Genomic DNA, 288358 nt, shown 5'->3' on the forward strand with positions numbered 1-288358 from the left:
ATAGACCATTCATTTCTTTAAACAAAAACTTTACTTGTAAAAAAATATACATGAGTACAAAAACACAGTGCATGGCAGTCTTTGCATTCATAGTGTTGGTCGGACTGTACACGTGTACAGCGTTATTGACCTTATTAACTGTCGCAACCAATTAACCCGGAGTAAAGGTCATCCTGCATCACGAGGAACAGCCAAAGAAGAGGCAGTGACCGTAGGTTGATTCTTCCGGACGTCAACTATCCTGAATGAATGGCAAAAACAAAGGCGAGGCAACTCAGTTAAGCATTTGCAATGGATTAAAATAATTGCATTCTCCGAATGCAGCAGCAGCAGCAGCAGCAAGACTTCTGGCAATGCTCTGCACGCGATCGCCAAACGTGTACAGGCAAGACAGGTTGCCACTCAACAAGACCGCACCAAACTGGTTAGTTACCCCTTATGGGAGAAGTAGACATGAGAACCTGTCTGCAGTTTCAGAAGGGAAAGTGCAAAATTAGATGCTTAAAAATACAAGTCTGTGTCTATGTTTGTGTCTGTGTCTGTGTGTGTCTGTATATATATATATATATATATATATATATATGTGTGTGTGTGTGTGTGTGTGTGTGTGAATATGTATATGTGCACACATGCACACACACACACATATATATATATGTATATATACATACATACATCCATACATACATGCATATATATTCATATATGCATACAGATATATATATATATATACATACGTAGCAATTCTGCAAATTCAAATAAGGGTCGCTGACCTGAAACGGCAACTTTCTTCTCTTTAGAGTTTAGAATTTAGAAATACAGCGTGGAAACAGGCCCTTCAGCCCACCGAGTTTGTGCTGACCATCAATCTCCAGTACACTAGTTCCGTGTCATCGCACTTTACCATCCTGCACAGTAGGGGCAATTTACAGAAGCCACTTAACCTACGAACATGCACGCCTTTGGAATGTCGGAGGAAACAGGAGCACCCGGAGGAAATCCATGTGGTCGCAGGGAGAACATAGGAACCCCACACAGACAGCACCTGTGGTCAGGATCGAACTTAGGTCTCGTCACTGTCAGGCAGCAGCTCAACTGCTGCACCACTGCACCGCCCACAAATACTGCCTGACTTGCTGAATTTTTCCAACATCTTGTTTTTATTTCAGATTTCCAGCATCTGCAGTTATATTGATTTTCATTTAATGTAGAATTTAAGTTACATTCCTTTTCTTTGTGCATGAACACTTGTCACATTAAGAACCAATGAAAGAAGATGCTCAAGGTTAATACCCGTCACTGAAAGGAAGCATGCAAGTACAGCAGGCAGTGAAGAAAGCCAATGGAATGTTGGCCTTCATAACAAGAGGAGTTGAGTATAGGAGCAAAGAGGTCCTTCTGCAGTTGTACAGGGCCCTAGTGAGACCGCACCTGGAATACTGTGTGCAGTTTTGGTCTCCAAATTTGAGGAAGGATATACTTGCTATTGAGGGCGTGCAGCGTAGGTTTACTAGGTTAATTCCCGGAATGGCGGGACTGTCATATGTTGAAAGACTGGAGCGACTAGACTTGTATACACTGGAATTTAGAAGGATGAGAGGAGATCTTATCGAAACGTATAAGATTATTAAGGGGTTGGACACGTTAGAGGCAGGAAACATGTTCCCAATGTTGGGGGAGTCCAGAACAAGGGGCCACAGTTTAAGAATAAGGGGTAGGCCATTTAGAACTGAGGTGAGAAAAAACTTTTTCAGTCAGAGAGTTGTGAATCTGTGGAATTCACTGCCTCAGAAGGCAGTGGAGGCCAATTCTCTGAATGCATTCAAGAGAGAGCTAGATAGAGCTCTTAAGGATAGCGGAGTCAGGGGGTATGGGGAGAAGGCAGGAACGGGGTACTGATTGAGAATGATCAGCCATGATCACATTGAATGGCGGTGCTGGCTCGAAGGGCCGAATGGCCTCCTCCTGCACCTATTGTCTATTGTCTATTGTCTATTGTCTATTATCCTTGGTCCCCTCCCTTCCGGGAGATTGGCAGAACAGTTAAACGAGTACTTTGGTTCTGTTTTCACTAAGGAAGACACAAACAATCTCCCGGAAATACGAGGGGACCGAGGATCTAGTGGGAGGGAGGAACTGAAGGGAATCCACATTAGTCAGGAAATGGTGTTAGGTAAACTGTTGGGACTGAAGGCAGATGAATCCCCAGGGCCTGATGGTCTGCATCCCAGAATATTGAAGGTGACCCTAGAAATCGTGAATGCATTGGTGATCATTTTCCAATGTTCTCTGAGGACTGGAAGGTAGCCAATGTAACCCCACTTTTTAAGAAAGGAGGGAGTGAGAAAACAGGGAATTATAGGCCAGTTAACCTTACATCGGTAGTGGAGAAGTCGATTGAGTCGATTGTTAAAGATGTTATAGCAGCACATTTGGAAGCAATGAAAGGATCGGTCAAAGTCAGCATGGATTTATGAAGGGGAAATCATGCTTGACTAATCTTCTGGAATTTTTTGAGGATGTAACAAGTAGAAAGGATAAAGGAGAGCCAGTGGATGTGGTGTATCTGGACGTTCAAAAAGCCTTTGACAAGGTCCCACACAAGAGATTAGTGTGCAAAATTAGAGCGCATGGTATTGGGGAAGGGTATTGACATGGATAGAAAACTGGTTGGCAGACAGGAAGCAAAGAGTAGGAATTAACGAGTCCTTTTCAGAATGGCAGGTAGTGACTAGTGGGGTGCTGCAAGGCTCGGTGCTGGGACCCCAGTAATGTACAATATATATTAATGATTTAGACGAGGGAATTAAATGTGACATCTCCAAGTTTGCGGATGACACAATGTTGGGTGGCAGTGTGAGCTGCAATGAGGATGCGATGAGACTGTAGGGTGACTTGGATAGGTTGGGTGAGTGGGCAGATGCATGGCAGATGCAGTATAATGTGGATAAATGTGAGGTTATCCACTTTGGTGGCAAGAACAGGAAGGCAAATTATTATCTGAATGGTGTCAGATTAGGAGAAGGGGAGGTGCAATGAGACCTGGGTTCCTTGTACATCAGTCACTGAAAGTAAGCATGCAGGTACAGCAACAGTGAAGAAATAATGTTGGCCTTCATTGTGAGAGGATTTGCGTTTAGGAGCAAGGAGGTCCTATTGCAGTTGTACCTGGTGAGACCGCACCTGGAGTAGAGTGTGCAATTTTGGTCTCCTAATATGAGGAAAGACATTATTGCTATTGAGGGAGTGTAGCATCAGTTCACCAGGTTAATTCCCGGGATGGCGGGACTGACATATGATGAAAGGATGGGTCGACTGGGCTTATAGTCACTGGAATTTAGAAGGATGAGAGGGGATCTTATAGAAACATTTAAAATTCGTAAAGGATTGGACGGGCTGGATGCAGGAAAAATGTTCCCGGTGTTGGGGGAGTCCAGAACCAGGGGTCACAGTTTAAGAATAGGGGTAGGCCATTTTGGACTGAGATGAGGGAAAAACTTTTTCACCCAGAATTGTGAATCTGTGGAATTCTCTGCCACAGATGACAGTGGAGGCCAATTCACTGGATGTTTTCAAGAGAGGGTTAGATTTAGCTCTTAGGCCTAAAAGAATTAAGGGATATGGGGTAAAAGCAGGAACAGGGTACTGATTTTAGATGATCAGCATATTGAATGGTGGTGCTGGTTCGAAGGGCCAAATGGCCTACTCCTGCACCTATTTTTCTATGTTTCTATGTTTCTATTTGCAGTTCCTTTTTATTATATTTCAAAATAAAGTTTTAATTGTGAAACTAACTCACACATCTCATTTTATTTACCCAACATTGTCCCAGATATATTCCATCTTTCATCAATGTTTACACGACCAAATTTCTAACAGAGGCCAAAGGATGGAAATCGTTGTAATAAAAAAGAAATGTGGATGCTGGTTTATACCAAAGATAGACACAAAATGCTTTAACTCAGCGGATCAGGCAGCATCACTGGAGAAAATTGATAGGTGACGTTTTAGGTTGGGATCTCACTTCAGTCTCTGAATCTGAACCTGTCTGAGTGTGAAGAATGGTCCTGACCTGAAACATCACCTATCCATTTTCTCCAGAGTCGCTGTTTGACCCGCTGAATTATACCAGCTTTTTGTGTGTATCTTTGGTTGAAATGAAGGCTCCAAAGCCTAGGTGTGATGAAACAATTGCAGTACCTTCACTAAATTTGGCCTGGATTGGTGAATTAAAGCTTTGATCTTTTGCTCCGATTAATTTATCTATTGCTTTGAACAACAAGGATTTAATTGAACCTCCTGAACTTGGGTCGACATTGGACTACAAGTGTAAGAAGCATAAACAGGCTCACTTATGTGCTGTTTCTCAGTTGCGTGTATGGCAGATGTAGTCTAACTAATGATCATTCTTAAATGTTTTGCTTGCCGTCAACAGAGATAGTTTCACAATCTGTGGTGGATCAACTCCTAGTGTGACCGGCCTCACTGCTATTTCATTTCGAAGCTGTAAACATTGCATACCTGTGGCCTGCTTCCAAATTTCACAGAAGTATTTATTCTTCTGGAACCAGTCTTGGCTTGTCTCTGATATCTTCATCAAAACAAAAAGAACAAAAACAAGCTGATTGTTCAAGAGGGCTGCCATTCTTTTAAACCCTGATTTAACTCTTAAGATTACTTTGTTAGTTTCACAATTAAAATTAAAAACGTGTAGCCTCACGAACCCATAATTGAAGTAATAGTGTCTGCACTCATTCCAAATGAATACAGCAAAGACAAATGAAACTGCAAATGTTAGAAACCTGGAAACCTGAAAGAAAAAGTTGCTGGAAATCATCAGCAGGATAAGCAGCCTCTATGGGGAAAGAAACACGACCAAAGTTTCAGTTCAATGAATTCTCATTATAACAGAGCAAATATATTTTAAGTTGCAGAGAAGGGGAATGTGTGGGGAGAACCAGTAAAGACCGAATGGCATAATTAGTTAAGTGAGCATACTGATCCAGTGTAAAGATTATCCCCTCTAGATCCGCGCTGTATATTTAAACTATACTGAACTAATTTCACTTCACCCTATCACAATATTTTGCATATTCCCTTTCTTTTTCCCTTCTTAATTTTCTGATATATTATTAAACTAAACAGTCTTGTCCTAAGTTGCTCCAAGTTTCATTCACCAAAGCAAATCCGTAGCTCCGGCACATTACTTGCATTTCATTTTTCCTTGACCTTGCCCAGTCTCTCAGACAGCTCCTCCAATTGCTCTGGGACCTCTGCTCTCCTTCATTTCTGCTCTGCCATGCACCATCAATTTTAATCATTCCAACATGTGTTTCACTGCTTTGTGTGTTAAATTTCTGCCAAAGATTAGGTCGCTGATCCGTCAGTCACCTTTTGCAGATCAGTGTCAAATATTATTTGACAACTCTCTTGTGCAGCTCATGGGATGTTTTACTACATAAAAGGCATTTTATGTAGTAAAAGACCACCTCAAAGGAGGTGATCTTGGAGGGGAGGATGCTCCTCAAACTACAGAGCATCCTGGACAATACAGCTCACTCTCTCCATGACGCACTGGTCAACCTGAGGGGTACCTTCAGCAACAGATTGGTTCAACCAAGATGCAGGACAGAACGCCACAGGAGATCCTCTTCCCTGTGACTATCAAACCGTACAACTCCTCCCCCTTCTGCCATGGGGTAGACTGAGACCGAAACTGACTCCCCCCCCTCCCCCCCTCCCCCACCTCCCCCACCTGCCCCCCTCCTCCCCCCCCCTCCCCTCCCTCCCCCACCTCCCCCACCCCCCACCCCCAATCTTTGCACATCCCCAATCCTTTCCATTCGTCACTTTAATTTCATGTTTCATGTATTTTGCGTTTTTGTGTTTTTATGACTGTTGGCAGATCAATTTCCCTCCTGGGATAAATAAAGTTCTATTGTATTGTATCGTATCATATCGTATCGTATGAATGCAAGCACTTGTTTTTGAAAACGGCACCTCTTTAAGCTGGTGAAAAAGTGTTGGATCTTTCTGGGATTAAAACTTTCCCAGCTGCTTTTGTCCAATGGTGCTCAAATTGGGACTTGTGCAAGGGATTAAAAGTACCATTAGCAAATTTGCAGATGATACTAAGCTGGGGGGTAGTGTGAATTGTGAGGAAGATGCAATAAGGCTGCAGGGTGACTTGGACAGGTTGTGTGAGTGGGCGGATACATGGCAGATGCAGTTTAATGTAGATAAGTGTGAGGTTATTCACTTTGGAAGTAAGAATAGAAAGGCAGATTATTATCTGAATGGTGTCAAGTTAGGAGGAGGGGGAGTTCAACGAGATCTGGGTGTCCTAGTGCATCAGTCAATGAAAGGAAGCATGCAGGTACAGCAGACAGTGAAGAAAGCCAATGGAATGTTGGCCTTCGTAACAAGAGGAGTTGAGTATAGGAGCAAAGAGGTCCTTCTACAGTTGTACCGGGCCCTGGTGAGACCGCACCTGGAGTACTGTGTGCAGTTTTGGTCTCCAAATTTGAGGAAGGATATTCTTGCTATGGAGGGCGTGCAGCGTAGGTTCACTAGGTTAATTCCCGGAATGGCGGGATTGTCGTATGTTGAAAGGCTGGAGCGATTGGGCTTGTATACACTGGAATTTAGAAGGATGAGGGGGGATCTTATTGAAACATATAAGATAATTAGGGGATTGGACACATTAGAGGCAGGAAACATGTTCCCAATGTTGGGGGAGTCCAGAACAAGGGGCCACAGTTTAAGAATAAGGGGTAGGCCATTTAGAACGGAGATGAGGAAGAACTTTTTCAGTCAGAGAGTGGTGAAGGTGTGGAATTCTCTGCCTCAGAAGGCAGTGGAGGCCAGTTCGTTGGATGCTTTCAAGAGAGAGCTGGATAGAGCTCTTAAGGATAGCGGAGTGAGGGGGTATGGGGAGAAGGCAGGAACGGGGTACTGATTGAGAGTGATCAGCCATGATCGCATTGAATGGCGATGCTGGCTCGAAGGGCTGAATGGCCTACTCCTGCACCTATTGTCTATTGTCTATTGTCTATTGTGACTCTGATAGAAGTTCAGATCAAAGCTATTACTTTAAAATTCCAGACTCAAAAACAGTTTAAAGTTCACCCTTTCCTGAACTGAAATCGAAGATTACATTTCTGAAAACTACATTTCATAATGAATTACCACACTGGCAAATGAAAATCCCAAAAGGCTTTTCCAAAGCATTTCCAGATGTAATGTGATGCACCAATGCACCTTGGTTATGAGTAGCATTGTGCCAAATAACATGTTGTTAATGTCTTTACATGTTTTTTTCCTGCACCCACTTCCTTGCTGAAACACAGTTCTATTGCTGTCAGGACACCTCTCCTGTGCTACTCAAATTACTTTGCGAATGTTTTGACAGTGATATGGAAGTAATGGGGCACAGCTGAAACTATCCTGGTTCCCAGCCAGCATCTTCTGTGAAAATCTGAATTACCTTCTATTCATAACCCCTGAGGTTCAATCTAATTGGAGCATCCTAGTTGATACTTGACTTTAACCTGCATAGTCTAGCCATTTACTGGATAATATTGCTATGCCACACTGAGATATTTCTATTTAATTTAAATTTTAGCTTTTCTTCATTTAATCTTTGCTCAACTCGCATCACATGTAAGCTGGCATGTAAATATCTTCTGCATCGTACTATTTTATTAAATACACCTAGGTAGTTACATACTTTCAGTACATAGTCTCCGCAATGTATCTGATACATAAAATACTACAAAATTAAAAATGAATCAACAATAGTGAGAAACTAAATGATCTGGAATAATTAGGTACATGCCAATTATACATCAGTTGCGAGAGAGTAATGTTACTACTGACCTTTAATGGTGTCATCTTCACAAATAGAACAATGGATTTCTTCAGTGTGCTGTTTGATTCAGCAGAATTATTTTCTTCCAACATTTTGAAGACACCCATTCCTTCTCTCCAGAGATGCTGCCTGTCCCACTGAGTTACTCCAGCTTTTTGAGTCTATCTTTTGTATATGTGCCCACGTGGCTATTGATGAAATTTTCACCAATGTGTATGATAGAATAGGTCTCAGATGAAAAGCCTCAAAGATAAAGATCCTTAACCAACTTGCCTCAACTCTGCACCCACCCCCCCCCCCCGAAAGTCCCCAATCTGAAACGTCACCTGCTCATTTTCTCCCCAGATGCTGCCTGACCCACTGAGTTCCTTCAGCAGTTTGCGTTTTGCTCAAGATTCCAGCATCGGCAGTCGTGTATGGTTTAGTTTAGTTTATTGTCATGTGTACCGAGGTTTTGTGGCATTGATACATCATTCTTTAGCTCAAAGTCTGCAATAGATGTTCTTTAATAGAAAAAAATCTAAAAGCACAGGTTTGTGCCCCTGGTAATCAATAGTTTCAACAGAAAAAAGGAGATCGATATAAATATGCAGGAGGATCGATATATAAATCGGTAATGCCAAAATAGTAGAATTCAACACCTTGTTATAAAAATAGTATTGAACAGACTAGGCACATTTGGTTTTCATACACCAGCATAACATAGGGATCGCATTGTAGATTTTCACTGTCAGTGTCATCACATTGTGAAAAATTGGCTACGCCATAAGTTGTGAATGAGAGGTCTGATGCTCAATTTCCAAACAAAGTCACGAGCAAGGATCGCCTCCTGTGATCAAAGTTTTAGTAAAGTGGCTTTAAATTGAAACTGGATCACTATCGCCCAAGAGGATGGGCAGCTGCAGCCACAAAAGTAAGACGTCTCCAAGAGATGAGGTGTTGCTAATTCAGGAAAGTGAGAACTATCCGGGAAGAAGAGATGCCCCCAAGAAAGGTTTGGAGGCAGCAGGAGTCTCAATAAGCTCAATCACCGTGCGCTAACACCTTGTTAAAGTTGGTCGTGTAGCCGGAAGACCTGTGAAAAAATTCTAACTGATGCGATTAAACAAATGATACCAGCTGGCCTTAATATGTAAGGTTTGGGGCACTGGAGGAAGGCGTTCTTCAATGACAAAAGCCATTTCCTGGTTCAGGGCCAACATGGCCAATATCATATATGATATGATATTAGGATAGTGTTAATGTACGGGGATCACTGGGCGGCACGGACTTGGAGGGCCGAAAAGGCCTGTTTCCGGCTGCATATATATGATATGATATGGCCAATATGTTCAGAGATCAGTCGGAAAGCAGGAGAGAAAATGTGATATCGGCCAGTTTGTCACTGATCCTGAAAAGATGATGTTCTGGGGTTATTCCAACTACTATGCTGTTGGTCCACTATACTTTTCCAGATGGATCTAGATTATTCCAGCAAGACCTTGCACTGTGCCATATAACAAATATGGTGACCCAATTTTTCCAGCAGAAGGGGATACATGTCTTGGACTGGCCTGGTAACTCATCTGACCCGAATCAGATTGAGAATTTGTGGTCAATTATCAAGGTGAGATGTTCCTCAAGCAAAAGTGCATCACCAATTCAGTAAACCTCAAGCTTTTCACCTTCAGTATTACTGAAGTTCACAGCAACAGACCACACTAAAATGCAACAGGAACCGCAGATGCTGGTTTACATAAAGAACACAAAGTGCTGGAATATCCCAGGCAAATTTAGGACCAGACTGACGAATTCCGACCCAAAAAGTCATCTATTCATGTTCACCAGAGATGCTGCCAGACCACTAAGTTACTCTTTTAATACTGTTTGCATTTGAAATACAGATATGAACTAATCTGTTATCCAAATATTGCTGTTCTTGGCACTTTAGTTTCCAAATTTCTTGGCAGATTGTCTGCATATTAAGCTATGCACAGATAAAGAGAGAACTTTCTGCTTGAACTAAAAATTTAATTGCCATCCATGTAATTAAGGTCTTACAAAATTGGTTGCAATATGCAGAATTCTCTACATTATTTGCAGAAACAAGGAGTCAACAAACCAAATAAATGGAAATCTACTTCAAATCGTTTCAGTGGAATGTCAGTGATACACCTCATTGTTAATTGTTCCACTAAAGCCCACTGTTCAGACAATACCACCTATGATCAGGCTTTTGGGTGAGGTACCCGAGGTTCCATCCAAGGAGATGTGTCAGCATGAGTGGATAACTGTTTGCAAAGGATCACTGGAAAATGAAAGTTGGTAAAGTTGAAAATCAATAAATATACTCCAGAGCCCAATCCTCTGTTGTTCAGCATGGCATGTTCATCACTTCTGATAGATAGATTTCATCTGAAGGGTCACAACCCGAACCGTCACCTATCCATGTTCTCCAGAGATGCTGCATGACCTGCTGAGTAACTCCTCTTTTTTAAGCTTACATGTTTGTTTCAAAAGTAGAAATTTCAAATGATAAATTAGTTCGTTTTGGTATCTCATTTGCTTCTCCCACCCTGTTTTATTTTTCTAAGATCTTCTATATTGACTTTCTAGTTATCTCTAAAGCTTTTATTCATCCACCACTCCATTAGACCCATGACAAAGACTGCCTTCTCCTCCTTGCAATTCTGGCACCGTAGTGACATTGAGACTCAGCAGCCCAGCAACTGCAGCAGATTCCACACTTTCAAACAACTAATTGCATTATTCAATTACAAACACAAGTTTGAACTCTGAACTTTTAGTGACTTTGCCATTCAAGGTACAGCATTTTTGTTTCTCTCCCCAGACTCCGTCCGCCCTGTCCTTACACCACCAGATTTATTGCCATTCCAGATTTCCAGCATCCACTGTATGTTGAGGCCCTCTGAGGGGGGCGCTGTAAACTGTTTATGTATGTGCTGTTATGTTTGTGTGCCATTGTATGTCCATTTCTTAGTACCTGAACTGATGTACAGCACTTTGGTCAACGTGGGTTGTTTTTAAATGTGCTATACAAATAAAATTGACTTGACTTGACTGCATAGTGATTGAAACATTCAATGATTTGATTGAAGTTCTTACTATGTTTTGCATATTCAGCACTGTACCAGGAGGATTTCTTGATTTGTGGGAAGAGTTGTATGAAGTTGTCCAGAGTTCAAAATGTTGAAAGGTGATTACCATAACTAATAAAAATTTGTGGGGTAGACCAAAACTTTATCTTTTGAGGATATATTAAAACAAGTTCCCGGCTACTTTAGTGTGAGATTATTAAGATCTTTTTTCATGAAAAAGAGTGTGAAATTTTGAACCTTTCAGAGTGTACACTTTGATCGGTTGACTTTACCCCTTCCCCTTGTTCTTAATCATTTTGCTTTTACTTTTGCTCAATCTGAATTAGTATTCTAGGTTTACCTATGCTGCTTAACATTTTATTTTAAGAACTCGTTGAACCAATAGTTGGCAGAGATTGGGTGTTTAATTTTTTTTTTTAACCTAGACTTGCATTTATGTTATTCTTACACCCTATAGATTCTGGTTAATTTTGCCACTTCAACTTATGGTATGTTTTTTTTTAAAATGAATAAAGATATCTAAAAAGTCTTAACATTTTGCAAAACCCCATTACAAACGCTAGAAACATTACTTAAAGTGCTTCAAATTAATTTTACTATATTACTTGTTAAATACATATGGGCAGGGGTTGAACATCATTCCTCATCTATTACTGCCAAGTTAGCCCTTCTTTATCCAATTAAGCAATTTGTTTCAAATTGCAAATGAAGTTTTAACTATGTTAAATGTACTGCCTAATTAAATCTCTCTGCTATCTTCATTTCCTTCCATTAGAATTGCAGTGTCTATTTTAGTATCAAAGGCAAATATGATTTTGAGAGATTTTTTAAAAAACTTGCAGCTATATTGCACACCAAAACAGTTCACAACTAATTATTTCTGAAACAGATCTTTAGTTTAATATATAGGCAAATGCTGCAGCAATTTGACACAAAGATTGGTGGCGTGATATATATGCATGACATGATCTGTTTTGTTGATAATGGTTGAAGGATAAACAATGGCTAGAACACTAGAACTCAAGCTTCATTAATTCAAATGTCAATTTTTAAAATGGGAATCTTGATCTAATAACTCATCCAAAAGACCTTGGTGCTGAATATGTTTTATTTATTCATTTGTTTTTGCGTTTAAAGTGCCACTAGCAAGGCAAGCAATTATTGGGCATCTCTAATTTCCCCTTGAATATACTGTGGTGAGCAACCATGTGAGGAGCATACTGGGATTTGGAGTCAAGCTCTTGGGCTAGATTCAATCACATATAAACTTGACCAAGGAAGGATGAAGCTTTCTGCCCTGAATGACAGTAATGAACTTTTTTTTAAAAAGGCAATCTGGTGTTACTTTGCTGTCATCAACAAGCTTAAGTGCTGTTGTTATACATCTTCAAGGTATACCCCTCCACCCCCCCCCCCCCCCCCCCCCGCCTAAGTGCTGTTGTTATACATCTTCAAGGTATAACATTATACCTCAACATTACACTCTTCATGTGTGCCATTCACACAATAAACATTAGAATTTATACTAGCGAAAATCCATTTTGAATTATTTGGCAGTGTTATTTCAGTCACCATCATTCAAAAAGGAACAACTGCATTGAAAGCTTTCAAACATTTTTTCCCATATGTAATCCTACGGAATGAAACGGTATCTGCAAATTGAATATAATCGCAAAATACATTTTAAATAATTTTATTTAGAAATGATTTTTGATAGTGCATTTTTCAACCATATTTGAACAATCTTAAAGGTTAACAGGAGTTTAAACAATTACGATCTTAGTTTGTCAGGTTGAGCATGATTCTATTTTCAGTCCATGTATAACATTGATGTACACAAATATACAATAGTAAATTCAGAGCCAAAAATAATCAGTTAGTGTTCATGTATTACAAAATTGGTTTAGAAAATAAACACAAATAAGCTTTATGCTTGACACTTAAAGTTCAGCAGATAGATTAAGAAAAGCTCTTAATAAATGCTTCACAATTTGAAAGGCAGATGATTCACTTTTTACACCAATGTAATAATCTTTGGAACATTATTTAAAGCACATATACAGTCACATAAGAATTAATATACAAATAAACATGTAGCACTTTACTATATTAAAAATAATTTTGAAATAGGATAGAGGAAATTTTGCAGCTAAAAGTATGCAGAGGAAGAGAGTTTTAGAGAGCAGATTTCCAGGCAGCAGGTAAATAGTAAAAAAATTGGCACATTTAATTCAATTGTGTTCAATTATCTTTCTTGCAGATGCATTTCCTAGATCATAATTCCCTGCTCAGCAGGTGGAAATGGGGAGTGTTGGGAGAAGGGAGGCAGGGTTGGGAGCTTTTTGAAAAAATGGCTGAGAATATAAAGGAATCATTACTTCAATTATACATGGTATGGTCTGAATATTCTTCTTGTTCCCATGTTAAGATGATTACCTGATCTTGGAAAAAAAATCTAACATATCAAAATGGAGAGGCAAGGTCAGTAGTGGATGCAGTTAAATCACGGATAGCATTATCATAAAGATATGCTGAGGTGATTCAGCCAATGCCTCTACAAATGAAAGAAATTGACAAGGAAAATAGTTCCTTCTTGCTAAATAATGCAGTATAGAAAGGTAATCATGTCATGAAAGTTAGGCAAATCCACTTTACCTCCAAAAAATTTGAAAGACAGAATCATGCCTCAAATTATCATTACTGAGTATTTATGCAACAGTGGAAAGACATAAAAGTTAGAATTAATGTTGATATGGTTAACAGAAACAACAGAGCGAGCTTGACAGTGTGAATGCCATATGCTTGTTCCTATGCTTCAGATCCTATTCCTAACATTACAGTGCAGGGCAAGAACCTTTCATGATCACCCATCTTCAGGACCAACTAACCATTTAATACAACACACCTAAAAAAATAGTTAACTTTAATAATACAATCATATTTACCACTTGGGATTTCAAAGCTACTTTTGTGTTACTGGCACTTAGAGGAATAGCAGAAAGGGGAATTAAATCATATTTCAATTGTCATTTTTAATGTTTCTTTGTAATACGTAGGACAAAAATCTGAAGTTCAACAGTGGTTTTCCTCATAGATAAAAGTCCAGTCCTCCCTGGCGGTCCTGCTAACCAGACCACTATCCCAATGTATCAACACTGACGTTTGAATAGGACCCAGAGTGTTTGCAATTGGGTTTGCTAATCTTGGAATGCATTCACATGTTTACAGTGCCACCATTTTCTCCCTCTTTCTACGTAAGCATGGTCTCCTTGGATAGCAATATTTAAAAAGGGACAGTGTCAACTGAAAATTGATCACTCAAGGAGATCACATACTTCTATAATCCCCTCTATTCTACTGTTCTCTGCAAAGAACCATGCTGTATCTAAAATTCACATTATGTGGCTGACTGTCATATCAAATGGACATTGAACTCCATTTATTCTTTTTCATTTCACTGAACTGGTGACTTTGAGCATCAATGTTGAATCTTGTGTACAGCCAAGTTCTTTGGATCACTACTAGGTATACACCAATCGTCAGCCTCGTGGTTATGCTGGTAGTGTCGCCAGGCAGATTTGTTATAAACCGGTAGCCTTTCTACCGAGTCTTTTGATAGAGCCTGAAAAACAAATAGACAAACACCGAGAGTGAGCATGCAAATATAATAAACATTCGGATGAGACACCAGGCTTGAAATGAAAAAAAAAATGGATTGTTGCATTTTGTAACAAAAGTCTCATATCAAATTTTGAGAACACAACAGAAAAAAACCCCAATGTGCTGGCTTTGGTGACTTTCTTTGAGAAAGGAAATGTAATCAGTCTATTCCTCTTGGTCTCTAAAGCAGTAAATGCTTGATGACTGGATAAATGGGACGAGTTGAGGGAGTGAAACTGGTTGGTATCAGGAATGCAATGAGTGATATTTGAAGCAGTAGATGCACAACTGGCATGGTTAAAACGTATACTCTATCCAGAAGGGCTTCTGCCCGAATTAGTTCAGAGGTGGACAGGCACTAGAAATGTTTAAACATAGGGCCAAGCATGAGGAAAAGGTGGATTCAGTGAAATAACATTTAGGATTAAAGGCCAAAGGACCTAGATTTTGTGCAGAAGTGTAGTAATCACAAGAAGATTATGAAGTAACTCCATTTCCCTTTTTTTTCAAAACTCAAACATCAGATAGCACAATGCAAAAAACACCTCCATTCTAAACTACGAACAATCTTTATTTAACGGAATTGAGCATAACATTTACCCTTTTCCCCCCATCAGTCCTCTGTTTTCCCACTGTTGCTCAGTAGACATGACATCGATGAACGAATACCAATACTACTTCAAACCTCTAACAAGCATCCACAAATAAACCTCTTTAACCTATGGCAGGAACATCAGCCAAACACATTGCCTGCCACTATCAATCTGCCACAGGGCCAAGCTGTTATAGTATTCTGAATGGTATTCCGAATTGTTCTGAATGGTACCCTAGTCCCATAACAAGTGGTTGGAAATTAAACAAACTCCTCTGGCAAGTCACTCAGTTCAAATGCAATCTAACACAGGCAATAATCACTGGGATTAGCAAATTCATACAACCAGTAAAGGAAGAAAAAAAGGGCTCTGTAGCTATAAAGCAGCCATGTTGGTCCAAAAGAAGAAGTCATTGTTGGTCTGGCACAATCTAATTGTCTCCAGATGCAATGTGATTGCTGCCAAATAGGTATCTCGAATATATCAGCAAGATTTCCTCTCTCATTGCAGATGAGCTGAACATCTTTTGTTCTGATGCATTTTCAACCCAATGCGGATTTCATCAATGGCTCACTGCAGTATGAGGAAGTCTGTAATTCTAAATCCTACTGCATGCACTATCTGCTATGTCCATATTCAAGGCAATATTCAAATTTGCAGTTTCAACCTGGAAGGGATGATGGAAAGAAATTAAGGACAAACAGCAAGTCAAATTTCCCCTGCAAGTCGATTGTCGCCCCAAGCCCATGTCCTTAGAAAATAGAATTCCACGGCAGATCAGAATCTTTTGCTTAAAATAAAAATTTTGGTTTTATGTTGATGGTTCCCCAAAGCCAGGCCTCTGGCTAACAGCCAACCCCCTTCCTGCAAATTGGCAGACTTTGCAAGACCCTCTTCAATTTCCTCCTACTCATTTCATGTTAGAATGAACAAAGCTCCTGCATCATTTACCCACAGAAGAGGCTATTAAAGACTGGTCAAGTCCACCAAATACTGAGTTCTGCTATCACAAATCCTTAAGACTTAGTCATCCACGCTAAATATCACTAATTAATAACCCAAAGACAAAATACTTCCAATGTAGCAAATCTGAAATAAAGTGCAGAAAATACTGGAAATCCTCCGGTTAGGCACATTTGTCAGAGGGAAACAAGTGTAAACATTTCAATGACCTTTGAACAAAAATCCAGCCTGTTCCAAAAGTCATCGAACCAAAACAGAAGTTGCTTTTCTCCACGGATGCACCCAGTCTGCTGAGTTTGGAGTTTTTAAAATAGAACGTGGCTTTTAATTTACTGCTCAAAGATCAGTGTACAGACATTGGTCACCTATTAACTAAAAATCATATCTTATTCTTTGGTATCAGATAACTACACTGACAGTTACTATCAAATCTGGAGAAGAGTCCTGACCCAAAACATCACCTATCCCTTTTCTCCAGAGATGCTGCCAGACCCGCTGAGTTAATCCAGCACTTTATGTCTATCTTTGATTTCCCAGTTACTTTCCTTGAACATCTTAAATGCAATTTAACAGAAATAAGATGCATTTTGGATCATAAAAGCTCACATTTTCTAAATTCTTTGAGATACTTTCCTAATATACAACCAACACAGATGTCTCCATAGAATGCATATTCTGGACATATACTTAACTGGACTAGGCCCTGTATTCAATTCTATTCAATTACATTTGAATAAACTATGATACCATCAAAGATAAATTTATAAAGTGGAATCTTTCTCAACCTGCAGGAGGAATGAGTTGGAATCATTTGACCTGACAAGATTATCTCTTTGCAGAGAAGGTTACCAAAGTAAAAACATATCAGAAGCTAATTCCTGTACCATTTAGGAATGTGTTTATTGGGGTGCAAGGAGACAATGCTAGGCATTTGGAACACAAGATCCAGCAAGCAAGTTGAGTGTATTGCAGATGTCTATCAGAATGTCTCAACCAACACCTTCCTAATTCAGTCCCGAGCCTGACTGCTACAGAAATAATTAGTGCAGACTTTTCCCAGTTTTGCCATCCTGCTTTTACCAATTAATTCAATAAAATTCCCTTGGGCTGCAAAAAGGACACATAACTGCCTGTTGTCTTCTAGGCCCTTAAAAGACTTACTTAAAGGTCACATTGGTGGAATATAATATAGAGAGACATGATTATCCACTTTGGTAGAAAAAAATAGAAAAGGTGTGTATTTCTGTTAGGTGCCAATGGATCGAAAGATATTCAGAGGAACACGGCTGTCCTTGCAGAAGAAACAATAAAAGTTAGTATGCAAGTTCAGCAAGCAATTCGGAGCAAATGTATTTTTTTAAAAGAGATACAGCGTGGAAACAGACCCTTCAGCCTACCAGGTCCGCACCGATCAACTATCACACATTCACATTGGTGCTATCCAACGTACTATCCTAGAAGCCTGCACGGTTTTGGAATGTGGGAGAAAATCGGAGCACTCGGGGAATACCCACATGGTCACAGGGAGATCATACATACTCGGTAAAGGCCGAACCCATAGTCAGGATCGATCACGGGTTTCTGGCGTGTTAAGGCAGCGCTGTGCCATTGTGCCACCCAAGCTTTGTTGGTTTGTATTACAAGCCAATTTGACTGCAAGAATTAAGATACCCTGCACCATTTACATAGGACCCTAGTGAGAACACAACTAGAATATTATGCCCATGTTTGTTGTCTCTACCAAAGGAAACATCATGTTTGCCTAAATTGATGTGCTTGAAATGATCACTTAATTGATTCATGAGATGGTATGTCTGTTGATGGGAAGTGATTAAGCAAACAAGGCATACATTCAGAATTAAAGAATAAAAGATTATCTCATTACAAAATTCTTACAGGGCTCAGAGTAAACAGAGTTAATGTTTCTCCCAGCTGGAGCAAATACAATCAAGGATTAATGTCTCAAAATAAAGGATCAACCATTCAAGACATAAATCACTTGAAATCTCATCACCCAGAGGCTGATAAATCTTTGGAATTGACAATCAAACAGTGCTAGGGAAGCTCAGTTGCTGAGCAGTTAAATAGACATGGACAAATTTTTAAAAGATATTCACAGAATCAAGGGATGTAGGATTAGTGCAGAAAGGTGGCCTGCACATATTCCATACTCCTCCACGTGACTATCCAAAAGTCTCTTAAATGCCACTATCATCTGCCTCCGCCACTATCCCTGGAAGCATGTTTCAAGCACCCACCACCACTTTCTGTGTAAAAAACATGCCCCTCACATCCCCTTTAAACAGTTTGTAATGTGGCAAGTAGAGTTGCATGCAATACTTCAAAATTTGACCTAACAAAGTCCGATAAAGCTGCTTCATGACTTCCGAAATCTTATAGTAAATGCCCCAACCAATGAAAGCAAACATATTATATGCCTTCTTTACCATTATCTACTTCAGCTGCCTCTTTCAGGGAGTTCTGGACTTGGATCAAAAATCCCTCTGCAATGATGTATGTTTACCAAAGTTATTCGCAAACATTTAAATGCAAAGTTTCAGTCATTGACCTGGGGCTTCACTGCTTTCCTTGACACTTACAGAAAGCCATTGTGACAGTGCATGCAATGACAGGGCAGCTAGTCTCCTGGAAGACTGCATGGACAACAATGGAAGAAAATAAGGCGTCCAGGGTGTAGGCAATCATCAAATCTCACAAGAACAAGATCTACCCCAATAACAGGCAGCATGCAAGCTTCTGATTAAGTTAGGAAATAGTGTGCAAAGTATTTTCTGAATAATATTGATATACAGTGAAATATACAAGAACATGTCCTACAAATATATAACTGCTGAGATCCACACATTCACAGGGTTAGTAATGTAAATTCTAATTAAATAAAACATACAATCCTAATCAAAGTTTCTCTTGATGGGCACCCTTAGGAATGTCGTAAAAGATGGACAAATGGCATTCATCATAATCCAAGTTATTAAAATCCAAATCAGTATGGATAATTGTCAGTTATAAATCAAACATATCCCATTGGAAAAGAAAAAGCTTAGATTAAGGATTTATTAACTTTTGCATGGGTTCCAGTAGCTTATATTCAAACCACATTAACAATAGACAATAGGTGCAGGAGGAGGCCATTCGGCCTATTCAATGTGATCATGGCTGATTATTCTCAATCAGTACCCCGTTCCTGCCTTCTCCCCATACCCCCTGACTCTGCTATCCTTAAGAGTTCTATCTAGCTCTCTCTTGAATGTATTCAGAGAATTAACCACCTTGCTTAAGTCAACACCCAATAACCACAACCCAGGAATCAGTTGCACACATCTGTCAAGATAGATAGAGCTTTCCCAGAGAACTATGGGACAGTTTGAGCAAAAGTTTAAGGATCACAAACGTAACATAGGCTAAATTAAGTAGTTTCATTGATTAAATTAAATTGAGTGCTATCCACAACTACTACACAAAAATGTCAAAATTCTGATATTTCTAGAATCAACCTATCGTTTCATACCATCTTACAGAATACAGAGCTTTATTTGTCATTCGGTACCAAGGTACCGAACGAAATTACATAGCAGTCACACAAAAAAAAAGAACACAAGACACATGACCCCAACACAAACGTCCATCACAGTGACTCCAAACACCCCTTCACTGTGAATGAGGCAACAAAACTTCCACTCTCTTCCCCACGCCCACGGACAGACAGCTCGTCCCCGACCGACGTGCACAGTCCCCGCAAGGGGATGGGAGTCCCCGCGGCCGAGCCGCACCGGGCGCTGAAACGTCCCGCGGCTGAGCCGGGCGATTGAAGGCCCCGCGGCCGAGCCGCACCGGGTGCTGAAATGTCCCGTGGCCGAGCCGGGCGATGGAAGGCCCTGCGGCCGTACCGTGCGCTGCTAAGTCCCGCGGCCGAGCCGCGCCGGGCGATGGGAGTCCCCGCGGCCGAGCCGCACCGGGCGCTGAAACGTCCCGCGGCTGAGCCGGGCGATTGAAGGCCCCGCGGCCGAGCCGCACCGGGTGCTGAAACGTCCCGTGGCCGAGCCGGGCGATGGAAGGCCCTGCGGCCGTACCGTGCGCTGCTAAGTCCCGCGACCGAGCCGCGCCGGGCGATGGAAGGCCCCGCGGCCGAGCCGCACCGGGCACTGTTAAGTCCAGCGGCCGAGCCGCACCGGGCGATGGAAGGCCCCGCGGCCGAGCCGCACCGGGCGATGGAAGGCCCCGCGGGCGATGGAAAGCCCCGCGGCCGAGCCGCACCGGGCACTGTTAAGTCCAGCGGTCGAGCCGCACCGGGCGATGGAAGACCCCGCGGCCGAGCCGCACCCCGTGCCGTGAGGAAGAGACCTAAAAAAGAAAGGTTTCCCCCACCCCACCCCCCCCACATACACAGCCAAAAAACAAAAACAAAAACCATCCCAACACCGACACACAACAAAAAAAAAGGAAAAAAAGACGAACAGACTTCTAGTGCAGCTTTCTCGGACGTGCTCTATCCCACTTCTAACCTGCATCCCAGTTTGCACCTTGCTTTCTTGATCTCCAGACACATACTTCCTCGATTTTAAAAAAATGCATATCGACTCTATTACTATTTTCTATAATTTCTTCTCTATGCTCATTTAGCCTACTACTACTCCCCAACACCTAAAAAACACTGCTGAAACAAACCTTTTCAGACAGAAGGGTCCTGACCCGAAACACGATCTGTCCAGTTCATTCCACAGATATTGCCTAACACACCAAGTTCCTCCTGCAGCTTGTTTTTTCTCCTCCTCAAGAGTCCAGTACCCAGTCTCTCGAGCCTCCACCAAAAAAAATTCTCATCTTCTTTCGATCATATATTTCTGCCGCTTCTTGTAGTTCTAAAAGCTGGTTTTATTCTTTCAGTTTCATCTTCATGTCAAACATAGAGCTACTGATTGAACTACAATTCTGAAATTGACCCATATCCCATGGCAGATATTACTTTACTAATTTTTCACTCCTGTCAAAAACATAGCACTAACAAATTAGCACTTTGCATACTTTGTCACTAGGGCTACAGCACTAGTAATACAGTTAATCTTGCAGCACACATATTTAAGACTACAGGTGCACCCGGTTTACGATGCTTCGACTTCCGATAATTCGACTTAACGATGGTGCAAATGGCAGCGACCCGCAGCTCGCTTCCAGCCACTGGATCAGGTGTATTTAATGCATTTCGACTTACGATATTTTCAGTTTGCGATGGGTTTCTCAGAATGTAACCCCATCATAAGTTGAGGAGCACCTGTATAATTACATGGTACTTGAGGTTTTTAAATTTGTTAGTTAAATAGTGGTCCATTTTATATTTTTCAATTAAATCCTGCTTTGGTTAAGATGTAGCAGATGCATCTAAGGCTGCAGTTTCAAGCCACACACGAGAGACGTGCACATTATCCAGTCTAAAAGCACAGTATTGTATGAAAGTGTACTCGATTGCCAGAGCTGCTATCTTGCAGAAACCAAATTAATCTCTTGGGTAGATGCAAAACATTCCGAGGTATCATATATGCCAGGAAAATAATTCTGCTGGCTAATATTCAACTCTTTACCAACATTATGAAAGTAGATAATTCAATCATTTTTCTGATTGCTTTAGGAGGGATAATGCCTTATGTACACCAAGCAACGTTTACAGCATCCAGAGCCTTTGAAATGTTACATCAATAAAAGTATTTTCCTATTTTAACCAAAATAATTCAATCATCCATTTAAAAATATGTTGTCACATTGTGTTCTGATAGGGGAAGAATAACAGAATGCTTTATTCAAAATTTCCCAAGCAGATTATACGCTTACCTTTAGGTAAATAACTGCATCTGTCCCATAACCCTCCATTGAATAGAGCTGAAGGTCTCCTTGAAAGTACTTGGCATAAAGTCTTGAAATCGGCAGCCCATAGCCAAAACCGGCCTAAAAATAGGAAAATATTGGATAAGAAGATCATATTTATTCATTCGGGGGCGTGGCTGTGTTCTGCAGCTGCGGCTCACCGGCAGTCTCTCTGTCTTTTTTTTGTTTTTTTGTCTATTGTCATCGTTTAATGTACGTTTTGTTCTATTTTTAACTCTGTGTATGTGGGGGGATGGTGGGGGGGTGGGGGAAACCTTTTTTCTAATCTCCTCCTCAACGGAGATGCGACCTTTACCGTGTCGTATCTCCGTTCGCGTTATGGCCTAACATCGTGGAGTCGGCGGCTTCCAGCTGGGATCGACCTTGAAGACTCCGGTCGCAGGGCCTGGACTTACCATCTCGGAGGCTTTGGCCGTGGGCCCTGCAGACCGCAACATCGGGAGCTCGCAGGTCCCTGGCTGGCGACCGGTTTTTGGGAGCTCCAGCCGTAGCAACTTCGACCGCCCCGAAGCGCGAGGTACGATCGACCCGCTCGCAGGCCCTTCATCGCCCTGCGTGGCTCGACCGCAGCACTTTCCATCGCCCGGTGGGGGCTCAGGACCTTCATCGGCCTGCTCGGCTCGGCTCGGCCCTGGGACTTTCCATCGCCCGGTGGGGGCTCAGGACCTTCATCGGCCTGCTCGGCTTGGCCCTGGGACTTTCCATCGCCCCGGTGGGGGCTTCATAAAGTTGGGAGCCTCGATCACCTCGAGGCACCACGGGAGAAGAATGAGGAGGAGATAAGACTTTTCTTTGCCTTCCATCACAGTGAGGGTGTGCCTAGAGCAATCACTGTGATGGCTGTTTGTGTAAAAATTGTATCTGTGTGTCCTGTGCTTTTTGTTGTCTACTGCCGGACCCTGACGTGAGAGGACTCTGGCGCTGTTTATTCGCCGCTTCTCCGTTAGGATAGTTTGTCTGTTTGTTTTTATGTTATGATTGTTTTTGTAAAGCGCTTTGAGCTTCTGGTAAGGCGCTATATAAAATAAATGCTTATTATTATTATTATTATAAACGTCAGGATTCACTCATTGGTGAAAGTACCAGTGCATATTTTTTTACATTTCACATAAAGTGTACAAGGTAATATGTAAATAAATACTTACCAATGGTGCACCTCCAGAACTTCCCAAGTGAGGTGTGGGAGCTGTGCTGTACATGTAACTGAACAACCGGTCTATCTTACTCAAGGGGACACCACCACCTTTGTCACTCATCTATAATAACAAAAATGAAAAACAAGAGTCATTTTCTATTAAATGGTAAAAGTCTAATACATGATCAAAATTCCACATCTAATAAAAACAATAAGGTTCCAGAATTGAGAGAATGTAGTTTCAGAGAAACAGTTTTAAAAAACTTAACAAAGTGTGTCAGTAGAATTTGAATTTTTTTTTTACCTTTATCGTGACATCTTCTCCACCCAGTGAAACTCTTACTTTAATGGGTGGAAGACTTGGACTTGATTCGTGATTTTCCACAGTAGCTCTCATGGCATTCTTGAATGTAAAAATACTGCATTTTACTAATCAACTGCAGGACAGGCACCACAGCAGTGCTACATAGAAACTGCTTAAAAACCTATAGATAACAACTGTGCGATGAATGATGTTTAAAATTTATTTCATAAAACTACTAATTGTACAATGCAATTTGTATTATCAATGTTACATATGTAGGAAACAATATTTCAAGAGAATTAATGGATTGTTCACTGTGGTACATGCAGGATTAATACTAGTGTATCAAGGTTGATGACCAATCCAACTCCCACTGCACCAATAAAAATGTAATAACTTAAATTCAATTATGCTGATTTGCAAGTGGAAGTCACATCTTTGGAGTGCAGTATTCTATTAGTAACTTATCAATCACATGATACAAAGTCAATGAAAGTTTGTTAACCCCTGAAGCAAGCCAGTATAAGAGTCCATCTTGGTTCCTGTTCTTTTCACAGCTCTTCCTGTTTCCTCATTTTCATCACATACATAGCTGTTGCCAACCTACTGCAGTTTAATTTTCATTGAAAGGGATTTAATTAAATTTGAGAGCTTCCACGTAATTTTACCACAAACTACTTTGTACACACTAGAATACAGTAGTCTGCTATAAGATTGAAGGCTAGGGTGATCAAGTTTGCCAGATGTCGTGTGTTAAGAGTCTCAGTGAAATTTAGTAATTTAGCATCAAAGTATCATTATTCCTAATGTGTATATTAAAAAGGATGATAAATCATAGATAAAATAGACAATGAACAGTGTCAACTCATAAATTTAATAAATTGACAAGGAATCAAACGGAACTCGCAAGAAATTCACAATGTTCACTACTTCTACTAAAATTGGGTGTGTTTTCCTACATAAGAGCTAAATTACAAATCAATTACGTTTAATAGTCCAAGACATGGCAATAGTACAATTTCAATTGTTCATATAACAGCTTGTTGCTTACCTTGAAAAGTTCAAACAGCATGTGGTAGAGATGTGATGGCACATAAACGATATGGACTGCTCCTGAACCACTTACAGCTGCAATAACAATTATAATTTACCAGTTTCCTTTCCAAGAAAGTCACAATCTCACAAAATAACAATCAATTGGCATGCACCAACCACAGACAATAATAAAGAAAAATGGCAAGGGTAAAAAGGGCAATTCCACATCTGCGCAATGGTGAGAAAAGTATTGATCTAAACACAAGACCTCAGGATAAGCAAAGCACAAATCTTCAACATGCATTTTTTTTAAGGAACAATCTCATAGGTCCTGATTCGCCAAATGGTCAATAAATTTAACACCCTGGGAACTGATATAAAACAACCCATGATACCTTACCATTGTGTTGGTCCACTTCTAGTGTGGGAGAGTCCAGATAATATTGGTCACAAAGCAGTTTGGCAGTTTCATATGCATCTAAGAACAACAAACCAATACTTAGTCATGGCAATTATTTATGCAAAAATGCAGTTGGCAATATTCAGCTTTATGCAGAGATTATTCACTAATTAAATTGGGCAGTTGCTCACTGAATACAGCCTAAAACTAACAATCGTCCCAGTGGAAACTTTTTAAAAAACAGCTGGAAGAATTATTTGTGACGATGCTCTGCACATTCTTAAAGGGTTTCGATCATATTGGCCACAGACATCCCTTACCATAAACTAAAAAGCAAAATATGGTATTGCTACACCGCAAATTATTAAATGTGTGTTAAAATTATTATAAAATAATATTAAATTATTAAATGTGTTTTATGATACTTGGTAACAGAACACAAAATGGAAATCTACGACAGATAAAATGTTACAATCCTCATTTTAGCTACAAGCTCGGAGAAAATAGGAAATGCAGCTTTAAACAGAAAGGCTTGCCAGCTGGCTGTTGAAACATGTTGAAACAAAGGCCACTGAATAAAATCAACAAAATCCATATCCACATAGCTTTTACCGACTGCTTATATGAAACAAAATCTGCTTTGGTGAAAGTTCAGATGATAACTACCACCTTCCTACCTGGTAATAAAAAGAGAAAGGCAAGTAATTTTTAATCGTTAAAAACCAATACTGTGATCACTTTTGTTTTATCAAAAGGAGAATTAGTTTTATTTTTTAGGGGAAAAAATGATGCTAACCACAATACAAGATTCCGATAAATATTAATTAAATTGGCCTGCATTGTGCATGCCAACAGAAAAAAAATGTTTTTCTTGTTGCAAACATTTACCAATTTAATTGACAGCAACATCCAGTTTTCTCTAGTTTGCAAATCTGTAGATCTGACAGTTGCTGCTCGTGATTCGCTGCTAGGCTGTGGTACATTGACAGGCTTTTCAAGCACTTTAATTTAAGATTTTAAATTTGTGGTGTTTATACCTCTCCAGAAAATACTATGACAGATTATCTGAGATGCAAATAACTTTAGATTTGAATGGACAGGAAACCCCACAAGAAAAAAAAAAGATTACAGTTTAAGCAAAAGTGTAAAAAAAAATTCAATGTTATTAAATTATTTTGAATTTTAGAAAAGGCATGGGTCTGGCTTTAAATACTTACATTGTTCTAAACGCAGAAGCATGACTTCGCTCATAGCCATATTTTGCTTTTTATTTTATTGTATGGGATGTCTGTGGCCAATATGATCAAAACCGTTTGACATTGTGCAGAACATCATCACAAATAATTCTTCCAGCTGTTTTTAAAATGTTTCCACTGGGATGATTGTTAGTTTTAGGCTGTATTCTTCAGTGAGCAATTGACCAATTTAATTAGTGAATAATAAACATACTTCTACTTCGATTAATGATATCAGATATTAGTCATAACAAAACTACAATCTAAGATTAAACATAATCATGTTAACAAACCTACTGCGATCCAGATACTAAAAATCACTACTTGTGAATTACAGTGCCCTCCATAATGTTTGGGACAAAGACTTAACATTTATTTATTTGCCTCTGTACTCCACAATTTGAGATTTGTAATAGAAAAAAATAACAAGTGGTTAAAGTGCACATTTCAGATTTTAATAAAAGCTTTTTATATATTTTGGTTTCACCATGTAGAAATTACAGCTGTGTTTATACATAGTCCCCCCCCATTTCATGGCACCATAATGTTTGGGACACGTGGCTTCACAGGTGTTTGTAATTGCCCAGGTGTGTTTAAATGCATCCTTAATGCAGGTATAAGAGAGCTCTCAGTGCCTAGTCTTTCCTCCATACTTTCCATCGCCTTTGGAAACTTTTATTGCTGTTTATCAACATGAGAACCTAAGTTGTCCCAATGAAAGTCAAAGAAGCCATTATAAGACTGAGAAACAAGAATAAAACTGTTAGAGACATCAGCCAAACCTTAGGCTTACCAAAATTAACAGTTTGGTACATCATTAAGAAGAAGAGCATTGGTGAGCTTACTAATTGCAAAGGGACTGGCAGGCCAAGGAAGACCTCCACAGCTGATGACAGAAGAATTCTCTCCATAATAAAGAAAAATCCCCAAACACCTGTCTGGCAGATCAGAAAAACTTCGGGAGTCGGTGTGGATTTGTCATTGACCACTGTCCGCAGAAGACTTCATGAACAGAAATATAGAGGCTACACTGCAAGATGCAAACCACTGGTTAGCCGCAAAAATAGGATGGCCAGGTTACAGTTTGCCAAGAAGTACCTAAAAGTGCAACCACAGTTCTGGAAAAAGGTCTTGTGGACAGATGAGACAAAGATTAACTTATATCAGAGTGATGGCAAGAGCAAAACATGGAGGAGAGAAAGAACTGCCCAAGATCTAAAGCATACCACCTCATCTGTGAAACACAGTAGTGGGGGTGCAATGGCCTGGGCATGTATGGCTGCTGAAGGGACTGGCTCACTTATCTTCATTGATGATACAACTGCTGATGGTCGTAGCATAATGAATTCTGAAGTGTATAGACACATCCTATCTGTTCAAGTTCAAACAAATGCCTCAAAACTCATTGGCCGGCGGTTCATTCCACAGCAAGACAATGATCCCAAACATACTGCCAAAGCAACAAAGGAGTTTTTCAAACCTAAAAATTGGTAATTTCTTGAGTGGCCAAGTCAATTGCCCAATCTGAACTCAATTGAGCATTCCTTTTATATGCTGAAGAGAAATCTGAAGGGGACTAGCCCCCAAAACAAGCATACGCTAAAGATGCCTGCAATACAGGCCTGGCAGAGCATCACCAGAGAAAACACCCAGCAACTGGTGATGTCCATGAATCGCACACTTCAAGCTGTCATTGCATGCAAAGGACATGCAACAAAATACTAACCATGACTACTTTCATTTACATGACATTGCTGTGTCCCAAACATTATGGTGCCCTGAAATGGGGGGGGGGGGGGGGGGGGGGGGGGAGTATGTATAAACACTGCTGTAATTTCAACATGGTGAAACCAAATTGTATAAAAATTGCCTTTATTAAAATCTGACAATATGCACTTTAACCACTTGTGATTTTTTTCTATTACAAATCTTAAATTGTGGAGTACAGAGACAAATAAATAAATGATGGGTCTTTGTCCCAAACATTATGGAGGGAACTGTATGTGGAGACAGAAGAGACTACAGATATTGGAAACTGGAGCAGACTGCTGGTGGAGGAACTCAGCAGTTCAGGAAGTATCTGTAAAGGAAAAAAGGCAGTCGACGTTTCAAGTTGAGAACTTGCATCATAATTGAATGTTAAGGGGAGATATCCAGTATAAGAAATAAGGGGGAGTGGTGGGGTTGGATCCGGTGACAACTTCTTCCAGATGAGGAGGGTTGGATGCGCAGATTAGCTAGGTGGGGGAGGGAAGTGTTGAGATAGTGACAGATGGTAGGAGACAAATGGAGAAAGCAAAAGACTGCAGATTATGGAGTCTAATGTAAAGATGATGAATTGAACTTGCTAAGGGAGGGATCTTGTGCAAATAGGATCCATGAGGGTAGGGATAGAAGACTCAGTGGGGTGATAAGCAGATGGAACCATGGGGGTGGCTGAAAGTTACCCATTTTCCAACGCTGGATATCAGTCGCTTTGCCTCCACTGAGGCAGCCTGACCTGCCAAGTTCCTCCAGCAGCTTGTTTTTTATGAATTGTTTTACATGCAGAACACATTGTCATCTGTAGACAGTGACAGCCAGAATGATGTTCAATGTTCATGCATTTATACCTACTTCGATGATAATTTAGCGCAAACATCTAAATTTATCTTAAGGACGCGAGAAAGAAAATAGTACGAGTAATCTAAATGGCTTCACATGCCTGCCCAGTCATTCAATAAGATTATGGCAGATCCTATCTTGACACCAGATTTTCTTTCATGTTTGTTCCTCAAATCCTAACTTAGCCATTGACCCAAAGTTGATCTAGCATTGCTTTGACCATATCCCATGATTCATTACCCACAGCTCTGCAATATGGAATTCCAAAGATACATAACGATTGGAGAGAAATTTCTGCTTGTCTTAAATAAGCCATCCCTCATTCTGAAACTGTATCTTGGAGATCTAGCTTCTTTATTTAACAAACATCTTAGATCCTACTACTGTCAAGCTCCCCAATTCTTCCATGTTTCAATAAGATTATCTATCATACTTATGAACTCCAAAGCCTCTAGCTTCAGCCTACTTGAGGATGACAAATACAAATAGAAATATTATCCAAAATTCCAATGCTGACATTTGCAAATTCCAAAATACTGAATTTAAATGTGACACTAATATGTAACTAAATAATGCCACCCATATCATTACACGATCAGTGATACCAACAGTCGGGGAACATCAATCAAACATCAGCAGGGAAACCATCACAGACTATTTACATTGGTCACCACCAACCACCCTGATCAGTTGTAACTGATCCATTGCAAATTTCAAAATAGAAAATTACCAAGGGAAAGATTCCCACAATCATTTTCCTTTAAAATACAATCAAAGTCACAACAGAATATTTCTGTTCATGAAGTCTTCTGCGGACAGTGGTCAACGACAAATCTACAGTTGATTCCTGAAGAGTGTTTCTGATCTGACTGAATGGTGTTTGGGGATTTTTCTTTATTATAGAGAGAATTATTCTGTCATCAGCTGTGAAGGTCTTCTTTGGCCCACCAGTCCCTTTGCGAGAGGTTCGATAGTGGTAGGGCCCGACCCTTGGGAGCCGCCACAACGTGATTTTTTCTATTACAAATCTCAAATTGTGGAGTAGAGAGGCAAATAAATAAATGATGGGTCTTTGTCCCAAACATTATGGAGGGCACCGTACAAACTAGACAAGGAATATGTGGGCACCTTTTAACCAATTGAAACTCAAATTGGATTCTAGCGATTTTTTGAACAAAAACAAATCAAAAAATAGGTTGTATTGTCAAACGGTTGCAAACACTGATCTATTGTAGAGCACATGGTTTGCTGTAAGTTGCAGTAACCTGGCACTAAAACCAGGCCATTGACATACACCTTGCTACATTTGCTTCACAATGAGAAACTTTTTTGATTCAAAGTTGGAGACTAGCCTCTGATGTTTTGAGCTATTTTTCTCTTTATCAGCTATTTTAGGTAAATGTCATTTTGGTGTGTATGGGAGCTTTCTCTATAAGTCATCTGTTGAATTTCCTATCACTGTGAAACGCTCTACAGGTACTTCATTACCTGCAAAGTGCCTAGCAATATTTTGATTGCTATATTTTTTAAATAAAAATATATATTTTAATTTATATTATAAAACATTCCACTGAATTTGAAAAGCAGATCAATAGGGATCCTGTTTATAGATTTCAACTCACCAGGGTCATTTGTAACTCTTAAGAAAATTCACTAACTGGGGAAAAAGGAAACCACTTACCTCTAACAACACCAACAACTTCAGAGTCAGGATCAATACTGCCTATATGCTTTGGGTGGGCCGGATTTGTTGTGCCATCAAAAATTAGTGCTGAAGGGAGGTAAAAAATGTGTTTATCTATCTGACACAAATAGGATCATGAAAATAAAACATACAAGACAAAATTCACAGATGTCCAACACGCTTCACTGTTCAATACTACTGCAGGTCAATGTTTCATTTAAACAATTCTATTAAGCATGGCCCCTTTGAAATTGGTGACTTACTATGTTGATTGATGAGCATTCGAATAGAAATACGGCTCATGTAGAATCGATCCAGAAAGTACTGCACATTCTGACTGGTGACACTATCTTCACAAAATGATTCTTTGTACTCAATCACACCTTGAGCCATGGTAGGAACAACATCATTGTGCCTATTCCTGATTGTGATTAATGCACCTGTAAAACTAAAAATACACATAAAATATGAAACCTTGCTTTTTATGGTACAACAATCTTCTCAAACACTAATTATCTGCGTCAGATTAGATCCTTATTAAATGCAACCATATTTTTGGAAGTCAGGTTTTGCAGAATAACATAAAGTTGGCTGTTATGTACCTTGATAGTTGTCCAAAATTTTTAGTGGTATTTCATCCCCCCAAATCTCCCAGGCAATTAACATGTTGAACAATTTTGTAGGAAAATAACTGCAGATGCTGGTACAAATCGAAGGTATTTATTCACAAAATGCTCAGCAGGTCAGGCAGCATCTCAGGAGAGAAGGAATGGGTGACGTTTCGGGTCGAGACCCTTCTTCAGACTGATGTCAGGGGGGGCGGGACAAAGGAAGGATATAGGTGGAGACAGGAAGATAGAGTGAGAACTGGGAAGGGGGAGGGGAAGAGAGGGACAGAGGAACTATCTGAAGTTGGAGAAGTCAATTGAACAATTTTAATACTGGAAAACATTAAGAATGAAAAAGTGGGAATACACTGCAGTAAATCATTCAAGTGGTGATATTGCTCTAAACCTCAAGCTGGATTTCTGTAATTAACTATTCACTTCCATCCTTCACAATCACATTAGCAAGTCATTATTTAAAGTGCTTTGGGTCTTTAATGTACTGTTTCAATGCTATCCAATAGAACTAGTACAAATCTTACTCGTTATTCACATTTTACATATTTTAGAATGCTCCCTACAGCCCCAACTATTAACAGCAAAAAATAACAATTAAGGCTTTTGATTTCACAACCTAAGTGCATGCACGTTCACAAGGTTCATGAAACAAGCCTCCAATAAACTGCAAATAGCTGAATATTTTGACAAGAAAAAACAATAAGCAATTAACAACTATAAACAAAGGATTATATATATATTTTAAAACACACACCCTGATAAAACACGGTGATCATTGGGGTTCCGATTATAAAACTCAAGAATATCCAAGAGACTTTGGACGTACCTAAATGAAAAGAAAACATTATTAAGTTCTGATTAGAATAACTATTTCACATAATACTTTTTTAATGAATTCCTACAGAAAACAACCAATTGAGTTGAAAAACATGCACTTATTGGTTACAATAACAATGGATTACCAATTCTGATTTAATAAAGAAATGTTTATGACTGATCTTCTGAAAATTAATTTCCTGAAGGAAGCCCACTATTATTTTCCCTTCACCTCAATAGCATACATAGGAGTTCAAAATGATTTTATGATCTTTTGCGTGTTAAATACAGATGGAGAGATTAACATAAGTTGACTTCATATTAGAGTGTCAAATTGAACAAACCAGCCAGTTTCTGAAGCGCAAATGCAGATTTGTTTTTGAACAAACTATTGTGTTTACAGGAGGTCGGCTGTGCATTTACAATGGTGAAATTTTACTCGGCACTAACAGGAAATTTGTTGAAAATATTACAGAACTATTAACTGTCAATGGGAGCAAGTCCAACTCAATGAGATTTTGAAAAAAATAACTGTCATGAGCTCCCATTGGATATGCTTTGATGAAAAGAACGAAACACTCACTGAAGAACAGTGCATCAGCCATACCTAAATAAATGTTTTAAAGGATATATGGTAATAAATCAGCATTCTGACCGATTTTACTCAGCCCAGAGGGGTAAACATGAAGAGGTTCAAATGCCAAACAATTAAAAAACAAGAATGGACTGCTGTTTGGCATTTGTATACATACATCCTCTCCAAACTCATCACCTGTATCTTAACCGTATTTCCCTTTGCAACTCGATCCTTGACTTCCTCTTACGCGGACCTCAATCAGTGTGGATCAGCAACAATATCTCCTCTTTGCTGACCATAAACAAAGGTTCACCTCAAGGCTACATGCTTAGACCCCTGCTCTACTCTTTACACCCTTGACTGTATGGCTAAGCCACTGCGCCAATGCCATTTCCAAATTCGCTAATAAATCGCTAATAAGTGTTGGCAAAATCGCAGATGGCAATTAGACACCATTTTGGAGAAACAGAACACTCAGCTGAATGGTGCTGCAATAACTACCTCTACTCAAAGTTAAAAAAAACTTTTCAATGATTTTAGAAATGGAAGTCAGGAGATAAAGCACCAGTGTGCATTAGTGGGTTGGCAATGGAGTGCATTAGTAACTTCAAATTTCTGGACGTTAGCATCTCGGATGACCTGTTCTGGGCCCAGCATTAGATGTAATCATAAAGCTAGCATGCCAGCGCCTCTACTTTCCGAGAAGTTTAAAGAGATTCAGCATGTCGCAAAATACTCTAGCAAACTTCTACAGATACACCGTAGAAAGTATCCTGACTGGTTGCATCATGGCCTGGTATGGTAACTCCAACACAGCAATGCAAGAGGCTGCAGACAATGGTGAACTCAGCAGGTCCATTGCAGGCAGTCCTACATGAAGTGCTGCCTCAAGGAAGCATTTATAATCAAGGATAACATCAATGCAGGCCACATCCTCTTCTCGGTACTACCTTCGGGTAGGAAATACAGAAGCCTGCAGTGGCGTATCTAGGGTATAGCACGTGTCCTGGGCACCACAGAGCAGTTTCTATTAAAGCCAGACAAGCCATCCTCGCTGAGGATGGCTGTTTTCTAACATGTAGCAGCATGAGTGTAATGGAAAATAGTTTGCAAAGTATTGAGGGGGGAAACGATATATCCTAATAAATATCGCGAGTAGTTGTATTTAAACAATTGAATACCACTTGCACCAAATCAGTCTACGATTCCGCGTCCCCGTTCCAATTCCGCATCTAATGCAGCCGAGCACAAGCTTCACATTTAATCAATTTTGTTTTGCGTCCCCAACCAAGTGAATATTAGATTGCAGTATTGCCTTGCAACAAAGGAGCAATAAATGCCATACCCCTTTTATGTACCTTTGGTGCTCATGATAACCATGCATTTGGTTTATAGACAATATAATTTCAGTGCTTGCCATAGGCGCCATGTTCCGTAGATACACCACTGGAAGCCTGGGCACCCACACTACCTGGTTTAGGAATGGAACACTACAGACCAGCTCTTGTGCTACCATGAACTGTTTTTCCCGAATTGTTTTGTAAAAATGTATTCTTTTTGCAGTCATTTCCTTTACAGTCTTATATAATTTTGTTATTGTGTGATGCTGCTGCAAGCAAGATTGTCTTTATACCTGTACCTTTACTTCACTTTGGACTCGAAGAGTTGAAGATGGTGCCTGAAATGCAGCCACTCTTGTGTACTGACTCAGTGGTCCACTATCTTACTCTTGTACTTCAATGATTGTGCTTTATGTATAATAGGATTGGCACTGAATTGTATGCAAAACAATAATTTCACTGTTTTATGCAAAACAATAATTTCACTGTACTTCAGTACATGTGACAATTAAGCACCATTGATGTGATAAGCTCAAATTGACACAAATTAATTTTCTCCAAAACAAACCATTTGATTTTTTTAAATTCAGGCAAAGTAACTGCAAAGGCACAAAGAATGTGATAGACAGGAATTTTGACCAAGGTATTATTTTTTGTTTTATATTGCTAGCCAATGTACAATCACTGGAAAATAAAATGGAGGACTTAAGGTCAAGGCTGCTTTACCAAAGGGAGCTGAGGGAATGCTCGGTGTTGTTTCAGAGACATGGCTCACCCCCAGCTCCCCAGACTCAGCCGTCAACCTGAAGGTTTCTCCATCCATCGTAAAGACCAAACACAGGCATCTGGGAAAGGGAGAGGTCTGCTTCATGGTCAACTCTTTGTGGTGCTCAGACGTGGCAGTTCTGTCCTGCTCTCCGCACTTGGAACATCTGGCTGTGAAGTGCCGCCCTTTCTACCTCCCGAGGGAATTCACCTCCATCACCCTGACCGGTCTACATCCCACCCCAGGCAGATGTCCATCTAGCATTGGAGGAGCGGCACACCGAGGTCAACAAGCATCAGACAAGGCTTTTACCACCATAGCCAGGGACTTCAACAAAGCCAACTGTTGTGTATTCATGCCAATACACAGTGTTGCAACTCATAGTTTTATTTGTGCTTAAGTGGAGGTAACAATAAGTGCTATCGTCTTCAGTCTGGTCGCGGTCTGCCTGGAAGGCAGCGACCGGCAGCGTACATAGTCAAGGTGGGAGTGAAGATCCGAACTGGATCGTGTGTGGAATGTGCAGCTTGCATAGTGAATGTGATGCTATATATATATAGTGAAGGTGAACTAGCATGCACAATCTACACCAACCTGAAAAAAATCACTCCCAAACTACCACTAACATGTCGCCTGCAGCACCAGAGGATTAAACACCCTTGACCACTGCTATACGACCATCAAGGATGCCTATCACTCCTTCCCTCGTCCTCACTTTGGGAAATCTGACCATTCAGCAGTGCTGCTTCTTCCTGCACACAGGCAGCAACTGAAGAGCGCACCCCCAGAGGTGAAGTCTGCACAGAGCTGGTCTGGGGAGGCAGAGGAACAAATACAGGACTGCTTGGAATCAGCAAACCGGGCAATGTTCAAGGACTCGGCAATGGACCTGAATGAATATGCCAGTCGTGACAGACTTCATAAGGTAATGTGTGGAGGACTGTGTTCCTACAAAAACCTTCCAAATGTTTCCTAACCAGAAGCCTTGGATGAACTAGGAGATCCACATTCTTCTGAAGACCAGATAGACATAGACATAGAAAATAGGTGCAGGAGTGGGCCATTCCGCCCTTCAAGCCAGCACTACCATTCAATATGATCATGGCTGATCATCCAAAATCATCCAAAAACCCGTTCCAGCCTTTACCCCATATCCCTTAATTCCTTTAGCCCTAAGAGCTAAATCTAACTCTCCCTTGAATACATCCAGTGAATTTGCCTCCACTGCTTTCTGTGGCAGAGAATTCCATAGATTCGCAACTCTCTGGATGAAAATGTTTTTTCTCACATCAGTCCTAAATGGCCTACCCCTTATTCTTAAACTGTAAACCCTGGTTCTGGACTCCTACAACATGGGGAACACTTTTCCTATATCTGGTCTGTCCAATCCATTAAGAATTTTATATGTTTCTATAAGATCCCCTCTCATCCTAAATTCCAGTGAATAGAAGCCCAGTTGACCCATTCTTTCATATGTCAGTAGGATGGTACTTTGAACTACCAGCAAGTTGATGATACTCAATCCTCAGTGTGGACCTTCTCTCAGAACCTCCATTCTGAGATAATCCCATTAGTCAGCACATCAGGACAGCTTTAAATTGTGTGCAGATGGTAAAGGGGCTCCTCAACCTACGATGGGGTTACATTCCGAGAAGCCCATCGGAAACTGAAAATATCGTAATTCGAAATGCATTGAATACACTTGATCACGTGGCCGGAAGAGAGCTGCGGCTCGCTACGGGTCGCTGCCGTTTGCACCATCGCAAAGTCAAAATATCGCAAGTCGAAGCATCGTAAGTCGGAGAGCATCTGTAGTGATCCTGGGCATTCAGGTCTGGTGACGCAGAGGCCAATAAGAATTGCAGATACGATCTTGGCAAGGCCATCAAAAAGGTCAAAAGGGACTTCCGCTCAAAGCTGGGGGATGGGGCGGATGTTCAGCAACTGTGGCAGGGTTTGAATGCCATCACCTCCTACAAGGCAAAACCAGGAGGCAGCTCAAGCGACAGCAAAGCATCACTCCCTGATGAGCTCAATGCGTTCTATGCACACTGTGATAGGGAGAACACTGATGTGCCTTCCCGAGCCCCAATACAGTCAGAGAGGCCGACGTCAGAAGATCATTCAGGGGGGTGAACCCTCGGAAAGCACCTAGACCTGATGGTTTACCCAGTCGAGTTCTCAAAACCTGTGCAGACCAACTGGCTGGAGTTTTTGCGGACATTTTCAACCTCTCACTACTGAGGTCTGAGGTTCCCACCTGCTTTAAGAAGAGCAAGGTGACGTGCCTCAACGACTACCGGCCAGTGGCACTAACGTCTGTGGCGATGAAGTGCTTGAGAGGTTGGTTATGGTGGATATCAACTACCTCAACAAGAACCTCGACCCACTAGTTTGCCTACCGTCACAACAGGTCGACGGAGGATGCGATCTCACTGGCTCTCCACTCCGCACTGGACCACTTGGACAATAAAAACATACACGTCAGGCTGTTGTTTATAGACTACAGCTCGGCGTTCAATACCATCATCCCTTCCAAGCTGGTTACCATGCGCTGTCCACAGGTACTCTGGGGGATTTCCAGGACCGTTGGGCACCACGGGGGATTGGATGCATCCTGGATAGGGATTGTAATATAGTTGTATAATAGTTTAATTTGGTATAATTGTTTGAATTGTATTCTGGTGGTGGGTTCTGTTTTGTTTTATTGCATTGTAAATATTGTTTTTAAATAATTGAATACATTTTTTGATTAAAAAAAAGCTGGTTACCAAGCTCACGGAACTGCGCATCCCTCTGCAATTGGATCCTCGACTTCCTCATCCACAGACCACAGTCTGTCCGAATTGGCAGAAACACTTCTTCCTCATTAACAATCAGTACGGGAGCACCTCAAGGCTGCGTGCTCAGCCCCCTGCTCTACTCACTCTGTACTCATGACTGTGTAACCGGACACAATGCGAACTCAGTCTTCAAGTTCGCCGACGACACCACTGTTGTTGGACGAATTACAGATGGTGATGAGTCAGAATATAGAAGTGAGATCGAACAATTGACTAAATGGTGCCAGCACAACAACCTGACTCTCAATATCAGTAAAACCAATGAACTGATTGTGCACTTTGGAAGATGAAGGATGAAGACCCACGATCTGTTTATATCAATTATATGGTGGAGGGAGTCAAAAACTTCAAATTCCTGGGCGTGCATATTTCCGAAGATCTTTCCTGGACCCAGCACACTGATGCAATTAAATTATAAATAAAGCACATCAACACCTCTACTTCCTGAGAAGATTAAGGAGATTTGGTATGTCAAAGAGGATTCTCTTAAACTTCTACAGGTGTACAGTAGAGAGCATATTGACTGGTTGCATCACACCTGGTTCGGCAACGAACGTTCAGGAGCGGAAAAGACTGCAAAAAGTTGTGAACACTGCCCAGTCCATCACGGCTCTGACCTCCCCACCATCGAAGGGATTTATCGGAGTCCCTGCCTCAAAAAGACAGCCAGCCTCATCAGAGACCCACACCATCCTGGCCACACACTCATTTCACCACTGCCATCGGGAAGAATGTACAGGAGCCTGAAAACTGTAACATCCAGGTTCAGGAACAGCTGCTTCCCTACAGCCAACAGGCTATTAAACACTGCAACCGCAAATAAGCTTTGAACTACAATAGACTATTATTATTATTTACAGTGTATTATGTTTACCTATTCTATTGTGCTGCAGCAAGTAAGAATTTCATTGTTCTATCTGGGACATATGACAATAAAACACTCTTGAAATAAAATTTACATTTGATGATCTTCAGCATAATTATAATGATATCCAAATGCAACATTTGAGAACATGAACATTGAGTTTCCTCTAAGAAAAAAATCTGGGTTGTACTAAGTTCTGTTACCCAAATAAAGAATCTTCTTACTTTCCAAGTTCCGATGTCACGAGGATTAAAAATACAATCCTCTTTAAATGGTGAAAATCTACAACAAATCTCCCCTTCTTTTATGTGCCATTTATTCTCCATGAATAATTTTCAATGTTTATTCAGCGTATATCAAGATCTAATTGGGTTTGCAAATGAAGACCAACTGCTAGGCTGCAGCAGGAAGCAGAACATTATTGTTTGATCGGTTGGACATAAAGCTCAGCCAGGATCAATGTCCACATAAGTGCACTTGTGTGGCGTTCGCAAACAGCATGCACTTTTTGATCTTGCTGACCTAATTATAGCACTTCAGCACTTTTCCAGCAAATATTCTATTAGGTCAGCATATATTACGACTGAAACTGGAAACTTCCAGATCACAGTTGCATAGCTGATAAGACATGCTAACCAATGTTTAATGCAGTGCAAGTACCCATTTTATGTTTCTTAAGAGGCAAATCCCCAAATTAAATAGAAACCTTCTCAAGATGATATTCCCAATACAGGGTTTGAGAATACTTGGGTCTTTATGCAAGCTATTCTGCAACAATTTAAAACACCATATCTGAATACAACCCAGTGGAACACGATACTCAATAATTTTAAAGATTGCCAGTATAGTAATAGGTTTGGACACCCTTAACAATGGTAACAAGTCATATTCTGTTTTACAGATTGATACAAATAGGAATGATTCAATATCTCACCCAAAATATGGAAGTGGTACACAGGCATAATCATGGATGATCAAGCGGAATGCACTATTCTTCCTCATGCAGTAGTTTAGTTTATAGTGTGGAAATAGGCCCTTCGGCCCACAAAGTTCTCGCCGACCAGTGATCCACGCACACTAATGCTATCCTAGACACCAGGGACAATTTTACAATCATACCAAGCCAATTAACCTACAAACCTGTACTCTTTGGTGTGGGAGAAAACCAGAGATCCCAGAGAAAATCCACGCAGGTCACCGGGGGAACGTAGACTCCGTACAGACATGCACCTATAGTCAAGATTGAACCCGGTTCTCTAGCGCTGTAATGCAGCAACTCCACCAGTGCACCACCATGCCACACAGTAGACATCAAGGGAATGCTTGATGCAAATACTAAAGGTATTAATGCAAAATGCACACAAAAAACTGGTGTTCAAAGAGTTGCAGTTATCTGTAGGAATTTAACGTATGTGATCTACATAACCCAACCTTTAAAGAACAAATGTGAATCGCATTTTAAAGATGCTCTGGCTCAATGGAAGTATTGCCAGATTTCAGCCTCAAAATAATTTCACAAAGATAAAGTAATTTGATTCACCACGATCTGACTGGAAACAACTCGCATTACTTTATGAATACCCTATAGAACAATTTCTCGCTGTTTCTTTCATTTGAAATGCTACTAAATGGCACTTCTGAACCAAAGTAAAACAGGATTTTCAACAAAATGTAAAGAATTCTAACTAAATCCAGATCTTTAATTTACCGATAAAAAGTTGCCTCTGTTTCATGCATTGTACTATTTATAAAAAATATCGCTTAGAACTGATTTTTACAATGAATGAATCCAAGAGAGATACGAGCACACTGGATGTGGGAGGGTGGGGGTGGAGTACAAAAGTGGGACAAAGTTCACAGTGGAGTTTCCACAGCTCCAGCTGTGTAATTTAAGCATCACCAGCAAATGTCTTTACCCAGAGGACTAGTACAATCCTTGTGATATTTCTGTGCGCAGAAAGTCAGCGCTTTTTAATAATTTGGTTGGAAAACATACCAGTAACACAGCAATTTTATTCAACCATTTAAATTGTGTTATTTTTAAGAAGCCACACGCAAGAGACATAATCTTATTCTGAAAGGGGTAAGTCTTTGTTGTGCACAAACAGCTTGTGTGTGGCTACTCACCAGCTTTGAACTAACTGAACGGAAGGTGTGCCAAGTAGCCGGTCTGGGAGAAGGTTGATTTCCTTCATAATATTAGACAGTCTCACAGGCAGTTCTTGCCTCAGAAACATAAAGGATGTCTTCTCACAGGCATTTGTTGAGCCTAAATAAATAAGAATGCAACACTGTACTTAAATGCTAGGTACCAATATCCTCCACCCAATTTCCTTCTCTACATAAAGTAGCGTGAATTAAAACGTAACACAATTCCACGATGCTCGGTGATCTTTACCAACATGCAGAGCATGTGATTCCAGGCAGAAGGAACATTCCAGTGCAATCATCATTCTGCTCACCCGATGCCCTCAGACGAGACAATGATATATAATACTATGGAAGTGCTTAGCATTTGCTATTTTCACTTCAAGAACATTTTTATTCCAGGTCCCATCCATGGAACTCATTTCATGGCATCACATTCAGAAATATCAGCAAGTGTTGAATTTTGGAATTATACAGGTGAAATTCTAGTTGTGATTTCCATGAGCATTGTGCTCCAGATGGGTACTCCTTTATGTTCAGTCTATACTCAGTTTATCTTGCTCAAACTATCAACATATAGTATCTAAAATTAGAACTACGTGGAACTTTCCCAAGATCTTCTCGGTTTCCATGGCCAGTAGAAAGAGAACTGAAAAGACTAAGCACTATATTGGAGAATCAAGCATCAATTGAAGTGTGGATTATTTTCCTGAATGAATTTTCTAAATGCAAGTACAGGCTTCATTCTACACAACAGGATTTTGTGCTTCTTGGCAACTGACATACAGTACGAGATAGAATTGGAAACATTCACAAAGTCACATGCCTTTAGAAACTGTGGCTACTATAGTCACATTATAAGAATGAACAAATTATATTTTGCTTCTGGGCAAACCTGATAACCAAAGAGATGGTTAATTCTACAATTAAACTTTCAATCTGAACAAAGTCTCATGAAATCACTTGGAGTAGTTTCTGCAGGCGTTTTTTTAGTTTAGTTTAGTTTACAGATACAGCGCGGAAACATACCTTTCAGCCCACCGAGTCCACACCAACCAGCAATCCCTGCACATTAATATTAGCCTACACACACTGGGACAACTTATGTTTATACCAAGTATACAAACCAGTACGTCTTTGGAGTATGGGAGGAAACCGAAGATCTCAGAAAACCCACGTAGGTCACGGGGAGAATGTAAAAATGTACAAAGTGATGCATGCAGTGAAGGTCTAACGCTGTGGTTCAATCCAGACCTTTTGGAAGAACACATAATTGAAGTTTGAGCAGTTCAAATTCCAGACAGAGGTCCAGAAGCTCCTCATCACAATTGTGAACTGATCAATTAAAAAAACCGTAGATCATGTTCTTGGTCTTCAATGACAAACCAATGGCATAGATTCACATGCAACAAAAGCCTACACGTAAAACACCAATACTTGTAATTAATATTTAATGCTACCCTAGAAAGAAACGATGTCTACAAGAACGAAAGGGAAGTAAATTGAGGCGAAAAGAAAACCAGGATTATTAACTCATTATTACTGACTATGTTGCGTTCCAGGGCAACAGCAATACAGGCTTGAAGCTGAAGAATTCATCACTGGAATCAAGATTATGAAAGCTACGTAAATAATAATAATAATAATATGCCTTTATTGTCATTGTACACAAGGTACAACAAAATTAGAATTGCTACAGCTGATAACAGTGCGACAGTGCAGAGACAATTGCACAGACATACGAACCAACACAACACATGCCAGTATCAAATAAAACCAATTTAAAAACCTAATAAATAATGAATGGGTTAAACACTTAAAATTCTTCACTGTTCTTATTGCCCAGGGAAAGAAACTGTTCTTGAGTCGATTTGTCCTGGCCCTTAGGCTCCTATAGCGCCTCCCAGAGGGCAGGAGAACAAACAATTCGTGTCCTGGATGAGTGCTGTCCTTGATTATGACTCTGGCCCTGTTCAGACAGCGCGAGCTGGTGATGTTCTTCAGAGTAGGTAGTGGACAGCCGATGATTTTCTCTGCTGTCCTGATGACCTTTTGGAGGGCCTTCTGGTCTGCAGCCGAGCAGCCAGCATACCACACAGTGGTGCAGTATGCCAGTACGCTCTCGATGGTGGAGCGGTAGAAGGTCACCAGCAGATTCTCCTTCAAAGTACATTAATCTCATAATTTACTAAAGTTGTATCTACTGGATCTATTGTCTCATATTTAAAATATAATTTTCCCCATCCCATCATCCATATCCACCATTTTCACAAGAAACCATTCAGTTTTGAGCTAGAGTAAGGCCATCCTACTTTTCGGAGACCAATTGTTTTCATAAAGAAAAATAATTTATCTGTAGGATATGGCTATCATTGGCTGGTACATGTATTATCCACACAAAAAAATTGAATATGTGCAATTAAGTCAACCACATTGATGGTTAGGACCAGGTAAGAATAGCAGATTTTCTTTCCTAGAAAGGTCATAACTGAACTAGAAGTCTGAAGAAGGATCTCGATCTGAAACGTCACCCATTCCTTCTCTCCCGAGATGCTGCCTGATCTGCTGAGTTACTCCAGCATTTTGTGAATAAATAACTGAACTAGATGTGCATTAAAAACAATCCAATGGTTTGCTGAACATTATAGTAATACTAGCTTTTAATTTCCAGATTTATTTAGTCAACCAAATGTAACCTCCCCAATTATTCTACTGGGATTCAAATGTGTACCTCTGGTCCAGCCATTTGCTACCAAAACGAGAACTACACCATGCAATCCTACAGCTGCAATTTATATTCTGCCTGACATGAGGGCCCGCCCATCTGGTCAATTAGTTTTTACCTTTTGAATCAAATTAAGTGCTAACCATACCACACATACATAACTGTAAGACGATGGTGCTCGTGCACAAACAAAAAATAAGAAGATCCTGCATAATGACATCTATGTGATCATACAAATTCAGCCTCATTGATAATTTAGATCACGTTAAAGAAACAACCATTTAACGTTTCAAAAGGAAAATTGATAAATGATCAGAGAGGGAAAAATTAAAGGCTTATAAAGTCCTTTTCCTCATTTGCTTACAACCGCTCGGTTGTGAGCAAATGAGGAAAATATCCTGAAAATGGTATTTACATATTGGCTGGTATACAAAAGTTAGCATAAAACAAACAGAAAACAGGAGCCCAATTTCATATAGAACTGAATTTACTACCTTTTTGCACCAAGATATACTACTCTTTCATATGTGTTCAGGAAATTCCAGGCAAAGAGATTGTAAGGAACTCTACTTTCCAACTGAACCTCAGACACTACAGGCTGATGTAATGACTGCAATTCTTGCACGATATCTTGGTTGTTAAAACCAGGTAGCTCTGTGCAGGAAACCACACGACCGATACAAAATTAATCGTGCACCACCACTCCACTGTCACCCGAAATGTACCAATTTGGATCGAGTGCGAAATGGGATGTCACTTTTAGAGGCGGACAATATACCATCTTCTTGTGGGCAAGCAACTATGAATGGATACAACGATTTAAGTCACGGCCGTGGGTCTAAAATTGCGCGAAATAACAGCGATTCTTGCATGTCAGATTGTCAAGCGACGAGTTAATCAAGACGAGGTTGGAAGAGAACGATAAATAAAAATATATTTAGATTTAGATACAGCGCAGAAACAGGCCCTTCGGCCCACAGGGTCCGCGCCGCCCAGCGATCCCCGCACACTAACACTAATCGTACACCCACTAGGGACAATTTTTACATTTACCCAGCCAATTAGCCATGTACGTCTTTGGAGTGTGGGAGGAAACCGAAGATCTCGGAGAAAATCCACGCAGGTCACGGGCAGAACGTACAAACTGCGTACAGACGGTGCCTGTAGTCAGGATCGAACCTGAGTCTCAGGCGCTGCATTCGCTGTAAGGCAGCAACTCTACCGCTGCGCCACCGTGCAGCCTTTTAAAAAAATATATATTTTTAAAGGCTGGAAAAACTCAAAAGGCTTGGCAGGTGTGGAAAGCGAAACTGATGTTTTTTTTAACGCTCCAGAAAAACACCAGAAAAATAAACATGTCGAAAAAAGACACAATAATCGAAACCGAGCACCGCGGAAGAAAGAGAACTCTTCCGAAAACATGTACTGTTTGGCTTTGACCCGGTGATAAAGTTCAGAACAAAATCAAGAAAAGCGGCTTTGGAGAAATAAAGACTGTAGCGATATGGGGGGGGGGGGGGAGAAGGGCTTGCAGGGAAAGGGGGGGGTAAGAGAAGGGATAACAGTAAAGGGGGGAGGGGAAGAGAAAGGCTTGGAGCAATGGGGGGGGGGAGAGAAGGGATAACAGCAAAGGGGGGAAGAAAAGGGATTGTAGTAATGGGGGGGGAGAGAATGGCTTGGAGCAATGGGGGGGGAGGAAGAGAAGGGCTGGTAGTAATGGGGGGATGGGGGGTTAAGAGAAGGGCTTGCAGCAAAAGGGGGGGTAAGATAAGGGGTAACAGCAATGGGGGGAAAGGGAAGGGCTTGGAGCAATGGGGGGGAGAGAAAGGCTTGTAGTAAAGGAGGGGTTAAGAGAAGGGCTTGCAGCAAAGGGGGGGGTAGGAGAAGGGATAACAGCAAAGGGGGGGAGGGAAAGGCTTGTAGTAAAGGGGGGAAGAGAAGGGCTAACAGTAATGGGGGGGGGAGTGAGAAGGACGCAATGGGGGGGAGAGAAGGGCTAACAGCAAAGGGGGGAAGAGAAGGGACTGTAGTAATGGGGGGGGGGGGAGAGAAGGGCTTGCAGCAAAGCCAGCAATGGGTGGGGGTGGGGCTTGCAGCGATGGGGGGAGAAGGGAAGAGAAAGGCTTGCGGTGAGGGGAGAAGGATGTCCTAGTAGGTCAACCCCGTGCCCAACCTCACCCGCACAGGTCGCGAGTTGCTTGGCTCTGCATTCACTTCAATGCAACAGTGCAAAGCCGGGGCACTGACAGGTTTCCCCGAGCAGAGGAGCCTCCCTAGCCGCGGGTTCCCCCCCTCACTTGCCCCCCGCCCCCCTCCTCCTCCTTCTCCATCTCCACCATGCCCGACCCACTCACCGAAATCCAAAAACTGCTTAATGGAGAGCGGCGAGGGGGAGAACTTGGAAAAGTGGTCGATGTGCTTGGGCACGTTGGACAGGGCCGCGTTCTTCATAAGGAAGCGGACGAACTTCATGCTGCGCGAGCTCCGGTTTGAAAGTGAAGCGAGCGAGCGCGGGGGAGCGCTGCTGGCGCCCGCCCGTAATCTGCTTGGCAACCGGGGCGGCGCCTGGGCCAATCGCCGGCCACGTCTCCCTGCTTCCCTCCGCCCTCCGTCATGACGTCACCGCGCCCGGCCGTCAACGTCTCCCTGCTTTCCTCCCTCCCCCCCCGTCATGACGTCACCGAGCCCGGCCGTCAACGTCTCCCTGCTTCCCTCCCCCCGTCATGACGTCACCGCGCCCGGCCGTCAACGTCCCCCTGCTTCTCTCCCCCGTCATGACGTCACCGCGCCTCGCCGTCAACGTCCCCCTGCTTCCCTCCCCCCCCGCCATGACGTCACCGCGCCTCGCCGTCAACGTCCCCCTGCTTCCCTCCCCCCCCGCCATGACGTCACCGCGCCCTGCTAACACAAATTGTTAGGAGCAAAGATAATAGAGGAGCAAGATAGACCAGACCACTCGTCCCCTAAAAACCATAGTAGGTCATGGGTAAATTTCAACGCCATTTTAGTAAGCAGATTCTGTGTGCTCGACTGGGCAGTGCTCCTCGCGATAAACGACATCAAAAGGTTGTAGTAGATGGTGAGCAAAGATACTAGAGGAGCAAGATAGACCACCCGACCCTAAAATGTAGAACTCGCATCTGGCCTAGCATGGAACAGACACATAAACCAGAATGCCACAAAAGCAAACAGAACTTTGGGCCTTCTCCGGAGAACTTTATCTGGTTGTGATAAACCAACAAAGGAGGTAGCGTACAAAACACTTGTCCGCCCACTGTTGGAATATTGCCAGACAATAAGGGACCCTCACCAGAAAAATAACATTGACACTCTTGACAAGGTTCAGAGGTGTGCAGCACGGTTTGTTTATGACGATTACTCAAGACAGTCAAGCAACTCCGATTTGTTAAATCGCCTTGGCTGGGAGTCGCTGGAGTCAAGACGCACCAAAGCCCGCTTATGTGCTGTCTACAAAGAGACTCATGGCATCATCCCCAGTAACATATCTCACTTTATTCAATCCAATACCCAGAAATTTACAAGACAGTCCTCAGGTCACTTCATTTATACTAGAACTAGAGCAAATGAAAATAGCAAACTACAGTCACTATATCCATGGACTATCCCAGAGTGGAACATCCTTCCCGACACCAACAGATGTGCACTAACCTTGTCACTCTTCAAGTCACAGCTCGACAACTTGGCCATGGATCATCTCACCAAACGTGCCCACATAAAAATCTAAATAACCTTTTTGCAACCAGTACCCACGCAAGTGAAACCTGCATGAGATAGCCCAGCTGTTGGCGGTTGTGCAGTAGAAAACAGAAAACAGAAACAGAAACTCCTTGCGATTCCTTCATATATAAAATGTTTGCAAACAACTATTTTTGTTCAACTTCTTGGATAAGTTAACAGTTGACATTTATAACTATTTCTTGATCTTTAAACTTTGGATGTTACTGATTGCACTAAAGCCACTAAAATGACCAATGCTGCCTGACGTGGTACAGAAGCATGAATCCAATTCAAATAGACACAGTGGTGGAGTAAATCACCAGGTCAGGCAGCATCTCTGGAGAAAAAGGATGGGTGATGTTTCAGGTTGGGACCCTTCTTCAGACAAGAGGGGGAAGTTGAAGATAGAAATCAAACGTGTTCTCCTTGTTTACGAAGTTCATTTTTTGAATTATTTATAGTTGAGGGGGTTGGTGCAATATACTGCTAACCCATAAATGTGTCATGAGATATTCACATTTGAAAAATCCATAAATCACAACAAAACAAAGACCAACTTATTTTCACAGGTTGTAGGGTAGTGGGTAAGGATCGTGTTAATGCATGTAATGTGGCGGTCCTGGGTGGTGAGCCACGCGTGGTGCGAACCCTCGGCTCGAGGGGTGGGGTCACGGAACTTGGAATGGGGAGGAGTGGCGGTTGGTAGTGGAGTTCCAGGAGGAGTTGAACTGGTTGGGGGTTTGGGGATCTGTGAGGAACTTGGTGCTTGAGGAATAAAGAAAACTTCGCTTGACACGTGTCCCGCTTAATTAGCTTTGCTTGACACATGTGTCCCGCTTCAGTAACTAATTTTTCACAAAAGTGAGGCTTAGCTCTATATTGCTAACCTTCACTAACCGATCCCCTCAATTATATGTTAAATTCAAAACGAAACTATGGTAGCAATGGGCATTATTCATGTCTAAAGCTAGCACTTTGGTATCAGTGTAGGTGTGTATGCATTACATTTTATTACACTAATATAGAATAACAAGAATGACAAAATATCTTGACATGTGTTCATAGTTATTTTATTCACCATGTTAGGATTTCTGGAAATAAGTTTGATGGAAATAAGGAAATAAGGGTGCCTCCCGACAAGCTCCAGTTCTCCAAAGCGGAGTTTCGCAACATGGAGGCTATGGGAATTGTCCGGCGCTCGCATAGCCCATGGCTGCACATGGCACCAAAGACCTCCTGGGGCTGCAGGCCTTGTGGCAACTACCGCCTTCTGAATGACACCACCATCGCGGATCGCTACCCCATTCCCCATGTCCAGGACTTCTCTGCCCATCTGGCTGGGGCTAAGTTCTTTTCGAAGGTCGACTTAGTCCGGGGTTACCACCAGATTCCCGTGTGCCTGGAGGACGAGCCCAAAATGGCTATAATCAAGTCGGTCGTTGGGGCCGGGCGTGCATTCCGTGCCAAACATCAAAGGTGCAGCGGCACGTCCGGGCGTCAGTGCAGGAGTTCGCAGAGCCTCGCTGGCACTTTGACCATGTTCACGTGGATATCGTGCGGCCGCTGTCTCCATCCTGGGATGCCTCACATCTTCTGACCACGGTGGACCGTTTTACCTGATGGCCGGAAGCCATTCCGCTTGTGGACAGGTCTGCCCTGCCGTGTGCTCGTGCGCTCGTGGCCCACTGGATTGCCCGTTTGGTCTGGCTGCCTCGTTCGTCTTCCCGTTCGGTTCCGTGCCTCTGGTTCTGGAGGGGGGGGGGGGAGGGGCCTGTTTATTTTCCCAGTTATCTCTAAAATGTCAACAAATCTAGCTGCAATACACTAGGTCCCTTCATTGTAATAATTATATTGATTATAAAGTTTGGCACAGTTTGGCACTCCTATGCCACCTGACTAGTTGGAGCTTCCTAACCTGAAAATAATACATTTATCTGGACTCTTGTGTTTTCTATTATTTACCCAATCCTTTATCCATGCTAAGATATTAACCTGATGCCCTGAACTCTAAAAGTAATCTTTTTAATTTGGACTGTATCAAAGATGGGAACGTATGCGCATAAGATGAATAATCAAAATGAACAAAATGTTATTATTTGTGTTTTGAAATACTTTTTTTGAGGGACTTATCATCCATGCAGATAAATCTGTTGTATATAAGGCCACTTTGCTTGGCAGTATTTGTGTGCTTATGCCATTAAAATCTCATAAACATTATGCAGCGTTTCATGACATTGTCAGGGTGTTTATCATCCAATCCTCACCTCCGATGAAATTATTTCCCTAGAGACTGTTGGCAAATAGTAATTGATCAGGGATGGCTGGATCATTTAAATGCCGATGTCACTGCCAGTTTCATGGAGCAAAACCTGGCCATAAATTATCAACATAAATTTTATTGCGTCATAAAGTTGAGAAATAGCCCAGCTACCTAACTAAATCTATTATTTCCTATTCACTCCCATCACTTTAGTGCAGTACTCCTAAAAATTAAAAACTTACTTTAAAAAACAATTGATAGAATTTGCCTCAGTCTGTCACAGTGAATTTCACAGTCTAAAAACTTATTTTGATTATTTTTAACCTTTTCGTGTACTTTTAAGAATATGCCCTTGTTATGGTATCACCGAGCTGAATCAGTGAGAAGAGGAGACCTGACCCGAAACGGCAGCTACCCGTGTTCTCCAGAGAGGTGCTGCCTGACCCGCTGAGCACCTTTTTGTCTTTTTTGAAAACCGGTATCTGCAGTTTCTTGTTTCTTCATCGCTGAGTAGAGATGGGTTCATCACAGCATTTAATAAACTTGCCTAGAATCTGTAAGGAAAACCTATAAACATTTGTGATCAGTAGAAAATACGATACTTTTTTCAAAGTTCTTTACATCCTTCATTACAAATCATTGGTTGGAGTCAAGAAAAGAGCGTTCACATCGCGGCCCTGTTTCCACCAATCTTTCCACCAAGAAGCGCGAGACGTAGGCAGATGTCAGGAAGTGTGTTCAGCTCTGGTTGAACAATTTCTAATCTTGTGGTGTGGACTCGATAAGAAGTATCACTGGTTGTATTGATTGAAACTAGACTACTGCTTCCCCTAATAACTCTCAAAACTGATCGGGGTACATGCTCACCATGGGGCTATTACTGGGGTTACTGGCTGTTCGGTTTTCAGTATTTCTTCTCGAGTTGCGTGCCCGTTCCTCTCTCTTGCATCCGTTCTTCTTGCCCGTCTTTTCTTCCTCCTGCATCCGTTTGACTTCCTTCTTGCGTGAGTTGCACGTTTCTTCTTTCTTCCTTAAAACCCAAAGGTCGTGGCCAGTTATACTATTCTGACCTGTCCTATCTCCCGCCAGATCTTGGGATCTCTTTGTTCAAAAAGATATGTATGAGTTCTCTCTCTGATCTGCGCTTATGTCCGGGGGTACCGGGGATGGGTTAATTGGTATTTCGTTGCGAGGTGATGGGTTTAACTGGTTTCCCATCACCTACCAGGTAGTTTTCTATGGGCTATTGTGCCCCCTTAACGAGATTAACTGTGTAGGTCGGCTTGGGGCATTGTGAGTATGCTGATGTCAGCGCCCCAGTGTCTGGACTTCGACCTGGTTTCGCAGGTTACTGCATGGCCAATACCCATCCATTGTTCTGGCCGTGGCTTTGCAGAAACCTAGAGACTGGGCTGTAAGGTTTTTACTTTTGTGGCTGGTCACGAGGTCCTGCAGCCATCTTAGGACCCACAGATTGTGACATCCCTTGGTAAACTGACCGCAGCCTTTCTCCGCTATCAGCCCCAGTCTCCCGTTTAAAATGTCCAAACTGCAGCTCTTTGGTTTGGTGTTGCTTTCAGAATGAGGGAAAACTTCTCAAATCTTACAGTCCCTCCTGTTGATTTGCATAACCCCAGCTTATCGAATCAATTAAATAATGTGGTTGAGCAATGTTTTCCCGATTCTCCACATCCAGACCCCTGAGGTTTTAACTAAACTAGTGTTCCATTGCGAACGTACAGTCCCCATCTTTTAGGCTGACCTTTACTGCCCGTGTCCCGGGCAAAACTATATTACAAGTATGTACATTTTCATGTCAGACATATACACCTACACCTTGTCCCAGGCCGATGCCTCCGCCATCCTCCTACTGGTGTCAGCTTTAATGTAGGACATGAAAACAACACAACAGCAAAACGATACATTTTTTTACATTCCTTCACGATCACTCTTGATACAAATTCGAAGAGGACAATACAAAAACACAGTTTATACAAATTCGAAGAGGACAATATAAAAACACAGTTTACTCGGTGCGGAGGGGCCCGTCCTTCAAGCAGCTTGCGGCTGGGTCCTGCTCGCCCACCCGCACGTCAGCGATACCTCGAACCCCACATACACATATAAATCCCCTCATCCGGTTCCCACCATTTGTCCCAACACACACTCAACTGTTCATTAGTCCCAGAAAAGTCCTGTGAGTGTCGTTGATAAGTCTCTCCCACTCAACAGTGGAGTTGGCCATTGTCCGGCTCGTTTTCCTCAGCCATCACCGCCTGCTCGCGGGGTACTTCCCCATGCATACCAGGCAGATCCTTTTGCCAACGGTGGCGCTGATCTTTTGGACGATGATCTTGACTCTCGGGCACAATAACGAAGTGTCCCGATAAGCAAAGCCTGAGGCGCTGGAATACTCTGAAGAGTTCGATCCCAGCCACCCCGGCCACCGGCCTTCATGGAAGTGAACTGCGGTCTCCTCCGCTTCTCTCCTTCCAGTCCCATCGGTCGCGATGGGAGCCATGTCCCCGGAGCAGCCGTAAATGATGATGTCCTTGGTGCGGCCCCGATAGGCCCACCCACATCCGATCGCCGTGGCAACGATCCACCATACGAGTGCCTCCTTCCACTCCAGAAAACAGATAAAGAAATATGGTATAGCCAGCCTCTTGGGGAGCGCTTGGCTTTGTTAACGCCTCTGCGGGCGGGTCTCTTGACCCCCAGCCTGCACCCCACACCCACACATCCTGGACGCATCAACTTTATTTACACCTATCCCCACAAACTTATCTAAAATACTTATCCTTATCTAATTACCTAATCCTTATCTATATTACCTAAACCTTATCTATCTAAAATATAATACAGCGCCGCCTTCCCAGGGCGGCTCAGCTAATCCCTGTCAGGGCTGCAGCGGGTCGTCTCCTGCGGCTGCACCACGCTGTCTCCCACCTTTGATCCTCCGCAGCCTGTCGCTGCCTGTCGGGGGCTAGGCCTCCTCTGAAACGTTAGCTCCCTCCTCCTCACTTGGCTCCCGTACCTCGGGGCGTGATTGACCTCTGGCCAAAGCTTTCTTCGTTGGGGTTTCCTGCTGGACCTACGGAGAGTCACCTTAGGCACTGCCCCCTGGACAGCCTGGCTGAGGACCGGTTCCTGCCGTGCCACAGCTCGGGTACCCCCCGCAACTGCCGACCCTGGCCCCTCCTCATCCAGCTCTGCCCCCTTGGTGCTGGGTATACCCGCGGCATCCGGCCTCACCCTGCCTGTACCTACAGGTGGTGAGCCTCCGCCCGCTACCCCCGCCTTCCTGGTGCTTGAGTCGGGGACGTTACTGTCGTCCCCCTCCGACTCCTCTTCCTCCGTAATGGGATCCAGCCCCTGGTCGAGCTGATCAGGCTCTTCCTCATCTGAATCCCACCCAAAACGCGAGACCCTCCATTCCTGGAGAATGTCCTCCCCCCTCACGCAGGCAACCTTGCCTGTCTGCGTGACCTGCCTCAACCTTGGCTTTGAGTCCCCACTCACAGGGCTGGCCCCTGTGGTTGACCCCTGTGCTCCAGGCTTATAACTACCTACCCTACCACAATCGTGTTTGTAGGTCACAAACGCGTTCAGGTTGTTCCCCACACACTCTTGCAGTTCGGCCGGGACCTCCGCCACCATGCGCTCGAGGTCGTAACCCTCGGGCGACTTCATGGTGCACAGAGTCCCTTTCCCCTCTTTTCCCCTAATCCCCTTCCCACCCCCTGCTGTCCATTTCATCAGGATACACTCCCATGTGGTGCGGAGTGCTCCCAAATTAGCGGACAGAGGGATGGAACGCGCGCCAGCCTGTTCCTTCCTTGTGAACCCCGCCAGTGCGAAAGGGACCCCTGTGGACAGGGGAGAGTCAAAGGGTTCCTCTGTGTGGACCACGGTGCATGAAGCCCCCGTGTCCGACAGATAATTGCCCCTTTGCCTCTCCACTACCATCTCCACAAGCAGCCTCTTCCACGCATCGTAACGGAGAGGACACAGATAGGCAGGCTGCGTGGGCTGATGTCATTGGGGAATGTCCAGTGCCCCCCCCGCACCCGGGGAGCCGGTAGCGACTGCCACCTTCCCCTGTGCGGCCATGAGGGACCGCATCACCTCGATTATCGTTTCGATAATCTCGGGCTTAACTGGGACCTCGGCTCGCTGGGTGGTGCCAACCCTATCTTCCTTGATGTGGACCCTGCAATCCTTCCGCCAGTGCCCCACCTTACCGCACCTGAAACACTTGGACTGTGCGGTAGGGTTACCCTCCTGTCGCCACCACTTTTGGGCCGGTGCAGTAGCCTCCGCTACGTACACCTTCCCTTTTACGAGTCGGGTAGACGTGCTCCGGGTGTTCCTATACCCTACCGTGAGACGGTCCAAAACCGCCTCCTCTGTACTATTTGTGGGATCAAACCAGGCTTTCGCCTGCTCCCTGACGGCCGCCAGGCTGTTTGATACCAAACATCGGAGCCACTGGGCTCTCCCATTCCCGACCAGGACATCCCGCGCGGGGACGTGCGGGCAGCTACTCTGATACACTGTCCACAGTCGTGCCGCAAAAACCCTTGGGGGTTCTCCCTCCATCTGGAGGGTCTTCCCTAATCGGGCAAATGGACCCTCATCGCCCATCCCCAAGACTTCCAGGACCTCGTCCCGTAGGAGATCGTAGGTCCTGGTCCCTCTTTTGCTTTCATCTGAGAGGCATTGGAGGATCGAGCTGTCCAGGGAGAACAGCAACAATTTTGCCCGTTCTCCCTCGTCGCAACCGTTGATTGCGGCGGTTTGCTCGATCTCCCTGAAATGCAATGAAGGGTCCCCTGATTCGGACAATTTTGCAACATGCCCGATCATAGCTCTTAACTGCTGGGAGCTGTGGGGCACCACGATCTCGCTCTGAATGGGTCCGGCGTCCCCATTCAGCGCGGTGGGTCCCCGTCTGGTTTCCAGGACCGGGCACATGGGCGCCGGTGCCGAGTCCTCGACCGGGAGCTCCTCTCTCTCTCTCTCCCCTACACTACCCCTTTTCCAGGATGCCTCGTAGCTAGGGGGATCGCGGAGTCTGGGGGCTGAAGCCACCATGGTCTTTCTAGGGACCGGAACCTGGACCTTCGCACCCGCTAGTGACTGGCCCACGGGGGGGTTCATCAAACAGACCAGCCCGCTTGCTTTATTTAAAGCACCCCGCAGACCCTCTATCTCCTGCAGGCAGGCCCCGTGGTCGGCCTCTTCCGACCTGTCCTCCAAAACCATTTTATAGGCTGCCCTAACTCCCTTGAGGTTCTCTTCCTGGGTCTCCAGCTGGTGGCTCAGGGAAGCGCACTGCTCCCTGAGCTTGCCCTCACTGCGCATAGCCTCAGTAGCCTGACACTCCATCAGCTCTACCCTGGCTTCGTGGCGGTTGGTCACGACCCGGCGCTCCTTGTTTAAAGAGTCCAGAGCCTCGATCAATTGGTTCCCACCCGCAGCCTTCTCCTCTACCTCCTCCTGAAGGTCCCTGATCTGGGCTGCCTGTGCCACAACCACGCGGTCCAAAAGCTGGACCTGCTTCTTATAGCAGGTCAGCCAGACCGCCTTCTCTACCGATTTCTTGTGGGCTTTACTGGCCGTCCACCGGATCGCTGCATCCAGTGGGCGCTTGTTCTCTAACAAACCACACATCCATTGTTTGGTGATATTCACCTTGCTAAAAACATAGTCCACAATGCGCTCGTCCATTACATCCCCAGTTTTAAAATCTTTTTCTGGTCCACTATCATCCTGCTGCCAGTGTCCCTTCGTGGTCGCCATTATCTGTAAGGGGTTTCTGCGCCGAGCTTTCGCCCGACCTAAGGTCCCCGTGCCTTGCTCTGATCCCTTGACCAGGCCGCGCACACTGGTTCCCCGTGAATGGTTCGACCCACTCACCCCTTACGGTTCTAGACACTGGACTTAGATGCAGGAGCGTTTATAGTGCAGAAAAATTCCACCAGACCAGATTTGAAAACCAGGGTTTAAATGAAAAGGCTTTTATTTAGCGCTTGGGACTATTGTACATGAATACTTATACAGTTCTATTGGCGTATCTATAATACACATACCGAATACATGAATACCTTTTACTCCGAATTCTAAAACGCACAGTTCTACAAGACATATACACGACTGTAAGATGGGGTACGTACGACACATCGCAAAATTGACCAACACATATTCCTTTAACACACCCACGTTTATTCAAACCACCCTCCCCTCTACACTAAACTATGTCCAGGATATGTAAGATCGGTTTGTTCACAAAATGCTGGAGTAACTCAGCAGGTCAGGCAGCATCTCGGGAGAGAAGGAATGGGTGACCTTTCGGGTCGAGACCCTTCTTCAGACTGAAGAAGGGTCTCGACCCGAAACGTCACCCATTCCTTCTCTCCCGAGATGCTGCCTGACCTGCTGAGTTACTCCAGCATTTTGTGAATAAATCGATTTGTACCAGCATCTGCAGTTATTTTCTTATATGTAAGATCGGGGTACATGCTCACCATGGGGCTATTACTGGGGTTACTTGCTGTTCGGTTTTCAGTATTTCTTCTCGAGTTGCGTGCCCGTTCCTCTCTCTTGCATCCGTTCTTCTTGCCTGTCTTTTCTTCCTCCTGCATCCGTTTGACTTCCTTCTTGCGTGAGTTGCAGGTTTCTTCTTTCTTCCTTAAAACCCAAAGGTCGTGGCCAGTTATACTATTCTGACCCGTCCTATCTCCCGCCAGATCTTGGGATCTCTTTGTTCAAAAAGATATGTATGAGTTCTCTCTCTGATCTGCGCTTATGTCCGGGGGTACCGGGGATGGCCAGACGGTGTTAATTGGTATTTCGTTGCGAGGTGATGGGTTTAACTGGTTTCCCATCATCTACCAGGTAGTTTTCTATGGGCTATTGTGCCCCCTTAACGAGATTAACTGTGTAGGTCGGCTTGGGGCATTGTGAGTATGCTGATGTCAGCGCCCCAGTGTCTGGACTTCGACCTGGTTTCGCAGGTTTCTGCATGGCCAATACCCATCCATTGTTCTGGCCGTGGCTTTGCAGAAACCTAGAGACTGGGCTGTAAGGTTTTTACTTTTGTGGCTGGTCACGAGGTCCTGCAGCCATCTTAGGACCCACAGATTGTGACATCCCTTGGTAAACTGACCGCAGCCTTTCTCCGCTATCAGCCCCAGTCTCCCGTTTAAAATGTCCAAACTGCAGCTCTTTGGTTTGGTGTTGCTTTCAGAATGAGGGAAAACTTCTCAAATCTTACAAAACTGATATCTAGTAGTTTTGCTGGGAAATTTGTTTTTCAACAGCTATTTTTCAGAATTTAAATAGCTTCCTAACCCACCATCTAATTTGGTTTACATGAACAACATGCTGTATGTAAGTATACTGCCTAACTAAAATAATCAGTATACAATACTTACCTGAAACTTTTGCATGTACCTAATAGCTGATTGACTTCCTAATGGCAGCTTTATTTGTCCCAAGAAAATGATGTGCAGGCAAATCAGTCCAAAAGATAAATTTAAACAATAAACTTAATTGAACATGGAGCTGCAGGGTAAAGTGATACGGTTATCATTATCTTAAGATTAAGTATTGCACTAATAGTAAAATTCTTGAAAACTTTGTACAGAATCTAAAGTACGTGCAACAATAGCTGAACTGAAACATCACACCCAATTCGAAGTTCAAGATTACAATGTGGGCATGGTGAGTTGAAGTTCAAAGTCTTTCCTCAATATATTCAAAATATTTTTTGCTGATGTGGTCACAAATTAAATTGGTTGGAAACAATGTATCAACATGCCAGGTTAAGTTCTGGGATGTGACTCCAGCAACCTGCCATTTTGGGTATTTTCATAATTATTGTAACTTTATTGTCACAAATGAGTTTATCTAAATAATATAGAAATGAATCCCTTGCAATCATAAGCTCCGTCACATCTGTGTACTTTAGGCAGGGCTCACTGAAACATTTGAAAACCATGTTAAATTCATGTAACCTTATTCATGCAGACAACCGTAAACATTTCCGGGTAATTCCACTGGGTGGAGCCGCGATGGCAGCCTTGCCAACAGTCTGTCTGTCGTTCCGTCTTTTTTTGTTATTTTTAGTGTGAGTTTAAAAGTATGTGTTAATGTTCTCTGGTTTGTTTTATGTGGGGGGTGGGCGGGGGGTGTCGGGGGAAACTTTTTTTTCAATCTCTTACCATGCCGGAGATGCGATTGTTTTCCGGATCGTACCTCCAGTCGCTCTGCGGCCTAACATCATGGAGCTGGCGGTCTTGCTGAGGACTGACTTTGAGCCCCACCGTGGGGCTGTGGACTTACCATCAGAGCCTGGGATCCCTTGGCTGGGATCGACGCTCCAACGCGTGAGGAGCTCGCAGTCACGGGTCGAGACCGATGTCGGGAGCTCCAAAGGACGTGGAAGGTTCAACTAGCCCCGACCCGGGTCAGATCGCTCGGCGCAGGGGAGCTGAGATCCCCCCCTCCAATGCAGGAGCTTGATCGCCCTGACGTGAGGGCCCAAACGCCACCGGCTACAGGAGTCAAGATCAACCCATCAACGGAAGGCTCGAGGCCCCCCGACCGCAGGAGAACAAAGAAGGGAAGAGATTGAACTTTTTTTCGCCTTCCATCAGTGAGGAATGTGGTGGATGTTCATGTTAAAATGTTTTTTGTGTGTTCTGTTGCTTTTTATTGGTATGACTGTATGGCAAATGAAATTCCTCATATGTTGCAAAACATTCTTGGCTAATAAAGTATGATTATGATATTATGGCATCATAATGATTTTAAAAATTGTTATTGTTAGCCGATAAAATTCCACCAAGGTAAAGTTACAGTAAAAATAAAGTCACCGTGAGAGAATCCCTTTTTTACATTTTACTTTTAAAATATTTCGATGATGTTCCAAAATTTGCATTTAATGAACTTTAAAATTTTTGATTATATAAACAAATACAAATTTTATATACAAATTAGTTCCCTAATCAGTGGAGCCAATTCTACTGTTGCAAAGTGTTCATTAATAGTTTTATTCAAAACTAAAGGTTACCCAACTCAAAGAGGAATAAAAAGGGGTTTTGATATAATTGTTAATCATTTTTCTATTTCAATAAATGCTGCCTGACCTGTTGAGTGTTTCCAGCATTTTCTGATTTTGTCTCAGATTTCCAGCATCTTTAGTTTAGTTTATACAGTGCGGAAACAGGTCCTTCGGCCCACCGGGTCTGTGCCAACCAGCGATCCCTGCATATAAACACTATCCTTCACCCACTAGGGACAATTTTTACATTTACCAAGCCAATTAACCTGCAAACCTGTACGTCTTTGGAGTGTGGGAGGAAACCAAAGATCTCGGAGAAAACCGACGCAGATCGCGGGGAGAATGTACAAACTCCGTAGGGACAGCACCCGTAGTCGGGAATGAACCCGGGTTAACGGCGCTGCATTTGCTATAAGGCAGCAACTCTACCTTGTTTCTTTAAAAAAAAACATATCTTCTATACTTTGTTCCTATTTAATGAGCTGCCATTTTGAGTGAATACTAAAAACACCGTAACAAAGTAATTTTGTAGTTTAATTTTCTTCTAGGTGTAATCCTTCCAAGTGTTAGCCAAAATCCAATGAAATTCACAAGATTGGGAGATAATCTTGCCTCCCCAGCAGAGGGATCTAGAAATGGGAGCATAGTTGCAGAATGAGGAACGGCCTACATAATATGGGGTGAGAGCGATTGTGAATGTTTCCCAGAAAGCTGAATCATTGAATAGATGTATTTTTGAACAGTCAGGGAGTCACGGATTATTGGATTGGCCTTAAAATACCTCAGATTGCTTCAAGACCAATTTCCCATCCAGCGCTGATTGTTTCTAATGGCCAGAGTCTGCTACCCTCTGTCCGTCTAGATAAATTCCAATTGCTTTTTGATTCTGGGAATCCTGAGTAAAGAATGGGATTTCTTCTTCTGAAGGGTCTCAACCCGAAACGTCACCCATTCCTTCTATCCAGAGATGCTACCTGTCACGCTGATTTACCCCAGCATTTTGTGTCTATCTTCAGTTTAAACCAGCTTCCGCAGTTCTTTCCTACACAATGGTCACAATCTTTTCCCCCGGTTAGGGAGTCTAAAAACTAGAGTGAATAGAGTTCAGGTGAAAGGAGAAAGATTTGATAGGGACCAGAGGATGACTTTTCACTCAGAGGATGGTGGGTTATATGAAACGAGCTGCCATAGGAAACTGTAGAGATGGGTATAATTACAATCTTTTAAAAAAAACATTAGATGGTTAATTCATTTATACACATTACAGTAAATGGTAAATGGATAGTACCATTCAGAGGGATATAGGCCAAACACAGGCAAATTCAACTGGTAAACATTTCAGTGGGCACGGACAAGTTGGGCCAATGGACTCTACCACATCATTCTTTCCAATTCTTCATGATGTTTTATCTACAGTTACTCTGTTAATCCTCTCCACAAATATAAACATCCAAGGCTCAGCTGGTTTCTGACATAACACCACCGAAAGGTTACTTGAGCATTGATAACTGGGTCAAGTTCATGTCGATATGTGGTCCAATGTATATTCACAAGTCACTGTGTACTTGTTAAGTTTCCCATAGTGTTAATTCATCCTGGTAGTCCATCCATTGAATGTGGTAGCCATGTTGATAAATCATGTCCTTTGCCTCCTCAAAGCTTTTCACTACTCCAGTTTAACAAGAGTCAATTAAAACAAAATAGAAATCCCATTTTATATTAAAAAAGGTTTAAAGGTATCACAAAAAGCTGGAGTAACTCAACAGGTCAGGCAGCATCTCAGGAGAGAAGGAATGGGTGACGTTTCAGGTTGAGACTCCTTCTTCAGACTGAGGTTTAAACATCACTTGTAGCTTCAAGAACACAGCAAAGCACATCTTTATTTTATTGCTTATTTGCAGCTACATATAATTGAATATATCCCAGAGCCTATTTGGTTAAATGTACAACTGTATTGTTTTTATTAACTTATTTTTTGAAGTACTAAGGCCTTTGGTATAACTTTCCCTCAAATTAATAAGCAAGTTGGAGCAAGATACACATGGATTATTTTTATTTAGTTTCTGCTTTTTTTTAAAGTATTTATTAATTGAAATACACGGTTGTATCAGTACTTCGTGACAGGTTGCTGATACGTGATCAAAGGTTAATAAATTCTACCAGTTTTGTTGAGCACTTTAGATAAGGCTTGGGGTTGCAACCATATTTCGGTCAATGATTAATGATGTAATGATCATCCCATGAGAAAGTATGCTGAATGGACACATTTTTCTATAAAATGGGAATAAAATTTAATGTGCTGTATCAAATTGGATTTTTCGGCTCCGACCTGAATCTCACCTGAATTTGCCATCTTGTTATCTTGGCAGTTCATCCACTGAATGTGGTAGTCTTTCATAAATTTTGATAAAAATATTTTTATTTCGATATTCCAGTAGCACAAATTATTAAAAAGACATTACCCATTTCAGTAATTTCAGAAACGGTAATAAACATTTTATACAGTATTAATACAATTTGATACAACAAAAACTACAGTAGCAAAACAGTATCCCCACATCCATACAATAGAATACGAAATATTTACAAATCTTACAGTACAAGAATTTCTTAGCTCTATGAAGTATTTATATATTTGTTAAATGTTCAGCAGTAAAGAATATTAAAACACAGTAGTAATCAACCAAATCTGCTTCGATCACCCTTTCAGACTACGCATTCTAGATCACATCAACTTGTTGCATAAAGCTTACGTGACATGTCTAGTCCTTTTACTAATTTCCTTAAATTTGCATTTCCTGATTTTGTCTGCCAGTGGAAGTAATTTTTTTTCATTTTTGTCTATCAAACTCCTCCATGATGTGTGAAGATCTCTATAAAATCTCTTTAACCTTCTCTGGTCAGTGGGGAAATAACACTGGCACGGTGGCACAGCGGTAGAGTTGCTGCCTTACAGTGAATGCAGCGCCGGAGACTCAGGTTCGATCCTGACTACGGGCACTGTCTGTACGGAGTTTGTACGTTCTCCCCGTGACCTGCGTGGGTTTTCACCGAGATCTTCGGTTTCCTCCCACACTCCAAAGACGTACAGGTATTGACTGGGTAAATGTAAAAATTGTCCCTAGTGTGTGTCGGATAGTGTTAATGTGCGGGGATCGCTGGGCGGCGCGGACTCGGTGGGCCGAAGGGCCTGTTTCCGCGCTGTATCTCTAAATATAAAATCTAAAAAAAATCTCTCCCAATTTCCGCACAGAACTGAAATGTCTCATATTTGGTACCATTCTGGTAATTTTTTTTAATGTCCTTTACAAAGTTTTGACATTTTTACTTAAAGACAGTATCCAGAATTGAACACAGCACTAAGCAAATGATATTCGATAATGTTTTATTCTGACTGAACCAAGCTATAGGTATTAACCAAGACAGATTCTAGTATGGTTGCAGATTGTCCAATATCACTTTGATCTAAGCAGGTAAGCTAAAATAGAAACAAAATCTTTCTTTTAGAGTCAAATCATTTGTATTTACTCTAAATTTCAATTACTCCAGGAACCAAATCACAAAATCTGTTTATTTTTTACACACAGTTAATGGTGCATATTATTGGAATAGCTCTATGCCCTTTAAAAAAAAAGAGATACTTACCTCTATTTATTAAAAAATATATAGTATGATTAACATTTACGTTAAGCATTTAGCTGTTCGTGTCAGCAACAGGGCACTTCATCTCTCATTTAAATTTAAATCTAAGGTTTTCAAGTTATATATTATTTTCTAAAAAAATATTACTGACTGCTCACTTCCTGCCTACACTTTCTCTATCACCAACTTGTACAGCTGTGTAAATACATATACACACTTACAACCATATCATTATTCGATTATTATCTGCCACATGTGATGTTATGTTATTCAGTTTACTATGGACAGTTCACCAGTATGGAGGGAGTGAAACAAATACGCATTTAGAATAGAAAATGTCCTTTCTTTTCAATTATTACTCGAGTTGATAACTGCTATTCTGATTGTCCCAAGTGAGCAAGAAAAAAAGGCATAGGTTTGATCTCTGGCATGAACTTTCATCTTGTCATATTAGATTTACCATTAAAAACAGAGTATTTTAATCATCAATTATGTGTAAATTTAGAAACTAAACTAGAGAGGATGAATACTTAGCTGACACCTTCTCTCCTCAAATTAATTTTTTTTCAAAGCAGCAATCAAGATGGTAAATAATGGATCAACAGATTCCAATTAGTACCTCAATCTGAAGTGATAAAAGATATCAAATTTACCCACCAATATCATGTTGGCATGAAAACACATTGGTATGTGTACCCTTAATATTATCACATGAATTGTAATTATTTTTAAAGTACCATATTTCAAAGATAGTAGAGAAACCAAAAGATTGACATGGCAATTACAGAAAACATATTGATAAACAATATTATGTATCAATGTCTTTGGGTGATACACTTTCTGCAATTGTTATTCAGTAGACACTGCACAAATGAAAAGGTCACATCAAATCTGCACATCTCTCATATCCTGAAAGCAATTCTAAACAACATGGAACAAATGAAATATATACAACACCGATAGCACAAACATAACCTAACCAAAATGCGATTGGTGTTGCTCCCATTTGTCTTGTAATCTGAATTCTTGTTCTTGGGAGAAGGAGGGAGCGATAAACGATTTTGTGACTGGCAGCAACCCTTCCACCCAGCTCTTCAACTAATTTTAAACCCACAAGCTATATTTCAAATGGACCCATCTTCCCTTTTAGCACAATAAATTAAACATTAACCCTTTTGTTCTCGAGTTTAAATTATTATAGAACAATATATTCAACACACAATGTTTCTCATGAAGTGGTGGCTACAACCCTGTTCCTTGCGTAACTTAATATCTTTACTCAAACCCTCAATCAATCTCCACCTCCCTCCCCAACTACAAGCCCACCCACCAGCTCCTTCCCCATGTATTTCAGTGCATTGGACTCTTAGTCTAATCTACTGGGAAAACAATGCTCAAACCTATCAAAAGCTCAAAGATGTGCTTCAAAAGGCATCGAGGATTCCAAGTTGTTCCCACTGTGCTTTACAAACTTTATCTCATGTTTTTTTCTTGAATTTGACTGAAACATAAGTTATCATAAATAGAACTAAGGTAATGTGAACAGAATATTTGCACACAGGTTGAGTTCCCTGTAATATTTGCTTGGAAAGTGTTTGGACAAGAGGGGGGGGGGGGGGCTTATAGGTTCAGAAGAAAGCACCCATTAGTATTTGTCCTTTTCTTTCCAGTTTGTTACCCATTGCTTCTTCTGGGTCTTCTTTGTAAAGCCTTCTGTGATAAAATAACGTTCTTCTTTGCGGATCTTCACAGCATGATACTTGGGCATACTCCTGTAGTATCTTGTCCTCTTGAAGAAGCCACACTGCTCAGGAAAGAAAAGATGAGGAAAGTTATTATGCACTTTTTAAAAGTGAACTTTTTTATTGATGTGGTGATTAAATACAAACATAATTTTCAGTATGTTTATTATCTCTGGATAACCAACATCATTGTCAGGAGGTTAAAAAGTAATGAACCCAGGCACCTTGACCTTTGGTGAAAATAGTGTCACAGAGCCCTCTAGTCCAGATTTAAGTCTCGGATTATGTGCTGATTTAACTGAGCTGAACTGGAAAGTCAGTAGGGATAATGTGTATTTTATGTATCCCATTGATTTGGTAAAATGTGCCAATCTGTTAATGGATGAGAGTAAAGAAGTATCGGTGTTATGGATATCAAAAAAAATAATTGGTAAAGGATGGATGAAAAGGGGGTTCTGTAGGCTATTGAAGAGAGAAATATTTAAAGTTGATTTGCAGGCATAAGAAATAAAACATTCTACATCGGGGTAGGGTTGAAGATCTAACCACGAATGTTGAGTGAAGGGGTATCCATTGTGATGTGGATTCTGAGCATAATAAGACATTAACTGTGTACTAAAGGTAGGGAAGAGATGTGATGGAAGAATTACTCAGAAAGAGGATAATTCTGAAACGATTATAGTGGAAAATAGAAATGCAAAGAAAAATGTACGAGTAGTCCTGGTTTTAATTGTTAAGCAGATCTAATAGTACTTAATGATATAGAACAGAAAATCTGATTCCTGGTTGTTCATTCACCCAGCAGCATTTCGGAAAAAGTAAAAGAAAATGAGACATTAGTAAACAGGCAACATACAATGATGAAATCTTTCCAAGAAAGCTGACTATAGTCAAAACAGGAAATCAGGAAATATGTAGATTAGCAAGAAATTACCTATCATCAAGATTGAAAAAAAAATGCAATTAGTGTATTGGGGAAGAGAATGAGAAAAAAACAGCCGTCTGTAAGAGAAAGGATCTTAGAATTAGTCTGTTACATGTGAAGGAAGAGCCAAGGAATACAAAAGTTAGACAGAATAAAGTTGTCCTTTCTCCTAAGGTTTTTTTGAGTAGAAAAAAAAGTGAGATTCAGCACAGCATTTTGATAGCTATCAAATTTACTGGGATCGCAAAAAATAATGCAAATATAGTTGAACAATTTAGGGAATTTCTGTTTTAATAGTGAGCATCGCTATCAAAATCCATTTTTCTAAGTCAATTACACAAAATTTTCAAGATCAATAATGACATTTTCTTTCTAAGAAAGTTGATTGGGCATTAAATGGTAAAAAATACCATTGGTAGTTCAAGACGACAATGTTTATTGCCCAATCATTTCTAAACTGAATAATTTCAATCACATTTCAAGAAGGACTCTACAATTGACTTAAGGCACCAACCAGAACTCCCTTGTTCTGTTACTATCTGATGACGATTGAATAGACGTGGAAATGCAAGTTCTGGGCAAGTTCAGGATCAAGCAAAATGATTCCTTACTGTCAAATAGCCCGTTGACATGTGGCATAGATTTTTTCCCCGATATCATCTGTACCTTGTAGGAAAGCAGCGAAAAAAATATGCATTTGGATGGCATTGCCTTTGTGGATGTGTTTGCTTCAGGTTACAAAGCTGTGGGGCAGGGTTGAAGGACTAACTCTTTTTCTTCCCACTAAAGTTTTTGACTCTGACAGCAATAATAAATTATAAGGCATTTATTATTGCAATATGTCCTAAGAATATTTATAGACTATCGAACAAAATTAGATGGCGAGCTACATAAAACTGGGAAATGGGATTCAGTTAAGGTCAGTTTTTGGCAGTTTTGGCCTGGTGAATGAATGGTCTCTTCTGCACCGTAGATTTTGATGATTCCAATAAATTATTTGGATAGATGACCAAAACCATGGCTACTAAGATATGTTTTCAGGTTACCTTAACAGGGGAAAATGAGGCTCAGAGGTTTGGGAAGGAATCTCCAGACTGTGAAGACATTGCCCTTCAAAGGGGAGAAATTTAAACGCAGGAGTGCCATTCGGGAAATCATGCCAGGTCAGTTCCTTCCTCAAAATCACTTGGTTATTCGAGGAGTCTCAGGATGAGGAAAACTATTGGAAAAGTTCTACAGTGATTCATTTTGCAAAATAAAAAATAGCAAAGAAATAATGAATGTCATATCACCTTATTCTGTATGAATTTGAGATCTAGAAAGAAAAGAAAGCAACAACACACTTGGGAGTAAATAAAATCTCCATAAAAGGGTAACAGGCAGTTACCCTATATACAACTACAAAATAATAAATCCCAAACACCTCCCTACCCAACCTTATTCTGTCACTGTACCCTCCATTACCAAAAAGTGCAGGAGGTGAGGTTGACCAGCACTAGTCATTGTCAGTAAGGCGCTTAGTTTCTGAGGGCTGAGTCTTGATTTCAGCCTTTTGCTCTTTGGCTTCGTACATAGCTCTTGTGTTCGCTCTCTTGAAGAAACCACACTATAAAGAAGGAAGTTATTTAATTAAAATAACCAACAAAACAAAAAAAAAATTTACCACAGAAAATAAAATTGCACTTAGTAATATGTCTGTTCTTAAGTTAATTATGAATGAATAAAGTCCATCCAACCACATGATCCTTACATTCTATAACTGCAGAATTCAAATTCTGCCATCATGGAACACAAGCATCTTTTAGCTGGATGTATAAAACATGATTTTTCTTAAATGAGTCCATGGTGATTATTCTTGCAAATTTGCTTGAAGTAACAGACATACTGTAGAAAGCATTTATTGGGATGCGTCATACCATGGTTTGGGAACAGCTCCATCCAAGACTGCAAGAGATTGCAGAGTTGTGGACGTAGCCCAGACCACCAAGCAAACCAACCTTCCTGCCATTGACTCCATCTACGCTTCACACTGCCTCAGCAAGGCCACCAGCATATACAAGGACCAGGTTTACCCCGGTCACTCCCTCTTCTCCCCTCTCCCATCAGGCAAGAGGTACAGAAGTTTGAAAATGCATACCTCCAGATTTAGGGACAGTTTCTGCCCGGCTGTTATCAGGCAACCAAACCGTCATCTCACCAGCTGGAATGCGGTCCTGACCTTCCACCTACCTTATTTGAGACCTATGACCTACCTTTATTTGGATTTTATCTTGCACTAAATATTGTACCCTTTATTTGTACACTTTGGTTGTAATCAAGCACAGTTTTGTTTTTGACAGGACAGCATGCAACAAATGCTTTTCACTGTACATGTGACAATAATAAATTAAACTAAACTAGCTTTTATTAATTCTAGATAAAAATACTTTTCCTTTTTTCCTCTCCAATACTTCTAGCAATGAATTTAAATTGATGCCTTTTGGTTTGTGATCCCTCTGCCAAGGGAAATACTCCATTCAATCCCCTTGTATTTTTATACATCTCATCTCCCATCTGCCTCTTCTGTTCCAAAGTAAAAGCCTCAGCCTATCCAATCTTTCCATATCACTCTGTTTCCATAGCTTGGTACCATCCTTGTAAATCTCTCTTGTACTCTCTCTTGTCAAATCACATCTATCATGGCATGTGGTGACCAGAATTAAACATTGTACTCAACTGCAGGTCTCATAACTTTTTTTATTCTATGCCTTGGCAAATAAAGGAAAGCATCTCAGGTGCCTTTTAATGCACCTTCTGACTTTAGTTTAGAGATACAGCATGGAAACAGGCTCGTTCGGCCCACCGGGTCTGCGCCGACCAGCTATTCCCGCACATTAACATTATCCTATACCACAGAGGGCCAATTTTTACATTTACCAAGCCAATTAACCTACACACTTGTACATCTTTGGAGTGTGGGAGGAAACCGGAGATCTCGGAGAAAACCCACGTGAGTCACGAGGAGAAGGTACAAACTCCGTACAGACAACACCCGTAGTCGGGATCTAACCCGGGTCTCCTGCGCTGCATTCGCTGTAAGGCAGCAACTCTACCGCTGCGCCACCGTGCAGTTCCCTTTAAGGATCTCTGGATCCTTACCATTCCTTTGCCTTCTGTCCTCCTAGTTGTGGATCACGTCACACATCACATGGTTGAATTCCATTGGCATTTTACCACTCAACTGGCCAGACCCACATTTATTTTACAGTAACCTGTAGCTTTTCTCTTCACTGAAAACCACACACTCAATTTGTTAACAATAATTATTTGGCCAGCTCATGCAAATCAATATTGCCTTATTAATTATGTACTGGAAAATCTGGATGCCCAGTCTTCAAAACTTGTCCCTATTAGTTTACCCTTTGTTATCCTTTTGTGAACTGATGCTTTAATAACTCCCTTAAGTGCAAACTTGATTAAAAATCAAATCCCTCCCCATGTACTCTAAGGCAGTTAATGAAATAGTTATGACTATTCAAATAGAGGCAAATATATTGTCGTGCAACAGATTTCCATTTCCTTACATAATGTCAAATAATTCAAAACATCACTTTGCATGTTCACTTTATGGGTTTAAACCAGCAAAACATATTGGCAGAAACGACATTAGACTCTGCAACCAGAAACTGTTAGAAGATAAAACAGGCAATATCGCAACATTTCAAAACCAGCTGAAACAGATAGAGGAACACATATATTCAGATTGTTGCTTATGCAAACGATTATTCCATTGTGTCAGTAAAATCTTTCTTGTGATTGTAAATTACTACATAAACAGCAACGGCAATAGCAAAGAGAACTTATAGAGTATTGTAGGGAGCGGCATAAAAGAAAATCCCTGAAATAAAAGACACAAAGTGCTGGAGTAACCCACCGGTCAGGCAGCATCTCAGGAGAACAAGGATAGGTGACAGGTCAGGACCTTTTTTCAGACTCACTTTCTTCAGTCGGAAGATGTCCTGACCCAAAACGTCACCTCCCCAGAGATGCTGCCTGACCAGTTGAGTTACTCCAGCACACTGAGTCTTTTTTGTAAACCAGCGTCTCCAGTTCCTCGTGTCTGCAAAGAAAATCGCCATCTGTGCAAACTTGGCTATCATTTCCACACGATGAAATTTAGACACAATTCTGCTCATAGCAATCGCAACAAACATGTAGCATTCAAATTTGATCACTAATTATTTCCACATAATTTCATTAAGAATCGAAGTGGCTTTACAACCGCTTGATACTTTGCAGTTCAGAGTACACATGTCCTGATCGAGCAGTTGATTAACAGCAGGACCAGATGCTTTGCATGTAAGCACTGCATTTGAAAGGTAACATTCTATTGTTAATGTATGGATGATCAAGTGTCAAGTTTGTAAAGTTTCTCAATATGTCATGGGATGATCACTTTTTCAAACAATATATCTATTGGTTTGAATATGACACCATCATCTAAAAACTCTCACCTGATTTTTTCACATATTACTGTTTCGGGATCATTTTTCAGTGGACAATTAAAGAACTTGCCAATGCCGCCGAATGGAGCAGTCACTGGCTGTGGCTGAAAAGAAGAGGTGCTGTCTGGGCTGCCACTTGACGATCTAGAGGCTAACCATAAGACAAACACCCAGGTCTGATCACCTTGCGGTGGGCCAGCCTCGACTGAGGGTGTCTTGTGATAAAAGGCCGAAACACCCAGTGACGTTGAGGTACACAACTGAAGATGTGTCTGAATGGTAGCAACATCACCTAGTGGTCATCCCCACGAACAACACCATGCAAGTCAATTGTAGTGCAAAACTTCAGGGATTGTAACAGCCAGTCCTACTAATCAATCCAATGCATCGTCAACACCATTATGCTTGTGTTAGCAGATTAAATTGATTGGTTTGATTATATACGTAGCACAACATCGCAAAGTTAGGATAATGAATCATTTAACAATCAGAAAATTAATGTAACTTTTCACACACAAGCTTATTTTCCTTTTTCAAAATAAGGTAAGAAGAACAAGAATCGTTTTGAGTACAAGACATCCATAACATTATTGTAACTTGTTCACCTCAGTCTAATGCAAAATAGATTTGGGAATATTACCAGAGACTAATACTGACACTGACCACATCCATAAGAGGTATGTAGGTTAATTGGCTGGGTAAATGTAAAAATTGGCCCTAGTGGGTGTAGGATAGTGTTAATGTATGGGGATCGCTGGGCGGCACGGACTTGGTGGGCCGAAAAGGCCTGTTTCCGGCTGTATATATATGATATGATATGATATGATAATTGACAAGACAAACCCATTTTGTTTTCTTTTCAATTTTTGTCAATAGTGCAAACAAGGGTATATTTCACAGCCTCACATTTTATAAACTTTCCTTGATATATCTTCCATCTTTCCATTTCTTTGTTCATTTTATACAATAAAAAGGATCAATATTTTCACTATTTTCCTACACAATATTTTTACAGTGTTTAACGATGCAACGCAGATAATCTGTGGCAACGAGGGAGTAATTACATATTAATAAAGATGTACCACAGAAATTATTCACTGGGTTGATATTGTGTCTCAAAGAATTATCCGTGTAAGAGGAAGCAGATAAATTTCGAGATTGTGGCAATGTCAGTTATCTTCCCATTGTGCGGTCAGTTTTTTTCAGCTCATGGCCGCTGTAGCTAATTTTAGCCTCAAAGTTACAGAATGCTTACGGGCATAATGAAAATAAAGTATGGCATACCTTCCATAGTAGTAGTATTATTAAACTTAACAGTAGAGTTCCTGCCAGCACAGCCGCCACGATGAACCATTTCATATTAGAAGATTGTTTTTCATCAGGTTCGGGTTGAATATTGAGGATTACCTGGATTAAACAAAACACCAATCAAAAATAATTAATGACAATATTTTAGTCAAGAAGTGATAGCCATCCTTCCAGTTTTGTATGGTGAATGGTGAAAAAGATACCAGTTTTCTATACTTTGTTACAATTTTCTATCTTCTACTTTTAAATTTTGTGGTGCAACAAATCATATTTTTGCAACATTTATGAAAGATCATATTATGGAACACAAACTCTGCACCATTCAATAGAAATAGAAATAGGTGGTGCAGCGGTAGAGTTGCTGCCTTGCAGCGCCAGAGACCCGAGTTTGTTCCTGACTACGGATGGTGTCAGTAGGGAGTTTGTTTGTACGTTCTCCCCATGGCTGCGTGGGTTTTCCCCAAGTGCTCCGGTTTCCTCCCACACTGCAAAGACGTACAGCTTTGTAGGTTAATTAGCTTTGGTGAAAATTGTAAATTGTCCCTAGTGTGTAGGATGGACCTAGTGTATGGGGATCGCAGGTCAGTGCTGACTCGGTGGGTGGAAGGGCCTGTTTCTGCACTGTATCTCCAAACTAAACTAAATGGGATGTTTAGTTACGCCTGCCTCTTTGTCGGGTACGTCGAACAATCCCTGTTCCAGACATACACTGGCCCCATCCCCGAACTCTACCTCCGCTACATTGACGACTGCATTGGTGCTACCTCTTGCACCCATGCAGAACTCACTGACTTCATACACTTCACCTCCAATTTCCATCCTGCCCTTAAATATACCTGGACTATCTCTGACATCTCCCTCCCGTTTCTGGACCTCACCATCTCCATCACAGGAGAAAAACTAGTGACGGACATTTACTACAAGCCCACCGACTCGCACAGTTATCTGGACTACACTTCTTCCCACCCGGTCCCCTGCAAAAAGTCTATCCCCTACTCCCAATTCCTCCGTCTACGCCGCATCTGCGCCCGGGATGAGGTGTTTCAGACTAGGGCTTCCGAGATGTCCTCGTTTTTCAGAAAACGGGGCTTCCCCTCCTCCATTATAGATGAGGCTCTCACTAGGGTCTCTTCTACAGCCCGCAGCTCCGCTCCTGCTCCCCCTCCCCCACTCGCAACAAGGACAGGATCCCCCTCGTTCTCACCTTCCACCCCACCAGCCAGCGGATCCAACATATCATCCACCAACATTTCCGTCACCTACAACAGGACCCCACCACTGGCCATATCTTCCCATCCCCTCCCCTCTCTGCGTTCCGCAGAGACCGTTCCCTCCGCAACTCCCTGGTCCACTCGTCCCTTCCTACCCAAACCACCCTAACCCCGGGCACTTTCCCTTGCAACCGCACGAGATGCAACACCTGTCCCTTTACCTCCCCCCTCAACTCCATCAAAGGACCCAAACAGTCTTTCCAGGTGAGACAGAGGTTCACCTGCACCTCCTCCAACCTCATCTATTGCATCCGCTGCTCTAGATGTCAACTTATTTATATCGGCGAAACCAAGCGCAGGCTCGGCGATCGCTTCGCTGAACACCTGCGCTCGGTCCGCATTAACGCAACTGATCTCCCGGTGGCCCAGCACTCCCATTCCCAGTCTGACCTCTCTGTCATGGGCCTCCTCCAGTGCCATAGTGAGGCCCGCCGGAAATTGGAGGAGCAGCACCTCATATTTCGCCTGGGCAGTTTGCGGCCCGGTGGTATGAACGTCGACTTCTCCAACTTCAGATAGCTCCTCTGTCCCTCCCTTCCCCTCCTCCTTCCCAGATCTCCCTCTGTCTTCCTGTCTCCACCTATGTCCTTCCTTTGTCCCACCCCCGACATCAGTCTGAAGAAGGGTCTCGACCCGAAACGTCACCCATTCCTTCTCTCCCGAGATGCTGCCTGACCTGCTGAGTTACTCCAGCATTTTGTGAATAAATGGGATGTCGAAGGTGATCTGCTTTTTTATTGATTCGTGATTGTGCATTCAAAAATGTTTTGTCGACTGCTTCATGCTAATGGATGGATTAGCTGAGAATTGTACATATTTTTGTAACTAAGCATTCACCATTTTGATATGCTTCTGGATAACCATTCGTCCTTGGATATTTTACAATCCAAACAATATGAGATGGCTTAAAGTATCACCCTCTATAAACTTGAAATTCAGAAGTCTCTTTTATCCAATAATCATGTGGATTCGAAAGTTCGTCCGTGGCAATTTGTTCTGAACTCACACAGTGGTAGCATCTTCAGCTTTCACTCCCCTTCCCAAAATGCATTCCACTTGAGCAAATCTCAAAGTGGAGTCGAACTCAATGAAAAGCTCAATCCTATGACTTTTATGTAAAAAACAGGGATACATTTTCTATCTTATTGTGATTAAAAATTTTGGATTTGTTTAGTAAACCCTCCATTACCTGTATCTCTCCAATTATAATTTTCTCGAGCAAACATCCTTCCAAATTCCTAACACTTTTCACGTTCTGGCCTCTTGCAAAGCCCTGATTTTCACCAATGACTTCATGGGCTGACAGTTCAAATTCTGCAATTATGATTCCCGATTGACTCTTTGAAGCCTTTAAACTATTCGTCTAAAATCTGGCCCTATGACCAAACCCCTGATTCTTGTCCACATAGCTCTTTACATGATTAATTTAAAATTTCAATTGATGCTAATATCTGTCAAGTACCATAGGAAATTGTATTCCATTAAATGTGTTATATAAATGTAAGTTATACTTGATTACTCAGTAAAAAATGGCAGTGACCACAGCCATTTTAAATTTTGTTGATAAGGGAAAGATCTAAAAGGACTCACATTCACATTTGATTGAATCATTTTGATTGTGGAAATATTTGTCAATAGGTGCAGGGAAGCCTCCAGGTGCACATAAATCCGGCTGTAGTCTCGGAATTCCTAGAATTAAAAAAAACAAATGAAGAGCTTTTAAATGATTACGGTCTAGAATTTTGTTAGCGACTGCCCCACAAATGTTTTGTTCAGGTGACCAATATTAAGAAATGTATTAATACATAGAACTAATGCCTCATACATCACTTGGTAAGCCTTAATATAACAAAGGCACAAGATGGTATTGGTGTTGGTTGTATTTTCACATGTGTCAAGGTACGGTGAAAAGCTTCGGTTTGCGCGCTATCCAATTAAATCAGATCATACTTTAAATGAGCACAATCAAACCGTACACAAGTACAACAGTTAGTGCAAAGACTAAAATACCAGAGTGCAGAATATAGTTTTGCAGCATTGTAGCGTAACTGTTTCAGAGAAAATGTTAAATGTCCCCAGTGAGGGAGGTTGAAAGATTGGTGCTACAGCCTCGTTTATGGGATGATTGTTCAGAAGTCTGACAACAGAGGGAAATAAACAGTTTCCCAGTCCGGTGGTGCATGCTTCCAGTTTTTGCATTCTCTGCCAGACAGGAGAGGGGAGAACGTACAGCGTGAAAAATGCAGGTGTGAACTGTATTTATAAGTTCAGATACGTTTGTGGCCATAGCAGAGTTGTGAGTGAGCTTGTGCAGAATATGTGTCATATGTGGCTTGGTGGGGATTTGTGTAGAAGATTAGAAGAGTATGATTAGTAGTAAAGATTGTGATATATTAGATCAGTTTTTATTCGGGTCCTGTTCTGGAAGGTCACCTTTAAATCAAGCAGAAATGAAAAATTCTGGGAGTTTCCTTCAGCCTTTAGACACCCATGTATAGGTTTGGAGTAGTCTGTACATCAGATGTCAAATTACAGAAAATAGTGGAACAAAAATAGTCGACTTTGCAATCTACACGGCAAGTTTTGATCATTTTATTTTTCACAAATATTGAATTGTTAAAACCATAATTCATAAGCAAAATTATCGACAGAACCCATTGCAGCTGAAACTGCTTTTATTAATCAATTAAACTCATTCTTATTCTTAATAGTCAACTGCGTTCTATCGGTTTGAATTATTGCATTACCTTTTATCATTTGGTTCCAATACCTGTTATTTGCAGAATAGATAACAAATAGATAACGGCGTACTGATTGTGGACAATCAGCCATGATCACGGTGAAAGGCAGTGCTGGCTCAAAGGGCCGAATGGCCTACTCCTGCATCTATTGTCTATTGTTTCATGTACTGGGAAATAAGGATACATGTTCAACGAGTAGGTAGAAATGGGTCTCTTTCAGAATGTCAGGCAGTGACTAGAGGGGTGCCGCAAGGCTCGGTGCTGGGACCGCAGCTATCTGCAATATACATTAATGATTTAGATGAAGGAATTAAAAGCACCATTAGCAAATTTGCAGATGACACAAAGTTGGGTGGCAGTGTGAAGAGGTGCTATGAGGATGCAGAGTGACTTGGACAGGTTGGGTGAGTGGGCAGATGCATGGCAGATGCAGTATAATGTGGATAAATGTGAGGTTATCCACTTTGGAGGCAAGAATGGAAAGGCAGATTATTATCTGAAAGGTATCAGGTTGGGAAAAGGGGAAATACAACGAGACCTGGGAGTCCTAGTTCATCAGTCACTGAAAGTGAGCATACAGGTACAATACACATTGAAGAAAGCTAATGGCATGTTGGCCTTCATAAAGAGAGGGGCTGAGTATCGGACCAAAGAAGTCCTTCTGCAGTTCTACAGGGCCCTGGTGAGACCACACCTGGAGTATTGTGTGCAGTTTTGGTCTTCTAATTTGAGGAAGGACATTCTTGCTATTGAAGGAGTGCAGCGTAGGTTCACAAGGTTAATTCCCAGGATGGCGGGACTGTCATATGATAAAAGACTGGAGTGACTGGGTTTGTATTCACTGGAATTTAGAAGGATGAGAGGGGATCTTATAGAAACATATAAAATTATTAAGGGATTGGACACGCTTGATGCAGGAAACATGTTCCCAATGTTGGGGGAGTATAGAACCAGGGGCCATAGTTTAAGAATAAGGGGTAGGCCATTTAGAACTGAGATGAGGAAAAACCTTTTCACACAGAGAGTTGTGAATTTGTGGAATTCTCTGCCTCAGAAGGCAGTGGAGGCCGATTCACTGGATGCATTCAAAAGATAGTTAGATAGAGCTCTTAGGGCTGGCAGAATCAAGGGGTATGGGGAGAAGGCAGGAACGGGGTACTGATTGTGGATGATCAGCCATGATCACATTGAATGGCAGTGCTGGCTCGAAGGCCAAATGGCCTACTCCTGCACCTATTGTCTATGTATCTGTGTATGTATCTATGTATCTTGATTTGGCTTATTCAAGTAAAGCACCCTTACTAGCTTGGCCGCTGAGTATAGCAGATACAAAGCAAATACGTGGGAGGATGTCTGAATAAAAGGTAGGAATTGTTGAAATATTCAGTCAGTTTGTACGTTGTAAGGCACCAGATCAACATTGGAAGAGCCTCTCAAGTGGATATAATCAACCTGGAAAGTGAAGACATGAAAAATTCACAAAGTAATCCTTATCATTTTTGTAGGATTCAATCTGTACCTCGGGGTCAAGGAAAGAGCGTTCACGTCGCGGCCCTGTTTCCACCAATCTTTCCACCGCCACGCACAAGAAGAGCAAGATGCAACTGTACGCAGATGCCAAGAAGTGTGATCAGCTCTGGCTGAACTATTTCTAATCTTGTGATGTGGACTCGATAAGAAGAAAATCTGTACCTCGAGAAAGGTGCTGTTCCACAGTCGTGCTCGGAGCGTTATTTTGGCCTCTTTCGTCATATTGCGCAGCAGACAATTGAATCGCTTGCACCGGGCTGTGCGTGTATTTCCACATTTCTGTTAAAATAAAACGTGAAAGAGTATAGATACTGTGCTTGAAAGTTAAGCTATACCAGAGATGAAACCATAAAATTGCAACCAATTACCAAACATTAGTATCATATCATCATATCATATCATATATATACAGCCGGAAACAGGCCTTTTCGGCCCACCAAGTCCGTGCCGCCCAGCGATCCCCGCACATTAACACTATCCTACACCCACTAGGGACAATTTTTACATTTTACCCAGCCAATTAACCTACATACCTGTACGTCTTTGGAGTGTGGGAGGAAACCGAAGATCTCGGAGAAAACCCACGCAGGTCACGGGGAGAACGTACAAACTCCTTACAGTGCAGCACCCGTAGTCAGGATCGAACCTGAGTCTCCGGCGCTGCATTCGCTGTAAAGCAGCAACTCTACCGCTGCGCTACCGTTGGAGGTGCACATGGACGAGAAACACATCGAATTCCACTTGGGTAGTTTACAACCCAATTGCAGTACAACATTGAATTCTCCAATTTTAGGTAACAATCCCTCATCTACCCCCTTTCGCCAGTACCGCCACCCCCCCAAGAGCACACCGAGTTGTCCCACTCCCCCTCACTCACGTCCACTTGCATCTACATCCCAACAATTGGCTTTATATTTAATTATTCTTCTCTGCTTATCTGACCTTTTAATCTACATAAAATGCTGGAGTAACTCAGCAGGTCAGGCAGCATCTCAGGAGAGAAGGAATGGGTGACGTTTCGGGTCGAGACCCTTGTCTCGACCCGAAACGTCACCCATTCCTTCTCTCCTGAGATGCTGCCTGACCTGCTGAGTTACTCCAGCATTTTGTGAATAAATACCTTCGATTTGTACCAGCATCTGCAGTTATTTTCTTATATTTTAATCTACATATTTCATTTTTGCCCCCATTCAATACCCGAATATCCATTCCGATATGCATCCAATGAATACATTAAAAAGGCATTCGATTTCCAATTATCACTGCAAAATATTGCTTTTACCAATAACTCACATATAGATCTTTTGCTTTATCTACCATAATTAAACCTGTATTCTCTTCTGACATGTTGACTTATTTTGCATTGGTCATGCATTGCAAAGAACTGGGGTTAAGAGTGGTATCCTGGACTATTTTTGAGACTGAGAGAAATTTCCATGTTCTTTTGGGCAAATTATTCAGGTTATTCAGTCTGGCTCAGATGAGTATGTTGTTTTTTTTAGTGGGGTGGAGAGCATATTCATCACAATGGGCTGGGTGGACTGTTGGATCTTTCCTGTCATTCATTATTAATATTTTATGAGTATTTTAAGCGAATGCCCAGATTTCAATTGTCAGAAACTATGTTACAATTATATGACATTTGATACTTGAAGTGGGGGTAACAATTTTTTTTTCTTCTAGAAAATCAGAAGAAATGCAAATCCTCTGCTTTTGCATTCACGGTCTGGTTGATTCCTTCGGTTTCCTACGATGTACTTACTAACTGAAGATCGCCTCCTCCACTTTTCTCATTGGTCAACTTTCCAAAATCTTTAACAGCTGCCGGTTTCGTTCTTTCTGGCCGACTTGTTTCATTATCCATCTGAAGAATAAATTTCAGAGTTATTTCTAATCTAACAGCATCAAAGTCATTTTTGTGGATGCACAACTTGCTTTCCAGCTTCTGATAACCTGTCTGAGTATGGATAACAATTGATTGTCGATCGCCCAGTCTCAACTCCCAACTGCTCGCTTATCTCTCTTGTAACTAGCCTCACACCGGCTCAAACAGCTCCAAAGGAGGGTCCTGACCTGAAACGTCCATTTCCCTGCACAGATACTGACTGGACCTCAGCACTTTGATTTTTCTTCAAACAGCTTGCCATTGTCTGCACACAATGTTCATGGCACATTTGAGTGAAGACATTGGCAAGTTGCTCACAAGCTCATTAACTCCAGGTGGAGTTGTGACCACGTGCGTGCTCTAGTATTCCACCACATTTCAAAGGCATGCAGGTTTGCAGGTGAATTGGGTTCTGTAAATTGTCCCCTAGTGTGTAGGGTGCAAAACTAGGATAACGTAAAACTAGTGCATGGGTGACCTGTGTTATGAGAAATCCTCCTTTCGAGAAAGGTAGCTGGCCACATATTATATTCTGGAGCTATACGGAAGGGCAGATTTGCTGATATTTTTCTTGATTATCTTCCAGTGGACACAAGAACATTATACAGAGCTTTCCCACATGGGATTTATTCAGTGGGGTGGGGCTCACTGCTTATCCTGTGGAAGGCAGTCTTCAGTGGTGGATGTCAACTCATTAATGCTTTCTCTGATCGATTCTACCTTGTCACAAGTGGAAACTTGCGTCTAGATCATTATATCCTTACCACACATCCTAAATTCCAGGAATGTTCAACCAGAATCCCTTGCAGTATTCATATTTAGACTGTGGTAGATACTTCTTATTAAGAGTCTGAAGCTTGGTTTAAATAAAGAGGTCCTGACTTGTAAGAGGATGCAAAGCTAGTAAATTCATGGCCTCGCTGCACCAGAGACCCAGGTCTGACCCTGACCTTGGGTGCTGTCTAGATGGAGTTTGCACATCCTCATTGTCACAACATGGATGTCCCAGGTGCTCTGGTTTCCTCTCACATTCCAAAGATATCTGAATTGGTAGGTTAGTTGGCCATTGTAAATTGCTCCAGTATGGATGAGTGGTAGAGTCAAGGGGTAGCTGATGACAATATGCTGAGAATAAAAACAAGTAATCAATGTAGGATTAGTGCAAATGGGGGGTTGATGGAGAATGTGGACGAGGTGTTTCTGTGCTGTACCTCTGTACAACTCGATTGAAGTCCAACTCTATTTTGCAAGGAAATAAAGTTAAACTTTCACCACATTATCATACACTGTATTTATATTTTCAGTAATATTATTTGCCAGGTTTAAATATTTGCACAGAACTCTGTAAGGACTAATTCATTCCCACAGTATCTGGAGGTATTTCAAATAGCCGAATTGCTGTGAAAATGGCAATAGAGTTAGTAGGTCATTTAGGCATATGAGGGAAAATATCCAAATACCTTTAAATTCAGTTCATTCACGATTATCCCATCAGGCACACAGTACTGGTTTTCCGTTCCAGTCATTTCGATTTCAGTGAGATACAGCAACCACTTCCCATTACTGATTTCATACGGCCAATTAATACTGAGGTAAAGTATTCCCAAGTCACCCAAAGGCTCTCCTTGATTCTGCACCTGCAGAATGAGTTTAGTACAGGACTAAGAGAATGGCACACATAAAACCTACATTTAGCCCATGTCGTATTGGATACAATACCACTGTATTAGTTATGAGCTCTCAACCATTGCTTTGAGTTACCTTATCTTTTTTATCATGCATGTTTGGGAAAAAAAAATCCAGCAAAGATAATATCACAGAAAGGATTAAATAGAGGGACACATAATTGTTAGATTTTAAAACTCCCCTGATTGATATTATGTTATTTACAAATTGTAGAAACATTCATTCTCTGCATCCTTACTGTATTTTAATGAATTTACAATGAACAAGAGCATGACCTTCTCCAAAGGTGTTTTACAAACTGCTTGATACTGCAGATTCACATCAACTTATAAACAGACCAATGTCAAGGTATTCTTTATGTTCTCACCAAAAAAATAAACTCCACGGGACTTCCCACATCATCAAATGTAGCCATTCCACTCTCACCCATGACTGTACCACTGCACATTGTCGGCAGTTCATTTTTTTCCCTGATAGGAGAGAAGAAAACAAAATAAAGTGTATTTATTGCAGGCCCGATAATGTTACATTGGGGTTCAAATACATGGATAGGACAAGTTTGGAGGGGTATGGACCAAGCGCAGGCAGGTGGGACTAGAATTGCTGGGACATGTTGGCTGGTGTGCGCAAGTTGGGCCGAAGGGCCTGTTTTCACACTGTATCACTCTATGACTCGATGACTAAATGATTCCTTGGATTCATCCACAGACAATGATTTGTCAACTGAAGGACAAATAATTAAACGGCGCTGATTAATACCAACCATCTGCCTTGTTCAATACAGGATTAAAAATTAACCTACCATTGAAGGTTTGTCGTGATAGTTAAAATCTGAAATCAATCCTGAATGGGGAGCTGATCCTCACCCACAACAAACCAAAAGATCTCAGTGCATGTCATTTTTACCTCCACGGAGAGAATCACAAACATGTCAAAGGAAGAATGCAGGTACAGCAGGCAGTGAAGAAAGCCAATGGAATGTTGGCCTTCGTAACAAGAGGAGTTGAGTATAGGAGCAAAGAGGTCCTTCTACAGTTGTACCGGGCCCTGGTGAGACCGCACCTGGAGTACTGTGTGCAGTTTTGGTCTCCAAATTTGAGGAAGGATATTCTTGCTATGGAGGGCGTGCAGCGTAGGTTCACTAGGTTAATTCCCGGAATGGCGGGACTGTCGTATGTTGAAAGGCTGGAGCGATTGGGCTTGTATACACTGGAATTTAGAAGGATGAGGGGGGATCTTATTGAAACATATAAGATAATTAGGGGATTGGACACATTAGAGGCAGATAACATGTTCCCAATGTTGGGGGAGTCCAGAACAAGGGGCCACAGTTTAAGAATAAGGGGTAGGCCATTTAGAACGGAGATGAGGAAGAACTTTTTCAGTCAGAGGGTGGTGAAGGTGTGGAATTCTCTGCCTCAGAAGGCAGTGGAGGCCAGTTCGTTGGATGCTTTCAAGAGAGAGCTGGATAGAGCTCTTAAGGATAGCGGAGTGAGGGGGTATGGGGAGAAGGCAGGAACGGGGTACTGATTGAGAGTGATCAGCCATGATCGCATTGAATGGCGGTGCTGGCTCGAAGGGCTGAATGGCCTACTCCTGCACCTATTGTCTATTGTCTATTGTATTGCAGAAATGGCTAATGGAAGACGTTGAGGTTCATAAATGCAAACTTGGAAGCATCTTCGTGATTTACAAGATGTTTTCCAGTTTCAAAGTTTCTGTGATACTTCAAACAGTTGCAATAGCAGCTGGCAGAGCTTCAGCAGCCCAGATTCAATCCTGGTCTCTGGTGCTGTCTTTGTGGAATTTGCACCTTCTCTTTGTGACTGTGTGGTTTTCCTCCGGTTTCCTCCCACATCGATAAACATCCGAGTTGGTGGGTAAATTGGCCAATGTAAATTGTTCCTAGCATGTAGATAAGTCGTAGAATCCAGGGCTGAGTTAAATGGAATAAGTAGAAAATAAAATCGGTTGGGATAGGGTTAGTGAAAAAAAAATGGGTACTTGATGATTGGGACAGAGTTTGTGTATGAAGAGCCTGTTTCTGTGCTGTATCTCTCTAATGACTCTGGAAGATTTATCATAAGCAGCAACAGCATCGTTGAATACTTTAGCTTTAGACACCAACCACTTCCTATTTGATGAAATAACTGGATAATTGTCCAAAGCATAAAGATACAACTTCTGTTCACAAATGTTCTATCTTTAAAAATTAAAAGCTAGTTTGAGAACTGGGTTAGCATTATTTTATTATTACTGAATAATTCATCAATTTGTAATTTAACTTACTGGAATTGTGTCAATGGGGCTATTGCACCACCATTTTAATATACTTAAATACACTTTAATATACTTTAATATACTTCTGCCTGCCAGAAGAAGCTGTTGTTAAAACAGTGGTAAGTGAGAGAGCATCTGAAATAGTGCATTACATTTTCTTCCTGAACAAACTTCACACATTGTTTGGAATATTATAATGTCGTGATTTTTAAAAATACACATATTGAGCACGCATGGCTTATGCCCAATCAAGAACATTCCCTTACAAGAAATTAGAAAGTAAGAGGAAAATATACAAATTATGTTTAGAATGTCAGAGTTGTGATAGGAATAAAAATAATAAAGAATGGCCACATAATAATTATTATCATTAGAATTTCAGTCTGTGGCACTCAGACTTACAGTGATAATTTTACAATAATTTGGCTTGTGTGGGTAAAATCAAAACTTTCTCACGAGGAGACAGCAAGTCTATCTCATCCATCTGTAGTGCTAAATGTTAAATTATGCAAAAAGTTTTAGGTATTAAGAAAAGGACAGTTCATTCTAAAATCTTAAGTACCATTTCACCAGATTTGTAGCATCTAAGTAAATGAAGGCATACATTTAACAGAACAATTAGATTCTTACCAATCTAGGTTAACTTGTAGTTGAATTTCCACAGAAATTGATGCTGCGATTAAAGGTAGATCATGTTGCTCACTTACACTGTTGGTAAAATAATAAATAATGTTTAAATATAATTCTTTGGAAAAGTTCCATTCTTAATTTGGTGGCCATGCCAGGTAAACAATGATGTGCCAAACACCTTGGTAACATGGGTTGGGACATGATCTTTATGCTGGCAATTTTTCTTCTCATGTCCAATATCATCATTCAGCTGGATCATTCCCAAACAGCATCAGAGCAGTCAGGACAATCTACCAAACTGGTCTGTGGCGTAGTGAAACTCATGCTGAGACGAGGCAATTAGGATATACATATTTTCACACTTTTCCCTCTCTGTTTTACGATCAGAGTGTTTCTCTGGAGAACATGGATAGATGACATTTCGGGTCAACACCCTTCTTCAGACTAATCTGTCTGATCGGTCACCTATCCACATCCTCAGAGATGCTGCCTGACCTGCTGAGTTATTCCAGCACTTTGTGCCTTTTTTTTAATCCAATGCTATACTGGTTAGCGAGTATGCTCAGAGAGGTTGCCCCTAAAATTGTGTCAGATCAGAATGCTCATGAAACCAGTGTTTCGCGGTTGCAGTCAGACAAGGTTTTAAGTTCTTATCGGATTCCTACATAGTCCATGACCAGTGCTTGTTCCATTTTGTTCCAGTCCATGCTGCCATCTTGTCCCATTTAGGGCTGTCCATATGCTCCATGGCAGTTTGAAGATATGTTGCTGAGTTATTGGGTGAGATACAAAGTGTTTGTATGTAAGGATTTTCTTTTGGAGCTTTCCGCCAGAATTCTTTGGTGTTCTGGACTGGGAGGTGCTGGGCTCATGTCCTAGAGGGGTCTCTGGAGATTGTGTGTTGGACTGGCAAACCTTGAAGGTTTTTTGGAGATGGGAAAGTTGGAGTGCTTGTTCTCTGAATAATGGGAGTAAAGGGGGGAAACGGAGGGCAGTAAACTGCAATTGATGTGTCGTGATGATAATGATTTTGCTCCAATGACTTGTGGCGCAGACAGGAGCAGAACATTTTATGTGGGAAGAGAAACAGATTTCAGATTGAGGACACTAATCAGAACTGGGAAGGAGAGAAAAGAAGCTTGTCAAGCTGAGGGAGGGTGGGGATGGGGGAATGTCTTTGATCTGGTAAAAGTGGGGTGCCAATGTAGATACGGTTATCTGGTGAAAGAGTGAATGGGAGCAGTAAGTGAGGTGAAGGAGAAGCTGTTCAAAGTGTGAGACCAAGTTCAGCCAGGAGAATGAATGAATGGTTGGTGGAGAACTGATTGGGCTTCTGCTCTAAGGGAAGAAACAGAGAGTCCTCCGAGCATTCCGATAAGGGGTTTAGGTGTAAAGGAACTGTTCTTAGCTGGTAAAGATCAGCTTTTGGGATGAGGGATTTAGAAATGGTCAATTTGGCAGAGAGGATCATAACCGTCAAAGATTTCAAGTGAGAAGCGACTGAACCAGAGAAGAAATGATGTTAACAGTTGATGCCAGATATATAGACACATGAAATAAAGCCTAACTTGGAGCTGCAGTATCATTTCAAAATTAAACAATTGTCTGATGTTTGTGCCACAATAGATTGGTTCCCAAATGTTTATTTTAACTTGACTAAAATAATTGGGTAATAATGATTAACCGAATAATAATGATGAAATAGTTTAGTTTTAATGAAACTGCAAATGTACAATAAAAGGTTTTGCTTACGTTGTAAGTTGGAGTCCCACATCGATTTCTCTCATATGAAGAGTTATTCTTGTTTCCAGGATTATATTGATTACAGCCTACAAAAGAAAAAAAAAAAAAACATTCACTAGCTTTCCCTGATATTTCTCGTTTGCTACCTTTAACATCTTTCGACTTTTCTGTTCCTTAAAAACAAATCTGAGAAATAATGTTAAAATTTGATGTAAATTCTCGACATCATTCTCTATTTTTGATTCAACAATCAAAAGCAAATGTTAGCATTAAAAACAATAAGTCTGGAACTGTGAAGGTTTGGGTTTATTATTGTGTACTGAGGTACAGTGAAAAGCTTTGTTCTGCATTTTATCCAAACAGTTCAGATATGCAATGCAACAAATACAATGCAGTCAAACTTGGGTACAATAGATAGGGCAATGGGGGTAGATACAGAGTGTAGAATATACTGTAGATTCAAATATCTGGTTAACTACTGCATTAAAAATGACTGGGAAAACTTAGGTTCTGATAGGTTTAATGATGTAATTTACTCGTATAGCAAATCATGCTGCATTATAGGCTGAGGTAACTTGTGGTTCATCAGCTGTTGTGATAAGTGTAGGAAAATAACTGCAGATGCTGGTACAAATCGAAGGTATCACAAAATGCTGGAGTAACTCAGCAGGTCAGGCAGCATCTAGGAGAGAGGGGATGGGTGACGTTTCGGGTCGAGACCCTTCTTCAGACTGAAGAAGGATCTCGACCCGAAACGTCACCCATTTCCTCTCTCCTAGATGCTGCCTGACCTGCTGAGTTACTCCAGCATTTTGTGATACCTTTGAGCTATTGTAATAAAGTGCTCTTTCACCATCTAGTGGTTTAGAGACGCCAATATATGCAAAAGTGAAACACGATAATCTAAATTGTACTGTTAAAACTCCGGACTGGAGCTGTCATAAGGTCATAAGCAATAGAAGCAGAATTAGGCCATTCGGCCCATCAAGTCCACTCCACTATTCAATCATGGCTGATATATCTCTCCCTCCTGACTCCATTCTCGTGCCTTCTCCCCATAACCCCTGATACCGGTACTAATCAAGAATCTATCTCTGCCTTAAAAATATCCAAAGAATTCCACAGATTCACCACCATCTGAGTAAAGAAATTCCTTCTCATCTCCTTCCTGAAGGAACATCCTTTAATTCTGACTGTCCCACTAGTGGAAACATCCTCTCCACACCCACTCTATCCAAGCCTTTCACTATTCAGTACATTTCAATCAGGTTCCCCCTCATTCTTCTAAATTCCAGCGAGTACAGGCCCAGTGCTTTCAAACACTCATCATTAGTTAACCCACTCATTCCTGGGATCATTTTTGTAATCCTCCTCTGGACCCTCTCCAGAGCCAGCACAAGTGATCTACATCCGCGATGTTGCCCATTTAGTTTTCTGAGATAAGCTGAGTTCTTCCAGTATTAATCTATTTGTTCTTTAGGAACTGGTGAGTGGGTGGTTGATAGACATGCAACAGTGGCGCAGCGGTAGAGTTGCTGCCTTATAGCGCTTGCAGCGCCAGAGACCCGGGTTCAATCCCGACTACGGGTGCTGTCTGTACGTTCTCCCTGTGAACGCGTGGGTTTTCTCTGAGATCTTTGGTTTCCTCCCTCACTCCAAAGACTTACAGGTTTGTAGGTGAATTGGCTTGGTGTATGTGTAAATTGTCCCTAGTGTGTGTAGGATGGTGGTAATGTGCGGGGATCGCTGGTCGGAGCGGACTCGGTGGTCCGAAGGGCCTGTTTCCACGCTGTATCTCTAAAAAAAAAGAAGCAAAACCAATCAAATAGGATTAATGCAGTTGGGTTCCTGGTTGTCAAGGTGGACACAGGGTCATGGGGTCTATTTCTGTTCTGTACGATTCTAACACCAGAAGCAGTCGGAGCTTTTGCAGAGTTTAAGGTGAAAACCCCATTAAAAAGTTGGACTGGACGCCGAGAAGATGAAGGACATACCTCTTGCCCCATTGTGAAAGGGTTTCCAATATCACAGATCAAAGTGTGACGGTCCTCAGGATTACAGCGGATTTTATCCTAAAAGAAAGAGACAATAGAAAGGTTGTTCTTACTTTCAGCATTACAGAACAAAGCCAACTTATATTCAGCACACTTCCATTTAAACTGTGAGATCTCCAGCACTCTGCACAAAATATGATATTGAATCTCGACAGTGATAGTTCAATAGCAAAGAACATGAGAGGCAGAGTTAAAGGAATCCTGTGGTTGCACATTACCAATGGCATGTGATTTTAGAAAATGGTTGATGGGTGTATTAGATATTTATTAGATATGGGCCAGTATAAAGTCTTTATTTATGGACTTGTTACTAGGAAATTCATTGGTACATGAAGTCCATGGCCTGTGTGCTCTTGCACTTTCAAGTCGTTCCTATTGCATATTTTCCCATTGTGAAGAATGCAAAGAAAACCAATTCCATCTGTTGCTTGGGAATGGTTGAGTGGATCATGAGAGAGATTAACTTGGTAGTGGAAATGAAGGTAGGATCTGGTATCTGAAGTGGTTCAGGTCAACTGACTCGAAGAGGAATTCAGATGATGGGACCTTGGTGTGACGAATAGTAGTTGGTGGAGAGATGTGGAATGTCGGCTACGGATGACTATTGGGGTCAGGTTAGTTTGACAGATTGGATGAGTTACGGCATTTTTCTAGTTATGTCAGGTCGGGGGATTGGTGGGCGGGATGCTGGGGGTGGTATAAGGAACTTGTAAAAACACCCAGTTGAGGATTTAGAGGGGACCCATCTGAACCAGATACTCAGTGCCACACCATTGCAGGCTCCATTTATGTCACAAAGAAGCAGGGGTATATGCATGGAGGAAGCTTGTTTCCACATGACTGGTCCAGAACAACAATTCTGGATTTAATGCATCCCATTCGAAGTGCATAATTTTACAATCACATTGTAGCACACTGTATCCAATGTTTAGGTCCTTCAGTTTTTATTTATGGTCACTGGAATTTATTTTTGAGCGATCTATTGTGCTTTGTTCTAATTGTGACATCAAAAATAATGTAATATATCCTAAAGAGGGCGTCTAATGTCAGATGACTCAAAACTAAACATTGGACCTTACATATCTTTGGCTAGAATGACACTGGGCTAATAATGCCCACCTTAATTTAATACCAACTAAAAACAAAGACATGAGATTGTTGGAAAACCTCTTTGTAGAGTTTTATATTTTATCCTCTAAAGCAAAACTATTCACATCTGATGTGCTTCAAAGGAAGTATAGTTCTGGAACTTACATATTAATGTCCTGCCACAAATGATCATGAACATCAAGCTTTGATATATTTCTTGTAGGAGGAGGCCATTTGCCCCTTCGGGTCTATGCTAGCTCTTAGTGGAAGATCATTCAATGTGATTTAGTGCAGGATGAGAGGGGATCTTATTGAAACAGAAGGATGAGAGGGGATCTTATTGAAACATATAAGATTATTAAGGGGTTGGACATGTTAGAGGCAGGAAACATGTTCCCAATGTTGGGGGAGTCCAGAACCAGGGGCCACAGTTTAAGAATAAGGGGTAGGCCATTTAGAACGTAGATGAGGAAAACCTTTTTCACTCACAGAGTTGTAAATCTGTGGAATTCTCTGCCTCAGAAGGCAGTGGAGGCCAATTCTCTGAATGCATTCAAGAGAGAGCTAGATTGTGCTCTTAAGGATAGCGGAGTGATCATTCAATGTGATTTAGTGCAGGATGAGAGGGGGTATGGGGAGAAGGCAGGAACGGGGTACTGATTGAGAATGATCAGCCATGATCACATTGAATGGTGGTGCTGGCTCGAAGGGCCGAATGCCCTACTCCTGCACCTATTGTCTATTGTCATTCTCCCTTTTAACCAGCTCTCTCTCACATTCCAATAACTCCACCCCAATTCCCCTCCCACATGCCCACCCACAGAAAGGGCAATTTGCGGCTTCGCTCTTACCAAGCGAACACCGGAGTACGACAGTGTGTCTGGCAGAGTGACGTTCAGCCGTGCCTGATGTGCATCTTCACCATTGGTGGCGTCGGATGGCTTATTTGTAATTTTTACTTGCAACACAAGCTTAACTCTTGGGTTGTTTTGTTGATTGTACTCCAAGATTTGCTTGCCATTCATTCTGGTAGTGAAACAGCAAGAAAGTAAGAATGAATCCCATTTCTGATCCCAATATTGTTAGATGTATATTGCTATTAATTAACAAACATGCAGTGAAAGACGCATAATTCTCATTCTCACTATCACATTAACATTTTCCATATTATGCCATTATCAATACTTTTTCACTTTAACATGGACATCATTCGTGTGAAATTGGGGTGAAGTTTGAGCTGATGGCATTAACATATAGCATCATGACTTAATACCGAGATGGTGTTTGTCCCCTTTGCACCTTTCCTCTTTATCCTAGGGTATAAGAATCTCATACTTGGGGAAGATAATTTATTGGGGGGAAAAATACAACAAGAAAAAGACTTCTATGTCTTTACTGAAGCTGTTTTTTGAACTTTTTCTTATTTTGTTTTCAGATTTACAGTATTATAGTTTGAGGATGCAATTATTGCATTATCTGTTGAATATCGGAAGAGTGACACCTGCATTTGGGTAATTTTTTCCATCATCTCACTTATGTTAAGGATTACTCTCTAAACTGTTAGTCTCGATACCAAGTTCCAAACTTTCTCTTTTTGTTACAAGCTTCCATTGCTTCTTAATTTACCCCCAGATTACTGAAATCAGCAGCTCTTTATGTTTTATTTAATCCAAGTGCTCTAATCTTCATAGGTAGACTCAAAGTGCTAGAGTAACTCTGCCGGCCAGGTAGCCCCTCTGGAGAAAAAGAACAGGTGACATTTCGGATCGCGACCCTTCTTCAGACTAAAAGTAGTCTGTAGAAGGGTCTCAACCCGAAAAATCAATTATCCTTTTTCTCCACAGATGCTGCCTGATCACTGAGTTACTCAAGCACTTTGTGTCTATCTTTGGTATAAATCAGCATCTGTAGTTCTTTGTTTCTACATTTTGGCTTTAATCTTTGTGTTTTCCTTTCTTGCAATTTCGTGGTGTTGGAAGAAAAACCCGGAGCCAAGGCTGTTGGCAATGGAATGATTGAGATGTGCATGAGCCCAGAATGGCCAGAGCTGAGGATATCTTAGAAGGCTGTCGGACTAGCAACACCTGCAGAGATTGGGAGAAAAAGTCCCCCCAGAGGAATTTAAATGCACATTTCTGAGATTAAGAATTTGTCATCAGAGGTCATGGCAAGGCTTTTCTAAGCATGGTCAGAATGTCTAAATAAGGAGGTTTTTCCCATTACCTTCTGAAGGGTTCAAATTTTTCGTTCTCCAGCTTCCCATATTTGTAAGACATTTTGAGATTGCTTTTGCAGATCCAATCACCCCCACATTTTTTCTGAATATGTATCTGCAAAAATATGTTTATGTTAATATAAAATTAATATTAAGCAAGGAATTAATCTCAAAAACATCCACAAATGTTACAGTGAAAAGATTTTAACAGGAATTTGATACAATTCTGGGTTTTCCCCATTGGCCCAGATCACATTCAATCCTAGCTGCACCCAGTGGCTGTACAAAGGTGTCGAGGCTGGATGGTTATTCATGACCTTGGTGTCTCATCTTCCCAGTTGTCCTGCAAGCACATCAGAACTGTGGACCTCAAACGTCAAAGTCTCCTAGAGCACCATTTGAACACGCACCCTAGTGCTTTTGATCCTTTTTTATTGTGAAATATCCATCCCACTGTTCTTTAACCTGATACTAAAGGACATCTTAAAAACAAATGAAATCACTTTTCCTTAGATTTAATATCATTAAAAAGTAATTCATTCAGAACCAAGTTAAATTATTGTAATTAGCAATATGCTAAGGAAGAAAGGTAAACGTAAACATAGCTAAGCAATTTTAAATAGGCAATCCCTAGGTTGCAAGAGCTAGGTTGGTCCAGGTGGAAGTGGGGTCTCTGCCCGAGCCAGCTGCCTACCCCTTTTCCGGGGTTACATCCGTGCCCGGGTGGTGTTGGAGAGGGACTATGCGCTGTCCACGGGCACCCTGGGGGATATCCGGGACCATTGGGCACCGCGGGGGATTGGATCCATCCTGGATAGGGATTGTAATATAGTTGTATAATAGTTTCATTTGGTAGATTTGTTTGTATAGTATTCTGGCAGTGGGTTCTGTTTTGTTTTATTGTATTGTAAATATCGTTTTAAAATAATTAAATCCGTTTTTTTGATAATTAAAAAAGAGCTAGGTTGGTGAAGTACATTTGGCCCAGTGTACAGTCCGTCACAGAATGTCCCCGGACTCAGTGGTGGAGCAGGGCTGAGATGCATCACCGTCTGATCACTCGTGCATTCAGTATGCTGCTCTGTGCAGCCATACATGGATATGCATACTCTACTTACTGTGGAGCACGATAGGATCACGGGCTAGCCATCAGTGTGACGTAGCACCTTTCCTTTGAAAAAGATAATCTCCAGATTTTGAAGGATCCAAAATTAACCATCTAAAACTTCAGTGATGTCCAAAGAAGCATGCTCATTGATGGATGTGTGGTGAAGCAACTTTTATTTTGGTCACGAGCCTCCTGCTTGCAAATTCAGCTATGCTCAACAGTCCAAAATGTGAATACCAATATTACACTATGAATGGCCTGGGCTATGGATAGAATGATCCATGCAATGGGGCAAAGGCCAGATATCAATGAGTGACAACTCAGGGGCCTGCAATTGGCAATCAAGGTAGGAGAATGCTGCTGGGGGGGGGGGGGTATACAGTATCTTGTGATATGAGCCAGGGAGCTGGGAGGGGGGGGGGGGGGGAGTGGAGGAAGAGAGGGGAGGGAGGGGGGGGGTAAGGGGGGAGATGGGGTGGGAACAGGAGCTGTGGGTTAGCATTCTGTTGGTGTGTGAATCTCTAAAATAAATTGAAGAACAGTCTTCACCCAAAACGTTGCCCCCAGAGATACTGCCTGACTCACTGAGTTAATACAGCACTTTATGTTACACCTATATAATTTATTAACTGTTTCTTGTCTTATTTCCAGATTCCCACAAGTTCCCAACACACTATCTGTCCTACATGGTTTTCTTCCTCTCAGCTTGCTACTCTTCTGGAATCATTAGGTAAATTAACTCTCCAAATTACCTCTTTTGCTTTGATGTATGGCTGTCCAACATTCAAAATGGGATAATCGTTCATATTGACCATTCCTTGAGCTGATTTGCTTTTATTGACAATGTTGTAACTTAGAGTGATTGAGATGGGTTGAAGTTTATCTTGCACTGGTTCCTAGAAAAACACACAAAAATCATTTAAGTATGAATGATTAGAAACCCATCCTTGCCATACATAGGCATTAATTCCATTAAGCTACTTCCATTCAAAATACAAACTCCATTTCTATCTATGTTAATATTAGCTTCATCCCAGACTAACAGATCTGGCTTCATCAAAGAATGGGAAAAAAAGTCAGGATTTTGTTGACCCACAATGTATTACATTTTCAAATCAGTAGTCATTAAAAGTGCAGCTGTGGCTGGAAGATGAAAGGCATTTATGATCAAAATTTCTAAGGTGATGTATACCAAAACATACTTGAAGACAATGAATCAAATGGCGCGACAAAGTGGTAACAAAGTGAAAGCAAGAGTGCAGAACTAAAGAGGAAAATAAATGCAAACAATGAGATTACAGTGTCGGCTAATGGAAAAATGGAAGGATAACAAATGATAATTATAGGTGAACTAAAGAATTAAATACTGATCAACAGAGGAAGACAAGGAATTTAAATGATTGCTTGGTGTAACATATTATCAGCCACACTCAAGTCAAGTCGGGTTTATTGTCATTTGTACATGTACACTGAGGTACAGGGGCAATGAAAACTTTGCTTGTAGCAGCATCGCAGGCAACACACAAAACATAAATTATATATGATAATGAAAAAATAAGAACAAGATATCAGTGCAAATCTAATTAGTAAACAAGTTCATGGTAGTGAAAGAGATGGTCCACAGTATCCCATTACTGAGGTAGGATTGGGGTTGCGCAGGTCAGTTTTAAGAACCCAATGGTTGTAGGAAAGGAAGTGTTTCTGAAACTGGTGGTGTGGGACTTCAAGCTTCTGTACCTCCTGCCAGGTGGTTGCAGCAAGAGGACACAACCCGGATAGTTGGGACCACTAATGATAAATACTTCCTTCTGCCTCGTGTAGATGCCTTTGATGGTAGGGAGGGCTGAGATTGTGATGGGAAGGGCTGAGTCCACCACTCTGAGCAGCCTCTTGTGTTCCTTTGTGTTGGAATTGCCATACCAGGCCATGATGCAACCAGTCAGGATGCTTCTTATATTGCATCTGTGGACGTTTGTAAGAGTATTCCATGACATGCCAAATTTCTCTAAACGTCTAAGAAAGTAGAAGTGCAAGCCTGCCTTCTTCATGATTGCATCCATATAATGGGCTGAGGACAGGTCACCTGGGATGTTAACATCAAGGAATTTGAAGCTGAATTAGAAGAAATTTTGCAGGCAGCATGCAGGATGTATATTCATGTTCTCATCTTTTAAAATGTTGAAATTTGCAAGCCAGAACTACAGCTGTAAGAATTTGGCTTTTACGTCATATAAATGCAATTACATTTATCCTATGTGTCTATAAATTGCTTATTGCTTAGCTCATCGAGAATTAAAGAGAATTCAGAATCTGAATGTGGGAAGGAGAAGCAATGACAAAGAGCATCATGTAAACCATTGAGGATTTTAAGGAGATTGTGGCTTTTGGGAACAATGAGAGATGGATGATAGGATATGGAATCTGAGACATTATGTAGCGCCCTGGCAGTGAGTGAATGAGTAAATGAGTGAGCAGATGCATGCACATTGCAGCGTTAAAATGTAGTTGGCCTTCCACGTTTACCTTAGAGTTCTAGCTGAGCAGCTACTTGTTTACATGTGCATGTGCCTTTCACCCTGCTCGTTTTTTATTCCTTCCAGCAAGGTACTTTGCACCATTTCACATTAACTTTCCCATATTACCAACATGATTACTTGACATATTACCAACATGATTACCAACAAAAGTACTTAATTGGTTGTGATGTGCTTTGTAACTGCCTGGGTTGAAAGGCCTGATATAAGTGTGGTTTCTTTTGAACTAAGCAGGGAAACAATCCCTTCAGCCCAACTTGCCCATGCCGACCAAGATGTCCCACCTCCCTGCATTTGGCCCATGTCCCTCTGAACTTTTCCTCTCCATGGACCTGTCCAAATGTATTTTAAACATTGTTATAGTACCTGCCTCAACTATCTCCTCTGGCAGTTTAGTCCATTTCCCCACCACCCTCTGTGTGAAAGAGTTGCCCCTCTGGTTCTTACCAAATCTTTCCCCTCTCACCTTAAACCTATGTCCTCTGGTTCCAGATTCCCCTACTCTGGGTTAAAAAACTGTGCATTATTTTGCACAGATGGGATATACCCCAGATATAATGAAAACTCCAATTCCTTGCACAGAGCTTGGAACTACCCGTACATCATTAATGCATTTGTATGGCGCCTAAATACTGCATATTTTACTGACGGGACAGCAACTTCAGGGAAAGGAGAGAACAGTATTTTAGGACTCGGGACTGGAATTTAAATGTTATTTTAAAAGCAAAAATATTAACTTTCAAATCAATTTCCCTCTCTGCATTTCATTCGGTGTGAATGTGCTTTAGGGTCTAGTTTTTCTTATTTTGAATCTAGTACCAGAACAAATGTAATTCTGAGGATTTCAGATCAAGCCATAAAATAAAAGACCACACAGGGATTAGTGAGAGGAAATGACTTAATGGTAGGCTTATCTTACCATCAATCCCAACTGGATGGCATGGCATTTTGATGTCGGCATTGAGAAATTGCCAAAATAGACACCACTTTTTGTCTTAACAAATTTAACCCGTGGATGAGAGCCCCTGTCTTTTTCAGCCTCCAATTTGTACTTAAGATCTGTATTCAAAGGAAACATCAAAAAATGACATACAGCAACCATTAACATCTCCGTGGAGTTATTTACACAGAGAAATGCAACTTGAAGAACTTTTGTGGCAAAGCATGTGAACACAACAGAAAACAAATGACTGGGGAATGGCAGGAAATTAGAAACCAAGGGTCAAAAGAAGGGCTTTGATCAACAAAGCACCAAAAGCACAACCTATCTGTATGCTTTGAATGAACAAAAATATTGGTAACACATACATAAATATGAACACGGTGTCTTAGGGTCTTACGGTCCACCAAGCTCACAATGATCTTCAAGCAACTATTTTTCCAGTAACACATTTTATTCATCCCATACTCCCATCACCTCTCACTCACCCACCCACTCTCCCCACCCTGGTTCCATCATTCATCTACATGTTGAGAGCAATTTACATTGGTCAGTCAACCTACAAAACTCCACATTTTGGGATGTGAGAGGAAACTTGAGCAGCTGAAGTAACTCAATTAGTTTAACTTGATCATTTGTCAATGTAACTCAGCTAGGTCACATTTCCCCCATTTTCTTATCAAGAAGATATTTACCTCTGCCTTAAATATATTCAAAGATCCTGCTCCCCTCGCACTTTGAAGAGAGTGCCACAGGCTTGTGGTTATCTGAAGGGGAAAAAAGTCACCTCACCTCTTTATAAATGGGTGACCCCTTCCTTTTAAACAGTAACCTAATTAAATTCTCCAACAAGACTGAACCTTATCTTCACATTTGAGGCTGCTCAGGATGCTGAATGATTTCTCCACCTGGTGACCATCTGCTGGAATACTCCACACTTTCCCTTGTGAAGACTGTTACTAAATGTAGACTACTGCTTGTTCATATTGTTTATATTAGACTATATAACGGGTTACAAACAATTTTTACACAAGTTATATTTATGCAATGTATTCTTGGCCAAGACTTATTAAATGGAATTGTCTTCCACCTCAAAGAAAAATTATTGTTGTTGGGAACTACATTGACTTTCAAAACTGAGAATACATTATTTGACTGTTTCAAGTTGATGGCATCTGGAAGAGTAAAGTTAAAGTTTCGGTTATCAATGGTGTGAATAGTTCAAATATCCTGATGATAATTGGAATTTTCTGCTGCTCAAAGCTTTGAAAAGTGTGTTGTCTCAGTATCCACAGATCCTACAAGCTTACATCGACTGCGTTATGTAAAGGTGGCAGCACATTTAATAGTTGTACTTACCAATCTTGCGTTTGTACTTTGTCTTTCCAGTGCTCATGGTGTATGAGAAGCAAACCTTCACTGTGATACTGAATGAAAAAGAATACAAGGAGAATATTTCACTCGCACAGTAAAAAAAAAATCGACTTTTCTGATTTACTAATCTTTAAATGTTTTCACATTTCTTAAAACATAGAAGGAAGCCAATTATCCCTCTGAATCAATCTCATAACAATACCGCCAGTCCCATACCCCCGCTTACTTTCTAGCACCTAATCTCTCCCACACGCCCATCAACAGTAGAGTTGCTGCCTTACAGCGAATGCAACGCCGGAGACTCAGGTACGATCCTGACTACGGGCGCCGTCTGTACGGAGTTTGTACATTCTCCCCGTGACCTGCGTGGGTTTTCTGAAGGGGAAAAAAGTCACCTCACCTCTTTATAAATGGGTGACCCCTTCCTTTTAAACAGTAACCTAATTAAATTCTCCAACAAGACTGAACCTTATCTTCACATTTGAGGCTGCTCAGGATGCTGAATGATTTCTCCACCTGGTGACCATCTGCTGGAATACTCCACACTTTCTCTTGTGAAGACTGTTACTAAATGTAGACTACTGCTTGTTCATATTGTTTATATTAGACTATATAACGGGTTACAAACAATTTTTACACAAGTTATATTTATGCAATGTATTCTTGGCCAAGACTTATTAAATGGAATTGTCTTCCACCTTAAAGAAAAATTATTGTTGTTGGGAACTACATTGACTTTCAAAACTGAGAATACATTATTTGACTGTTTCAAGTTAATGGCATCTGGAGGAGTAAAGTTAATGTTTCGGTTATCAATGGTGTGAATAGTTCAAATATCCTGATCTTCGGTTTCCTCCCGCACTCCAAAGACGAACAGGTATATAGATTAATTGGCTGGGCAAATGTAAAAATTGGCCCGTAGTGTGTGTGTAGGATAGTCTTAATGTGTGGGGATCGCTGGGCGGCGCGGACCCGGTGAACCGAAGGGCCTGTTTCCGTGCTGTATCTCTAAATCTAAAAAAATCTAAAAATCTAAATCTACATCTGGTGTAATTCTCATGGACAAATACGTATAACCCAGCAAGACGTTGGGATGTGGGATGAAACTGGAGCTCCTGGGGAAACCCATTGACCTCGGGGAGAATGTGCAAGCTTTACATAGACAACAGTGAAGGTCAAAATTGAGCCCACGCTGTTGGAGCCATGAAGCAGTGGCTCCTACTGTTGCACCCCTCAAAAGGCACGCATTCCAATGTTGGATTGAATTACACAAATCCTGATTCCTTGGTTTAAAACTTCCCTTCTGCTCCTCCCACAACATTACATGCATCTTATTCTGAAAAAAAAGATAAAGCTTCCCTTGGAGTTTCACACACCAGTAACAAGGAAAGCAGTATGAGGCTCATCCATAAGACAGAATTGAATGCATTCTCATGTGTTGAAAATAACCAAGAATTTTAGAGAAAATAATAAAAAATTGAAATACTTACCAAGAAGTCGAGTTGCAATAGCTGGTATCAATGATTTCTGGTTGCACAGTGAAGTCTTCACTTATATTAATAACTGGGCGTGTTCTGGAAATAAATATTTGCTATTAACTAAAGCAATCACACCGCTGTGACTCAAGTACTACATTAACTTGCTAAGGACCTATGATTTGTGAAGTGTTTGATCAATTTCCAATATTTTGAATCTACATAAAAATGTGATGTTAAACAGACTAAATTTTGTTGCAAATATCAAAATACATAAGGATCTCCCACCTCACTCATATTCACATTTGTTAATTTATTTTTCTTGACAAATTCCCGTCTCTCCGTATACAATGGAAAATTGCCTATGCAAACTTGACACATTGTAATTAGACAGTTCAGCTGATGGTTGCATTGTAGAACCTCAATGTTTTATTTTCCAGCTTTCTAATTGTACTGTTGAAGATCTTTTATGTTGTGATTTAATCTATTTTAATTCTTCACAAACATCTCCAAGTTTTGCAGAAGCTAGACACAAAAAGCTGGAGTAACTCAGCGGGACAGGCAGCATCTCTGGAGAGAAGGAATGGGTGATGTTTTGGGTCGAGACCCTTCTTCAGACTGGTAATGAATAAGAGAAACGAGAGATATAGACGGTGAAGTGGAGAGATAAAGAACAATGAATGAAAGATATGCAAAAAACTAATGATGATAAAGGAAACAGGCCATTGTTAGTTGTTTGTAGGGTGAAAACGAGAAGCTAGTGTGACTTGGGTGGGGGATGGAGAGAGAGGGAATGCCGGGGCTACCCGAAGTGAGAGAAATCAATATTTATACCACTGCACTGTCAGCTGCCCACGCAAAATATGAGATGCTGTTCCTCCAATTTGCATTTAACCTCACTCTGATAATGGACGAGACCTAGGACAGAAAGGTCTGTGTAGGAATGGGAAGGAGAATTAAAGTGTCCAGCAACCGGGAGATCAGGTTGGTTCAGGCGGGCTGAGCGAAGGTGTTAGAAACATAGAAACATAGAAAATAGGTGCAGGAGTAGGCCATTCGGCCCTTCGAGCCTGCACCGCCATTCAATATGATCATGGCTGATCATCCAGCTCAGTAACTTGTACCTCCATACCCCCTGATCCCTTTAGCCACAAGGGCCACATCTAACTCCCTCTTAAATATAGCCAATGAACTGGCCTCAACTACCTTCTGTGGCAGAGAATTCCACAGACTCACCGCTCTCTGTGTGAAGAAATGTTTTCTCATCTCGGTCCTAAAAGACTTCCCCCTTATCCTTAAGCTGTGACCCCTGGTTCTGGACTTCCCCAACATCGGGAATAATCTTCCCGCATCTAGCCTCTCCAACCCCTTAAGAATTTTATATGTTTCAATAAGATCCCCCCTCAGTCTTCTAAATTCCAGCGAGTATAAGCCTAGTCTATCCAGTCTTTCTTCATATGAAAGTCCTGCCATCCCAGGGATCACCCAGGTATGGATCATCTGCGAAACGATCACCCAGTCTGTGTTTGGTCTCACTGATGTATAAGGTCCACATCTTGAACAACGGATACAGTAGATGAGGTTGGAGGAGATGCAAGTGAACCTCTGCCTAACCTGAAAGGACTGTCGGAGTCCAAGATTTGCAGCTTGAGTATGAATAATACAAGCCAAACTAATTTGGAAAATAACTTGTGCGAGTTTAAAAATGGGCACAAAACATTTACACGTCAATTGTCTAATTTTTATTTGCTTTCTAACGCTCTTATATTTACCTCAGTAAAATGACATTGTCAGATAATGTTCCAATTAGAATGTCAGGATAATCATTCCGATCGACATCAAGCCCTCCACTGATCGAGTAGCCAAATGTTGTTATGTTCATAGTGTTACCCAGTTTATCTCCACTGATAATCTGGAAAATTAAAAATGAACAAAGAATTTACGTCAAGCAGTCTTTGTATGAGTCATAGAATCATAGAGTGATAGCACGGACATAGGCCCTTCAGTTTCTTGAATTTGCACCATTCACCACATTCACCTTCAGTTTGGTTTAATTTATTACTGTCACATCAGTCTGAAGAAGGGTCCTAATTGAAACATCACCCATCCATGTTCTCCAGAGAAGCTGCCTGACCCGCTCAGTTACTCCAGCACTTTGTGTACTTCTGTGTAAACCAGCATCTGCAGTTCCTTGTTTCTACCATATCCACTTATCTTTATCAACTCACTCCCAAAGGTCTACCACTCATTTTCCACCAGGGGCATTCTAATGTGATCATTTAACCGACCAACCTGCACATCCTTACAAGCTGCAAGAAAAATATAGCACCCTGGAGGAAATCCATGTGGCCGCAAGAAGAATGTGCAAACTCAACACATGGGTTGAATAGTATAAGAAGATAACTGCAGATGCTGGTACAAATCGAAGGTATTTATTCACAAAATGCTGGAGTAAGCAGGTCAGGCAGCATCTCGGGAGAGAAGGAATGGGTGATGTTTCGGGTCGAGACCCTTCTTCAGACTGGGGGATTGAACCTGGATCTTTGGCATTATGAATTATGGTGAATTATCTTTGCTGGTGCATAACTATTTATGATGACAGTCAACCTGATAGATAGTTGGATTTTTTTTTTTTAACATTTCAGATTGCTCTATTGATATTACAATATGTTGGACAAGGCTAGCCGCAAACTCTTGCCTGCGAATTAGAAAGTTATAGGTTCAATCCTCAACTCCAAAGACTTCTGCACAAGTTCCACTGAGAACATTGCACTGTCAGAGATGCCATCTTTCATGTCAGATACCAGGCCAATTTTTTTTAATCACTATCCTAATGTTGTTTGTGAGAGCTTTCTGTCTGCAAATTGGATGTTTATTTTCTATTTTACAATAGTGACTACAACTCAAAAGTAGAGCAATGTCCATTGATGACTCAGGATGTTCTGAGATCAGAATAGTGTTGTACAGCTTTCTTTATTTCATGAGCGTGGCTCTTATCCATTTCATTATTACCCAAAGGTAGTGTCCCGTTGTTGGATATGATCTCACTGTTAGCTGTTCCAAGCAAAGAGTTGTTGGAAACTATGTAGGGGTTTGATTGGGTGCAAAAAGAGAGACTTTTCTCTCTGGATATGGATCGAATGGTATGGAACCAAGTTAAAATAATCACATAGGAATGAGATGAAAAGGAATTGGCGGCACAAAAAAATTGCAGATGCTGGAATCTGGAGGAAAACACAAAGTGCTGGAGGAACTCAGTGGGCCAGGCAGCAGATCTGTATAGGAAACAGACAGGCAATGTTTTGTGTCAGGACCCTGGTGGTGAATCTGTGGAATCCATTGCCACAGAAGGCTGTGGAGGCTGTCAATAGATATTTTTAAGGTGGAGGTAGATAGATTCTTGGTTAGTACGGGTCTCAGGGGTTATGGGGATGAAACAGTAGAATGGGGTTGAGAGGGAAAGACAGATCCGCCATGATTGAATGGCGGAGTAGACTTGATGGGCTGAATGGCCTAATTCTGCTCCTATCACTTGTACACTTATGAACTTATGACCCTTCATCAGTCTGAAGAACCAAATTGCCGAATGTCCATTTCCTCCATGGATGCTGCCTGACCCACTGAATACCTTTGCAAAAGATTAAACAAAAATGCTTCCTGAAGAATAATCAACAAAGTCCTTCCATTCAAAAAGATATCTACTGCAAATCAGACATTGGGAGTCAATATTCAGGCACAATGGGGTAGAGGTTTATTTTAGTTATATTTGTTAATTTGCTATATAGCAGTGCTGCCCATTGGATTGCCTGGCCATAATTGGGTTACACACAAAAAAACAGCCATTCACATTTAGTGCAGGCAATCAATTATGAGTTTCAAAGCAAATCCCCATACAGCTAAACATATTATGAATTTGAATGCTAAATGTTGGCTGATCATAACTTTCAGTGCAGGCAGCTTAATAATTGATGGCAAAACGCTAAAACAATACTTCAAAATACTTAAATTAAAACTTTTCTTGAATTCATTCTTGTATCGTCTCTGGGGTTTATATGTTCAGAATGTTTGGTAGTGTGGCTTTAGCAAGCAAAGATACCAAGTTCCACAGTGCACCTGGCAACATTGGCTCAATTACCAGTCTGGAAATGTTAAACCGTTTTTTGAATTAATCTAAATATCGGTCCCCTCAAATTGTTGCAGATTATGAAATCAGTTCAGGATATATTCTTGGTTTGACTGTTGACAAACGTGATGTTGAACCACACAAAAAAATCTGGGAAAGGCACAAAAAAGATGGAAGAGGGGGTCAAGGAACCAACTCCAGATGTAGGTCACCCAGTTTAGGAGAGGAGGAAAAGTAAAATATTTGAATAAAATCCAAAAATGGATTCCTGATGGTGAGATTATGGTGTGTCAGCTGGGCCATTAACCCAGAAGGCCAACTGTTCACGGGCTCTGTGGTTTATAAACTTCCAGATGGAGTCCAGATACATCATGGTGTCAGCAGAACTAAAAATAACATAAAACACTTTGCATCAGGAATACAAGACAAGCAAAAATAGATCTGGGGCCCATTGCTCAATTCAGTAAGTCTAACTCCAGATATATATAGTATAAGAAAATAACTGCAGATGCTGGTACAGATCGAAGGTATTTATTCACAAAATGCTGGAGTAACTCAGCAGGTCAGGCAGCATCTCGGGAGAGAAGGAATGGGTGACGTTTCGGGTCGAGACCCTTCTTCAGACTCCAGATATCTACCTTTGGAACATAACCCTCGGTACCATTGTGCAACATTAAAACTATAAATCGTGTATTAAAACTAACAATTGAATTTGCATCGATTGGCATTGGCTGACTTCGACCTTTAGCCTCACTCTGTGTGTCGCTTGCTCACTTTGCACAATCAGATTCTAGAGGTGGGTCTCAACCTGAAATGTCACCCATTCCTTCTCTCCAGTGATGCTGCCTGTCCTGAGTTACTCCAGCATTTTGTGTCTATCTTATTCTAGATTTTAGTCTACGGTCAAAGTCCCTCCAATCAGCAAAAGTCTCCACCTCGAAAGCTTCAATTAAATCAATCGTTAACCTAATAACTTCCTGGCAAAACTACCCCATTTATCTTTTCTTTTTTATTTAGTCTTTGTGATCAGGTTAACACTTTCGTACATTTATCATGTACTCCCTTAGTGTGGCTTCTGGAACTTTTGTATGGTATGGGAGCTTGAACTATGTTCAGCACTCCAGGTGTGATCTAACAAAGCTTTGTACAGTTGGAGCATAAGTTCCATCCTCCTCGATTCAAAACCTCTGGATAAAAAGATAACGTTACATTGGTCTTGATTATTTTCTGAAACATGACATCTAAGTGACATCAACACGGTCCTGGGTCTCTTTGGACATCCACTGTGGCCTTTTACAACTGAGAAAGTACTCTGTTCTGTTGTCTGTTCTGCCTAGTTTTGCAAACATTGAATGTATTTACCAACTTTGCCTGTTGGCTTACTCTACTGATGTCTCTAAAATTTAACGCCTCTATGTACACTGTTTATGATATAATCTGACTCTCTTCTATTATCAGAACCTGCAGCATTTGGTATTCCGTCATCAGTGCTGTTTATAAATATGCTCATAAGTTATAGGAGCAGAATTAGGCCACTCAGCCCATTAAGTCTACTCTGCCATTCAATCATGGCTGATCTCTCCTTCCCTCTCAACCCCATTCTCCTGCCATCTCCCCATACCCCCTGACACCCGTACTCATGAAATGGCAAATGGTTGCATTGCTGGAGATCCTTGCGAGGCACCAATTCTCACATCCTGCTTGTTTCAGCACCAGCTCATTATCTCCAATCCCTGTCTCCTACCATTCAGCCAATTCCATAACCAAGTCATTTGTTATTAGGCCAGGCAGCATCAATGGAAAGAGAAGCACAGGAAATGTTTTGCGTTAAAGACCTGATGAATGAAGGGTATTGGACCTGGAACATTGCCCATTGGTTTAATCTATTAATCCTGCTTTGTAATTTAATGACGCTGCCTGTCCTGCTGAGTGTTTCCAACATTTTCTGTTTTTATTTCAGATTTCCATGATTGCAGTTTTTTAAAATTATTTATTTGGGCTTGAACCTAACGACATACCAGGAACTCGATCAAATTATTTTTAGGTCTGTATAAATAACATCTGTAGATAATTCCCTGCCGGCTACTTCAGTCAACTCTTCACAATACATATTGTGATCAGCTTCATTAGGGATGGCTTTCCCTTTACAGATACTGTACATCAACGTTTGATGCATAAAAGCCAGGAGTTATTGTTCAGGTAAATGCAGCCAGCAGATGGTGGTGTTGGTATGTTCATATTGCTGTCGGGTTGCAGTAAAATTACATCTACATTTTCCCGTTCATAACCTCAAGACATCGTAAAATCTTTTAGAGAAAATTAAATGCCTTTAAACAAATGTGACCATTAGGTAGGAAATGTATCAGCTGAAACACACACCCAATAAACCTTCATAAACACAAGCAATGATGCCCTGATGGCACTTTACTCAGATTGGCTGAGCGATAATTGATGGCCATGATGCTTGGAAACCTCATCGCTCTTCTTGAAATTAGTGCCTCCTTTCATTCGAAAGGCAGCGTTTCCAAAACAGATTTAAGAATTCTTCCGGTTTTACCTGGAATGTCATATTACGAAGATTCAGCGTCTCAGTGGGACTTCTAAACAAACTGCGAGTCCACTGATCTTTAATCCACCACATTAATCCATTCACATAGAAAGAGGTTCCCAAAGACACCAACGCTCTTTTCTTTTTCAGGAAGCTTCCTGCTATTTTTAACATCTGCCTGAAAAGTCAGACCAGCCCATTGGGCTCTGATGTGACATCTCAAGCAAAATGGAGCAGCACAGTGATGCAGCTGGTGGAGCAGCTGCCACACAGCGCCGGAGATCTGGGTTCGAACCCGACCTCAGGTGCTGTCTGTGTGGAGTTTGTACATTCTCCCTGTGACCACATGGGTTCCCTCTGGGTGCTCTGGTTCCCTCTCACATTCCAAAGGCTTGTGGGTTTGTAATTGGGCTCTGTAAATTGCCCCTAGTGTGTAGGGAGTGGGTGAGAGAGTGGGGTAAATGGGTGACCAAAAATTGGCATGGACTCAGTGGGGCAAAGGGCCGGTTTCCATGCCGTATCTCTTTAAATCTCGAAACCTAAATCTCTAAAGTAAAGCTTGAGAATGTCATATGCCTTGTAAACTGGAATGCCAGTAAAGATTACGCTCTAAAGCCATCACACAGTTTGAACAAGGTGTGATACTAAGGTTAGTATTGATCAACAAAGTCATCTTAACATTTGTCAATAAAAATTAATCTAGGGTTTGGAAATCATAAAATTCTTCACAACATCCCAAATGATATCTCAGTACTCTGATAAACAAGTTTACTGTCGGAAGCTTGACTGCTGAGTTTCAGATTATTTAATAGGAACACAAAATCAAGTGCAGAATCGTAATCAGCTCCTCCCCTCTCTGGCCAAGATGCAGACATAACTAGCCACTGCTCCATCTGATAAATCTACATCACTCATTTGGAAATCAAATCTCAAAGGTTTCTCAAAGCTAAACCATGAGGAGCAGATACCCACTCAAGCAATCAAGAAGATCCCGGAATGGCGGGACTGTCATATGTTGAAAGACTGGAGCGACTGGGCTTGTATACACTGGAATTTAGAAGGATGAGTGGAGATCTTATCGAAACGTATAAGATTATTAAGAGGTTGGACACGTTAGAGGCAGGAAACATGTTCCCAATGTTGGGGGAGTCCAGAACAAGGGGCCACAGTTTAAGAATAAGGGGTAGGCCATTTAGAACTGAGATGAGGAAAAACTTTTTCAGTCAGAGAGTTGTGAATCTGTGGAATTCTCTGCCTCAGAAGGCAGTGGAGGCCAATTCTCTGAATGCATTCTGATAGAGCTCTTAAGGATAGCGGAGTCAGGGGGTATGGGGAGAAGGCAGGAACGGGGTACTGATTGAGAATGATCAGCGATGATCACATTGAATGGCGGTGTTGGCTGGAAGGGCCGAATGGCCTACTCCTGCACCTATTGTCTAAATTATATTTTGCTATTTCTGCAACCCTCACCCAAATGTCTCCATTTTCTCTTGGACACAATCTTGTACTTCAAACCTAAACACAGTTGCTTTATTAAAAAATTATTATTTACTCAAAGTCTGTGGAATTTGCCACCATGGAGGTGAATAATACAGATACGTCTAAAGCGAAGCTGGGTATCCATGAAGGCAATCACTGCTGTGTGTAAGGAATTAGATGGAGAAGACTGGGGGAGGGTCAAATAGAGCATAAACATTGCGAAAATGCTGGTTTGGAAAAGAGCTTTGTTCAGTGCTGTAGGAAGGAACTGCAGATGCTGGTTTGCACTGAAGATAGACACAAAATGCTGCAGTAACTCAGAGGGTCAGGCAGCATCCCTGGAGAAAAGGAGTAGGTGACGTTTTGGGTCGAGACGTTTCTTTGGACTCCACGTTCTGAAGAAGGGTCTCAACCCGAAATGTCACCTATTCCTTCTCTGCAGAGATGCTGCCTGATCCGTTGAGTTACTCTAGCATTTTGTGGCTTGCTTCAGTGCTGTATGCTATGTGTAAATGTTACAGTTGCAATATACCTGGCTGGGTTTGGGAGCCAGCCCTGTTGCTCCACCTTGGTAGATGAAAAGTTTACCCCATTCATCATAGGGTGCTCCAATCCCGATATCTGCGGAAGAAAAACAAACATGTTTAACCAACCCTTTACCCTGCTGCCTGCAGAGAATGGTGCATCCGAGGTGAAAACATTCACGCGTGAATGCGAGACCATTGACCAGCTGGGGAGAGAGTGACACGTGTTAAGGACTGCAGGAATTAGCAGCTGTTTCTTCTCTGCTATCAGCTTCATTCTCCTTAGAGGATTATCTGCTTTAAACATCTCACCCAGAAGGAGGAACCAGACCAAATATTTAACTGTGACTGAACAAATCAGTATTCGTCTTGATTTATTATTGTTACTTTTACGGAGATACAGTGCAAAAGTTTGTTTTGCATACTATCCAGGCAGGTCGTACCAGACATGATAATAATAGGTAGTGCAAAAGACAAAATAAACAGAGTGCAGAAAGAGTGCTGCATCTCGGTAACAGTGTATCTCGGTAAACGCGCACATAAAGTGAAAGAGCCACAACATGGTGGATTGTAAGGTCAGGGATACGTCTGTAGCAAATGAGAGGTCGGTTGAAAAACCTGATAAGAAGCTGTTCTTCAATCTGGTGGTACGTGGTTTGAACCTTTTGTATCTTCTGCCTTATGGGAGAGGGATGAAGAGCGAAAGGCCACTGTGTGGGTGATTCTCGATTAGATCAGCTACTTTCTATGGGCACCATGAAGTGTAGATGGAGTTGACGGGGTGGGGTGTGGGGGTCTGGAGTGCCTGATAAACTTGCTGCATCCCCAATATCATCCATTATAACTTTCTCATTAGAAGGGGATGATATTTTATAATTCCATGATTTTTGTTAAATGAATACAAATTTTCAGAAACCACTGTCAACAGATTTTGAAAGGAGAATGAGAGCACCCATTCCTCTCAGAGATGCTGCCTGCCCCGCTGAGTTACTCCAGCATTTTGTGTCCATCTTCCAGGAGAGGTCTCAATCTGAATTATGGTAAGGCCATTGTATTTTTAAATAGGAAGTAATTCAGATTGGTAACTCTCATTCAAAGACAACTGGTGATAAGACACATAAACCATAAACATCTTGTGTAGAGTCTCTGGTCTGTGTTGAGTGAATTGATCTAACCATCGCAAAACACCGATAATTGGTTTTGGTGGTCCTGTTGTCTTGGAATCCCACGTCTCATCATCAAGAGTCAAGTCAAGGGTGTTTCATTAACAATTTAATTGTTCAATTCCTTAAGAGAACAACTCAATTTTTACTTGCAGCAACTTAACAGGCCCATAAATGCAATACACACTGGTCATATATAACAATCAGAAAGCATTCAATAAATTAACTACTTTAATACCAGTGCAATAACCAAAGTTCTTAGTACAACCAAAGGCAGTTCTTAGAAGTTCATAATTGCTGAGGTTAGTGTTGTGCAGTGGCACATATTGGCATTTCATGGAGTTTATAAAGTACATTCTCAAGTCAGGTTCCATTTAGATTGGATTCAAGAACTCTGTAGCAACTGGAATTTAATGGTTCATTACACAGACCTTTTAATAGCTGGATCCTTATCCCAAACCTTTGATAGAACTGAAAATGTATGGAAACCATGGCAAGGACAGGAATAGAATTAGACTCAGCTCGGATGCTATCTGTTCCTGTCAGATGATGGTTGATACAACACTCACAGTTGAGGGTCACATATCGAGAATGGCCATGCAGGTAGTAATTCCCCATTAAGAGATGAAAGATAAATAAATCCCATCATAAATTTTTGTGCACGTTTCAAAATAGGTGTCCCAGAGAAAGCATAAATTAATCATCCAAGTGACCCTGATCCACACCAGATGGAAATCTTAACTGCTGTGAGAGTTCATTTTTGGCTTTAAAACAATCATCAACCCCAAAGTTTGTTATAACAAAACTCGCCCAGGAAAGAATTGCTTTGACCTCCATCAGTCCAGTCAAAGACTTCCTTCCTGATGGTATTGTACTGAGATTTGGCACAGAACGTGAGCTGAGCACAGCTCAAGAGAAAAACCCATCCAACCTCCCTGTCGCTATGTACCAAATGCACCAGAGGATGGTTGAAAATAATGCAGATATTGGTCAGAGAAATGGATTCGCAAGTTCACAAGCAAATCCTCACAGAATCAACAGGCAGCACTCTGCATCACTGCTGCAAGGAATGAAGCAAGAGCCAGTGAGAGAATGATTTGAGCAGAGGCAGTGCCCATTGTGAAACATGCCCACAGATAGGGATAGTCTGGGAATACATGTCTACAAGGGAATAAAGACAAAGTGCTGGAGTAACTCAGCAGGCCAAGCAGCGCCTCTGAAGAACATGGATAGGGGACGTTTTGGGTTGGGATCCTTCTTTAGACTGATTGTAGTAGGGAAGGGGGAGAAACCTGGAAGAGAGGAGGGAGCAGAACAAAGTTTGGCAAATGATCGGTTGTTACAGGTGTGGCGGGTGGACAAAGCCTAGAGATAAAAAGACAATCTGCTGATCAGAAACTCTCCTCACTTTGTGTCCACCTATCATCACACTGATTTCTGTGCTGGCCCTTATCCCAGAGCACCATCCTCTGCCTGCTACCTCCATTTACTGTGATGTTACTACCTTCTGCCTACGCTGCCCCATCAGTGTTCTCCAAGTGGGAAATGACAGAACAAAATGTGTCAAGTGTTCCGAGAGATGAGTTTGCAAACAGTTGTATTCTGTGCGTCTCCAACTTAAGTCAGGATGGGAAAGTTCAGTCAGAACTCATCCTTTACAAATCACCTCCATTCCAAGACAAACTCTCTGAAAAGGTTGATAATCATGCCAGGCCACCCTTGTGCCAAGAAAACAGTCTGTATCTCAATATCTTGCAAACCAAAACTGCATCAACTATATTTTGATTTTAGTTTTAGAGATACAGAGTTGAAACAAGCCCTTCAGCCCACCGAGTCCATCGATCATCCGTACACTAGTTCTATGGCTATCCAACTTTCGCATCCGACATACTAGGGTCAGTTTACATAAGCCAATTGACTTACAAGTCTGCACATCTTTGGGATGTGGGGGGAAACTGGAGCACCAGGAGAAAACCCACATTGTCACAGGAAAAATGTGCAAACTCTGTGCAGACAACACCTGTAGTCAGGATCGAATTTGGATCTGTGGCGCTGTATGGCAGCAGCTCTACGGCTGAGCCACTGTGCCAGTATATAAAACTATGAGCATCATAGATATGGTAGATAGTCAGTATCTTTTCCCAGAGTGAAAATGTCAAAGACTAGAGGGCATAGCTTTCAGGTGAAAGGGGGAAAGTTTAAAGGAGATGTGCAATTATTTTACACATGAAGCAGTGGGTGCCTGGAATGCGTTGCAGGGGTTGGCGTTGGAGGCAACAGTGGCTTACAAGGGGCACATGGATAAGCAGTGAATGAAGGGGCAGCGATCATATGCAGGCAGCTGAGATGAGTTTAGCTTGGTGTCATGTTTGGCATGGACAATGTGCACTGAAGGTCCTGTTCCTGTGCTCGACTGTTCCGTGTTCTGTGCATGCATCAAGTTGAAAGATTCATTTTTGATTTTTGTTTGTTTAGGGTTTTTTTCACAAAAGTTCCATGAGAGGGAATTTTATTTCCTATTGCCAATGTATTTGTCATGATTTTGTGAATTCCGTAAGGGCGGATTTCCATGGCCGCAAAGGCAGGGATGGCCTTTTGTGTTGCAAAATTTGCAAAGCAGTCTTCTCATGAGGCACAGCAGAACTAAAGCAGAAGCCACTATATATACTCAGTGTTCATAAAAAGCTTTACAAAGCCGTACAAAAGGGATTTAGGATTGCTACATGATTTTGAAATATGTTTTAGGTTCATTTTACTTATCCTGAATTAGCTTCCGGACAACCTAAATGTTCTAACTCAGTCACCTCTCATCACTGATGTAGCATCAGCTGACCAGTAGATGGCAATAACCCCATCTACTGATCAGCTGAGCTCTGTTCAGCTCCACTGGATGGCCTTCATTCCACAGGCTGCCACAGTGAAAGCACCACTGATGGTAATAAATGTTGGATTCGTTCACCATGCCCATACCCCATAAATGAATGAACGGGGTTAATTAGAATTGGATGTCAGGGGGTATGGGGAGAAGGCAGGAAAAGAGAGGGAAAGATAGATCAGCCATGAATGGCGAACTAGACTTGATGGACCGAATGGCCTAATTCTGCTACTATAACGTGTGAACATGAATTTCGAGCAATTGGTGCATCAGGTCTTGTTGCAAAAACAAAACCTGGAGCTGATTGTTGACTTCAGGAGGAGAAAGACATGACCAACAAACCTGTGTTCAACTTCAGGATGGCATTGGGAGAGCCAACAGCGTTAAGTTTCTCAGCGTGAATTTCTCCAAACCCATGTCCTGGAACCAGCACTTTGATACAATCACCAGGAAAGGTCATCAATGCCTCCGTTTCCTTACAATATCAAGGAAATTTGGTACGTTAACGAATACTTTATTAAACTTCTCCAAGCATACTGACTGGTTGCATCATGGCCTGGTTTGGCAACTCAAATGCTCAGGATGGAAGATTACAGAGAGTGGTAGACACCCCGGTCCTTCGCAGGTATTGACTTCACCACCATCAAAAGAGATCCACAGGTGGCACTGCCTCAAAAAGGCAGCCAATATCACCCACACCACCCTGGCCACATTCTCATTTCACTTCTACCATCAGGGAAAAGTTATATGAACTTGAAAACCGTGACCATCTGGTTCAAGAACAGCTTTTTCCCAACATCCATCAGGCTCTTGAATACTACGTGAAACTAACCTCAACTATGAACTGTCGATGGACTGAATCTATGGACTATCTTGGGTTGCACTAAGGTTTTTACACTAGTATTACTGCAATCAATGTATTGAACTTTAAAAAAAATCATTCTATATTACGTGCATGCATTGCATTTACAGGCCTGCTAAGCTGTGGCAAGTAAGAATTTATTGTTACGTTGCAGTACATATGGCAATTTAACAGTCTTGACATTTTTGACTCTTGGAGATCTCCAATAAAGAGGAAGAAGTTTAGACTTTATTGGCTTCCATCATAATGAGGAATGTGGGGAATCCGCTATGGTGGATGTTTATGTTAATTTTTATGTAGTTGTTTGTCTTGTTGCTTATTTTTTAGTATGGCAGTATGATAATTCGAGTTTCACTGTATCTTAATTGGTACATGTGACCATAAACTGACATTTCAACCTATCAAATTTACAAACAGACTCTCCTAAACATAGTCCACACCTTGAACAACGGATACAGTAGATAAGGTTGGAGGAGGTGCAAGTGAACCTCTGCCTAACCTGAAAGGACTGTCAGGGTCCCTGGATAGAGCCGAGGGAGGAGGTATAGGGACAGGTGTTGCATCTCCTGTGGTTGCAGGGGAAGGTACCTGGGGAGGGGGTGGTTTAGGTGGGAAGGGATGAGTTACCCAGGGAGTTGCAGAAGGAACAGTCCCTGTAAAAGGCGGAAAGGGCTGGAGATCGGAAAATGTGACTAGTGGTGAGATCCCGTGGGAGGTGGCGAAAATGTTGGAGGATTATATGTTGTATGCGACGCGGTGAAAAGTAAGGACTAGGGGGTCTCTGTCCCTGTTATGACTTGGGGGAGGGGGAGCAAGAGCGGTACTGAGGAGACATGTGTGAGGGCCTCATCTGTGATGGAAGAGGGAACTCCCTTTCCCTAAACAATGAGGACATCTCGGATGCCCTGGTATGGCACACCTCATCTTGGGCGCAGACGCAGATGTAGAGGGAGGAGTTGGGAGCAGGGACAGTACATGACATTGATAATGTAGATTGCAATCCAAAGCATTTCAACTTTAGTGAATAAATCATCTAACCTGGAAACCCGTCTTGGTTAAGGTCTCCAATGCTGCTGACGGCGTGACCAAACATGGAGTTTAAAGAACCCTTCAACACCAAGCTTGGCTTCTCAGAGAAGCGCCCCGCCTCATTCATGTAAACGTACACAGCGCCACTGATCTCCTTCCTATGGTCAAAGTAGTGTGGAGCTCCAACAATAAGGTCCTGCCAGCTGCATTGAAAAATAGAACAGATCACTTTAGTTTCTACAAAATAACATGATTAGATCATTATTGATTTAACTTATTTATAGCCCAGACATGGATGAACAGCGCAGCATGCACAGTTCATCCTGGTCTGGGCTATAAATAAGTTAAATCCACTGTTTATCCACTCTAAATGAAGTACCATGACATTTGAATCCACTAGATTTCATTAAAAGAGAACGTTCAATGTTTATTTTCACTACGGCTTGGTGCTTCTTGGAGAAATCCACAAGCTTGACAACGTAGAGCATTGAATATGTATTATGAACCAAACTGATCAGAGAGGGAGCCTATAACCTAATGGTGCGAACGTTGAATTCTCCAACTTTAGGTAATGAATCTACAAACAACCCCTTATTTAGTTGGTTTTTTTCTCCCCTCCCCTCCCCCTCTCGTCTCTGTGCCCCTTCTGACAATCAAACCCCCTCACACCAGAACCCACCTATCACTTGCCAGTCTTTGTCTTGCCCATCCTCTCTTCCAGCTTTATCTTCCACCTCCACGATCAGTCTGAAGGGTTCCGACCTAAAACGTTACCTATCCATGTTCTCCAGAGATGCTGCTTGACCCACTGAGTTACTCCAGCACTCTGTGAAACATCACCTATCCATGTTCTCCAGAGATGCTGCCTGACCCGCGGAGTTACTCCAGTACTTTGTGTCTTTTAAAAAAAATCAGAAAGATCCCTGTCTCTGCCCTTTGCCGATGTTACACTTGCTAATCCTCTTCCTATTTCTCCCTAATTCTGATGAATGGTCTTTGATCTGTTTGTTTTAAAAGAAAGTTGCCTGACTTATTGAGTGTTTTCTGCATTATCTTTGATTAAGGAGGCTGACAGTTAGAAAATAGAACAGAGAACACCACAGCACAGGAACGGGCACTTCAGCCTCAAAGTATGTGCCGAATATGATGTCAAGTTAAACTGACTTCATCAGCTTGTGCACATCCCTCTATTCCCTGCACCTCCATTTACCTGTCCAAAAACCTCTTCAATGTTACTATCATATCTGCCTCTACCACCATCAGTGGCAGTGTGTCCCAGGCCCCCACCAACCTCTGTGTAAACAAGCTTCCCCCTCCCCCCCTCTCCTCCCGCACATCTATATACTAAAACTCTTGTTTGTTATCTTGTTTGCGACTGGACTTCAGCCAAACCGGTACACGATAGCGCAACAATTTTAGGCCCACCTTACTCACCATCGTCACTTTAGTGATAATGCAAGTAGTTGTATTCAAATCGGTCTTATATTTTTTAAGTTATTCACATTTTAAAGTTTAAATCTATCTCCGAGGGAGGGAGGAGGGAGGGAGAGGGAGGTGGGGGGGAGGGAGGGAGGGGGGAGGAGGGTGGATAAGGGGGGTTGAGGGGAAGGGGAAGTGGGGAGGGGGAGGGAGAGGGGAGGGAGGGGGGTAGGAGAGGGTGCTGCACCAATGCAGGAGAGGTCTGGGCCCAACACGTCCACGGTCTAGTTTCCATTAAACTTTCCCCTCTCACCTCACAGCTATGTCCTCTAGTGTTGGACATTTCCACCCTGGGGGAAAGATTCTGACTGTCTACCTTCAGATTGTGTGCTGAGGAAGAAGTTATAATTAACTGGGGGTTCTTGTACTAATCGTTGTTTTGTTGTACCTATTTGTGTTCATATCTGGATAGACATCAGATGAGGACCATGTAGACTGTAAAGTAACTGAAGAGCAAGTCATATAAAATGGAAATATAAATTGGAGCCAAATAGTGAAGTACTGGCAAACAGCCAGGAATGTGCAAGCTTCCATCAGCAAAATGTAGTGCCTTTAAGAAGAAAATAAGTTGTTGCATTAAAACAATGCCTTTCATGGCCCCAGAATAATCAAGGAGCTTTTATGGCTAGTTTATAATTCTTGAAATGTGGTTGTTATTGTAAAACAGAGAACTGGGGCAGCCAAGGGAGAGAACTCAACTCAACCAAGAGAGAGAACTACCAAGCAGCAATGAAATTAATGATTGTACAGTCTAATCTTAGTGATGCTAGCTTCCAAACAAATGTTAGCAAGGACACCAGAAGAACATCCAAGGACTTCAAGAAATCCTGTTGTGTCTTTCGAAATCACCCGAAGGGAAACAGACTTGATTTTTTCCCCTCATTCTTAAAAGATGTTGCTCTCCCGTGAATACATCGGAGGGGCACCTAGATTACCATTGGAGTGGATCCTAAGCTAGCCCGACAAAGAGCTGCCATTGAGTCAACTCAGCCACTTGCATCACAGCAAGGTTTGGGAACGGCTACATCCAAGACACAAGGAATTGCAGAGGAATGTGGATGCAGACCAGACGATCATGCAAACCAACCTCCCTTCCATTGATTCCACCCACACTTCACACTGTCTCGACAAGGCCACCAGCATAATCACGGACCAGTCTCCAATGAGTGAGTGGACATGCACTCTTCTCCCCTCTCCCATCAGGCAAGAGGTACAAAAGTGTGAAAACGCACACCTCCGGATTCAGGGATAGTTTCTTCCCAGCTGCTATCAGGCAACCAAACCATCCTATCACCAACTAGAGTGGTCCTGACCCACCATCTACCTCATTGGAGACCCTCGGACTATCTCTAATTGGATCTTACTGGACTTTATCTTGCACAAAACGTTATTCCTCTTATCCTGTATCTGTACAATGTTGTCGGCTTGATTGTAATCATGCATAGCCTTACTGCTGACTAGATAGCAAGCAAAAAAAGCTTTTCACTCGATCTCAGTACACATGACAATAAACTAAACTAAAGAGAGGAAAGGAGCAAAACTTGAAAGTAGAAAAGTATTAGAATTCACACAAGAAACATCAATTAGTAGAGAATCATCCACCATCAAAGATGCAGAAACATCTTTTTATTTCATTTGAAGAATTGCTTGAAAATGGGTGTGCGGATAAATCCAGTTATTACAAAGCAGTTTAACCCAAAGGCGGGGAAAGTTCTTGCAGAAATAATGATAGAGAGAATTAGCAGCTACATGGACAAGTGTGGATTGATTTGCAAAACCCAGCACTGACATAGTCAAAGCAAATCATGCTAACTAACTTTATAGATTGTTGATGAGATAAGAGTTAAAAGCTGATGAGGGAAATGTGTTTAATGTGGTATACATGTTCTTACAAAAGACATTTGATCAGGTACTACATAAGAAGTTTCTCAGCGAGATTGAAGAGCATTGAAGAAAAGCAGCCGAAAAAAACATGGATAGAAAATTAACTAAGTGAGAAGAAAAAGAGTGTAGGCATAAAAAGTTGTTTCTCGAAATGGAGTGATGTAAACAGTAGGATTTCCCACTGGATCAGTACTTGAGCCACGGCTTTCTTTGAATTAATGGCTTGGACTTGAATGTACAGGACACAATTTTCAAGTTTGCAATGTGGAGGCATACTGAACCGTGAAGAGTTCAGGAAAATACTTCCAAGGAGATGTAGGCAGGCTGTGGAAGCATGAGAGGGCATCTAAAAGATGAAACAGAGGGCATGTCTAAAAGAGCTATTCAGAGCAGGAAATGTGGAGCTGACATGAATGGTTCATTAAAAGAGTCAGGACAGATTGAAAGAGTGGTCAAAGCAGCGTATGATAAAGGTTAGATGGGGCGGCACGGTGGCACAGCAGTTGAAACGTCACCTATTTTATATGACTTGCTCTTCAGCTACTAACGTCACCTTTTCCTTTTCGGCGGAGATGCTGCCTGACCCGCTGAGGTACTCCAGCTTTTTGTGTCTATCTTTAACCATATTTATTGACAGTGTACCAGCATTGCTTCCTCATACTCAGTCTCATAGAACTCAACCAATTCCTTAACACATTTGAGGCCCTTTGAGGAAACAGTTCAAGATGTTGCCAAGACTTGAGGGCAGGGAGAGGTTGGGCAAGCCAGGACATCATTGCTTGGGAGTGCTGAGGGGTGATCTTACAGAGGTGTATATAATCAGGAGGGGAATAGATTGGATGAATACATAGTCTTTTAACCCAGAGCATCAAGAGGACATAGATCATCAGATCAAAAGATCATGACATAGGAGCAGAATTAGGCCTATTGAATCTGCTCCTCTATTCAACCATGTCCAATCTATTTTTCCCTCTCGGCTCCATTCTCCTGGTTTCTCCCCATAGCTTTTGACACATAAAAAACTGTGAGGCAACTTTTTCCATGCAGAGGGAGGTGTTTGGTGGGAGTCTGCACTGAGATGCAGGAGGGGTTAGTTGGGACTGGTACAAAAACAACATTTAAAAAACATTGGCAGGCACATGGATAGGAATGACTCAGAAGGATATGACCCAAACGTGGGCAGGTGGGACTAGCATAGTTGAGACATCTCAGTCAGCATGGATCAATTGGGCCAAAATGTCTGTTTGCAAGCTTCTATGACTCTAGGAAAGGCTCACATTTCAGCTATGACGTTTCTTTTAATCCACTATTAACCATCAAGTTTGGACCTTAGTTTCTCTTACCTCAGATATTAATATTCTTGCTGAGTTTTCCCAATAAAGAAAAACCATCCTTCTTTACAAATCAGATAGTAAAAATCATGTTAATACAGCAGCTTTGAGAGATCCAGATCACCTACCTGTCCCTGTTAAGATCAGCAACGGCCACAGAGCTCCCAAAGTATGACCCTGTTTGATGACCCGTTATAATGTGTTTGATTTCCAGTTCATCTGTGATCCCTTTTTCAAGCACAAACACCGCCCCTGTGTGGTTATAGCGAGGGCCACCTGCAATATAGCTGAAGTCATCTTTGTGTGTGATCCGCTTTCCAGAGGTGAGAGCATATCCTAAGGCAGAAAGAGCAGGCGTAAGGTTCGGCTTGAAGGATTAAATAAGATCACCTTAATACCCAGAGAAAATGTGCAATATTCACAGACAGCGGCACCGGAGGTCAGTAATAGGGGCAGCACGGTAGTGCAGCGGTAGAGTTGCTGCCTTACAGCGCCAGAGACCCGGGTTCGATCCCGACTACAGCTGACTACGGGCACGTTCTCCCTGTGACCAGCGTAGGTTTTCTCCAGGATCTCCAGTTTCCTTCCACATGTGCTCCAATGACGTACAGGTTTGTAGGTTAATTAGCTTGGTATAACTGTAAATTGTCCCTAGTGTGTGTGGGATCGTGTGGGGATTGCTGGTCGGCATGGACTCGGTGGGCCGAAGGGCCTGTTTCCGCGCTGTATCTCTAAACTAAACTAAACCTTATAAATAACTGAGCAGTTCAATGATTCAAGTCCAAAAGACTACAACTTCAAGGAGCAAGTTGCAGAGACTGATCACAGCTGTCTGCTGAGGCACTATAACTAATCGTTCATTCTCCATTGGAAGAACAATTTTATGATTGTTGGATATGACTTCCATATTTAGTTTAACTTGAATTGAATGTGAATGGTGTTCACCCCATAACAGGAGGACTGGCCAATATATTTAATGAGGAGAGCAGTAGATGCTGATGTGAGGCTCCAGCAGTAGGTCACTGTCTCCAGCAGAAGAGATGACGAACAACATGGCGAAAATATTGCGGGAACCATTCAATACCTATGTAGCTGTGACTCATTGATTTATCATTGAGCAGGTAAGGGCCATCTTCCAGTATATTGAGCTCGACAAATGTGAAATTCTTTTGCGCAACTTGGACGGTTCCTATTAAAGAAAACACAAATTGAATGTTAATCAACATCTGGAACTTCATTCATATCGCAATTTATCTCGTGCCAAAGCATTTAAAAAAAACTCACTGAAAATATTCAAGGAAAACTCATCATCATTAATGTATACCAGTGATGACTCACATGATAACGTTGGTGAGCTGAACTGTTTTTGATCTCAAATATAGCAGGCCAGGACTACAGCCTTCTTGGATTGTTTTTGCTTTGGGTGATAGTGATACCAATGGTTTACCTGTATACTGATGAAGATCCATTTGATAGCATTCAAACTTTTAAAAAAAAATCTGAATTCAGCTTATCTGTGCATGGTATATCTTGTCATCCTGACACATTATCCTAGCCCAGTTGTAGCTTTCTCATCTCAGGTTAAAACTTTGTGGGTTTAAATGCAGTTTCCTGATCTAGGTGGTTAGCACTGGTGCTCCTTGTTTGGAGAAACAGGACTTTCTCATTTTATTGCCAACATCCCCCCCCCCCCCCCAACTACTAACTGATAAGATTGGCATCACCTTAAAACTGGAAGCATTCATCTCACAGCTCATTAGCAACTAGAACTGCACACCGCAATCCCAAGTGTGTCTTACCAACGACTTGGACAACTGTACCATTGTGTCTAAACCTTTGTACTCATTGCTCTTCACAATGAAGGCAAGAGTGCCAAATGCCCTCTCCACCTCTCTGCTCTCCTGAACCTGAAACTTAAAACCTACCACATGCTTTAGGACATAACCGTAATGCATAAGGGCGGCATGGTAGCATAGCATTAGAGTGGCTGCCTTACAGCGCCAGAGACCTGGGTTTGATCCTGACTATGGGTGCTGTCTGTACGGAGTTTGTACGCTCTCCCCGTGACCTTTGTGGGTTTTCCCTGAGTGCTCCAGTTTCCTCCCTCATTCCAAAGACATACAGGTTTGTAGGTTAATTGGCCTGGTATATTTGTAAGTTGTCCTAGTGCTAGTGTATGGGGATTGCTGGACAGCTTGGTGGACTCAGTGAGCCGAAGGGCCTGTTCTCTGTATCTCTGATCTAAACTAAGCATTCTTGTGGTCCGGTGTCATATTTTGTTTGATATTGTTCCCCTAAAGGGCTTTGGGGTGATTTTCTGTGATTAAGGTGTTATGCTGAAGAATGATATATTCTATTGAAAGAGTGAGGTAGAGACAAGAAGTCCTTCTAGTTGCTTAAAAACCCTTGGATAAACACAGCTATTAAACGGCATTGATTCTACCTCTGGAACTGTACGCCAGAGACAAAGAGTGAAGCAGCTACTAATAAGACTGAAATTGTGAGCAAAGGGAAGAGTTAAACTAATTCCACCATGACCCTCTTTTAAAATGTCATAAACTGGATACATGGTAAGAATATCCCCTAAGCCACAAACAAAATATAAAAATGTCTTTCCATTATTTAATTAGAAAACCATGACAAAAGAGACAATCTCACTCCCACCTAACTTGCACAAATTAATGCAGTCACAGTAAAAGATTGCTTAGACCAACCATCCATCAAAACTTTCTGCTATTGTCCTTCCTGAGTAGGTGGGAGGTGCAATTTTCATGAGCAATGGTGTCCTTTACATATTCAAACCATATTTCAATTGCACCTGTGATTTTAAATCAAGGGCTGTACAAGAATGTTATTATAAACCTGATGAAGATACCAGACGAAGGGGGAATCAAAAAGGTTTAGTTTATTTTAGGATAGAGAACTTGTCCTTAGGGATTCAGAAGCTGTGCTCAGGAATGTCCGATAGGAATGTTTAGGCTATCCTTCACTCGGCTTTTCCTCATCCCCTATTACATGCCCTCAAGACTGCTTGCTTATCAATAAGAAACTGTCCCCTTATTCTTCAAACCGCGTGGTTGGCACGGTGGCAGAGCTGCTGCCTTACAGCGCCAGAGTCCCGGGTTCGATCCTGACTATTGGAGCTGCCGGTACTGAGTTTGTACGTTCTCCCCGTGACCTGCGTGGGTTTTCCCCCAGGAGCTCTGGTTTCCTCCCACACCCCAAAGACGTGCATGTTTGTAGATAAATTGGCTTGGTTAAATTGCAAATTGTCCCCAGTGTGTGTAGGATAGTTTTAATGTGTGGGGATCACTTGGTTGTAGCGGACTCGGCCTGTTTCCGAGCTGTATCTCTAAACTAAACGAAAAAAATACAGCACTTTCCTGTCATCTAAAACTGAACCCCCTTCTGGGCTTTGTGCTTCCTAGTGCGACATTGTTGTCGTCCAGCACAACCTCCAGTAGTACATGCTTCGAAGATTATGTACGACACCGAGGGGCGGCACGGTGGCGCAGCAGTAGAGTTGCTGCCTTACAGCGAATGCAGTGCCGGAGACTCAGGTTCGATCCTGACTTCGGGCGCCGTCTGTACGGAGTTTGTACGTTCTCCCCGTGACCTGCGTGGGTTTTCTCCGAGATCTTCGGTTTCCTCCCACACTCCAAAGAAGTACAGGCATGTAGGTTAACTGACTGGGTAATATCTAAAAATTGTCCCTAGTGTGTGTGTGGGATAGTGTTAATGTGCGGGGATCGCTGGGCTGCGCGGACTCGGTGGGCCGAAGGGCCTGTTTCTGTGCTGTATCTCTAAAAAAAAAAATTTAAAAATAAATGAAAGAAAACAATGATGTTAGAAGACCCAGCGGTTCCCCGCAGAATGGAAGCTGTGGGGACAGGAATGTAATGGATTTGCAAGGTCGCACCTTGCCAGTTCCAGCCACCTGGCGCCCCGTAAAATGCGTAGTGGTTGGGCCTAGTGAACCCCGCCGCCATGCCCTGCTGGCACATCAGCAGTCCGTGGTGATCAACACCGACGTTTTCGCAGAACTGCACCGGCGACATATCCCAGTCATCGTTCGGGTCGATGGCGATGTCATCGCTGATGACGAAACAGCGACCCACCAAATTCCTCTTCTCGTCCTGCGGGCTCAGATATCGCTTCTCGTAGCGGTGCGCACAGACCTGTCAGGAAAAGAAACAGGCATTCCAGACTTAGATTTACACTGCATTCAGAAAGTATTCAGACCCCTTCACCTTTTCCACATTTTGCTACATTACAGCCTTATTTAAAAATGGATTAAATTCTTTTTTTTTTTAATCATCAATCTGCACACAATACCCCATAATAAAAAAAGCGAAAACAGGTGTTTAGAAATTTTCGCAAAGTAATTAAAAAGAAATAACTGAAATATCACATTTACATAAGTATTCAGACCTTTTACTCGAAGGTACCACAAAATGCTGGAGTAACTCAGCAGGTCAGGCAGCATCTAGGAGAGAGGGAATGGGTGATGTTTCGGGTCGAGACCCTTAAAGAAGGGTCATTCCCTCTTTCCGAGATGCTGCCTGACCTGCTGAGTTACTCCAGCATTTTGTGATGCCTTTGATTTGTACCAGCATCTGCAGTTATCTTCCTACAGACCTTTTACTCAGTACTTTGTTGAGGCACCTTTGGCAGCAATTACAGCCTCAAGTCTTCTTGGGTATGACACTACAAGCTTGGCACACCTGTATTTGGGTACTTTATTCCATTCTTCTCTGCAGATCCTCTCAAGCTCTGTCAGGTTGGATGGGCAGCGTCGATGCAGATATTTTCAGGTCTCTCCACAGATGTTCCATCGGGTTCAAGTCTGGGCTCTGGCTGGGCCACTCAAGGACATTCACACACTTGTCATAAAGCCATTCCTGTGTTGTCTTGGCTGTGCGCTTAGGGGTGTTGTTATGTTGGAAGGTGAACCTCCGCCCCAGTCTGAGGTCCAGAACGCTCTGGAGCAGGTTTTCATCAAGGATCTCTCTGTACTTTGCTCCGTTCATCTTTCTCTCGATCCTGACTAGTCTCCCAGTTCCTGTCGCTGACAAACATCCCCACAGCATGATGCTGCCACCACCATGCTTCACCGTAGGTATGGTATTGGCCAGGTGATGAGCGGTGCTGCTTGGCATTCAGGCCAAAGAGTTCAATCTTGGTTTCATCAGACCAGAGAATCTTGTTTCTCATGGTCTGAGAGTCCTTTAGGTGCCTTTGGCAAACTCCAAGCGTGCTGTCATGTGCCTTTTACTGAGGAGTGGTTTCCGTCTGGCCACTCTACCATAAAGGTCTAATTGGTGGAGTGCTGCAGATATAGTTGTCCTTCTGGAAGATTCTCCCATTTCCACAGAGGAAATCTGGAGCTCTGTCAGAGTGACCATCGGGTTCTTGGTCATCTCCCTGACCAAGGCCCTTCTCCCCCGATTGCTCAGTTTGGCCGGGCAGCCAGCTCTATGAAGAGTCCTGGTGGTTCCAAAGTTCTTCCATTTAAGAATGACGGTGGCCACTGTGCTCTTCGGGACCTGCAATGTTGCAGAAATTGTTTTATACCCTTCACCAGATCTGTGTCTCGACACAATCCTGTCTCGGAGGTCTACGGACAATTCCTTCATCTTCATGGCTTGGTTTTTGCTCTGACATGCACTGTCAATTGTGGGACCTTATATAGACTGATGTGTGCCTTTCCAAATCATGTCCAATCAATTTAATTTACCACTGGTGGACTCCAATCAAGTTGTAGAAACATCTTAAGGATAATCAATGGAAACAGGATGAACATAAGCTCAATTTTGAGTGTCATAGCAAAGGGTCTGAATACTTAAGTAAATGTGGTATTTCAGTTATTTCCTTTTAATGACTTTGCAAAAATTTCTGAACACCAGAATAGTCGAGTCAAGTCAAGTCAATTTTATTTGTATAGCACATTTAAAAACAACCCACGTTGACCAAAGTGCTGTACATCAGTTCAGGTACTAAGGCTATCAGTTCAGTGAAAGGATTTGCTTTGCATTTCATCCAAACAGATCAGATAAGACTATGCATCAAGACAATCAGTTCAAACTGGAATGCATTTCTAGAGAAGATGGAGGCAGGTACAATCACGGTATTTAAGAGACGGTAGGCATTTGAATAGGCAAGGCATCGTAGGCCAAGGAGCTAATGTGGGCAAATTGGATTAGTGTTGATGTACAAGCATAGACGTGGCGGGCTGAAGGAGCGGTTTCTCTGCTATGCAATTCTGTGACTCCAAGGCTATATCTCGGTCTTGTCTTCAGAATTTTTGCAATGCCACAGAGTATTGCATGGTGGCGCAGCAGTAGAGTTGCTGCCTTACAGTCTTACAGTGCCGGAGACCCGAGTTCGATCCCGACTACGGGTGCTGTCTGACCGGAATTTGTGCGTTCTCCTCGTGACTGAATGGGTTTTCTCCGAGATCTCCGGTTTCCTCCCACACTCCAAAGACGTACAGGTTTGTAGGTTTGGTTTACTAGGTTAATTCCCGGAATGGCGGGGCTGTCATATGTTGAAAGACTGGAGCAACTAGGCTTGTATACACTAGAATTTAGAAGGATGAGAGGGGATCTTATCGAAACATATAAGATTATTAAGGGGTTGGACACGTTAGAGGCAGGAAACATGTTCCCAATGTTGGGGGAGTCCAGAACAAGGGGCCACAGTTTAAGAATAAGGGGTAGGCCATTTAGAACAGAGATGAGGAAAAACTTTTTCAGTCAGAGAGTTGTGAATCTGTGGAATTCACTGCCTCAGAAGGCAGTGGAGGCCAATTCTCTGAATGCATTCAAGAGAGAGCTAGATAGAGCTCTTAAGGATAGCGGAGTCAGGGGGTATGGGGAGAAGGCAGGAATGGGGTACTGACTGAGAATGATCAGCCATGATCACATTGAATGGTGGTGCTGGCTCGAAGAGCCGTATGGCCTACTCCTGCACCCATTGTCTATTGTCTAAATGTAAAATTGCCCCTAATGTATGTAGGATAGTGTTAATGTGAGGGGATCGCTGGTTGGTGCTGACTCAGTGGGCTGAGGGGCCGGCTTCTACGCTGTATCTCCAAACTAAATTAAAGAGTAGTTAATTGCTCCTTTCTCTCTGTACAGTTGGTGCTCAGTATGTCCAAACTCAAGTTAAAAACTCGGGGGGAAAACAAAGTCACAAATCAATGGCTCATCACTCAGCATTAGCCTTCCAATCAGATTAATCTCGACTGCATTAGGATTAGCCTTACCAACACTTTCCCACCAGGTCCCTGACTCGCCACTGTGACCCCAAGCCATTGGTCTTCCTTACTTTCTGTTTGTGGATTGGCTGTGAAAAGAAATGAAACACTGAAAATATAATATTTGTTATATTTCGTGAAACAGAAAAGAATATCCTGATACAACTGCAGGGGATACTTTGGGTGCCCAGATATAAATAAGCATGGTCAAATGATAAACCTCTGTGCCAAAATATTCTGCTTGATGATAGCATGTTTTATTTCAAATAGATTCAGGTGATTTTTTTTTATTGGGACAAAATTATCAGTCAGAATCCAGCCCTCAATCCAAAATTGGAAGTCATATTGGAAATCATCAGATCATCCCCCTTCACCCATTTTTGCCTTAGTGTTTTATAGTGAGTGTAGCCTGCAATTCAACACTATTTTTATTCATGATTGTTGCTCCATTATTTCTGTCATTTAGCTTTCTTCTGATTTCCTCCTGTTTAACTAACTGCTGCCGGGTGCATACCAAACAAATAGTTGACCAATGTTTGTCCCCCTTTGGTCTTTGGTTTATTTTCTGCCAGAGAAATCCCGCAATTTATCTCCAAAGTCATATTATCCCCCACAACTGGTTAACAACATTATTTATCTTGATTTCCCTTACAGTTTACAGACACAGCATGGACACTGACCCTTCAGCCCACCAAGCCCACGTCAACCATCAATCACACATTCACACCAGTTCTATGTTATCCCACTTCCCCATCCACTTCCGACACACCAGTGGTAATTTTACAGAAGCTAATTAACGTATAAACCCGCACGTCTTTGAGATGTGGGAGGAAACTGGAGCACCTGGAGGAAACCCACGTGGTCACAGTGAGAATGTGCAAACTCCTCATCGACAGCACCAAATGCTGGGATCGAATCCGGGTCTCTGAAGCTGTGAGGCGGCAACGATACCACTGCGCCATTCTGCTGTCATATGACAATCTCAACATGCATGGATCCTTACTTGGTTTTTCAAGCTCGGCGCGTTTACAGTCCTGTTCTGATGACGACACTGGGCAGTAGAACAAAGCCCCTGTGCGGTTTGCCAACTGGTCTGCAAGGCCTGCTGCCCGGGGAGCGCCAACGAGCAACCTGGCGAGAGGAAAAGGTGAAGAACACAGTCCGAGATGAACACAGGACCAAGAGGGCAGTAGTAAAGCTACTGCTACTCACATCAATTGTTAAATGCACCAATGATGTTCTTACTGGCACAGCTTAACAGGCTTATAAACACAATACGCATGGATAAATGTAATAATAAAAAATAAATTCATTAATAATCGTAATACTAGTGCAAAAATGCAATGTTTTAAAATGAGATGACAGGAAGCTAATGTAAAGAGAGAGAGAGAGAGAGAGAGAGAGAGAGAGAGAGAGAGAGAGAGAGAGAGAGAGAGAGAGAGAGAGAGAGAGAGAGAGAGAGAGAGAGAGAGAGCGAGAGAGAGAGAGAGAGAGAGAGAGAGAGAGAGAGAGAGAGAGAGAGAGAGAGAGGGGGTGGGGGAGGGGGAGGGGGTGGGGGAGGGGGAGGGGGTGGGGGAGGGGGAGGGGGAGGGAGAGGGAGAGGGAGAGGGAGAGGGAGAGGGAGAGGGAGAGGGAGAGGGAGAGGGAGAGGGAGAGGGAGAGGGAGAGGGAGAGGGAGAGGGAGAGGGGGAGGGGGAGGGGGAGGGAGAGAGGGACACACCCACCAAGATGATAAACTGTGCACATTCCATTTAAAAGAAAGGCACCAGTGGTACACAGGGCTTTACTAAGAGGGAACATGTTGGAAGGAACTGCAGATTCTGCTTTACACCAAAGATAGACACAAAATGCTAAAGTAACTCAGCAGGACAGGCAGCATCTCTGGATAGAAGGAATGGGTGACGTTTCAGGTCGTAATCCTTCTTCAGTCTGAAGAAGGACTCGACCTGAAAAGTCACCCATTCCTTTTCTCCAGAGATGCCGCCAGCATTTTGTGTCTATCTTTACTAAGAGGGATCAAGCTCTCTCCAGACTGCAGACTACAATTTCATTTTTACAAATATATTTTACTGTCGTTGTTGTTTAAGGTTCTTGGTGGAGGAGTACGCTTTGGGTGATGCTTTCTGACCTTCTACCCCAGACTCATAAATCAAAATATTTTCGTGAATTGTTTGAGACATTTAACACTTTAGTAGTTGGGTTCAGGTGACTCACAATCTCCAAATTATTGGGGTACTCAACCTTCAGAGCCAGATGAAGGGGGTCATCGAGCTACTAATTCCAGGCACAATACTCGTTCAAAAGGTGGCAGCCCCAGCAACATTAACGTCTCAAAAGCCATCACTAGTCAAAGGTAGTCGTGGACTAAGTGCTCTGCACAATTCCCTGTGCAATAAAGTTCATATCCAACAATGGCACGATTGCTGATTGTCCAGAACTATTTACATTCACTTTGTAGGATGCAAAACTTTATTTGTTATCAGATTGCGCACAAAACCTAAAAGTATGAACTGCAGACTAATGTTTGATCTGATAGTAATTCTATTTGTATTTCTCCCTCAGATGTTTCTTTAGACTTTACACTTTTACCTTATACTTAAGAGATACAGCGTGGAAACTTGCCCTTCGGCCCACTGAAACCGCGCCAACCAGCCATCACCCCGGAAATTAGCTTACAAACCTGTACGTCTTTAGAGTGTGGGAGGAAACTGGAGAAAAGCCACAGGGTCACATGGAGAACGTACAAACTCCGTACAGACAGCACCCGTAGTCAGGATCGAACCCGGGTCTCTGGCACTTTAAGGCAGCAGCTCGACCGCTAGGTCACCGTCCCGCCCCAAAGACTATGCTGGTTAGGTAATACTCAGCCTTTTAGAAAGTCTATTTCATACTACAAAAGAAATGCTGGGTGGCTTCCAAAAGTGTACGAAGTAACTGTTAGCTGTCAAAGCAATTTTTGGGTTTCTAGGTCACCAGTTGGAATTTATTGTCCAGAAATTCCAATAACAATACCCCTTAAATTAATTAAAACATATTGTGTTTCCGTCAGTGGACATGTTTGTGAATACAAGGCCAACAATTCAGCATCAACACAGCACTCTGACAGGGAATTTGAAGGGATATAATCAACCTGTAACAACACTTGGTCATCATTAGCCATGCGGATTATGCGGAATCATCACGGTTAACCATTAACATAAACCACAATGCTCACAGTTAATGAATATCCAAATAGGGACAAGTTTCTTGGGCAGCACTGCGCTTCTTAATGGGTCCGTTTAGACCAGGCGGAGTTTCAGAGGTGGGTTGTGATGAAGGAATGTGTTGGTGAGATAGGCAATTTAGAATACAGCGGTGGTAATGATCTCATGTAGAACTGTATGGAGCTCTTACAGTCATCATTAGAAACATGCACGAAAAGACTAAAGTGGTCAGCGTTAGTTCAGAAGATATTTATAAATGCATTCAAGCGAGAGCTAGATAGAGCTCTTAAGGATAGCGGAGTCAGGGGGTATAGGGAGAAGGCAGGAACGGGGTACTGATAGAGAATGATCAGCCATGATCACATTGAATGGTGGTGCAGGCTCGAAGGGCAGAATGGCCTACTCCTGCACCTATTGTCTATTGTCTATAAATGCACCAGTGCTATTATAAAAAGCCACCATCCAATTCCTTCAGCCTCATGGACTAAATGGTTTTACTCACTGCCACAACAGATTTTGGCTTTGTTTGATTTGACTGCACACCTGGGGTTTGATGAAGGTCCCGGTGGGGGTGGGTGGGTGGGATGGAGGGGAAAAATGGACAAGGGATGGGAAGTGTCTGGCCCTTCACAAACAAAGTCACTGTGAATTACATCAAGTACTTCTCAGTGACTGCTCAGAATGGATGTGAACAACAGTGTGTACAACATAACAGACAAGGTTCTTAAAAAAGGCACAAAGTGCTGGAGTAACTCAGCGGTTCAGGCAGCATCTCAGGAGAGAAGGAATGGGTGACGTTTCGGGTCGAGACCTTTCTTCAGTCTGAAGAAGGGTCTCGACCCAAAACGTCACCCACTCCTTCTCTCCTGAGATACTGCCTGACCCGCTGGGTTACCCCAGCATTTTGTGATACCTTCGATTTGTATCAGCATCTGCAGTTATTTTCCTAAACAAGGTTCTTAAAAAAGCACAAAGTGCTGGAGTAACTCGTCGAGTGGCAGCATCTATGGGGAACATGGATAGGTGACGTTTCCAGTCTGACCTGACACGCCATCCATCATCCATGTTCTCCAGAGATGTTGCCTGATGCGGCAAGTTACCCCAGCACTTTGTGCCTTTTTTTTTGGTAAACCAGCATCTGCAGTTCCTTGGGCCTAAAGAAGTCACTAAAATATTTTCAGGATGAAAATAAAAGCAATATACACAATTGGCATGCAACACCTATGTCACAACCTTCCTTGCATTAATCCGTGCTTCTTTTTACAATTATTCCGTAAGATTATTTATTTGCTGCGAATTACCCCTTAATAGATGCATGTGCAAAAACAAATCAAAGGGCAGCTGATGCGACTATGTTGTAGTGATGCATTGAAATAGCCAGGAGCAATGGAACTGATGGGATTGATTTGCTAGGAGGCAGCATCCACCTGATGGGTTCAATGGCCTCCATCTGCTTCATGATGCCAGTACCAGTTAACACTTGCACACATGTGTGTGATCTTATAACCCATGCTGGCACTTGCACCATTTATTAGGAAAATAACTGCACCCCACCTTCCACCTTCCACCCCACCAGCCAGCGGATCCAACATATCATCCACCAACATTTCCGTCACCTACAACGGGACCCCACCACTGGCCATATCTTCCCATCCCCTCCCCTCTCTGCGTTCCGCAGAGACCGTTCCCTCCGTAACTCCCTGGTCCACTCGTCCCTTCCTACCCAAACCACCCCAACCCCGGGCACTTTCCCCTGCAACCGCACGAGATGCAACACCTGTCCCTTTACCTCCCCCCTCAAATCCATCCAAGGACCCAAACAGTCTTTCCAGGTGAGACAAAGGTTCACCTGCACCTCCTCCAACCTCATCTATTGCATCCGCTGCTCTAGATGTCAACTTATTTACATCGGCGAAACCAAGCGCAGGCTCGACGATCGCTTCGCTGAACTCCTGCGCTCGGTCCGCATTAACAAAACTGATCTCCCGGTGGCTGAGCACTTCAACTCCCCCTCCCATTCCCAGTCTGACCTTTCTGTCATGGGCCTCCTCCAGTGCCATAGTGAGGCCCACCGAAAATTGGAGGAACAGCACCTCATATTTCGCCTGGGCGGCTTGCAGCCCAGTGGTATGAACATTGACTTCTCCAACATTAGATAGTTCCTCTGTCCCTCTCTTCCCCTCCTCCTTCCCAGATCTCCCTCTATCTTCCTGACTCCACCTATGTCCTTCCTTTGTCCCGCCCCCCTGACATCAGTCTGAAGAAGGGTCTCGACCCGAAACGTCACCCATTCCTTCTCTCCCGAGATGCTGCCTGACCTGCTGAGTTACTCCAGCATTTTGTGAATAAATAACTGCAGATGCTGGTTGAAATCGAAGGTGGACATAAAATGCTGGAGTAACTCAGCGGGTCAGGCAGCATCTCAGGAGAGAAGGAATGGGTGACGTTTCGGGTCGAGACCCTTCATTAGACTGAAGAAGGGTCTCGACCTGAAACATCACCCATTCCTTCTCTCCTGAGATGCTGCCTGACCTGCTGAGTTACTCCAGCATTTTGTGTCTACCTTCGATTTGCACCAATTATTAACTCACTTTGTACACATCACAGTTTACAGTGTCTTTAAACTGCAGTTGTGTATTTTTAATACCCGTGTGGTCTGTGAACCGTGTCAGATGTTACATTACTGCACAAGGGAGATTAACAGCTGGTTTACTCCTTAATCCATCCTTTATTAAACACATACCATAAAATATTCATTGTCTGTGAATGGGTGCATTCCCTATAGAAACAAGACTCGGTTCTGAATTGAAGATTACTTTTGCAGACATATAGACAGGGATTATATTTCACCTTTGTTCTTTTGAAAACTTATATGCTCGGACACGTATTACTTTTCTTTACTATTATATTTGTAAAAGGATGGGGGGGGGGAGAAATTAACAAAGATATTGTCTCTGGTCAATTAAAACAGGTCTCAGCTGCACAAGGACAGGTATCGTTACCACAGCACCTTGGTATATTATGTCCCCCCTTTCCAGCAACAGTGCTGAATTTAGCTGGGATGAAGTTCTCTGGGAACGACAGAATTGTCAACAGGAACCTTTAGTGGGAAATTATGAAATGCAACATACCAACATTTTTACTAAATAATACCCAGTGAGATTATAGAAACAAGCGACAGATACCGCATTGCCATTCTTGTTAACATCAGCCAACTTAGTTCAACAAAGTGTTGACACAAGGAACTGGAGATGCCAGTTTACAAAATAAAGGACACAAAGTGCTGGAGTAACTCAGCAGGTCACCGACATCACTGCAGAACATATATAAGTCTGAAGAAGGGTCCCGACCTGAAACGTCACTTGTTCATGTTCTCCAGAGATGTTGCCTGATCCGCTGAGTTACTGCAGCACTTCGGGGTTTTTTTTCCTCGGTGCAACAAAGATCACGTCGGGGTCACCAGTGTAGTGGCCTGGCGGAGGCCAGAGAAAAGGCAAGAAGCCAGGCAGTTTAAGGTAAGGTTCTTTATTAGGCTGTGAGCTCCTGCCCACAGCGTAGTCCACCTAGGGATGAGCCACGCCTCCCCACGGGCTGGCTTTTAACCCCTTACGCCTGTCCGTCACGTAACGAGGGGGCTGACCCAAGGAGTGGCCTGATCCCCCGGGACCGCCACACCTAACCCTTTTATCTTGCTTAGAGGATGTTTAGAGTCTGAAAAAAAGGGTCCCATCCCAAAATGCCACCTGCCCATGTCCTCCAGAGATGCTGCCTGACCCCTTGAGTTACTACAACAGCTTGCGTTTTTCTTGTAAACCAGCATCAGCAGTTCCTTGTGTCTCCTTATGTGTTGCTGATCTCAGTGGCTCCATTCCACCTTGGCTTCTCCAGGTGCACAGCAGCCATTTGCATGAAGACAATTTTAATTATTTGCATTAAATATTTTCAAATGCTAGCTGCCATTAGAATGATTGGCTCGGGACTGGTGCAGTTTCAATTTATAACTAGACCAAATGGACCCGTTGGGCCCAGACCTCTTCTGCATTGGTACAGCACCCTCTCCTCCCCCCTCCCCCTCCCCTCCCCCTCCTTCCACCCCCTTCCCCTCCCCCCCACTCCAACCCCCTCAACCCCGCTTATCCTCCCTCCTCCCTCTCTAGGAGATAGATTTAAACTTTAAAATGTGAATAACAAAAAATATAACACCGATTTCAATGAAACTTCTCCCAATCGCACTAAAGGGACGACGGTGAGTAAGGTGGGCCGAAAATTGTCGCGCTATCGTGTACCGTTTTGGCTGTAGTTGAGGAACAAACAAACGAGAGTTTTAGTATATAGATTCAACTATATCTATGTCATTCCAGGGAACAATGCGACTTGAATAGAGGGAAAGCTTCCGAGCAAGATTCTCTTTTACACAACCTCGGCTTCAATTTTTTTTAAAAGATCTCGTAAAACATCCAATTGATTCCCTGTCAGTTACACGGCTTGCTAAGATATTGCAATTAGGTTCAGAGGTCACAGTTAGGAGGAAGATTAAATTTGCAGCATCCTTAAAGTAGTTTGCTTTTAATTCAATTAATCGACATTTTCCTCCTCTCTCATTCCCTAAAAGCTTAATTTCTTGATGAGAAACGGATGAATTGTAGCGCTGTTGGAAGTATAACGTTGTTATATGTTAAATGTTGTGAGTGAAACTCAAAGACACTGTATCCAAAATAGTGCTTAACAAAACTAAACACCTATTAGTAAAATTAAAATCAGCAGATTTTTGTAGGGTCGATGAAAAAATATGCAGTAAAACTCCAATAATCCAGTGCACGGGCTTCAGTGGAGCCGAATTGCCAGATTTTCTGGACTATTGGATGTTATTCCATATTATTACCTCAACACGCACTTAATTTGCTTTTTCATAAAAAAGATTTACACAGTATTATTATGGAATGTTTAATTGGAGCACAGAAAACAGGGCGCTGGTCATTTTAAACCAAAGATACTAGAGGAGCAAGATGAACCACCGTTGAAATCGCCTATACTGAAGTGTAGTACGCAAAGGAGCGTAACGTCCGCCATTTTAGTAGGCAAAACCCACAGATCGCTATGCCTCTCGCAGTGTAATCAGTGTTTTGGGGGAACAGTATGTGTGATGAAACCATAAAAATGCAGAATATCATCTATCAAGTCACAGATTTTTGTTATTTTTCTTTTTAAATGTTTTTGCACGTTTCTGAAAATAATTGTACATTGCATACATCACGATTCAGTACATGGGAACAATGTTCATAAGTTATCGGAGCAGAATTAGGCCATTCGGCCCAGCAAGCCGACTCTGCCATTCTCCTGCCTTCTCCCCACAACACCATTACTAATCAAGAATCTGTCAATCTCCACCTTTGAAATATCCATTGACTTGCATCCACTGCCGTCTGTGGCAATGAATTCCACAGATTCGCCACACTGGCAAAATAAATTCCTATGCATCTCCTATCTAAACATACTACCTTTTACTCTGAGGCAACGGCCTACTGATGGAAACATCCTCTCCACATCCATTCAATCCAGGCCTTTCACTATTTGGTAAGTTTCAATGCGGTCCCTCTCACATCCTTCTAAACTCCAGCGTGGACAATCCCAGTGGCGTCAAACGCTCAACATATGTTAACTCAATAATTCTTGCGATCAATCTCATCAATCTCACCTGGACCCTCTCTAACACCAGCACATCCTTCCTCAGATATGTGGCCTAAAATTGCTCACAATATTCTAAGGGCAGTCTGACCTGTGCCTCAGCACTTTTATATTCTACTCCTCTCAAAATAAATTACATTGCATTTACCTCCCTACTACCAATTCAATTTGTACATTAACCTTTTGGGAATCCTGCACCAATACAATACAATATAATACAATACAATACAATATATCTTTATTGTCATTGTACCCAGGGGTACAACGAGATTGGGAATGCGCCTCCCATACGATGCAATAATTTAAGTAATTTAGACAACAGCAACCCAACGAAACAAATGTAACAGTTTTAGACAGGGTAAAGTCCAGCACTCCCAAGTCCTTTTGCACCTTCAAAATGATGAAATTAATACTGGTACAATTAAATACATTTTAAATTTATTATACAAAATCAAGGCAGCGAATGTATTGGACTTTTTGTTGTTTATTATGGTGTCTACTGAGTACTATGTTTACATGTCTGTTGTGCTGCCTCAAGTGAGAATTTCATTTTTCCATTTTGGGACATATGACAATAAAACACTGTTGTGTCTCTTAACTTGACTCTTGCAAGGAAGGAGTAAGCCCTTTGCTCTTACACGCTGTCCGGATATCAGCCAGGATTAGTGTTGCATTGACTCCTAAGTTTGTGACCACATGACCAATGTGTAACATCTGTTAAATATATATAGATGCAAACTACTGAATACCCCAGTCGGAAACTAAAGACAACCTCTGCTGAAACTGTTAGAGCACCAAAATTAGATAAAGCCCAGGACAGTAATTTTGTCTTCACGAGCACTTTCAGAAACCACTTTAAAAACATCCAGTGTGTATCATTGGAACTGTGTCAATTTGAAAGATTAAGGAGCATAGAACTTATGCTGGTACCATGGCCAGAACTAAAAGCCATATTTTCAAAGCTTCCCTGTCAAATACATATATACATTTGATAATGACATAAAGCATTGCAACCTTATTAAATATTAACTTCTGGAGTAAAGACATTTCATTTTCTGAAGACACATGCAGAAGATGTCTACAATAAATCTCAATTCAGTGCCTGCAAGGCTCTCTAAAAAATTGAATGGTTTGTAGAAAGGGAAAAAACATGATTAATGAAGATTTTTTTAATCAGTTTTAATATTCATTGACTTCTCAGTGGAATAGTAATAAAACATTTACTTAAATCATGAGAGTTCCAACAAAGACATTTCAAGATTGAAATTCGGAAGTGGATGCAATTATCAAATTCTAATGTTTTAGCCAATGTTTGTGTCAGAGTCAGTTTCCAATGGAGTTGGGCATCAATCAGAGGTGCTTAAGGGCGACTTCAAAGTTATAACGCTTTAATGTAAATTTTAATACAGTACGGTTATACTATGGCTTATGATATGACATTATCTACCTTATTGCAGACCATGCACAATTTAAAAATGTATACTTTCGAGGTAACTGTAATGCTATAAAGCTGTAACACTATATTCTGTACCCAGGTATTTCTCTTTGTACTACCTGTCGTAAGGGTGTATGCCTTGATGATACTCATGTGTAGTGTGATTTGACTGGATATCGTGCAAACCAAGCTTTTCACTATTTCTCAGTACATGTGAAAATAATAGATTAATACCAATACCAATATATTAATCATCATTTGGAAACTACGGGAATCACAACTATAGAATACAATGTACTTCCTCAGGGAAGATTAATAACATATCTGCTTTGAATAACTTTTTAAAAATCCACAATAATACTTATTGGGACATTTATACTAATACTAGACCAAGTGGACCCATTGGGACCAAACATCCTCCCTACCCCCCTCCCCCCTCCCCACCCCTCTCCCTTCTCTCCCCCTCCCCTCCCCCTTCTCCTCACCCCCTCCCCCTCCCTCATCCCCTCTCCCCCCTTGCCCGCTCCCCCCCAAACCCCTCCCCCCACTCTATCCTCTCAACCCCTTTATTCTCCCTCCACCCTCCCTCCCTCCGAGATAGATTTAAACTTTAAAATGTGAATAACTAAAAATATAACACCAATTTCAATGAAACTTCTTCCATTAGCACCAAAGGGACGACGGTGAGTAAGGTGGGCCTAAAATTGTTGCGCTGTCGTGTACCGTTTTGGCTCTAGCCCCAGATGAGGTTTCCTCAGATTAATTGGGGTAACCAGGTAAGTGGCCTGGAAATTAGGCATCAGAGGGGTGGGCAGCCTGGAAATTTAGGGCATTGACCTTTGGGTAGAGTGGGGCAGGCTGGGATACAAGGTTTGGGGCAGGTGGTGTATGGGTCACCAAAGAACCAACAATAGGCATTGACGTATCCTAATGGTGTCCCCATCGTTTAATAAAATCTTATTCTCCTCCCATTGCCAAATGATGTTGCTGTCAGGATAATAATGACAATTTCCACACAGTACACCATGGAAACATTGCACTGTCCTTCTGTGTCTTTTGTTGACTGTCCTTCATGGCCTTTTGTTGACCATGTGCCCTCAAGACAGCTCATTCCAGGTCCTGCAAACAAATCTCCTTCCACACTCCCATTGATTGCAATATCACGCACCAGGCTGTTCATTCCTTCAATCCTGAACACACACCATCATCCATTTATGATTCCAATGCCCACCTCATCCTCTAGGTCCTGATTTTCCCTTTCCCTCAATCCCACTGACACATCTACTGTACATCCCCCCCCCCCCTCTCCCCTCCCACCCCCTTCCCCTAACTACACCCATTTCTCTATGAACTGTAACTCTCTTTCATCCACGCATTCTGCAATGGAAGTGGCCACAGACATTAAGATCCCCTATCCACGCTGACCAATTCCTAGACCACTTTGTAAACTCAGCATGCTGTACCTGCATCTTCCTTTCAGTGATAATCTGCAGGCTAGAAGCTGATACTGTAATTGCCCCACTTATATTGATGTGTTTGCCTTTGAATGGCTTGAATGCAATCAAATGGTGACATCCAATATTGGTTTTCCAGTGTTGACCACACGGACAACGTGAAAATGTAATGAAATATGTGCATTTTGATATAGAGTCATGGAGTCATACAACGGGGAAACAGACCCTTCGGCCGAGCATGCCAACATCGACCAAAACGTCCCATCTACACTAGTCCCACCTGCCTGCATTGGCCCATATCCCTCGAAAACCTGTCCTATCCATGTACCTGTCTAGATGTTTCTTAAAAGTTGCAATAGTCCCTGCCTCAACTACCTCATCAGGCAGCTGTTCCATACACCCACGACCCATTGTGTAAAAAAGTTACCCCTCAGGTTCCTATTAAATACTTCCCCACCCCATCTTAAAACAATATTAAACAATTACAGTTTAGTATAATGATCAACATGAATCATTTCCGACAATTTACTTGCACCAAGGAACAAAGAGGTGAAAGTGTTCTGCAAAACGCATTTCAAAAATCGCAGTACGTATTGAAAAGCCAGAAGTAAGCAAAATCCATGGTTCAAAAATAGACTTAAAGTTGTGGAGCAGAGTGGAGTCCAAGATGCCTTAATTAATGCTTGGGTCAATGATACAAAAACTGTAATGGATCAGAAGCTCTATGTTGTTGATGTTTCAATATTTCATGGAAAGATCAAATGATGATAATGGCTCCTTTGCACGTAAACAAATTAAAAGTGGTTGTTGTTGACTAGTGTTGAATTAATAGACATTCTACATCTTTTCTTGGATATGTTCCAATGTACACATGGGCGCAATCCACAGAATTGACTTCAGTCAGTGGCAACTGTAAAGGAGATTGTGCTGGAAGTTATCCAATGCAAGAGGCTTTTCCCACAATTTAAATGAAATTCATTCTGAGAAACGTTTAAAATATTCACATTAGAATCATGTATTCAGTTATCTTCATTTGCTTGCATTCCATTCCAATGGGAGTTGAAGAGTGACATTTACCCTGGGTCCTTGTGCTAAGTATACAATGTGGTAGAGGCTTGGTACTGAACACTGCTTTCAAACGTTCATAAGGTCATAAGTGTTTCCAGCCCTTTATGATCTTAGAAACAAGAAAGGGCAGATGCTGGTTTACAGAAGAAAGACACAAAATGCTGGAGTAACTCAACAGGCCAGGCAGCATCCCTGGAGAGCATGGATAGGTGATGTTTCGGGTCGAGACCCTTATTCAGACATGATTTTATTTCAGATTTCCAGCAGTTGGAATTTTAATTCCACTGATGATTGTTGGATGTTCAATCAAATGCCATTTTGGTGGATAAATCCTACTTCTAAATTCCAATTTAGCAGGAGTTACATTTACATTTAAAGTTGTGTGACTCGAATCACTGTATTACAGTAAGTCCCAAAGAAAGAAAGGGATTAACAGTTGTGTGAGGGTTCGGGTCAGAGGTGGGATGAAATCAAAACCAATATAAAATCAAGTGCTCCAAATGCAAAATGCGGCAATGCATCTGGGTAGTAAAATATTACCTTTAATTGCAATGGCTGCATCTTGACTGAAAATTCTGTCTCATTGTTCTCGATGGATCCAAGTCCAAGAAAGCCTGCTCGCTGGAGTTTAGAAGAATGAGGGGGGGACCTCATTGAAACATACAGAGTGGTGAAAAGCTCGGATAGAGTGGATGTGGAGGGAATGTTTCCACTAGTGGGAGAGTCTAGGACTCAAGGACATAGCCTCAGAATTAAAGGACGTTCTTTTAGGAAGGAGATGAGGAAAATGTTCTTTTAGGAAGGAGATGAGGAACATTTTCTTTAGTCAGCGGGTGATAAATCTGTGGAATTCTTTGCCACAAAAGGCTGTGGAGGCCAAGTCAGTGGATATTTTTAAGGCAGAGATAGATAGATTCTTGATTAGTACAGGTCTCAGAGGTTATGGTGAGAAGGCAGGAGAATGGGGTTAGGAGGGAGAGATAGATCAGCCACGTTCATAAGGTCATCTAATTCCAAGTTAAGGATATTGTGGTGAGGTTGTGGACATTTGCGGGAATAGTGTGTTCCGCCCCCCCTTCCCCCATCCGCAGTGTGCACTCATATCACCTACTACCTCCATTCCTCTCTGTCATCCTGATCCTTTCCCCTTTCATACACTCCCTTTCATCTCCAAGTCTCTCATTTTCTGTTTATTCCCCCACTTTCCCCTCTCTACATCCCCTTCCAGCCATATCCCACCCTCTGGCTTTACATTTCATTCCTCTTCTCTCCTTATCTGACCATCTTTTGCCTCCTTTTCACCCCTACACTTTAGGGACTGAATGGAGGGATAATAAGGAGAGGAAGGCAAACGACAACACAGGAACGCATCTAGCAGAGCTGGGAGCCAGACTACTTTTCCTATTCTAGACTCACAAGACAGGGCTAGATGGGGGCTGTTGACTGGAGAGGCATCCAGCGACATCCCAGAGGTCCAGTGGATTGTGGGAGTGATGTCTGTTGGACGACACTGCTGTGAAACCCGAGACAAAGAAAATGACAGTGCACCTAATGGAGTCGAACAAAACATCAAAACAGCATGAATAAGAAAAAAGATAAAGTGAAAGTGAAATGTAATGAGAAAGAAATGGGGACAAGGAAACATGCTAAAAAGGGATTAGTGGTGGGATTAATGTCAATAGGTAAGTGATGGTCAGCAGAAATGGATGGACTGAAGGGCCTGCTTCTCTCCCTGTATCTCTCTATGACCATGAATGCCAAATCAGAGAGAAAGTACAGAAAAAAGCTACTAATAATCATAACAGCTACAATTACAAAATGTTATCTCAGAATTACTCACTCCAGTATGGAAGATGCACTGCTTTGCTGGGATAGGAACATAGTCATTGCAAGTATGTATTATTTTGATGGGGCCATAATGCAACCTGTTCCTTTAAGACTATAAAATGTAATAGCTCCGCAAAGGCACATCCTGAGCTCATTTACAAGCCTTGCACATCCCGAGGTCATTTGGAGGGTAATTGTGTTTCTGTAGTTTTAGCTGCTTGTTGTAAATCCGAGGCTTCGCCGAAGGTCAGAGAAACTAAAGGGAACAGCCTGGCCCTCTATCTGTTATTCTCACAAATCTACAAGTCTGGGGAAGACGAAGGTGCACAGAACACCAAGTGGGTAGCTGACGGATGGCAGAAGTGTTGGCCGGCTTCTTCTGCCACCAGATGGATGATCTGCTATGTTTTATTGACTCTGATACGGCATTGATACCTCGAGTCCACCAGAGCAAGCAGGAAGTGCAGTACGGACAATAAACAATAGGTGCAGGAGTAGGCCATTCGGCCCTTCGAGCCAGCACCGCCATTCAATGTGATCCTGGCTGATCATTCTCAATCAGTACCCCGTTCCTGCTTTCTCCCCATACCCCCTGACTCCGCTATCCTTAAGAGCTCTATACGGACCCTTGATTTGAATGATGGACCGAGCAAAACCACTGAGTATACACAGATACAGGGAAATACAGATGCTGATTTATACAAAAACAAAGTCACAAAGTGCTGGAGTAACTCAGCGGGTCAGGCAGCATCATGGGAGAACATGGATAGGTGATATTTTAGGTCGGGACCTTCTTCAGACCACTGCGTACTTAAACTGTCTCGCAGTACTCCTGAACAGTTTTAGACCTGTTACTTCACCCTTACTTAGACGAAGGGATTAAAAGTACCATTAGCAAATTTGCAGATGATACTAAGCTGGGGGGGTAGTGTGAATTGTGAGGAAGATGCAATAAGGCTGCAGGGTGACTTGGACAGGTTGTGTGAGTGGGCGGATACATGGCAGATGCAGTTTAATGTAGATAAGTGTGAGGTTATTCACTTTGGAAGTAAGAATAGAAAGGCAGATTATTATCTGAATGGTGTCAAGTTAGGAGGAGGGGGAGTTCAACGAGATCTGGGTGTCCTAGTGCATCAGTCAATGAAAGGAAGCATGCAGGTACAGCAGGCAGTGAAGAAAGCCAATGGAATGTTGGCCTTCGTAACAAGAGTTGAGTATAGGAGCAAAGAGGTCCTTCTACAGTTGTACCGGGCCCTGGTGAGACCGCACCTGGAGTACTGTGTGCAGTTTTGGTCTCCAAATTTGAGGAAGGATATTCTTGCTATGGAGGGCGTGCAGCGTAGGTTCACTAGGTTAATTCCCGGAAAGGTCGGGATTGTCGTATGTTGAAAGGCTGGAGCGATTGGGCTTGTATACACTGGAATTTAGAAGGATGAGGGGGGATCTTATTGAAACATATAAGATAATTAGGGGATTGGACACATTAGAGGGAGGAAACATGTTCCCAATGTTGGGGGAGTCCAGAACAAGGGGCCACAGTTTAAGAATAAGGGGTAGGCCATTTAGAACGGAGATGAGGAAGAACTTTTTCAGTCAGAGAGTGGTGAAGGTGTGGAATTCTCTGCCTCAGAAGGCAGTGGAGGCCAGTTCGTTGGATGCTTTCAAGAGAGAGCTGGATGGAGCTCTTAAGGATAGCGGAGTGAGGGGGTATGGGGAGAAGGCAGGAACGGGGTACTGATTGAGAGTGATCAGCCATGATCGCATTGAATGGCGGTGCTGGCTCGAAGGGCTGAATGGCCTACTCCTGCACCTATTGTCTATTGTCTATTGTTTAGCTCCGACACTCTTGTGGATATAAAGTTTTCCCTATTCATTGCACATTTATACATCACAGATATTATGTTAATATATATCCAACAACATTTTGCACAGGGGCCATTTCAGTCCAGCGAGTCTCTGCCAGTTAACAAACAATTCTATTCCCCACTAATATTCACGAGGGCATAACACATAGGAGTAGAATTAGGACATTCGGCCCAACATTCCAAAAGTACATCATTGGTTTTGAGACATCAGGGAGTCTGACCTTTCTGTCATGGGCCTCCTCCATTGTCATAGTGAGGCCCACCGCAAATTGGAGGAACAGCATCTCATATTTCGCTTGGGCAGTTTACACCCCAGCGGTATGAACATTGATTTCTCTAACTTCTGATAGTTCCTCTGTCCCTCTCTTTCCCCTTCCCCCCTCCCAGTTCTCCCACTGTCTTCCTGTCTCCGTCTACATCCTATCTTGGTCCCGCCCCCGCCCCTGACATCAGTCTGAAGAAGGGTCTCGACCCGAAACGTCACCCATTCCTTCTCTCCTGAGATGCTGCCTGACCCGCTGAGTTACTCCAGCATTTTGTGATACCTTCGATTTGTACCAGCATCTGCAGTTATTTTCCTTCACAGGGAGTTATAAAACATCAGTCTTCCCCCCCACATTGGTCACACAGGAATTACAATGACCACAGAAAAATAATAAATGTGTAAGTAACTGAGATATGGGTGTACATTTTCAAAATCTGGCCAAGGTCATTGAAACTGCAGGTGCTGTACTGCGAGATTATGGTAGTCAGGTCACACAACGCGAGAGTGTCTGTAATGATCAAAGTCCATTTCCATCATCTTCAGGATGGAATTTACCAACGTATGAGGTCATCCATCAGTCACAGATTTAATCCATACAAATGGTTCATGGCTGCTCTTCTCTCTGCGAGGGTAATGATTTGTGGCTGACACAGAGCTCTCCGCTCAACCTTTAATTTGTTCCCTGATACATGCTCGAAGTAATAAAAACAGGATGTTGGGAGATTTCCTTTGCTGAGGGTTTATACGGCACAGAGCGGGACTGACCTTATCTGTAAAATGCAGATTTATAGACGATCCACTAACTGTCGCATAGGATTCATTTACGGAATTAACCAACGTGAGTCAGCTTCTGGCAAAAATTCTGAGCATTCGTGTAAATTAATTACCCCCCCCCCAAAAAAAATTAAAATTGGCCTGCAATTTGGAAAGTCAAAGTCGATAGGAGGGAAAAAAAGTTCCATTAAAGATTCACTCCTTTTGTGATCTGAAAACTGATGCAGGAACTAGCTGAAAGACGAGACAATAGTGTGATCATGGATTTTTACACAGACCCAGGGTAAATCTAGTGGGCGGCGCAGTGGTGCAGCTGGTAGTGCTGCTGCCTCTCAGCGCCAGAGACCCAGGTTTGATCCTGACCTCGGGCAATGCCTGCGTGGAGATTCCTCATTCTCCCTGTGTCTGTGTGAGATTCCTTCGGGGTGCTCCTGTTTCCTCCCACATTCCCAAAGGCGTGCCGGTTTCTAGGTTAATTGACTAATACCAGAGAGAGTTTAAACTGTAATGTGATCATGAATATACAAAAAGAGTGAACGTTAAAACACACTGAAAATAAAAAGGTTATTTAACCTCAGTGCATAATTAATGACACTTCATCATCATCATCATATATATACAGCCGGAAACAGGCCTTTTCGGCCCACCAAGTCCGTGCCGCCCAGCGATCCCCGTACATTAACACTATCCTACACCCACTAGGGACAATTTTTCTTTTTACATTTACCCAGCCAATTAACCTACATACCTGTACGTCTTTGGAGTGTGGGAGGAAACCGAAGATCTCGGAGAAAACCCACGCAGGTCACGGGGAGAACGTACAAACTCCTTACAGTGCAGCACCCGTAGTCAGGATCGAACCTGAGTCTCCGGTGCTGCATTCGCTGTAAAGCAGCAACTCTACCACTGCGCCACCGTGCCGCCCTTATGTCAAGAAGATTCTTTATTTTCCTCGTGCTCTTATATTTGGTTGGATGTTCGTATTAATTAGGGTTGCCAACTGTCCCGTATTAGCCGGGACATCCCGTATTTTGGGCTAAATTGGGTTTGTCCCGTACGGGACTGCCCTTGTCCCGTATTAGGCCCGGGAGGCACTGTAGGCCCAGACATTGTGGAAGCCTCAGTCTATGTCTCATTTGAAGACAATACCTCCAACACTAATGTGTCGAATGAATTGTTTAAAACTCTGTGGTATATCTCGAAACCACAACTGTCACCTGAATGCGTGCACCATCACTGAGTCATTGCTGATATGCTTAAGACATTTTAAACAGTTATTCACAAGATTTCTGGGGCTCCATCTAATAGTTGAAAAAACTAATCTACAGAGACAAAACTAATGTGTTTAAAAGAAAAAATTAAACTAATATATGATGGGGAAACACTGAGCAAGTCAGGCTGCAGCTGCGGTGAGCAAAACCGAGGTAAAGGCCTTAGAACCTTCACGGTTTTGTAGAATTGGGAACAGTAACTGCAGAGGTCAAGCAATTTTGTTACAAAATAGGAAATTATGCCCTGTGTGAAAGTCCTCAGAGCATTTGGAAAAAAAGCATGAACATCGCTGAGGGTTTAAACAGAGTAAGGTTCTGGGATTCATGATGAGGCTTTGTTTACCAGAAGAAATTAAAGGAAACTAGACCAAATAGACCCGTTGGGCCCAAATCTCCTGCATTGGTGCAGCGCCCTCTCCTCCCCCCTGCTGCAGAGTGAGTGGAGGGCTGCACGTTCAGGAGCGGTGAGAGGTTAGAGTGAGTCAGGGGAGTGGAGAAGTTCAGGCGGATGATGTCCCGCCGGCAGTTGGAAATGAAAAGAGGAGGAGGGGGAGGTCTAAGAGGAGGAGGGGGTCCGGTGGAGACAGGAGAAGGGGTCATCACTGGGTGGTGAGGACCCCTTCCCATAGAAAAAGACAGAGGTGGAGTCGACAGAAGAAGAGCTCTACGTCGTAACAAACCTGGAACTCGTTGATGTGGGGGCGGAGGGGAACAAAGGCGAGGCCTCTGCTGAGGACAGACCGTTCCGTATCAGAAAGGAGGAGGTCAGAGGGGATGGTGAACACACGGCAAGGGTGGGGGTTGGGGTTGGAGGAAGGCATGCGAGTAGACAGAGGCCGAGGCGATGTCTGTTGGGGGGATGGCGGGCGTTCAGAGAGGAGGATGAGGACTATTGTATGGGTGGGCAGTAGCTGGGGCCACCTGGTGAAAAGGGAAAGGGGAAGACTCAGTGGAACCCCCACTGAGGTTCCTTGTAGGAGGGGGGGAGCAGTAGGACCCATCTACCATGTACTATCTACCCGTCCACCCTTCAAACTAATCCTTTCTCCATAGCAGAGGTATCCAAAACCAAAGGGCACAGGTTTAGGGTAGGAGTAAGAATTGTTGAGGGTTTTTGAGGAAGAACCTTTTCATCCGTAGTGTGGTCAGAATGCTTAGCCTGAGTGGATGATAGGTGGACATGCAGGTACAGCAGGCAGTGAAGAAAGCTAATGGCATGTTGGCCTTCATAACGAGAGGAGTTGAGTATAGGAGCAAAGAGGTCCTTCTGCAGTTGTACAGGGCCCTGGTGAGACCACACCTGGAATATTGTGTGCAGTTTTGGTCTCCTAATTTGAGGAAGGACATTCTTGCTATTGAGGGAGTGCAGCGTAGGTTCACCAGGTTAATTCCCGGGATGGCGGGACTGTCATACGATGAAATAATGGAGTGACTGGGCTTGTATTCACTGGAATTTAGAAGGATGAGAGGGGAGCCTTTCGAAACATATAAAATTATTAAGGGATTGGACACGCTAGATGCAGGAAACATGTTCCCGATATTGGGGGAGTCCAGAACCAGGGGCCACAGTTTAAGAATAAGGAGTAGGCCATTTAGAACGGAGATGAGGAAAAACTTTGTAAATTTGTAAATTTGTGGAATTCTCTGCCTCAGAAGGCAGTGGAGGCCAATTCACAGGATGCATTGAAAAGATAGAGCTCTTAGGGCTGGCAGAATCAAGGGGTATGGGGAGAAGGCAGGAACGGGGTACTGATTGTGGGTGATCAGCCATGATCACATTGAATGGCGGTGCTGGCCGAATGGCCTACTCCTGCACCTATTGTCTATATATCTATGTATCTATATGTATAGAGGCAGAGACTCGGAACATTCAAGGAATATCTAAACACACACTTGAATTACAAACGCAATCAGAAGGCTACGGACCCAGTGCTGGTCATCGCAATGTGTATACATATGTACTTGATGGATATGGTGGAACACATGTTCGATTTCTGTGGTGTCTAACTCTATGACTCATGTCTTACTGTTCCTTTTGTAAAACATCTGTGTCTGCAGAAGGATAATTTGGTTGTAACGACTTCCCATGGTCTCCAGTCTGGCCACTAGAAGCAGCAGTCTAGATGCCTTTAACCAGATGCTTGGACTTGTCCTCTTCAGAGCAGTTAAGGGCTTTTGGTTTAAGGCATCTGGACTGTTGCTTTCAGTGGCCGGACTTGAGGCCAAGGGAAGTCATCAATACCATATTATCCTTCTGCAGGCACAGACGTTTTAATTCTTTTCTAGCTGCTCTGGAAACCAGACCTCGTAACGAGTTAAATCGTTGCTACAGCAACGGGTGCTCGAGATTGCCGACCTGCTTTAGAAAATGATTCTGCAATATAAACGAAACATGCATCTTCCTGCTGGCCAAGGAAACTGTAAACCACCTCATGTAGCTGAACAGATAAAGAGTCGGCTGTACTATAACGATCAGTAACTGCAGGGTGGTCCAGTTACCAGGTGATGTATTGAGAAGCCATTAGAAATCATGTTTAAGATTTGTTCACACAAGACTCAGAACAAATTCCAGTCTGACAATCTGCAGGGTGGACAAGTGATTGTATTATTTTAAATTATTTTAAATTATTTTAGAACAGAGATGAGGAAAAACTTTTTTTAGAACAGAGATGAGGAAAAACTTTTTTAGTCAGAGAGTTGTGAATCTGTGGAATTCTCTGCCTCAGAGGGCAACGGAGGCCAATTCTCTGAATACATTCAAGAGAGAGCTAGATAGAGCTCTTAAGGATAGCGGAGTCAGGGGGTATGGGGAGAAAGCAGGAACGGGGTACTGATTGAGAATGATCAGCCATGATCACATTGAATGGTGGTGCTGGCTCGAAGGGCCGAATGGCCTACTCCTGCACCTATTGTCTATTGTCTATAAATATTAAAGTGGCTCCCTCTTCTCTTCCTGAATTATCATATCCAATTTAATTTTGACAGAAGTTTCATTTTGCAGCTTGTCTCATTTAAACCCGAGGTTATTCACGAATGACACTGAATTATAAATAATTCAGGGAAAGGCAGGGCACTTTCCTCATTCCAATATACGTTCACTGCCACAAATCTGCAGAATTCTCAGTCTGAACAAAAGCCTAAATGTTCCCGTGACACATTTAATGCTCATTACTGTGCCGTTAATAACTCGATAGTTGACGGTGGTGATGAATTAAAGACAAGTACAGTTGCATATTCATGTCACTGTACCCGTGCCCACACCTCAATGAGTTCCGAGACCACTGTGACGTTGAGCCGCCTCCCTTGTTCAATCTGAAGAAGGCTCCTGAACTGAAACGTCACCAATCCAAGTTCTCCAGAGATGCTGCCTTATAGGTTTGAGTTCTTCAGAACTTTGTGTCTTTTCTCGTTTTAAGTTGTTTTTTCCGCATGGTGCTCTCTAACATTGGAATTTCTTGGTCTTACAAAGTGATGGCCAATGGGCGATCATTTGGCTGATTGTGCTCCTGGGTACCCTTGGAACAAATCATTCAAAGGATATTTAAGTGCTTATGTACACTGATACTTGTGCTGAACTTAATGCAAAAATGAATTTCTCTGTACCTCAAGTGACAATAAAGTGCCATTGAACCATTAATAAGACTCAGCAGTTTAGTTTAGCTTAGAGATACAGCGCGGAAACAGGCCCTTTCGGCCCACCGGGTCCGCGCCGACCAGCGATCCCCGCACAGTAACACTATCCTATACCGATTAGGGACAATTTTTACATAAACCAAGACAATTAACCTACAAACCTGTACGTCTTTGGAGTGTGGGAGGAAACCGAAGAAAACCGAAGAGTCTCGGAGAAAACCCACGCAGGTCACGGGGAGAACGTACAAACTCCGTACAGACAGCACCCGTAGTCGGGATCGAAACCGGCTCTTCGGCGCTGTATTCGCTGTAAGGCAGCCACTCTACCGCTGCGCCACCGTGCCACCACCATGACTCTACTCATTTGTCATTGCCATCTTTTCAAGTATGTATTTATGTCATGTATAAAATTGACCATTCGGCATGTTTGTTGAACTTTCCAGATGTTCAATCACAGTTTCCTTATGTTCATGTTTTTGCTAATAATTAAAGCTGTGTCCTCTGACCATCAATTCTCTGCTGTCCTACTCTGCAAACAACCAAAAAATAATTTTGAAACACCTTGGCCCAAAAATTCATACACATCGTAAATACTTTTAGTTATTTGTAGAGTGCAATGTGGTTGGGGTGATTTCCAGGTGAAAGCACACTGTCTGGAATTAGAGTGGCACTTCTGGTTGTGACTTGTGCTTAAGGTGACAATACAATTTTCAGGCCAGACAGGTATCGAATGTCATTTCCCATGCAGTGTTTTGTTCCGGTGTTGCCCAGGAAACCAGCTCCACGCTGCTCAGATGTGCATCTGTTCTTGGCACTCACTGAACAATGGCGTTAGGAGCGTGTAGAAAGGAACTGCAGATGTTGATTATACACCGAAGATAGACACAAATTGCTGGAGTAACTCAGCGGGACAGGTAGCACCTCTGGAGAGAGGGAATGGGTGACATTTCGGGTCAAGACTGAAGAATGGTTTTGACCCAAAATGTCACCCAATGGCTTTAAGAGTACTGCTTCCTGAGCAGGTTCCAGTTCCAGGCAGGAAATCCCATTCATATGGATATCCTTTGCTTACATCCAATCCTTCTCCTTATCCACTTATCTCAATAACTAACCTCACCCTCTTCCTTCTCTTGACCGAAACCTCCAACACCCCACGACTCTGCCTCCCGAGTTTCTGATTGCAACAATTTGGAACCAATTACCCATTTCGATTCCTGAGGAGTTCCCCAGTAACCCCAGAAGCTCAGCCTTGACTCAACTCATTTAGGTTTAGGTTTCCTATTGCCACAATCACTGAGGTACAGTGAAACTTGTTGTCTTGCATGCTATCCAAATAGATCAGATATATTATACCAGAGATACAATCATAAGATCATCAGTTCAAACTCAAGTACAATAGGTAGGGCCAAGGGGAAGATAGAGTGCGGAATACAGTTTTCAGCCTTCTAACACATCAGTTCCATGGACAAAGTCCAATGTCTACAATAGGGTAGAGATAATCGTACAGTACACTGGCTTATTTAACGATCGTTCAGAAGCCTAACACGGAGGGAAGAAGCAGTTCCCAGAGTCTGGTGGTGCGCGCTTTCAAGCTTCTCTACCTTATAGATCAGCCATGATTGAATGGCGGAGTAGACTTGATGGGCCGAATGGCCTAATTCTACTCCTGTTCTTTATGACTTCTGTCGGATGTGACCATATCTCCACTGCAATCAACCTTGGACTCGGCCTAAACCTGCACTGACCTGATACCTTATGTTGATTGCTCTGTAATTGTGTCATATACTAAAGGGAAATGTGCAAGGACTATCCAGCCGTGCTGCTGAACTGTGCTGTGAGGCCCTGCAGCAAAATACACCTTTAGAATGCCCTCGCTGGTTTCAATGAATTTCTAGGAACTTTTCTGCTTTAAAGAGAACAACTCTAACTTCGCAGTTATAAGGAACTGCGAGATGCTGACTCCAGCACTATGTGTTTTCTCAAGGAGATGTGTTGAGTGCACTAGGTGGGAGACTAAAGATAGAGAATGCAAATGGTTGCAGTTGTACAAAATATTGAAAACAAGTGCAGGAAGTTTCTGTGCCTGTAATTAAATCAGACGGCCTACCTTAAATTCTTTTGCCCCCCCCCTGGTACCACACCGTTACTGTCGAGGAGAATCATCAGGATGTTGCTTGGGATGGGGAGAGACTGGAGAAAGTAGGTATGTTCTCCATGGAGTGAAGGAGGCAATGGGGAGAATATGATTGTATATAGAATTATAAAGGGTATAGATATGGCAAACTGCAGGAAACCTTTCCCCAGATCACAGGAAGATAAAACTAAAGGACACAGATTTAAAGGGGAAGAGGTTTAGAAGGGGGGGATTTAGAACATGCAAACTTCACACCGTGATTTAGAGAGGGATCTTCTACACCCAGAGAGTGCACAAACTGGGAATGCACTGCATGAGAAAGTGGTTGAGGTTGGGTCACTGACAGCCTTTATAAAGTGTGCAAATGAGCAATTAAATTGCTTAGGCAGAGAAGGTTATGGACCAAGTGCTGAGGATTAATGCGGAAGGGAGTCACAGAACAAGGGGCCACAGTTTAAGAATAAGGGGTAGGCCATTTAGAACGGAGATGAGGAAGAACTTTTTCAGTCAGAGAGTTGTGAATCTGTGGAATTCTCTGCCTCAGAAGGCAGTGGAGGCCAATTCTCTGAATGCATTCAAGAGAGAGCTGGATAGAGCTCTTAAGGATAGCGGAGTCAGGGGGTATGGGGAGACGGCAGGAACGGGGTACTGATTGAGAATGATCAGCCATGATCACATTGAATGGCGGTGCTGGCTCGAAGGGCCGAATGGCCTCCTCCTGCACCTATTGTCTATTGTCTATTGGGAGCTCTACGATTGGTGTGGATGCGTTGGGCCAAATGGCTCGTTGCCATACTGTACAAATCAATGACTCCATGAACAAATGATAACGATGAGGTTTCATTTGGTACCAGGAGTGAAGCTAAAGCAGTGCCTCAGTGGACACACAGGGACGTGGTCAGAAGGTTACAAAGGCCACAAAGCAAATGAGACTCCAGTTTAGGAAAATGCAATAGCATTCATTGGCTGCTCTCCACTATCAGATTTGTGGAACTAGCTCTGACTATGATTTTAAAATACTGGGTCAGTGGTGGAGGCGTTTGTGAATTTCTTTCATTTGCCTTTGAAGAAATCCAGAGCTTTTTCAAAAAATCAATAGGGCTGTTTGGACAAAATAAATTGAAGTAAAAGAGACTGGGAAAGAGAAGAAAGCTGGAAAGGGGGAGAGGCAGGACAAAGTATGGCAGATAACCACGTCAACCGAGGCGGGGGAGGGGGGGGTGTGTGGGTTGATAGACAGATGGTTAGAACAAAGTTCAGTACAAAGAACATGAGGTGTGAGACAGGTTTAAAGAGTTGTGGACTGTGAAGCCAGAGGAGAAGAGGGAAGTGGGAGTGGAGTGGAGTGGAGTTGGGAATTTGAGAAGATTGATTTGTACCGTATGTCCTCACTTTACAGACAATAAATTTGACCCTTACATTATTTTGATGTAGTCTGTGTTTTGTGCAATGATGCACAATTTGCTTATGTGGTATTTACCACAGCATGCATGAATACAATAAGCCCATTTTCTTAATTATACATATACCGCATCCGAGGGAACATGACCTTCAACATTTGAAAGAGTGCAAGTCAGCAGATGCCTCAATCCAGCCCCTTGGGAACCAGATACCACCAGCAACAACTGGCAATTTCATCTTGAACATGGTGAAACACCAAGGGTGCTTTGACCGAATGTTCTAAAAATGATTAACACCCAGCCACAAAGATACAACTCATGACTGAACGCTGGGCTAAAGGAACAGGCTTTACTACAGGAGGTCAATTGAGGGTAGAAAGTATGAGAAAATTCCATGGGTAATTTGTAGAATGTATTCGTTGAAGCATTGTGGTGGGGTGACTAAAAGTCTAGTTAGTGTGGATTTTTCAGAAGCTTGCACTACAACAATTCAGTCAGAGAAAATCTTTGGGTGTGAGGACCTGCCAGCCAAACGTTGTAAAGTCAGAGACACAAGGAACCACAGATTATTTTGGTTTTAGTTTTAGAGATACAGCACCCTTGGGCCCAGCGAGTCCCCTCCAACCATCGACTCCCCCACACTAAATACTATCCTACATACACTAGGGACAATGTACGTGTATACCAAAACAATTAACCTACAAACCTGTGTGTCTTTGGAGCTTTGGAGTGCGGGAGGAAACCGAAGATCTCAGAGAAAACCCATGCAAGGTCACGGGGAGAACGTACAAACTCCATACAGACAGTCAGGATGGAACCCGGGTCCCTGGCGCTGAGAGGCAGGAACTGGACTGCTGTACCACCGTGCCGCTGAAACTTTGAACAAAACACAAAGTGGTGGAGGAAGGCAGGTCAGCAGCATCCATGGAGGGAATGCGTAGGTGGCAGTTCGGGTTGGGACACCTCTTCAGACTGATTGTTGTCGAGGGGGAGTAGAAAGGTGGAAAAGCAAGGTGGGGGCAGGTCAAAGCCTGGCAAGTGATAGGTGGATACTAGGCGAGGGAGGGCTTAATTGGCAGATGGGTGGAGAAAGTGATAAGGGCTGTGGATGAAAAGAAGACAAAAGGGTGTCAAGATAAAGAGAGGAGAGAAATGTACAGTCAAAGGGAGGGATATAGGCAGAAAGGGGAGGGAGGATAAGGGTGGAAGACGGGGCGGGATGGTGGGAGAAATGTGAGAGCAAAGGGGTGGGGGAAGGGGTACAGGGAAGAGAGAGGGGGGTAGAGGAGGTAGTACAGTATGTGGAGATATACGGTCAGAATGAATCACCACTGAAACCCCTCCACAATGTATGTGCTGTACATTTACAACTGTTGATGCCCACTACGGCCAGAGCCAGAGACATCCAATGCATGATCAAGAGTTGCCTTTTAGATTTTTTTTAGATTTAGAGATACAGCACAGAAACAGGCCCTTCGCCCACCAGGTCCGCACCGCCCAGCGATCCCCGCACATTAACACTATCCAACACCCACAAGGGGCAATTTTTACATTTGCCCAGTCAATTAACCTACATACCTGTACGTCTTTGGAGTGTGGGAGGAAACCGAAGATCTCGGAGAAAACCCACGCAAGTCACGGGGAGAACGTACAAACTCCGTACAGACGGCGCCCGTAGTCAGGATCGAACCCGAGTCTCCGGCGCTGCATTCGCTGTAAGGCAGCAACTTTACCGCTGCGCCACCGTTCCTTGTCAAGATCATGACAAGGAAATCTACAGTGTCAGTGAAGCACCAACAGAACGCTCCAGAATTAACGCCTTGAAAATCTTTAACAGATTAGCAGCAAGCAGCAAGGGCCATTCCTTTTGGGGTGGCACAGTGGCACAGCTGGTGAAGCCACTGCCTCACAGCGCCAGAGACCCAGGCTCAATCCTCATCTCTGGTGTTGCCTGTGTTGAGTTTGCATGTCCTCCATGTGACTCCATGGGTTTTCTCCAGGTGTATCAGTTTAGTTTAGATTAATTTCGTTTATTTTAGATGAGTTTAATTTCGAGATGCAGCATTAAAACAGTTCCTTTGGCCCACCGAGTCCATGCCGACCATCGATCAGCTGTTCACACCAGTCCTATGTTATCTCACTTTCTCATGCACTCGCGACACACCAGATGCAAGTTACAGAAGTCAAGTCACCTACAAACCGCAACGTCTGAAAGGAAGCATGCAGGTACAGCAGGCAGTGAAGAAAGCCAACGGAATGTTGGCCTTCATAACAAGAGGAGTTGAGTATAGGAGCAAAGAGGTCCTTCTACAGTTGTACCGGGCCCTGGTGAGACCGCACCTGGAGTACTGTGTGCAGTTTTGGTCTCCAAATTTGAAGAAGGATATTCTTGCTATTGAGGGCGTGCAGCGTAGGTTCACTAGGTTAATTCCCAGAATGGCGGGACTGTTGTCGTATGTTGAAAGGCTAGAGCAATTAGGCTTGTATACACTGGAATTTAGAAGGATGAGGGGGGATCTTATTGAAACATATAAGATAATTAGGGGATTGGACACATTAGAGGCAGGAAACATGTTCCCAATGTTGGGGGAGTCCAGAACAAGGGGCCATCAGTCAGAGAGTGGTGAAGGTGTGGAATTCTCTGCCTCAGAAGGCAGTGGAGGCCAGTTCGTTGGATGCTTTCAAGAGAGAGCTGGATAGAGCTCTTAAGGATAGCGGAGTGAGGAGGTATGGGGAGAAGGCAGGAACGGGGTACTGATTGAGAGTGATCAGCCATGATCGCATTGAATGGCGGTGCTGGCTCGAAAGGCTGAATGGCCTACTCCTGCACCTATTGTCTATTGTCTATTGTCTTTGGATGTGGAACGAAACCGCGGGTTAATCAGCCTCTATAAATTGTCCCTGATGTGTAGGAAGTGGAAGAGAAAGGGGATAACATAAAACTAATGTGAATGGGACATCGATGGTCGGCGTGGACTCGATGGGCCGAAGGGCTTGATTCCATGCTGAATCTGTCAATGACAACCAACTTTCAGAATTAAAGTCACCACTGAAACCCCTCCACAATGTATGCGCTGTACATTATCCAAGACTTTGGGGAAAATCTCAAACTTCCTTGAGATGGGATCTGCTAAGAAAATCATATCCTGGGTTGACGAGGTGGAAAGGATAAATACTGAAGGATCCACTTACCATGACAAGGTGCAAACTGTATCTTCTGACATAAGGATTTAATTATATGATTTATCGTCATTGCATTTTCACACGGGAACTATTATTCCAGCACGTTCATATATTTTGCTGGAAAGTCGGGCTAAACTCCTTGTAGGAAGAAGCAAATTGCTTTTTTGAATCCACAGTTAGGAAGTTGTCCCAGCAGCACTGTTCCACAGTGGTGGGGAAACAGTAATTTGTTATCCTGCCAATTCAATTTCCCACACATGTGGTATAAATCACGAGCAAACATGAGGGAGCTTGTAATACGTAAACCAGACTTGGTTTCTATTAACTTCTGCAGACATCAGAAACTAAACTAAGTTGTAACCGTTGAAGCCAATTAATAATAAAGAATAATAGATGGATACATGAAAATATCTTTCAATTGTCAGTGTTTAGCATTACGGCATTAAACATTGAAAAAAAAATTAAGACTGAAAATTGGAGAAGGCTTGTATTGGTGAATTACTATAAATAGCTGAAAAGAGGATTTTTAATGAGTTGCAACATAATCTTCAATTTTAGTTAAGTTCAGTTTACTTTAGTTTATGGGTACAGCAAGGAACCACACCCCTTGGCCCACTGAGTCGACGCCAACCACTGATCACCCGTTCACTCGTTTTATGTTATCCCACTTTCACATGAAAGGGTGCACGGTGGCACAGCGGTAGAGTTGCTGCCTTACAGCAAATGCAGCGCCTGAGACTCAGGTTCGATCCTGACTACGGGCGCCGTCTGTACGGAGTTTGTACGTTCTCCCCGTGACCTGCGTGGGTTTTCTCCGAGATCTTCAGTTTCCTCCCTCACTCCAAAGACGTACAGGTATGTAGGTTAATTGACTGGGTAAAATGTAAAAATTGTCCCTAGTGTGTCTAGGATAGTGTTAATGTGCGGGGATCGCTGGGCGGCGCGGACTCGGTGAGCCGAAGGGCCTGTTTCCGCGCTGTATCTCTAAATCTAAATCTAAAAATAAAATCTAAATCTAAATCACATCCACTCCTTACACGCCAAGGGCAATTTACAGAACCTACAGACCCACACGTCTTTGGGAAGTCGGAGGAAACTGGAGCACCTGGAGAAAACCCACGCGACCCTGGGGAGAACGTACAAACTCCACTCAGACAGCACCCCGCGGTCAGGATCAATTCCGGATCTCTGGCGCTGTGAGGCATCAGCTCTACCAACTGCGCCACAGTGCCGCCCTCTAAATGGGGCAACACGGAACTGACCAAAAGATAGCGCAGCATCTTAATTTCCTGAATATCCACAGATGTCCACAGTACAATTAAAGTGGGAAATAAAATTGTTTTATAAAACTGAAAGATGTTTAAGATCCATAGCCTCTCCCATCTAAACCTTTCAGATAAGGTGTTAGGAGAGAGGATTCTACCATTAACATGGGAATGATGAAATCCTGATTGCCTGAACGGGAAGAAACATGAGAGATGGACTTAATCTCTTCACATCAGCATCATCTTTTAAAAATAACCCTCGAACGCTAATGCAATGGAAAGGCAGAAATTTGCTTTCTTAGTGACACGAAGGCAAGATAATTCACAGCCCTATCTTTTTAAAAAAACAATCAAATTCAACATTTTTTTCTGCACTGTTCTTTAATAGAAGGTGAAACATACATACCACAGTTCTTGTTACTGATCCATTTTTGAAATTTGAGCCCACATTTCTACCCCAATGTTTGTTTTATAATTGCATATTTATTAATATGATCGCTTTGATCGAGTGTTATCAGTTGAAACTATTTCTCATATTTTACCAGATCAGGATTGCACCCATTACAAATTCTGTTGAGGTCTAACATTCCTAAAATTCAGTGGTGAAGAGGAGATTTGTTAAAATAATAAAACTGTCTGAAATGAGAGGTCAGTATTGACAGCTGTCTTAAATTCTGACCTTATTATACCAGAGGTTAACCATGCAGTGATTAAACTGGAGAGCTTGGGCTTCAGCTTATGTCAATAGATGTATAATGTTATCAACATAAATTATACAACAATGCACTTTGCCTCTGTCCCTTGACATTACATTAGGCTGAACTGTGCAAACGGCAGCCACTTAGCCCATTGTACCTGGTGTGGCCATTCAAATTCGGCCCAACTAGCCCATGCCGACCAAGGTGCCCCATCTCCCAGCAGCCCACATCCCTCTAAACCTTTCCTATCCATGTATCTGTCTAAAAGTCTGTTAAATGTTATGAACCTGCCTCAACTACCTCACCTGGCAGCATGTTCTATGTACCCACCACCCTCTAAGTGCACAATGTTGCCCGTCAGTTTCTGTGCTGTATGCCTCCTTGACTCTAATCCATTATTTTCTCAATCACATTCCCACATCATCTTCAGCGCAGAATATTGGAATGGCTGTACCAGGTACAATGGGCTAAGTGGCTGCCTAGCAGAGTCCAGCGCCTGATGTAATGCCGAAGGACAGAAGCAGAGTCCATCTGACCACTTTTACCAGGGTCACATCGCTGAAAGTGCGATATTGCTGGGCTCAAGGGTGGAATGGCAACACAACCCACCAGTACCTGACCTTCGGGACAACATGGATCTCCACGTTTTTACTGTGTACATTACAAGTCTGAGCTTTCTCAGGGTGTAAACGGTGGATTTGTGACAGTTCCTTGCAGTTAACACATTTCAGTCCAGTTGTTCACTGTCATATTCAGTCAATGAATGCGTAGAAACATAGAAACATAGAAAATAGGTGCAGGAGTAGGCCATTCGGCCCTTTGAGCCTGCACCGCCATTCAATATGATCATGGCTGATCATCCAACTCAGTATCCTATACCTGCCTTCTCCCCATACCCCCTGATCCCTTTAGCCACAAGGGCCACATCTATCTCCCTCTTAAATATAGCCAATGAACTGGCCTCAACTACCCTCTGTGGCAGAGAATTCCACAGATTCACCACTCTCTGTGTGAAAAAAAACTTTCTCATCTCGGTCCTAAAAGACTTCCCCCTTATCCTTAAACTGTGACCTCTTGTTCTGGACTTCCCCAACATCGGGAACAATCTTCCTGCATCTAGCCTGTCCAACCCCTTAAGAATTTTGTAAGTTTCTATAAGATCCAACCGCGTAGATATGTAGTTGGCATAAAATATCGATGCCAATCTTAAAAGGATAAGGCTGCAATTTAACCTTTGTTACAAAAAAAAGCAGCAAGGTGGGGCAGCAGTCGAGTTGCTGCCTTACAGCGCTTACTACCTGGGTTAGATCCTGACTACGGGTGCTGTCTGTACGGAGTTTGCACGTTCTCCCCGTGATCGCGTGGGTTTTCTCTGAGATCTTCGGTTTCCTCCCACACTCCAAAGACCTACAGGTTTGTAGGTTAATTGGCTTGGTAGAGATGTAAATTGTCCCTTGTGTATATAGGATAGTGCTAGTGTACGGGAGTCCGCTGGTCGGTGCAGACGCGGTGGGCCGAAGGGCCTGTTTCCATGCTGTATCTCTAAACTAAACTACAAGATCAAATATAAGAGTATAAATATAGAAGAAAAGTGTTTAAAATTCGTTACAAGGCTGCAGGTCTTTGAAAGTTTTCTTGGCAGTTCTGAAGTTTAGCGCATTAAATCATATTTAGATTTAAAAATTAGCAACTCGTTTTCACCAGAGAAGAAAGTTCGACATAGTGAGTCAACTGTTTTGGAGGCGTGAACGTCCTCTTTTCCAACAAGATCTGTACAACACAGGGGCACATTGGTAGAGTTGCTACCTTACAGCGCCAGAGACCCAGGTTCAATCCTGACCTCAGGTGCTCTCTGTACGCAGTTTGTGCATTGTCCCTGCGACCAGGTGGGTTTTCTCCGGGTGTTCCAGTTACCTACCACACTCCAAACACGTGCAGGTTTGTAGGTTGATTGGCTTCTGCAAATTGTCCTTGGTGTTTAGGATAGAACTAGTGTATGGACGATCGCTGGTTGGCATGAACTCGATGGGCCAAAGGGCCTGTTTCCACGCTGTATCTCTAAAACCAAATCTCTGACATCCAACGTCTGTGATATCATCCAACTGACTGAATTTCCAATCACATTCAAGAGTTCTCACTAATCTCGTGTCAGGAAGGGATAAGAGCAGTTTTTAGATTGCTAATTAATGATTAAACATCGCTCTGGTTAAAGATTAGAGTATACATATCTAATTAAGTGAGATGCTCATTTCAATAGTAAGCTGAAAATTACTCAAGATCTACTCACAGTCAGTGCACTCAAACGCACTGTGGCGCAGTGATAGAGTTGCTGCCTTGCAGTACCAGAGAACCGGGTTTGATCCTGACTACGGGTGCTGTCTGTACGGAGTTTGTGCGTTCTCTGTGTGACCCACGTGGGTTTTCTCTGAGAGCTTTGGTTTCCTCCCACACTCCAAAGACATACAGGTTTGTAGGTAAATTAACTTGGTATCAATGCAAATTGTCCCTAGTGTGTGTAGAATAGTTTTAATATGCTGGGATCGCTGGTCGGTGCAGACTCGGTGGGCCGAAGGGCCTGTTTCCTCACTATATCTCTAAGCGAAACTAAAAACTAAGAAAATAGCAGGAATAGGTTACCAGACACCTCGTGCCTGCCTAGGGGTGCCAACCATCTCACTCCCGAATACGGAACAAGGTGACGTCACTGCCCCGCGCCCCTCGTGACCTCACCCAGCTAGCGGCCACTTGCTCCTGCTCCACCAATGGCGGCCGCCCGGGCCGAGAGGTGGGTTGCTATGCAATCTCCGTCAGGCGGCGCCAGGGCCTCTGGACCCACACTGTCTGAACCTACACTGCCTGGAAGGTCAACACAGATTTTTACCAGCATCTGCAGTTTTTTTTCGTACTACAATGTCTGGACCTACACTGTCCGGACTTACAGCGCCCCCCCCCCCCCGGGCCTAATATGGGACAAGGGTGGTCCCGTACGGGACAAATTAATTTAGCCCCAAATCCGGGATGTCCCGGCTAATACGGAACAGTTGGCAACCCTATGCCTGCCCAACCATTCAATACAACCTTGGCTAATTTACACTGGCCTCAACTCCTCTACTATGCCATTCTTAGTTTGTGACTCTCCTACTCATGAAAACATCTCAACATCTACCCTGCCAAACCCCCTTAGCATCTTAGATGTTTGATTAAGGTCACCCCTCATTCTAAACTTCAAGATGTACAGATACAAACTGGCTTGTGGTGTAACAGCCCACTCATCCCAGGAATTAGTCTGGTGAATCCCCTATGGATTCCATTGTTGTGACTGCATTTAAAAGCTTTGCTTTGAATGACACTTTTCCCGGGATGAAAGCCAAATGGAGCGGGAATACTCAGGATGTGGCACAGTGATCAGTTTGATGCCTGCCATTTATAAATCTCAACATTGTTCCTGTTCAGTCACATGGAACCATAACTGGCTCAAGCTGCAGAGGTCAAATCACGCATTCGAGTCCACTGTGTCAATATAGACGCAGTTTAAGATAACTGGCTGCACCCTCTATTACTCTGCAACCCACTAGCTCTGTTCCTCTCATCAAACAGAGAGCTTCTTCAATAGACACTGCAAAACATTAAAAAATAATCACAACTAAGCAAGCTCACTGCAGATTTATTTAAGAGTTCCCAACTCCAGAACAATGGAGACGATCATTCTAATTTGGCACTCGCACACAAAATGGTGGGGTATTTTTACATTAACTTACTTTACAGTACGTTTTCCTTTGTGGAAATGCTCTCAATTCACAACAGATCACCTCAAATCGTTGAGCCATTTGTTTAAATGAAGAGAGAAGCTTGCCAATCGTTGAGATTTCCTTTGTTTCCACTGCAATAAAGACATTAATTACAGAAGTGGCAGGCCTGTGTTAAGCCTTACAGTGAGATGCTAGTTTAATAGGCCAGGTGTGCATGTGTGGGCTGCAGATGTGGCGCACGTGTGCGCATGAATGTTTGAAGAGGCTTTAGAATAGCTTTGCAAATACTCAAAACTTTGGCAACACCCTAACATTGAGTTTTATATAGGAAAATAACTGCAGATGCTGGGACAAATCGAAGGCATCACAAAATGCTGGAGTAACTCAGCGGGTCAGGCAGCATCTCAGGAGAGAAGGAATGGGTGCCATTTCGGGTCGAGACTCTTCTTCAGTTTTATACATGTTGTTTCTTGACCATTGAGTTGTCAACATATGAACACATAGGGAGGAATATTTGAAAAATATGCGAAGCTGCTTTTATTTTGAATGCAGTCACGTTTATGATCTCTTTCAGAAAAATGTTCTTAATGCTGCCTCCTTCTGCCTGTTAGGATGAAGGAAAGAGCATTAAGACCTTTTGAAAGAGAATTAGATAGAAAATAACCTAGTCATAGGAAGAGCAAAGGAATGGAACTAAATGGATTACCCTACAAAGAGCTGGCAAGGATTCAATGGGGTCTTTTTGAAAGGTCTTTTTGTGGCATAGTAAGACTAAGATTATAAATTCCAGCTAGATATTTCAAGTCAATGATTACAAATTCCAGCTAGATGTTTCAAGTCAATGATAACAATTTTCAGCTAGATATTTCAAGTCTAGCCTAGACTGGCGAAGGGTAAAGTAAAAACACAACTGAAGAATTTTCCTCACAGCATTTAATTAATTATTGGTGGTGAACAGGAGGGTGAAGAATTTAAACTGTTGCCTTCTCCGTGTATCTTGTGCTGGAAGTGTTCCTTCATTGGCAACAACAAGCCTTGGAGGGCATCTACAACGCACGATGCCTCAGAAAAGCCACCAGCATCCACAAAGACTCTTCACACCCCTGCAACAGTCTGTTCGAACTTCCACCATCGGGCAGACGATACAAGGCCTTCTACGCCCGCACCTCCAGACTCAGGAACAGCTTCATCCCCAGGGCCATAGCTGCTATGAACCGGTCCTGCTGAGCCGGATGGTCACAACGCATAGTGAACCGGCACAGATCTACTTGCACTTTATTCTGTTTTAAAACTGTTCCAATTTGTTTCACTGGGTTGTTTAAATTAATACTAGCTAATTAAATGATTGCATCGTATGGGAGGCGCATTCCCAATCTCGCTGTACCCCTGTACAATGACAATAACGATATATTGTATTGTATTGTATTGTATTGAATGTGCAATCATGATCTCCTCTCTGGAGCTCATGCCGATGCTAAAAATTAGTTTGCAATACTCAGCGTAAGGTGGTCCCTGGATAAATTCCATTCCAAAAACATCATTGTAACTAAGTTAAATACAAAGTGCTGGATGAGCTCAGCGGGGCAAACAGCATCTGCCTGCTTTCATTTTTCCATATGTGTAGGAAGTAGGATTGCCAACTTCCTCATTCCCGAATAAGGGACAAAGAGTGAGGTCACCGCCCCGCGCCCCACGTGACCTCACCCAGCCAGCGGCCACGTGCTCCCGCTCCACCAATGGCGGCCGCCATTGGTGGAGCGGGAGCACGTGGCCGCTGGCTGGGTGAGGTCACGTGGAGCGCGGGGCGGTGACTTCACCCGTTGTCCCTTATTTGGAAGTGAGGATTTGGCTACCCTACTAATACGGGACAAGGGCGGTCCCGTACGGGTCAAACTAATTTAGCCCAAAATACGGGATGTTCCGGCTAATACGGGACAGTTGGCAACCCTTGTAGGAAGGAAATGCACATGCTGGTTTAAACCGAAGACTGACACAAAAGGCTGGAGTAACTCAGCGGGACAGGCAGCATCTCTGGAGAGAAGGAATGGGTGATGTTTCGGGTCAGAAATGTCACCCATTCCTTCTCTCCAGAGATGCTGCCTGTCCTGCTGAGTTACTAGAGCATTTTGTGTCTACCTTCGATTTAAACCAGCATTTGCAGTTCTTTCCTACATAAATTAAGGCCCATCTGGTTCTCTCAGGGATTCAAGTGAAAGTTGGACATTTCTAAACCAACAATGTTTACTTACTTTGTGCCCCAGCCAATATCTTTCCCTCACGTATCAGCAAAAATAAATTGTGATTATTCATCCTTTATCTCCTTGGAGAATCTAAATTACTTTAGCATTTGCCCAACCACTAAGCTTGATAAATATGGGGCTATGTATTCTATGTAGGCCCCCTCGTGATTTTATAAACCTGTGAATCTATCCTAAACCCTCTCTCGCTTTATCACACCCTTCCTACGGAGTGGTGACCAGAACAGCCCACAATACTCCAAGTGCAGTTTAATCAATATTTTGTAGAGTTGTAACATGACATCCCAAGTCCTACTCTCAATGCCTCAGCCAATGAAGGCAAGCATACCATACGCCTTCTTCATAACTCCATCTTCCTATGTCACCAGTTTCAGGGAACTATGTGCGTGTACCCTAGTTCCATGTTCAACCATACTCTACAGGGACCCACCTAACACTGTGTTTGTCCCCTGCCTGGTTCAAGTTCTAAAAATACATCACTTTGGACTTCAAATTAAATTCTCATTAGCTATTCCCTTGCCCACTTTCCTTGTCAATTTAGATCCTGTGGTAACCACAGACAATTTCCTTTACTGTACACCATACCACAAATTTGGTGCAATTTACTAATCTTTTACTAAACCGAGATCTTCGGTTTCCTCCCACACTCCAAAGACGTACAGGTATGTAGGTTAATTGACTGGGTAAATGTAAAAATTGTCCCTAGTGTGTGTAGGATAGTGTTAGCGTGCGGGGATCGCTGGGCGGCGCGGACTTGGTGGGCCGAAGGGCCTGGTTCCGCGCTGTATCTCTAAATCTAAAACATCTAAAAATCTAATCTGTGAAATTCTTGGCCACAGAAGGCTATGGATATTTTTAAGGCAGCGATAGATTCTCGATTAGTACGGATGTCAGTGGTTATGAAGAGAAGGCAGGAGAATGGGGTTGAGAAGGAAAGATAGATCAGCCTTGATTGAATGGCAGAGTAGACTTGATGGCCAAATGGCCTAATTCTGCTCCTATCACTTATGGCCTTATAATCACGCCCCATGTTATTTTCCAAATCATTAGTATGTGTGACAGACATTATAGGATCCAGCATTGATCCCAGTGATATACAACCAGTTACAGGCCTCCAATCTGAAGGACAACCTTCCACTACTATCCTCTGCCACTTAACATCGAGCCACTTTTGTATCCAATTTGGATCTCATGTATTCAAACCACCTGGAATAACCTACCATGTACAACCTTGTCAAAGGTCTTGCTAACATCCATGAAGATAACCTCCACTGCCTTATCCTTGCCAATCCTCTTGGTCACCTCCTCAAAAAGCTCTATCCAATTTTCAGACGCGATCTCCTTCAGACAATGCCAAGTTGACCACCTCTATTCAGCCATTGCCTCTCCAAATACAAATAAATCCTGTCTTTCATTACCCCTTCCAGTTACTGATGCAAGTCTTCCCTGGCATGTCCTTGCTTCCCTTGTTAAATAAAGCCACATTAACCATCCTCTAGTCTTCCAGTACCTCACATGTGGCTCATGATGATACAAAATATTACTGAAGTATTTAGGATTTGTGTGGAGCCAAATTTTGTGGCTGGATTCAGTAAGCAGTTTTGATCACCCTGTAATATCATCCCATTTTTAACTGGTGTGCAAGATCAAATTCATAGGATTGCATTAGTTCAGAGATACAACGTGGAAACAGGTTCTGTAGCCTACCAAGTCCACGCTGACCAGCAATCATCTGTTCACACTAGTTCTATCCTGCCACTGCCCGGCGGGGGCTTCAATGTTGGGAGCCCCGACCACCCCGACGTGCAGCGGCAGCGTCTTCGCCCGCCTCGAGTCGCGGGGCTTGGGTCGGCCCACTGTGGACCTTTCACCGTCCGGCGCGGCCTGGAACGTGGCAACTTCAACAGCCTGACCGCGGGAGAAGACGGCAGGGGAAGAGAAAAGACATTCTGGCCTTCCATCACGGTGAGGAGGTGACTGGAGGAGATTCACTGTGATGGATGTTTCTTTTTTTTGTTTTGTGTTGGTTTGTGATTGTGGGTGTTATTGCTTATTTTTATTGATCTTATTGTTGGACTGTGGGTAACGGAATTTTGTCCAAAAGACTCGCTTTTTTGGATGACAATAAAGGTTAGTCTGATTCTGATTCTGACTAGGGACAAATTACCAGAGGGCCAATTAACCTATAAACCTGTATGTCTTTGGAATGTGGGCGGATGCCCGGAGAAAACCCAGTCACGGGGAGAACATTCAATCTCCGTACAGGCAGCACCCATAGTTCAAATTGAACCCGGATCTCTGTTGCTGTAAGGCAACAACTCTACCACTGCGCTGCCCTGTATTCACTGTACATGTGAATGTTTACATTGGGACACATGATGCTTAAAACAAGCTTACCTACAGTACATCCTGTCCCAGTTGTCTTAGTTGTATCATTCCAGTTGTAAATGGTGTTAATGAGCTGTAAGATTCACCTGCTTTGACCACTGAGAGGAAATTTGTCTCACAACCAACCACACCATGCGTTTAGTGTTTAAAATTCAAGTTAACTGTTTCATAAATCACACAGATGCACATTGTAACTGTTTATTAATATCAAAGGAAGAATGATAAATATTAAACTAAGAAAGCGTACGGAAAGGGGGAAACAATCAGAGTTTATAAATAGGTTCAGTGGAGATCTTATCTGGGCTTGGCAATTACTGATCCTTGTCTTGTGATTGCTGTTATCACTCGAGTTGAATTGTGGTATTGGACATCTATTATTCACTCAATTGACACAGGAAATTGGATTTATTGTGATTCCTATCTTTCTTTTGCAAGTTAAGCAGAAATCTTGAACTTTCGAGACAAAATAGACCACTAAATGAAAAAGCACGTGACGGATTATTAAAACCTTCTCCTCGAGACTGGCATCAACCATCATGGTGGTTGTTGGGCCAGTACTCACTTTATTGCTGATTCAGGATAAGATTGCCTGGGAGAGCCCGGGGAGATAGCCATGCTTGGCTGGGTGTAAGTGACCAGTGAAGATGATAGTTCTGCATCAGTGCACGGGGATAATGAGATACACTTAAACAAGATAATACATGCTTACAGGCTGCGATGGATGAGGTTCACGTGTAACTGAATCTGTCAATAATTTCGATACGTTGCCCCCAAGTCGGAAGTCCTTGGATAAATATGCAGGGAATTCCCTCAGGATTTCAGCACAAAGTGGGAAAACCCACAACCAGCTAATTAGGAAACCTCCAGAGATGTTATGATGAGAGAGGATGCCTCCACTTGACCCAGTACTTCCATTTCCAAAAGTTGGAGCTAACTATGAAGCTGAAGATAGACACAAAATGCTGGAGTAACTCAGCGGGACAGGCAGCATCTCTGGATAGAAGGAATGGGCGACGTTTCGGGTCGAGACCCCTCTTCAGTTCCTTCCCACACATAACTATGAAGCTGGTTCTAAATACAGATCAACAGGCAACTTCACACAACTGTGGATGAAAGGGCACTACCGTACCGAAGCTAACTGCAGCCCAAGCCTAAATGTCCAAAAATTACCAACTACCAAACCATCAGCCACAGCACAGGTTGAGGGAAAGATAAACTTAACATGAAACCACTGGAGAATACCTACTGAAACTATTATATTTTGGTATGAGATTACATGACCATAATATTAATCAAATAAAACATGCGCGCTATATCAGTTTATTGTGCAAAGAAAATATAATACTGCCTAAGTCCAGAAGACACAGTACCTCAACTATCCTCATGGCTCATCTGGGATATGTATCGCATGAAATAGGTTTCTAAACAAGGTCAATCTCAAATTCACAACCTTGGTTAATCTGTCATTAGTTGATCATCGTCCCATGTTTGGCTTTTTGGTATTGGTTTAATATTGTCACGTGCACCAAGATACAGTGAAAAGCTTTGTTTGCGTGTTACCCCATCAAATGGTACAATACATGATCACTCATCAAGTCATACATAAGCGCAACAGGTAGTGCAAAGAGAAAAGTACCAGCGTGCAGAACATAGTGTTACGACATTGAAGCGTCGATTGAAGAGAAAAAAGTGCGAGGTCTGCAAGTAGAAAGGATGGAAGATCAGGACGCCACCCCATCTTATGGGAAGACCACTCAGCAGTCTAATAACATGGAGGAACAAGCTGGTGGTACATTTGAGCTTTCAAACTTTTGTACCTTCTGACTGACGGGAGAGAAGAGGGAATGACTGGAATGAGAGTGGTCCTTGACTTGAGGTAAAAGATCAGTTTATCCAATCATCACCTGAGTGATCTTGCAGATGGAACGTATACATGGATAATATACAATTCCACAATCTCTTCCCCCGCCATCATACTCGAACTACACAGTCCATCGCTGCATGGGTTACAACTGAGGCAGTTTCTTCCTTTTGCTTGGGCAGTTTACTCCCAAGCGGTATGAACATTGATTTCTCTAACTTAAGATAGCTCCTCTGTCCCTCTCTTTCCCCTCCCTTGTCCCAGTTCTCCCACTGTCTTCCTGTCTCCTACTACAATCTTTCTTTGTCCCGTCCCGCCCCCTCCCCTGACATCAGTCTGAAGAAGGGTCTCGACCCGAAACATCACCCATTCCTTCTCTCCTGAGATGCTGCCTGTCCCGCTGAGTTACTCCAGCATTTTGTGATAACCAGTTTCTTCCAGATGCTACTTAAATCAGTTGGTTGCTTTAGGACTACTTATATAAAAAAATAACATACAGTAGAGGCTTCAATTCCCTTTTTATGTAAATAATTGGTTTCTGAGCAGGCTCAGAACTATTTTTGAGAAGGAGGCCACTTAATATTTAATTGAAGTTTCAGGTACTTTTAAATAAAGGCGATTAAGCAAATTCCTCAGAATTCACAGCTTCCATTGGTGAATATTCATGATTGAGGGATTCTCACTGACAATTGTTGCTGCAAGGATTGATGCCGAGAGGAATAGGAAGTATTTTAGTGCAGGAAGGAACTGCAGATGCTGGTTTGCACTGAAGTTAGTCACAAAAAGCTGGAGTAACTCAATGGACCAGGCAGCATTTCTGGAGAAAAGGAATAGGTTTCGGGTTGAGACCCTACTTCAGACAGAGAATCGGGGGAGGGGGGAACTAGAGATATGAAAAGGTACAAAGAACAAATGAATGAAAAGAACAAATGATAATGGCCGTGCTAACCACTAGATATAGACTGATGCAGCCAAATTAATCATGTAGAGCATGTGACTTGTGGCAAACTATTGAATTTCAGCATTAGAAGATCTATACTCAATTAATATGCACTGTCTGTAATGAAATAGCTTCTCACTCAATACACATAGACTTCTAAATTAACTGAGGTGAACGGTGCAAACCTATGCTCTGACTCCCTAAATTGACAATATTCTTCACCCTGGCCAATTCAGCGTGTGGGGAACTGGAAATCAAGGTTTTGTCGGGGCAGCATGATGGCACAGCAGTAGAGTTGCTGCCTTACAGCGCTAGGGACCCAGGTACGATCCTGACCATGGTTGCTTTCCGTTCGCAGTTTGCACGTTCTCCCTGTGATCTGCGTGGGTTTTCTCCAGGTGCTCTGGTTTCCTCCCACACTCCAAAGACGTACGTACAGGTGTATTGGTTAATTGGCTTGGTAAAATGGTAAAATGGTAAAATTGTCCCTAGTGTGTGGAGGATAGTCTTAGTGTGGAGATCACAGGTCGGCACGGACTCGATGGGCTGAAGGGCCTGTTTCCGCGCTGCATCTGTATCTCTAAACGAATAAAAAATCAAAAATTGTCTTGAGATAGCCAAACTGATTGTGCCTCAGGCAGCTGCATAAAGCAGGTGTTAAACCTCCTGCACTTACAAAAGACGAGCCTGTTCCCCTCCCCACCACCTATCCCTCCCCCGACTGCTGGTTTAGGCCCTTCAAAAACTGCCTTTGGCATGCAAGAAAAGTTGCCGAGAATTATTGACCGATAAAGGATCCATAGATACTATTGTAAGAGTGTGTGGGACATCTATATACTAAAACTCTAATTTGTTTGTTTGTTTGTCCCTGAACTACAGCCAAAATGGTACATGATAGCGCGACAATTTTAGGTCCACCTTACTCATCGTTGTCCCCTTGGTGAGAATGGAAGAAGTTTAATTGAAATCGGTGTTATATTTTTTAAGTTATTCACATTTTAAAGTTTAATTCTATCTCCGAGAGAGGGAAGGGGGAGGGAGGGGGGAGGAAGGGAGGGGGAGGAGGGAGGATAAGGGGGGTTGAGGGTGGTGTAGTGGGGGGGAGGGGAGGGGAGGGGGAAGAGAGGAGGTAGGGGGGAGGGAGGGGGGCAGGGGAGGGGGTGAGTGGGGATGGGGGAGGGCGAGGAGAGGGTGCTGCACCAATGCTGGAGAGATTTGGGTCCAATGGGGGGAGGGGAAGGTTGGAGGGGAATGGGAGGGGAGGGGAAGGATGGAGGGGAATGGGAGGGGAAGGGAAGGATGGAGGGGGTTTGGGGGAAGGGGGTTGGGGAAGGGGGAGGGGGTTGGGGAAGGGGGTTGGGGAAGGGGGAGGGGGTTGGGGAAGGGATGGGGTATGGGGGTGGGGGAGTGTGCTGCACCAATGCAGGAGAGGTTTGGGCCCAACGGGTCCTCTTGGTCTAGGAGTTAATATAAAGCAGGGCTGTAGTGACTGATAGCATTGACGAAGATGTACCCCTGTGATTTCTACCTGGTAATCAACATAACCTGAAAGTCAAAAGAATAAGTTAGCTGTGGACTTGTCTTATAAATTAAACTCAAAAGATTGTCAACATTCACACCATTTCATTTTCGGGCCAGGTGTATCCTGTAACACTCTACAGGTCCCAAGACATGATTTCAATCAAGAACAGGAACAAAAGACTTGAACAGACCCATTCATGGTTGTGTTGCTTCATTTAATAGTTGCCACAAAGACATTAAAAGAGCAATTCTCTCAGGAATTCCAACAAGAAATTCCTCAGAACAACACGGGCTTAATTGTAGGCAATACTTCAAAGCTTAAGTGTGTCCCCTGAAAGAAAGAAATTGGGATTCCTCGCCATCTCTGGATGGGCTACATCCTTTGTCACTACAGTGGCATAAACAAAATAATGGCACAAATGAAATCTGTGTTAAAACTTCCACTTGGTAAAATCAAGGTTTGAAATAATTAATACATCACCACAACAGCCACAAACTGAAGGCGATATAACATCTTAAATCAGATTATAAATGCATTACTGTGTGTACATTCCTAGATACAATTAATAAATCTTCTTAGGGAGGAGCGTTTAATTTCAGCCAAGTGGAGTCTAGATTTTAAATGGAGAATAGGAGAGTGGAGTAAGTTGTAAATTCAAAAGATGGGGTCAAATGCTTATGATAAAGTGGATTTTTTTTGGTACTCATTGTTTATAATTAGACTTAATGGGGGAGGGGGGTGGGGGTTAGGAGTGGGAGAGAAAGGAACTCTGAATTTAGGTGCAGAATTGCAGCATTTGTTCAGAACTCATGAAGTAGAAACTAATCACTCAGTCAATTCCAACAATCGAGAATAGGTTGTGGTGCTTCATGTTCAGCAACCTGAACACATATACAATTGTGAACCGTAGAATCCCAGCAGAACAGGGACACAAGAATAATCTCACTGTAGCTTGGTACACGTGATAATAAAAGAACCATTGAATGATGCAAACTCAGAACCATAGAGATGTACAACACGGAAACAGGCCCTTCGGCCCATCTTGCCCATGCCGGCTAAATTGGCACATTGGGTTAATCCCATTTGTATGCATTTGGTCCATAGCTCTCTAAACCCTTCCGTCTGTCCAATCTGTCCAAACCCATCTGTCCAAATGTTTTTTTTTAATGTCATAATAATAGCTTCTTCTGGCAGCTCATTCCAGATGGAGACTACACTCTGATTGAAACAGTTGAGCCTTTGGTCCCTCTGAAGTATCCGCCCTCTCATGTTAAGTCTATGCCCTCTAGTTTTAGAATCCTCTATCCTGGAAAAAAGACCGTGAACATTATTATTCAGCAAATTGAGCCAGCACCAGCTCCCTAAAACAGCAATCCAGTTACTCCAAATTAGACACAAAGTGCTGGGGAAACTAATTAGGTCAGGCAACATCTCTGGAGAACATAAATAGATGACATTTATTCACAAAATGCTGGAGTAACTCAGCAGGTCGGGCAGCATCTCAGGAGAGAAGGAATGGGTGACGAAACCTCCTGAGATGCTGCCTGACCTGCTGAGTTACTTCAGCATTTTGTGAATAAATACCTTCGATTTGTACCAGCATCTGCAGTTATTGTCTTATAAATAGATGACATTTCTGGTTGGGACTGTTCTTCAGATCCTTTGATATCTCTGTTATTTCTTCTCCCTGAAATAGCGACGCAAATTCCCTTTTAAAACTGGGTAACACAGCTCATCAATAGCCTCTGCGTGATTCTGGTCACATTACCCAATGAGTTCACTTTGTGAGCAGCACAGTGGCACAGCGTCGTTGTCAGAGTTGTTGCCTCACATTGCCAGAGACCCGGGTTCGATCCTGACAACAGGTGCTGGCTGTACGGAGTTTGCACATTCACCTTGAGAGGTTTCGCTGGGTGCTCCAGTTTCCTCCCACGTTACTGGAACCTGCGAGTTTGTAGGTTAATTGTCTTCTGTAAATTGATCCGATATTGTAGCTGAGAACTAGCGTGCGGGGTGATTGTAGGTCGGCATGGACTCAGTGGGCCGAAGGGCCTGTTTCTACACTGCATCTCTAAACTAAACTACTTTCCACAATGTTTTTTAAACTATACTTTCATGTAAGATTGACAGAGGTTATTCATCTCACTGAGTCCATGTTGATTGAAAGAGCACTCCCACCAGCTATCTGTTCCCTCTCACACAGCAATGCACTCCTCCACGCACCTGCCATTACATCTACACAAAGAATAATTCACCATTAATGTACGCGCTATCTTTGGAATGTAGGAAGGATTCAAAGCTGGAAGAAGTCCAAGTGGTCACAGTGAGAATGTGCAGACTTCACACGGGCAACACTCAAAGTCAAGGGTGAAGCTGGGAAAAGTGGCACCTACGTGCTGCTCTCTCAGTAGATATGACATGCAGCTCTGGGAAATTGAACATATTTCCACCGTTCCAGGTCACACAAACTAACTCTCCCACACTTGCAATGTTTTCGCACTTCAAATACAATAAGAGGATGCGGCAGGATAAACCATGGTTAATTAAATGTGTAACTCAGTGACATGTTTACATCCCTAAAGTCTTGAACTGCAGAACGATAATCTAACCAGCACCAGCCACTCAATTCTCCAGTCCATGCCTCAGTCCCCTTTCCCCAGATGGATCTCTTATATATCCAGCAGCATTTAAGTAGGAAAATAACTGCAGATGCTGGTACTAACCGAAGGTAGTATTTAATTTAGACAGCCAACCTAAATGATCATGTTATTTAATATGTAGGAAGGAACTACAGATGCTGGTGAATCCGAAGATAGACACAAAAAGCTGGAGTAACTCAACGGGTCAGGCAGCTTCTCTGGAGTAAAAGAATACGTGACGTTTCTGGTATTCTGGATAGCGGAGTCAGGGGGTATGGGGAGAAGGCAGGAACGGGGTACTGATTGAGAATGATCAGCCATGATCACATTGAATGGCGGTGCTGGCTCGAAGGGCTGAATGGCCTCCTCCTGCACCTATCATATCATATCATTTCATATATATACAGCCGGAAACAGGCCTTTTCGGCCCTCCAAGTCCGTGCCGCCCAGCGATCCCCGTACATTAACACTATCCTACACCCACTAGGGACAATTTTTACATTTACCCAGCCAATTAACCTACATACCTGTACGTCTTTGGAGTGTGGGAGGAAACCGAAGATCTAGGAGAAAACCCACGCAGGTCACGGGGAGAACGTACAAACTCCTTACAGTGCAGCACCCGTAGTCAGGATCGAACCTGAGTCTCCGGCGCTGCATTCGCTGTAAAGCAGCAACTCTACCGTTGTGCTACCGTGCCACCCTATTGTCTATTGTCTATTGGTTGAGACCCTTCTTCAGATTGAGAGCCAGGGGAAAGGGAAACGAGAGATATAGACGGTGATATACAACATAAATGAAAGATATGCGAAATGTAACAATGGTGAAGGAAAGGTGGAGCCCACAATGGTCTATTGTTGGCTGTGGGCATGGTGGTAACGAGTTATACAGACAATGAAACTCAACAGGGCGCCGGTGAAACTAGTACAACGACTAGGGTGGAGGAGGGATGGAGAGCGTGGGATGCAAGGGTTACTTGAAGTGAGGGAAATCAATATTCATACCACTGGGTTGTAAGCTGCCACACTGAAATCAAAGCTTGCAGGCTGTTAACTAATATCATTTTACCCCTGGAAAGATACTACAAATCCGACATGGAAAATATTTGAAACATTAAAAAAAGAGCAAAGCACATAAACTATGGCAAGCACCTTCTTAAAACCGATAGGTTCCAGCGTTTAAAATTTGCTGCCACTGTTTCTTGTTGGAGAAGGTGTGAAAATTAGATCAAGAGTCACCGCCAAAAATGCGCCCAAAATAAAATTGCTATTTCCAATCAAACCACTTCCTACAAAGCTCATTACTATACGCACGGACCCACTCTGGAAGGCTGCAGCTTAAAATATTGACTCGTTAGTCATCTATCAGATTGCAGAGTTTATTTCTATGGGTAAAAGGACTCATGCTTACAAATGACAGGTGAAAGACAATGTGGAGGTTGTGCAACCATTCCCGTGAGCGTCACTGTAGGGATCTGTTGCCTGCACCTTCAGATATTCAATAGCCTTATCTCTGACATCAATCAGCAAGTCAATTGCACACCGACATTCATTTGCAGGCGACTGACAACTCAGAGATCGCACCGTGCAAATTCACCGTTCACAGAAAGGTCATCATCTGAGAATAATGTTCCTTCTCGAATGCAGACTGGTCATTTGGAGCAGAAATCGTGGCAAGGTTTTTTTTAAATTGCACTGACAGTCAGGTTTAAGACAAGCGTTTTTGTTGCAGTCAACTAATTCTGCACATCTAATTCTTCAGACAGGCACGATATACCGCAAACATTGTCGCAAACACTGTATAAATCAAGGCGGCGGCATGAATCATTCAGGATCCCCATCTTCTAAGCCATGCCCACTTCTCGCTGCTATTCTTGGGCTGGATGTACAGAAGCATGAAGCCACACACCGTCAGGTTCAGGGACAGCCGCTCTCCTGCATCTAGCAGATTCGTGATCTGACCTGCAAAACCCTAATCCTACCCCAGCAACAGAACGCTAGGGGCCACCTACAATAGTCTGAAGAAGGGTCCCGACACGAAACGCACCCCTTTTCTCCAGAGATGCTGCCTGACCTACTGAGTTACTCCAGCACTTTGTGTCTATCTTTGGTATAAGCCAGCATCTGCAGTTCTTTAGTTGAGGCATCGGATATGACGGCAGAGGTGTTTCTTAGATCCACACAAGGGCGGCACAGTGTCTGCCTTACAGCACCAGAGACCCAGGTTCGATCCTGACTGCGGGTGCTGTCCGTACGGAGTTTGTACGTTCTCCCCGTGACCATCTGGGTTTTCTCCCAGATCTCCGGTTTCCTCCCACATTCCGAAGACGTACATGTTTGCAGGTTAATTGGCTTGGTATAATTGTAAATTGTCCCCAGTGTGCGTAGGATAGTGTAAGTGTGCGGGGATCATTGGTCGGCGTGGACTATGTGGGCTGAAGGGCCTGTTTCTGCCCTGTATCTCTAAACTAAACTCCCGCGACATCAGGGGACTGGTACATTCTCTCTATGAGAATGGATTTCATAAGCTGGGGTTGTCTTCTTTGGACAAAGGATGCTGAAGGAACACTAAAATGAAGTGTATAAAATCATGAAGGCCCTAGATTGTGCAAATAGGAAGGATGAATCTCTCTTTTATAGAGGGTTCAATTATGATTATTAAATAATTTATGGTAGGATCAGAGAGTAGGTGGAGAACAAATGATCAATGTTCCAATATTTGTGCCGTTGTTCCAATATTTCTTTATCTTTCAACCCACGATAGGGCTTTTCAGTTCCAACAAGCCTCTTAGACTTTAGAGATACAGTGCAGAAACAGGCCCTTCGGCCCACCGAGTTCGCGCCGACCAGCATTCACCCCTTACACTACCACAATCCTACACACTAGGGACAATTTACAATTATACCAAGCCAATCAGCCTACAAATCCATACGTCTTTGGAAACCGGAGATCCCGGAGAAAATCCACGTAGGTCATGGGAAGAACGTACAAACACTGTACAGACAGCACTCATCGTCAAGATCGAACTCGGGTCTGGCGCTGTAAGGCAGCAACTCTACCGCTGTGCCACAGGTATGTATGTCTCTACACTCCATGGTGAAGGTCACTTCAGCCTCATTCATTGAATTGGAGTCTCAAACAATGCTGGCTTATGTCCACACTTGAAGGCAAAACACCGAGTTCGTATTGACTAGTTCACTGAAGCAGACAAGAGTATGTACCTTACCCTCAACGACACCTATTAAACAAAGTTCTTCATGACAGCAAGGTGCTGCCACGAGGAAATGATGCAAGGACTTTCTCAAAGCTTATCCGCCAATGCACATAAATCCCTGGCCTATTTCCACTTAAAACTGAAGACCATTCACGATGGTATTGAGAACCACGTGTCCATTTGTCCAGTCCAGCCAGAAATTCAACATTAACGGCAAGAGCAGCCAGTCCCAAACTACCCACTTGCCTGTCCCATCAAACGCCTCCTGCCCAACTATGTCGGAGTTTGTAGATTCCACAATGGTCATTCCATAACTACCTCAGGACCCACAGAATTGGAGTGGAAGCAAGTTATCCTTGACTCAAAGGAACACCAAGGCTTAAGAATTCCTTTATACTCCTAATTTGAATCTTCAAAGTAACACAGAGGTATGGAAGAGTAAATAATAACTCAATATCGAGCTTTACCTGCTTGCAGCCCAGTGGTATGCGCCTGGGCAGCTTGCAGCCCAGTGGTATGAACATCGACTTCTCCAACTTTAGATAGTTCCTCTGTCCCTCTCTTCCCCTCCTCCTTCCCAGATCTCCCTCTATCTTCCTGTCTCCACCTATATCCTTCCTTTGTCCCGCCCCCCTGACATCAGTCTGAAGAAGGGTCTCGACCCGAAACGTCAGCTTCTCTCCTGAGATGCTGCCTGACCTGCTGAGTTACTCCAGCATTTTGTGAATAAATGCAGTCATGAGATGGCTGGTCTGGAGAAACTTCTGGTTGGTGTTAATTTTCAAAGCTTCTGGTCAACACTGCCTTTCGGATGTTGATGGTGGTGTCACTGCCACTGGTGATATCATTAATAATCAGTGACTGATTGCTGGATTTTCTTTTGTCTGTGCAACCTTTACCCAAGGTTAGTGTGGTTAACTTCCACTAGGATTAAAAAATGTTGCTATTGCCTTCTGCTTCATTAGAAAAGAAAAATAAATTAAGCATCACTCGATGGAATCATTGACAATTTTGTTTTAGTGTGGAAGGAAATTGATTGCAAAAGGATGCTGGAATCCTGAGCAAAGCAAAAGTGCTTGACAGACTCAGCAAGTCAAGCAACATCTATGGAGGGATGTTTTGGGTCGGAAGCCTTCTCCAGACTGATTGACAGATGGTAGGTGCTGTTTGTAAGTGCTACTGATGGCTCTTTCCATCATTTTATTGATTGGCAAAAACTTGTAGATTAATAATCAACTTGGAGATATCTGTCTTGTACCTAATACAGACTGTTGATCTTCCATATTGTTGGTCAGATGCTAACAGCCTTGATTAGCACTCATCAAACACCATTCATCAAACACCATTCATCAAACACCATTCATCAAACACCATTCATCAAACACCATTCATCAAACACCATTAGCATTCATCAAACACCATTTCCTTAAAGAAGCTGAAGAAAAATCTTATTTCAACAGACTGAAACATTATCCAACATTGATTACATGCATTAATTTACAGCATTAAGGACATTATTTTTGTATGTTGTAAATTGCCCTGGAACACTGTGGGAGATGCAGAGGGCAGTAGTGCAGCGGTAGAGTTGCTGCCTTACAGCGCCAGAGACCCAGGTTCGATCCTGACTACGGGTGCTTTCCTGTGCAGAGTTTGTACGTTGTCCCCGTGACCTGCGTGGGTTTTCTCTGGGATCTCCGGTTTCCTCCCACACTCCAAAGACATACAGGTTTGCAAGTTAATTGGCTTGGTATAATTATAAATTGTCCCTAGTGTCCCTAGTATAGGATAGTGCAAGTGTGCGGAGACCACTGGTTGGCGTGGGCTCGGTGGGCTAAAGATCCGTGCTGTATCTCTAAACTAAACTACTAAAATAGTGAGGTTGCAAGATGGATTCAACAATGGCTGAATGGGAGATACCAGAGGGTAATGGTTGACAATTGTACGTGAGGTTGGAGGCCAGTGTCTAGTGGAGTACCCCAAGGATCTGTGTTGGGTCCACTGTTGTTTGTCATTTACATTAATGATCTGGATGATGGTGTGGCAAATTGGATCAGTAAATATGCAAATGATACTAAGATAGGTGGTGTAGTTAATAATGAAGTAGAGTTTCAAAGTCTACAGAGAGACTTGGGCCTTTTGGAAGGGTGGGCTGAAAGATGGCAGATGGAGTTTAATGCTGATAAGTGTGAGGTGCTGCATTTTGGTAGGACAAATCAAAATAGGATGTACAGGGTAAATGGTAGGGAATTGAGGAATGCAGTGGAACAGAGGGATCTGGGAATAACTGTGCATTGTTCCCTGAAGGTGGAATCTCATGTGGATAGGGTGGTGAAGAAGGCGTTTGGTATGCTTGCCTTTATAAATCAGAGCATCGAGTATAGAAGTTGGGATGTAATGTTAAAATTGTACAGGGCATTGGTGAGGCCGAATCTGGAGTATGGTGTGCAGTTCTGGTCGCCAAATTATAGGAAGGATGTCGACAAAATGGAGAGGGTACAGAGGAGATTTACTAGAATGTTGCCTGGGTTTCAGCACTTAAGCTACAGAGAGAGGTTGAACAGGTTGGGTCTTTATTCTTTGGAGCGTAGAAGGTTGAGGGGGGACTTGATAGAGGTTTTTTAAATTTTGAGAGGGACGGACAGAGTTGACGTGGGTAGGCTTTTCCCTTTGAGAGTGGGGAAGATTCCAACAAGGGGACATAGCTTCAGAATTGAGGGACAAAAGTTTAGGGGTAACATGAGGGGGAACTTCTTTACTCAGAGGGTGGTGGCTGTATGGAATGGGCTTCCGGTGGAAGTGGTGGAGGCAGGCTCGATTTTATTATTTAAGAGTAAATTGGATAGGTATATGGATAAGAGGGGATTAGAGGGTTACTAGAGGGAACAAGTGTGCCCGTTCAAAGCGGGCCCGTTGGGCCCGTCCCCACACCCCCCATTCTCTCCTCCCCCAGCCCCACTCTTACTCTCCAAGTGTGCCCGTTGGGCCCGTCCTCCTGACCACTATAACCTTCTTTTTTTTTTTTTTTCCTAATCAGATGTGCAGCACTTTGGTCAACATGGGTTGTTTTTAAATGTGCTATACAAATATAATTGACTTGACTTGACTTGCAATAACAAAACAATCAGTGCTTTTCTGGAAACTTTTCGAAAACTAAATCCTTTTCTGGAAACTTTTCGAAACAATGTAGCCGTCACAAGCCACAAGCTGAAAACTAAATCTGCACCGCAGCGCCCCCCTGAAAAAGGGGGGGGGGGCAGCGCTTTAAAACCTCTGTAACTTAAAAAACACGCAACCAAATTAAATGAAAATATCACGGCCGAGCGAGCGCGAGATTGGCGATTGAGGCGGTGCGAAAACCGTCGCGCTACGGTCCGCCGTTTTGCTGCAATCGCTGTTACGAATATATCAGGCCAAACCACAAAAAAATATATACACAAGATCTGAGTTTTAGTAATAGATAGATAGATAGATAGATAGATAGATAGATAGATAGATAGATAGATAGATAGATAGATAGATAGATAGATAGATAGATAGATAGATAGATAGATAGATAGATAGATAGATAGATAGATAGATAGATAGATAGATAGATAGATAGATAGATAGATAGATAGATAGATAGATAGATAGATAGATAGATAGATAGATAGATAGATAGATAGATAGATAGATAGATAGATAGATAGATAGATAGATAGATAGATAGATAGATAGATAGATAGATAGATAGATAGATAGATAGATAGATAGATAGATAGATAGATAGATAGATAGATAGATAGATAGATAGATAGATAGATAGATAGATAGATAGATAGATAGATAGATAGATAGATAGATAGATAGATAGATAGATAGATAGATAGATAGATAGATAGATAGATAGATAGATAGATAGATAGATAGATAGATAGATAGATAGATAGATAGATAGATAGATAGATAGATAGATAGATAGATAGATAGATAGATAGATAGATAGATAGATAGATAGATAGATAGATAGATAGATAGATAGATAGATAGATAGATAGATAGATAGATAGATAGATAGATAGATAGATAGATAGATAGATAGATAGATAGATAGATAGATAGATAGATAGATAGATAGATAGATAGATAGATAGATAGATAGATAGATAGATAGATAGATAGATAGATAGATAGATAGATAGATAGATAGATAGATAGATAGATAGATAGATAGATAGATAGATAGATAGATAGATAGATAGATAGATAGATAGATAGATAGATAGATAGATAGATAGATAGATAGATAGATAGATAGATAGATAGATAGATAGATAGATAGATAGATAGATAGATAGATAGATAGATAGATAGATAGATAGATAGATAGATAGATAGATAGATAGATAGATAGATAGATAGATAGATAGATAGATAGATAGATAGATAGATAGATAGATAGATAGATAGATAGATAGATAGATAGATAGATAGATAGATAGATAGATAGATAGATAGATAGATAGATAGATAGATAGATAGATAGATAGATAGATAGATAGATAGATAGATAGATAGATAGATAGATAGATAGATAGATAGATAGATAGATAGATAGATAGATAGATAGATAGATAGATAGATAGATAGATAGATAGATAGATAGATAGATAGATAGATAGATAGATAGATAGATAGATAGATAGATAGATAGATAGATAGATAGATAGATAGATAGATAGATAGATAGATAGATAGATAGATAGATAGATAGATAGATAGATAGATAGATAGATAGATAGATAGATAGATAGATAGATAGATAGATAGATAGATAGATAGATAGATAGATAGATAGATAGATAGATAGATAGATAGATAGATAGATAGATAGATAGATAGATAGATAGATAGATAGATAGATAGATAGATAGATAGATAGATAGATAGATAGATAGATAGATAGATAGATAGATAGATAGATAGATAGATAGATAGATAGATAGATAGATAGATAGATAGATAGATAGATAGATAGATAGATAGATAGATAGATAGATAGATAGATAGATAGATAGATAGATAGATAGATAGATAGATAGATAGATAGATAGATAGATAGATAGATAGATAGATAGATAGATAGATAGATAGATAGATAGATAGATAGATAGATAGATAGATAGATAGATAGATAGATAGATAGATAGATAGATAGATAGATAGATAGATAGATAGATAGATAGATAGATAGATAGATAGATAGATAGATAGATAGATAGATAGATAGATAGATAGATAGATAGATAGATAGATAGATAGATAGATAGATAGATAGATAGATAGATAGATAGATAGATAGATAGATAGATAGATAGATAGATAGATAGATAGATAGATAGATAGATAGATAGATAGATAGATAGATAGATAGATAGATAGATAGATAGATAGATAGATAGATAGATAGATAGATAGATAGATAGATAGATAGATAGATAGATAGATAGATAGATAGATAGATAGATAGATAGATAGATAGATAGATAGATAGATAGATAGATAGATAGATAGATAGATAGATAGATAGATAGATAGATAGATAGATAGATAGATAGATAGATAGATAGATAGATAGATAGATAGATAGATAGATAGATAGATAGATAGATAGATAGATAGATAGATAGATAGATAGATAGATAGATAGATAGATAGATAGATAGATAGATAGATAGATAGATAGATAGATAGATAGATAGATAGATAGATAGATAGATAGATAGATAGATAGATAGATAGATAGATAGATAGATAGATAGATAGATAGATAGATAGATAGATAGATAGATAGATAGATAGATAGATAGATAGATAGATAGATAGATAGATAGATAGATAGATAGATAGATAGATAGATAGATAGATAGATAGATAGATAGATAGATAGATAGATAGATAGATAGATAGATAGATAGATAGATAGATAGATAGATAGATAGATAGATAGATAGATAGATAGATAGATAGATAGATAGATAGATAGATAGATAGATAGATAGATAGATAGATAGATAGATAGATAGATAGATAGATAGATAGATAGATAGATAGATAGATAGATAGATAGATAGATAGATAGATAGATAGATAGATAGATAGATAGATAGATAGATAGATAGATAGATAGATAGATAGATAGATAGATAGATAGATAGATAGATAGAGATAGAGATAGAGATAGAGATAGAGATAGAGATAGAGATAGAGATAGAGATAGAGATAGATAGATAGATAGATAGATAGATAGATAGATAGATAGATAGATAGATAGATAGATAGATAGATAGATAGATAGATAGATAGATAGATAGATAGATAGATAGATAGATAGATAGATAGATAGATAGATAGATAGATAGATAGATAGATAGATAGATAGATAGATAGATAGATAGATAGATAGATAGATAGATAGATAGATAGATAGATAGATAGATAGATAGATAGATAGATAGATAGATAGATAGATAGATAGATAGATAGATAGATAGATAGATAGATAGATAGATAGATAGATAGATAGATAGATAGATAGATAGATAGATAGATAGATAGATAGATAGATAGATAGATAGATAGATAGATAGATAGATAGATAGATAGATAGATAGATAGATAGATAGATAGATAGATAGATAGATAGATAGATAGATAGATAGATAGATAGATAGATAGATAGATAGATAGATAGATAGATAGATAGATAGATAGATAGATAGATAGATAGATAGATAGATAGATAGATAGATAGATAGATAGATAGATAGATAGATAGATAGATAGATAGATAGATAGATAGATAGATAGATAGATAGATAGATAGATAGATAGATAGATAGATAGATGGATAGATAGATAGATAGATAGAAGATAGATGGTCTGAGTGCAGGTAGATGAGACTAGGTCAGGGAGAATGGTCGGCATGGACTGGTAGGGCCGAACGGGCCTGTTTCCGTGCTGTAGTTGTTATATGGTTATATGGTTATATGGTTACTTGTCTTTCTTTCGTGAACAAAATTGGATCATTATGGCGAGAGCTCTCTGCAGCAACACCCAATGCTGAGGGCACTGAGACGGGTGGTTCTTTGCAATATCTGCAGTGGCGTACACAATCCATACAAGGTTTTCAGTCAATGCCCTCCACATGCTTTCCATTATTAGTCCGAGAGCTGTAGGTCAGCTGCTTCAGTTACAGTAATTACTACACCACAAATTAGATTATAGCAAGACAAGACAAAACTGTGCCTGAAGTCATTTTTAGAATGTGATGAAACTGGAACATGCAAATATTGCACGCTGCAATTATACCGGTCCGACATCCATCTTTTGAAAACACAGACAGTGACCTTTATTTGAAATCCACTCAATATGAAACGTGAGGGATTTGATGCACTGAAAGATTCCTGATGCCATTTACTGAATGAAATTCCTCCCATTTATAGGAACATAAACTGGTCATTTTATAAATGGCGCCATGATTTATTTTTCTTAAAATCGATATGACTGTCTTGCTTGTGTATGAAAAATAAATCAAGCTGCAATAGAAATATTGGCAATGTGCTGCCTTAATTGACGAGTTGCAGGTATATAATAAGATAAATAACATTTAAAGTTACAGAAAAATATATTAACCAAGAGGGAAGAATATTTGAATACTCATGAGAGTGAATAGAATATCTAAGCAAGCCGGTCTAATTCGGCAAAGCGAAGTAATTGTGTGTTATTTTCTATGTGTATGAAGGTACTTTTTCCCCAGAGTGGAATTGTCAAAGACTAGAGGGGATAGGTTTCAGGTGAGAGGGGCAAAGTGTAAAAGGAGATTTTCTGGGGCAATTTTTCTAGTGCAGAGAGTAGTAAGTGCCTGGAATGCACTTCCAGAGGTGGGGAGTAGAAGCAGACACAATCGCCACATTTAAGAGCCTTTCAGATGGAAAATGTTGGAATATGGATTGTGCGTAGGCAAATGAGGTTAGTTTAACTTGACATCATGTTCAGCATGGACATTGTAGGCCAAAGGGCCTGTTCCAGTGCTGTGCTGTACTGTATTCTGCTCTTTGACTGGTACCCTTTTGAAAATATTCATGCCATCTCCTCCAAGAAGTCGTTTGTAAAGCAAAATATTAAATCCTCCACTTGAAAATATTCATGCCATCTCCTCCGAGAAGTTGTTTGCAAAGCCAAACATTAAATACTCTACTTGTCGGGCTAAGAGAAATGTGGCATTTGCTAAAGTCATCATTATAGCACTCCAATCGCAAGATTGGTTTTGTTGCAGGTCGGTGTGCATTCGATGCATGATGTAACACCGATCAGCATTCCTCACTTCCCATGCAACCACCAGCTTGTGCCTCCAGCGGAAATGCACAGACGTATAACCTGGAGCTGTGCTTTATCATTTCATCAGCCAAGAGAATGAATTAAACCTCTTTCCAAACTGCAAACTACGAATTATCGCCGGCTTGATATATATGGACCTTGTGATGGTTACCACACCTTTGGCAGGTCCCACTCAGCCTGGTGTGCTTCAAAAAGCACTGGTTTCCTGAAGGCACAATGACAAAGGCACGACACGCCGTGAATAACAGCAAGAGTAGTTATAATGGTGCGTAGCTCTGCTCACCCCACCAGCATCCCACTCCAGAGTGCGATGCTGAGAAGAGTAGAAATCTGAAATGCAAACCATTACAGTGAAGATCTGGCATTATTGTTCAAAATTGTTGCCAAGATTGATTGATGCGTGTACAGGAACAAACTGCAGACAAGGATAGATGAGAAACCTAACAAGGAAGCTGTAGTTAAAGAAGTGGAGAAGTGTTCCGCCAGATGTCTTTAGTTCAGTTCAGCGATACAGCATGGAAACAGGCCCTTCGGCCCACTGAGTCCATGCCGACCAGCGATCACCCATACACTAGTTCTATCCTTCACACTAGGGACAATTTACCGAAGCCAATTAACCTATAAACGTGTGCATCTTTAGAATGTAGGAGGAACCCGGAGCACCTGGAAAAAACCCACACAGTCACAGGGAGAATGTACAAACTCCATACAGACAGCACCTGTAGTCGGGATTCAACCCAGGTCTCTGGTGCTGTACGGCAGCAACTCCACTGCTGCGCCACCGTGCAGCTCTTTATTGACTGACCATTTGGTACAAGAGTGCCAAGAGGTCATATTATCTTACACATTATCCATTGCCTATCTCAACCAAGCCTCCACTTTGTGACACTTATGCTAAACCTTACGTTTTCTCGTGCTTCAACCAACCATATCATTGAGTTGCAATGTGCAAATGGACGCCTTGCTGGCTTCATCCAGGTCAAATGTCAAACCTCATTTTGTAAATGTGGTTATTGACTGACACCCCAAGTGGGCTGCAGCAATGATGCTGGGCAGTTCTGCAAGGATGGCCAACATTTACTGCCTGGCCCAAACGCTCTTGAGAAAGTGGTGGTGAGCCACGTTTTTGGTGAATGTACTGCCCAAGGTACTGTTGGCCAGGGAGTTCCAGGACTTAGATTTAGCAACAAAGAGCAACCAGTGATATATATCCAAGTGAAGATGGTGCACCACTTGGAGTAGAATCCGAATGAAACCTCCTGCATAATGAAAGGCCTAGATAGTGTGGATGTGAAGAGGATGTTTCCACTAGTGAGAGAGTCGAGGACCAATGTGTGCAGCCTCAGAATAAAAGGATGCACATTTAGATTAGAGGCAAGGAGAAATTTCTTTAGCCAGAGGGTGGTGAATCTGTGGAATTCATTGTCAAGCCTTTGGGTATTTTTAAAGCGGAGATTGATAGGTCATTGATTAGCAAGGGTGCAAAAGCTTACAGGGAGAAGGTACGAGAATGGGGTTGAAGGGAAAAAATGATTAAATTGCAGAGCAGAATCAATGGGCTGAATGGCCTAATTCTTTTCCTTATGCCTTATGATCTTATAGAACTTACAGGTGATGGCGTTTCCATGCATCAGATTCCCTTATCTTTTTTGGTGGTGGAATCATAAAGTCATGGTCAGATCATGGAAGTAGGCCCTTCAGCCCAACTTGTCCAGACCAACCAACATTTACCCCCATCTACACTAATCTCATCTGCCTGTGTTTGGTCCATAACCCTCTCAACATATCCTATCCGTGTACCTGTCCAGATGCTTTTGAAACATCGTGTTAGTACCTGCTTCTGAGCCGAGGTGTTAGGTTTGGAAGTAGCTGCCCCAGAACAGCTTGCAGAAGTTTCCAAACTGTATTTTTTAGATAGTATAAACTTTATCCAGTGTTTGGAAATAAACATTGAGGTGGTTGGTTGTGGTGCCAATAGAAATGAAAAATCTTCAATTGTAGGAAATCCAAAATCAAATCAACAGGAAGTGCTGCAGGCACACAACAAGCCAGGCAGCAACTAACAGAAAAACAGAAAACATTTAACCCGTAGACTCTGCATCAGAGCGGGATCCATGGTTTCCACAGAACCGTGTGGAAAAATGTCAGTCCTCAGTTGTACGGAAGATCAGGGAGTGATGCGTAGTTCAAATGGTGAAGCCAGGTTGCCATGGCGTTATGTTTTCAAGGTCATACAGTCATAGAACAGTACAGGGACAGATCCTTTAGCCCACAATGCCAAGGAGAAGGCAGGAGACTGGGGTTGAGATGGAAAAATAGATCAGCAATGATCTAATGGCGGAGTAGAATTGATGGGCCAAATGGCCCAATTCTGTTCCTATGTCTTATAGTCGGTGCCGAACATGATGCAGAGTTAAATAATCTCTACTGCTTGCATGTGATTCATATCCCTCCTTATCTGTGTGCCTATCTAAATGCCACTATCATACCTGCCTCTTCCACTGCCACCCCTGGCAACATGGTCAAGTCATCCACCATTCTCTGTGTAAAAAAAAAATTGCCTGGCACATCTCCTTCAAACTCTGCCCCTCTCACCTTAAAGCTATGTCCTTGGCATTTCCACCCTTGGAAAAAAGTTCTGACTGTCTACCCTATCAATGCCTCCCATTATTTTAAATATTTCTTACATGCCTCGGCTTTGGAGATGCCAACTATAGCACTCCCAAATACGGGACAAGGTGACGTCACTGCCCCGCGCCCCACGTGACCTCACCCAGCCAGCAGCCACGTGCTTCTGCCCCACCAATGGCAGGCCTCCCAGGCCGGAAGTGGGTTGCTACGCAACCTCCGTGAGGCGGCGCCTGTGCCTCCGGGCCTACACTGTCCCGACCAAAGGTAGGCACAGATTTTAACCAGCATCTACAGTTTTTTTCCTATGGCGTCCGGGCCTACAGCGCCCCCGGGCCTAATATGGGACAAGGGCGATCCCATATGGGACAAGCCAATTTAGCCCAAAGTACGGGATGTCCTGGCTAATACGGGACAGTTGGCAACCCTACTCGGCCTCCAATGCTTCAGAGAAAACAATCCAAGTTTGTCCAACCTCTCATAACAAATACCCTCTAATATGGGCATCATTCTGGTGAAACTCTCCTGTGCAACTGTCCAAAGCCTCCACATCCTTCCTGTAACAAGGTGCCCAGAACTGCACATAATCAATGCATTAACGGGTGCATTAAGAGAGAGATAAATGTGGAAAGGTTATAGGATCAGGCAGTTGGAGAGTTGAAAGATAAAGAAGGAAAAAATAAAAATGTGGCATGCAGGATTGTGGGCATGCACAGTCAGGGTGTGTTAATGGAGAGTTAAATACTGAGCTGAGCAGTACACGAGTCAATTTTATAAGATTCGGCAGTGAACACTTTTCAAGGCATTCGCCCTTGTGTTTAAGCAACAAAACTTGATCTCCAACCTTCCCTTAGTGCCACTGCATCATTCTGCAGTGTGAAGAAATTGGATCAGATAATGTTATAGTTGCAATCATTAACTCCTTCAGGGTCCAAGCTTGTACAAACTGCAAATATAACCTTGAATCCTTCTTCAAAAGCATTCATTAAAATAGCGGACGGTGAGGCACGGTGCCTGCTTAGTGCCAACTCTTTGAAATGACTCACCAATACCAATAAAGCAATACCGATGCCATTCGCTGGGCAAGGCAATCAAAGTAAACCTCTCTCATCTCTGTTAATCTCCTGCCAGTTCCAAGAACCGGTACTTTAGTCAGAGGAAATGAATCAGAAAGAGGGAGTCATTCGTATGCTTTTAATACAGATGAGTCAGGCAGGTGGAGATGAGTTGCCACGAGCTATATTTCATCGGGATACGTTATCAGAGACCAGAGCAGGAGAAGCAAGAGCTTTTTTCATTATTACCTCACCAACAATGGAAAACACACTTTTCTCTCGCTAACCAACCGGCACGGTAGCGCAGCGGTAGAGTTGCTGCTTTACAGCGAATGCAGCGCCGGAGACACAGGTTCGATCCTGACTACGGGTGCTGCACTGTAAGGAGTTTGTACGTTCTCCCCGTGACCTGCGTGGGTTTTCTCCGAGATCTTCAGTTTCCTCCCACACTCCAAAGACGTACAGGTATGTAGGTTAATTGGCTGGGTAAATGTAAAAATTGTCCCTAGTGGGTGTAGGATAGTGTTAATGTACGGGGATCACTGGGCGGCACGGACTTGGAGGGCCGAAAAGGCCTGTTTCCGGCTGTAGATATATGATATGATGATATGATATGATAAGATTTTTCAATGTTTTTCCAAAGCCCTGATCTGGGCACAGAGGTTCTCTTAAAACCAACCATGTTTCCAAAATATCTCTTTGCTGTAAAGTTGTCTGTAATGACAGGGTACCACAGCGGTAGATTTGCCTCCTTAGAGCGGCAGAGATCTGGGTTCGACCCTGACTATGGATGCTGTCTGTACGGAGTTTGTACGTTCTCCCTGTGACCCGCGTATGTTTTTTCCGGGTGCTCCCACACTCCAAAGATGCACAGGTTTGTAGGGTAATTGGCTTGTCAAATTTGTAAAACTGTCCCGAGTGTGTGTAGGGTAGTGCTAGTGTATGGGGATCGCTGGTCAGTGCAGACTCAGTGGGCCGAATGGCCTGTTTCCGCACTGTATCTCTAAACTAAACAAAAACGAACCAATGAGAGATGCTCTGCGACTACAAGTTGCTCTTTCACAGATGTTGTCTAGCTACTGTGCATTTCCACATTTTTCCGATTATTTTCAGAATTGCAGCATCTGGCGTATTAAACCTAAAATGAAACAACGCCAAGAGAAGCAGATTGTTCCTCCGTGCAATGTGTGTATCACACTCAAAACTACAGAGCACATTCAACTTCCACTTCCTAGGACAAGCAGATTTTGCTGCTGGTGCTGGTCATCACTTAACAATTAGTTAACAAAGTAAAACATCGGTCAAGTTGCAGAATTGTTCAGACCAACAGAAGCAGCAAAGATGCCAGTTCTTTCAATGTAGGAAAGAGCTGCAGATACTGGATTGTACCAAAGATAGACACAAAATGCTGGAGTCAGGCAGGTGATGTTTTGAGTTAGAACCCTCCTCCAGACCGAGTCTGAAGAAGTGTTCCGACCCGAAACGTCACCTATTCCTTTTCTCCAGAGATGCTGCCTGACCCGCTGAGTTACTCCAGCATTCTGTGTCTACCTACAGCTCCTTCAGTAATTGCCTCTCAGATATAGAGTATAGGAGCAAAGAGGTCCTTCTGCAGTTGTACAGGCCCATAGTGAGACCGCACCCGGAGTACTGTGTGCAGTTTTGGTCTCCAAATTTGAGGAAGGGCATTCTTGCTATTGAGGGCGTGCAGCATAGGTTCACCAGGTTAATTCCCGGAATGGCGTGACTGTCGTATGTTGAAAGACTGGAGCGACTTGGCTTGTATACACTGGAATTTAGAAGGATGAGAGGGGGTCTTAGTGAAACATATAAGATTAAGGGATTGGACACGCTAGAGGCAGGAAACATGTTCCCAATTCCCAGGGGCCACAGTTTAAGAATAAGGGGTATGCCATTTGGAACGGAGATGAGGAAAAACTTTTTCACTCAGAGAGTTGTAAATCTGTGGAATTCTGCCTCAGAAGGCAGTGGAGGCCAATTCTCTGGATGCTTTCAAGAGAGAGCTAGATAGAGCTCTTAATGATAGCGGAGTCAGTGGGTATGGGGAGAAGGCAGGAACAGGATACTGATTGTAAATGATCAGCCATGATCACATTGAATGGCGGTGCTGGGTCGAAGGGCCGAATGGCCTACTCCTGCACCTATTGTCTATTGTCTATATTGGAAAGGTTATGAATAATTCAAGCCAACACGAGTGCTTAAGGAAACAAAAATGGAAGCTCACAACATCAGAATCTTATTGCAACTTTCTTTCACAGAGATACTTTCTGAGCAGAAAATAATCTTGCCACACATACTGTACAGCTGTCAGGTGACACAACCTTTAAAGTGGTAGAGGCTTCAAACAATCGCTACTTCAGCCTGAATCTGTGGTTGATTTTTGCACTGTCTGCCTGACTTTTTATGAACTTTTTTCAAACATTAATTTCATTCAAATTAAAAAATACATACAAAAAAATATTTTTAAAAACCCTTAATACATATTTAGTGTCTTTACATTCAAAATTACTAGTGTTACGCTCAGTAGTGGCAGTAGTATTTTTACACACATAACACCCTTGCCACGTGTGTGGCCCCTGGGGTGATGTCCCATCTGTTGTTTGAGGAGTGTCTCTGCCGGACTCTGCCGGACTCTGCCCCTCAATGAACTATTTACATTCACTGCTCACTTGAATGTGTTTGAACTAACTTGATTTTGTTTGAACAAAAGTACAAGAAGTGTTTGGCTTCAGCCTCTGCAATTCTCACCTTCATGTATCTGTGGAGTTCTCGTTTGCAACCAGCGAAGAATTAAAATTCTTTAAAATAAATGAGTTAAAGATGTGGAAGAAAAAATGGGGGGGGGGGGGAGAGATGGATTGAACGCACACTGTCTTTTACTCAGAGTTGGGGAAATCAAGAACTAGAGGTTATAGATTTAAGATGAAAGCAGTAAGATTCTACAGAAACCTGAGGTGCAACTTTTTCCACACAGTTGGGTGTATCGAACGAGTTGTCAGAGGTGATAGTTGAGGCAGGTACTATAACATGACAGCATTTAAAAGACATTTGGACAGGTACGTGGATAGGAAACATTGAGAACATGGACGCACATGGACCAAAGGCGGACAAATACGATTACCTTTGATGGGGCATCTTGGTCGGCACAGACGAGATGGGCCGAAGGACCTGTTTCTGTGCTTTGTTTTTCCACAAGCCGACTCCCCAACTAACATCAACAGCTCATATGAATCAAAACCAACAGATGTCCTGGGGCTACAGAATAAATAAAGGGCTGAATAATATCTGGTCATCAGATTTAGTCCTTACAAGTAACAGGAATAATGCCAGATGTAAGCAATGCGCCATTTGAACAATAAAACCCTCGCATTATGTGCAAAGGTTATGATTTACAGAGTGTCAAGCTCAGAGGACCGGCCTCAGTTTAATCCAACCTGTTAATGCCAAGTCAATATGTAGATAGCTTTCCAGAATAGGAGCATCTCAAAGATGCATCATAAAGCCATTCATTGACGATGGAGAAAGATAGGTTATCAGGATCGGAAAATCGTTAGAAAACGCAGACAGTGACTATCTTCCCTTTCACTTGTCCATACAAATAACACGTAATTATCCAAAATGGAAAATTAACTTCTGAAAAATTGTGCAGTCACTGAAAGAATCTATTTTGGTTGAACCCCCAACACCAAATAAACGTGCTGTGCGAGTGTACTGGTTTCACACAGCACAGGGATACTGCAAACACTGGAACACATTCTATCCACCTTTGAGTTGGTGGAGTTTACTTGTAGAGTGTAATTGAAGCATTCCACAAATCCCCTCACATTTCCATTCAATCCAAGACTGTGAGTTCAATGTCTCACTAAACTCAGCGTTTGCTTCATCTCATTGAAGTGCGGGATGGAGTCAAATATTTGGTTTGTCAAATTGGAATGCCAGTGCTGGAAATGAAACGCACACTTAATTAGAGAAGGAAATTCCAAAGAATACCAGTGGCCTTTTGACTACTGCAAGAGACAGGTTGGCAATATATCAGTATCTCTGCTTCTCAAACTGTGCTTGGTGCAAAAGTAGCATGAAGGCCCTGCGGCCACAGTCAGAAATTGCACAAAAGTAGATCGTTACGGAAAGAAGCAGCATTTGGTAATGATAAAATGTGGCTCTAAAGTGACATTGGCCTGATGAAGCAGACAACACAGCCATTTGGGCGGCACGGTGGCGCAGCGGTAGAGTTGCTGCCTTACAGCGAATGCAGCGCCGGAGACTCAGGTTCGATCCTGACTACGGGCACCGTCTGTATGGAGTTTGCACGTTCTCCCCGTGACCTGCGTGGGTTTTCTCCAAGATCTTCGGTTTCCTCCCACACTCCAAAGACGTACAGGTTTGTAGGTTAATTGGCTGGGCACATGTAAAAATTGTCCCTAGTGTGTGTAGGATAGTGTTAATGTGCGGGGATCGCTGGGCAGCGCGGACCCGGTGGGCCAAAGGGCCTGTTTCTGCGCTGTATCTCTAAATCTAAATCTAAAATCATTTGACAGATTGGTAGAATCGCATTGACTGAAGTCAGCTGGCTATGTCACAGACAGGGGGATTAGGGTCAAATTGTTAACTTCCTCATCAGCTCTTTGGTGATTAAGTTTCTGTGCCACTGATTATCAATTTCCAGATAGTTGGCTACAGACGTATATACATCTCCTACTTCCACAGAGCAATTACTGCTTCAAACTAATAGAAGAATTACTTGCGGAAATTAGGAATTGGGACCATGCCTGATTCTGTAGAGTTCCTGTTGGGGCAAGGTCATATTACATCACTGTTACCCCAGTGCAGATCAAATTGAATTAAGAAGAGCCTAAGGTCTTTGAATGACGTACGTTTACAAATTGAAGGCTTTGAGATCTCGAATCTTTTACATTTGATAGGGTTGATCCAGGGTATCCAAGCTCACTTGTATCTGTATGAATGAAACGCTTCAGTCGTAACCTTCTGCCAGAGAACATAAATAGGCAAACGTATTGACCACTCTGCTGTAGTAGCTCAGCATATGGTTGTATTAATTAATCCGTGTTCTTAACTATTTATCAGTTTCACTCGAACTAAAGGGGCTTTCTGTCCATGGACCTTGCAAAATTATAGAAATTTGTGAAAGCAATCTCATTGACACAAATTCTCCAGTCACAGTAATAGAGCTTTGAGCAGGGTTTACAACTATTACATTTCATCAGCAGTTCCCCGAGATCCCCTATGTTTAGTTTAGTTTAGTTTTAGTTTAGAGATACAGCGCAGAAACAGGCACATCGACCACCGGGCCTGCACTGACCAGAAATCCCCTCAGACTTGCAGTATTCTATACACACGAGGGACAATTTTACAACTGTACCAAGCCAATTAACCTACAAACCTGTACGTCTTTGGAGCGTGGGAGGAAACCAGAGATCCAGGAGAAAACCCACGGAGGTCACAGGGAGAACGCACATACTCCGTACAGGCAACCACCCGTAGTCAGGATCGAACCAGGGTAACAGTAACGCAGCAACTCTGCCGTTGCACCACCATGCTGCCCTGCCAACACCATGTTAGAAACATAGAAAACATAGAAAATAGGTGCAGGAGTAGGCCATTCGGCCCTTCGAGCCTGCACCGCCATTCAATATGATCATGGCTGATCATCCAACTCAGTATCCCGTACCTGCCTTCTCTCCATACCCCCTGATCCCTTTAGCCACAAGGGCCACATCTAACTCCCTCTTAAATATAGCCAATGAACTGGCCTCAACTACCTTCTGTGGCAGAGAATTCCACAGATTCACCACTCTCTGTGTGAAAAAAAACTTTCTCATCTCGGTCCTAAAAGACTTTCCCCTTATCGTTAAACTGTGACCCCTTGTTCTGGACTTCCCCAACATCGGGATCAATCTTCCTGCATCTAGCCTGTCCAAACCCTTAAGAATTTTGTAAGTTTCTATAAGATCCCCCCTCAATCTTCTAAATTCCAGCGAGTACAAGCCGAGTCTATCCAATCTTTCTTCATATGAAAGTCCTGCCATCCCAGGAATCAATCTGGTGAACCTTTTCTGTACTCCCTCTATGGCAAGAATGTCTTTCCTCAGATTAGGAGACCAAAACTGTACGCAATACTCCAGGTGCGGTCTCACCAATGCCCTGTACAACTGCAGCAGAACCTCCCTGCTCCTATACTCAAATCCCCTCGTTGTTTTGTAACTCTTTCCTAGTATAATTCTACAAGTCAGTACTCTCAGCACTTACTGTATGTTCTTGTCAAAATTTGAATCAAGCTATTTTACCTAATGTGAATCATTAACCACAACTACTGTGAACATTTATGGGCCGTGTCCTTGGTTGCACCACGGACTTTGTTTATTTTTGCACTAGTATTATGCTTGTTAACTTTTTGATTTTTAAAATGATTATATTTGTGTGTGTAGTGTGTTTACGGAGCTGCTGCAAGTAAGAATTCCATTGTCGGTACACATGACAATTAAACACTCTTGACTCGACTCTTAACACTTTCTCCGATGAATGAAACAGAATGGAAAATCGGAGCAGTGTAAACTGCCCGCTCTGCAATATTTATTTTCCCTTCGTTACGTTGGATATCATTTCACAATATTTGGGTTTTCTGCATCTGACATGTAGAACAACCAAAATATGTGTCACGCTCTCAATGCTCCAATGTTTTTCACATACACACACATACGGGCGGTGCAGCGTTAGAGTTGCTGCCTTACAGCACTTGCAGCGCCGGAGACCCGGGTTCGATCTCGACTACGGGTGATGTCTGCATGGAGTTTGTACGTTCTCCCCATGACTGCGTGGGTTTCCTCCGAAATCTTCGGTTTCCCCCCACACGCCAAAGACGTACAGGTTGGTAGGTTAATTGGCTTGGTGTATGTGTAAAATTTTCCCCTAGTGTGTGTGGGATAGTGTTAATGTGCGGGGATTGCTGGTCGGCGCGGACTCGGTGGGCCGAAGGGCCTGTTTCCGCGCTGTATCTCTAAAACTAAAACTTGCAAGGCCCCTCTCATCCAGAAGCAGTCTTTGCAGCACTGGATAAGAACGTGGATGGAATGACTATTACGTTTGCAGATACAGTTGCAACATGCAGAGGTAGGTGTAGGAAGGAATTGCAGATGCTGGTTTAATCCGAAGATGGACACAAAATGTTGGAGTACCTCAGCGGGACAGGCAGCATCTCTGGAGAGAAGAAATAGGTGACGTTTCGGATCGAGACCCTTCTGTGATGACCTCTTGGTCCTTATCCATGTTATCAAATATACATCATATAATGCTAGGATACCGACATGTAGGATCTCCACCTGTGGAAGTTGAAGGATTTTGTAGGGACCACATTTCTACTGCTTTTAAGTACTAGAGAGGTGAAACCTTTTTCCCAGGTTGAAATGTCAAAGACGAGAGGATATTGCTTCAAGTAGTGTAAGAAAATAACTGCAGATGCTGGTACAAATCGAAGGTATTTATTTCACAAAATGCTGGAGTAACTCAGCAGGTCAGGCAGCATCTCAGGGTGAGGGGGGGCAAGTTTTTACATAAAGCATGGTGGGTCCCTGCAACATCTGCCAGGTGTGATGGTGGACCCAGACAGGATAGTGGTATATAAGAGGCTTTTGTATCGGCAGGCTATGCCTCAGAAGCATACAGGATGGCTGGAATCACGCTGTCTGGTAGACCATGAGCATTGTTTTGAATTGGATGCCCTGTTCTTCAAATATTCTTCTCCATGCTGGTGTGCTGACATCAAGGGAGAATTTCATTGCCAATGTCAGTCTTTGCTGAAGGGTGGCTTCCAGAATATCAGAGGTGGGGTTATTAATGTATAGAACAGAACGGCACAGGAAGATGCCCTTCAGCCCAAAATGTCCATGCTGAACATTATGCCAAGTTAAAATAATCTCTTCTGCCTGCACGAGCCATATCCGTCCATACACATGCGCCTATGCCTCTTAAACAACACTATTGTATCTACCTCCACCACCATCCCTGGCATTGTACTCCAAGCATCCACCATTCTCAGTGTAAAAAACTTGCCCCCCACACATTTCCTTTAAACTTAAACTTTGCCCCTCTCACCCTGCAGCCTTTGACATTTCCAACTTGGGATTATCTACTCTAGCTATGCCTCTCATAATTTGAGACGCCTCTCTGATCTCCCGAGTCATGCTTCCTTTGTTTTGTAGATGTCAGCCATCAAACGCATTCTCTCATATCCTTCATTGAATGTTCAGCCACGAAACATGTGCCCACACAGGATTCCTCTGCACACTACAGCCCCATTGTTCTGAGGTAGAATGACCTTGCTTCCGAAGTGAAAGGAATGTCAATGGAACAGTTTCCCATTCGTCATGTCATCCAGCTTCACTCCAACAGGAACTTTAGTTTAGTTTAGAGATCAACATGGAAACTGGCACTTCATGGACGGAGTACATGCCGATCATCGATTACCCATTCACACAAGTTCTGTCATCCCACTTTACTCATGAAGGGCAATTTACAGAAGCCAATTAACCTACAAACCCACATATCTTTGGGAGGTTGGTGGAAACCGGAGCATCTGGAGAAAACCCGTGCGGTCATAGGGAGACACGGCGCACGGTGGCACAGCGGTAGAGTTGCCGCCTTACAGCGAATGCAGCGCCGGAGACTCAGGTTCGATCCTGACTACGGGCGCCGTCTGTACGGAGTTTGTACGTTCTCCCCGTGACATGCGTGGGTTTTCTCCGAGATCTTCGGTTTCCTCCCACACTCCAAAGACGTACAGGTATGTAGGTTAATTGACTGGGTAAATGTAAAAATTGTCCCTAGTGTGTGTAGGATAGTGTTAGTGTGCGGGGATCCCTGGGCGTCGCGGACTCGGTGGGCCGAAGGGCCTGTTTCCGCGCTGTATCTCTAAATCTAAATTTAAATCTAGAACGTACAATCTTTACATAGGCAGCACCCAAGGTCAGGATCAAACCGGGGTCTCTGGTGCTGTGAGGCAGCAGCTCTACCAGCTGCGTCACTGTGCCACCCCACCACCTCTGTTGGTGCAGGACTGTGGTGGGACGTTAAATGAAAAGGGTGGTGATAATCATGCAGTGCACTGGACTTCAGTCTGCACTGAGCGCTCTGTGTTGTGGACCATTGGTGAGGGTTCTGGGTTTGCATGCCACTATGGAACAGATGAATGCTTCAGGGCAGCCCAATTTGGGAAGGACACGCCGCAATATTCTTTGTTGGCGCCTTTTGCAAGATCAAAAAAGGCCAAGTGTTGACCTTATTGCTGCTCCCCAAAGCCAAACACTTAGTCTGCATTCTATCTCCTATTCCCAGTTCTCCATGTTGTGTCTTTAAAAAAGATCAGCTTGCTCAGCGTGTAACTGAAAATAATCAACAGGATTTCCTAAACAGAACAAACTGTTCTACAAAGGCTATAAAGGCCACGATAATTTACATTAGCACCCCGAGTTCATTCTACATCTATTTCAAGCGTGCAGGAAGGAACTGCAGATGCTGGTTTACACGGTTTACTTCTTCAGTAAAAGGGTCTCGACCCAAAACGTCACCCATTCCTTCTATCCAGAGATGCTGCCTGTCCCGCTGAGTTACTCCAGCATTTTGCGTCTACGTACAGCTATTTCAATAGGTTATGGACCCAATCGCTGACGGAGAAGGACTGTTTTTTTTAATGAGTTACAGCGTAGGGATGTCAAATCAGGTTTGCCTCGGTATCTCTAAGATGACAGGCTATTTTTACAGGAAGCTAAAAGCGGATCTCATTTTGACATTTCTGTGAAAATGGCTGTGCAGATTTTGCTATTCTTAGGGAAAAATGCTTGAAAGGATTGCAAATCAATGGGACATGGACACTGTTGGAAACGTGAATACCACTATTTGCCCTTGAACTAAGAGTAATCCACGTTGGTGGGTCAAGGGTCAAGAATCAAGAGTGTTTCATTGTTATCTCTGTGCTAAAACTCTTGTTTGTTTGTTAGTTTGTTCCTGAACTACAGCCAAATCGGTGCACAATAGCCCGACAATTTTAGGCCCACCTTTCTCACCATCGTCTCTTTGGTGCTAATGGAAGTTTCATTGAAATCGGTGTTATATTTTTAAAGTTATTCACATTTTAGTGTTTAAATCTACCTCCTCGGGAGGGAGAGGGAAGGAGGGGGAGGAGGGAGGATAAGGGGGATTGAGGAGGGTGGAGTGAGGGGGGAGAGGGGAGGGAGGGGGGAGAGAGGGGGGGAGAGGGGGAGGGAAGGGGAGGGGGGAGGGAAGGGGGAGGGAAGGGGGAGAGGGGAGGGAAGGGGGAGAGGGGAGGGAAGGGGGAGAGGGGAGGGAAGGGGGAGAGGGGAGGGAAGGGGGAGAGGGGAGGGAAGGGGAGAGGGGAGGGAAGGGGGAGAGGAGAGGGGAGGGAAGGGGGAGGGAAGGGGGAGAGGGGAGGGAAGGGGGAGAGGGGAGGGAAGGGGGAGAGGGGAGGGAGGGGGGGGAGAGGGGAGGGAGGGGGGAGAGGGGAGGGAAGGGGGAGGGGGGAGGGAAGGGGGAGAGGGGAGGGAAGGGGGAGAGGGGAGGGAAGGGGGAGAGGGGAGGGAAGGGGGAGAGGGGAGGGAGGGGGGGAGAGGGGAGGGAGGGGGGACAGGGGAGGGAGAGGGGAGGGAGGGGGGGAGAGGGGGAGGGAAGGGGAGGGGGGAGGGAAGGGGGAGGGAAGGGGGAGAGGGGAGGGAAGGGGGAGAGGGGAGGGAAGGGGGAGAGGGGAGGGAAGGGGGAGAGGGGAGGGAAGGGGGAGAGGGGAGGGAAGGGGGAGAGGGAGGGGGGAGAGGGGAGGGAGGGAGGGAGAGGGGAGGGAAGGGGGAGGGGGGAGGGAAGGGGGAGAGGGGAGGGGGAGAGGGGAGGGAAGAGGGAGAGGGGAAGGGGGAGAGGGGAGGGAAGGGGGAGAGGGGAGGGAGGGGGGGAGAGGGGAGGGAGGGGGGACAGGGGAGGGAGAGGGGAGGGAGGGGGGAGAGGGGAGGGAAGGGGGAAGGGGGAGAGGGGAGGGAAGGGGGAGAGGGGAGGGAAGGGGGAAAGGGGAGGGAAGGGGGAGAGGGGAGGGAGGGGGGGAGAGGGGAGGGAGGGGGGGAGAGGGGAGGGAGGGGGGGACAGGGGAGGGAGGGGGAGAGGGGAGGGAGAGGGGAGGGAGAGGGGAGGGAGGGGGGAGAGGGGAGGGAGGGGGGAGAGGGGAGGGAGGGGGGAGAGGGGAGGGAGGGGGGAGAGGGGAGGGAGGGGGGAGAGGGGAGAGGGGGGGGGAGAGAGGAGGGAGGGGGGAGAGGGGAGGGGGGGGAGAGGGAAGGAAGAGGGGAGAGGGGAGGGAGGGGGAGAGAGGAGGGAGGGGGGAGAGGGGAGGGAGGGGGGAGAGGGGAGGGAGGGGGGAGAGGGGAGGGAGGGGGGGAGAGGGGAGGGAGGGGGGAAGGAGGGGGGAGAGGGGAGGAGGGAGGGAGGGGGGAGAGGGGAGGGAGGGGGGAGAGGGGAGGTAGAGGGGAGGGAGGGAGGGAGGGAGGGAAGGGTGGTGCACCAATGCAGGAGAGGTTTGGGCCCAACGTATGTACTAAAATGGAACAACCACATTCTTAGTTGAGGGGCCTTGACCATACTGGGCAGGAAGTGTACATCTCTTTCGCTGAAGGACATCAGTAAACCAGAATGTTTTTTTATTATTACAATACAATAGTTTCATTGTTTCTTGTAAATGATATACAAAGTTAGGCACATTATTGACTGCAGAATCATTATAACAGTACTTTTGCCAATGACACTACATATAATGTGCACTGTTTACAAATACTCCAGTCCAAACAGCACCAGAGTAAACTGTGGTGAGTCTATAAAACCTGATCAAAGAAATTAAAGCCCTGAAGGCTATATCTGTGAAATACAGCCTCATTTCAAAATTTCTCCAAAAAGAAAACTGATTGGAGATGGAGGAAACTGCACATGCTCAAATCTGGTGCAAAAAACAACTTCTGGAGGATCTCGAGTAGTATCAAACCGCTGAGTTACTCCAGCATTTTGTCCATCTTCGGTTTAAACCAGCATCTGCAGTTCCTTCCCACATCTGAATCGCACTGCAGGGTGTCAATCCAAAACGTAGACCGTCCCTCTGCCTCCACAGACGTTCCCTGACCTATTGCTTTCATTATTATTTGCAACTAAAGATGGTTGGAAACTTGCAGGTTAGCTGTGTTAAGAGTTTTGCTTTAATGTAAACTTTAGGAGCACACGAAAAAAAAAATTCACCCTGGAGCCATGCAGTTCATACTTGTCCATCTGATACCCGTCTTTTGGCAGTCACTCGCGAACACACTTTTTTATCTTTATACATGAGCCTACATGCAACAAAGAAAGTCCGTGTGGGGATTCAAAGCCATGAACACTGCTGTTGTGGCTCATTTCCTGCTTCAGTGCATTCAAAAGGTTTGAGGTTTACCGAGTGCAAATACCACACAGTGGTAACTCGAACATACCTATGGAATCACTCTCAACATCAGCACCTAAAGCTGTGTTTGTACCTTTTTCTGTCTTCCACTTAAATGTCAGGAAAAGGCACAAAACAACATGGGTATATATATATATATATATATAAAATATAGTAAAATAATGTAATAGTATACACCAGGCAAGATTTATTTTCACACTTTGGTCTGCCATCAATTTGAAGTCTTTATCAATTTGATGACAAACCATGCAATTCTTTCGGCAAATCTTCAGGAAGGCCAAGGAGAGTTATAGTGTTCGAGCAAAGAAAATGATTATGTCTGGTACCAGCATTTGCTTCCAAACAAATAATTAATATTTTATCAGTTCACATAACCCATTGATTGAGATTTTTATGTGTAAAGAACTGCAGATGCTGGTTTAAACCGAAGATAGACACAAAAAGCTGGAGTAACTCAGCGGGACAGGTAGCATCTGTGGAGAGAAGGAATGGGTGACGTTTCAGGTCAAGACCCTTCTTCAGACTGGTTAGGGATAAGGGTAACGAGAGATATAGACGATGACATGGAGAGATAAAGAACAATGAATGAAAGATATGCAAAAACGTAACGATGATTAAGATTTTTAGCTTGGTGTCCGAATGATCAGCCAGAAGGTGGTTCTCGATCTAGAACCAGCCAGATCTTCCTATTCCCTCCACAGATGCCGACCGACCCACTGAGTTTCCCCAGCACTGTTTTTTGCTCAAGATTCCAGAAACTGTAGGTTCTTGTGTCTTCATTGAAGACCTCATGGCCCACAGTCACAGAAATTTCAGTGTACGAGTTGACGATAAATTGAAACTTGGTCTTCAAACATATTCATGTAAAAATGTTACCTTGTTATTGTAATGGAAGTACCACGTTTCCCATTTGTTTTATAGATTAGCTCCAATCCAGCCAGAAACGAGGTTGGAAGTGAGGTGTCGGACTATAAGTGGGAAAATTGATGATGCAGCCTTGCTTCAAACCGGTCTGCACCAGGATTGGAGATGTTGGTTCACATCACAGCTTGCCTGCAATCTTGGTAGCACGTGAAAGACGTAGACATGTTTTAGCAGGCGTCCATCGGGAAGGATACTCCACAAACCATCTCAGTTGATCAAGTGAAAGATTTGGGCAAGGTTTTGATGGTGCACCCTGCAGTTGATGCAAGGTCAAGTTCACCTCCTTTATGATTTGGGGACGAGGTTTTCAGCCCACATGGAGGAGGAAGTTGAGAAGGACTCTGGTGATGACTTTTCCCCATGGCAGTCAGCTCATTCTTCAAGGCAAAGCTCAGTCATGAGGACATTGTTGAGGAGGACTCTTCTGGTTTTGTGTCCAACATTCTTCTTCCAAAGGAAGTTCTTTGTGTCTTCAACCAGACCATCTGCACCCCATGGTTCCTCTCTCAGAGCAACAATGTCAATGCCATTTAAAAGATATTAAAAAGAGTGAAGTATGTAGAGGAGGAAGTTCTGAAACTATTACTGAACATTATAGTTCACTGTGAACTGTGGTCCTTGCCAGGTTAATTTTAGGAAGAAATTAGGATGTCTTCTCTGTATAAATCACATGATATTCACATTGCATTTTATTGCCAGCAAAACATTTCACAACGTTTTCCCCTCTTACTCACCTTTGGTGAATTGTAAACTACAATCCCACAGCACTGGAAATAGTAGCGAGCCTAATGCAGCGTGTTTAATGGATTAATCTCCCTTTGAATTCCAGGGCTGTACATACCAGTGCACAAGGCAGACACACAAGGAACTGCGGATGCTGGAATTTCGAGTAAAACACAATGTGCTGAAGTACTAACTCAGCAGATCAGGCAGCATCTCTGAAGGACGTTGAGAGGCCATATCCATGTTCTCCAAACATGCTGCCTGATTAATTGAGTTACTTCCAATGCTGGAGTAACTCAGCAGGTCAGGCAGCATCTCAGGAGAGAAGGAATGGGTGACGTTTCGGGTCGAGACCCTTCTTCAGACTGGTTAGGGTTAAGGGAAATGAGAGATATAGACGGTGATGTGGAGAGATAAAGAACAATGAATGAAAGATACGCAAAACAATAACGTTGATAAAGGAAACAGGCCATTGTTAGCTGTTTCTAGGGTGAAAACGAGAAGCTAGTGTGACTTGGGTGGGGAGAGAGAGGGAATGCCGGGGCTACCTGAAGTGAGAGAAATGAATGTTCATACCACTGGGCTGTAAACTGCCCAAGCGAAATATGAGATGCTGTTACATAGAAACATAGAAACATAGAAAATAGGTGCAGGAGTAGGCCATTCGGCCCTTCGAGCCTGCACCGCCATTCAATATGATCATGGCTGATCATCCAACTCAGTATCCCGTACCTGCCTTCTCTCCATACCCCCTGATCCCTTTAGCCACAAGGGCCACATCTAACTCCCTCTTAAATATAGCCAATGAACTGGCCTCAACTACCTTCTGTGGCAGAGAATTCCACAGATTCACCACTCTCTGTGTGAAAAAAAACGTTCTCATCTCGGTCCTAAAAGACTTCCCCCTTATCCTTAAACTGTGACCCCTTGTTCTGGACTTCCCCAACATCGGGAACAATCTTCCTGCATCTAGCATGTCCAACCCCTTAAGAATTTTGTAAGTTTCTATAAGATCCCCCCTCAATCTCCTAAATTCCAGCGAGTACAAGCCGAGTCTATCCAATCTTTCTTCATATGAAAGTCCTGCCATCCCAGGAATCAATCTGGTGAACCTTCTCGGTACTCCCTCTATGGCAAGAATGTCTTTCCTCAGATTAAGAGACCAATACTGTACGCAATACTCCAGGTGTGGTCTCACCAATGCCCTGTACAACTGCAGCAGAACCTCCCTGCTCCTGTACTCAAATCCCCTCGCTATGAATGCCAACATACCATTCCTCCAAGTTTAGCCTCAATCTGACAATGGAGGAGACCAAGGACAGAAAGGTCTATGTAGGAATGGGAAGAAGTATTAAAGTGTCCGGCAACCGGGAGATCAGGTTGGTTCAGGCGGGCTGAGCGAAGGTGTTCCGCGGAACTTCAGTTCCCCCTGTATTGAAATTCCGCCACACACCCCTTCACCTCTCCACCTTGCTCTTCTCCAATACCCTCCTTGATACCTTTAACCCAATTTCTGGAGATTCTGCTTATCGCATTTAGTTTAGGAATGCAGCGCGGATACAGGCCCTTCGGCCCACCGTACACTAAAACTATCCCCCATACACTAGCACTATCCTGCACACTGGGGACAATTTGCAATTTTTAGCAAAGCCAATTAACCTACAAACCTGCATGTCTTTGGATTGTGGGAGGAAACTGGAGCACCCGGAGAAAACCCATGCGGTCACGGGAAGAATGTACAGACTCCGTACAGACGGCAATCATAGACAGGATTGAACCGGGATGCCTGGTGCTGGAGGGCAGCAATTCTACCGCTGCGCCACCATGCCACACATCTCTCCTTCTCTGGTCAAAATCCATTACGTTTGAACATATATCACTGAAGCACAAAGGAATTTGGTATTTCTTTTTCAAGACCACGGCATATTTTTCTATGTTTGCTTTTGCTACACACACGTTCATTTGGTTTTGTGTATGTTTGCTGGGAGAATGTTTCTCCTTGTGGGAAAATCTACAACATCGGGGCATAATTTCAGAATAAAATGTCATCCATTTAAAACAGAAAATAAATTTCTTCCCACAGAAGATCGTGACCTTTTGAAATTCTCCAGCGCAGAGAGCCTGTGGCAAGCAAGTTACTGAGAAAGACTTTTGAACTTTAGGGAAGTCACGTTTTGGGGAATCTGGCAAGAAAGAGGAATTAAATTCAAGGTCAGATCAGTTTATTCATGCTAGTCCTTATTTTCTGATCCTACATCCCGAAGAGTCTCAGCAAGAATCGTGTCTATGCAAGATCTTGAATATTTTCTACCTCAGTTAGAATAGGAAAATGGAAGATTTTTTTTTTTTTAAACTACCTCCTCAAAGCTTAAATAACTTGTTCTTAATGCACATTCCCTTTCAATCTGCAGCTGAGATTAGGCTGATTTTTACATTTCAAAGCATGGATAGAGAGGCTCGGTATCAAATTTTACATGAAAACCATTAATCTGAATGTTTTCTATCAGCTACTATTTAAATTGCACCTTAGCTGCAATGCAGAATATCAAATGGCATTTTGATACATGTGCTGGCAAGCACTGAGAGGCAGGAGCCAAGTGGGGATATGAATCAGACAGTTTACAGTAGAGCCAAACACTCTAGCTGCACACGCAGGAGATAGTCTGTACAGTCAGAGGATGTAAATTCGTGCCTCAGGTGTGCTTTGCCCAAACCAGGAAAGTTGCAGAAACAAGCCTGTCAGAAAATAGACTTTAGAGATACAGGGCGGAAACAGGCCCTTCGGCCAACCGAGTCCACGCCGACCAGCAGTCACCCTGTACACTCGCACCACCCTACACACTAGGATCCATGTGTTATTGACTGGATAGCACATACAGTGCATTCAATTTACAATTTTTACCAAAGCCAATCAACCTACAAACTTGTACGTCGTTTGGAGAGTGGGGAGGAAAGCAGGGCACCCAGAGGAATCCCACATGGTCACAGGGTGTACATACAAACCCCATACAGCCAATACCCATAGTCGGGATCAAACTCACCTTTCTGGTGCTGTAAGGCAGCAGCTCTACTATTGCGACACTGTGCCGTCCACAGGCAGAACTAAAGCATAAAAATGAGCGAAAACAGAAAACTAGAATAGAAACAAGGAACTGCAGATGCTGGTTTATAAAAAAAAGGATGCAAAGTGACGGATTAACTCAGCAGGTCAGGCAGCATTTTGGGAGAACATGGATGGGTAATGTTCTATGTTCTCCAGTGGATCTCCTGACCAGCTGAGTTACTCCAGCACATGGTATCTTTATTTTAGAAAAGAAGCTAAATGGAGAATTATGCTGGAATATAGCAGAGATTAGTTTGTCTTGGCTTTACATTCAGGCAGCATCACTGGTGATAGTGCAGGCCTCCCTGATGAGCTTAATGGTTTCTATGCTTGCATTGAGCAGAAGGCCTTCAGGGCCTACCAGGGGACCACGGTGAAGCCAGGCAGCGAGGCCTGCCTGGGCCGAAGAAGGATCTATGTGCTATTGACAGGATAGCACATACAGTGCATACAGAAAGTATTCAGACCCCTTCATTTTTCCCACATTTTGCTACGTTACAGTCTTATTTTAAAATGGATTAAATTCATTTTTAAATCATCAATCTACACACAATGCCCATAATAAAAAAGCGAAAACAGGTGTTTAGAAATTTTTGCAAAGTAATTAAAAAGAAATAACTGAAATATCAGGTTTACATAAGTATTCAGACCCTTTACTCAGTACTTTGTTGAGGCACCCTTGGCAGCGATTACAGCCTCAAGTCATCTTGGGTATGACGCTACAAGCTTGGTACACCTGTATTTGGGTAATTTCTCCCATTCTTCTCTGCAGATCCTCTCAAGCTCTGTCAGGTTGGATGGGGAGCGTCGATGCACAGCTATTTTCAGGTCCCTCCAGAGATGTTCGATTGGGTTCAAGTCAGGGCTCAGGCTGGGCCACTCAAGGACATTCACAGACTTGTCACGAAGCCACTCCTGCGTTGTCTTGTCTGTGTGCTTAGGGTCGTTGTCCTGTTGGAAGGTGAACCTCTGCCCCAGTCTGAGGTCCAGAACGCTCTGGAGCAGGTTTTCATCAAGGATCTCTCTGTACTTTGCTCCATTCATCTTTCCCTCGATCCTGACTAGTCTCCCAGTTCCTGCCGTTGAAAAAACATCCCCACAGCACGATGCTGCCACCACCATGCTTCACTGTAGGTATGGTATTGGCCAGGTGATGAGCAGTGCCGTTTGGCATTCAGGCCAAAGAGTTCAATCTTGGTTTAATCAGACCAGAGAATCTTGTTTCTCATGGCCTGAGAGTCCTTTTGGTGCCTTTGGCAAACTCCAAGCAGGCTGTCATGTGCCTTTTACTGAGGAGCGGCTTCCGTCTGGCCAGTCCACCATAAAGGCCTGATTGGTGCAGTGCTGCAGATATAGTTGTCCTTCTGGAAGGTTCTCCCATCTTCACAGAGGAACTCTGGAGCTCTGTCAGAGTGACCATCGGGTTCTTGGTCACCTCCCTGACCAAGCCCCTTCTCCCCCGATTGCTCAGTTTGGCCGGGCAGCCAGCTCTATGAAGAGTCCTGGTGGTTCCAACGTTCTTCCATTTAAGAATGACGGAGGCCACTGTGCTCTTCGGGACCTGCAATGCTGCAGAAATTGTTTTATACTCTTCCCCAGATATGTGTCTCGACACAATACTGTCTCGGAGGTCTACGGACAATTGCTTCCTCTTCATGGCTTGGTTTTTGCTCTGACATGCACTGTCAACCATGGGACATTATATAGACAGGTGTGTGCCTTTCCAAATCATGTCCAATCAATATAATTTACCACTGGTGGATTCCAATCAAGTTGTAGAAACATCTCAAGGACAATCAATGGAAACAGGATGAACACAAGCTCAATTTTGAGTGTCATAGCAAAGGGTCTGAATACTTATGTAAATGTGATATTTCAGTTATTTCTTTTTAATTACTTTGCAAACAGTTCTAAACACCTGTTTTTGCTTTTTTATTATGGGGTATTGTGTGTAGATTGACGATTAAAAAAAAGAATTTAATCCATTTTAAAATAAGGCTGTAACGCAGCAAAATGTGGAAAAAGTGAAGGGGTCTGAATACTTTCTGAATGCACTGTAAACAAGAGCATTTCACTGTATGTGTATGAAGGAACTGCAAATGCAAGTTTAAACCAAAGATAGACACAAAATGCTGGAGTAACTCAGCAGGACAGGGAGCGTCTGGAGAAGGAGCAGACCTGAGTCTAAAGAATGGCCTCGACCAAAAACGCCACCCATTCCTTCTCTCCAGAGATGCTGCCTGTCCCGCCGAGTTAGTCCAACATTTTGTATCTAACTAGCATTTCACATGACAATAATAAGCTAAACTGAACTAAACATTCAATACTGACATTGTGGGCCGAAGGGACTGTTCCTGTGCTGCACTTTTCTATATTCTACAATTCAATCTTGAAGAAAGTTCGTGACAAACAAAATAATTCTGAAACACCTCACAGAACATTGTGTAAACCAAACTTTCAAAAAAGTGCAAAATCTGTAATTCGAGACACTAAGTGTGGTCTGGGGAAGTTACATTGCTTGGAAAAAATAACAGGTTCAGATAATGAAATACAAACACATGATTTATGGTTTCATCAAAACCTGGAGATACTTATTGGAACACAGCTGCTACTTTGCAGGTTTATAGCTGTGTTTGCAATATAAACATTATATAAAAGGCCACTTCACACAACACAAGCTATTTCAGACTCTTTAGGGAGGTCCAATTCAATGTCTTTTTATGGTCTTAAATTTATTGTCGCTATTTTGAAATAGTAAACTTGTAATGCAACCCAAACAGCAAGTGCTACAAGCAAAAGCCAAAAGCAGGACATGAATTTCCGTAACACCTTTTACATCCCTTCAGAAGGATGTAAAGGCCTGACAGCCAATAAAATAAACGTGAAATACAGCCCCTGTTGTACTGTAATGGGAATAAAAGTTATTTTCAATAGCACCTTAGATTTACTGCTAAGACTAAGCCACAATCAGATTCAATATTACTACCTACGTGAAGAAAGTATGTTTCTCCTTTCTCCCAAGCTGCGAGTCCATAAAACAAACCTTTTGCCAAACCTTTCCCCTGTTTGTTTATTTAATGTGAAATGCGATTACACAAATTGCATTTGAAAAGTATCAGCACAACATGTGGCAACCAGATTGTAATGCAAATTTTATGCGACTTTTTTGGCTCATATGGATCCCTTAAATCTGTATTAATGAGGACATACAAGCTTCACTCTGCTTCTTTTAACACAGGGAATCTCAAGTCCTAGAGGTACCCAATTTCAAAATTGTCACGATGTTTATTTTATTTCAAATATTCTCTCCGTCTCCTTCTGTTCTGCCAATTACCAGAGATGAGCAGTCTTCGTGTCTGAGCTCAGTGAGTGATGGTCACCATGGCAAGAATAACAAGTTCACATGTTATAGGAGCAAAATTGGGGCATTCGGCCCATCGAGTCTACTCTGGATTTCCTAACACCGGATTTGCACAGGAATCAGCTTCCATTAGGAGCACCGGTCACCAGGACAGGAAACATTAACTTTTGCTTTCACTTTCCACATAGCATGGTACATTGAACAGCACAGCACAGGAATGGGCCATTTGGCCCAGAATGTCCACATCATACATTATGCCAAATTAAACCGATCTCCTGTTCCTGCACATGATCCACGTCCCTCCATTCTCTGCCTATCAACCTGCTTATCCAAAAGCCTCTTAAATCCCACTATTCTATCTGTCTTCATCAATGCGTTCCAGACACCAAGCACTTTTTGTGTAAAAAAACGCCCCTCACATCTCCTTTAAACTTTGCCCCTCTCACCTTAAAGCCATGCCCTGTAACCTTTGACATTTCTACCCCTGACAGTTCTTACTGTCTACCCTATGAATTTTATAAACTTCTATCAGGACTCCCCTCATCCTCTGAGGCTCCAGAAAAAATAATCCAAGCATGTCCAACCTCTCCATATAACTAAGGGGAGATGAATAGACATTTGAGGCCTCTATCATTCCGTCAATGGAAATTAACCCACTCAGCATGAACAAACTAAAAACTTGATTGAGCTGAATTCATTAACTCCTTTAATAGACTGATTGTTATCTTAAGGTGTCTTGTTGAAACGATAAGAGACAGGATCCAGTCACCCAATTCATTCCTGAGCTATCAAGCTATCTGTGTGGAATTTGGGCTTTCTGGCCAATATTCTCTCTTGAGTGCTTTGGTTTCTGTCCAAACCTCAAGGATGCTGGTCGGTGAGTATCAGTGGGCAGTAGAATTTGATGGGAGAGATGGGGAACGGGTTACAGGGCAAAATTACTGGCATTGGCTGATTTGAGTTGGGGAGTTATACAGAATGGAAACAGGCCTTCCATCCAATGCAGTCACAGGGAGAATGTGCAAACCCTACCCAAACAGCACCTGGGATCAAGGTGAAACATGGGTGACTGGAACCTCAAGGCAGCAGGTCTACCAGCTGCACCAACGTGCCACCCCTGCGTCAGTGAGGAGGGTAAAAAGAAAACCCACCAGGATGTCACCTGGGATGGAGCGTTTGAGCTTTGAGGAGGTTTGGGAGAGGCTAGACCTGTTTTCTCTGGAGCAAAGGTTAAGAGAGTCATAGAGGGATACAGTGTGGAAACAGCCCAACTTGCCCGCACTGGCCAATGTGACCCAGCTATACTAGTCCCAGCTGCCTGCGTTTGGTCCATATCCCTCCAAACCTGTCTTATCCATGTACCTGTCTAACTGTTTTTTAAACATTAGGATAGTCCCTGCCTCAACTGGCAATAATAAGGGACTCAATTGAGGCATATAAAACGAAGAGGGTAAAGATAGGGGTGACTGCAGGAAGCCTTTCTGGTCTAGTTTAGAGATACATTGTGAAAATAGGCCCTTCGGTCCATCGAGTCCACGCGGACCAGCAATCACCCGTACACTAGTTTTATCCTACACATTAGGGACAATTTACAGAAGCTAATTAACCTACAAATCTGCATGTCTTTGGAGTATGGGAGGAAAACGAAGCACTCAGAGAAAACCCACATGGTCACAGGGAGAACGTACAAACTCTGTACGGACAGCGTCCATAGTCAGGATCGAACCCACGTCTCTGGCTCTGTAAGGCAGCAACTCAACCACTGTGCCACGGTGCTGCCCCTTTTGATTTTTTTAGATTTAGAGATACAGCGCGGAAACAGGCCCTTCGGCCCACCGAGTCCGCGCCGCCCAGCGATCCCCGCACATTAACACTATCCTACACACACTAGGGACAATTTTTACATTTACCCAGTCAATTAACCTACATACCTGTACGTCTTTGGAGTGTGGGAGGAAACCGAAGATCTCGGAGAAAACCCACGCAGGTCACGGGGAGAACGTACAAACTCCATACAGACGGCGCCCGTAGTCAGGATCGAACCTGAGTCTCCGGCGCTGCATTCGCTGTAAGGTAGCAACTCTACCGCTGCGCCACATATTTGCACATATTATATTTAGATAAGACATGGGGACATAGATATAGGATAAGCAGGCTAATCTGAGGGGACCTTATCCACCCGGAGAGCCATGAGTACCTGGAACACTGCCGAAGGGAATGCTGGAAGTAAAGTTGCTGACAGCATTTACAAGGGTCTCGAGGTGCACTTGATCACAGAAGGCTATGGACCAGCCACTGCACAAAAGGATTAATAAAAGTGTACAGTCCAGTAGGACCATTCAGCTCAGCAAATCCATGCCAGTGCACGCGTTACATCAATTTCTGCCCGTTCATTTAATTCAGCAACATATAGACTTCCCCAGGTAACAAATGATTTCCATTTTTACAGACATCCTTAAGTAAATTTTTGTCCATAAGACGGAAAATACTCCAACATTATTCGGCACGGTAATCATACCTTCACAGTATTGTAGGAAAATAAAACTGCAGATGCTGGTTTAAATCAAAGGTAAACACAAACTGCTGGAGTAACTCAGCGGGTCAGGCAGCATCTTGGGAGAGAAGGAATGGGTGACGTTTCGGGTCTCGACTTTAAAATATCCACTGACTGCCTCCACAGCCTTCTGTGGCAAAGAATTCCACAGATTCACCACCCTCTGACTAAAGACATTTCTCCTCATTTCTCCTTTAATTCTGAGGCTATGACCTCGAGTTCTAGACTCTCCCACTGGTGGAAACATCCTCTCCACATCCACTCTATCCATGCCTGAAACGTCACCCATTCCTTCTCTCCCGAGATGCCGCTTGACCCGCTGAGTTACTCCAGCATTTTGTGTCTACCTTCACAGTATTGTAATAAATGGTGTTAAAAAAACCCCACAGGAGATGGCACAGCTGGTAGAGCTGTTGGATCACAGCTGGAGACACGGTTCAATCCTGACCTTGGGTGCTGTCTGTGTGGAGTTTGCATGTTCTCCCTGTGACCGCATGGAACTCCTCTGGGTGCACTGGTTTCCTCCCACATCCCAGAGACGTGTGGATTTGTAGGTTAATTGGCCTCTATAGATTGCCCCTGGTGTGTAGGGAGTGAATGTGAAATTGGGAAAACATAGAACTAGTGTGAACAGGTCATCGATGGTTGGCGCATACTCGTCCAACTCGTAGAGTTGCTGCCTTACAGCGAATGCAGCGCCGGAGACTCAGGTTCGATCCTGACTACGGGTGCCATCTGTACGGAATTTTACGTTCTCCCCGTGACCTGCGTGGGTTTTCTCCGAGATCTTCGGTTTCCTCCCACATTCCAAAGACGTACAGGTATGTAGGTTAATTGACTGGGTAAATGTAAGAATTGTCCCTCGTGTGTGTAGTTATAGTGTTAATGTGCAGGGATCGCTGGGCAGCGCGGACCCGGTGGGCCGAAGGGCCTGTTTCCGCGCTGTATCTCTAAATCTAAAAAAATAAATCTAAAATCTTTCAATCAACCAAAAAGAGAAAATACAGAAAGCAGAAAGAGGAAACTAGTTCTGCCGTTTGTGGGATCTAATGAATGTTCACATGTCAGACTTTTGAATGTAATAATATTATTGCAGATTATTTGTATCTATAGATATCGATAAATTAGGAAGTTATGAATCTGTGAACAGTCTGTACCCCAATGATCAGTTGTGTCTTGTATTTATCTGTTCAATGTTGTATTTATATGTCAATGGTATTTTTTTTTAATTTGTTTCACAGTGACCAGTAACACATTCACACTTCTTTCTGGTTGAAAAAGTTCCTCTTGAATTCACTCTGTTTGCATTAGCCTTAGCTGGCTTTAAAATGTTGCATAGCTACTAAATATACACCAGTTAATTAGATCTGTTTAACGTCAACTGTGGTAGGTTACCATCCATGTAATGGAGTAGGGATGAATCATGACAGCAAAAACATTGCTGGCCTCTATGTGATTTGTTCATCTTAATGGCTTACAAAAATGATTCGCCAAAGAATAACTATAATTCTCAAATCATTCTAGAACTTTACCTTTCAGAAGGGTGTGTGTGTGTGTGTGTGTGTGTGTGTGTGTGTGTGTGTGTGTGCGTGTGCGTGTGCGTGTGTGTGTGTGTGTGTGAATGCTTCAGACATCTCAGCCACACTTCGGGAGTGGTTGCATTTAACTAGGAACTATCCCAAGGGCAGAATGCCTCAAATAGTTTCACGCCAAAAGACGAGATGAAGTAATAAGATAAGACAGCAATACCATGTTGCTGGAAATATTATTTACATTGCAATATGCAAGTATTATGTCGAAGTTATATACTCTGTTGGCGGAAAATTCCTGCAGTATAAAAAGGCACAAGATTACTTTGAGAGCTCAACATGGTCGCAGGCAAGAGGTTGGTGTAAGTTTAGGTTGTATGGCCTGGACTTAGTGGTGGACATGATGGCAAAACCACTGGCATTTACCTGCTCATCCAATGAAACCAGAAGCAATATTGTGGTCTATCTATTTATACCTGCAGAGTTTAATGCAGAAATCCTTGTTGTCGTTAATAGTTTAGTATCTGCAGTGCTTGAAATATTTCCCACTGCAATCAAAGAAAGTCACTGAAATGGATGTTTATTTAAGGTATTTATGAACTGGATCTCAGTGAGGTGTCGTAGTTTTGGTCATCGAGAGATACAGCATGGAAACGGGCCCCTTTGGCTACCTAGTCCATGCCAACTATCAACCATTTGCAGTTATTCTACAATCATCCCATTTTTTAAATTCTCCCCACATTCCCAATAACCACTTATACTCCAGTGGTAATTTACAATGTCCAATTAAACTGCTGGCCTTTGGGAAGTGGGAGGAAACTAGAGAACCCAGGAGAAACCCAAGTGATCACAGGGAGAAGTGTTTATTCACAAAATGCTGGAGTAACTCAGCAGGTCAGGCGGCATCTTCCGAGATGCTGCCTGACCTGCTGAGTTACTCCAGCATTTTGTGAATAAATACCTTCGATTTGTACCAGCATCTGCAGTTATTTTCTTATACAGGGAGAAGTGTAAACTCTGCAGTCAGCACCCGAGCTCAGGATTGAACCCTGGTCTCTGGTGCTGTGAGACAGTGGCTTTTGTTTGGCTGTGCTACAGCACTGTTAACCTAAATTTCTCACCAGAGGCCCAAGATATTTTAAAATAATGTATAAAACTATAAATACCATTTATCAAACTAACGGACTCTAAAAAAAGATGCCTACATCATAATATCCTCACATGAGTTACCAAATAAGGAATTTCACAAAAACTGTTTTAAAAATGTATGGTATTTTAACATCAGTCTTTGCTAAAAACTCAACATAATGTATGATAAGTTGATTAAACTTTGATTCATGATATACAGAGTTGAGCAGAAGTAATTCTGACAGTCCCTCCCCACTCTTGGATTCATAAATAACTCCGTGTCAAGTTAGTTAGTTGACCAGAGAGTGTTCGGTGACCTTTCTGGCCCAGCTGAAAGCTGAAGGATTATGGATCAGCGTGCTCTGTTGCTGGCTCAGAATTCTCAGCTCCCAAGCCCAATGAGAAAAATGTGCAGATTTTATAAATTTACGGAAGATGGGATTATGCTCCAAACTGCTCGGTGAATGTGAATTAGTACTTTGAACACACATTTATTTTAGAAACATAGAAAATAGGTGCAGGAGTAGGCCATTCGGCCCTTCGAGCCTGCACCGCCATTCAATATGATCATGGCTGATCATCCAACTCAGTATCCCATACCTGCCTTCTCTCCATACCCCCTGATCCCTTTAGCCACAAGGGCCACATCTAACTCCCTCTTAAATATAGCCAATGAACTGGCCTCAACTACCTTCTGTGGCAGAGAATTCCACAGATTCACCACTCTTTGTGAAAAAAAACGTTCTCATCTCGGTCCTAAAAGACTTCCCCCTTATCCTTAAACTGTGACCCCTTGTTCTGGACTTCCCCAACATCGGGAACAATCTTCCTGCATCTAGCCTGTCCAACCCCTTAAGAATTTTGTAAGTTTCTATAAGATCCCCCCTCAATCTTCTAAATTCCAGCGAGTACAAGCCGAATACTCTGATAAAACCGAATACTCTGATAAAGCACCTTGAATGCAGTAAAACCTCTAAAGGCTTCTCAAAGGAGCATTATCGACAAAATGTAACACCAAGCTGCACAAGGAAGAATTCAGATTGATCAAAGAGCTAGACTAAAATTTGGATTTAGTACGGCGGTAGAGTTGCTGCCTTACTGCGCCAGAGACCCGGGTTCGATCCTGACTGTGGGTGCTGTCTGCACAGAGATGGTACGTTCTCCCCGTGACCGCGTGGGTTTTCCCCGGGTGCTCCGGTTTCCTCCCACACTCCAAAGACGTAGCGGTTTGTTGTTGGTGGTGTGGGAAGGAACTGCAGATGCTGGTTTAAACCGAAGATAGGCACAAAATGCTGGAGTAACTCAGCGGGACAGGCAGCATCTCTGGAGAGAAGGAATAGGTGACGTTTCGGGTCGAGACCCTTCTTCAGACTCACAGAGGGGGAGCAGCGAGAGAGGATGGTGCCGCACTCTCGTCGGAGAGAGGAGAACTTCAGTAAAGATTGTAAATTATCCCCAGTGTGTAGGATAGTGCTAGTGTACAGGGATCGCTGGTCGACATGGATTTGGTGGGCCGATAGGCAACTTTAATGTGGACAAGTCAAACTAGCACCAAAAAGATGGATGATGAAGCATGTACATGATATGTTTTTCTAGATCAATGCATTGAGGAACCAACTAGATCTCATAATGTGAAATGAAAGAGAGAGGGAAGAATGACTATAATAGGATAGAACTTTGCATGGAGTTTAAAGTAAACATGAAGTTCAACTTAGAAATAAAGAACTGCAGATGCTGGTTTATACCAAAGAGAGACACAAAGTGCTGTGGTAGCTCAGCACTTTAGAGCACACAGGTTTGAGAGGCAGAATACTCACATGGAATGAGAATTGGTTATTGGAAAGAAGAAAAGAATGGGAATGAATGGGCCTTCAGGTAGAATAAGAAGATAACTGCAGATGCTGGTACAAACCGAAGGTATTTATTCACAAAATGCTGGAGTAACTCAGCAGGTCAGGCAGCATCTCGGGAGAGAAGGAATGGGTGACTTTTCGGGTCGAGACCCTTCTTCAGACTGACTGGTGGGATATCACACGATGGATGCTCCAGCTATTCACAAATCCATGCAAAAAAGTCTGCATTCTTCTTCTTAGAGGTTAAATATGTACAATACTGAAATAGCTGGAAGTTATTTGAATGAGTATTCAGGTACTCCAGTTGGTAAGAATGCATACCAACATATCGGATCACAATGCCTTCCATTGTCAAATGATCTGCTACTGTATTCAGTTAACACAGGGCTGCTTTCAATTCACACAGGAAGATGGTCAGTACCTTGACCTGGCAGGTTGCCAGCGATGAATAATTCATCGGGGCCCATTGTGAATCACCACCTGCTGCACTGAAGCAAGACACAAAATGCTGGAGTAACTCAGCGGGCCAGTTAGCAGTAAAGATGGGTCGGGCATTACTTTCACCGATACACAGAGTACATCCTCACAGTTTGCCCACCATATCCACGCCAACAGGATGCCCCATCCAGGCTATTCCCATTTGTCCGTGTGTGTCCTATCCCCCTAAACCTTCCCTTGTCACACACCTGTCCAAATGTCCTATCAACGCATCATTTCTCACCAGAGACCTGTGCCCTATATTTTTGATTCCCCCTAACCTGGGAAATAGAGTGTGCATTCACCTTATTTATGCCCCTCATGATTTTATATACTTCAATAAAGTCACTCGGCAATCTTTTACACTCCAAGGAATATAGTCCGAGCCTACCCAACCTCTCCCTGTAACTCAGGCCGTCAAGCCCTAGCAATTCTAATCAATCTTCTTTGCACTCTTTTCAGCTTAGTGACATCTTTTACGTAGTAGGGCAACTAAAATTGTACACCAGTGTGGCATTATTAAGGCCTTGCAGAACTGCAACATAGCATCATAACTCCTACACTCCTCAGGCACATTCCTGGCAAGATTTGAGTGAATCATCAAATTAGACCGAATTGGGCTGATGTCAGGAAGAAGAGGATGGGGTCATATTCTGATGCACCAACTTTCTATCCGGGTGAATCAGTGTATGTTTCATAGCAACTGCACCTAAAAGACAAGGAAACCAGTCCTCCCTGATTCTCGGTCCGAAGAAGGGTCCCGACAGGTGTCAGGGGTTATGGGGAGAAGGCAGGAGAATGGGGTTAGGAGGGAGAGATCGATCAGCCATGAATGAAAGGCGGGGTAGACTTGATGGGCCGAATGGACTAATACTGCTCCTATCGCTTATGAACTTATGACTAGAAACATTACCTATTCCTTTTCTCCAAAGATGCTGCCTGACCCGCTGAGTTACTCCAGCATTTTGTGTCTATCTCCCTCTGAACATCAGGTAGCTCCGGGCGTAAATGTGTTTAGGCAAGAGGGCAGTTCAGAGTAAGACAAAGTCCTGTCTGCAGAGAGAAATATGCAACACTGCCCATCCCCCCACCCCCCCCCCCCCCCCCCCACACACACACACACAAAACAAAATATCTGCAGAGGAATTTCTCGCTGATAAGGTCTTTATCCTGTGATAGACGGACAGAGCAGAGCTCGGGCAAAAATGGAGCGGTGGCGAAGTTCAGCCACAACTCCCTCCGTGCTCGGCACTCAAACACAGGCAATGTGTGGCCTCGGGTAGTACAGGTGCCCGCTCACCTGCGCGACCAGAGATCACCTGGTAAACCCCACAAACGCCGCGGGGAAATGGTAACCCGAGCAGGGGAGGGGGAGAGGGTGGGAAAGGGAGAGAGGGGGGAAGAGAGAGAGAGAGAGAGAGAGAGGGGGGGGACAGGTCGCACCTTCTCGGAGGCTTTGCGCAGTCTTATTAACCACTTGGTGGCCGCGGCGCCAACATCCAACGCATTTGCGAAATTTGCAACGTCTTTTTGGGAAAAAGGAAACCAGATTCACCCTTGTAGCGACCGTGGGCTGCGAGAAAGCGGTGTGCATCATTGGGATAGCATAACTTAAGACAATAACTGCAGATGCTGGTACAAATCGAAGGTGTTTATTCACAAAATGCTGGAGTAACTCAGCAGGTCAGGCAGCATCTCAGGAGAGAAGGAATGGGTGACGTTTCGGGTCGAGACCCTTCTTCAGACAAAGTCTGAATTATTCCCAAAACCAATGTGGATTGGGATCAATGCAAACTCTCTGTTTTTGTAAGCCCACCCCACCCCACCACCACCACACAATTTCATACGTCCAGTCCCTGTGAACTGCAATCCCAGTGAAACCAAAACGCATAAGGAAGGGTGTGTTTCCCCACGAAACACCGTCCCGACCGCCCTGAAGTAACTCGGTGCCCAACACGGGACGGACTGAGAGAAATCTGCACAAGGTGCGATCATTAGAAAGGAGAGGAAAATAAAAAGTTTTACACAGAACAGACGCTCAATGCTGCAAATCTCCCAGTGTCTAAATATTAACCCCGCGGCGCCTCTATTATGGAGCTGAATGTTGTTGGGTTTAAAAAAAAACAGTAACAAACTTGAAAGAATTTACAACAGACTGCTCCCATCCGCTGAAATCAAGTTTAGTTTCAAGCCGCGATCATCCGGCACAAATGGTTTACGGGACTAATGCGAAGTGCCCACGTTTAACCCTCTAAACCTGCTTGCCACTCTAATTTGTGAAGCGTGCCGCGACTGGAGCCGCTGCTTCAGGTTCAGCCCAGGCATGCAACACGCCTTTACAGCAATAATGGAAGTTTAAACAAGCCCGCAGGCAACACAACTCCTCCATCAGACTTGACTGACCGGCTCGCCGGTAGACTCTCTGCTTTTCACATTTCACCTGTTGTGAACAAACTCTCCCGTCCCGTACAAGACACTAGCAAACCCACCCACCCACTCCCTGCCAGCCCCTGCCCCCTGCCCCCCATACCCCTGCCCTACCCCCCCTCCTGCCTCTGCCCCTACCCCCTCCCTGCCCCCCTACCCACCCCTGCCCCCCCCCCCCAACCCCAGCCCCTGCTCCCTGCCCTCTGCCCCCCATACCCCTGCCCTACCCCCCTCCTGCCCCTGCCCCCTCCCTGCCCCCTACCCCCTGCCCCCTACCCACCCCTGCCCCCCCCCCACCCCCCTGCCCACCCTGCCCCTGCCCACCCCATGGCCCTGCCCACCCCCTGCCCCTGCCCACCCCTACCCATGCCCCCCCCCCTTGCCCATGCCCCCCCCCCCTGCCCCTGCCCAACCTCCTACCCCTACCCCAGCCCCCAGCCTCGCCCTCCACGGTGCAGACACTTACAGGTAGCGATCCTGCTTCTTCAACTCCCGGTGCAAAGCCACGGAATATCCGAAGTAGCTGCCGGCTGGACCCCGTTTGATGATGGGGTGCGCCACGTCGATGTTGAAGGCGGAGGAGGAGGAGATGGCCAAGGCAGCGGCAACGAGAGAGCAGACCCCCAGATGGAAGTGACCGGCTGCACAAGGCGCCATGGCGATCCCAAAGGCAGTGTGTATGTGTGAGTTGCTAGCTGCCTCTGCGAGTTCCCCGTCTCTCTCTCTCCTCCCTCCCTCTCTCCTCCCTCCCTCTCCTCTCTCTCTCTCTCTCTCTCTCTCTCTCTCTCTCTCTCTCTCTCTCTCCCTCCCTCCCTCTCTCTCTCTCTCTCTCTCTCCTCCCCCCTCTCTCTCTCTCTCTCTCTCTCTCTCTCTCTCTCCCTCCCACACCCCGCACACGCCTTTCCTTCCAACCTGCGCAGGGAACAGAACTGTTCTTCCGCACACAATCCCTCCCCTCCCCTCTGACACCGCACCGCCGCTCACTTTAACTCACTCTCTCAAAGGTTGCTCCAGCAGCCGTTGATTTTAATCACTACTCGTGCACTGGGCGACAAGTTCATACTGTGATCTGGGCGACAGGTTGATGCCACGATTGTATATAATCCGCAGACAGGGATAGTTAAGATAATGAAGAGAAAGAAAATCTAATCTCAGCTAGAAATTGTGCTCGTCTGGTTACAGTCACACGATCTCCATGAACCCATTGATAAGTTTGTAAAATGCTGGAGTAACTCAGCAGGGCAGGCAGCATCTCAGGAGAGAAGGAATGGGTGACGTTTCGGGTCGACACACTTCTTCAGTCTGAATTATCTTAACTATCTCAGTCTGAAGAAGGGTCTCGACCCGAAACGTCACCCATTCCTTCTCTCCTGAGATGCTGCCTGACCTGCTGAGTTACTCCAGCATTTTGTGAAATAAATACCTTCGATTTGTACCAGCATCTGCAGTTATTTTCTTATACGATAAGTTTGTAAAACCCAGGAACTGGTGGTGGCTATTCCGCCAGTTAATTTTAGGGGTGAACATAACCCACACCATCAATGGCAATGATGTGGAGAGGATGTTTCCACTAGTGGGAGAGTCTAAGAGCAGAGGTCATAGCCTTAAATTAAAGGACCTTCCTTTATGAAGGGAATGGGGAGGAATTTCTTTAGACAGAGGGTGGTGAATCTGGAATTCATTGCCACAGAGGGGCGTGGAGGCCAAGTCAACGGATATTTTTTTAAGGCAGATCTAGATAGATTCTCGATTAGTACCGATGTCAGGAGTTATGGGGAGAAGGGAGGAGAGTGGAGTTAAGAGGGAAAGATAAATCAGCCATGATTGAATGGTGAATTGACTTGATAGTTCAATTCTGTACCTATCACTAATGAACATTAATCAACTCCTTTCTAGATCTGGACCATCTAGACCTCCTGCAATTTGGAAACAGGAAAAATTGGTCTTTGGTGCACACTGTCCCTCTTGCATTACATTCAGACCTGGATCATCTAGACAATATGAATATCTTTTCATTAGTCATAGAGTGATACAGTGTTGAAACAGTCCCTCCGGCCCAACTTGCCCACATCAGCCAACATGCCCCATCTACTTGACCTTCAACACCCTATTACTCAATAAACTCATCCATAAACATCTGGCCCTTGGACTTGGGCCCTTCCTCTGCAGCTGGCTTGTGGACTTCTTGACCAGACGATGTCAGTCAGTTAGAATTGTCCACCTCCATCCTGACCCTCAACACTGGTGTCCCTCATTGTTGTGCATGCAGTCCCTTGCTCGATTCCCTTTCACACCCATGACTGTGTGGTGAAGTACCATGTAAACTTGATCTTTAAGTTTGCCGACGATACCACTGTTGTTGGCAGGATCTACAGCCATGATGAGAGGACGTACAGGAAGGAGGCTGAGAACCTTGAATCATGGTATCTGGATAATGACCTCGCCCTCAACCTCAGCAAGAATAAAGCGTTGGTTGCTGAGCTGAAGATGCGAGAGGATGAACACAACCCTGCCCTCATCAACGGAGTTGCTGCAGATACGGTCAACTGTTTCACATTCCTGGGAATACATATCACCCGCATGAACCTGACCCCTTCACAGTGATCGAGAAAGTGCATCAGCGTATTTACTTTCGTAGTCATCTGTGAATATTAAACATGTCCACAAGGATTTGCTCGAACTTTGATATACTGTATGTGGTCAGATCAGAAAATTTGTGATCTCATCTCCAATCGATGCATTTTTCTGTAAATGTTGAACAGATTACTGCTGCTGCTATTGTAGTTCCTGTGATGCTATAATGCAATCAGACAGGCAGTTCTTTGGCATTTCTTTTACTGTGCGCTATTCCTAAGAAATGATATTGTTGGGAATAACACCAATTTGATGAGCCACAGTAACAGGAAACCCATGATAGAATAAATATCAGATAGACACAAAAAGCTGGACAAGAGACAATATGTGCAGGAGGAGGCCAATTGGCCCTTCGAGCCAGCACCACCATTCAATGTGATCATGGCTGATCATTCTCAATCAGTAACTCAGTGGGACAGGCAGCATCTCTGGAGAGAAAGAATGGGTTATGTTTAGGGTCGAGGCCCTTCTTCAGATGTCTTCAGATGCCTGGCCCGTTGAGTTACTCCAGCTTTTTGTGTCTATCTTCGGTTTAAACCAGCATCTGCAATTCCTTCCTTCACATAGAATAAATATAGTTTTCTTTAAGGAGCTATAAATCAACGAATGAAAATAATTTGGCAAAAATGATGAGGATTGTTAAGGACCAGATTGACCATTAAACACATGCTGGCCCTCTTACATTGTTTATCCGGCTATGTTCTCCCTGCCAGATAGATTGACAATCGGAAACTCCTAGGAAATAACTTGTTTATAATTTAAAAGCCCACCATTTTATCCTCTCCACTGATGTGTGAATATTGTTTTAAACATAAGAGCAGTGATGGGTTAGATACAGTTTCTTGGTCCATGATAATTGCACATTCCTACGTTTTCATTGCTACCACAGCATGCAGAATGAGAGCCTTCTCTTGAAAGGCAGAGCACATTACTCACAATGTTTTCCTGTCAGTACAATATTCCAGTGTAATATCTTTGCCAACCGCACAATTCTATTATGCTAAAACCTGGGCCGATTGACAGTAGCATTTAGGTTTTAATCTTCTATTTTTTTTTAGAGATCAGTGGAGAAACAGTCCCTTCAGCCCACCGAGCCCACACCAACCAATGAACGCCCACTCACTCGTTCTATCCTACACACTAGGGACAATTTACAGAAGCCAATTAACCTGCACGTCTTTGGAATGTGGGAGGAAACCCATGCAGTCACAGTAAGAATGTGCAAACTCCACACAGACAGCACCCGTAGTTAGGATTGAATCTGGGACCCTGGTGCTGTAGGGAAGCAATTCTACAGCTGTGCCACTGTGCTGCACCACTGTGCCACTGTAATATTCACTGTGGATAGACACAAAAAGCTGGAGTAACTCGGCTGGACAGGCAGCATCTCTGGAGAGGAATGGGTAATGTTTCGGGTCGAGACCCTTCTTCAGACTGATATTCACTGTGCTGTGTCATTCACTGATTAATATTAATATACATTTTTATATTTTTGTATGACATGGAAGGCAGCCATTTGGCAAGTTGACCAGGCCAACCCACAGAGCAATCTCATTTCACCAACAATTTTCCTTAGAACCTAATCTTCCTAAATTCCCATCAATTCTCCTAGGATTCTACCTTCTATCCATCCACTGGGGGTCACTAAGAGTGGCCAGTATTTAGGCTAAAGGAGAAAACCAGAACACACAAAGGAAACAGGAAGAACGTGCAAGCTCCACACAGACAGCACTGGAAATCTGGGTTGAACTGGGATCACTGGTGCCACAAGACAGCAGCTCCACCAGCTGAATCATCCAATTATCCCAATGATGTGCAGCAGGAGGTTTGGACAATGTGATTTTCATTGATGCTTTTGAGCTATTTTTAATACTAACCAGAAAATAAAATAAAATATTATCATTGTAGATTTTTGATTATTATTTGTCTGAAACACAAGACTGTTGGTTTCTCGTATGTCAAACACCACAGTGTCAGTGATATTAACTCTGATAAAAAACAACAATTTCACCATGGCTAACAATATCAAACTCGTAAAAGACATAGAATGACACAAACTGCTGGAGTAACTCAGCAGGTCAGGCATCATCCCTGGAGAACACGGATAGATGACAATTCAGGTCGGGAACCTTCTTCAGGGTAAAATCCTAAAGGATTTCCATTACACAATATGTATCATTTAGCCTTCTAATTAACATATTCCCAATAAATTTGTGCAATCTTCATGGATTACCATTGCATTAATGCAAGGATAATATTAACTTGTCTCACCACCATTCAATCTTCAACTCACATACTTCAGAACGAAGAAACAGAGAATGCCAATGGATGAAAATTTGTTTTTGCTTTGACACATTAATTGTTTATCTCGTATAAATGTTCTGACAATAGCTTAAAAAATACAAAAGGGTTCACACCAAAATCTAAGCCTTTTTATGGTAAGGCAAACTGCCAAGGCAATGTTGATCCCCAAAAATGATTTATAAAACCAATGTATATTTTTTCAAAGCATTGGTCCAGTCCAGTGTGTAATACTACTCTCTTGAGACTGAGTGACGTCATGATAGATGTATGTAATGTTAGGAGAGGCGTGCATAGAGTAGATAGAGTCTTATTCTGAGGGTAGAATTAGGTCATAAGATCATGAGGAATAGGAGTAGAATTAGGCCGTTCAGCCCATCAAGTCTACTCCACCATTCCATCATGGTTGATCTACAGTATCTCTCCCTCCTAACCCCATTCTCCTGCCTTCTTCCCATAACCTCTGACACCCACACTCATCAAGAATCTATCTATCTCTGCCTTAAAAATGTCCACTAATGGCCTCCACACCCTTCTGCGGCAAATAATTCCACAAATTCACCACCCTCTGACTAAAGAAATTTCTCCTTATCTCCTTCCTAAAAGAATGTCCTTTTGAATTGTCACCTTATGGTGAGAGGGGGAAAGACAACATATCTGTGGTGCTGCTGGAAGTAAACATTTCATTGCCCCGTTTCGGGACAGATGGTAATAAAACACTCTATTCTATCTACTCTATGCGTGCCTCTCCTAACAATTGGCTCTTGAATGTTTAATGGAGATTTATGGGGCAAGGGAGAGTGGTACATCGTGGAAACCACTAACAGTGAGGTGGTGAAAGCAGGGATGATAGCAATGTTTAAGAGGCATCTATGCAGGCACGTGATGCGATGGTGAATAGAGGGAACACACAATGTACAGGCAGATGTGCAGTTTAAATTAGCATCATGATCAGTACAAACATGATGGAATGAACGGCCTCTTCCTGTCCTGTACGGTTCTAAAGGCATGTGCTGTTATAGCTTTACCCACACAATAAAGGATTTGTAGGAAGGAACTGCGGATGCTGGTTTAGATTTCGATTTTTTAGATTTAGAGATACAGCGCGGAAACAGGCCCTTCGGCCCACCGAGTCCCAGCGATCCTCGCACATTAACACTATCCTACACACACCAGGGACAATTTTTACATTTACCCAGTCAATAAACCTACATACCTGTATGTCTTTGGAGTGTGGGAGAAAATCGAAGATCTCGGAGAAAACCCACGCAGGTCACGGGGTGAACGTACAAACTCCGTACAGACGGCGCCCGTAGTCAGTATCGAACCCGAGTCTCCGGCGCTGCATTCGCTGTAAGGCAGCAACTCTACCGCTGCGCCACCGTGCCGCCCAACGAAGCGAAGAGTTTACAACGAAGATCGACACAGAATGCTGGAGTAACTCAGCGGGACAGGCAGCGTCTCTGGAGAGAAGCAATGGGTGACTTCTCGACCCGAAATGGCACCCATTCCTTCTCTCCACTGATGCTGCCTGACCCGTTGAGCTACTCCCAGTATTTGGTGTCTATCTTTAATATAAAGGATTTGTTCATTTCAAACAGCACCTTCACCTGAAGATGCTAATCAGGCTGCTAAAATAATCTGATTTTGCAGAAGGTAGGCACAAAGTGCTGGAGTAACTCAGCAGGACAGGCAGCATCTCCGGATAGAAGGAATGGGTGATGTTTCGGGTCGAGACCTTTCTTCGGACTGAGCCGACGTCCTAACTCAGACCCAGACTCAGCCCTAAGAAGGATCTCAACCTAAAACAACATCACCCATTCCTTCAATCCAGAGATGCTGCCTGTCCCGCTGAGCTACTCCAGCATTTTGTGTCTATCATCAGTGTAAACCAGCATCTGCAGTTCCTTCCCACACATGTCTGATTTTACAGATAAATGTCTAAATGGGAAGTGTAAATAAAATAGTTTTGTTCCTACCAACTTGTTAAGTCCTAATTACAGTATATCGCTGATGGTGGAACCACGTCACTGTACTCAATCTCCAACAGGCCCACATCCATGAATGTTGTATTAATGTTGTATTAATCACTTCACAGACTACACGTCATCGTGAAGTGGAGTGGGAAAACTAATTATTTGTTTACTGCTGTGGAGTGTTACCATATCTAAACGATTATAGATGAGTTCAATATTAGATCCTGAGTCCATCTAAATTGTAATTAGCTTATTAACCATCGTCATAAACGAGTACAAAATATATTGTTGTGACTGTTTAGTAGACGTGGCTTGTAACGTATGTGTTAAATATTTAATTGGTTGCAATAGGATGTCTAGGATGGTAATTAATCGTAAATTCATAACATCGGTTAAGACGCCACACATTTAAGTCATCGTAATGGAAGATTAGTTTAGTTCATTCACAAACACCAAACTACACTATCGTAATGGACGATCACTTTAGTTCAGTTACAAACATCAAACGACACTATTTTAAAGCCAAAGCTATTTTGCATTGAATGAATGAATGCCTTCAAAATTATGTGATTGAAATTCAAATTCTAGTTTGGAATTCTGCGAGCTATTATTTCCCTGATGGCCAATACTAAATAAATAATTTATTTATTTTGATCATTAATCAGTCAGCCTGGATATCCTGATAACTTATTTGCACCATTTGCATTCAATGTTGAGGTATCCGAGCTGACTAAAGATTGAAATCTTCCCCATAAACCCGAGTCCAGTCAGGGCGGCACAGTGGCGCAGCGGTAGAGTTGCTGCCTTACAGCGAAATGCAGCGCCGGAGACTCAGGTTTGATCCTGACCACGGGTAATGATAAATTTCCCACTGGGAGCCAGGATCAGCAGCAGAACCTGGTTTGACTGAAACAGACTTCCTTTTGCAAGGTACAAAGTGCTGGACAAACCTAAGCAGAATCAGAGTCCTGACCCGAAATGGCTTGTCTATTTTCCTCTACGGATGCTGCCTGATCTGTTGAATTCCTCCAGCACTTTTGCTTTTGGCATCTGCAGTTTCTTGTGTCTTGTTTCCACTATAACCCACGTGCCACAGTGGGGATGTGGGAAGATCTACTTATTCTTCCAACAGAGGCAAGGATGCCTGTACAGACAAGTGAAAACACGTACCTCCAGATTCAGGGACAGTTTATTTCCAGATGTTATCAGGCAACTGGACCATCCTACCACCAACTATAGTGTGGTCCCAACCCACCATCTACCTCATTGGAGACCCTTGGATTATCTTTACTCGGACTTTACCTTGCGCTAAACGTTATTACCTTTATCCTGTGTCTGCACACTGTGGGTGGGTTGATTGTAATTATGTGCAGTCTATTCGTTGACTAGATAGCATGCAACAAAAATGCTTTTCTCTGTACCTCGATACACTTTAAACTTTAGAGATGCAGCATGGATGCAGCAGTAGTTAATAATGAAGTAGAGTTTCAAAGTCTACAGAGAGACTTGGGCCTTTTGGAAGGGTGGGCTGAAAGATGGCAGATGGAGTTTAATGCTGATAAGTGTGAGGTGCTGCATTTTGGTAGGACAAATCAAAATAGGACGTACAGGGTAAATGGTAGGGAATTGAGGAATACAGTGGAACAGAGGGATCTGGGAATAACTGTGCATTGTTCCCTGAAGGTGGAATCTCATGTGGATAGGGTGGTGAAGAAGGCGTTTGGTATGCTTGCCTTTATAAATCAGAGCATCGAATATAGAAGTTGGGATGTAATGTTAAAATTGTACAAGGCATTGGTGAGGCCGAATCTGGAGTATGGTGTGCAGTTCTGGTCGCCAAATTATAGGAAGGATGTCGACAAAATGGAGAGGGTACAGAGGAGATTTACTAGAATGTTGCCTGGGTTTCAGCACTTAAGCTACAGAGAGAGGTTGAACAGGTTGGGTCTTTATTCTTTGGAGCGTAGAAGGTTGAGGGGGGACTTGATAGAGGTTTTTTAAATTTTAAGAGGGATTGACAGAGTTGACGTGGGTAGGCTTTTCCCTTTGAGAGTGGGGAAGATTCCAACAAGGGGACATAGCTTTAGAATTGAGGGAAAAAAGTTTAGGGGTAACATGAGGGGTAACTTCTTTACTCAGAGGGTGGTGGCTGTATGGAATGGGCTTCCGGTGGAAGTGGTGGAGGCAGGCTCGATTTTATTATTTAAGAGTAAATTGGATGGATAAGAGAGGATTGGAGGGTTATGGTCTGAGAGCAGGTAGATGAGATTAGGTCAGAGAGAGTGGTCGGCATGGACTGGTAGGGCCGAACGGGCCTGTTTCCGTGCTGTAGTTGTTATATGGTTATATGGTTATATGGTTATATGGAAGCAGTTCCTTTGGCCCGCTGAGCCTGTGCCGACCAGCAATAAACCCATACACTAGCACTACCCTACACACTAGTGGCCAATTTACAATTAACAGTAGCCAATTAACTTACAAACCTGTACATCTTTGGAATGTGGGAGGAAACTGGAGCACCTGGAGAAAACTCTTGAGGTCGCAGGGAGAATGTACAAATTCCGTACAGACAGCACCCGTAGTCAGGATTGAACCAAGGTCTCTGGTGCTGGAAGGCCATTGTGCCACCGCATGACAATAATACATGGGTTGCATGACACATGGTAATAGTAAACAAATCTAAACAAGTAAAGTTCCTGTTCTCCCCAGGAATGTTACTACCAATGCAGTCAGACATTTCCAGCAGAACTGATTCTATCTGAAAGCTGGGATGAGTGTGTATGAGGCTCTGTGAAAGGCCAAAAATACAATCTGTGGTGAAACATTTCATCACTGATAAAATCAATTGTATGAGTTCTTTCAGTATAATGGCTCCTTTTAGTCAATATGTGATTTGTCCCTCTGCCCTGGATCTGCCTGAAAGCTTTACAGGCTAATTGGCTGTGGATCCTTTGCCCTATAATAAGGGATTATTATGGAGTCATAGATTTATACAGAACAGACATAGGATGCTATCCTCTGCTTGGATAGCTTACAACCTAATGGTATGAACAATTGTAGGTAATACCCCTCAACCTCTGTTTTTTTTCTCCTTTATTTTCTCTTCTTTTACAGATGCCTACAATCCCACACGTCTTTGGGATGTGGGAGGAATCGAGAGCACCACAACGAAACCCATATGGTCAAGGAGAGAACATGTGAACACCACACACACAGCACCCGAGGTCGGGATTGAACCGGGGTCTCAGGCGAAGTGAGGCACTAGTTCTACCGACTGCACTGCTGTGCCATCCTTGCTAATATATACATCTTTGGGATGTGTGAGAAAATCCAGCAGAAACCCATATGGTCAGTGCATATTCCACACAGAAAACACATGGAGGTTAGGACAGAACTATGATCACTGGAGCTGTGAGGTGGCATCTGTGCCAATGTACCTAAGACAGACCCAAGATGCTGGAGTAACTCAGCGGGTCAGGCAACATCTCTGGAGAAAAGGAAGGGGTAACGTTTCAGGTCAGGACCCTTCTTCAGACTGATTATGGGGAGGGGGGGGGGGGGGGGACTGAAAAACTGCTTAACCAACTTTTAATGGTGGAAGAGGGTCAAGGGTAACGTTTGAAGATTAGAGAATTCAGTGTTCATATCGCTGAGTTGTAAGCTACCTTCGAGAAATATGAGGTGCTGTTCCTCCGGTTTGTGTGTGGCTTCACTCTCCGCGATGGAGAAGGCCCAGGGCAGAAAGGTCAGTGTGGAATTGCAAAGGGGAATTAAAGTGGTTAGCAACTGGGAGATCCAGTAGGCCTTGGCGGACCGAGCGTAAGTGTTTAGTGAAACGGTCGGCGAGTCTACACTTTGTCTCCCCTTGGAATAGATGCCCATATAGGGAACACCGGATGCAGTGGATGAGGCTGAAGGAGATGAATGTGAACGTCTGTCTCATGTGGAAGGACTGTCGGGGTCCCTGGATGGAGTCATGAGAGGAGATACAAGGGCAGGTGTTGCATCTCTTGCAATTGCAAGGAAGGTACCTGGGGAGGGGGTGGGAAGGGATGAGTGAACCAATGAGGTGTGGAGGGACCAGGCTCTGCAAAAGGTGGAAAGGAGTGGAGATGGGAAAATGTGATTGGTGTTGGTGTCACGTTAGAGCTGATGTCACCTATCCATTTTCTCCAGAGATGCTGCTGCCTAACCCACTGAGTTACTCCAGCATTTAGTCTCCATCTTTGGTATAAACCAGCATCCGCAGCTCCTATTTATTACATTGTTGCATTTGCACTTGGTTGTGTCAGTTTGAGATTGATTGAAGGATACAGCAGGGAACCAGCACATCGAGCCCACACCAACCATCGATCACTTTTTCACGCCAGTTTGATGTTATCCCACTTTCACATCCACTCTCTACGCGAGAAAGGCAGTTTACAGAGGCCGACAAACCTACACGTTTTGGGAGGAATCTGGAGCACCCGGAGGAAACCTACTTGCTCACCGGGAGAACATGCAAACTCCACACAGGCAGTACCCGAGGTCTGGATCAAACTCGGGTCTCTGGCTTTGTGAGACAGAAGCTCTACCAGCCACACGGTGTAAACAGATGGTTGGTTGTACTGAAGAAAGGAATAATCCTTGCATCCAGGCCATCTTAGGAGTCACAACCTAATAGTGTTTGACACGGTTAAACCAAACGTGATAATAAATAGCTAAACCAGCTGTGCGATATTTATTTTCAAATCTCCCCGCCTTTGAACTTCAGTAAATGAAGATTAGAGACATGCTAAAGTACCTATTTGGATGGCAGACCACAAAAATGTTACTGTTATTCTGTTGTATCTGTGGAAAATCGTCAATCTTGAATAAAATACAAAGAGCGTAGTACAACATAAAGGGGCAGCCCAGTGCCACAGCCGTAGAGTTGCTACTTATCATCATCATCATCATATCATATATATACAGCCAGAAACAGGCCTTTTCGGCCCACCAAGTCCGTGCCGCCCAGCGATCCCCGTACATTAACACTATCCTACACACACTAGGGACAATTTTTTTTAAACATTTACCCAGCCAATTAACCTACATACCTGTACGTCTTTGGAGTGTGGGAGGAAACCGAAGATCTCGGAGAAAACCCACGCAGGTCACGGGGAGAACGTACAAACTCCTTACAGTGCAGCACCCGTAGTCAGGATCGAACCTGAGTCTCCGGCGCTGCATTCGCTGTAAAGCAGCAACTCTACCGCTGCGCTACCGTGCCGCCACAGCGCCAGAGCCCTGGGTTCGATTCTGACTACGGGTGCTGTCTGTGTGGAGTTTGCACATTCTCCCAGTGACCACCTGGGGTTTTCTCCGGATGCTCCCAGTTTCCTCCAACATTCCACGGAAGTGCAGGTTTGTAGGTTGATTGGCTTCTGTAAATTGCCCCTAGTGATGCAGAACTGGGATAACATAGAATCAGCGTAGGGGTGATCGATGGTCGGCGTGGACTTGGTGGGCCAAAGTAGCTGCTTCCACGCTGCATCTCCAAACTACTAAGTATATTCCAAAAGGTGGTGAAATAACATCCCAGTAAGTGAATATTAAACACTAACCCAGGCCTTCATTTGACATTGATTTCCAATCTCATTCTTTTCCTAACCATAACACAGCCTTACTAACCTCGAATAAATTCACAAACATTAGTTATATTCTTAAACTTTATTCTGGGCCAAAGGGCCTGTTTCTATGCTCTAATGTTATTTTTTTGAATAACCTTTCTTTCTATGGTTCTAAAATATTGTACAATTAAGCCACACAGCTTCCGAGACCTCGGTTTGATCCTGACCTCGAGTGTGGTTTGTGTGGAGTTTGCCCATTCTCCCTATGACCATGTGTCTTTCTTCTGGGTGTTCTGGTTTCCTCCCACATCCCAAAGACGTGTGAGTTTGTAAGTTAATTGTCTAGTGTAAATTGCCCCTAATGTATAGGGAGTGGATGTGAAAGTGTGATAACATAGAACTGACGTGAACGGCAGACACAAAATGCTGGAGTAACTCAGCGGGCCAGGCAGCATCTCGAGGGAGAAGGAATGGGTGACGTTTCACATCGAGACCCTTCTGATGTGAATGGCATGGACTCAAGTGGGCGAGGGGACTGTTTCCATGCAATAGACAATAGACAATAGGTGCAGGAGGAGGCCATTCAGCCCTTCGAGCCAGCACCGCCATTTAATGTGATCATGGCTGATCATTCTCAATAAGTACCCCGTTCCTGCCTTCTCCCCATACCCCCTGACTCCGCTATCCTTAAGAGCTCTATCCAGCTCTCTCTTGAATGCATTCAGAGAATTGGCCTCCACTGCCTTCTGAGGCAGAGAATTCCACAGATTCACAACTCTCTGACTGAAAAAGTTTTTCTTCATCTCAGTTCTAAATGGCCTACCCCTTATTCTTAAACTGTGGCACCTTGTTTTGGACTCCCCCAACATTGGGAACATGTTTCCTGCCTCTAACGTGTCCAACCCCTTAATAATCTTATACGTTTCGATAAGATCTCCTCTCATCCTTCCATATCTTGCAAACAAACAAACTACCTCACAGTTTCTCCTTAAATTATATTGAAAATATTGATGATGGTGCTTTGTGACCTTCCAAGTCTGCATTCAAATAACAGCTTTAAAAATAATCAGTATGTTCTCAGCACTGAAGACAGACTGGGAGCAACCACTAAACAATAAGGAGATTTGCTACTTTACAATATCCCTGCCAACACATTGAGGAGTGTCACCTGCATTAACTTCCTGGAACAAACTGTTCTTATAACCTCTGCCATGTTTACCAATGTAGAGAAGTCCTTCTGGAACCAACATAATTTTTAAATCCAGTCAGAGATGTGTCATAATTAATCTTTCATTTGTTCAAGAGTGCACATGATTTTTGAAAGAATACCCCGTTATGAGGTCAGAAATCTTTAGTCACTGACTTATTAATGAAAATCACAAGAGAATCTCACCCACTCTCGCGTTTTTGTTCATGGCATTGATATATATTTTTGGCTTTTCCATGATTGAATGATGCATTTTATTCCAGAACAATCAGATCTACTTTAACAAACAACAATGTGAGTCAGTATAAATTTGCATATATCATTAATCATCTATGTAGAAATAAGGAATCAAAGATGCTGGTTTACAAAGTAGGATGTAAAGTACTGGAGTAACTCAGTGAGTCGGGCTGCATCCTTGGAAAACATGGATAGGTGATCTTTCGGGTTGGGACCCTTCTTCACACTGATAAACTTGGCTCTTGCCTGAAGCAGAGTCCCAGCCCACAATGTCACCATTCCATGTTCTCCAGGGTTGCTGCCTGACCTGCTGAGTTACTCCAGCATTTTGTGTCCTGATTTGCCATCGATCTGTCTTCATGTAGGTCAGGAAGAGTTTGAGTTGGAATGGCAGTCAGAAGTCTCCGAATAGTTTGCCAAGTAAACGGTTCAAACAGGCCTGATTCTTTTGACTGGTTTTCTGTTGTTTGACTGTTTACATTAAACCAATTAGATTTTGATGCCAACTGTGCCAGAACTCAACGTTCCTCTTTAAGATAATGAAATGCCTTTTTCCAAGGTCAAATCCACCATCCTTCCTAACAAACTTACTCGCAATAAGGCTAATAACTGTGGATGAATTGCTGTGATATTACATGCTGATCTTACTAAGCAAACGCCCGTCTCCTATCACTAGGGAACAAACATGTCAAATACCAGAAAATCAGCCATATAGGTTGTCTTGGATATAAGTTCCAACCCGTTCTGTACACTTTGTCCCCCTCTCCTGCTACTGCCCCTGAAGGCAGAGATTCATTCTGAGGGTTATGTCCACTCCCTGACGGGCCTTTTCAAAATTTGAGAGTCTCCTGGTGATTTAAATAATCATGGACTACACCAGTGTTTAGCTTTTCCATACCTGATGCAGCATGGAAACAGGTCCTTCGGCCTACTGAGTCCACGCCGACCATCGATCGCCCATTCACGCTAGTTCTATATTACCCCATCCATTTGTTTCACTTTCAGCTCTTGCCATTTTCACTTACTCCACCCATCTGCCTGTATCCACCTATCACTTGCCAGGCTTTGCTCCAGCCCACCCTCACTTTTCCTGCTTTCTACTCCGTCAGTCTAAAGTAGGGTATCGGCTGGAATCATTGCCCTTCCATCTTCCCTCCATTGACCTGCTGACTTCCTCCACCACTTTGTTTCTCATTGGCTTGTAATGTGGGTAAGTGGGATTAGTGGAAGTAGGTGCAATCGTTGGCATGTTTGTGATGGGCCAAAGGGCCTAATTCTGTGCTCTGCAACTCCATGACTCTATCTGTTGCACCCCAGTGACGCCCACTGAGTTTGTACTGCTCAGTATCACAAGGCATCTACCCACTGAATCACAGGAGAGCCTCCAGCACTCAATGTAGCTGGCTTCAATTGAATTGTAATTGACTGTAAATTCCTGTGAATGGGAAAACATACTTGCTGGTAGCTGCGCAATGGCCACTGCATGACAGCGCCAGGGACCCGGGTTGGATCCTGACTGTCGGGACACACTGGCGAATCTGTGTGGAGTTTGCACATTCGTCCTGTGACCACATGGGTTTCCTCCCACTTCCCAAATACGTGTGGGGTTGAAGGTTAATTGACCTCTGTTAATTGCCCCTAGTGTGTAGGGAGTGAAGGTGAATGTGGGATAACATAGAGCTGATGTGAGCGTGTGATCGATGGATGGGGTGGACGTGATTCCCATGCTGTGTCTTTCAATCAATGAAAGTATGTATGCACCCGAGGCCTTTTTCCTTCGGATATCAGTGGCCTTAACCTCAGTATAAGACCATCAAAGCATTGCATTGTACCCCCTAGAAACATCATTCATGATATAACTTGCAAATCATATTCTCACAATTAAATACAATATATTTTTGTTCTATATTTTAATGGAAGTAGTGTTTGATAATTGACAGAGCATATATTTCTTGTGCACAAATCACAAATAAGTTATGGGTGTAAATCCATTCAGTAAAGAAGCATGGGTTATTTTTTTTACATAATTAAGAGTATGAATAATGAATAGTAAATGGAAATTTAGCTGCAACATCCCCTAATTAAAAATCAGGGCATTTTGGCACTGTTCATACAGATAAAGTAATTTATCTTCAAATAATAATTTCATCTCAGCAAGAGCTAACAGGCCAAAATACATTAAAATATCACTTCAATTTCCTGTGATCACATCTGACAACACAGAAATTGAACTAGCAGGAATGTAATCATGTTAACCCTTAAAACAAAGATGGTAGTGAAAAGTAGAGAGTGACACAGATTCATAGAATTATATAGTGTTGAAACAGGCCCTTCAGCCCAACTTGTCCAAGCTGACCAACATGCCCCATCAACACCAGTCCAACCAGCCAGCATTTGGCCCATATCCCTCCAAACCTATCCTATTCACGTATCTGTCTAAATATTTCTTAAGATTGTGATAGTTCTTGACTCAACTACCTTCTCCGGCAGCTCGTTCCATACATCTATCACCCTTTGTGCAAAAAAGTTGCCCATCCAGTTCTTATCAAATCTCTCCCATTATCTTAAACCCATGTCCTCTGGTTCTCGATTCCCCTACTCTTGGTAAAAGACTGGGAAATATTTAAAGATAGTTGCAAGAGATTTAAATATGTTATCACCTATAATTATTAAGTTTCTATTAATTTCATCCAAACACCTTAGTACTGAGTGTGCAATATTAAATAAGTCAAGAAATTTGGGCACATGATCTCTGCCAAGAGTTGTAAGTAAAGAAGAGGACTTGCTTATGATATTGTTGAATTGCTATATTGCAGGAGATGCTTATCTGACCCATCAAGTATATACTGGCTCCAAGTTGGGCAATCTCATCAACTCCGACTTTCTCCACAGCTTGTAAACTATTTCATCTCAAGCCCTTGTCAAATTCCCTGACCACGTATATAACATGATATCAGACCACAATGCAACCATTCCAAAGACGTGCAGGTTTGTAGGTTAATTGGCTTGGTGTAAATGTAAAATTGGCCCTATTGTGTGTAGGGTAGTGTTAATGTGTGGGGATTGCTGGTCGACAAGGACCCGGTGGGCCGAAGGGCCTGTTTTCCTGCTGTATCTCTAAACTGAACTAAACCGTCAAGATATTTTCCACAATGTATCTGCAAAAGTTTGTTATAGTATTCAGTGACAAAGTAGAGGCATGTACTTAGAAACAGAAAATAGGTGCAGGAGTAGGCCATTTGGCCCTTTGAGCCAGCACCGCCATTCAATATGATCATGGCTGATCATCCAAAATTGATACCGTGTTCCAGCTTTCTCCCCATATCTCTTGATTCTGTTAGCCCTAAGAGCTATATGTAACTCTGATGTGTAATGTGCTATATGAATCATGACCTTCATCACGATTACATATACATGCTGTGCTCAGAACAGATTATCCAAGATGACCAACATGCCCCATCTACACCAGTCCAACCAGCTAGCATTTGGCCCATATCCCTCTAAACCTATCCTATTCACGCACCTGTCTAAATATTTCTTCCAGTAATCTCAAGCTGCTAACTCTCTCTCCTGCTAATCCACAAAGGAAAAATGTACTCCATTGCAAAGAGCGAGATTAGTTAATGATTGGACCAGCAATTAGCAATGTACCAGGACTGGGAAAGAGTAATGAGTTAGCTAGAGATCGTGATCTTAATTCCTTTCTTGTGACCTGCTGAAAGCACATGCGCAAATACCGAGCACATCGACTTGGCATTTACAAAGCTTCCATGCTTGAACAGTTTATGATAAGTAACTGTTGGAAGTTGTATGTTAAAAATGACATTGGAAGATAGCTGATAGAGGAGGCAGAGGCAAGAAAACTCTGTATGGGTTTCCTTCTGAATATGCAATATAAATAACATGAAGCAATGTGAGTTGGATATATTTCCTTGTGCAGCATGATAAAAGGTATGTCCATATTCACTGGTGCATTACAGCAAATGCCAGCAGCAATATAAATATTTTCTCCATTATTGATGGTCTTGTATCCCAGTCAAACTGAAAGCCTAAATATTAGTCATCATGTTTGGCACTTATGAACATTCCGAAATCTATGTTTAAGAAAGAACTGCAGATGTTGGAATAAATCAAAGGCAGACACAAAATGCTGGAGTAACTCAAACTGAAGAAGGGTCTCAACCTGAAACGTCACCCATTCCATCTCTCGGAATGATGCCTGTCCCGCTGAGTTACTCCAGCATTTTGTGTCTACCCGAAATCTATGTATGTTGGGACAAAAGCAACTGGTGTCCTTATCTTCTTTAACCTTGTAAAACTTCACAACTTGCTTTGTACAGTGTTATCAAACTAAAACAATTGATGCTTGTGGAAATAATTTTTAATTTGGTCAAAGAAACAATTTTATCTATCTGATTGACAAGTGCCAAAACATTTCTGCACACCATTTTAAGGCACTCTCTGAATATATTGTATGCTTAGACAAAGTTAATAATATTGCAGACAGATAATTGGAGGCAAACTTAAATAGTGATGTGGCTTGAATTGTAGATTGTACGATATTCGATCTCAATAGCAGTGGTCACTTATCCCAGCACCCGGGATTCCCTCAATGGGGCGGCACGGTGGTGCAACGGTAGAGTTTACAGCGCCGGAGATCCGGGTTCAATCCTGACTACGGGTGCTGTCTGTACGGAGTTTGTACGTTCTCCCCATGACCACGTGAATTTTCTCTCGAGATCTTCGGTTTCCCCCCACGCTCCAAAGACTTGCAGGTTTGTAGGTTAATTGGATTAGTATAATTGTAAATGGTCCCTAATGTGTGTCGGACAGTGTTAGTGTGCGGGGATCGCTGGTTGGCGCGGACTTGCTGGGCCGAAGGGCCTGCTTCCACGCTGTATCTCCAAACTAAACTAAATTGCTCTCTGAATCTCTGGCCTCTCTCTCAGCCACTCCCAGGGAATATCACCTGCCCACCCATTTCCAGACCTCCAAGAAGCAAACCCTGCAAATCAAACCAATAATGTCCTTTGATTAGATCAATGCACTGCAATGCAGAAAGGTAACTTTATTGAATAAAAACTATCAAAGCGAAATGCTCCACATTTATGATTCATAGACATATAGTTTTAAAGATGTACTGGAAGGATTTTAAGCTGTTTCCCATCAACCCAGTGAAATAAATATGCCTAATGTTTGTTCCAAATTATCATTATTAATAAATATTAATGTTACCTTGTGCAATTTTGTTTGTCATGTCCTTAACTAGGTTGTTTTTACTTGATGTTGATAAGTGTGTTGTAATTATTTGAAGTTCATTTTGTGATGAGGGTATAGAGTGTTTGATTTTGGGCTTTGCCTGTGGCCTTACCTTGGACCTGAGTTCACCTACATTCATGTTCACCTACACTGATAAACAGGATCAAATTGAAGAAATTACTCAGTCTGGAGTCTACGGAAGTGAATACAACTCAGCTAGATGTTCAGGAAATGTTTCTTAAATGACCATATCAAAAACAAATTTGAAACAAGTTAAATATGGTCCTTAAATATGGGATAGCAATCAGAATGCAGGAATAAACCAATGTGTAGACCAGTAGCTTATCACAATGAATCACCCTGAAGGACTACCAAAGATGGTGGATTGGTAGTTAATTGCACCGTGCGCAGATGAGTCATGAAATCCAGAGGGAATGAGGGGGAAATGAGTTTTGTTTTACATAGAACATTACAGCACAGGAACAAGACCTTTGGCCCTTAATGTCCATGCCAAACATAATACCGAGATCAACTCTTATCTACCTGCACATAATCCATATCCCATGTCCTGCATATGTGATTAGTATAAATACGAGTCTGATGGTCGACCCGAAACGTCACCTATTCCTTCTCTTCAGAGATGCTGCCTGTCCTGAGTTACTCCAGCATTTTGTGTCTATCTTGGTGGGCTGAAGAGGGACTGAAGGACTTCCTTCTGTGTTGTAAGATTTGATGACCAATTTCTTTGGCTCTATAAATGTTAATAATCTTGAGATGAATGTGATAAATATGCAATAGTTAAGCAGTGATTTCACCACTAACCTTCACTTTAAATCAGGAAGAAATAAGGTGATCTTAAAGAATCTCTACACTTCATTCTCTATGTAAATAACCAGGTTGCAAACTCTCTTTGTTATTTTCCATGTATCAGATCTAAGAGGGAGTCAATCAAGCAACATTACATGTCCACAAATTTTATAATTGGTTCATGTAGGAACACGATACAAGAACACAAACAAGGAGCAGTGATAGGCCATTGGCCCCTTAAGTCTTCTCTTACATTCAATATGTTCATAGGTGATCTGTTTAATTCCTCACTTGTGCCAGTTCCGCATAGCAACCTATCCTTCGATCTTTCAACAATGTACATTCCGAGTCAGCATGGATTTACGAAGGGGAAATCATGCTTGACAAATCTACTGGAATTTTTTGAGGATGTAACTAGGAAAATTGACAGGGGAGAGTCAGTGGATGTGGTGTACCTCGACTTTCAGAAAGCCTTCGACAAGGTCCCACATAGGAGATTAGTGGGCAAAATTAGAGCACAACACTTCACCTCCAATTTCCATCCTGCCCTTAAATATACCTGGACTATCTCTGACATCTCCCTCCCGTTTCTGGACCTCACCATCTCCATCACAGGAGAAACATTAGTGACGGACATTTATTACAAGCCCACCGACTCGCACAGCTATCTGGACTACACTTCTTCCCACCCGGTCCCCTGCAAAAAGTCTATCCCCTACTCCCAATTCCTCCGTCTACGCCGCATCTGTGCCCGGGATGAGGTGTTTCAGACTAGGGCTTCCGAGATGTCCTCGTTTTTCAGAAAACGGGGCTTCCCCTCCTCCATTATAGATGAGGCTCTCACTAGGGTCTCTTCTACATCCCGCAGCTCCGCTCTTGCTCCCCATCCCCCCACTCGCAACAAGGACAGGATCCCCCTCGTTCTCACCTTCCACCCCACCAGCCAGCGGATCCAACATATCATCCACCAACATTTCCGTCACCTACAACAGGACCCCACCACTGGCCATATCTTCCCATCCCCTCCCCTCTCTGCATTCCGCAGAGACCGTTCCCTCCGCAACTCCCTGGTCCACTCGTCCCTTCCTACCCAAACCACCCTAACCCCGGGCACTTTCCCTTGCAACCGCACGAGATGCAACACCTGTCCCTTTACCTCCCCCCTCAACTCCATCAAAGGACCCAAACATTCTTTCCAGGTGAGACAAAGGTTCACCTGCACCTCCTCCAACCTCATCTATTGCATCCGCTGCTCTAGATGTCAACTCATCTATATCGGCGAAACCAAGCGCAGGCTCGGCGATCGCTTCGCTGAACACCTGCGCTCGGTCCGCATTAACGCCACTGATCTCCCGGTGGCCCAGCACTTCAACTCCCCCTCCCATTCCCAGTCTGACCTCTCTGTCATGGGCCTCCTCCAGTGCCATAGTGAGGCCCGCCGGAAATTGGAGGAGCAGCACCTCATATTTCGCCTGGGCAGTTTGCGGCCCGGTGGTATGAACGTCGACTTCTCCAACTTCAGATAGCTCCTCTGTCCCTCCCTTCCCCTCCTCCTTCCCAGATCTCCCTCTATCTTCCTGTCTCCACCTATATCCTTCCTTTGTCCCACCCCCGACATCAGTCTGAAGAAGGGTCTCGACCCGAAACGTCACCCATTCCTTCTCTCCCGAGATGCTGCCTGACCTGCTGAGTTACTCCAGCATTTTGTGAATAAATCGATTTGTACCAGCATCTGCAGTTATTTTCTTATACGTATTGGGGGTAGGGTACTGACATGGATAGAAAATTGGTTGACAGACAGAAAGCAAAGAGTGGGGATAAATGGGTCCCTTTCGGAATGGCAGGCAGTGACCAGTGGGGTACCGCAAGGTTCGGTGCTGGGACCCCAGCTATTTACAATATACATTAATGACTTAGATGAAGGGATTAAAAGTGCCATTAGCAAATTTGCAGATGATACTAAGCTGGGGGGTAGTGTGAATTGTGAGGAAGATGCAATAAGGCTGCAGGGTGACTTGGACAGGTTGGGTGAGTGGGCAGATACATGGCAGGTGCAGTTTAATGTAGATAAGTGTGAGGTTATTCACTTTGGAAGTAAGAATAGAAAGGCAGATTATTATCTGAATGGTGTCAAGTTAGGAAGAGGGGATGTTCAACGAGATCTGGGTGTCCTAGTGCATCAGTCACTGAAAGGAAGCATGCAGGTACAGCAGGCAGTGAAGAAAGCCAATGGAATGTTGGCCTTCATAACAAGAGGAGTTGAGTATAGGAGCAAAGAGGTCCTTCTACAGTTGGTGAGACTGCACCTGGAGTACTGTGTGCAGTTTTGGTCTCCAAATTTGAGGAAGGATATTCTTGCTATTGAGGGAGTGCAGCGTAGGTTCACTAGGTTAATTCCCGGAATGGCGGGACTGTCGTATATTGAAAGGCTGGAGCAATTAGGCTTGTATACACTGGAGTTTAGAAGGATGAGGGGGGATCTTATTGAAACATATAAGATAATTAGGGGATTGGACACATTAGAGGCAGGAAACATGTTCCCAATGTTGGGGGAGTCCAGAACAAGGGGCCACAGTTTAAGAATAAGGGGTAGGCCATTTAGAACGGAGATGAGGAAGAACTTTTTCAGTCAGAGAGTGGTGAAGGTGTGAAATTCTCTGCCTCAGAAGGCAGTGGAGGCCAGTTCGTTGGATGTTTTCAAGAGAGAGCTGGATAGAGCTCTTAAGGATAGCGGAGTGAGGGGGTATGGGGAGAAGGCAGGAACAGGGTACTGATTGAGAGTGATCAGCCATGATCGCATTGAATGGCGGTGCTGGCTCGAAGGGCTGAATAGCCTACTCCTGCACCTATTGTCTATTGTCTATTGTCTATTGTCTACTTCTTGGAATATTTCCAGCAATTCAAACTCGACAACCTTCTGGAATAGAGAATTCATTCCATTCTGCAAGAAGTAATTCTTACATGTCTCAGTTTTAAGTGACCACCCCCTTATCTATGGCAATGGAAACATCTTTATATCTTCTCCTCGGGACCTTATATATACTTCAATAAGATCATTGGTATCACAAAATGCTGGAGTAACTCAGCGGGTCAGGCAGCATCTCAGGAGAGAAGGAATGGGTGACGTTTCGGGTCGAGACCCTTCTTCAGACTGATATCAGTCTGAAGAAGGGTCTCGACCCGAAACATCACCCATTCTTTCTCTCCTAGATGCTGCCTGACCTGCTGAGTTACTCCAGCATTTTGTGATACCTTCGATTTGTACCAGCATCTGCAGTTATTTTCCTACTCAATAAGATCATTCCTCATTCTTCTAAATGCTAAAGAACACAGATCTTTAAAAAAAATATTTAAATAAGGCCCCCTTATCCCTGGAATCCCCTTTGATCTACCTTCAATGCCAGTACATCCTTTCCTGAATGAGGTGACATTAAAAGGCAATAGTAATGAGATTTAATGAAGTGGAGAGGAACAAACTGAGACTTCCTCTAAGCTTGGGATGTGAGAAAAGTGGAAACCTTCTCCAAAAGGCAAGAGTGAGGTTCAAAGATCCATAGTCAAGTAGAGCTCCCATTATTTCTAATCTGGTAGAATATAGATTTTTTTTCACCCCAGGAATGTAGGGAATAAGATTTTGGCTGTTGATAAATATATGTGCTGATACATATTCAGCTGGTCGTTTTTCTCTCTATTAATCATCCCAACTGACAAACAAGCTAGCAAGGATAAATTCAAAAGTGTAGGGAGCTCAGAGTCTGTGTAAGTTAAATCTATTACCTGACAGCCTAAAAGAAAATTGAGAGCAAGGATGAGAATTAACGAGGTGAAAATCTGACAGCGGTCAGAGAGGGGATGATATCAAAACCCATTGACGGTACTGAGAAGATATTATATTCTGGGGAAGAAAGAGGGAGATCACAGGAGCACATCAACAGGCCAGGTGGTGTGGGTGGTCAGTAAAAATGGCAAATGCAACTCATCCTGGAGAATGGTTAAAATAGTTGCCTAGAGATTAAGTTGCATCATGCCATGTTTGTATATTGTACGATCCAATTTCACTTAAATATGATCTCGTTTTGCAAAGAAAAACTGTCAATTTATTGCTAGTTTAGTTTATTATTGTCACGTGTACCGAGATACAATGAAAAGCTTGTGTTGTATGCTAGCCTGTCATGCTGTATGCTAGCCCCTCCTTTTCCTCAATGACAACAAATTTCTGAAGCCGTATACAATGTGCACAAAATGCTGGAGTAACTCAGCAGGTCAGGCAGCATCTCAGGAGAGAGGGAATGGGTGACGTTTCGGGTAGAGAACCTTCTTCAGACTGATCAGTCTGAAGAAGGGTCTCGACCCGAAACGTCACCCATTCCTTCTCTCCTGAGATGCTGCCTGACCTGCTGAGTTACTGCAGCATTTTGTGAATAAATACCTTCGATTTGTACCAGCATCTGCAGTTATTTTCTTACACTACAATGTGCACATATCATTACACTGCTTGTTTGGTATGTGTGACTGTGGATATGTCTCTATCCTTAATTGCCTGACACATGTATCCTGCCTGACATGCATCAGTCAGCCCTGATATTGCAGCGTTGGAAGTGGAGGAGTAGGGCGATTCTGGTTTCAGATACAGACTCAGGTTAGTTTACTGCCAGATACACCAGGGCGCAATGAAATTCCTTGTTCGCATGAAGCTCAGAGACTAAACAATAGATACAATACGTACAAAAATAAACACAATGAAAACAACAAATACAAAGCTGGCCGAGTTTTACGGGTCGTCTGGCTGAGATTTGTAAGCCTTCGTTAAATACAGGTGAAGTGCCGGAAGACTGTAGGGTTTCAAATGTTGTGCCTCTATTCAAGAAGGGCTGCAGAGAAAAGCTTGGGAACTACAAGCCAGTGAGGCAAATACTAGAGTATTCTGAGGGATAAGATATGCCTCCCCCTCCCTTCCATCCCACCTCCCCTCCCCCCCTCCCCTTCCCCCCTCCCTCCCTTCCCCCCCTCCCCCTTCCAACCCCCCTTCCCTCCCCACTCCCCCTTTCCCTCCCCCCCTTTCCCTCCCCCCCTTTCCCTCCCCCCCTCCCGCCCTGGGAGATAGATTTAAACTTTAAAATGTGAATAAAAATATAACACCGATTTCAATGAAACTTCTTCCATTAGCACCAAAGGGGCGACGGTGAATAAGGTGGGCTTAAAATGTTTGCATTATCGTGTACCATTTTGGCTGTAGTTCAGGAACAAACAAACTAACGTTTTAGTAGAAAGATTAAGTCTGAACCTTGTGTTGAGATGAGAGAAAAAAGAAACAATGTACGGTGAACATAAGCCTACTGTGTCCCCACTGAAAAACTGAGAACATTTATGTGGAGTTAATAAGTAAAGAGAAAAAATATTTCTCGCTGGAAGAAGGCATGAATGAAGGAAGGAGTAAAGGGAACATTTTTAATGTTAAAACATGGAATTACTGATCAGAATATGTGGCCCACACAGAATCCGTAAATGTTTCTAATGAAATGAGGATTAATGTCCAAAGAAGAAAAAGCATCTACAGTTGAAGAGCAGGAATAAGAGAATAGTTCTTCCAAAGGGTGAGTGTAGATGGGGTGGAGTAAATGGCTGTCTCTGTGTTATGAAATTCAACAATATCACAAGTTTTATCTGATTCATTTCCTTGCAATAGATCATTGATGTTTGCTGAAAGGTTTATTGCAGCAATTTGAAGGAAAGGGAGTCGTACTTTAGGCCATTCAAGTGTAGGTTGAATTCAACCTGCAGAGTGGCAGTGGATCATTCTACTACTGAGACACTGCAGCTGCAGAGATTGATTTACAGTGGATGAATTTATAGGGCGCCTTTCATAGTTATATCACATCACAGAATGGTTAAGAATCGAAATAAGTCTTTAGTCCATTCAGCCTGTCCCAGTCCTCATATGCTGGTGTGGAGGATGCAGTAGGGTTGCTGCCTTACAGCGCTAGACACCCGGGTTCGATCCTGACCACAGGTGCCGTCCCGACGGGGTTGTACATTCTCCCTGTGACCGTGTGGGTTCTCTCCAGGTACTCCGGTTTCCTTCCACACTCCAAAGACACAGGTTATTAAGTTATGTGTAGGAAGGAACTGCAGATGCTGGTTTAAACCGAAGATAGACACAAAAAGCAGGAGTAACTCAGCGGGGCAGGCAGCATCTCTGGAGAGAAGGAATGGGGTGACGTTTCAGAGCGAGACCCTTCTTCAGACTGAAGAAGGGTCTTGACCCAGAGAGTCAATCCAGCTTTTTGTGCCTATCTTTAAGTTATTAGGTTAATTGGCTTCTGCAAATTGTAAATTGTCCCTAGGTGTGTAGGATAGTGCGTAGGGGGTGATCGCTGGTTGGCGTGGACCCGGTGGGTCAAAGGGCCTGTTTCTACTCTGTATCCCTAAAGTCTAAAGCTATTCCCATAACCACACAACCTATTGAACGCTACAATTGAATCCATCTCTATTACTTCCCCTGGCAGTGCATTCCAGACCATAACCACTTCTTCACATCACTTGTGGCTCTTTTATTAACCACCTTTACTCTTTTCTCTTATATTTTGACCACCCAGTCAATGGGATCGTACTCCAGAATGGTCCAAAGTGCTTCTAAGCTAATAAAATATTTTTCAAATGTGATTCTTGCTGTAATATAAGCCATCCCTGAATTTCAGAGTCAAATCTTAAAAGTCCACAATTCAGACTGCTTAAGCAGCAGCAATTCTCAACAAAGGATTATTATGATTGTATCAAAATTTGTAGGTTAATTGGCCTGTAAATTGCCCCCTAGTGTATCGGGAGTGGATGCGAGGGTGGAATAACATAGAACTAGTGTGATCGGCTGATCAATGGTCGGCATGAACTTGGTGGACCAAAGGGCTTGTTTCCATGCGGTATCTTTCAATTGAATTCAATTCAATTCAATATAAATCAAGATTTTTTAGATTTAGATTTAGAGATACAGCGCGGAAACAGGCCCTTCGGCCCACCGAGTCCGCGCCGCCCAGCGATCCCCGCACATTAACACTATCCTACACACACTAGGGACAATTTTTACATTTACCCAGACAATTAACCTACATACCTGTACGCCTTTGGAGTGTGGGAGGAAACCGAAGATCTCGGAGAAAACCCACGCAGGTCACGGGGAGAACGTACAAACTCCGTACAGACGGCGCTCGTAGTCATGATCGAACCTGAGTCTCCGGCGCTGCATTCGCTGTAAGGCAGCAACTCTACCGCTGCGCCACCGTGCCACCCGTGTTAGTTTAGTTTGTTATTATTGTCAAGTGTACCGAGGTACAGTGAAAAGCTGTTTGTTGCATGTTATCCAGTCAGTGAAAAGACTATGCAGGATAAAAATAACGATACCAGGCAGGAATACTAGGTTTTTGCCATCTTTCACAATCAGGTAGTGAGCTCATTTGGTTTGAAGATGTATAATATGGACTAATCTTCCCAATTACACCCTGGCATGCATTCTCATAGTTATCATTGTGGGCACGGCAAAACATACCTAAATGTAATCACATAATGGGAGCCAGAATCACATTACTCAGCCCTTCCCCCAGACTAAATGTAATAAAAATGTTTATTGCTTGACATCAGAAGATTGAATGTTTTAAAGTAAAACCAGTGCTTTTAGTGGTCTTACATTCTTAAAGATTTTAGGTGAACTTTCTCAAGGCTAAATGAATATAACTGCTCCAGAAGCATTAAGTGAAAAAAAAATATATTTATCCTGGATCACGGAAAAAAAATCAATGAAATGTCTTTGCAGCTTAAGTGCTGGCTAGCTGTGCATGCACTCTGTTCAACACTTCTTTGATATTCTTCATGACATGAGTAATATTACAACTTGCTCAAACTCTGCCAATAACCCCACTCTCACCTTGATAATCACAAAATCCTCACCAAATCTCATCGAATTATCAAATGGTGCAAATGAAAAATAAGATGGTCGTATTCCTGATAAAAGTGGTTTAGAGTAAGGAGGAACTGCAGATGCTGGTTTGAACCGAAGATAGACACAAAAAGCTGGAGCAACTCAGCGGGACGGGCAGCATCTCTGGAGAGAAGGAATGGGTGACGTTTCGGGTCGAGACCCTTCTTCAGACTGAAGTCAGTTCCTTCCCACTCATTTCGGCTGCTCCACTGCGAAATCGCCTCAAGGTATGTCTACTTTGACGAAGTTCCCCTCCTCTCTCCGACGAGAGTTCTGCATCATCCTCTCACTGCCCCCCCTCTCTGTGACACCTTCTGCTCTCAGACTATACGACCATGTTGTAACCCAGACTCACGCTACTTTTTTGCATATCTTTCATTCATTGTTCTTGATCTCTCTACATCATCTGCTACATCTCTTGTTTCCCTTTCCTGTGACTTCAGTCTGAAGAACCTCAATTCACTGTCGCACCGAACACCACAGCCCCACCCGGCTCAGACAAGCCCCGCAAAGAGTGGGTCACCCTGAACCGGCTCCGCACAGGGGTCGGCCGGTTCAACGCCAACATGCATCGTTGGGGGTTGCGTCCATCAGCAGCCTGCGTGTGTGGAGCAGACCAGCAAACAGCGCAGCACGGCATTTTCGACTGCGCTGTCCTCCGCCCCCCCCACCCCCCGGTGGAGGGGTAGACCTCACGACCCTCGACAACAGCACATTGCACTGGCTACAGCGCCTGGAGGGCCTTACATAACTTCTGCTGCCTCAAATGCAAGAAGAAATCTGAAGAAGGGTCTCGACCTGAAACGTCACCCATTCCTTCTCTCCAGAGATGCTGCCTGTCCCGAGTTACTCCAGCTTTTTGTGTCTAAACGTGATTTTGAGTCTATTCGAAGGAGTTTGAAACATCGCGTCAGTTTAGTTAAGAGATACAACATACTGTGGAAACAGCCCCTTCAGCTCAACGGGTCCACCCCAACCATTTATCACATGTTCACACTAGTTATACATTATTGCACTTTCACATCCTCTTCCTACACACTAGGGACAATTCACAGAGGCCGACTAATCTGCAAACCTACACGTCAGGGATGTGGGAGGAATCTGGCGCACCTGAAGGAGACCCATGCGATCACAGGGAGAACGTGTGAACTCCAGAGGGCAGAGGTTTAAGGTGAAAGGGAAAAGATTTAATATGAATCTGAGAGGTAACCTTTTCCACACAAAGGGTGGTGGGTGTATGGAACGAGCTGCCAGAGGAGGTAGTTGAAGCAGGGACTATTGCAATGTTTAAGAAACAATTAGATAGCTACACGGATAAGACAGATTTCGAGGGATATGAACCAAACGCAGGCAAATGGGACTAGTGTAGATGGGACATGTTGTTTGATGTGGGCACGTTGGGCTGAAGGGCCTGTTTCCACACTGGAGGACTCCATGACTCTACACAGAAAGCATTGAGGTCAGGTTCAAATTCAGGTCTCTAGCATTGTGAGGCCTTCTCGAAACTCTCTTAAAAAAAAATCTATTAATTTATTCTTTCCTGGAATCAATTCTATATTTAGGAACATATGAAATGGTCGTTATCAGTTTAAAGACAATGGTACTTCCTCCTTCCAAAAGACTGCCTCCAGTATTTTGCTACTGATTATTTTTGCTGGTTCTCGAAACATTTTCAGTATGAACAGATAAACAACAGAAATCAAAATAAAGACGAGGAGCTGAGTAGAGCAAAAAGAAATAGACACAAATGAATAAATTTTACTGCAGCGATCTCCACGAAAATATCAAAATGGTTCTCGGTGGCAATGAAAACAGCCAATGCTCACATTCTGTGTACAGAGCTTGTACAAAATGTAGAGACAATAAATGCTTTGGTAGTGGCATGGATCAACTCCAGTGCTTTGTGTTGTGCTCAAGATTCTAGTGCAGGGATTCCAAACCTTTTTCATCCCGTTTACCCCTGGCAACTTTTCGAAAGTAAATTTACCCCCACCCTGTTTTGTTCAGTAATTTGAGTTTACACTTCTACCATAATAAAGCAACCAACAAAGGGGAAATTTAAAAATACTGTTTTTAACATTATTGTTTTAAGTTCAAATAACAATAATGGTAGGCGAAATTAACCCCAGGTTGGGAACCCTTGTTCTAGTGCCTGCTGTTCCTGGTTTCTCCAAACCAGAACTTCAATGCATCTTGTCCAGACCTACACAGAGGCTGCTGAGTGTGCAGAATGACAATATTTTGCACAGTTCTCTACCATATTTGGTACTATTTCTGTGTCTATAATTCCATGACTCGAAAACAGGCTTCAACAAAAAGTTGAGAGGTCCCTCATCATTAGTTATGATCTTTTAGTGGTCAGAATATTGAGTCAATAGCTAGAGACCATTAGACCAATAGACCATTAAGCAAGAGATATGTCCATAACCCAGCAAAGAGGATGGGGAATTTGAATTGAAGTAATGAAGAAAATCAGGAATTTTCCACAATTGATCCCATTAGTTAAAAAAGTGACAGTCATTATCAAGAACTGCAACAGAGATTCATCAGACTGTTTTTTTGGCTGGTAAATCTATTCTCCTGAGATTAGAGGAATTAGAGGAGACTTCATTAAAATAAAATGAGCATAGCACAGTGGCACATTAGTGGTGTTGCTGCCTTACAGCGCCAGAGACCCGTGTTCGAACCCGACTACGGGTGCTGTCTGTACGGAGTTTTATGTTCTCTCTGTAACCTCGTGGGTTTTCTCCAGGATCTCTGGTTTCCTCCCACTCTCCAGACATACAGGTTTGTAGGCTTTGGTAAAATTGTAAATTGTCGAAGTGTGTAGGATACTCTTAGTATACGGGCTGATCGCTGGTCAGCGTGGGCTGAAGGGCCTTTTTCTACGCTGTATTTCTAAAGTCGAAAAGAACTCGACAAGATAGATATGCAAAGAACATTTATCCTGAGTGAGGGATCTCGAACCGTGAGGCACAGTTTCAGAATTAAGGATGGGCCATTTCAGACTGAAATGAGCAGAAATATATACACTTATAAAGCAGTGAAACCTTTGAATTCGCTACCCTCAGGGTAGAGACAGCCACTCCTTGCATTCAAAAGGGAATTAATTAATTCTCTTGAGCATCGACAGTTAAATGATATAAGGACAGAGCAAGAAAATGTTAATCTTCCACTTGAGGTAACGAAGAGCCATTAGTTTAATGAATGTGGAGCAGCCGGAGAGGCCAAATGTCCCACTCCAGCTTTTATTTTATTCATAAAGGAGGTGGGGTGAAAGTTGAACATACCTGGTCCCCAGTCAAGGAAACTGAGATAACCGTCATCTCGTAGTAGGATCTTCCTTTAAAGTACCTTTTTTGATACATTCTCACCCTCCCCCCTCATTGTTTGCTCCCACTACCTTCACCGGTTGCTGCGAATGTCTTCAGGGCCTTTTGTTTGCTGGTCTGGCCATCTATTCATCTGCTTAAACCCTGGCTTTGTTGGCCTCAAGTCCCTGCACCCTCAGTCAACTATGAAATCACCTGTCCGGCCACACGCACACGCCCACGCACACGCAAATGCACACGCATATGCACAACCACACACGCACATAATCACACACCCGCACGCGCACATCCACACACACAACCACCCACATACAACCCCACACACACCACACAGAACCACACACACAACCACACACGCACACAACCACACACACAACCACACGCACAAAACCACAGACACACACAACCACAACCACACACACACATACACATATACACACACAGACCCACACATACAGAACCACACACACACACACAACACAGAACCACACACACACAACCACACACACACATACAGAACCACAGACACACACCCCAGACACACAGAACCACACACACACAACCACACACACAACCACAACCCCACACATACAACCTCATATACAACCCCACACACACCACAGAACCACACACACACATACCCCACACACACAACCCCACACATACAACCCCACACACACCACACAGAACCAACCCCACACACAACCACACACACAACCACACACACAACCCTACACACACACAAACAGAACCACGTACACGCACAGAACCACGCACACACACAAAGCACACACGCACACACGCATACACACACACACACAAGTCCCTGCAATGGCAATGCTAGCAAAATCCAGACTTTTATTTATATAAAGAAAATAAACTTCTTCGGTCTCATGCATGGTAGAATTTTAATGTCAGGAGCGTTAAACAAAATAATTGTCAATCTCCTACTCGAACTAACTTCCTTAGAGTTAGAGAATTTCTGGACAGCTCCCTGGGGAAATATTGCAGAAATCAAAGTTGAATAAGCGCAGTAAATTCTCACCAAAGTCAACTTGTAGTGACCCACAACACAAAAAAAGGGTCCCGACCCAAAACATCACCCATCCTTTTTCACCAGAGATGCTGCCTGACCCGCTGAGTTCCTCCAGCACTTTGAATCTATACACAGATGTTAATGTTGACCAGGAACTGTCCAGTTTATTTATTTGAAAATTACGCCAAAGTAGTACAGAAAATAGCATAGCCAGAGATGGAGATGAATACCGTAACCCGCTACCCTGGTTCAGGTAACACACTGATCTAATGTCTGAGGAATAGAAGTTGCTTTATCAATGACAGGTACTGATGTGTTCAAAACTAGCTCTGAACTGCGAGGAGTGTTGTGGAATATTATGAGATTCCATTCGTGTCTATGTCACCAAAATATACAGGCAGATGATGAAAATAAGAAGGAATTTACAGTGGTTATAGCAAAGTAAAGGGATGAATTTTAACATAGATTATAGCAACCACCTAATAAATGCGTAACATTTAAGAGATTAGTTTATTCCACAGGTATATGGTAGAGAGTATATTGACTGCCTGCATCACGGCCTCGTTCGGCAACTCGAGCACCCAAGAACTCAGGAGATTACAGATAGTGATCAACACTGCTTGGTCCATCACAGGTACTGATCTTCACACCACCGAAGGCTGTGGAGGCCATGCATGTTTGTAAGGTGGAGATTGACCGATTCTTGATTGGTACGGGTGTCAGGGGTTTTGGGGAGAAGGCAGGAGAACGGGGTTGAGAGGGAAAGGTAGATCAGCTGTGATTGAATGGTGGAGTTAACCTGATGGGCCAAATGGCTCATCCTTTGAAGGAATCTATCGGAGAGGCTGCCTCTAAAACGGCAGCCAATATCATTGAAGACCCACAGCACCTGGCCACAGGTCTCACTTCACTTGTATGATTGGGAAGGTATAGGAGTCTGAAAACTATGACCACCAGGTTCAAGAATTACTTCTTCCCAACAACTATCAGGCTCTTGAACACTACATAATGTTGTGATATTGCAGGGACTACTTTGTTGTATCACAAGGACTACTTTGTTTGCCTGTGTAGTAATGTCTATATAAGAGAATGAGGTGATTAGGTGGCCACTGGTTCCAGGTGGCCTTGGAATAAACAGCCTGGATTTAAGCTCCAGCATAATAACCTTTTAAACACGTGTACTTGTGGTCCGTCCAGAGTCTCAACCTAGGTACGACAGATACCGGACCACGAAGTACAACACATAACACGAACCTCAAATATGAACCTCTTATGGACTGTCTGTGGTTGCACTGATTTTTATTTTTTTTGCATTAGTATTATGGTTATTAATTTATTGTTTATTATATATTGTCTCTGTGTACTATATTTACATGCCTATTATGCCACAGCAATTGAGAATTTCATTGTTCTGTTGTCGGTATATGTGACAATTAAACACTCTTGGCTTTTTAGTTTGGTTTAGTTTAAACATACAGCCTGGAAACAGGCCCTTCGGCCCATCGAGACCGCACTGACCAGCGATCCTACCAGCAGCAACCAGCATTAACACTATCCTACACACACTGGGGGCAATCTTTACATGTATACCAAGCCAATTAACCTACAAACCTGTACGTCCTTGGGGTGTGGGAGGAAACCAAAGATCTCAGAGAAAACCCGCTGGGTCACGGGGAGAACGTACATACTCTGTACAGACAGCACCTGTTGACAGGATTGAACCCGGGTCTCTGGCGCTGTAAGGCAGCAACTCCATCGCTGCGCCACCGTGCCGCTCTCATTCACAAATGTTGTGAACCAAGAGAAACTGGGTGTGTGCTGTCCCCAATTAATGCAAAGCCAAAGAAGCAAGAGTCAAATTATGGAATACAATGGACTCCAATAACTTCCAAAATAAAATAAATTACATCAGCTATCATCCAATGAGCCAGATAATGGTAGAATAACCAGGTTAATGTAAGTGTATCAGAGAATAAGTTAAGACAGGAGAGCTGGAAAATTGAATTGAATTTTATTAGAGAAGGAAAATATTTTAGCAGAGACCTGATCCCAATTATTAAATTGTTGTAGAGTATTCTTTATGAAAATAAACAATGATCACAGAACCAGGGTATATGATTACAAAATTAGCCAAGTCAAAGCAGGGGGAAACATGTTTCTACTGAACAGTAAATAGATGAAATAGACCATCAGTGGAAGTATTTAAAGCAATATTGATTAACTCCTTTGAAAACGGAATAAATACGTGATTGAAGAATTGAATTGAAGATTACAACCAAGCCGAGAGGTAATGAAATACAGTGAGCAACACAATGTTATGGAGATGAGAGAGATATCATCTGGAGATTGAATTTGTCCAGAGTTGAATAATGTACATCGCAGTCCTCAGCATATCTTCCACCGAATCATTGTACGAGTGGAAGAAATTCATATTCCTCGATCTTCACTCTTTTCCACCAGCACTGGCTCAATCAATTTCCTGATCTATCTGAATTACAACCATTGCTATTATTGTCTGCAATATGAACATATCCCTTGTATTCATAACATTGTGTTTGCCGCTGTTTTTCACTATCTACTGTTAAGCTTTGTTGTAATCTACAATTCAATTCCTAATCATGCATTTATTCAGTTTTGAAAGGAGCTAATCAATATTGCTTTAAACACGTGTTCAGTACGTGTTTAGTTCCTCTAATGTCTTCTCATTATAGAACACAGATCAGTAGAACACAGATCAGGAGAACACAGGATCAACACAAAATGCTGGAGTAACTTCCTACTCAGTAAACACAGGAGTAGGCCCTTCAGCCCACAATGTCTGTGCCAAACATTTAGTATAGTTTTTTTTTAGTTTAGAGATAGTTTTTTCGTTTTGATTTAGCGCGGAAACAGGCCCTTTCGCCCCGCTGGGTCCGCGCCGACCAGCGATCCCCGCACATTAACACTATCCTACGCACACTAGGGACAATTTTTACATTTACCAAGCCAATTAACCTACAAACCTGCACGTCTTTGGAGTGTGGGAGGAAACCGAAGACCTTGGAGAAAACCCACGCAGGTCACGGGGAGAACGTACAAACTCCGTACAGACAGCACCTGTACTCAGGATCGAACCTGGGTGTACGCAGAGTATGTCAGGCACTAATAATTTGTAGAAAACTAAGTTACCCCAACATCTGCTTTAAACTGTTGCTCTCACCTGAGAGCTACACTCTTACCTTTGACATTTCCAGCCTGGGAAAAAGGTTCTCACTGTCTATCCTATCTATGCTTTGCATAGTTGAATATACTTCTTACAGTATACAATTTAGTTTATTGTCACATATACCGAGGTACAGTGAAAAGCTTCTGTTGCATGCTAACCAGCCAGCGGAAAGACAATACATGCTAACATTCGAGCCATTTGCAGTGGAGAGATACATGATAAGGGAATAACGTTTAGTGCAAGGTGAAGCCAGCAAAGTCCGATTGAGGATAGTCCGTGGGTCACCAATGAGGTAGATAGTAGTTCAGCAATGCTCTCTGGCTGTGGTAGGATGATTCAGTTGCCTGATAGGTCTCTATCTAAGTTCTTTTAGGTCTCGTCTCAACCATCAGCACTTCAGAGGAAATAATCCGTTTGTCCATCTTCTCCTTGTGGCTAATACCCTCTAATCCAGGCAGCATTCTGGTAAACTTCCTGCACCTTCTCCAAAGCCTCCACATCCTGTAATGGGGCGATCAACACTGGAGTATGATTTATTTTGCTTTTTTGCAATCTTGTATCCAAACTAATAAATAGTCCCTCTGAAGCACATTACTTTATTCCAAATTCCATCGCTCATTCACAGTATTTACATTTCTTAGCAATCTATTTTTATTTAGGTTACAATATTCCCAGTAACACTCCGCAGTCTCATTTCTAATTTCTGAAGGAGAGTCAAAGGCAATTTTCAAAAGAGATTTGGATAATTAGTTTGAAGCAGATTTGCAGGTCCGTGGGAAGAGAGCAGAAGAGTGGGAGTAATTGGATCAACCTTTCATGTAACTGGCATGATCTCAAACATATCCTGCTGTGCAGTCTGTTTGGAAATGGGCTTGGGGAGGGGTTGAGAATCAGGGTCAGTGTTGCGAATGGGGGGTACAACTGTCGAGGCAGTAGATGAGATCAATGTGTTGGGGTTGGTATAATGAAGGGAATGCATGGTGAGTGAGTAAGGGACGATGGACAGAAAAAGCTGGAGTAAACCTCTCCAACTTCAGATAGTTCCTCTGTCCCTCTCTTCCCCTTCCCAGTTCTCCCACTGTCTTCCTGTCTCCTACTACATCCTATCTTTGTCCCGCCGCTTCCCCTGACATCAGCCTGAAGAAGGGTCTCGACCCGAAACGTCACCCATTCCTTCTCTCCTGAGATGCTGCCTGACCCGCTGAGTTACTCCAGCTTTTTGTTTCTATCTTTGGTTTAAACCAGCGTCTGCAGTTCCTTCCTACACAGGTCAGTAAGGCAGTGGAGGCCAATTCTCTGAATGCATTCGAGAGCTAGATAGAGCTCTTAAGGATAGCGGAGTCAGGGGGTATGGGGAGAAGGCAGGAATGGGGTACTGATTGAGAATGATCAGCCATGATCACATTGAATGGTGGTGCTGGCTCGAAGGGCCAAATGGATGGCCTCCTCCTGCACCTATTGTCTATTGTAAGATAAGATGTTTGGGTAGGGGTTCCACTATTGACAAGGGTCCTGCTGAAGGTACAGAAATACTAAACCACAAGTGTTTTGAGAGCTGCATCAGAAAAGCCTGAGCCAATTTCCTTGGCAATGTTGTATAGCTGAAAATAACTTTGCAAATGAAACGACGTTATTCTCTGAACATCTGAGGCCCACATCTCATCATTGACACAAACTCAACTGATTGAAGATTATCAGAGCATTGTTCCATTTGGGAAGTAATCAATTTTCATACACATGGCACTGAGAAAAATAATGAAATAAACATAGATTTCAAGGCATGTGTTAGCTCCACAAGGCAAGATTGTCTTCATTGTAACGATCGAATGTATACAGCAATGGAAATGCCAAGTCAATAAACAATGATGAATACAGAAATATGTTAATAGATATTGGATATCCGATGACCTTGTAGATTCCTTGGGATCACTTCAAACAGCTATAGAATTCCCACTTGAAAACTCTTGGTATTTATTAAGAGACCAAAGCAAATCAAATTGTAAACAGCCTCATTAATCTTCACCAATCACTCTCACCATCTCTGATGTCACATCATATGCCTTTTGCCTTCACTGTTCAATATTTTACAATATTCAATAACTAAGAATTGACTGAAGAATTTATCTTGAGCAACACTGTGGGTGACGCAGAAGAGAAGCTGGTAAAGCTGCTGTTTGACTGCACCAGAGACCCGAATTCGATCCTGACCTCGGGTGCTGACTGAGTGGAGTTGCACGCTCTGACCTGTGACGGCATGGGCTTCCACTTGGTGCTCCACTTTCCTCCCACATCCCCAAGATATGCAGGTTTGTAGGACAGTTGGTCTCTGTAAATTGCCCCGAGTGTGTAGGGAGTAGATGGGAAAGTGTATTAACATAGATCTAGTGTGAATGGGTGATTGATGGCCGGTGTGGCTGTGTGAGTCGAAGGGCCTGTTTCTTCACTGACTCTTTTAATCAATCAATCAATCGGAAGATACCTGGCAATCCATATTTGCAATGAACATAAATAAGTTGTCTGGGTCGTGCTCATGCTTTTGATAAATTCTGCATTCTGCTGCTTTTCATACAATGTTCTACACAGGTTGTAAAGGTGAATAGAAGACAAAATATTTTACGGCATAGATAGGTAGATTCTTCATTAGTACAGGCGTCAGGGGTTATGGGGAATGGGCTGGGGAATGTGGTTGAGAGGGAAAGCCATGACTGAATGGCAGAGTAGAAGTTAATGGGCCGAATGGCCTAATTCTGCTCCTATCACTTCCATAGAAAATAGAAACATAGAAAATAGGTGAAGGAGGAGGCCATTTGTCCCTTCGAGCCAACACCGCCATTCACTGTGATCATGGTTGATCATCCACAATCAGTAACCCGTGCCTGTCTTCTCCCCATATCCCTTGATTCCGCTAGCCCCTAGAGCTCTATCTAATTCTTTAAATTCATTCAGTGAATTGGCCTCTTATGGACTTGCAAATAAAAGAAAACCCATTGTAACTCTTAATTAGAAATATTGTGGGATGGAAAGCTGGGGTAAGATATGGACAAATAGTCCTGGCTCATCAGACCATGTCCTGCTCAGGAAGACCATGTTAATATTAGGAAACATAATGTAAGGCACTATAATTCCAAAACATAGCGTAAAAGTTTCTGTGTGCTTCATCCACAGAACACAAGGGGAATCATCATGCTAGTCCACCAGAGATGAAATGGTTTCTGCTGTAAGTAGCTGCAATAATTCTGATCTGGGACAATGTTGTGTTGTTTGGTACCAGCAGCAAGTGAGCAAGTGCTTTGGGTTAGTTCCTACTAAAACGTTTCAGTGTTGGTCTTCCAGAGGCCATTTTGACCTACATTAAATAAAATCCCCAAAAAGCTTGTGAAATGCAAGTTCCTCCTTAGTACACTGTTGTTAATTCACACTGCTTGCTATCCTGCATGTTTAACTTAATTTAGAGATACATCATGGAAACAGGCCTTTCGGCCCACTGAGATCATGCTGGTCATTATTCACCCATTTACACTAGTTCAAAGTTATTCCACTTTCACATCCTCCCTACACAATATGGGCAGTTTGCCGAGGCCAATGAACCTACAAACCCGCACGTCTTTGGGATGTGGGAGGAAAGCGGAGCACACGGAGAAAACCCACGTGCTCACTGGGAGAACATACAAAATCCATACAGACAGCACCCGAGGTCAGGATTTAACCTGAGTCTCTGGCTCGGTGACGCAGCAGCTCTACCAGCTGTGCCATTCTGAGGAGGGGAGAGGAGTGGGGGGGAGTGGGGGGGGGGAGAGGGGGGGAGTGGGGGGGGGGGAGAGGGGGGAGAGGGGGGGAGAGGGGGGAGAGGGGGGGAGAGGGGGGGAGAGGGGGGGAGAGGGGGGGAGAGGGGGGGAGAGGGGGGGAGAGGGGGGGAGAGGGGGGAGAGGGGGGGAGAGGGGGGGGAGAGGGGGGGGAGAGGGGGGGAGAGGGGGGAGAGGGGGGAGAGGGGGGGAGAGGGGGGGAGAGGGGGGGAGAGGGGGGGAGAGGGGGGAGAGGGGGGGAGAGGGGGGGAGAAAATTTACCTTGACAGTCATGTCTTCATGTTGTGTATGAAGTAGGAAATAGCAAATGAAAAGTCAATTGAAATAAAAATCAAGGCGATTGAATGGAAGCTGCTGATTAACTATGGCTCATCTTAGGCTGTGGCAAAAAGCCAAGATCTATCAGAGCCAGTTGAAAGTTCCCACTCAATCTTTGGCCTCTGCTGGCTTTTGTAAATAGTTGAGATTCTTTGCAGGCCTTTCTCAGTGGAGTTTAGAACTTATATCCTTTGAGCCCTATCAGTCTTTGCTAATGCTTAATAAAATGTTTGTTCACTTCTAGTCTTCAAAATTAACATCGATAAGTTGGATCAAAGACGAATCTAGGAAAAAGGAACTTGAATATTAACAAAACTATAGTTATTAATAGCAAACCTCAGCTAATTTCTGTTGGATTTCACTAAAACATTTCCAAAATGGCCACATTTTCTGTGTAATAACGGTATTATGTGCTTCCATAGACTTGAAGGAAATTCTTGGCGGTATGTCTGTGAACCACCATTGAATCCTATTTCAGGGAATAGATCTATTTACATCTCTTAAAGATGTAAACTTATTATTGCGCAATGATTCAATTTCCAGAATTCTGCTTAACTGCAACCAGAGGACCAAATATTTCCAATCTGAGCAAGAAACATCACCCATTCCTTCTCTCCAGAGATGCTGCCCGCTGAGATGCTCCAGCAGTATGTGTCTATCTTCAGTGTAAACCAGCATCTGCAGTTCCTTCCTACACATTTTGCCTGCTCCACTGCAAAATCTCCTCAAGGTATGCCGACTTTGAAGAAGTTCTCTTCCTCTCTCCGACGAGAATTCAGCCTGAAGAAGGGTCTCAAACCAAAATGTCACCCATTGTCTCTCTCCAGAGATACTGCCTGTCCCACTGAGTTACTCCAGCATTTTGTGTCTATCTTCTGAATAAATGAAGCTGGCGTTCTTTCAATAATTTTCACAATGTGATCCTTACCAGAAGGGCCAGCATTAATTACCCCTCCCTAATTTCTCTTAAGATGGAGGCCCAAGAGACTGCAGATGCTGGAATCTTGAGCAAAAAAGCAAAGTGCTGGAGAAACTCAACAAGTCAGGCAGCCATGAAGGGAAATGGACAGATACCAGTTTGGATCTGAAAAAGGATCGTAAGATGGAAAGCAATTTGGTTTTAAATTGCAGGGAGGGTTGGGAAATGATGGACAGAACGAAGGAAGTATCTATGATAGGGCCGGATCATTGTTACCGGGGGCGAGCTACTGATGAAGCCTTCTCGTTGGCGATGAAAGATAAGGAAAGCCAAAGGAAGGGATGAATGCTGTGAAGCTGTAGGCCACTGGAAAGGCCCAACAGGTCAGGGAGCATCAGTGGAGAAAGGAAAGTTGAGCCAATGTTACATTTGGATAGCCAGCCAACAGCTCTGTCACAAGTAGAGAAAGTGAGTTACCTGAAATTGTGTGACCCAGTCATTGATGGCGACCCGTGAGGATGTGGTTTCCAAGGCACTGCCTCCCAGAGACACCTACTCAAGTAGCCACTATTGACACATGAGCCTTGTGGTAAATCCCAGCAGGTTGCTCATTTGTGCCAAGTGCAATCAGCATCTTTAAGCACTTCAGATGAGGTGTGTTACGATCAATTGGCAGCAATTAAAGATTGGCAAACTCCTTTCAGTTTTACGCGCATTCAGTGAAGGATTAATTACACTGCCACAATCACGGCATCAGATCTTTCATCACAGTTGAGAACTTTCTTGCCTGGTTGTTCATTACATAAACTATCAATAAAAATAATTTGCAGCCATTAGAAAAGAGCAACCTTCTTGCAGTTCTTGGAAAGATAGATCGAGCTGGTGACGATGGGAGAGATTTTAGCCTCTCTTCTCTGCAGAGAAATAAATTGGTTTGGTGCAGAATGATTTGAATATATTACCAACTTTGCATCACACGTGGAAGACATCTCAGGGAATAAACCATTCTTTTACTTAACCCCAGTGGTTTCCTGCAATGTTGAAAATGTTCTGACAGAAGCAGTGGTAATCATTTTGACTCTGTAAATTTTAGTGACAAAGAACATAAAGTCATAACATAACATAATAACATAACATAACAACACTTTGTTGTCTCTCGGCTTTTTACACCGAACGAAATTTCAGCAGTCACACAAAACACAGCAAAAAAGAAAAGAACACAGGACACCCGACCCCAACACAAACATCCATCACAGTGACTCCAAACACCCCCTCACTGTGATGGAGGCAACAAAACTTCCCCTCTCTTCCCCCCGCACCCACGGACAGGCACGGACAGGCAGCTCGACCCCTACCGAGGCAAACGACACGCACAGCCCCCGCAAGGGGATGGAAGGCCCCGCGGCCGAGCCGCCCTGGGCACCGAAACGTCCCACGGCCGCACCGGGCGATGTTAAGTCCAGCGGCCGAGCCGCACCGGGCACCGAAACGTCCCGCGGCCGAGCCGCATCGGGCGATGTTAAGTCCAGCGGCCAAGCCGCGCCGGGCACTGAAACGTCCCGCGGCCTATCCGCACCGGGCACTGAAACGTCCCGCGGCCGAGCCGCACCGGGCACCGAAACGTCCCGCGGCCGAGCCGCACCGGGCGATGTTAAGTCCAGCGGCCGAGCCGCACCGGGCACTGAAACGTCCCGCGGCCGAGCCGCGCTGGCGATGTTAAGTCCAGCGGCCAAGCCGCGCCGGCCACCGAAACGTCCCGCGGCCGAGCCGCGCTGGCGATGTTAAGTCCAGCGGCCGAGCCGCACCGGGCACTGAATCGTCCCGCGGCCGAGCCGCGCTGGCGATGTTAAGTCCCGCAGCCGAGCCACGCCGGCGATGGAAGGCCCCGCGGGCGAGCTGCGCCCCGGGGAAGAGACCTAATAAAAGAAAGGTTTCCCCCGTCCCACCCCACCCCCACACCCCACACCCACACCCCACCCCCCCACCACACATACACAGCCAAAAACAGAAACAAAAAACATCCCAACACCGACACAAACAAAAAAAAAGAAAAAAAGACAAACAGACTGCCAGAGAGCCGCAGCCGTTAGGCGCAGCCAACATGCTGTATGTAGCCATACAGCATGGAAACAACCCCTCTGTACTGTAAGAAGGAACTGCAGATGCTGGTTTACACCGAAGACAGACATAAACTGTTGGAGTAACTCAATGGGTCTGGTGAAAAGGAATAGGCGACAAATCAGGTCAAGACCCTTCTTCTGTCTCGACCCGAAACGTCACCTATTCCTTTTCTTCAGAGATGCTGCCTGATCCGCTGAGTTACTCCAGCATTTTGTTTCTATCTTCGATGGAAACAAACCCTTCAGCCCAAATCATCCCTGCTGACCAAGGTGGCCCATCTAAGCTAGTCTCATTTGCCCATGTTGTCCCATATCCTCTAAACCTTTCCTATCCAGGTACCTATCCCAGTGTCTTTTAAATGCTGTTATTGTACCTGCCTCAACTGCATCATCTTGTAGCTCATTCTTTATACCCACCACACTCTGTGTGAAGAAGTTCCCCCCTCAGATCCATATTAAATTTTTTCCCTATCACCATAGATCTATGCTCTCTGGTCCTTGGTTCCGCTACCCTGTGGAAAAGCCTGTGCATTTCCTCTCATGATTTGGAATTAATTTAAAAAAAAATTTAAACATTAAAGCATATGTACAAATAATAATAAATGACAAACTGGTTATAGAGTTCTTACCTAGCTTCAATTTTTAAATTTTTAAAGAAAAGATAAAGATGAAAAGAGACTGAAAAAAAAGACTATAAACTAATAGAGAGAAAGCAAAGATAAAAGAGAATTACAAATATAAAGATTAGGGGGATAGATCCGGGAGTTGATGAGTATAATTGTACATCCAACCCTAAACTCAAGTTTTAACTTTAGTTTTAAATTTTAGTTTTGTGTCAAACCCATTTACTTTTTTTTAAATTCAATAAATGGAGACCATATTTTAAAAAATAGATCTGGTTTTGTCAATTAAGGCAAACCTTATTTTTTCCAAATGCAAGGTCTCGGTCATTTCCGTAATCCACATTTTAATTGTGGGGGTTACTGTTTTTTTCCAAAATTTAAGTATTAATTTTTTCGCAGTTATTAAACTGTAGTCAAGAAAGCGTCTCATGATTTTACAAGATCTCCCTTTAGCCCCCAGCACTCCAATGAATGAAGTCCCTGGCCTGTCCAACCTCTCCTTATGGCTCAGGCCTCGAGTTCTGGCAACATCGTTTTATATCTTCTCAGCACTCCTTCCAGATAAGGTGACAAAAACACATGTCATTAAATAAACAGACCCTTCAGCTTCCTTACTTCACCACTAAATTATTCTAAAGATAGACACAAATCGCTGGAGTAACCCGGCAGGGCAGGCAGCATCTCTGGAGAGAAGGAATGGGTGACATTTCGAGATAGCATTTTGGGTCTATCTTCGGTTTAAATCAGCATCTGCATTTCCTTCCTACACATACTAAAACGTTACACATACACATACTGACTATTGGATCTGCAGTTATAGAACACTGCCGAGTCAGAAGAACAAAGTCAGATAAGGAAGGAAGACAAATTTCAGAGCCAGGCTCTTTCTTCAACTCACATCCTGTCGCAGTGATAAATGTTATGTAAAAAGAATTCCATAAATATTTTCACCATGAGTTGTAAATCAAGAATGAGTGCACTGATAAAAAAATTGTAAATTGTCACTCAAAACCACATAAGCTGTTATCCAAGGGAACCTGGCCAGTCTGCTTCTTAAAAATTGTAGATATTGACAAAATTAGGTTTTGTAGACCATTTGAATGGTCCTCCAGGTATTAAATGCCCTCGGGCCTGAAATTATTCCTGTTTCATTGCAAACATATCGAAGTGTAATCTTCAGCTGTCCAGGAGCATCCTTAAGTAATGATTAGCTGATGTTTCAGGTTGAGACCCATCTTCAGACATGTACAGGCAGTCTGAAGAAGGGCCACGACCCCGAACGTCACCTACTCCTTTACTCCAGAGAAGCTGCCTGACCCGCTGAGTCATTCCAGCATTTTGTGTCTATCTTCGGTGCAATCCAGCATCTGCAGTTCCTTCGTACACAATAAGTAATGATTATCCATTCCTTTGAAACTACAAGCAAATTTCTTCATGCCGAGGCAAACTTAGCCCTAGCTGCCTGACAGGGAACAGATTGGGAGGGAATGACACAAAATGGTGGAGTAACTCAGTGGGCCATGCAGCATTTCTGGAGAACATTGACAGGTGACGTTTTGGGTGGGGCCCTACTTCAGACTGATTGTGATGGTGGGCGAAAAAGGTGGAAATGAGAGATGTGGTTGGAATAAAACCTAGCAAGTGATTCGCAAGTTACTATCTCGCCCCACACCTCTTTCTCCCCCTAACCCCCTCCCTTCTACATATATATATCTCTCCCTCTGGCTTTACATTTCACTCCTCTTGTCTCCTATCCAACACACTTTTGTCTCCATTTCACCTCTAGCCTTGTCCAGCCATCTGGCAATCACCCGTCCCCCCGTTCCCCTCCACTCACCTGTATCCAGGCCTTGTCCCGCCCCCACCTCTCCTTCCCAACTTTCTCCGCACGACATCCGGAGGCTGCAACGGATCGTTCGCACAGCTGAGAAGGTAGTTGGCTGCAACCTACCCCCCCATTGACAAACTGCACACTGCAAGGGCCAGGAAGCGAGCGGGCAAGATCATTTCTGACCTCTCTCACCCTGGCCACAAAATCTTTGAAGCACTTCCCTCTGGAAGGCGACTCCGGACTGTCAAAGCAGCCACAGCCGGACATAAAAACATTTTTTTTCCACGAGTAGTAGTTCTACTCAATAACCAAAGTCTGTCGTCTCGTTTTTGCTCTGGTTTATTTTCACCCACATGTTTAGACTGTAATGTTAAATCCTTAATGTTTTGATGTGGTTATGCTTTATTCTTAATTGTTAACTATATGTTTGTGTTGTCATTTGTGAGTGGAGCACCAAGGCACAGTCCTTGTATATGCACATACTTGGCCAATAAACTTATTCATTCATTCATTCATTCATTCACTATTACAAACAGCCTGAAGAAGGGTCCAAACTCGAAATGTCACATCTGAAGAAGGATCTCGACTCGAAACGTCACCTATTCCTTTTCTCCAGTGACGTTGCCTGACCCGCTGAATTACTTCAACATTTTGTGTCTATGTTTGTAAAGCAGCAGCTGCAGTTCCTGGTGTCAACAGCCGTCAATTTGGAAAGGCAGCTTATTTAGCTGTCAAGAAGAGTTGGAAGTTAATTGCCTTCTGAATCTGTTATCCCAAGCAGATGCAAGGGAAACTCATGCACCCCAGTGTTTTTCATTTGATTTCATAGAATGCCATAAAACCACTTTTGTGTAGCGGTAATATTCTGTTTGGAAATGAAATAGATATAATTGGTTTCTGCTCTTAATTATGTCGAGTTACAGGAGATTTCCTTTTGGCAAAACTTAAAGAGACAAAATAAGTGATCAGTGATCAACACTAATTATTTTCTATGTTGAATGCATTAAAAAGTTTTGCCTAAGGTCTGGCTCTGCAAGGGTGATGACAACACTTGTAATTACCATTGTGTTTGCTTGTCTTTGATTTACCCCAGGAGATGAGCTACAATATTAAATATCCTTCAAAAGGCACGATGATGGAACCAGTTCACAACTCTTATATTTCATCTTCTTTTTCTATTCTTTTTGGAGCAGAACCGAAAGAAATGTTGAAATATCGAATTGTGAAAAGCCTGGAAAGAGTAGATGTGGAGGAATGTTTCCACTGGTGGGAGAGTCTGGGGCCAAGATTGCATAGCCTGAAAATAAAAGGACCTACCTTTAGAAATGAGATGACTATGTTTCTTTAGTCAGAGGGTGGTGAATCTGGCGAATTCATTGTCCTGGACAGCTGTGGAGGCTGTCATTGGGTATTTTTAAGGCTCAGATTGACAGATTCTTCATTAGTACGGGTGGCAGGGGTTTTGGGAGAAGGCAGGAAAATGGGATTGAGAGGGAAAAATAGATCAGCCATGATTGAACAGCGGAGTAGACTTGATGGGCCGGAAGGCCTAATTCTGCTCCTATAATTTATGAACTTATGTACCTGGAGAGTTCCTTCTACCTGAGCAATTAATTTGAACGGAAAGATTATAAGAAGTTGGACTCTAAACAATATGAGCAGTAGCAATCTGCATGAATTTGAAGTCTGGCTCAAAAATAAGACAATAAATGAGAGAAATATAGAATTCTATTAGATTCATCAATGATCACAGTTTCTTCTGGGATGAAGGTTTAGAGTCTGTAACTAATTGACAGCGTGGATAAAGACAAGATAGCTGTATCACGCAATGCAAATGGCACATAGCAAAGAAGAGTGGGAAGCCAGAGGATTGGGAGTCTTTTAAAGAGCAACAGAAGATAACTAAAAAGGCAATACGGGGAGCAAAGATGAGGTACGAGGGTAAACTAGCCAATAATATAAAGGAGAATAGTAAAAGCTTTTTTAGGTATGTGAAGAGGAAAAAAATAGTCAAGGCAAATGTGGGTCCCTTGAAGACAGAAGCTGGGGAATTTATTATGGGGAACAAGGAAATGGCAGACGAGTTAAACCGGTACTTTGGATCTAAGGAAGATACAAACAATCTCCCAGATGTTCTAGTGGCCAGAGATCCTAGGGTGACGGAGGAACTGAAGGAGATTCACATTAGGCAGGAAATGGTGTTAGGTAGACTGATGGGACTGAAGGCTGACAAATCCTCAGGGCCTGATGGTCTGCATTCCAGAGTACTTAAGGAGGTGGCGCTAGAAATTGTGGATGCATTGGTGATAATTTTCCAATGTTCTATAGATTCAGGATCAGTTCCTGTGGATTGGAGGGTAGCTAATGTTATCCCACTTTTTAAGAAAGGAGGGAGAGAGAAAACAGGAAATTATAGACCAGTTAGTCTGACATCAGTGGTGGGGAAGATGCTGGAGTCAATTATAAAAGACGAAATTGCGGAGCATTTGGATAGCATAACAGGATCGTTCCGAGTCAGCATGGATTTACGAAGGGGAAATCATGCTTGAATAATCTTCTGGAATTTTTTGAGGATGTAACTAGGAAAATTGACAGGGGAGAGCCGATGGATGTGGTGTACCTTGACTTTCAGAAAGCCTTCGACAAGGTCCCACATAGGAGATTAGTGGGCAAAATTAGAGCACATGGTATTGGGGGTAGGGTACTGACATGGATAGAAAATTGGTTGGCAGACAGAAAGCAAAGAGTGGGGATAAATGGGTCCCTTTCAGAATGGCAGGCAGTGACTAGTGGGGTACCGCAAGGCTCGGTGCTGGAACCACAGCTATTTACAATATACATTAATGACTTGGATGAAGGGATTAAAAATACCATTAGCAAATTTGCAGATGATACAAAGCTGGGTGGTAGTGTGAACTGTGAGGAAGATGCTATGAGGTTGCAGGGTGACTTGGACAGGTTGTGTGAGTGGGCGGATGCATGGCAGATGCAGTTTAATGTGGATAAGTGTGAGGTTATCCACTTTGGTGATAAGAATAGGAAGGCAGATTATTATCTGAATGGTGTCAAGTTAGGAAAAGGGGATGTACAACGAGATCTGGGTGTCCTAGTGCATCAGTCACTGAAAGGAAGCATGCAGGTACAGCAGGCAGTGAAGAAAGCCAATGGAATGTTGACCTTCATAACAAGAGGAGTTGAGTATAGGAGCAAAGAGGTCCTTCTGCAGTTGTACAGGGCCCTAGTGAGACCACACCTGGAGTACTGTGCACAGTTTTGGTCTCCAAATTTGAGGAAGGATATTCTTGCTATTGAGGGCGTGCAGCGTAGGTTTACTAGGTTAATTCCCGGAATGGAGGACTGTCCTATGTTGAAAGACTGGAGCGGCTAGGCTTGTCTACACTGGAATTTAGAAGGATGAGAGGGGATCTTATCTAAACGTATGATTCTTAAGGGGTTGGACACGTTAGAGGCAGGAAACATGTTCCCAATGTTGGGGGAGTCCAGAACCAGGGGCCACAGTTTAAGAGTAAGGGGTAGGCCATTTAGAACGGAGATGAGGAAAAACCTTTTCAGTCAGAGAGTTGTAAATCTGTGGAATTCTCTGCCTCAGAAGGCAGTGGAGGCCAATTCTCTGAATGCATTCAAGAGAGAGCTTGATAGAGCTCTTAAGGATAGCGGAGTCAGGGGGCATGGGGAGAAGGCAGGAATGGGGTACTGATTGAGAATGATCAGCCATGATCACATTGAATGGTGGTGCGGGCTCGAGGGGCCGAATGGCCTACTCCTGCACCTATTGTCTATTGTCTATTGTCTATTGACCTTGAATTTATCAAGAATCCTAAATGGAATTTGTAAGGTTCTTTAGGTAATGTCAGTGATTTGCTTGTTTGTAAGTAATATTACAATTAATGTCCTATAATTAAAGTTTTAATCTGAGAGAAGACGTCATAAAAATAACAATGCTATCAACTCCTGAAAGAAAGAGTGCTGTTATTAAGACCGCAATTCTTAGTGGAATGGTTTCATCGTTAGGAGCACAATCATGTTGACTTGTCTATTTGCAAGTATCTGAGCTCTTTGCTTAGTTACTTCTATGGAATGTATTGACTTAACTACAATTGCATGTCATTAACTAAGGCAGGAAAACACGTTGCACTCAACTGTACCTGGTGCAGTTTACAAAAGACAACTCGAGTGGCCACCATCTTCAGCTTCCATATTCAGCGGCACATATTTCCAACGTGGAGGAAAACACACAAGCTGGAACAGCATCTCATATTCTGCTTGGGTGGCTTACAACCTAATGTCATGAAGAAGAAGGGTCTCGACACGAAACATCACCCATTCCTTCAAGTGTGCAGGAAGGAACTGCAGATGCTGGTTTACATGGAGATATATGGAGAGGGACAAAAGTTTAGGGGTAACATGAGGGGTAACCTCTTTACTCAGAGGGTGGTGGCTGTATGGAATGGGCTTCCGGTGGAAGTGGTGGAGGCAGGCTCGATTTTATTATTTAAGAGTAAATTGGATAGGTATATGGATGAGAGGGGATTGGAGGGTTATGGTCTGAGAGCAGGTAGATGAGACTAGGTCAGAGAGAGTGGTCGGCGTGGACTGGTAGGGCCGAACGGGCCTGTTTCTGTGCTGTAGTTGTTATATGGTTATATGGTTATATGGTTATATACTGGAGTAACTCAGCCGCACAGGCAACATCTCTGGATAGAAGGAATGGGTGACGTTTTGGGTCAATACCCTTCTTCAGGAAAAGGGTCTCAACCCGAAACGTCACCCATTCCTTCTATCCAGAGATGCTGCCTGTCCCGCTGAGTTACTCCAGCATTTTGTGTCTATCTAATGGTATGAAGATTGAATTTACAAATTTCAGGTAACTAACCTACTAACGATAATCCCCCCCCCCCCACACCTTTTCCCCTTCCCTCCCCCATCTCTTCCATGTGCCCTACCTGGATTCACACCTGTTTCTCATGTTCTCCCTCCTCCAGTCCCCTTCCACCTACATTCCTTCCTCTGACTTCACAGTTCACACCGTACCTATCCATTTCTCACGTTTTTTGTCTCTTTATCTCTGGCCTTTGTCCAACATCCGCCTTTCAAAAACTCCCCTTGCCATTATCCGCGTGACAATAAACTAAACTAGCTAATTAAACTAAAGTAATATTGAGCAAAGCTCAAAATGCTGGAGGAAACTCGATGGGCCAGGCAGCAACTGTGGGGAGAATGGGAAAACATCGCCTCAAACAGGGCTCTTCTTTACACTGATGTGATGTGTCAAGTGGGCATAGAAAGCTCCGTTTAGTTTAATATGATCACGGATCTCTAAAGCTTCTTAACATTTAAATTTAATATTTCAAGACAGCTGTGGCACTCATCTTTAGGTATATGTCTCTACATACTCTGGAAAAAAAAAATCTAAATTTTGCAGTAATACCAAAAATATACAGTTTAGTTTATTGTCACCTGTACCGAGATACAGTGAAAAGCTTTTGTTGCATGCTATCCAATCAGCGGAAAGACAATACATGATTGCAATCGAGCCATTTACAGTGCATAGATTCATGATAAGGGAATAACGTTTAGTGCAAGGTAAAGCCAGCAAAGACCGATCAAGGATAGTCCAAAGGTCACCAATGAGGTAGATAGTAGTTCAGCACTGCTCTCTGGTTGTGGTAGGATGATTCAATTGCCTGATAACAGCTGGGAAGAAACTTTTCCTGAATCTGGAGGTGTGCTTTTTCACACTTCTATACCTTTTGCCTGATGGAAGAGGGGAGAAGAGGGAGTGGCCAGGGTGCGACTCGTATAAGATGCACGCAGCAGATAAAGCAGTACCTTTGGAAAGAAAAAAGCAGGATTACTAACAAAAGGTTTTTGACCCAAAACATTAACTTTTGTTTCTCTTTCCGCATATGCAGCCTGACCTGCTGTGTGTTTCCAGCATTTTCTGTTTTATTTCAGATTTTGAGCGGCTGCGGCTTTATTGACATCTAAACTTTACTGTTTATTCAACCAGGCAGAAGACATGGGTGCGAAAGGCCATCTCTAACAAACATAGTTGTACAAATCCAGGCCAGTCCATTCTGTGAATCATCCGACTGAGATATTTGAATACTGCTGGGATGAAGTAATTCTTGAATTGACTCAGTTGGCGAGAGATTGACTTACTTCTGGTGATGATGGAGGTGGTATTGTACAAAAAGATTAGGGATGTCAGTAACCATAATTATGGCCAGAGTGGTTTCTTAAACTAGTTTTTAATCTCCTAAATAATTGTTCCATTTACCTCTGACCCATATTACTTTTTTTTTCTTTCCCAGAAAATTACATGATGAGTTGAGCATTGTCTGCCTTGTGGTATGTAATCATGTGGTGTGTCTTGTGAATGCACTGTTGCATTCTCATTGTTGCTGGTTCAGAACCCTAGAACCGTTTACCTTACTGCCTACTTTACCAAAAGATTGCAAGGCAAGAATACATGTCATAGAGTCATAGAGTCGTACATGTGAAAAAAGGCCCTTCGGCCCAACTTGCCCACACCGACTAACATGTCCTATCTACACTAGTCCCCCCATCCTATATTTGGTCCATATCCATCCAAACCTGTCCTATGTACCTGTCCGAATGTTTCTTAAGTGTTGCGATACTATCTGCCTCAACTGCCTCCTCTGGCAGCTCGTTCCATACACCAACCACCCTTTGTGTGACAAAGTTACCCCCCAGGTCCCTATTTAATCTTTCCCCCCCTCACCTTAATCATATGTCAATAGTAGAAGACTTAGGATAACATAGTTAGCCATTAATTCAATTCCTATTTTACGCAACAATATTGGATCCAATGTTAGTGCGGGGGATTAGGATGCTTATTTAGTTTGATCCTTTTAACTTCAGCTTGGGTGCCTAAAGCAGTTGTCAGCAAGAACTACTAAATGTAGATTTTGATAGTCAGCTCGGTCTCTGAAACCAGGATATCTCGCTCTCAACTGCTGCATTATTCACGCGTGGAAGATTTTGTTGATGTTGACAGAACCATGTGGAAGAAAATGTTTTCTTTTAATCTCCGTGAAATAATTTTGCGTATAAACTTTAAAGCCAATGAGGGCTATGTATGTGTGGGAAGGAACTGTAGATTCTGGTTTAAACCTCAGCCGGTCAGACAGCATCACTGGAGAAGAGGAATAGGTGGTCAAGGAAGGCCAGTTTCTCAACCCGACAGGATCTCGACCCAAAATTCCTTTTCTCCAGAGTTATGCTGTCTGACCCGTTGAGTTACTCCAGCTTTTTGTGTCTATCAAGGGCTTTGCATGCACTTGTATCAATTGTTCGGCATCTTGGAAATTCCTTGGCTCCTGGAGAGGCACATTAAACTGGCAGTGTGTGGCCCGTGTACTTTCTTTGCGAACCGAGCACTGAGAAACAATATTCCTCGTAGAGCCTGAAGCTTCATAGAATTAGTCTGAAATAATAAAGTGACTCACAGGTCTTTCCTCTTCTCTCCGCTAAGTGTGGAGACACAGAGGAAGATAGATTTGATCCCAGGTTTCAGTGGTGAAGGGTACACTGACTCCCTGAAATAGGTTTCAGGTACAAGTCCAGAGCTGGTCCATCCTAAGGTCTTAAATGTGAAGCAAATGCGTCACCATGTCTTTGTGGCTGTGCTGTGCATGGGTGTGCATGCATGCATGCATGGAAATCACAGGGGTGTTGCCAAGGTGTTTATTGCATTATTGGACACAGTTGTGCATGCCCAGGCATCTCTCTGGATGAGACACATTGAGAACCCAGTGAAAAACTGCAGTGAACCAGACAGCTGTCTGGATCAATCTTCACAGCAATCTGCTGATTACATTTTCTCTTGTATAAGAAAATAACTGCAGATGCTGGTACAAATCAAAGGTATTTATTCACAAAATGCTGGAGTAACTCAGCAGGTCAGGCAGCATCTCAGGAGAGAAGGAATGGGCGACGTTTCGGGTCAAGACCCTTCTTCAGACTGAAGAAGGGTCTCGACCCGAAACGTCGCCCATTCCTTCTCTCCTGAGATGCTGCCTGACCTGCTGAGTTACTCCAGCATTTTGTGAATAAACATTTTCTCTTGTAGTGCACATGAACTTGAACTGGATGATAGAAATTCTCCCCTCCAGTGTTTTATTGAATAGAAAAAGATCATGAGCCCTGACTTACGACAAATCCTAATAATTTTAAGTCAATATATTGACTGGCTTTCCATTAAGATGGTCATGATCCTGTTGAAAGCAGTAATTTTTCATTCCAAACAATTGTCATTTAAACAGTGGAGTACAAGCCCATACATAAGCTGTTGGTCCACACCCATGTGTGCTTAATGCTAGCTGTAGTCCACCTGGTTCATGGTGTGAACTACCATCCGGTGAAGATGAACACAAAGTGCTGGAGTAACTCAATGGATCAGGCAGCATCTCTGGAGATGAATCGGTGACGTTTCAGGTTGGTACCTTCTTCAGACTGATTGTGGGGGGGGTAGAACTGGAAGCAAGGCCAGGACAAGTCAGGGCTGGCAACAGATGACCTCAGACAGGGATGTTCTGACCCCGATTTGTTCTGGTCTTTTCTTGCTTCCAGATCCTGACCCCCCCCCCCCCCCCCCCCTGACAATCAGACTGAAGAAGGGTCCCAAGCAGAAACATTACCTATACCATTTTCTCCGGAGATGCTGCCTGGCCCACTGAGTTACTCCAGCACTTTGTGTCAGCCTTTGGTATAAACCAACATCGACAGTTCCTTTTTGACAACACTGAAACTGTGTACAACTGTTGCACAGGTTTCCATCAGTCCCTTGCACACCATTCACCTACACCCGCAAAGACAGGTCAGTGAATAACACATAACCTGCTAAACCTGAGTATTCCTGCCTTGCGTTGTGCAGGTGAATTCTCTCAAAATAACTGTTCATTTCTCCGGCGCATGGCCATTACTTGTACGCCACAAACTGTCGCTTAAGTTGGAAGCTATCTGTCGACTTCATGCATTTTATTATACGAAGACAGCAGAGTTTACTGTTTCCCTTCCAACTTTTAAAATAGAGAACAAAATCATATTTACATGCAGCAAGATGGTGACAACATTCAGGCACAGCTGATAAGTGACAGGAGACATTCACACGCATACAAGACACAAAGTTCTGGAGTGACTCAACGGGCCAGGCAGCATCTCTGGAGAAGAAGGATGGGTGACATTTCGGGTTGGGACTGAAGAAAGGTCCCGACCAGAAATGTCACTCGTTCTTTTTCTCCAGAGATGCCGCCTGACCCGCTGAATCACTGGAGCGCCTTATGTCTATCTTCGGTATAAACCAGCATCTGCAGTTCCTTTCGACACAATTAGAGTTTGACTAATCCTTCTTAAAATACAAAGGCATTGGCACCATTACCAATATCACCAACGAATAGAAATTTAACTGAATCAATTATTAAAGTACTTGAAAGGACACAAAGTTATGAGCCGAACTGCCACCTATCCATGTTCTCCAATGATGCTGCCAGACCTGCTGAGTTACTCCAGCACTTTGTTTCTTTTTGTGTATTAACCGGCATCTGCTGTTGCTTAATTGTAAAGTACTTGAAATTACTTGATTTCAAGAGGTGGTCAGAGATTGTTGCAAGTAACAAGGATAGTTAGGGACATGCATTTAATGTCAAGGATATTGAAACCCCTATCTCATCAGCAAATAAAATAAATAACATGTACCTTTTGAGATTCCAGATTTCACTCAAAACTTCAGAGATTTGTGCTCTTTTTGCTAGAATTAATGTGAGTTGTTAAAACAAAATGATTGTGATATCAAAAATTTCCCCAGGAAATAAATTCTTAAAATAAAATTCGTAAAGGTCAATATAGCTAAGTAAAGATTAACTGATTTAATTCAAGAATACTTTTATAGATCAGAGCTACAGCATTTTTAAATGTTTGAAAGTCTGGTGACTGGGGCATATGCTCAGTGTACAAATTCCATTCTTCGAAAAACCCTGGAAGAATGTAATTCTGTGCCCAATTTTTATCAAACCATCCCAGAGTCCCAGTCAAGACCACAGGATGTGATCTGTCAAAAGTGCTTCTTACAGTTGATAATTGATATAATTTCTGGCTAGAATAACTCTCCTGTGAGTACAATAGAATGTCTAGGAAGGAACTGCAGATGCTGGTTTAAATCAAAGATAGACACAAAAAGTTGGAGTAACTCAGCAGGTCAGACAGCATCTTGAGAGAAAAGGAATAGGTGACGTTTTGGGTCGAGACTCTTCTTCAGTCTGAAGAAGGGTCTCGATCCGAAACGTCACCTATTCCTTTTCTCCGGAGATGCTGCCTGGCCTGCTGAGTTACTCCAGCTTTTTTTTGTCGATGTTTGATGGAATGTGTTTATTCAACTCCATTCTTACTGGAAAGGCCAACGATGAAAATGCAGGAAACATTCATCTGGTCAGGCAGCATCTGCAGTGGGAGATACATTCCAGGTTGATGGCCATTGATCCTAACTAAAATCCCGGCAACTTTACTGCATGATAAACAAGCACCCATTCTCTAAGAAATGCATAATCAGACCTCTACTATTACAGCCCTTCTTTTGTCAGCACGGTGGAGGAGCATAGAGCTGTTGTCTCACAGCTCCTGAGACGCAGGTTCTATCCTGACCACAGGTGCTGTCTGTGCGGAGTTTGTACGTTCTCCCTGGGACCGTGCAAGTTTTCTCTGGCTGCTCCTCCCACATTCCAAAGATTTAGAGATACAGCGCAGAAACAGGCCCATCGGCCCATCGGGTCCGTGCCGCCAAGCGATCCCCGCAAATTAACACTATCCTACACCCACTAGGGACAATTTTTTACATTTGCCCAGCCAATTAACCTACAAACCTGTACATCTTTGGAGTGTGTAGGTTTGAAGATGTGCAGGTTTGTAGATTAATTGGCTTCTGTAAATTGCCCCTGGAGTGCAGGATGCGAAAGTGCGATGACAGAACTCGTGCACGGCTTGGCATGATTGGCATGGACTAGGTGGGCCGAATGGCCCATTTTCACCCTATGCAGAGGTTTCAAGTGCTCAACGCTGGGACTCAAGTACGTTGCTGCTACAAAGCTGTGTGTGCCAGACAAAAATCGACTTGTAGGTAGCTTTAAGGAAAATAAAACTTCGCTTAACATCATGCTAGTAAATGTAATGCTCTCATAAAAGTCTCCAATTGTACACCACATCATAAACCTCACACACACATCTAGAGCAAGTCATCCGCAGAAACCATTACATATACTATTGTGCTTGTTGCTAAAAGACACCAGAGTTTCCTTTCCTGTTATTGCTGTAAAGTACTGAAACCAAAAGGGGAACTTTAATCTCAAATGCTTGATGCGACCTAACTGCTGAATTATTGCCAAGGATGACGGTTCCTTCTTTACGTAAACAGCCCCAGTCTTTAATCACATCACTGGGCCCCTCCAAGACTTTAAAAGGGTGAACGACTGGGGAAACAATTTTTAATCCTACTGCGTGCTGGTTTGTGAGAGAATCGGAAATCGTTTAAGGAAGTCTAGGTCTGCCTTGAGCCCTGGAAGAAATCCCCCACCCCTGCCTCTTTCTCCCCTGCTGCACTCACACTAAGCTGAGCGACTGCAAGGTTTCAAGAGCTGCATGATTTTGCCGTCTATCGGCAGCTGTTTCTGCCAGAATGAAACAGGTGGGACGTCTACCAGCACCAGGTTAATGGGGCCAGGCCATTAAATATTTGCTGAGGCCACATCTTGCTATGTGCAAGCAGGAAATTAACTGACTTCAGTGGTTACCCACTGGAAGTTCAAATCAACCCTTTAGATTATAAATTTTGATGCTGGGAACCTTAGTAAGTGCTCGCGCTGCCAAAGTACTGCAGCTGCCATCAAGTTTGCTTTGAAAGACGTTAGACAGAGTTCCCCAGGTTTAATTCTGAAAGTAGAGAGGAGCACAGGAAAGGTAAGTGTAAGGAGGAGTTGTGGGAGGAGTTGGCTGCGCCTAACGGCTGCGGCTCTCTGGCAGTCTGTTGTCTTTTTTTCTTTTTTTTTGTTTGTGTCGGTGTTGGGATGGTTTTTGTTTCTGTTTTTGGCTGTGTATGTGTGGTGGGGGTGTGTGGTGGGGGTGTGGGGTGGGGTGGGGGGGTGGGGCGGGGGGAAACCTTTATTTTATTAGGTCTCTTCCCCGGGGCGCGGCTCGGCTGCGGGCCTTAACATTGCCGGCGCAGCTCGGCTGCGGGACGTTTCAGTGCCCGGTGCGGCTCGGCTGCGGGCCTTAACATTGCCGGCGCAGCTCGGCTGCGGGACGTTTCAGTGCCCGGTGCGGCTCGGCTGCGGGCCTTAACATTGCCGGCGCAGCTCGGCCGCGGGACGTTTCAGTGCCCGGTGCGGCTCGGCCGCTGGACTTAACATCGCCCGGTGCGGCCGCGGGACGTTTCAGTGCCCGGTGCGGCTCGGCCGCGGGACGTTTCAGTGCCCGGTGCGGCTCGGCCGCTGGACTTAACATCGCCCGGTGTGGCCGCGGGACGTTTCAGTGCCCGGTGTGGCCGCGGGACGTTTCAGTGCCCGGTGCGGCTCGGCCGCGGGATGTTTCAATGCCCGGTGCGGCTTGGCCGCTGGACTTAACATCGCCCGGTGTGGCCGCGGGACGTTTCAGTGCCCGGCGCGGCTTGGCCGCTGTACTTAACATCGTCAGCGCTGTTCGGCCGCGGGACGTTTCAGTGCCCGGTGCGGCTCGGCCGTTGGACTTAACATCGCCCGGTGTGGCCGCGGGACGTTTCGGTGCCCGGGGCGGCTCGGCCGGGGGGCCTTCCATCCCCTTGCGGGGGCTGTGCGTGTCGTTTGCCTCGGTAGGGGTCGAGCTGCCTGTCCGTGGGTGCGGGGGGAAGAGAGGGGAAGTTTTGTTGCCTCCATCACAGTGAGGGGGTGTTTGGAGTCACTGTGATGGATGTTTGTGTTGGGGTCGGGTGTCCTGTGTTCTTTTCTTTTTGCTGTATTTTGTGTGACTGCTGAAATTTCGCTCGGTGTTGTGCCGAGTGACAATAAAGTGTTGTTATGTTATGTGTTATGTAACGTACAGCAGTAATACAAGAGGGGCACTATATTGAAGCATTGCTGGCAGCACAGTGGTAAAGCTGCTGTCTCACAGCACCAGAGACCCAGGTTCGATCCTGACCTCGGGTGTTGGCTGGCTGACAGACTGGGTTCCGTTTACCCCCAATTCCCAAACGCGTACAAACTTGTAGGTTAATTGGCTTCTGTAAGTTGCCCCAAGTGTGTAGGTTGTTTGAGTTTAGTTCCGTTTAGTGTCACGTTTACCGAGGTACAGTGAAAAGCTTTTGTTGCGTGCTAACCAGTCAGTGGAAATACAATACATGATTACAATCAATCTATCCATAGTGTGCATGATAAAGGGAGAAATGTTGCTGTCGGAGTAGAGATTTAAAAGAGTGGAGCGATTGTAATGTGTGATTGCGGATCCACTTCTGTGACCAGCACATAAAGAGTCGCCTGGGTTGGCCGCCATCTTGGATCTTCAAGGTTTCAAGGTCAGTTTGTTGTCAAATGTACCAATTAGGTACAGGGAAATTCGAATTACCATGCAGTCATACTAAAAAAAAGCAACAAGACACACAACTACATAAATGCTAACATAAACATCCACCACAGTGAATTTCCAACGTTCTTCACTGTGATGGAAGGCAATAAAGTCCAATCCTCTTCCTCTTTTATTCTCCTGCGGTCAGGGGAGTCGAACCATCCATAGTCGGGGTGATTGAAGCTCCCATAGCAGGTGGTCGAAGTCCCCGCGTCGGGGCAATGGAAGCTCTCGCTTCGGGGCGGTCGAAGCTCCTGTGACTTGGAGTTCCCAAAGTCGGTCTCTAACCAGAGACCGTGAGCTCCGCGATGTTGAAGTCCGCAGGCTCCCGCAATTGGAGCCCCAAAGTCGATCCCCGACGAGGATCGCGAACCCTGTGATGTGAAGTCCGCAGACTCCCACGGTGGAGCTCTCGAAGTCGGTCTCCAGCAAAGGCCGCCAACTCCTCGATGTTAGGCCACAGTGCGGACAGAGATACGATACGGAAAAAAATCGCATCTCCATTGAGGTAAGAAATTATAAAAAGTTTCCCCCAACTCCCCCCCCCCCCCCCCCACACCCCCCACCCCCCCCACCCCCCACCACCCACGTAAAACAAGCTAAAGAACACTAAAAACATACATTTAACACATACAAACAAACAACCGAGACGGAAGGGGCAGACAGATTGTCCCTGTGGTGTGGATGTGAAGGTTCAATGACATAGAATTCGTGTGAACGTGTGATCGATCGTTGGCGTGGACTCAGTGGCCCATACTGTATCTTTCAATCAATTAATCAAACAATTCCTCTGTTGTGAATTTTTTTTTACAAATTCAAATAATACTTGGAATGGACCTCCGGGCAAAGTGCTGAAGTTAAACAAGCAGCAATAATTATAAAGGACTAGAGCAAGTGGACCCGTTGGGCCCAAAACTCTCCTGCATTGGTGCTGCAACACTCCCCCCCTCCCCCCTTTCCCCTAACCCCCCCTTTCCCCTTCCCCACTCCCCCCCTCCCCTCCCCCTCCCCCTCCCTCTTGTCGCGCTATCGTGTACCGTTTTGGCTGTAGTTCAGGAACAACAAACGAACAAACGAGAGTATTAGTAAAAAGATGATCAGAATCAAGGAAAAGGTAATGGTTTCCCTGGATACATGAACCAAGATGGATCGACACATTTGTTTACAAATATACCAATTATGGCCGCATGCTAGAATAGGAAAATTATGATTGTGTCATTGTAATTGAAACAGGAAAACTGCATTTTTTGTTCTTGTAATTTTTAGGCAATTTATTGATTCATTTAGTACACAAATAAGATTTGTATTCCAAATGGAACCAGTTTGGCTGGAGAGAGGAAATAACAAACTATTTGCAATAACTGGCAAATAACTTTTAAGATACCTGTCCTGCCACTGAGGAACTTCTTTGTTCGGCTTGTTAACAGCACCTATCTTTACATAGCTATAAAAGTTTATTGTTCCCCCCAAATATACAAATAAATTGTTCCCAAATTTACAACTGGTTGCCTTGCAGATACTGGTCTGCTTTGAACATATGGTCTGTCAAAGGAATGCAAACATTTCTACATCTGATTACAGGGAGGAAATTGTGGTAATAAAACAGACTGAATGGTTCAAAACAGCAGAGTGAACTGGTGAGTCCACTTCACCATACAGTACATTCACTTACGTGTTCCCACCATTCAAAGGCAGTTGAGACGGATGCAAACACAATCAGAATACTTCAGCACGTGATTTCATTTTAGCTAATAACATTATACGGGCCCAAACCTCTCCTGCCTTGGTGCAACACCCTCTCACTGCCCCCCCCCCGCCCCTCCCCCCTCCCCCCTCCCCTCCCTCGCAGTAGAGTTGCTGCCTTACAGCGCCAGAGCCCCTTGTTCGATCCTGACCACGGGTGCTGTCTGTATTGAGTTCGTACATTCGCCCCATGACCTGCGTGGGTTTTCTCCGAGATCTTCGATTTCCTCCCACACACCAAAGACGTGCAGATTTGTAGGTTATTTGGAATTGGCTTGGTATAAATATAAACGACCCTAGTGTGTGTAGATTGAATTAATATGCGGGGATCACTGCACAGCCTGTTTCCCCACTGTATCTCTCAACTAAACTAAACTACACCTTTGAAAGAAAAGCTCCTTCCTTGAAAAGGCAAATCTAACCTTGTACCAAGTCATCTGTAGTTATCCAGGCATTTTGTAACAGTGCAAACCATTACGGCATGTACCAATTTTAATTTATTTTTTAAAATGCACAGCTTGTTTGGATGTTTCTATCTTTTTTTCTAAATGAAACAAGAAAACAAATTTCACTTCTGTGGGCATTTGTCAAGTTTCACAACAAAAGTATGGATCCATCTTTAACTTCAAATACGCCAGCCATCCATAATGAATTCATTATTATGTTGTAGAGTAAGTCTTCTTTGTCCCTTGCTTTTCATAAGATTCTGCCTTGAGTGTAGGATTGGGGTGGTTCAGGGAATCACCGATGCTGGAATTGAGAGGAGCTAATCAGTAATTAAAGAGAGTTGCTGTGTTCTAATTTTGTTATTAGTTACTTCAGTTCTTTTTTTGTCGACATAAAGGTGTTGCTTCACACATTTAATAAACATACGTGTCACGTGACCAGAAAACAAAATAATGGCGACACAGTGGCACAGCTGGTAGATGAACTGCCTCACAGCACCAGAGACCCGGGTTTGATCCTGGCCACGGATGCTGTCTATGTGGAGTTTGCACGGTCTCCCTGTCAACGTGTGATGTTTCCTTTGGTTGCTCAGTTTCTCCCTCCATCTCAAAGACATGCCGGTTCGTAGGTTAATTGGATGCAGTAAATTGCCCCTCATGGATAGGCATGTGGAGGAATCTGGGGGGGGGGGGGGATTAATAACATAATGGAGAGAATAAAGTTAGATTAGATTAGTGGCGGACTGGTGCTCTGATAACAACCTGTCCCTAAATACCACCAAGACCAAGGAGCTGATCATCAACTTCCGTAGGTCACATAACGGGGAATACGCCCCGATCTTTATCAACGGGGACAGTGTGGAGAGAGTGTCCAGCTTCAAGTTTCTGGGCACTCACATTTCGGAGGACCTAACATGGTCCAATAACACTGCGGCGCTGGTCAAAAAGGCACAGCAACGACTGTTCTACCTAAGAACACTGAAAAAGTCAGGTCTACCCCAACAGCTGCTGACGACCTTCTACCGCTGCACCATAGAGAGCATCCTAACGCATGGCATCCCTGTGTGGTACCTCAGCTGCACGGAGGCAGAAAGGAAAGCTCTTCAGCGGGTAGTCCATAGACCTCAGAGGACCATCGGAACACAGCTACCAGCCTTGGAGGGCATCTACAACACACGATGGCTCAGAAAAGCCACCAGCATCCACAAAGACTCTTCACACCCCTGCAACAGTCTGTTCGAACTTCTACCATCGGGCAGACGATACAAGGCCTTCTACGCCCGCACCTCCAGACTCAGGAACAGCTTCATCCTCAGGGCCATAGCTGCTATGAACCGGTCCTCCTGAGCCAGATGGTCACATCGCACAGTGATCCGGCACAGATCTACTTGCACTTTATTCTGTCTTAAAACTGTTACAATTTGTTTCGTTGGGTTGTTGTTGTTTAAATTAATTAAATTTATTGCATCGTATGGGAGGCGCATTCCCAATCTCGTTGTACCCCTGTACAATGACAATAAAGATATATTGTATTGTATTGTATTGTATTGTATTGAAAAGGCCTGTTTCCATGCTGTATCTGTCTAGAATTTATGGATATTGTAATGTTTTAGAGGAGCATGTCTGCCATACCAGTGCATACGGTCACAAACAAAAGTATTGGGTTCCTTGCTCTGTAGAACTAAATCCTGGGAAACACCAACCATAATATTGACATTGGAACATAATGGTGTCACTATGATGCTGAGCAAACACCAATCAGTAGTAACAATTATGTGAAGAAAGAACTTAGATTTATTACATACCATCATTCATAATCTTGGGTGCTTTAAAGTGTTCTTCAGCTAATGTGCTGCATTCCATTGTTGGAGAGAACATGGAGAGGAAGAATGCCATGCGTGACACATTAATGATGTTGGTGCTAAGTATAAGTCTGGACATTGGGGGGAATTTCACTACTCTTTAAATTATTGCCTCATGTTATGGGCTTTCTAAGTCTTGGAAAGGCAGAAGAAGCTTTGGGCTAAAGTTTAACATATATCTTTAACAGGGCAGTGGTTCCTCTGCAATGAATGGAAGCATTGCTCTTGATTACAAGGCTTAAGGCTCCGAACTTAATTATAGATCTTCATAGCGCTCGTTCTCATGGCTGCCTCTCAAAGAATGCACAGGAAAGAAGGAGGTTACAAAAAGTGGTGGACACTGCCCGGTCCATCACAAGGTACTGACATCCCCACCATCGAAGGGATCTATAGGAGGTGCTGTCTCAAAAAAGGCAGCCATTATCATCAGGGACCCACACCGCCCAGTGGAACACTCTCATTTCATTCCCAACCATCAGGAAGAAAGTATGGGAGACTGAAAATCATGACAGGAACAGCTTCTTCCCAACAACCATCAGGCTATTGAACACGACCAACATCAACTAAACTCCGAACTGTGAACTGCCTTGCTTGCACTTCGTTCTTCGGGCCTTGTTTTGTTTTGCACTATATTGAGTGTTTTTTATTTGTTGAACTTTTTTTCTATGTTTATTATATTATCTATGGAGTACTGTATTTACAATCCTGTTGTGCTGCTGCAAGTAAGAGTTTCATTGTTCCATCTCAGTACATATGACAATAAAACACTCTTGGCATAATACGATTTTCATATTTGTTCGGTAATGATACGACCTTTAGTTTGTCCAAAGAGCATGAAGAAGGGTCTCGACCGTAAACATCACCCATTCCTTCTCTCCAGAGATGCTTCCTGTCCTGCTGAGTTACTCCAGCTTTTTGTGTCTATCTTCAGTTTAAACCAGCATCTGCAATTCCTTCCTACAACTTTAGTTTATAGAGTTGACAGCTTCAAAATAGAGCTATTGTACCTCATCCATCTACACTGAGTTATCAGCATCTGTCAAAGTAGGAAGGGTCTTGTATCCTGGGATCTGATGGAGCAGATCCTGAAAGAGCCACTGGTGAGGAAATAGGATAAGGCCTGTAATGAGATGATGGATGGAATTTCATCGTGCCAAACGTTTTCCTGGAAGAGGAAGGTAGCCGATTAACTATCTGGGAGAAAATGACTTCCTCCTGGAAAATAATAGTATCTGAAAAATTAGGGGGACGCATTAGTCTCAATTGGGAAATGGTTGTGGTTCCTGACAGAGTGGCCTGGCCAAAGTGCTGAAATCACATCTAGAAGTCAACCCTCTTAAAATATTGTAAGAGCATAAAGACTTGGAAATAGTGTGGATCATATGAGCCCTTATCATATCATATATATACAGCCGGAAACAGGCCTTTTCGGCCCACCAAGTCCGTGCCGCCCAGCGATCCCCGTACATTAACACTATCCTACACCCACTAGGGACAATTTTTACATTTACCCAGCCAATTAACCTACATACCTGTACGTCTTTGGAGTGTGGGAGGAAACCGAAGATCTCGGAGAAAACCCACGCAGGTCACGGGGAGAACGTACAAACTCCTTACAGTGCAGCACCCGTAGTCAGGATCGAACCTGAGTCTCCGGCACTGCATTCGCTGTAAAGCAGCAACTCTACCGCTGCGCTACCGTGCCGCCCTTATTGCAGATTAAAAAAATCAACGGAGGCGAATTTCATTGAAAGCGACAGAGGAAAAGGTGGATTTGACGATCTACATTCAATGCTTTCATACCAAATGTAGCAAGGAATTTAGACTTTAGACCCATTGTGGAAACGGGCTCTTTGGCCCACTGAGACCATGCTGACCAGCGATCAAGCGCAGGCTCGGCGATCGCTTCGCTCTACACCTGCGCTCGGTCCTCGTTGGCCAAACTGGTCTCCCAGTGGCCGAGCACTTCAACTCCCCCTCCCATTCCCAGTCTGACCTTACAGTCATGGGCCTCCTCCAGTGCCATAGTGAGGCCCACCGGAAATTGGAGGAACAGCACCTCATATTTCGCCTGGGCAGCTTGCAGCCCAGTGGTATGAACATTGACTTCTCCCACTTTAGATAGCTCCTCTGTCCCTCTCTTCCCCTCCCCCTTCCCAGATCTCCTTCTATCTTCCTGTCTCCACCTATATCCTTCCTTTGTCTCGCCCCCCTGACATCAGTCTGAAGAAGGGTCTCGACCCGAAACGTCACCCATTCCTTCACTCCTGAGATGCTGCCTGACCTGCTGAGTTACTCCAGCATTTTGTGAATAAATACCCTGTACAATAGCACTATCATACACATTAGGGACAATTTATATATTTTTTACTGAAACCAATTAACCTACAAACCTATATGTCTTCCCCTCCTCATCCACTCCATCCAGGCCTTGCACGATTCGGTAAGTTTCAATGAAGTCCCCCCTCTAAATACCAGTGAGCTTAGAAAACACTGATCATCCCTGGGTCATTCCCCCAGTATCATTGTGTCAAAATGGTTGATTTTATCCCAAGATGTTATGTCTACCAGGGAAGGGTTGAGCTATTGAAGTCTCAGGCATCTATTGCTTATTTTGAGAGCCTGAAACATTGGGTTGGCTGCCTAGGCTCAAGTAATTAATTACACAAAGTAACTTAGATATATAAAGACCTGTAGCGACCATAGGGATTGGTCCTGAGAGTCGAACCCTCGGATTGGCCAGCAAGGTTACATGGTGGTGCGACCATAGGGATTGGTCCTGAGAGTCGAACCCGCTGATTGGCCAGCAAGGTCACGTGGTGGTTTTGGGGCCCAAAACCAGGCAGAGGGAAGAGTGCTTCGATGTGAACAGTTTGAGTTAATGGTTGTCTGTAATCTCGTTTGTTATCCTTTGTAATTGAATATTGCTGCCGCAATAAACTTCTTTAACAAAGTACAAGCCTCCAGACTCGCCATATCGGTGACCCCGACATGATCTAGCCGATCATCTACCATGGAGGGACAAGACGACCCTGCTTTGGTTCTAACGCCCGGCGTACCACAGCTAAACGTGGTCAGCGTTCATCTTCCTCCGTTTTGGGCGCATCAACCACAACTTTGGTTTGCCCATGCTGAAGCTCAGTTCCACTTGAGAAACATCTCGGTGGACGAGACGAAGTATTATTACCAGGTCAGCGCTCTACCGCCTGAGACGTCCGCGCGGGTGAGGCAGTTCATCACCTCCCCTCCTGCAGACGGCAAGTACGAGGTGCTGAAGATACTCTTGCTTCGAACCTTCGGATTCAGTAGGCATGATCGAGCTGAGAGGCTTATGCACCTACTGGATCTCAGAGATCGGCTGCCGTCCGCCCTCATGGCCGAAATGTTGGCGCTGGCAGGTGAGCACAAGGATTGCCTCATGTTCGAGCAGGCATTCCGAGAACAACTTCCAGAAGATGTTAGGCTTATGCTCACGGATTGTTCTTTCAAGGACCCCATGGCATATGCGGAGAAAGCCGATGCGCTCATGGCGTCCAAATCGAAAAAACACAGTTCGATCAACAGGGTCTCGGCACCATCGGGCAGCCCGCAACGGCACCAAGATGGCGCCGCGACTCCCGCCATTTCTTCAAAACCCCGCCAAAAAGATCCGCACAAGCGCGGCTGGTGTTATTATCATCTGCGATGGGGTGGAGAAGCCCGCAACTGCCACTCACCTTGCACCTTCTCGGGAAATGCCTCGGCCGATCGTACATAGAGGCGGTTGCGATTGGCCAGAACTGACGCCTCTACGTCCGAGATCGATTCACAGACACAGAGTTCTTGGTCGACACGGGAGCCATAGTCAGCATCGTGCTGCCGACCGACCTCAAAGCCCGATCGGGTAACCTCATCGCGGTTAACGGTAGCCCCATCCGCATGTATGGTACGCGGGCAATGTCTCTGGCTTTCGGCACCCACACGTACGAATGGTCATTTATCGTCGCGGAAGTCGGTCAGGCGATCCTGGGCGCAGATTTCCTCTGGGCCTTTTCACTAGTTCCCGATGTCCGAGGTAAAGGCCTTCGACCCTCCGCTAGCAGCAATGAGCCCGCTGCTCCACCGCCGGCCACCCCGCCCAGCCTGACTGTCCAGGCCGTTGTCGCGGCCTCCGACCCGTATGTGCGGTCCTGGCTAAGTTTCCGGAGCTGCTCGTTCAGCGTTTCGACGCCCCTTCTGCCCGGCACAGCGTTGTCCATCACATTCCCATCGAGGTGCCCCCCGTTTTCGCTCGGGCCCGGAGGTTGCCGCCGGACAAACTGGTGGTGGCGCATGCAGAATTTCAGAAGATGGAACAAATGGGCATTGTCCGTCGGTCCGACAGCCCGTGGGCCTCTCCGTTGCATATGGTCTCCAAAGCATCTGGGGGGTGGAGACCATGTGGAGATTACCGACGCCTTAACGCCGTCACCACGGCAGACCGCTACCCCATACCGCACATCCAGGACTTCTCGTCTGGACTGGAAGGTGCCATGGTATTCTCCAAAATTGATTTGGTGCGGGGCTACCACCAGATTCCTGTGCGTCCGGAAGACATACCAAAGACTGCCACGATCACTCCGTTCGGGTTGTTCGAATGGTTGCGTATGCTTTTCGGTTTGAAGAACGCGGCACAGGCTTTCCAGTGGCTTATGGACCGTGTTGGTCGGGATTTGTCTTTTGTTTTCATTTATTTGGATGATATCCTGGTCGCCAGTCGCTCGGAGCAGGAACACCTGGTCCATTTGCGGACCGTGTTCCGGCGGCTTCAAGACCACGGGCTCATCATCCACCCCTCCAAGTGTCAATTTGGCCTCCACTCTATTGATTTCTTAGGACACCGGATCACCTCTGCCGGCGCCACTCCTTTGCCCGAAAAAGTGGAGGCTGTCCGTGCCTTCCCGCGACCCACCACAGTAAAGGGGTTGCAGGAGTTCGTGGGCATGGTGAATTTCTACCAGAGGTTTGTACCGGCAGCGGCACGGGTCATGCGTCCGCTCTTCCAGTGTCTCGCAGGCAAACCTGTCGAGTTGGAGTGGTCCGCGGCCGCTGAGACGGCCTTTGAGGCAGCTAAAGTGGCTCTGGCAGACGCCACCATGCTCGTCCACCCAAGCGCCTCCGCCCCCACGGCCCTGACGGTCGATGCGTCGGACGTGGCGGTGTGAGGGGTTTTGGCACAGCAGGTAGATGGCAGTTGGCAGCCCTTGGCGTTTTGCAGCCGACAGCTTAATCCGGCTGAGCTGAAGTATAGCGCCTTTGACCGAGAGCTTCTGACTCTCTATTTAGCTGTCCGCCACTTTAGGTATTTTCTAGAAGGCCGCCCATTTGTGGCCTTTACGGACCACAAACCATTGACTTTTGCTTTTTCGAAAGTGTCCGACCCATGGTCGGCCCGCCAGCAGCGGCACCTGACTGCCATCTCAGAGTTTACTACCGATGTCCGACACGACGCGGGTAAGCTTAATGTCGTTGCTGATGCCCTGTCCCGGCCAGACATTTTCCCAATTTCAGCGGTGGAATGCGAGGTGGATTTCCAGGAGCTTGCGGAGGCACAGCGCCTGGCAGACACTGCCTCAGCATACCAGTCCAACACTTCGGGGTTGAAGTTGGCCCAAGTGGCTTGTGGGCCTGCTGGTACAAAAGTCTGGTGTGAGGTTTCCCTTCCCCGCCCTAGGCCGGTGGTGCCGGCCGCCCTTCAGCGCCGGGTGTTTGATGCCATTCATGGGCTGGCGCACCCGTCCATCCGCTCCACCTCTGCCTTAGTAGCCGCTAGGTTTGTGTGGCACGGCCTGCGGAAACAAGTAGCCGCTTGGGCCCGTTCTTGTGTTCCCTGCCAGACCGCTAAAGTTCACCGGCATGTCCAACCTCCGGTGCAGGAGTTTGCGGTCACTGCGGTCCGTTTTTTTCATATTCACGTTGATTTAGTTGGGCCTTTACCTTCCTCCAGCGGCTACACTCACCTACTCACGGTGGTTGACCGATTTACCCGTTGGCCGGAGGCCTTCCCGTTATCCGACACCTCCGCCGCCTCTTGTGCCCGAGCCCTGGCCCTCCATTGGGTGGCCCGTTTCGGTGTTCCTTCCGTCATTACCACCGACCGGGGGTCCCAGTTCACCTCTGCCCTTTGGGCTACGCTTGCGGAGCTGTACGGTTCCCGGTTGCAGCAGACCACGGCGTACCACCCACAGGCTAATGGGCTCGTGGAGAGGTTTCACCGGCAACTTAAGGCGGCCCTCAGTGCGTGGCTGGACGGCCCTGACTGGGTAGACCAGCTCCCCTGGGTCCTTTTGGGCATCCGTACTGCTCCTAAGCAGGATCTCGGAACTTTGCCCGTGGAACTGGTATATGGCTCGCCACTCAGAGTGCCCGGGGATTTCCTTCCGGAGTCCTCTGGTCAGCAGCCCTCAGTTCCGTCGGTTTTAGCATCCCTCCGGGCGCGAGTGGGTTCCCTGGCTCTGGTTCCTAATTCACGTCACGGGTGTTCCATGGTGCACGAACCGCCTGCCTTGAAGGACTGTGAATTTGTGTTTCTGCGTAGAGATGCCCATCGTTCCCCGTTGCAGAGGGTCTATGAATGACCGTTCCGCGTGTTGCGTAAAGGGACGGTCGCCTTCACCTTGGATGTTGGGGGCAGGAGTGAGCTCGACTCTGTGTCCAGGCTCAAACCTGCACACTTGGATCAGGACCGCCCTGTCCTGTTCGGCCAACCGCCTCGGCGGGGCCATCCTCCTGCAATTCCACCTGATCCGGGACCCCCTGCTCCTGTGGTTCCTGCAGCCCCTCTCCTTACTCGTTCTGGTCGCGAAATCCAGCTCCCTGCTAGGTTCCGTACCTCGGGTTCTGGGGGGGTCATGTAGCGACCATAGGGATTGGTCCTGAGAGTCGAACCCTCGGATTGGCCAGCAAGGTCACGTGGTGGTTTTGGGGCCCAAAACCAGGCAGTGGGAAGAGAACTTCGATGTGAACAGTTTGAGTTAATGGTTGTCTGTAATCTCGTTTGTTATCCTTTGTAATTGAATATTGCTGCCGCAATAAACTTCTTTAACAAAGTACAAGCCTCCAGACTCGCCATAGACCAACATTTTTTTCTGCACATTTGAAGCAGGAATCCAAGCATTAATTGCAGTAAATTTCACTGAATTAAACAAAAATAAGTGAAGTTCTTTCCCATGTTGCTGTGCTGATTATCTGAGATGTATCTATTTGGTTCCACTACCTTGCTCTTTCTCCAATACCACATGATAGCTTTCTTTACAACGATTTGCTCAACTTCCATTTGAAAGATACCATTGGATCTGCCATCGAGGACATTTCAGGCAGTGTTTTATATCAATAAAATATTCCCCCTCTGGTTCTTTTGTCCATTGTCATAAATGATATCCTCTGGTTACTGGTTCCCTGTCAGTGCAAAGAGTTCAGTGAAGGAGATGGAGGGAAGTTCAAAGCAGTCATGTGTGTGAGATTAACATGCTTCAAGGAAGTTGATGCAACATCCAAGAATTTAGGCCAAGCTAAGACTCAAACAGTTTAAAAAAAAATTGGCGCAGCGGTAGAGTTGCTGCCTTACAGCGAATGCAGCGCCGGAGTCTCAGGTTCGATCCTGGCTACAGGCGACGTCTGTACAGCGTTTGTATGTTCTACCCGTGACCTGCGCGGGTTTTCTCCGAGATCTTCGGTTTCCTCCCACACTCCAAAGACGTACAGGTTTGTAGGTTCATTGGCTGGGCAAATGTTTTTTTTAAAACTGTCCCTAGTGTGTGTAGGATAGTGTTAATGTGTGGGGATCGCTGGGCGGCGCGGACCCGGTGGGCCGAAGGGCCTGTTTCCGCGCTGTATCTCTAAATCTAAAAAGTATCGACTCTTGGGTACAGATTCAATGTGGTCTACTATCCTACACTCTTATTCCTAGTGTGATTGTGTCTGTAGCATAGCAGGATTGTCATTGAATTGCATGCAAAAAAAGAACTCCATTGTACTTTGGTAGACGTGACAATAAAGAACCATTGAACAGGCAGTGTACAAAATCTAGCTCCATTACTTTACACAGATTTCTGGCCTGTTGCAACCGTGTATTTAATTGCCAAAGTGCTGATGATGGAACAATGGCATTCCTACTCGCAGCAGAATAACAGGCCTGTATCCACAACACACACAGATAATGTATAATAATCAAAAATTCAATGAACTAACAATCCCCAAACGAGTGCTTAAAAAAAAACCTTGTGTATACAAAGACACTGCATAGCTCATAGATGAGGTTATTGTAGCGTTTGGAGCCTGGCGGTTGTGGGAAGGAGCCATTCCTGAACCTGGTGGGCTCGATTTTCAGATTCCTGTGCCTTCGTCCCATTGTAGGAGTGAAATGAGAGCATGGCCAGTGTGGTGTAGGTCTTTGATGATACTGGATGCCTTTTTGAGGCATTGTCTTCTATGCATCTTATAGAACATCCTGGAGAACATTTCTCAGCATTCACTTTCAGTTTTCTGACAAATTGCTCTGCAATATTTTTCATGGACAGCATGCCAATATTTTTTATGACATTCTTCTCCCCATACCACTTCCCTATTTGTACCAAAATATATTTAAGCCTTCAAAGGCAGATTTTTTTTTTCTGATCAGATACTAGTCCAGTTTCTGTTTTGGAAAATAAACACAAATGATTGAATAAAGCTTTTGTCAAAGGATTACTCCAGGATAATAAAAATAGTAAAAATAAACTAACGTTTTGCCAGTAACTTCAATAACTTGTTGGTTGAAATTTATAAAGCACTCTAATTAATTAATTAAACAACTCAAGTTTCAGACATTGAAGTAAACTGTTAAATTCTTTGGTGTGAGTCGCTTTCTGCTTGTGGTCATTGTGGTCACTTTCTGCTTCTGCTTAAGTTTCCATCTTTGAGTACTGATGATTTTGTTATTTTCTGCCTTGTACCATTATCTCTTGCTGAACTGCTGGCAGAGTGCCAGGTAGTTGCAGTATAAATTATCGGACTGCATTGCAGCAGACATGTCCTCTCCCTGATGTTCCAGTTACACTCCTGCCCTCAGAGGTTCCCCAGTCAATATTTCATATCACTTCACCCGAAGGGCCAAGGCAATTTCACTCTGGTGACTATGTAGCAGAAACGGGAAGCAAAATGTCGTCTGGGGCAAGCGGAAAAAAAATCGAATGTATTTTTTTTAGCACCACTAGTTTCTCGGAGACCGAGCAAATATTTTATATTTATTTTCATATTTCAGATACAGCGCGGAAACAGGCCTTTTCGGCCCACCAAGTCCGCGCCGCCCAGCGATCCCCGCACATTAACACTATCCTACACACACTAGGGACAATTTTTACATTTACCCAGTCAATTAACCTACATACCTGTACGTCTTTGGAGTGTGGGAGGAAACCGAAGATCTCAGAGAAAACCCACGCAGGTCACGGGGAGAACGTACAAACTCCATACAGTACAGTACCCGTAGTCGAGGTAATCGGAGTGTTTGCAACTTCAGCTTTAAAACTGCTTGAAGGCCTCCCAATAAAATCATAAAGAGACGCCTTTTATCTCAGTCAAGAAAGAATGTGGACTATGGATCACCAGAACTCCACGCTGTTGTAGCCAAACACCTAAGTCCTAGGGCAATTGGTCTTCGTTTCTCTTGGTTTG

The 288358-nt window shown here is 43.4% G+C and overlaps 2 protein-coding genes across 3 annotated transcripts; both read right to left on the reverse strand.

The window, feature by feature from the left end:
• Window positions 1–12684: 12684 nt before the first annotated feature.
• Window positions 12685–45689, reverse strand: LOC144607771 (pyruvate dehydrogenase (acetyl-transferring) kinase isozyme 2, mitochondrial-like). Its single transcript, XM_078424830.1, has 11 exons — window positions 45537–45689; window positions 40437–40578; window positions 31857–31928; window positions 30743–30927; window positions 30477–30566; window positions 24957–25034; window positions 24573–24649; window positions 23522–23620; window positions 23228–23338; window positions 22029–22142; window positions 12685–14590 (listed from the first exon to the last, which is right to left on the reverse strand). Exons 1-11 carry the CDS (start codon window positions 45652–45654, stop codon window positions 14447–14449), a joined length of 1230 nt encoding a protein of 409 aa, XP_078280956.1. The 5' UTR covers window positions 45655–45689; the 3' UTR covers window positions 12685–14446.
• A 15075-nt stretch (window positions 45690–60764) lies between these two features.
• Window positions 60765–216549, reverse strand: itga3b (integrin, alpha 3b). Of its 2 annotated transcripts, XM_078424334.1 has the most exons (26): window positions 216308–216549; window positions 124465–124592; window positions 123471–123550; window positions 120123–120381; window positions 117288–117392; window positions 116332–116539; window positions 111519–111712; window positions 105589–105677; window positions 98679–98818; window positions 96922–97005; window positions 95417–95484; window positions 94037–94176; window positions 91336–91479; window positions 89484–89590; window positions 88112–88286; window positions 86112–86189; window positions 84127–84203; window positions 82375–82452; window positions 79832–79934; window positions 79239–79415; window positions 77656–77757; window positions 76056–76172; window positions 73213–73311; window positions 70328–70450; window positions 66024–66165; window positions 63570–63696 (listed from the first exon to the last, which is right to left on the reverse strand). In XM_078424334.1, exons 1-25 carry the CDS (start codon window positions 216496–216498, stop codon window positions 66055–66057), a joined length of 3177 nt encoding a protein of 1058 aa, XP_078280460.1. In that variant the 5' UTR covers window positions 216499–216549; the 3' UTR covers window positions 63570–63696; window positions 66024–66054. The 2 variants fall into 2 exon arrangements, with proteins under 2 accessions (XP_078280459.1, XP_078280460.1); XM_078424333.1 differs by lacking the exon at window positions 66024–66165 and having other exon boundaries at window positions 60765–63696.
• Between the last annotated feature and the right edge of the window lie 71809 nt (window positions 216550–288358).

The sequence above is a fragment of the Rhinoraja longicauda genome, chromosome 29 (genome assembly GCF_053455715.1).
Source record: "Rhinoraja longicauda isolate Sanriku21f chromosome 29, sRhiLon1.1, whole genome shotgun sequence".
Classification (NCBI taxonomy): domain Eukaryota; kingdom Metazoa; phylum Chordata; class Chondrichthyes; order Rajiformes; family Arhynchobatidae; genus Rhinoraja; species Rhinoraja longicauda.

Coding starts and splice junctions, on each gene's coding strand:
- LOC144607771 (XM_078424830.1), bottom strand. CDS start 45,654: ATGAAGTTCGTCCGCTTCCTTATGAAGAACGCGGCCCTGTCCAACGTG. Junction 31,929..40,436: donor GTTCAGTTAGTTCAAAGCTG/GTGAGTAGCCAC, acceptor CTTTTCATTTAG/GTACGTCCAAAGTCTCTTGG. Junction 24,650..24,956: donor AGAAGTGGACCAACACAATG/GTAAGGTATCAT, acceptor TTGTTATTGCAG/CTGTAAGTGGTTCAGGAGCA.
- itga3b (XM_078424333.1), bottom strand. CDS start 216,498: ATGGCGCCTTGTGCAGCCGGTCACTTCCATCTGGGGGTCTGCTCTCTC. Junction 94,177..95,416: donor AAAGTACAAACGCAAGATTG/GTAAGTACAACT, acceptor CTTTGAATACAG/ATCTTAAGTACAAATTGGAG. Junction 70,451..73,212: donor TGATTCAATCAAATGTGAAT/GTGAGTCCTTTT, acceptor TGTTTAATCCAG/GTAATCCTCAATATTCAACC.